This window comes from Equus caballus, chromosome 5 (genome assembly GCF_041296265.1).
Source record: "Equus caballus isolate H_3958 breed thoroughbred chromosome 5, TB-T2T, whole genome shotgun sequence".
NCBI classification, from domain to species: domain Eukaryota; kingdom Metazoa; phylum Chordata; class Mammalia; order Perissodactyla; family Equidae; genus Equus; species Equus caballus.
In genome coordinates, this window is record NC_091688.1 from 43,722,620 (window position 1) to 44,010,977 (window position 288,358).

General features: G+C 43.4%; 4 protein-coding genes and 2 long non-coding RNA genes across 7 annotated transcripts; 4 read left to right on the top strand and 2 right to left on the bottom strand.

Annotated features, from left to right (window-relative positions):
• Nucleotides 1-16,591: 16,591 nt before the first annotated feature.
• On the bottom strand, nt 16,592-36,125 carry LOC138924282 (uncharacterized). The gene is made up of 4 exons (XR_011439201.1): nt 34,733-36,125; nt 31,489-31,676; nt 28,007-28,171; nt 16,592-16,993 (listed from the first exon to the last, which is right to left on the bottom strand). It is a non-coding gene; the product is annotated as an uncharacterized lncRNA (long non-coding RNA).
• Nucleotides 36,126-59,096: 22,971 nt separating this feature from the next.
• On the bottom strand, nt 59,097-241,026 carry LOC111773522 (uncharacterized). 2 transcript variants are annotated; one of them, XR_011439199.1, is made up of 6 exons: nt 240,880-241,008; nt 106,729-106,796; nt 92,915-93,033; nt 78,869-79,452; nt 69,856-70,095; nt 59,097-60,028 (listed from the first exon to the last, which is right to left on the bottom strand). It is a non-coding gene; the product is annotated as an uncharacterized lncRNA (long non-coding RNA). The 2 variants fall into 2 exon arrangements; XR_011439200.1 differs by lacking the exon at nt 106,729-106,796 and having other exon boundaries at nt 240,880-241,026.
• On the top strand, nt 76,906-82,778 carry CRNN (cornulin). Its single transcript, XM_014739846.3, has 3 exons — nt 76,906-77,100; nt 79,176-79,326; nt 80,463-82,778. The coding sequence occupies exons 2-3, from the start codon at nt 79,189-79,191 to the stop codon at nt 82,428-82,430; spliced, it is 2,106 nt and encodes a 701-aa protein (XP_014595332.1). The 5' UTR covers nt 76,906-77,100; nt 79,176-79,188; the 3' UTR covers nt 82,431-82,778.
• Nucleotides 171,438-192,122, top strand: LOC138924281 (mucin-2-like). Its single transcript, XM_070268231.1, has 3 exons — nt 171,438-171,488; nt 178,984-179,142; nt 179,785-192,122. The coding sequence occupies exon 3, from the start codon at nt 180,440-180,442 to the stop codon at nt 190,865-190,867; it is 10,428 nt and encodes a 3,475-aa protein (XP_070124332.1). The 5' UTR covers nt 171,438-171,488; nt 178,984-179,142; nt 179,785-180,439; the 3' UTR covers nt 190,868-192,122.
• On the top strand, nt 215,550-223,208 carry LOC106783184 (periaxin). Its single transcript, XM_014739845.3, has 3 exons — nt 215,550-215,616; nt 216,486-216,644; nt 218,351-223,208. Exon 3 carries the CDS (start codon nt 220,581-220,583, stop codon nt 221,898-221,900), a length of 1,320 nt encoding a protein of 439 aa, XP_014595331.3. The 5' UTR covers nt 215,550-215,616; nt 216,486-216,644; nt 218,351-220,580; the 3' UTR covers nt 221,901-223,208.
• A 28,502-nt stretch (nt 241,027-269,528) lies between the features above and the next one.
• RPTN (repetin) lies at nt 269,529-273,422 on the top strand. The gene is made up of 3 exons (XM_070267587.1): nt 269,529-269,675; nt 270,468-271,116; nt 271,155-273,422. The coding sequence occupies exons 1-3, from the start codon at nt 269,538-269,540 to the stop codon at nt 272,627-272,629; spliced, it is 2,262 nt and encodes a 753-aa protein (XP_070123688.1). The 5' UTR covers nt 269,529-269,537; the 3' UTR covers nt 272,630-273,422.
• Nucleotides 273,423-288,358: the final 14,936 nt, after the last annotated feature.

Genomic DNA, 288,358 nt, shown 5'->3' on the forward strand with positions numbered 1-288,358 from the left:
TTCTCTACTCATACAAAAAGGCAGGCTTTCAGGATCCAGGGAAAATGGGCTCAGACCTTTATACCTTCCTCCTAAACTCACTCCCCCAGAAATCAAGCCCCCACTCACTCTCCTCTTTAGACAACTGAGGAAGCACCTGGGATTATAATAATCAGAAAAGTAAAGAACATCCATTCATTGGAGCCCAGGATGAGCACTTCAGATGACCTTATTCCCCATAATTAGGAAATAAAGTCTTTTTTAAACTGTCACCCATGCTTAAAGGCAACCCTCCCAGAGTACTCATCTCACTGTGATCTTTCTTTCCGAAAACCCATTCCTGACTCTCTTAATGCAAAGATTGGGCCAGGGTAATGGTCTCAAACATGATTCTTTCCTTCAAGCTCAAGTTCCCAAATTCAGAGCATAAAAGGGAATACTGTTTCCCAGAGGTCTAAGTAGCTTCGGTGCCCAAATCTGCTTCCCAAACTGATTTTTACAGTGTTCACTTGCAGTAAAAGAAGGGGAGAGGAGATGGCTTGGTGCAGGGCGTGGAAAGTGAGGGGTGAACAAAACATAATCAGGAGGCAGTGACATCAGGAAGAAAAAGCTTTATTGTTACAGAGAAAACAGCTGCATGACTGAACTCCAACTCAAGTCCTCCAAAGAACCAAGTCTGAGAAGAGAATCAGGCCAGTGACTATCAGAGGTTGGACTTCTAGACCTCACAGTGTGACGAACTTGGGCAGGAAGAAGAAGAAACTTCAGAGCAGCTCGGAAGACTTTCCGTGGGAAATGGGAGAAGAGAAAGTCTCAGACTGGGCAGGTCATCGGCACTTTGGCTCTCCCGTGATGCTCCTCAGTGCTCCTCGTGGCCTAGGTCAGCAACAGCCCCCAGAGCAACAGCCAGAGCCCCCAGAATTCTGACCAGTGCCACTGCCACAGCAGTCAGAGTTCCGGTGGTGGCGTCGAAAAGATCTTCGACGTCTGTTGTGGCTCAGGCAGCAACCGCCACCCCCAGAGCTGCAGCAGCTCCCACCTCCAGAGCTGCAGCAGCCCCCAGAGCTGGGGCCACAGCAGGAGACTGGAGGTGGGCAGGGGGCAGGGCACTTCGGGGGGCATTTTGGGGGACACTTAGGAGTACACTTGGGTGAACATTTTGGGGAACACTTGGGAGGGGGCTGGCACTGCTGCTGGCTTTGCTGGCAGGACATCTCAGCAGGAGCTGAATGAAGCTGAAAAACAATACAGAAGCTTTAAGTTCAACTAGCTCAAGATAACTGCCTTGCATTTAAAATTGAACTATGAATTCACAAGATTTCATCTTTATGATGATTAGATTTTTAAAACTCAATTTCACAAAATCAGTTACAAGAATTATGCAAAAGGTTTCAACCTAGGACCTCCATAATTTCAAAAGAATTCCTCGAAACTTCAAAAAGACACCAATCCTTCTTTCCCTTCCCGTATCATCCACGCTCGCTTCCAGCAGAACCCTCCCTTCCAAATCCTCTCTTCTCCTTGTCTTTCTTCAAGATTGTCCTCAGCCTCCACACAGGGCTTCTCTCTGCCCCAACTCCAGCACCAAGAGTGCCTCCTGGTCCTTGAGATGCACTTTACCTTACTCAGGCACTGGAGCAGATCACCCAGGAGGCAGGTGGACTGAAGTGCTGTCAAGAGCTCCCACCTTTTATATGGATTCAGCTCTGACCTGGCTTCAGGAGGTGCAGACCATGTATGGGATGCTGATAGCATCTTTCACAAGGGGCATGGGTGACTACCCACACCTCACATCCTAGGGACCCAATTCCTCCCTCCATACGCATGTCAAGTATTAACCTACAGGAATATCCCCTGAGAATTGCTGGCCTCTAGGATAATGATGGAGCTATGCAGATTGCACACAACGTCTGTCAATCTCACAGGCAGCTCTGCTATGCTCCCTATTTCCTGGACTGGATCAGTAGGATTCTAGACCTCTGGGATGAAGAGAAGTTCTCTTTTCTCTTTGGTATAGGAAATGGAGGGGGAAACTCCCAAGATGGAGATTAAATGGCCCTTTTTAGAATAAAGATAGAGCTCAAAAATAAAATGCCAGGCCCAAGCCATGAGGTAATGTGGCTTTTTCATCCTTAGAGGATGCCATAACCTGGACTAAGAATGCTTGATATCTCAATGATGTTATTTTAAGCAGGTATAATGCAGATGGTGTGGGTGGTTGGGCTTCTCTCCTTACCTGAACTTGACCCACCAAAAGAACTCACAAATAGCGTTGATTCTGCACTAACAATTCCTTTGAAAGGGCAGAAGTCTAGGAATGGCTTCTCTTTCCACATGTGGTCCTAAAGAAAGTATCTTTGGCCAGCCCAAGGTGAGGAAGCAGGGACCAGGTGTATGCTGAGGGTGGAGCAGGAAAGCTAGACTCATATGGGAGTTGCCAGAGGCGAGGCATCAGTTCTGGTCATCCCTAAGAAAAAAGCATCCAGCCTAAAAAGGTCCTTTTTGTATAAATGACCTTCAGATGGAGGGGGCAGGAGAGCATAGTTTTTGCAAGTCCGTGATACAATCCGAAGCTTTTTTCCCTAGAAACATGCTGAGGGCAAGTTAGGTCCCCAGGAAAGTCATCAAAGTCTATTTAGCTGAAAATAGACAAAATACGGCATATTCACAATGAAAACTGCAGTGAGAGGAAATAAGACAGAGAGAAACATATGACAGCTCAGCTCTCCGCTGGGTTAATGGGCTGCGATGAGAAGCGTATAGCTTAATTATAACACAGCTTTTGGAGAGAGATTGTCTGGCATCAGTTCCCAGCTTTGCAAACTCAGGCAAGTTACTTAATCATCATTATAAAAAGGGGCTAATAACAATTCATAGGCTGCTAAAAAAAAAGAAAATAGAGAGAAAGTTCTTAGAACCGTGTCTGGGACTCTTAGTTCAAAATGCTAGTTTAAAAACAATGTAATCATTATGGATACTCTTAAATCCATGAGAAAGTATCTTTTTAAATTTCAAATTACTGATCTGCTGATTTTTGAAACCAAAACTATTTGTTGCGATACCAGATCTTAGCCCTAATGTTTTCTTACAGCAAAATATTGAGTGCTTGCTTGCCACCGGGGAATGAGGTTATAAGAAAGCATAATCATTATGAAAAAATACAAAATAAGGAGGGAGAATTTAAAATTCACTTTTAATCCCATCCCCCAAGTATTCTTAATATTTTGCTATTTTCCTTCCAGTCTCTTTTTTACTTTTTCCAGTCTTTTTTACTTTATAGCTTTTTGGTGGTTTGTGTTTTGTTTTGACTTTACATAGTCCTTATCACGGTACTTATATGAGTTTATTTCACTAACTTTTCATTTAACATTTTAACATAAACATTTCCCATATTGCTATTCATTCTTCATAAGCATTATTTTTGGTAGCCATGGAACATGTCGTGGAGGGCACAGAATCCTTTAATAAGTGGTCAGGAGCATGAGTCCTAGAGCCAGTCTCTGGGTTTGAATCGAGCTCCCCACTTGCCAGCACTGTGATCTTGGACGAGCAATAGGAGCTCTCCGTCTCCCTCCTCATCTGTGATATGGGGAAAGTAATAGTATTTATCTCATAGCATCATCTACAGATTAAATGAGTTAACATCCATAAAACTCTTGTAATAGTGCCTGGCCCGTAGTAAGCACTCAGTGAATATTAAAAGTAAACCCTGATGCTGTGCCCCTTCTGAATGTCAGCACACAGAGGGTGGGGTGGGCTTAGATAAATACCACCAGGTGGGGAGGCAGGGAGGCTGCTTTGGGTGCCAGAGCTCTGTGCATGGGAGGTCCATCTGCTCCTCCTTTGCTGAGACATTTAAGAAAGGATACATAACACAGGCTCTGAATTTCTGGAAAAAGAAGCCCAATACAAGTTAAAGGAATTACCCATTTAATACATGGGTATGATGAATTTTAAAAGGAACAATGTCCATCCCCTTTTCTTATAATTATTTGGGTACATGGCCACCAAGCTGACCGCCACATGATGAGGTCTTTGAGTTTAGTGCTTTGCAGTCAGCAGGCCCTCACTTTTCATTTCCTTGAGTTGAATTGGCTATTCAGTAGGGAGAATGGATGCCTACAACAAATCCAAACCCAGATTTTCTTAACAAATTCCTGGCATTTCATGGAATTATAGACTGGAAGTTGTGGAAAGGACCTTAGCCATCATTCAGAGACAGTGGTTCTCAACCCTAGTGAGGCCTGACATTGACATTCTCCAAAAAAAAAACAAAACAAAAAACACTTCACTGGGTGGTTCTCGACTACAGGCAGGATTGAGAATCCCTGACTTAGATCACACCCTTTGATGAGGAAACTGAGGCTCAGAGATGGAAAGAGGCTCGCCCCGGATCACACAGGGAGAGAGAGGCAGAGCTGGAATTCCAAGCTCTGTCACAGGCCCCTGCCTCTTGAAAATTTTATTTCTTTTTGTGATTTTTTTCTAGCAAGCTTTAGTTTGCATAATTTGCTTGTTAAACATGGCTATTGAGGTTGGAATGAAAATAATAATAAACATGGTGAATCACTGTCTGAATTGGATGTTTAGAAAAGTTAGAAATAATCTATACCACTACTGCTCTAAGGAACCAGGAATTGAGTACCTGTGTCTGAAAGGCAGTGTCTTGCGTCAGAGGGGTTGGGCCAGCTGGCAGGCCCCCAAGAACCCTCCCAAGGGTGGTCCTTGGCCCAGAAGTTCAACCTTGTCCATGCCTCTGAGCTCATCAGTCCTGGCTGTGCTGAGTCACTGCAGCTAACTCACAAGAAACTGATGACGTCAATTTACAAAGAAAAACATGAGTATCAAATGTTGACCTGATAGATACATTCTCTCCCTGTAGGAAAACTCCTGGAAGAAGTCAAGTCATAAGCTGGATGTGCTCGGTGAGGTGAGGTTGCATAGTGGCTTCCAGTTTGATGGTGAAGAAAACTAGGTGTTCGCATCAGGTCATCTAAATACCCTTAGCCCTGGACAGATTTGAGTGGCCCTGAAAACGTCTGCTCCCTGGCTGCCCTTCCTCTGTGCTCCTTTATAGATCAACCCTCCCACTGCTAGACCCTGGCCTGGGAACTACCTCTGGAGGGGCCTTTGCTGAGCACTGCTCTCATCCACTACATGCTGATTTTGGAGTTCAACATTGGGAAGGTAACTTTATTATTTATTTATCTTATTTCCACTACTCACTATCGCCCTGACACACATTGTAGTAGACAGAATAATGTTTCTTCCCCAAAGATGGCCATGTCCCCATCCCCTGAACCTGTAAATATGTTACCTTATACTGCAAAAGGACTTTGCAGGTGTCGTTAGGTTAAGGATTTTAAGAGGGGGGAATTGTCTTGGATTATCCAGGTAGACCCAGTGGAATCACAGGGGTCCTTATAAGAGGGAAGCAAGAGGGTCAATGTCAGAGAAAGGAGATGTGACAAGGGAAGCAGAGGTTGTTGGAGTGATGCACTTTGAAAATGGCCATGAGCTAAGGAGCATGGGTTGCCTCTGGAAGCTGGAAACAGCAAGGAAATGGATTCTCCCCTGGAACATCTAGAAGGAACACACTTCTGCCAACACCTTGATTTTAGCCTAGTAAGACCCATGTTGGACTTCTGACCTACAGAACTATAAGAGAGTAAATTTGTGTTGTTTTAAACTACTGAGTTTGTGGTAATTTGTTACAGCAGCAATGGAAAACTAATACACACACCTAGATTAAAAAAAATACCTTTGAGTTTCAGAACATGTTTCAATTACTTAAAATGAGATCAAATTTATTAAAATTATTTCCATTGATGTTTGGGATTGAAGGTTTACATCTCTGAGTTTGACAGGATGTCTGGCCAAAGAGAAGCTCAGTGAAGAGATGACAGAGAAAATAGTCAAAGATAAACAAAGATGCTGCCTGGGCTTATCCCAGCTCTCCCACTTGCTAGCTGTGTGACCTCTCTGAACCTGTTTCCTCATCCACAAAGTGGGGATAATAACAGTGCCCATCTCACAAGGTTGATGAGGATTCCTTGAGATAATGCCTATAAAGCCCTTAGGCCTGGCATGCAGGAAGCACTCAGTAATTCTTAGCCTTCCTTATTCTCGTTGTCTTACTATTGTCTTCATCAGTAGCAGGAAGTGATCACTAGAAAACCAAAGATGTCAGGACTGTTGCTAGGATTCCCAGGCCCCTCTTCCAGCCTTACAGCTCCCAGCAAGCTACTTCCTGGATCAGGGCTTGATGAATTCTGTAGAGTAGGATGGACAGATGGCCACCACTTTGGGCCTATTTGAATTGCTAAGACACTACTTGTCCCTCTTCTCAATCAGAAAAAGGGCTTCTTGCTCTTTCCCCCATGGAGAGCTTTTTACTATTTGTATGGTGTTTTTGTATTCATGCCTTTATTTGAATATTTACAATAACTCTATGGGGTAGAACTCTCTTCTCCCTGTTATAAAAAGAGAAAATGAATTCTCAGATAGTCCAAGCAATCCTTCTAACGTCACACAGATTAGAGAGATGCCAGGCTTTGACCCCAGCTCTTTGGGCTCTAGATCTTGTGCTTGCTCCTCAAATCATAGTTCCTTTTAGCCCAGAGACATGGTGGACAGGCCAAGAGTCCACAAGGGATTAGAATATAAAAATGGTCTAGGGAAAACTGGATAACCACATGCAGAAAAGTGAAATCAGGCCCCTGTCTTACAGCACTCACAAAAATGATCTCAAAATCATTAAAGACTTAAACATAAGACCTGATACTATAAAACTTCTGGAAGAAGGGAAGAAGCTCCTTAACATTGGTCTTGGCAATGATTTTTTGGATATGACCACAGAAGCACAAGCAACAAAAGCAAAAATCAACAAGTGGACCACATCAAAAGCACAGCAAAAGAAACAATCGACGAAATAGAAAGGCAACTTATGAAATGGGAGAAAATACTGGCAAATCATTTATTGGATAAGGACTTAATATGCAAAATATATTTTAAAAAACTCGTACAACTGAATAACAAAAAAAATCCAATTAAAAAATAGGCAGAGGAACTGAATAGCCATTTTTCCAGAGAAAATATCAAAATGGCCATTGGGTAGTTGAAAAGGTGCTCAACATCACTAATCATCAGGGAAATGCAAATAAAAACCACAATGAGCTATCACCTCACACCTGTTAGAATGACTATCATCAAGAAGATGAGGTACAACTGTTGATGAGGGTGTGGAGGAAAGAGGATGCAACTGTGCACCTTGTGCACTGTTGGTGGGAGTGTAAGTCGGTGCACCCACTACGGAAAACGGTATGGAGGTTCCTCAAAAAATTAAAAATAGGGGCCGACCCAGTGGCATAGTGGTTAAATTCGCATGCTCTGCTTCAGCAGCCTGGGGTTCACAGGTTCAGATCCTGGGCACAGACCTACACACCGCTCATCAAGTCATGCTGTGGCAGCGTCCCACATACAAAACAGAGGAAGATTGGCCCAAATGTTATGTCAGGGACAATCTTCCTCAAGCAAAAAGAGAAAAAATTGTCAACAGATGTTATCTCAGGGCCCATCTTCCTCACCAAAAAAAGAGAGAGAGAGAAAAAAAATTAAAAGTATAACTACCATATGATCCAGCAATCCAACTTCTGGGTAAATAGCCAAAGGAAATGAAAATAGGATGTCAAAAATATATGTGCACTCCCATTTTTATTGAAACATTATTCACAATAGCCAAGATATGGAAACAACCTAAGTGTCCATCAACAGATAAATGAATAAAGAAGATGTGGCATATATATACAATGGAATATTATTCAGCCATGAGAAAGAAGGAAATCCTGTCATTTGCCACAACATGGAAGGACCTTGAGCACGTTATGCTAAGTGAGATAAGTCAGACAGAGAAAGACAAATACTGGATGATCTCATTTATATGCGGAATGTAAAAAAGCCAAACTCACAGAAACAGAGAGTAGGTTAGTGGTGACCACGGGCTGGGGGGTAGGGAATTGGGGGGATGTTGTTAAAGGGTACAAACTTGCCACTAGAAAATGAATAAGTTCTGGAGATCTAAAGCACAGCACAGTGACTGTAGTCAATGACACTGTATCACATACTGCAAAGTTGCTAAGAGACTAGCTCTTAAATGTTCTCACCGCAAAAAAAAGAAACGATAATTACGTGACACGATAGAGGTGTCAGCTAACTCTACAGTGTTAATCATACTGCACTGTATCAATGTAGCCAATCAATGCATTGTACGCCTTAAACTTACACTGTATGTCAATTATATCTCAATTTTTAAAAATGCACACAAGCAAACCATAAATACCCGTCTTCTGAAAAGATAGTGCAATATGGCCTTAAAATGGGGCTTTCATCTTGCCCCAAGTGACTGCCGTGCTGGGTGGAAGAGCCCTCTGGCAATTCTGGTCTCAACCAAAGAGCTCTTCTTCTTGCCTGCCTGGGCACCACCACTTCCAAGAAATGAACGCTGAAGACGTAGGTGAAGGCAGGGACACCAGAGACTTACTCACAGAGCTGCCTGGGGCCCTCAGGTGCCTGTAGCACTTCCTGGAAGAGCCTCACCTCTGGGCCCCAGCCAGCCCAGCTCTGCCTGCCCATGGATCCCTGATGTGTGGGATGCTCTCTCCTCTTGAGGCTCTTAGTCAGCTGCAGTGTTATCATCTCCATCAGGAGCGTTTCCATGGCTGGAGCGTGGAGGCTGGGATGCCGTGGGAGCCTCCAGAGTGAGTAACCAGAGAAAGGAGGATTCCGCCTCTTGGAGAGTAAGTAAATATCCGGGGTGGGGACTCAGAAGGATAAAAATAGCTGAGGAGGCTCCTGGAAGCACATACACTGAGGAACCTTATTTTCCCAGCTGGCAAGGCTGGAAGCTGCAAGCACAGGTGAAGTGGGCAGGCAGCAGGAAGCAGCTGGCTGCAGAGCACAGACATCTGTCACATGGAGTTAAAGGCAGCTCTCTCTGGTTGCGGGGTGTAACACGTGACTTGCTCTAGGGAGCTGGGCTATCCCTCACATCTGTTTGATCTGCCTGTGTTTGCCATCATCAGTGGAATGTCTTCAGCAGGGAATTTTTTAGTCTCCCCAACTTACACTGAGGACCTATAGGGAGCCAGGCCTGTGCTAGGCAGTGGAGAGACAAAGGTGATAAAGCCCCTATCACTGCCCACTGAGAATTGTCAGTCCAATAGGGAGACAGGTATTCCCAACAAGCTATGATAGGAGCAGATTCTGATGAGTATGGACCAAAGTTTAAGCAAAGTACTTCAGAGAAGAAAAAGTGTATAGCTAGTTACAATAGCATAAACAATAGAAGGATCCCATTTGTGTGGGTCTCTCCAAATATATCTGTATATTGATAGACAATACATGTAAATAAACAGAAAAAAAGCTGGATGGATCTGTATTGAAATGTTAACAGTAGTTACTTCTGGGTGGGGGATTGTAAGCGTTTCTTTTTTCCTTTTACTTACTCAGTTTTCTAATTTTCCTGCAATGAATGCACGTTTAATACACGGATAATAAAATGTTTAACTTAGCACAGAGATATGAAATGCACTGAAAGTGTCAGAAAATACTTCATGAAAGTGGCATTTGATGCTTTTATTCACTGTTGCAAATATTTGGAGTGTCGGTCAAGCACCAGGTTCCATGCTTGGTACTGGAGGCACAGGCAGGCAGTTAGACGCAGTCCCGTCGCTCCTGGGGCTCAGAACGCTGCCCTCACTTCTCTTCAGTTGCCACCTGTCTGATCTCTGCAGCCCTCTCTGTCAGAGTCACTTTTTCAGACACTTAATCACACCCTGCACAGCATTGCCCTGCTCCCTGTGTGGATGTCATTTACCCCCCGAGATCATGAACTCCTTGGAAGCTGGATCTATGTGTTATCCTTCTATTGAGTGCCCAAAGCTGGGAAAACATGAGTACCCTAGGTGGCATACTGAACAGAGCCAATTGGAAGGGAGGGGACATCGTGGCCTAGACAGGAGTCAGTCTCGGTGCCAGAGGCCCGAGGGGACTTATAGCTCCCAGCCCTTGACCCAAGCTCAGCCTGAGGATGGTGGGTTCTACTCTTGTTCATGCCACTCGCCGCCAATGGGCTGCCTCATCCACAATGTGCACAGAGAAGGGATCCAATGTTCACAGAATTGAAATGACTGCTCCAAAGGCAGGCCCCACACCCATACTTGAGAAAAAAAATTCTCTCTACCCAAAGACACCACCTTCCCCCTTGAGATCTCAAAGCTCCATTGACTATGTTCATACCCAAGGCCTAAAGAAATCTGGTTTGACTTTGTAAACCTGTGGCCTAGCTCTGGACTGAGTACGTGGTAACCATGGTAAATGGGGAAGAGAGGTGATGGGGAGAGGGAAGGAAGACATGAACAGAGGAGGGAAATGAGTGACAAGTATAGTTCTCTCTTCCCACTACAGGTCATTCTCCTTCAAGTAATGGTGATTCTGTTAACAAATAAAAAATAATAATAGTAAGGAGAAAGTGGATCTCACTTGTAACAAAGAAGAAAGACATTCATATATCTTAGCAACTGGGATTTGAGATTATAGGTTGCAGTGGCTTCCTCCTCCTCTCTCCTCCTCCAACACACGATCTGGCCATGTCCACGAGCCCATGCCCACCACTGCCCTGGACTGTCCCGGCCCTGCAGTGCCAAGACTTCTGCAAGCTTCTCAGTCAGGCTCCCAGTTCTGGCAGACAAGTGGAGCGTGACTGAGTCATGGTATAGGAGTCTGAGCAATTTACCAGATGCTTAAAGTCTCTAGCTTAATGACGAAATGACCATGAATTTCCTGCTGTCTTTGTGCCAGCCTCCCCCACCAAAATCCAGAGAGGGATCTGGGAATGTGACTGTCTCAGTCCCAGGTCTGAAGATGGCTCCATACACGGAATTCAGTCTCTAAACCCTCTTTCTACTCCCTCTACTCATACTCTTCTCCCCTACCTCTGCCTCAATATCCACAGGTCCTCTCACTCCTTTAAATATCATCCATCATAAGGATCCTCATCACTGCCATGTGAAGGCCTCTCTCCCTCCTCCCAACTCCCTGTCCTGCATCCTTAACCCTCTGATGACATAAACCGCATTCCACAGTTGGCAGTTGACAGTGAACCCACCATCACTACCTCCCCAAAGTGCCTCAAGTCCCTTAGTAAATGGCCCCAAGACCCAAGGCTGAGAATCATCCTAGCTTCTCCCTCTTCCTCACCCCACATCCAGTGATGCACCCAGGTTTTCTCCTCCCAGCTCTACTGTCTGCTTTCCTCAGACCATCATGATCTCTCTAAAATGTAAATCTGACCTATTAATAACTTTCAATGGCTCCCTATTACCCCCAAGGGGAAAAAAATCCAAGTTCCTCCAAATGGTGCCTGAGTTCTTCTCCTACCTCCCGGGGCTTGTCTCCCCTGCACCATATGCATGCCACAGCCACACCCAGTTGTCACAATCCCTAAACGCATCTACATGCACCCCTGCTTAGAACGCTCTTCCTGCTCCACTCCTGCATGAGTCCAAGGACTGCCCTCTGAGGAACCTGCCCTGACAGGACCCCAGCCCTAGCCCCCTGCAGTGGAGAGCCTCTATGACAAGGCACGTGTCATGTCCTGTGCTCACGATTGGCCTCCCCTATTGGATTCTGAGGGTCTCTACATTAGGGTCTGGGTGTTCCCTGGGGGTATCACAAAGGCTGGCACATAATCAATACTTTCAGGAAGTCTTACCCTTTTTTCTGCACTGAGAGCTTCTTGGGGGCAGATGCCTGCATTATTCATCACTATGTGTCTTCAAGGCCCAGCACAGAACTCACAGCATTCAGCAAGCATTTGTTGAGTAAAGAATGAAAGAATGAGAGCTGGTCTTCATTTTCAGGGAGGGAGGAGGTGCACAGCACTAGCATAGTCACTGCAGAGCACATTCTGACCTTGACTCATCCTGATTCATTTGGAAACTGTGACTGAAGTCACTTCTCTTCAGCATGTTGCCTTGGTCTCCCTGGGATGCTGGGCAAACAGGAGACTTTAAACACTGGAAATTCCGGATCCCTTCTAGATAAATTGAGGGACATCAGGTCCTACTTGGTTTATTCTAGACTCTATGGGTCATCTAGAGTCTGTCAGAGATCTGGCCCATCCCTCTTCATCCAGAGGATGGAATTGACCCTAGAAGTCAGGACCAGTGCCCAGGGCTCCAGCCACTGAGCCCATGTCCTTTCCGTCTCCATTGTATGAACTGTCTAATTCCCTGGACACACCTAGACTGAGGGAGGACGTGGGGAGGTGGAACATGGGAATAGAGTCTTGTAGTGCCTAACACAGTGTCCACTCACCTGCCAATTGCCCATTTGAATGACAGGGAGCTCCAATAGACTCTGGGAGGTGTTAGGGGGAAAGTGACTCCTGGTTTCTGCTGATGATCACCCTTAGGCTGCTACTTGAGGGGAGCAGGAGATGGGCCTCCAATTTGGTGGGTGCAGTTGCTGCTCTCCCAAGGAGGTTGATCTTTGGAATCCCTTTGGAAGTGGCCAGCTTTCTGAACTTCTGTCAGTTCCTGCAGATGTCGCAATATTCCTGGTTCTCAGGGGTCTTCTGGTGTAGAGAGTGCTTGGGTCCTGGACCAGACTCTTCATATACCAGATAGTTGATCTCTTCAGGTTTCCAGTTTATTGCTAAACCCCAAAACCCAGAAGATGCTTGGAACAGAGTAGACATTCATTAAATATTTGTGGGTAGAAGGAGGAAGGAAGGAAGGGAAGAAGGAGGGTGATCCATGTGCCACTGTTTGCACCAGCCACCACTGAGCCAGCTGAGAGAGAAGTGTGAGCCTCCTATGAGCACCTAGGTGCCTCATTTGAGAAGCTGAAGCCAACTTCCCAGAACAGAGGCCACCTCCCACCAATCCCAAGACTCTTGGACGCAAATACTCATTTACCAGAGCAGAAAGCATCTTGGGTCAGAAAACTTAACAGTCAGTGAGGCGTCCTTTGTGGCACATGGCAGGGGGCTATAACCCTCCATTGTTATGGCATTCCAGCTCTGTCTCTTCCCGGGGCTTTCAGCGCATCTCTCCCACAAGCCACCCCAGCACTGTGGAAGGACCTTGTCTCAGAAGCACTGTGGGCCTCAGTTACTGAACTGCCATGTTTCTCTGTGGGATCCAGGAGACAGAGGTGACTAGAGCAAATTTTATTAAGGACCATGGTGAGTCATTAACAACTTTAAATTGAAAAAAGGATCCGTTAAGCAGAGTGAGTATAGGGAAATAAAATTGAATATGAAACAGGGAAATTTGCTCTTGAGCCTCAGTTCTGCCATATCAACTCTATCACCTTAGACACATCACGTGACTTCTCTGAATCTCAATGTTCTCATCTCAAAAATGGAGGTCAGTAGCATGCTACCCAATCCAATGAGATCACATATAGCAAAGTACTTGGTGAGCCATAAAGCATTATAAAAATATAAACTAATACTGATAATATAAACATAATCTAATAATGATGATAATAATCAAGGCCAACCTATGAGTGGCTCTGTCTCTCATGTAATCCTGAAATTTTACATGATGTCAGTGAGCCTGGGGGTTGGAGGAAGGCAAGACCTGGCAAGGAAAGACCCCAGGTGACAGCTAAGTGTCAATGACACTTCCAGGGCATTGCTGGCACCTGCCTGGATGACAGTCCTCAGGGCAAATACTATCCTGGCCCAGAGTGTGAGAAAGCAAGAAAGAACCTGGTGGCTAATCTTTGTGACCTGGACTTGACCCTTCTGGGACTCCTCTGATGACTGGGGAATGAGTACACCATTCTCCCCAGCTGGTTCTGCAGGCCCTCAGGAACCAGAATGTCAGGGCGGGGGCAGTGCCTGTGTTTGGGCAGCCGCTCTGCCTCTGGAGCAGCATATCCTTGTGCAGGATAGGAAGAGGCTAGGTGAGATGGCCTCTTCAGGCCCATCCTGTCCAGGTAGATCCCATGGAACAATCCTGCAGGTCTCTCACAGGCTCTGTCCTAGGGGATCACAGTCCCTTGAACTGTGGCCAACACCCGACACTGTCAACTCCACCTAAGCAGTGATCCCACTCACGGGCACACCTGGCTTAGAGCAACTTCTCTCTGACCTTGCATCAAGAGTGTCACGTACAAAGACATTTGAAGCTGCTACTGGAAGTTTCATCCATCAGTCAATCAATCATTCAGTCCTCGAAAACAGATCAAGTTCCTATAGCGTGCCAGGCATTATGCTAGACCCTGAAGATACAGATGAAAAGAAACTCTGGCTACTGTCCGTAAGCAGTTCCCATTCTGTGTCAAGGTAGGTTTGGAGTGGACAGGCACATAAATATATACATATAAGACAGTAAGACGTGGCTGATGGACTCTCCCAAGACATATCAGGACAGGAGAATGGGGTGGGCAGTGATGGGGGAGGTAAAACTCCATGTTCTCTCTTCATGCACACCTGACTGGAGGTGAAGGACTTCCCACCAACACCTTTGCCCGCTCCTGTAATCTTCTAAGCTAGGAGCCAGAAAGAATCCAAGTTCTGCCATCCTTTAGCTAGGTGACCTTGGGAAAGTCACTTATCTTCTTGGGGCCTCAGTTTCCTCATCTGTAAAATGGGAATGGTGATGGCTCTTCATCTATTCACTCAAACAAACTGCAATTATTTTTTTGAGCAGCAGCAATATGCTAGGCTTTGGGAACACAGAAGTGAGAAGACACGTGGTCCTTGATCTCATGAAGTTTAAGCAAAGACAGACGTTAAACTAGGACATCACATTAGTACTGAGAGCTATAAAAGGAAGAACATGAAGTCCTACAGAATTGCAGGAAGAGAACCTCACCCAGCCATGTCCATTCTCTCAGTGATGTTATGGGTATTCAATTAAACAGTAAATATGTAAGAGCTCTTTAAACTGTAAAGTTCTGTGTAAATCTGTGCTGTCCTGTCCTGTGTGTTTTTGCCTCTCCCACTCAAAGCTGAGGAATTCAGAAGATGAGAAAGATGAAAAGGAAAACAAACCTCAGTTGAGATCTTATTATGTGGCAGATGGTTCCTTGCAACCACTCTCAAGTGGCTATTATTTCACAGTTTGTAGGCTGGGTCAGGGATGCTCAGGAGACCATGCCCAGGGTGGCACAGCTCAGGGGTCAGGAGCAAAGGTCAACCAGGACCCTCTCACTTGCTCCATAGTAGACAGGAGAACCGTTCTCCTTCCTAGGGTGTCCACCTCCAGCCCTGTTTCTTGATTTCTGCTTAGTTGGAAAGCAGCAGACTGATATCCAGTCAAGATGCTTAGAGAGGAGAGAGGTCCACTCAAGAGAGAAAAGATAGCCCGGTAAGAAATGGCTGCCTGGCAGAGAGTCCAGTCATTACCCCTCTGATGGGACTTAAATCGTTCCAAAGGCTTTGCCCTGGTGAGAAGACAGCCCTGTCAAGCTTTGAACCAGATCCAGATTGGCACTGGAGTACAGTGAGTGGAAACTGAGGTCCAGAGAGGGTAACTGGGGGGCCAAGGCAACAAACTGGTGAGTGCTAGTGCCCTGTGGTTTGGTGATGTCAACCTCCCCCTGTTGGTTTAACCACATCATACTCCACTCCCTCAGCCAATGCCCTCAGGTCCTTTCCTTGTCCATTCAAAATCTGCTCTCTGTAAACCATCTGAAACTTACACTAAGTTTGGCCCCTTCGTGGGGAATGTATTTGTGTTGTAGCAGGTACTGACTCCAGGATAAAGGAATGAACCTGTAAGATGGGGATTAAGGCTTAAGCCCTAGGAGGAGTCCTGGGCACTGGTATGCAGTGGTGCTTGGGGCGGATTTCTCCCCGGATGAGGAAACTGAGACCCAGAGCCGGAATGGAAAAGAAGCTTGCCTTGAGTCACACAGCTAGTAAGTGGCAGGGCCAGTCCTAAAACCCAGGTTTTCTGAATTTCAATCCCTTCAAAGAAACCATAGGTGGTGCAGACCTCAGCGCAGCCAGAGGACCCTTCCTCCACTGGAAAGCTTCCTCATGGGACAGCAATCCTACTCTAGTACAAGGGAGAAACTAGAGATGAAGCATGTAAACCTGCTTTCCTAACACCCAGGGAGTTGGGGATGAACTTTGGTCTCCACTCAGGGCTTTCCAGATTTGTCACCCTGGGTTGCTTGCCTGATCGCCTGAGTGCGAACACATCCCAGAACTTCGGCTGGGGTTCTCTGAAGATGTCATCTGTTGTTGAGATGCTCCCTGGTGGTGGTGTAGAAATATCCAAACTTTAAAGTCAGACTTGTTTGACTCCCAGGTCTGTGGTCTTGGGGAAGTTATTTAACCTCTCTGAGCCTCAGTTTCCGTGTCTATAATGATGGGAGAAATATTGCCTGAATTTTGCAAGTTGGTCTGAGAATAAATAGATAACAAATATGAACTCAGTGTGTGTGATGCCTGACATGGAAAGTGCTCAATCAATGTGTTTCCTTTCCCCTCCGTAACCCCTTCCTTTCTATAATAACCAGAGAATTTCGTGTAGTTAGTTTAGAGGAAGTCAGCAATGTGATATAGATAAGACAAAATGAATGTGGAATCTTTTTTTTTTAAAGATTTTATTTTTTCCTTTTTCTCCCCAAAGCCCCCTGGTACATAGTTGTATAGTCTTCGTTGTGGGTCCTTCTAGTTGTGGCATGTGGGACGCTGCCTCAGCGTGGCTTGATGAGCACTGCCATGTCCGCGCCCAGGATTTGAACCAACGAAACACCGGGCCGCCCGCAGTGGAGCTCGCAAACTTAACCACTTGGCCACGGGGCCAGCCCCTGAAGGTGGAATCTGAAGAGGAACTCTGAGTATCTCTATTAACACAAGCTCCTGTTTCTTTGGGATCGAGATACCTCGGAACTTGGCCCAGTCGGTGCTTGTGATAATTAGGGGTCAGGATGCTTGGGTTCTGGCCTTGGATTTGAGAGTCTTGCTCCTGAGTCTTAGTTTCCTTGTCTGTGAAATGAGAAGAGAGGTCAATAATTCAGCAAATGTTTATTAAGCTTCTAATGTCTTCCAAGCACCAAACACAAAGCTGAATGAGGGGAGAGAGACAAAAGGGATGGACATGAAAATGAGTAAGACATGGGCTGTGCTACACAGGAACATAAAGCCTGGCAGCAACAGCCAAGAACCACACGGGGGAGCTCTCACAGCAGGTGTTCAAAGGCACAGACTTAGGAGCCAGAGTGTTGGGCCTGAATGCCAGCTCAACCCCGGGCAAGGTACTTAACTTCTCTGGGACTTGGTTCCTATAAAATGGGGATGATAACAAGGTCAATTAACAGGGTCGTTGTGATATATATATATAAAATGATACTAGTATAACATATAATATAAATTCACTGAATCTTCCTCTATGAAGCAGGCAACTATGGTCTGCCTTCTATGTAGTGTATCTAGTTATAATACCAAACACTTACATGGTGCTTACTATGTACCAGATACTATGTAAGTACTTTAATAAATTAATGTATTATATATAATATATTATATTTTTATTGTATAATCTATATAAATCATATATAATGTATAATATATTTAATATAGATAATATAATTTATATGATATATTTATATTATATATTAATATACTGTATGTTATATACTTTATATTATATTGATTATATTAATAATGTAATTATTATAATATATATTTATATAATATTGTTGCTGTTATACACCATCAAATTGGCTCCCAGTCCTGGAGACCCTGTGAGTGAGTGATGTCTACAATGTCTTGTCCTCAACAGCCCTACTCGGCTTCTGTAGACTCATGCCTATGGCTTCCTTTGTGGAGCCAATCCATCTCATATTTGGTCTTCCTCTTTTTGTGCTGCCTTCTACTTTTCCTGGCATTATTGTCTTTTCCAAAGAATCCTGCCTCCTCATGATATGCCCAAAGTAGGACAGCCTCAGTTTTATAATATATATATGTATAAAATATATATTTTCTATATAATCTATATATTACCTATATTAAATATATTATATAACTTATGTATAATACATTAACTTATTAAAGCATTTTAATAGTGTCTGTCACATAGTGAGCACCATGTAAGTGTTTGGTATTATAGCTAGCTACACTGCATAGAAGGCAGACCACAGTGGCATGCTTTCCTTGTGGAGGAAGGCACAGTTAATTCTGAGTACTTGAGATTGGTAGCATTACATTAGTCTTGAAGGAGAAGGAGGTTTGTAATGACGCCTGGGGCAGCTTCCTGCTGTTACCTCCCAACACTGGAACGCAGCAAACTCTGATATACCCAAATTCTGGACTCATGCTTTTGATTCTGTCTCCCCCTACTGTCCAATGTGTGTATAGCAAATTGAACGGTCAGTGTCTTTGCCAGTAGAGAACGGCCAAAACTCTGATCTAGAGAGCTTACAGCCTGACTCAAGAGACTTGGACAATTATGTGACATGGCTGTGGAATCAGAAGGAACAGTAGAGAGAAGCAGAGTTGGAAGGAAAGTTGGACAGAGAAACCCTTGGAAGACAGATGTGTTTGTTTTCCAGGGCTGCCATAACAAAGTACCACAGACTGGGAGGCTTAAGCAACAGAAGTCTATTTTCTCACAATTCTGGCGGCTGGAAGTCCAAGACCATGGTGTCCACAGGGTTGGTTTCTTCTGCAGCCTCTCTCATTGGCTTATAGATGGCCATCTTCTCTCAGCGTATTCACATGGTCTTCCCTCTGTGTGTGTCTCTGTCCTAATTTCCTCCTCTTGTAGGAGCACTAGTCATATTGGATAGCCAATTTGGCCTATCCAAATTTGGTCAACTAATGGCCTCAGTTCAATTTAGTTAAAGGCCTTTTTAAAGGCCTCATCTCTAAATAGTCACACCCTGAGATACCAGGGTTTAGAACTTCAATATGGGGTTAGGGGTTAGGAAATTCAATATGAGTTTTTGGGGTCAAATTCAGCCTATAACAACAGATAAGAGGAATGGCATCCCTTGGGTACCAAAAGTGACCCCTGTACTCTCACAGATATCCATGGAGACGGGGACAAAGATGGAGATGGCTGGAAACAAGCTAAGATCCCCTATCCATGCCCACCCTGCAAAGGGTTTAGCAGACTTTAGAGGATGGGTAGAGATCACACTGAGGCCTCAGGGGAGCAGTGCAGCATGGCAGTTTCTGGAGGATGAGCTTTGAAGCTTCTGCTCTTGAGCACCAGGAAGTTAATCCCCATCACAATCCCTCTCCATGCACCTCAACATTCAACTGAAGCACCAAGGTGTTGCCTGATATTATTCCAAGCTTATTAAAAATGAGGAGAACCAGTCCTGAGACCATCACTGACCCCTCCAATCAGCCTATACAAAGACTGTACTAGACATTCTAGAAGCATTCTCTGAAATAGAAAAGTTGCTTGGAGTAAGAAATTAGTATCTTTGGGGAAATAGCTATGGCTTATCTCCCTTTTTCCTCCTTGTGAGTGAGGAGGGTTTGTTTTTCCCACTTCTTAAGCCAAACAAAGGATCCATAAGAAAAGCCCTTATGGTGCCTGCAGGAAAGTGAAATGGGTGTATCAAATCCCGTTTGGATGCTTGATGTGCTGCAGAATGTCAGAGGCATAGAATAGAGAATAGTGAGGAGGTGCTTTGAAGAGCTTGCCATGTGCCCCTGGAGTTTGGGAAGCATTCCTGATATAAATGCTGAATTACCACAGCACCAGCCCAATCCATCTACTGAGACTCCCATACACCGGAGAGCAGAGGATGCCCAAATGAAGCCCACTTAGAGAGGGAGAAGGAGGGAACATGGAGGACAGTGGAAGATCAGACCATCCACTTCTCCCCACTGCAGGTTCCTGGGCGTGGGTTAGAGCATGGGTTAGAGCTGAGCTGATAAGGCAGGAAAAACTCTTAAATTGCACTGGACTGAAGTCTTTATCTCCTGAAAGTGACCAGAAAGCTATAAGATCTGCCAGAGACATCATTAAGAGACTAAAAAGAGACTGAATATAGCATCTTGAAGTGTCTGATTTGATAAATAAGTATATAAATAAATAACCCATTTTCCATCTATGGAATATTAAGTTCAAATTTTCAATAAGTTCTCTCTAGGAGCCATTTTTCCACTATCGACAGAATTTATTGCTGATCAAATACACGATTATTGTCCCTCTTACAAGGCGAACTTCTCCCCCAAGAGAATCCACCCAGTAGATTATTTTCCTTAAAAGGCCATACATACTATTTCTGTATATATATATATATATATATATATATATATATATGTATATATAAGTATATATATAAGTGTATATATATATATATGTGTGTGTGTATATATTTCCTTACTTGAAAACTGCTTCACAATGAGTTGTCCTTTCTAATTTCCTGCATTTCAGATTTATCTCTTTGCTAGAGGGTTTTTATAGTCACTTTTTATTCATTGTTAATAGACTAGTGGAGGGGCCGGCTCTGTGGCTGAGTGGTTAAGTTTGCGCACTCCGCTGCGGCGGCCCAGGGTTCGGATCCTGAGCGCGGACATGGCACCGCTCGTCAGGTCGCGTTGAGGCGGCATCCCACATCCCACAACTAGAAGGACATGCAACTAGGATATACAACCGTGTACGGGGGGGTTGGGGCAGATAAAGCAGAAAGAGAAAAAAAAATATGTTAGTGGAAAACTTCTTTCTTTAATAACTCTGTAGTGATATTTTGAAATTACTAGTGATCTATAAATATCCATAGTTTTATTTGTCATTAAAAAGCATTTATTGAGTAAATCACTTGCAATTTCTATAAATTGGGGCTTGTTCAGAAAACAGTTTCGGTAAAAAGTAACTATTGTAGGGGAGGACCAGGTGGTATGGCGGTTAAGTTCACCTGCTCCCCTTTGGTGACCTGGGGTTCACCGCTTCTGATCCTGGGCACAGACCTATGCATTGCTCATCAAGCCATGCTGTGGCAGGCGTCCCACATATAAAATAGAGGATGATGGGCACAGATGTTAGCTCAGGGCCAATCTTACTCAGCAAATAGAGGAGGATTGGTGGCAGATGTTAGCTCAGAGCTAATCTTCCTCAAAAAAAAAAGTAACTATTATATACGTTGAGTTAAGTATGTTGCAACTTCATAGAATTCAATACTATTAGTTACATAAATATTTGTGCTTTCTCATTTTAGTGTCTGACCCCAAGATCATCATCAATCCTAAATGAAATCTGTGAAACTCTGGAAACAGCTAAATTTGAGGGTAAGAATAAACTTAAAAACTGCTACAGGAGATATCAGTGAAAATGGTGGAGTAAGGACCTCCAAAACTCTGTCCTCCATAAAAATAATGAGAAAACTGACAAAAGATGGTCAGTGTTTTTTTCAGAACTCTAGAAGCACTTATTCAAGAAAAATGACTGAATCCTGATAAGAACAGAAAGCTTTACAGCATTTTAATGTGCCCTAGTCCTACCACCCCCTCTCCAGCTTCGCAGTAGCCTTGAAAAATAGCCCACGTTCACACTGAAAACCAGTAATTTCAGTGACCAGAGGGAGCAGAACAGGGACAGAGCTCTTTTAAAGCCTCATTCCTAGAACACTGTCATTGTTTGTTGTTGTCATCATCTGTCTCATGGTTGCCTGGAAGATCTATTTGCAAGGCTGTACTTGACCTCATTTAGAACTCGTTCCATGCAGAAAGCCTTTTTGTCAGGTGGAAGAGGGCAATTGTTGAAACAATTATTGGCAGTTGATTAACTTCCAGGCTGCCAGGGCTTTGGAAAGCCCTCATTTAGCTAAGCTCTCAAGTCTGGCTTATTTTGCGGCTCTGCGAAAGCAGGAAGTGAAGGCTAAAGCAGAGTTGTCAACTTCCTGGCTCTCTGTTCAAGGTATGCCCCAACACACATACAGAGGCTCTCAGCAAAGACTGGGAGACTTATTAGTTCTAGGAGTTTAAGGAAATCTCTATCCAACCATTAACTGACTGGGAAGCTAACTGAGAAGACTTCTGTGGCAAAACTGACAAAATACAGACTTTACAGAATTTGTTCAGAAAAGTCACTAAAAAATAAAAAGCCTACTACGAGAGCAACAATAAATACTCTTGCGAAGGAGGAGAATATGATTTCCAGAGTTGCTACATTATATTATTTAGTGTCCAGTTTTCAACAAAATATTATGAGACATCCAAATAAATGAGAAAGTATAGCCCATACGTACACAGAGGAAAAAAGCAATCAATATAAACTACGCAGAGAAAGTTAAGACACTGGCCTTACTGGACAAAGACAAAATCAGTGCTTTTAAATACATTCAGAAAACTAAAAGAAACTATGTCTCAACAACCAAAGTATGAGAATGGTGTCTCATCAAATATAGAATATCAATAAAGAGATAAAATTATTTTTTTATAAAAGTAGAAACTCTAGACTTGAAAAGTATAACTGAAATTAAAAATTCACCAGAAGGGCTCAACAGCTGATGTGAGCTGGCATAAGTATCAATGAACTTGAAGATAGGTCAATTGAGATTATCCAGTCTCAAAAACAGACAGAAAAAAGAATAAAGAAAAGTAACAGAGCCTCAGAGATCTGAGACACCATCAAACACACCAACATGTACATAATGAGTGTCCCAGAAGGAAAAGAATGGGAGAATGGAGCAGAAAGAATCTTTCAAGAAATAATGGCCAAACTTCCCAAATTGGATGAAAAATATTAAAGACCATGTAACATAACCTCAAAGAGATCTACACCTACATACCTAGATACATCAAAATAAAACTGTCAAAAGCCAAGGACAAAGACAGAATGTTGAAAGTAGCCAGAGAGAAGCAACTCATCACATACAAGAAATCCCCAACATGATTAATTGCTGATTTCTTATCAGAAATCATGGAAGCCAAAAGGCAGGAAAAAGACATATTCAAAGTACTTGAAAAAAACTTTAAACCAAGAATTCTATATCTAGCACAACTATCCTTCAGAAGGGAAATTAAGACATTCTGAGATAAACAAAAACTGAAAGATTTGTTCCTAGGAGACCTACTCCACAAGAAATACTAGAGGGAGTCATTCAGGTTGAAATGAAGGACACTAAACAGTAACTCAAATTCATAGGAAGAAATAAAGAACATCAGTAAAGGTAACTACATAGGAAAATAAAACAGACAGAATAAATGTGCTTTTGCTTGTAAGCAACTCTTTTTTTCTCCTATCTGATCTAAGAGGCAACTGCATAAAACAATAATTATAAAACTGCATTGATGGACACACAATGTATAAATGTGATTTATATGACAATAATAGCACAAAAGGAGGAAGAGGGAATGAAGCTATATAGAAGCAAAATTTTGGTATACTGTTAAAATTAAGCTGGTATTAATTTAAACTAGATTGTTATAAATTAGATGTTAATTGTAATCCCTAGGGCAGCCACTAAAACACACACACACACACACACACACACAATTTATACAGTAAAAGAAACTACAGGGGACTTTTAAAAATACTCCAGAAAGTATTTTTTAATGCAAAAGAAGGCAGTAATGTAGGAATAGAGGAATAAAAAGACATAATACGTATAAAAAACAAAGAACAAATGTAGACATAAATCCTACCTTATCAGTAATTATATTAAATGTAAATGGATTAAATGCTCTAATTAAAAGGCAGAGATTGGTGGGATGAAGTTAAAACATTATCCAACTATATGATGTCACATAACAAAGACAAAAATAGGTAGAAAGTAAAAGGATGGGAAAAGATATAACATGCAAGTAGTAACCAAAAGAGAGAGTAAGGGGCTAGATAATATCAGACAAAATATACATAAAGACAAAAATTGTTACTGGAGACAAAGAACATTTTATTATAATAAAAAGAGATCTAACAACTATATAAATATATGCACTTAAAAACAGAACCCCAAAATACATGAAGGAAAAACTGATAGACTTAAAGGGAAATTCACAATTCAACAGAAATATTTTGTTTTCAATGATGGATAGAACATCTAGACAAAAGAGCAATAATGAAATAGACTTGAACAACATGACATAAGAGACATCTGTAGAACATTCCATCCGACTACAGCAGAATACACATTTTTCTCAAGTGTACATGAAACATTCTCCAGTATAGAACATATGTTAGGCCTCAAAACAAGTCTTAAAAACCAATTTAGGGGGTTGGCCTGGTGGTGTAGTGGTTAAGTTCGTGCACTACACTTCGACAGCTTGGAGTTCATGGGTTCAGATCCAAGGCATGGACCTACACACCATTCATCAAGTCATGCTATGGCATCATACCAAATACAAAAAGTAGAGGAAGATTGGCAACAGATGTTAGCTCAGGGCCAATCTTCCTCACACACACAAAAAATTTAATATAAAGGGATTGAAAACATTCAAAGTATGTTCTCCAACCATAATGGAATGAAATTAGAAATCAATAACAGAAGGAAATTTGGAAAATTCACAAATATAAGGAAACTAAATATCATACTCCTAAAAATCCAATAGGCCAAAGAAGAAACCACAGAGGAAATTGCTATAGTCTGAGTGTTTGTGTACCCCAAAATTCATATGCTGAAATTCTAATTCCCAAGGTAATGGTATTAAGAGGTGGGGCTGTTGGGGGGTGAATAGGTTGTGAAGTCAGAGCCCTCATGAATATGATTGGTGCCCTTAAAGAGAGGCTCCAGAGAGATCACTCACCCTCTTCTGCTGTGTGAGTACACAGAGAAAAGGCAGCTGTCTATGAACCAGAAGTCCTCACCAAACACCCAATCTGCCATCACCATGATCTTGAACTTCCCAACCTCCAGAACTGTGAAAATGTTTGTTGTTTATAAGCCACCTAGTTTATGGCATTTTTGTTACAGCAACCTAAAAGGATGAATACAGAAGTTATAAAATACTTTGAGATGAATGAAAACAAAAACACATACCAACCTAGGATGCAGATAAAGCACTGCCTAGAGGGAAATTTATAAATGCTTATATTCAAAAATAAAAAAGATCTCAAATCAATAACCTAAACTTCTACCTTCATGAACTGGTAAAACAAGAGAAAATTAAACTCAAAGCAAATATTAATCTAAATAATAAAGATTAGAGCAGAAATTAATGAAACAGAAAATAGAAAAACAACAGAGAAAACAAATGAAACAAAAGTTGCCTCTTTGGAAAGATCAACAAAATTGACAAACTTTAGCTAGACTGACCAAGAGAAAAAGAGGGAAGATTCAAATTACTACAATAAGAATTGAAAGAGGGGACATTACTGGTGACTTCACAGAAATAAAAACTATCGTAAGAGAATACCTTGAATAATTGTATGCTAAGATTAATCACCAGTGGCTATCTAGTTGTTCCAGTACTATTTGTTAGGAAGGCTATTCTTTCCTCATTGGATGGTCTTGACACTCCTGTCAAAAATCAACTCATGATAGATGTATGAGTTTACTTCTGGCCTCTCAATTCTATTCACTGATCTATACATCTGTCCTTATGACATAATACACAGTCTTAATTACTGTAGCTTTGAAGTAACTTTTGAAATTGGGAAGTATGAATCCTTCAAACATATACAAATATTAACTCAAAATGGATCAAAAAGCTAAATCTAAGAGCTAAAACTGTAAAACTCTTAGAAGGAAACTGAGGGGTAAATCTTCATGACCTTGGATTTGGTAGTGGTTTTTAGATATGACACCAAAAGCACAAGTAACAAAAGAAAAAATTAGATAAATTAGACTTCACCTAAAATTAAAATTGAAAACTCTTGCACTTCAAAGGACACTATTAAAGTGAAAAGACAACCTACAGAATGGGATAAAATATTTGCAAATCATATGTCTGATATCCAAAATCTATAAAAAACACATGCCTCAACAATAAAAAAACAGATAATCTGTGAAAAATGGGCAAAGGATTTGAATAGACATTTCTCCAAAGAAAACGTACACATGAAATATACTCAAAGACACTCACTGGAGAAATGCCAATCAAAATCATAATAGATACCACACTTCACACCCTCTAGAACGGCTATAATCAAAGAGATGGACAATAAAAGATATTGGAGAGGACTGGGGAAATTTGAACTCTCATCCGTTACTAGTGGGAATGTCAAATTGTGCAGCCATTTTTAAAACAGTTTGGCAGTTCTCAAAAAGAAACTTTTTTTCATCTAGCAATTCCACTCCTAGGTGTACATTCAAGAGAATTGAAAACATATTTTCACATAAAAACTTGTAAATGAATGTTCAATAGCATCATTATTCGTAGCAAAAAAAGTGGCTATTAATGAATAAACAAAATGTGGTATATCCGCACAATCAACTATTTTTCAGCCATAAAAAGGAATAAAGTATTGACACATGCTACAACTTAAATGAACCCTGGAAACGTTATGCTAAGTGAAAGAATCCAGACAAGAATGGCCACATATTGTATCATTCGATTTTCACAAATTTCTAGATTAGGCAAATCCACACATGCAAAAGTATATTAGTGGCTGCCAGGGGACAGGGGTGGGGAGTTGGGGAGCAGGGATGGGGATGGAGAGGTGAGTGATTGCTAAGAGATTTCTTTTCAGAGTGATGAAGATGTTCTGGAATAAGTTAGTTGGGATGGCTGCACAACTTTGTGAATATACTAAACATCATTGTATTGCACACTTTAAAAGGCTGAATTTTATGGTATGTGAATTAATATCTCAATTTTTAAGAAGCTGCTAGATAGAGCCTTCCTGGGTCTCTGGGAGGGCCGAGTCCCACAGTCTTTCTGTTGTCCAGGCCAGCCTGGTGGCGCAGCGGGTAAAGTGCACATGTTCTGCTTTGGCGGCCCCGGGTTCACTGGTTCGGATCCCGGGTGTGGACATGGCACAGGTTGGCAAGCCATGCTGTGGCAGGCGTCCCACATATAAAGTAGAGGAAGATGGGCATGGATGTTAGCTCAGGGCCAGTCTTCCTCAGAAAAAAAAAGAGAGAGGAGGATTGGCAGATGTTAGCTCAGGGCCAATCTTCCCTGGAAATAGAAAACAAAATCAAAGTCTTTCTGTTGTTAACTCAGATAAAAAATTGTATTAACACTCCATTTTGTTTAGTATGCACTACTACACCAAAGAATAAGTATTACATTGACGAAATAAATCATATTTCAGGAGAATAATGACAAATGTTGTGGTAGATTATAGAATACAAATACCCAGTGTTCTAGCAGGTTAGGAAGGAGAGATCAATGGAGAGTGGTTGGTGAATGGGGTGGAGTAGCATGGGCCAGGAGTCAGGAAGTCTTCTGCGAGAGGTGGAGCTGAGCTAGTCCTTAATGGATGGGTGAGGCACAGGTAAGAGGGTTGAGGGGCAGCTGAGAGGGGTGGGCATGAAAGGGCTCATGTGGAGGCCAACTGAGACACATCCAAAACTTCCTTCCATGCCTGCCTCTGAGACCTAAAGTGGGGTGGCACATGAGAAGGACCAAGGAAGCTGGATCATGGGCTGATTTGGGAAGAGAGGAAAGCTACTTATTTACATATTTCCAAGAAAGAACAAGATCATAGAGCCTTGAGAAACTGTATTCTCGGCCCAGGGGCTAGGAATACTCATGCTGCTTCATGGACTCCCAGCCTAGCAAAGAAGATAATTTGGGAGGTTTAGGGCTCCATCTTCAGAGTCACTCAGGCTCTCCCTGGGAAGGAGGGATTGAAGAGTCAGGGAGCGGAATGTCAGGAATTACCCTGCAGGTGCCCGGGTGTAGGAGGAGCCACTTCCTGCCCCTCCCAGAACCAGGGCTCACCCTCAGCCTGGTCAGGCCAGAGCCTATAAAACACATCTCAGGCACCCGCTCCTCATCCACCCTGAACCTCGGGGACTGCCTGTCCAGATCTGGATCTGAGCAGGTGAGTGGGTCTTTCAGAACCTAGAGAGAGCACAGCTGAAAGGCTGAGCAGCCATTGGAGATCACCCGGGAAGGAAGGGAGGAGGGGAAGCGGAAGAGGGGAGACTTTACCTTGGGTCTGGGAGGATCCACTTGGGAATAGTAATCCTTAACCTGGACAGTGAGTGATTAGCCAGCCTTGATTCTTGCCAATGTCTGGCCTCTGGCAACTGAGACAGCCATCTGGGGAGGACATATCCGAAGCCATTTACCTTTCACAGACACTTTCATGGATGCCTAGAAAGGATGGCAGATGCTGGTGACACCCAACATTACCATGAAATACCATCTAGTATCCTTTCCTCCACCTCAAATGTGATTTCCTGCCTTCCTTCTGCCTTTCTTTCTTTTCTCATTCATTTATCACTCATATGTTATCCATATATCCAACAGTTATTTATTCAGCTCCTGCCAATTACCTTGTGCTGTTTTACACACTAGAATAGAGAAGTGTGCAAAAGCAGGGGAGTGGAAATCCCTGTTCTTATGGAGCTTCCATTTTCGTGGGGGATCTACATTTACCAGGCATCTTCTATGTGACAAGAACTGTGCCATATGGTAGAGAGATAAATGTGAGCAAGAGGGAGGCTTTGGCTTGAACTTGTGTGTGTATGTGTGTGTGTGCACGCGCGCACATGTGTGTCTGTGCTTATGGTTAGTTCTACTTATCGGTAACCTGGGGATAGAGTCCAAAGGAGGAGACAATGTGCTAAGATTTCACAAGCCCATAAAACATCTGTATTGGGTTTTAGGTTGACTGAGCTCCCGCCTAGATGTCCTGCCAGCAAACCCAGCAGCCATGCCAGCCTTCTCTTAAAGGGCCCACAACTAAGTGCCCCCCAAAGTGTCCCCCCAAGGACCCTCCCAAGATGCCCTGCTCCAGTCTCTTCCTGCTGTGGCCCTAGCACCAGGGGTGTTGTGGTCTCAACTAACAGTGGCATCAGAGCTCCAGCTGTTGCCATTGCTTTGGGCCTGCTCCCCGCCTGGGCTCTGAGCATCAGTTGAGTGACTGAGAGGCCAGTGACTGACCCTAGCCTTGTGCTTCTCTTCCTCAGTCCCTTTCCATCCCTGATGCGCTCTTACCTGCAAAGCATGACTATGTGCCTCAGAAGCAGCCATTGGCGTGGCAGCTTTGGGGCTGGGCTCAACTTGCTTTCTTGATGTGTGGGTGTGATTGCTCTGAACAAGCTGCTTGGCTACAATAAATATTTTAAAATACCCTTGGCCCTGCATTTTCGGTTTTTTTTTTTTTTTTTGATTCTTGCTTCCACTCTACTTACCAAGTCCTACTCCTTCTCTCTGAATATATGCCTGCGTTCTTAATTTTACCTAAATAAGAGAAAAATCAATCTACCAAACAGAAAGGAATTAATTTTTGAACGTATATGTATGCTTTGTTTTAAGAAACCTAAAACGAGGACACATCACTGAAACAAATAAATTAGGGTCATACCAGGATATCAGGGAGAATCTTACTACAAAAATATGTTCAAAATTTTCCTTTATATAATCATCTTTTAAGTGAGTATGACAGAAAATGTCCTTTTATGTAAAAAAGACATGAATTTGAACACTATTTCATAACTGCCCTTTCAATAAAATATGATATTAATCTATAAGCTTGTGCTCAGTCTTTGCTGCTGAGTTAGTTGTTATTTAAAAGAGGATTTGTACAGGGGCCACCCGGTGGCATAGTGGTCAAGTTTGTGCACTCTGCTTTGTCGGCCTGGGGTTCGTGGGTTCAGATCCCTGGCAAGGACCTACACACCCCTCATTAAGCCATGCCATGGTGGCATCTCACATAGGAAACAGAGGAAGATTGGAACAGATGTTAGCTCAGCAACAATCTTCCTCACAAAAAAAAAATTAGAGGATTTGCGCAAAGGAATACCCTGGCTTCACTGGGTTCAGATGAAGGAAACACACAGCCACCTGCTCTGATTCTTAGTTTCTTCTTGTATACAATAAGGCTAATTAAATTAAGCCCTCTTGACATCCACACATTAAAGCAGAAGCCCATGATCAGGTACAAAGAGATGAGAAGAGGGTGCCTACATGGCTCTTCACTGTCCTTCCTTCTCCACAACCTCGGGGTGGGAGTACCTCACAGACACAGCTCCATCAGCCTTACATCCCTCTGATGGATGTGATGGAATGAGCAATGAAGTTATCTTAGTACACATCCTTGCTGGATCCCCAGAATTGTGATTCAAGGGAGGCCTGAGGAATAGAGTTTGGTCTCAGTGGGAATTCCCAGCATCATTTGAAGACCCCAATGAAATGGCCCCAGTCACCTGAATGCCTATAGTTACTAATTACATATTTCCTTTTACTTGTCAAATTCTGTCTCTCCACTGGAATACAGTCAAGGTGGACAGAGACCATATTTTTTTTACATCACGTTCTGTCTCCAGAGTTGGCCATGTAGTCAGTAAATACTTGCTGAGTGTATGCAGGAGTGAGATTATGAACTCTGATTCTTACCTTACTAGTGGGGACAGCCCAAGAAAATCCTTCAATTTTTCCCATTGGAGATGCTTTGCTCTTTCATTCAGTCTAGCATACCCCTCTCTCATTTACTCTCATGAGACCTGCTTGATCTTTATCTGGTTTGCTCAGCACAAAATCTTTGGGTATAGTTCCTTGGTCAAGGGCATTCCATGGCACAGATACGCACTGGTTGGCAAATGTTTCCTTAATGCTGACCTATTCATCTAAAACGTCTTCTAATTCCAGTGGTTAAATACCAATATTGGATATAAGTGGTCATAGGTCATTGTTGTGTGTATACAGTGATGATATCTGATTAAGATAGTTTTATTCCCTGATAGCCTATAAACAGTGCTGAGTCATGAGAAATGATTGGTTCCACCTTTGTGTGGATTGAGACACAAGTGCACAAATGTTGCTTAAAGAAGGGGTGAAGCAGACAGCAAGGTTGTTATGGACTTGGTGTGAGGGAGGAATTTAAAATGCACGTCATCAATGACCTGGGAACCCCATCAAACAAAAGAACTGACAATCTGGGCCATACAGATGGACTGATGTTTGGAACTTGCTGTGACAGTCACATCCAAAGACAGCTTAGTGGACTTTAGATGCTGTTATAATATCAGTACAGATGGATTATACATACACCAGTGTATCTAATCTGTGTGTGAATTTACGATCATTTCAGATTGAGAAACTTGTTGGCATTATATTGAAATGACTGAGAATGAATTTTGGGAGTTTTCTGGGAGGTCAAATTGTCTGAACTTTATTCTCAGCTTGAGTAATTTGCTTAACCCTGGGAGCCTCAGTTTTTTCATTAGTGTTCTGGGGATGTGAGTAGTACCTACATCACAGGATTGTTACGAGGATTAAATGGGATGATATGTGTAAAGCACTTAAAACAGTACCTGGAACAAAATAAATGGTCAATAGTCATTATTGTTATTTTCTGTTATCTGTTATTATGTATGTGATATGTATATATTTATGTGTATGTGTATATATATATATATCTCTCTATAGCTAGCTGTTCTGTTTTCAATAGCCTCTCTGAGACTCACCTGGGAGGGGCGCTGTGAGGTCACCAAGGTGCTGGATGATACGGCTCCCCAGGGAGCGGATTGAATTGCCAAGTGGATGGAGAAGAAATACCGAAAATACCAGGAGAAGATTAATACCTTGAAGATTCATCAGCCAAGTGTGAATTATTGACTTCAGTTTACCTCTGAGGATGAGCTTGTGGTTGTCCCTGTGGGGCCAACAGGACAGAGGAGAGAAGTTCTGAGAGGGTGGTTGGGAGGGGCCACAAGGGAGTCACTCACAGCTGAGCTGCCTGAGAAGATGGATCTGGGAGAAACTGAGGAAGCCTCTGACGAACATGCGCTTGGCAGCCCCTTGCTCTGAAGCCCTGATGAGGAGGTTGGTGTCAAAGTCTCATCTTAAAGAGTGAGCGAATTTGGAGGAGGCCTTTGTCTCAAAAGTCCAACTCTGCTCAACCTGCACCTCAGGAGAAGACAGGGAGGAGTGGGGGCCATTCCCCTGCAGTGGAGGAAATCTAAGTAGAGGTCATTAGAAATAAGACCCAAGAGAAGGAAGAGAGGATGACAGTGACCGGAACACACTGGGAATGTGAAATGACAGTTTCATTCTAACCTGATTTCCAGACAGACCTTTGGAGAACACCCGGGGAAACAGAAACCTCTCCCTGGTAACCGCTGGGTCCCCACAAGGCTGTAGCGCCAGGAGAACAGGAGAGAAGGAGGCTCCCCGAGGCTGGGGAGGCCCGTGATCTTGCATTGTGGTTCCTCAGAGCCGTGGACCGTATCAGCCACAGCCCGGACTGCTGACCACCCCCCCAGTGGTGGGAGCTCCGGGAGCCTGGGGACTCAGGCTGTGCTGCCCCAGTGCTGGGGTCTCCCAGGAAGAGACTGGAGGTGAATGTGAGCTGGCCCCTGGGCTGGCGCTGTAGGGGCATTTGAGGGCCCTGGCATTGCTGGTGGTGTTTGGCAAGGTATCTCAGCCTGAGGGTGAATTAAATGAGACAGATGCATCAAACCTGAGATAGAGAGAATTTTGCCCTTATAAGCCTATTCACTGTGTGCTGGTAAATAGTTTATAAAAGACGTTAGTATTCATGACGAATCCTATGATCCCAAGTTAAAGGGACAGGAGTAATGTTCCTGCCCATGGGATTCATGCTAAGTCAATGTCAAATTTGGTCTCTCACCATTTCATTCATGTTTCGTATCTACACACCCAATTGCTATCAGTTATAAGATGTACCACTATTTTGTGCACCATGAAGAAAGAAAAAAGCTGCCACTTCAACTATTACATGCCAGCAATTGTATGATTCCTGATTTCAGGGCTGTTAAAAGCATAAAAAGTGTGTGTCTTAGAATGGATGCATTGAGGTAAGGACAAAGTCCATCCTCCTTAGGTCCTACAATGTGTCCGTGACACTAGAAGGCCCAGACCTGCCCGTCCTCCGGTGCCAAGGCCCTCACTCCCGGCTGGCTCCAGCTTGGCCCCCAGCACCTGTTAGTTGTGCTCCCCCTCTTCCTCTTCCTCTTCCTTCCTGCGCACTCCGCCCTCCCGGTGATGCTCTCTGGAACCCAGGGGTTCCGCTCAGAGCCAGTTCTGCGGCTCCCACAGGTACAGTCACCCTGGCAACCAGTCAAGGGAAATCACAGGTCCTGGATGAGACAAAGCCCATGGGGGACAGTGTCGGTGTATCTCTTACAAGGCTAGAACTCTGAGTGAGTTCCAGCTCTGGCAGGAGCAGGACAGGTGAATTCTCTCACGGTGCATTGCCTCCTCTCCCCGCCCCACCTGGAAGCCCTGGCCAAGTCCAGGTTGTCCCTCCGTGTTCATGGACTCGATGTGGCTGCAGCAGGAGCCAGATGGGACGTGGGTCTGAGCCCCTACTTCTCTGTGTACCTTAGGAAATGGGTGATTAAAACTATCTGAAACTTAGAAATAAGCCAGAAACAGATTTCTGAGCAGTCTTTCTAATTTACACTATGTGCTAGTAACTAGCAACTCTGTCTAAGGTTCATATAATCCGGGAGATTTTTGGGGGGTGAGTGTTGATTTTATTTATTCTATTTATTATTAATTAGATTTATTAGATTAGTTGATTAGCTAGATTTATTAATCTAACTTTAACTCTGTAAAGTTAGATTTAACTTAGAAGATTTATAAGTTGCAAATTATTTATGTCCAGTAGGGAAGATAACCCAATGATTTCATTGCCCTTTAAGACATTAACCAGTTTTGTGTCTAAATTTGCAAGTTTATTCCAGCACTCTTTCTTTTTCTGCCTAAATACACTTTGGTATCTCCTATTCACCTTAAGCTAGCTTTATCATCCTGCTGGTTCTCCTATTGATTGAATGAAATAAATTTATTTATGCCCAAAATATATTTGTATGAGAGTTATGTTTTTAACTTTTGAAAATTACAGTTTAACAAACCCTTATATCCGCTCTTTTGAGAGTGGAAACCAGGGCCAGGACCAGGCGATGACAGTGTGGACAAGACGATCAGAAGAGCTACCCTGACATAGGGCAAGAAACTCTGGATTAGTGATCCAGTAGATTTGTAAAACAGGTGTGAGAGATCTATCAGGGAGGGGTAAGGGTTTTCCTGGACTGTGGACACAGTAAAGTTCCAGGGTTTGGTGGGGAAGAGTTCTCTGAGATATATTGAGTTCCAGTTCCCAGGAACCTTCAGATGAACAAATCAAGGAGCTAGATGGAGAGACCGTCATGCAGGTCCGTGACTTTCCAGATAAGGTGAACTTCAAGTAAATTTTCTGAAATCAGCCCCAGGCCATTCTTAACGTGACATTTATTTATTCATTCACCCAGCCAACAAGGCTTGGGCAAAAAGCATTTGGCTAGTCTGTGGGGGAACATGGGCAATGAGACAAAGGGTCTCTGCACTCAGGAATCACACACTGATAGTGTGAGGGCTGTAGAGATGGACGCAAGAATACCTACAGGCAGCTGTTTTTTCATTAACCTGTGAGCTATTTCCCAACATTTTCTGAGACATAAAGGGACACTAGAAGACTGTTAAAGGGCTGTTTATCCTCCCCACTCTGGTTTTCCAGAGAATGGATCCTCTTCCTTTCTTCCATCTCTTATCCACCCAGCCACTTCTCAATGCAGATGCTCATGTATGTGCTTACTCACGTTCATGTACACTTCATGTAAATGCAACTCATGCAGGCTCATGCACATGCACACACGTACATGCATACATGCACACACAGCCTTGCTTTCTTCATTATCCACTTACCCCATGGTCAAAGTGAATGAGGAAGCGGAGGATGATATCACCATGAAGATAGTTGGATGAACCAATGTGTTCCAATCTCATTGGAAAACAGTGACTCAGGAGGTTCATGCCCCAAACACCATCTTCTTTGCAGTCGTCTTCAGAAAAGTCACTACATTCTGCAGTCCTTGAGGTCATGGCCACATATTATTCACCTCTATATCCCTATGCTTAGACAAGCATACTCTGAGAATGTTAGGCTTTCAAAGAATGTCTTCTGAATTAAATGCTTTGTTCACATTGTTGATTAACTTTATCTCTGAACTAAAAGCTCTCAGAGAGCAGGGATGTGAAAATAAGATAGGATAAATAGGGGGATAGAATCTCTCATTTAGAAGCAGACAATAGAGAACAATGCTCTCTACCCATCCTCCCCTCTCCCACCAATCAGGCTTTAGGCAATGTGAGGGCAGGGTTTGTTTGTCTGTCTTAATCAGAGCTGTTAATATACCTTCTTTTAACTCTAATTTGTTTTACCTTTAAACATCTTTATTGAGAGAGAATTCACATGTTATATAGTTAAACCATTCAAAACATACAATTCAAAGGTTTTCAATATATTTACAGTTGTGCAATCATCATCACAATTTCAGAACATTTTCATCACCCCAAGAAGAAACCCCATACCCATTGTCAGTCACTCCCTAACCCTCACCAGCAACTGGAAACTATTTGTCCACTTTTTGTTTCTATGGATTTGCCTATTCTGGACATTTCATGTTAGTAGAATCAGACAGTATGTGGCATTTTGTGACCAGCTTCTTCCACTTAGCATAATGTTTTCCGGGTTCATCCTCAACATGTCTTTTTAAAATAAGTGAATAACCGAATGGATAAATCTGTCTAGAGCAACCCAGAATTAGAATATTGAGTACATGGACCCCTAGTTTGGCCATCCCCTACCTGGCAGGAAATGAACTCACTCTCCTTAGAAGTCCCAAGGAAGAATTTAAACTTACAAAGGAAGTTTTCAAATCATCTAAGTATCTGGTTGAATTCAACTCTCTGAGGTCGGGCTCTTTATTGACAGTCAATCTCACATAATGTCTGGGCAAGTAGCCAAGACATGGCATCAAGTCTTTCTTTTAAGCACATGCTCATTAAGCATATATCAGGTGCAGGCTATTGTGCTAAGCCCCTTCCTACTTCTCACTTAATATTCAAAACAACTCAGTGACGTAGGACTTGCCATAACCATTTTACTTACGAGAACTAATATTCATAATGTCCAAGCAATTTTCAAAGATTACCCAGTTGGCAGATTGTAGGTTCTCTGATTCCAGCAGCAGATCCAGTACAGCACGGTTCCTCTGACTAAAGCGCGTGCTGAGGTTTTAGAGGGATAGTTTATTCTAATTATCCTCCTTACCCTAGACAGTGGAATAAACTCAAGTTTAACACACTGAACCACTTTAAAAAGTGAGTCTGAGGGGAATAGAGACCCAGAGGCCCAAGCGAAGGACTGAGAAGGAGGCAAAGGAGCAGGTGCTGAGGAGACTCAAGGCTGTGGAGCCACCTGAGACGGCTGCACCCACAACGGGGCAAGGAAGAGAAACTTCTCAGATGAGGGGAGCCAGAATGGAACATTTCCACAAGAACGAGGAGAAACTGCGGCTCAGATCTGAGGTTTCCTCAGATAACATGCCCAGAGGAGATGCCACGAACAACCTCAGCAGGCATTGGTCCCTTGGGAGTCCCAAGTCGACTCTCCGGAGTTCCAGCCTCAGGGAGAGATGTGACTGGTAAAGCCCCTTGGACCCCAATCCCACAGGCGGTCCTGGGAGCTCCCAAGGCCTCCTGGGAGGCAGGAACAAGGAGGCAGGGGAATGTCAGGAATGACCCGGCACGGCACGTGCCTGGTTATGCGAGAACCACCTCCTGCTCCTCCCAGAGCCAAGCCTGAGGCCTATAGAACACGACCTGGCTCCAGAATCTCATCTGCTCTGACACCCCAGGGATGAGTCTGCCCTCCTGCCTGTGACCAGGGTGAGTGGGAAATGGAGCACAGAGGGGGCTCTGAGCAGGACAAGGGAGGAAGAAGAGGAGGCACTGGGGAGAGGTTTGGGAGGTGAAGAACAGAACAAAGGAATAGGGGAAAGGAAGAGGCTGAGGAACGAGAGCTGTGTGTGCTTTGTGCCACACCAACAGGAAGAAGAATTGATATGCTTTGAGTCTCTGGCTCTGTGTCTGGGATTTTCTGGAGCAGCTCCGATAGGCCAGGGGAGCTAACTGCACCCCCCTTTCCCAACTGTGTTGAAGGTCTCCACTTTGGTAGGTGGAAAAAGCCAATTTTGGAATATTTATACCTAGACATTAGCAAAGGCTTCAAAAAATGTCTTTTTATGGAGTGCTGATTGTTAAACATCTTCCAGAGCATCCCCAGTGTGTCCTGCAACATCTAGTTGGGAGCTCAGCTTGTACTGAGAGAATGGGCATGTCAGGGGTTGCAAATACTCTACGTAGCCTTGTGCCGATGGAACCGTCCCAGCTTCCCTCTGGAAGGGAGAATAAGAAGCTCATGTTATTGGTTTCTTAATCCACACACTTTTGTCAGGAGGAAGGACTCAAGTTGTTTCTTGCAGTCACAGATGTATCTGTGGGATCTAAACATCATTCCTCTTCCATGTATATACTGATTTTAAAGGAAATATAATAATGACCTTTGATTTTGCATATTTAGAGTTTCATTATTATCCTTTAGGTTGACTGAACGCCTGCTGAGATGTCCTGCCAGCAGAACCAGCAGCAGTGCCAGCCCCCTCCCAAGTGCCTTCCCAAGTGCCCCCAAAAATGTCCACCTAAGTGCCCCCCCAGTACCCAGCCCCGTGTCCCCCTCCAGTCTCCTCCTGCTGTGACCCCAGCTCTGGGGGCTGCCGCAGCTCTGGGGGAGGGGGCTGCTGCCTGAGCCACCACAGGTCCCATCTCTTCCACCGGCGGTGGCACCAGAGCCCCGACTGCTGTGAGGGTGAGCCCTCGGGGGGCTCCGGCTGCTACGGCAGCTCTGGGGGCTACTGCTGACCTGCCCATGCAGAAGCTTTTAGGGGAAATGAATGATCTAGAACTTGCTACAGCCTGATGCTTCCCTCTGTCCAATTCCTCTCACCCAATCTTTGGGTTGGCGGGGACCACGAAGACTCATAGAGATTCCTGGGAAGAACCTTGTGTTTGATTGGGCAGCCCAAATGCTCAACCTAGATATGTCTTCTTTCCTCCTTCCTTCATGTTATAATAAAGCTCTGCCTTCCTACCCACAAAACATCTTGGTCATTCTCCTCCTCTTTGTGATCCCCTATGTTTCCCAAGTTCAGGGCCTCCAGAGCCACTCTTTATGATGCCAGGACAGACCTGAGCAGGTGATAAGGGAAAAGCTGCTCTGAGGACCTGATTCCCTCCACCCACAGGGCGGGTGGAGCTCCAAGAGGGTCCCCTCTGACCACAGTAGCTTTGTCTTTTTCCCCACTGAGCTATACAAAGGTTCTCACTGTCTCTGTGTTCTAGAAGTTGAGAAAGGTTGGGAAGCACTGTTTTGTAGACTTGTTGGAACCCTAGGAAGAGGGACAAATCTCCATCCGACACAACTGTTCTTCTGTTAGAATAAGGAGTTGGGTAAAATGTTGAGACCTTCCCCTAAAATACAACACATACTCACTGAACTCCCTCCTAGGGAGGAGAGTCTGGTTCAGATCCGCCCTTTTGACTTACTGCATCAGTTACATGCTCGCTCATCCCAGGAGTCGATCTGCTGCCCGAGGACCCTGTCCTGTCACCGGCCCGTGTACTGGGCCAGGTGAGTGTAGAGTGATGAACAGTGGGGCTTATTTATTAGAAAAAACACTAACATGTAACTTAGAAAATAACAAGAAGAAAAGGTGGACAGACTCTAGGGAAGAATGGGGCTCCCGTCCTTCAATACTTATCTGCTCCGTTCAGTCACCACAGACATCAGGGCAGAGAAGCACCTGCTCCAGGATGGTTGAGGCCTTGGGTGTTCACAGGGGAAGTAGGGCAGCAGGGCACAGCATGGGAGCGAGGAACTAATGCTCCTGACATTCAGGCTGAGAGGTGTCTGCCTGAGGATGATGGACTCAGCAGAGAGAGGTTCTGGTGAGGATGGAATCTCTATTAAGATGCTCAATCCCCTCATCCCCCTCACTGCTGCTGACAAGAAACAATAGCCGTCGTCTGAGTGGCCTGAGCTGACCCACTCTCTCCCATCTTAAATCATCTCTGGGCTGAGTCACTTTCTTTTGATTATGCTCTTCCTGATTTTTGCCAGTCTCATTATTAATTGAATTTTCAAGACCCTGACAAGGAATCATTTCGAGCTTTTTAATAATGTGTTTATTGGTCATTTCTAAAAAATCTATTATAATGTTTTCTATTTTCTTTTCAATTTTCAAGAGCTTGATATCACGGATGTTAACCTTGATCTGTCTTTATTAAAACAGTTAATGTATCAAATTTTATTGGCTTTATTTGTAATGTCTTGTTACAAAAACATATTTAGATTTTATATAATAAACTATGTCTTTCTTTGCTTGTATAGCTTCAGGGTTTCTTTAGACGGTTTAGAAGTTTCCCCTTGTCCTTAGTGTTTCCATGTCATAAACAAAAGGAACACAGCTCTCCCCTCAAAAAATAAAAACCAGTATAAAAAGGGCCCACCAAGTGCAGGAACTTGGTTATTCTGGGGGTGGGGAGGCTTAAAGGGAGGTGGCCCCTGAGTCTGTTTCAGGGGCTTCTGTCAGGAGTAAGTGCAACTCACTGTGGCCTTCCTTCCCCAGCACTCTGTTATCTGGGCTCCTCATACTCCTTTCACAGGGAGCAGGATCCTTTCCCTATCTAGCCCTCCAAACACAGGAGATTTCCCCATCTAGTAATTGTTTTTAATTGCCTCTTACCTTGTGTTTGGTATGTGTGCATGGCATCAGAAATTAGGTTCTCGCATTAGAAATTACATTCTGCCACTATAGCAGAAACTCAAAATTGTAGCAATTTAAGATAGAAAGCAGACTACCTTCACTTGTGTATCATGAAGTCAGAGGTAGACATCCCATCGCTGCCGTGGTGGCTCCATGGAATCATCAGAGAGGACTCCCTTCTATCGTATTATTTCATTGTTAGGGCTCCTGCTTCCCGCAACGCACTCTGTGATCTCAGGTTGCTGATGGTGTTCTCAGTAGCAAGGCCACGTTTTAGGTGGGCAGAAGGGAAAGGGCGCGTAAAGGCTGTCCCCAGGTCATCACTCCTTTACTGAGCTTTTCTAAGCCCAACAGGTCCTTCAATCTCACTGGCTGGCTGGAAGTACAAGAGAGGTGGAGAAGGGTGGGTTTCTGTATCTGGACGTTGTTTTGTGTCTGGACACAGTGTAGAGATTCTGTAGTAAGGGACGAAGGGGTAGAATAAGCTGTGGGCACACAACCAGTAGACCCTAGTTGTTACCACTTTCAGGAAAAGACGGCTGGGTGGCTGGGTATCGGGAGTCAGTGACACAGACTCTCCCAGGTGTGCTTCCATATATCTGGAAGAGTCACACAGGTGGCCTTTAATATAAAACTTAGGAACATCATACCCACAGTGACACCTGCATGGGCTGTGAGGTGTGCACTGGGGCAAGTCCAGGCAGAAAACTGATTAGACAGGAAAGTTGGGGGTTCCCAGAACCACAGCAGGGAAAGTCTGGAGTGCTGTGCGGAGCTCCTTGGAGAGAAGCACACAACCTGGCTTATCCATACATGAGGGAGACTCGGGGTTACTTCTGCCTGTCTCCTCATGTCTCATCCACCAGTCACCTGGTCAACCCAGTCACCCAGTCAGAGATGTGCCAGGGACCTGGAGTCTTGATCAGTCTCTCAGGGGCAGAAAGAACATGAAGCAGAAGCTCAGAGCCCCTGAGGCTCTGACAAGAGCTGTGCAAGTATAACACTTAGGTTATATAAAACATTAGGTTTTATAGCTCCGTCCCTTTAAAAATAACTTAGTAGGGCATTACTATTATTATCCCTTCATTATTATTTTTAAAAATATTAAAACTAGGTTCGTGTAATTAGGCTTCTATATTAAATCAAATCTTTTTAAAATACTAAAATGCTCAATACAATTTTCGTGGAGTTGCACAAAACATTCAATTTGGTTCGGGAAGAATTGACTTCTTTACAATATCCATTCTTCCCTCCCAGAGGAAAACATGATTCTCTATTCAATTTTTATTTTATACCTACCTTCAAAGCTTTGTAGTTTCATTGATATAAGCCCCTAAGTTGTTAAGTTTATTTTTAAGATGAAAATTTATTATTTCCCAGCTTATTGAAATATAATTGACATATAACTTTGTGTAAGTTTAAGGTGTACAATTGATGACTTGACACACATAATATTGTGAAATGTTTACCACCATAAGGTTAGCTAACATATCCTTAACCTCACATAATTACCATTTTGTTGTTGTTGTTATGGTGAAAACATTTAAAATCTACTCTCATAGCAACTTTCAAGTATACAACACAGTGTTGTTGTTAACTCTGGTCACCACACTGTACATTAGACCCCCAGAACTTACTTACAACCGGAAGTTTGTACCCTTTGACCAACCTCTCTCCATTTGCCCCACCTCCAGCCCCTGGAAACCACTGTTCTGCTCTGTTTCTATGAGTGTGGTTTTTTAGATCCACATTTAAGTGATATCATACAATATTTGTCTTTCTGTTTGATTATTTCACTAAGTATAATGCCTTCAAGTTCCAACATCGCAAATGGCAAAACCTTCTTTTTATGGCTGAATACTATTCCATTGTGTGTAGGCATGTAAATATACACAGCACGCCACATTCTCTTGATCCATTCATCCATCAGTGTTTCCATGTCTCGGCTATTGTGAACAATGCTGCAATGAATGTGGGAGATCAGATATCTCTTCAAGAGAGTGATTTCATTTCACTTGGATATATACCCAGGAGTTGGATTGCTGAGTCATACACCAGTTTTATTTTTAATTTTGAGAAACCTCTATACTGTTTTCCATACCGGCTGCACCAATTTACATTCCCACCAACAGTGTACAAGGGTTCGCTTTTCTCCATGTCCTTGTCAACACTTGTTTTCTCTTGTCTTCTTGACGATAGCCCTTCTAACGGGTGTGAGATGGCGTCTTCAATTTGCATTCCCCTGATGACTAACGACGTTGCACATCTTCTCATGTACCTGTTGGCCGTTTGTGTGTCTTTTTGGAAAAGTCTCTATTTAATTCCTCTGCCCATTTTTTAATGGGATTGTTGGGGGGAAAGTTGCTGTTAAGTTGTATGAGTTTTTATATACTTTAGAAATTAACCCCTTATGGGATATATGATTTGCAAATATTTCTTCCCATTCCATAGGTTGCCTTATCATTTTGTTGATCCGTGCAGAAGCTTTTTAGCTTAATGTGGTCCCACTTGTTGATTTTTGCCTTTGGTGTCATCTCCAAAAAATCGTTGCCAAGATCCATGTCAAGGAGTTTTTTCCCTATGTTTCCATCTCAGATATTTACGGCTTCAGATCTTATGTTTAAGTTTTTAACCCATTTTGAAGTTAGTTTCTGTGAGTGGTGTATGACAGAGGTTCAATTTCGTTCTGCTGCACATGATTATCTAGTTTTCCCAACACCATTTATTGAAGAGACCATCCATTTTTCACCGAGTATTGTTGGCTATCTTGTCAAATATTAGTTGACTGATATATGTCAGGGTTTATTTCTGGGCTGTCAATTCAGTTCTACTGGTCTATGAGTCTATTTTTATGCCAGTACCATAATGTTTTGATTTGTAGAATAGTTTTAAATCAGGAAGCGTGATGCCTCCAGCTTTGTTCTTCTTTCTCAGGATTGCTTTGGTTATTTAGGTTTTGTTGTGGCTCTATACAAATTTTAGAATTTCTTTTTCTGTGAAAAAATGCCATTGGAAATGTAATTTTTTAAAGTACCATTTACAATAGCAGCAAAACAAGATAAAATATTTCATATACATTTTATAAAAGATGTCTCTTTATGAAGAAAAATTACAAAATTCAATTGAAACACATTAATGAAGACCTAAATAAATGCAGAGAGGTACCATGTTCATGAATGGGAAGATTTAATATCCTAAAGATGTCACTCTTTCTCAAATTAATCTATAGATTTTATGAAATTCCAAACAATATTGTAACAAGACTTTCATGGAGATCAGCAAGCCATTTCTAATATTTGCATGGAAATGTAAAAAAACAAGCATCAACCAGGCACACCTAAAAAGAAGAATAAGGAGATATCCTTATTCCAGATATTAAAATTTATTATAAAAAGTAGAAATTAGCAGAGTATTAGCACAGAGGAAGACAAATTTGTCAGTGGAACTAAACTCAGAAATGGACCTACATATATAGAGAGCATCATACATAAGATGGGAAGTCTTGAAGATTACGGAGTGATTTCCTGTTTGAATCATGATGTAGTAGATAACATAAAACATTTCCTCTGCTGTAAACAATTAAAAAGCTGAATAAAAGATGTAAAACAAGTGTCCCCAGATATTGGACCAAAACCAACACAGTTACAATCCTTGAGAGAAGAGAAGCACAAAAGGTAAGTCCCGCACTGAATATGACTTTCTTCCAAAGTGACAAACTAAACAGAGGAGACAGAGATCAGAGTCCAGTGCTGCTAAGACAGCTAGGATTTGGGGAGCAGGGTCCCAGAAATGAGAAATTCACAAAGGAGAATATCTGAAACTCTGCATTCAAATTCCCCTGTGGGTCTTGGGCCAACGCCTAAGCTGCTTGTGCTGAGCACGATACTGAGAAGGCCTAAGAGAGAAGAGCCACTGGGAGCTAGAGAACAAAGGCACGTCAGGAGACGCACAGCGTGGGGCAGCTAGCAGCTGGAGTCTGATCCCACGTACAGTGGAGCAAATCTGGGTACTGTGAGCTTTCAGTTAAGACCCCAGAAAGTTCTAGGACTATGACTCACACCCTAAGAAGAAGGCAACACCCTGGGAGTAAGGAAATGTATCTACTATAACACAGCCTAAAGCAAAGCCACAGGGTCAAGGTGATCCTCCAGTAACTGAACTCCCTGCCAGAACGACAGACTCTTCAAAAGAAGATTACAGACCCAGAACCTCTACAAGGTATCATCCAGAATATTCAGTGTATACATTTTTTAAAAATCAGTCATACAAAGATGCAGGTGAAAGTAATCAACATAAAGAGAAAAATCAGTGAACAGAAGCAGTGCAAGAGATGGTTCAGACACTAGAGTTTACAGACAAGAACGTAACATCACTGTGATAAATATGTTAAAGAAAATAGAGGAAAAGTTGAACAAACCAGATGAAAAAGAGGAGATTTTCAACAATAATTGGAATCAATAAAAAATCAAGTAGATATTCCAGAACGAAAGAACACAGTATCTGGAGTTAGAAACTTATTGGATCTAACAGCAGACTGGGAATGACAGAAGACAGGACAAGCGAAAAAAGGTCAAAAGGAAATATACAAACCTATGCACACAGAGAAAAAATGGGAGAAAACAGAACAGAGTGAATAAGACAAGTGCATTATGCTCGAAAAGTCAATTGCACATAACCGGAGTCCAGAAGGAGAAGGGAGAATAGGACAGAGCAATCTTTGAAGAAAGAATGGCCAAGAATTTTCAAAATCTGATGAAAGACACACAGATTCAAAAAGTTCAACAAACTTCAAGCATCATCCACTAAAGAGGGCCACATCTAAGCAAATTATAGTGAAATTACAGGAAATCAAATCATCTCCAAAGCAGCCGGGGGCGGGGGGAAGGAGGGAAGGGTAATATATTATTTTCAAAGGAGTAACAATAAAAATGATGGTTGACTTTTCCACAGAAATTATAGAACCCAGGTGATAGTGTAATCACATCTTTAATGTGCTGTGGAAAAGCATATTTATAATAGGCCTAAACTGGAAACCATGGAAATGCCTATCAACAGTTGAATGTTGCAGTAGGCAGAATAGTGACCCCTAAGGATGTCCAAATCCCAATCCCCAGAACCTGTGAATACTTGACATGGCAAAGGGGACTCTGCAGGTGTGACTAAATTCAGGGCCTTGCGGTGGGAAGATTATCCTGGATTACCCACATGGGCCCAGTTTAAATTACGGGGGTCCTTAAAACCGGAGACACTTTCCTGACTGAGTTCAGAGAGGGAGATGTGCACACAGAAGAGCAGCCAGAGAGATGCAACACTGCTGGCTTTGAAGATGGAGAAAGCGGTCATGAACCAAGGAATGTGGGCAGGTTCTGGAAGCTGGAAAAGGAAGGAAGCAGAGCCTCCAGAAAGGAACGTAGCCCTGCCTGGACCTCGATTTTAGGCCCTGAGACCCGTATTGGATTCCTAACCCACGGCTCTGTAAGGTAATAAATTTGTGTTGTTTTAAACCAGTAAGTTTGTGGTAATTTATTATAGTGGCAATAGAAAACTAATACAAATGAATTAAAAATATATGTGGTATATTTATAAAACGAAATATTGCACAGCTATAAACAAACAACAAAATAGACGAATTTCACAGATACAACATTGAATGAAAAAAGTAAGACATAAAATAGCATATACTGTATGATTCAATCGATTTCTATTTATAAAAAGTTCAAGTACAGACGAAACTAACCACTGGTGATAGAGCTCATAATAGTGGCAACTCTTTGTACTGAAGGAAAGGGAGCATGCGGCAGTTTTTTGAGGCGCTGGAAATGTCCTTTATCCTGATCCAGATGGTGATTACGTGCGTGTACACATATGTGAAACTGCATTGAATTCTGCACTTCAAGTTTAGGTCATCTGCTTTTTTAAAGTTATACTTCAATATGAAAAGATAATGGGGGGAGGATAGAGTACTGAATTGTTGTTGGGACAGTTAATTATTCATAGTAAAAAATATTTTTAAGCTTCTTTGCTTTTTAATTTGCTGGTTCTCCACAAGAGGGCACCCCTGCACAAGAGCAGGTCCTCATTCAGCACAGCATCACCACCACCGACAGCCTGCCCCAGCCTGGCTTTCCAGCTCCTCTACAGCCATTTCCCCTCATAGTCACTGTGCCGTTTTAAATCATGTGTGGGAGGCATACCTGTAGTCAGACAATCACAGTAATATGTGATAAGTGCTGTGGCAGAATCCTTGTTTCAACAGTCAGAGAAGATCTGGTAAGGAATCTATGTGGCTAGATTAAAAAATGAGCACAAATTAGCAAAACTCAAAATGCGTGCAGTCTGTCTCTGCTTAAAAGTCCAGACCTTAGCATCTGGGAAAGTTTGTGTGAATTTTGACCCCTAAAAGTCTTAAAAAGGGATGTTCTTGAGTTGTCGACATCAATATTTAATTTAAGAAGTTTATAAGTGCAATAACTCTTCGGAACTCTCCCACCAAAAGAGGACATTCTTCTTCCATTCAAATAAACTCCACCCACCTGTACAGATCGAGTGCAGTCTGTTTTCTATTTATTGTTGTCTGTTGCTATTCATTCTTTCTTTCTTTCAACAGTTACTGAACACCTCACTATGCCCCAGGCCCTGTGCCGTCATCTGGAATCAGAGGTAAATGATGCTAGTTCTCTGTCCTCGAGTGGTTCACACCCTGGAGGAGATGGACACAATAACTACACAGACAGTAGAAGCAGTATGGGAGCCATGGAGGACTGGGGTGGGGCGGAGGGAGAAGGAGCAGTAAGGGATGGTTTCTGGGAATAGGTGATTTTTGAAGTTGTGATAGTTGAACAGGAGATGAAGGACATCTCGGGTGTAGAGAATATTGTTGCTAATATATACCAGCACAAGTAATTACAAAGGGACATTAGCATGATGCTGCCACAAAGGTACCAGATACATAAAGTGCTTTGAGAAGACTGAAAAGGGAAGAATTAATCTGCCAGAGTCAAATCTGGGAAGATTTTGTGTGCCATCTCCAGGTTGACCTGGAGAAGAGTGTAACGATTCACTGGTTGAAAGGTGGTTTGCACAGACAACCAGCAGGTGGCGCCCACCCTCCTCCACAAGCATGGGGCCAGGCTGGATCCCTCCCAGAGTACACCCCCAAGAAAGGAGCCCAATACAGATGAGGCCTAGGTCAACCCCACCTCCAGCACACACACACACACACTCCTCCAGCATATACCCTGAGCTATTCTGTACCCACAACCCAAAGACGAGAAGAAATAAGAAACAGCCATGGTGAACAAAGCACAGTATTTGCTTTTGTCTTATAGGAGAAGGTAAGTTCTGTGCTTTCTCTTTCAGAGAACAAAAAATTGTCTACAGAATGCCAAGGAAAGAGAGAACTAAAAGCAAGGATGGATTTCAGAATAGTGAGGAAGCTGGACCTAAAGCTAGGGGCATAGGGAGGCAGCCTTGGTGTGGTGACTTCTGAGGCTCCTTGGTGACCCCTGAGCTGCTATACCCACACCAGGTGAGGCTGGCCCAGGGTGTGGCAGCTGCTGCAGGCAGGGGCTGTCACCACAAGAGAAACACGCATGAAGAAAGGTGTAGAGGAGAGAACAGGGCTCTGGAGCCAGAAGATCTGACTTGCCAGATCTGTGATCGTGGACAAGTCCCCGACTCTCACTGAGCCTCCATTTCTCAACTTGTAAATGGGTTCATAACACCCTCCCAGAGGAACTGACAAGATCATCACGTGGAAGTGCCTAATGGTGCCCAGAACATAACAGCTACGCAATGAATGGTGGTGTCTGTTCCCCATTGCTCTCCTCCTTTCTCACTCCCTCCAGCCACACTGGCCCCCTCGCTGTATCTTGCATAGATCAGGCACACTCTCATCTCAGGGAATTCACACTGGCCATTTCCTCTGCCTGGAATGTTCTTACCCAAGATATCTCCTTGGCTCATTCCCTAACCTTGTTCAAGTATTTGTGCCAAAGTAGGCCTTTTATTAAAGCAGATCTGATCGGTCCATTTAAATTGCAACTTATTCTTCATCCTCACCACATATACTCTCAATCCTTCTTATTCTGCTCTATGTTTATAGCTCTTATCACCTTCTAACATTTTGCATAATTTACTTTTTTATTAGGTTTATGGTTTACTGCCTACTCCTCCCACCCCCACTGTTATCTATTCTGCTCACTGCTGTATTTCTAGTGTCACTAACACTGACTGGGACATAGTTGAAGCTCAATAAATATTTACTGGTTTTGTGAATGAATGACCTTCTGTCTCTAAGAATCAAGTCCCCTCATCTGTCAAACAGGGAGAGCAGGTGTTAAGATGAAAGGTGGTCCCTTATATGAAAGGGCCAGTAGGAGGGCAGGCACTGCACCATGGCAGACTGTTTTCCAAGCGGCTGTCAGGAGTGTTCAGAAGGGGGCCGGGGGGTGAAGAGATTCCCCAGAAACATACCTGAAGCCCAAGGTTCATTCCCTGTGCAGAGGGGAACAAACTTGCTGGGTTTTGACTCTGGGGAGAAGCGTCAAAGGGTAGGGGGTTTAAGCAGGGCTCTCCGCCTTTGGGCGTTGGCTCTTGTTGTACCCCACTACCCTCTGGGGACTCAGAAATCAACAGAGGTTGTGCTTTGCCCTGTAGGTGCCCACAGTCAACCTTTGTCTTTTGGAAGAAAGCAAAGCTGGATTTGCATCCCAGCTCCACCGCCACGGAGTTTTGATCTTGGACATGTCACATAATTTCTCTGAACCCAAGTTTACACCTCTGTCAAACAGGGATAATAATATTACAGGCTTTTAATTAATACCGACGCTGATATCCATTGCCCTGCATTGAACCCAGTATATATGGAGTTAAAACCAAAAGCACTCATCCCCTTTCTCTGCTTCTTTAGTTATGCTCACATGTAATTATCTATTTCTTTAACCTTTGACTCCCTGAGCTTTACAACCAAATAGAAGTTACAAATTGTGAAAGCCCAGGTGGCCTGACGCTGGGCTCACACTAAAGTTGTGGCTAATCACAGGTCCTTGAAGTTTATTACAGGGAAACCGATGTCCAGAGAATATCAAGAAGCTGAAGCTTCCCAGGCCCCAACTCCTCAGCTTCCTGGCACCAGAATCCACCATCCACCATGGAGGCAGACAACCAAGAATATCTACCTTCAGATTCCCTTATCTCACCATTCCCCCCTCTACAAGCAGCCTCACAAGGCCAAATGTAGGCTGGTGGGAAAGTGCAAATGCAAGGTCCCAGGCTCTCCTCCTCCCTACAAGCAGCAAACCTTTAAAACCCTTTACCCACTTCCTAACAGGGAGCCAGCAGTTCCTAAGGAGCTAGCCTGCTGTGTGGTCCCTTTGCCTGGCAAAGAAAATAAAAACTGATTTTTTTTCCTTTTCACCCAAACTTTGTTTTCGTTATTTGGATTGGCACCGAGTTCAGAGACTGAACTTTCGGTAACAATAATGGCCACTGCACAAGGTTATTTTGAGTGCCCAGCACACTGCTTACAGACAGTGTGTGCATTTGATGAAACTATTTCCCTGCCCCTTCCATCTTCAAGCTCTGAAATTTTGTTGAGTTTCGTTCTCCTAAGACACAGTGGTGCGTTTCAAGACTTTTCCTGAAGAGGGTGCCAGTGCACCAAGGAATCCTAGCTCACCAGCTGACGCTGGTCAGCACAGAGCAGCAGCTCGTGGGCCGTCGCAGCCGAGATTCTGTGGGGCTCCAGACCTGGATCCCCTCTCTCAGTGCCTCCACCCAGGCCCTCCGTCCTGTGCCAGCCTGCTGTCCACAGGCTGCCCAGCAGCTCCCCTTCCCCCGGCTCCATCCATCAAAACGCCAATGTTCCTTTCAGTCACTTTATATAACCATCGTCCTGGGTGAGTGATGAATTGGTCTGATAAGGCCAGGATGTTGCTAGGTAATATTCGCTCTTCCCAGGTAACATATGTGGATTTAACAGGGGCCTTCTGAAGCGATATTTGCAAACAGGTGGGCATGTCAGATGCTAAAATCAAGCGCTGCTCATTCAGACCAACCTTCGCTTCATGGGAAATACTGAGGATTTAGTGCTTACTCACGGTGAGCTTACATTGGATTAAACATATAAAATTGCTCATATCCCATCATTTTTTACCTATAAAACGACAATTTCATATGGTCCAGATTAATATTTCACCCCTTTCGCCCCCTCTCAATTTCACTACAAACCTTAGCATTGTTTTTTTTACTGTTCCCATCACATTTCTGCCCTCACATACTGTTTTCACTCTTGTTATCTTTCCTCCTGGGCCTGCAGTTCCAGATTCTTACTGTTTGCCTCAGCCACACCTCACCTTTGTGGGACATCTCCTTGTCAGGGCAGCAGCTGTGATGGGATTGGCCCCGCCTGGCATCTTCAGAGTGCGTGCACCTTGGGCACATCAGGGCTTCATACGCCAGGGCCTTAAGGGCTGCAAATTCCCCTAGGCCAGGACATCCCACGAGCCCTCCCTCAGGCTCCCAGCACACTATGTCCTCTCAGACTCTGGCGCTCAAGTCCTACAGAATAACTACCTTAACCCCTCTGAGTCTAATTGTTCTCAAGTGTAAAATGTAAAAGGACAATGCCCATCACACAAAGTTGCCATAAGGAATCAATAGAGCAATGACTGAAAAAAAATCTAGCGCTGTCTCTGGGAGCTGATAGTCACTCCACAAGTTACAGTACTCCTCTCAGGACCCCACTCACAGTCTACAAAACCAAAGCCCCCAAAGCAAACTGTCCCATCCACACCTCCCTAAAGTCCCATTTTACTGTTGCACCCCCACACTTCACCATCTTGTCCAGTGTGGTCTGGTCCTGTTCTCCAGGCATTCTGGAATTACTGCCTTTAAAGGTAAGAAGCCCAGATCGCATACTCCCGTGACCACAGGGGACAGGGCTGGGTAACTCCCAGTGGGACTGAATCCTGCCTCTCCAGGATTCTCCCATTCTGTCCTGGGACTCTGCGACCAGCCCTCCCACACAGCACAGTTGTGACTGCGATACCAGATCCGTATGACAGTTCTGATGTTTCCACATTTATCTCAAATCATAAAAATACCTCATATTTGATTTCAAAAAAGAACTGAGTTGCCATTAACTTCTACTCTTTCTCCGCAGATGTGGATCCACCTGAGAGGGGCCGAGATTCTTCCCCCAGCGTGTCTCTCCAGGTAGGATGATGGGAGAAGAAGCCCTGATTAAAACAAACTGTCCCAGAGGAAGAGAGCCAGTCCCTAAGAAAATAGATCTGGCTCTGAAGGTTAAACAAAGAGGATCTGGGGGGGGGGGGGGGGGGGGGGCAGAGAGGTCTGCAGCCCTGAAGGGAAGGGAGTGGTCAGGCTGGGGTGAGGGGTGCTGAGAACTGGCCCTGGGAACCATCTGCCACCTTCCTCCACCCCCTACTACACCCCCCTCCATTTCTTCTTAGCATCTCACTTCTCCAGTTCAAAAAATCTGTCAAGGCATCCAAAAGTAGAGAGGGACCCGAGCTGGCTTGGGAGGACTTAGAAATGACGGAGGAACACAAGAGCGGGTGCTCAGCCTCGCCAGAGACAACAGCGGATGCCTTGAGGGACTTTCAACGGGGAGGTTGAATGTTTGTTCAATTTGAAATTTTAAAGTGATGCATGGCTCTAGTTACAATTTTAGATTTTGATTTTGAAAAAGACCAGACTAATAGTATTAAGCTAGTAAAAACATAAAGTGGGGCCTTCCTCTTCCAATGAGAATGGAGTTACAGCAACAGATTTATCCTTCCACCTCAAACAACCACAAAACCTGATAAAATATATTAAATGGTTGTCAAGACACTGGATGTCAAGCAGTGGATCTCCAAGAGATGAAAACAAAGGAAGTGAGTCTTAGGGCTACCCTACCTTCTTGACCTGAGAGGGTTTCCCTGCTGTGGTGGAGGGAGGGAACCGGCAGAGCCCAGGGTTCTCTCCGAATTGAGGAAACAGAGCTGGGTCCCGCGAGGCCAGGGCAGCTAGAATTTGCAGGGCAGGTGCTGAAGAGGATAGAGCTGCACAGAGAGACTTCTGATTACAGGAGAGGACCTCTCTCAAATCTTTAGCTGAGTGGTGGTCAGAACCTGTGTGTGAGGAAAATCCCAGATGCTGGGGGTGAAACGTCTGAAAGGATGAAAGGGAACAATCCCAGGAATCTCCTGTTCCCACCAACCAGAGTGGAAAAGCCCCGGTTGATGGGGCACTGCGTAGAGCACTCAGAAAGGTTTCGCCTTGGTAGTGAGTGGAGCAAACTCAGTTGTAAACTAAATGCTGCTCCAGGCCCACCTAAGACTAACACATCTTAAAAAGCAAAGCTTGAAAGGTCCAAACTGCTTCCAAGTAACTGAACTGTGCCCCAGAACACGGCTCAGGAATATTTATAGAAACAAATACATAGATAGCCCACAACAAGGTGAAATCCACAATGTCATCCATCAAAATCTACCAGGCAGGCAGAGCAGGAAAACATGATATAAAATGAAGAGAAAAATCAAACAATCAATATTAACCCAGAAATGACTGTTGCTGACAGATGACAGAATTAGTAGATGAGGGCATTAGAAATGGTAATATAACTGTATTTCATATGTTCAAAACTCTAACAGGAAGATTAAGTAGAGATATGAAAGAGATTTTTAAAAAAAAAGACCCAAATCAAACTTCTTGAGATAAAAACTAAAACGTCTGAGAAGAAAAATAACTAGATGTGATAACAGCATATTCAACACTGCAGAAGTAACGATGAGTGAAGTGGAACACACAGCAATAGAAATGATGTCAAATGAAAGTGAGGAAGCAAAAACTGATAAACGAGTGGAGGAAGCTGTGGGACAACTTCATGCGGCCTAAGATACCATAATTGGAGTCCATCAGAGAATGCTGTGGGGTGGGGAGAAAATATCTGAAGAAGTAATGGCCAACGTTTTTCCAAATTTGATTTAAAAAAAACTATATACCTAAGAATCTCAATGAACTCTAAGCACAAGAAACAGGGAGAAAACTATAGCAAGGTACATCATAATCAAATTGCTTAAAACCCATGTTGAAGAAAAAATCTCTCCTCAAAGCAGCCAGAGAAAAAAATACATTATTTACAGAGGAAGAAAGAGAACAGTGAGAGCAGGCTTCTCGTCAGAAAAAAATGCAAGCCAGAAGACAATAGGGCAACATCTTTGAGTTCCTAAAAGAATAACTTGCAAGCTAGAATTTATGCCCAGTAAAACTATCTTTCAAAAATGGAAAAGAATTAAGGATTTTTTAAAGACATTCAAATGCTGAAAGAATTCATCACCAGCAAATTAGAACTGGAAGAAATATTAAAGGAAGTCCCTAGGCAGAAGGAAAATGATAAATGGAAAGCTGGAGCCACACAAAGGAATGAAGAGCACCTGAAATGGTAATTTTGTGAGTAGACATAAAAACACGTTTTTATCATTTAAATCTCTTGTAAAATGATACAGTGAACCAGAATGCTGAAACCTAACATCTTATCACAATGGCTAGTCAGGGTACCAGCAGCATGGTGCCCAGCTCTCCTGGGAGGTGCCCCTGAGAGGGGTTAAGGCCACAGCCCTCCACTCTTGCCCAGCAGGGGGAGCCTGTGGACTTTGGAAAAGACACTACCGCCCTACTGGCCTGCCCTTCCTGATGACAAACTCCCTGGGCCAGGTAGGATGGGGTTCTGCAACAGCGACAGAGATGGAATCCCTCAGGCATAAATTATAAAACCTGAATGGATGGACCATTGGGCGACCAGCATCCTTATCCAGGCCTTCCCACTAACTTGCTGTGAAACTTTGTTTGGGCAACCACCTCTCTGGGCCTCAGCTCCCTCATTTTTAAAATGAAGGGTGAGACTAGCTGATGTCTAAACACCCTCCATTTCCCACACTCTGTAATTCCTTTGTCCTACCCTATTATAAGCCAGCTGGGCCCCTCTGCTGGTGATCCGGGGGAGCCTCAAGTGGTAGACAGAGGTGGAAGTGTTAAAGAGAGAAGGCTTTGAGAAAGCAGAACCTGAAAATAAAGCTACAGTATTCTCTGTGCCTGTCAGCCACCACCCCCTCTTCCCACGCGCAACCACAGTGCATAGCACTTTGAGTAATTCTTCCATTCAATTCTCCATCCCAACCCCCAAAGCAAGGGAGATAGAAATAATTATCCCAATTTTACAGATGAAGAAACGGACACCCAGGTGTGAAGAAATTTGCCTAAAGTCAAACAGCTAATAAGAGGTGGGGCTGGCTTGAGCCAAAGGCCATGCCCTGACACAGGCTGCCAGGTCAGGGCTCCCATGCAGCTCTGCCCTGACCCTCCTAAGAAATGCCTCTGTCTGCTGTCTGCTCCTCAGAACCACATGCTAACCTGGAGGGGCTCTCGCAGTCCTCTGGCCCAACCTTCTCATTTTACATATGAAAAGCTAATTCAGAAAGTTTTTAAATGTTTAGAATCTCTTACATCTGACCAGTTCTTTTCCTATAACAGTCCACTCTAATCAGAACATGGCTTAATGACAGTTCTGCTCCTTATACTGGGATCAAACCTCTGAGTTTACACAGAACTGCCGAAGTATGATCTCAATCCCTCACAACAAATGTGAACGTTCCTAACAAAAATGAATGTTAGAGGCCGGCCCGGTGGTGTGGTGGTGAAGTTTGCCCACTCCACTCCAGCAGCCCCGGGGTGTGCAGGTTCAGATCCCAGGTGTGGACCTACATACCACTCATCACGCCATGCTGTGGAGGCGTCCCACATAAAAAACAGAAGAATATTGGCATAGATATTAGCTTAGGGACAATCTTCCTCACCAAAAAAAAAGATAATTTTTAAAAATATCCATTTTATAGATGTGGATATTTCAGCACAGTTTAAGTAATGTAGTCATAATGACATAACCAAGCATCAACTAATGAGAACCGTAACCTAATGCCCCAATTCCCATCTCCACCTTTCCTATTACATCTCTTTTCTTCTAAGTCACTCTCTATTTCCAAAACCTGTGATAAACAATGTGTATGTGAATGTATGTGTGTGTGTGTGAGTATGTGTGTATGTGTGATTACCATGTTTATGATAACAGGAAAATGACAAGAAAAATTGCTCAGAATAAGACCAGTTGGATGAAGCAGTGGCAAGTGGCACCAGGAGCAAGAAGGACCCTTCCTTTCCTGCTGAGACGGGCTACCAGAGTCCAGGGCTTTCAGAGGGTCCTCCCCTGCCTGCCTCCTCTCCTGGTCTGAGTTGGGCCACCTCCCCTGTGCCTGGCTGCATTGCAGAGCAGGGCTCTGCTCTGCGTAACAGGTCTCCCATCCACCCTCCCCAGAGCAGGCCCTGTGCCAGCCCCATCTCCCGGCCTTCTCTGGAAGTCAGGGAGGAGCCAGGGAGCAGCAGGGGCCCCTTGCCCTCTCCTCATCTTTAATGAAGAAACGATGTAATCACCTCTCAGCTGCCTGGACCTAATTAACACCTGCTCAGAGTTTCGGTTGCTGACTAAGGGCACTCCTCCCTCTCTGAGGCTTCTGTGGGAAAGCCTGTTGCAACTTGCTGGAGGTGGGACAACGGGATTAAGGTCAGTGCAGGGACAGGGGTCCCTCCTGCACTGATCAGGAACAAGCCAGGCACTAACTAAACAACAGGCCTGTTTTGAAACCCCGCCTCCTGTGTCCTGCCCAGACCAAGAAGGCAGAGAGGCCCACCCAGCTCCCCCAGTCCTCATGTTCTCCCATCCAAACTGCTTCTCCAAACCCCTCTCTCATCGGTATACTTCCCTTTTCCTCAGTCAGAAAAATCTACAAAACTTCAACCCAAATCCAAGTTAGCATCTTCCCAACTTGGCAACTTCCCAAGTCACGGCTCAACTTTCACAATTCCAGCCCCATTTCCATCTCCTCCCAAAATTCACACCCTTTGGAATCACAACAGAATTCATCTGAATTATTTGAAGATGCAATAAATAAATAAACAAGGTCATTACAGAATGTGATAAGCACTGGAAAGAAAACAAATAGGATGATGTAGAAAGATTGACCACAGGGTGGGGCAGTGCCACTTGAGCTACAGTGGCCGAGAAAGGAGAAAGGCCACTTTGCGGAGCAAGCCCACACACATTCTACAGCCAGCACACATACCGCCTTTCCAATCTCAACCACCTCCCCTCCACCTACCTCCAGCATTCCCTACTCATCATCCCTGCCTTTTCTCCATAGCTCTTTAACTCTTTATGTTTTATTTATTATTTTGCCTCTTGCTAGTCTACCCAGCTGTAATGTAAGCTCCATAAGAGGAGAGTTTTTGTATGTTTCGTTCACCACTGTGTTCCCACCACCCAGAACAAGATTTGGCATACAGCAAGTGCTTAATAAATACATGTTGAGTAAATTAAAGTGGCCTCCATTTATCCCTGGCAAGATGAGCATGAGCCAACCACGAAGAAGGAGCCAGCTTTCCAAACCCCCAGCTGTTCTCACAGAAGGCTCGGGCAGTCATCTCTCCGACACAGTTCCCCGACCACAGACCATGATGCAGGAACAGTGACCCGTGTCCCCTCTCTGGAGAGACGGCCAGAACCGACGACCCAAGCTTCTGAAGATCTTACTCTCATTTTGCTCAAGCCCCAAACCCAGAATCACCCTAGATTCTTCCTTTTCCCTCACTCCCCACACATGGGGTCCTCTTCATTTAGTTGCCAAACATGTTTTGAAGCTGCCTACTCTGTCTCTGTCTCCTTTTCCACCACCCTCATCCAAGAAGCCCTCCTCTCTGCCTGGACCTGAAGTACCTGAAGTAGCCTCCCAGCTGGGCTCTCTGCCCCTCCTCTCAGCCTCTGCAATGCAGCCAGGCACAGGGGAGGTGGCCCAACTCAGACCAGGAGAGGAGGCAGGCAGGGGAGGACCCTCTGAAAGCCCTGGACTCTGGGAGCCCGTCTCAGCAGGAAAGGAAGGGTCCTTCGGTTCAAACTCCATGCAGCATGTTTTAAGATTTTATTTTTTTTCCTTTTTCTCCCCAAAGTCCCCCAGTACATAGTTGTATATTCTTCCTTGTGGGTCCTTCCAGTTGTGGCATGTGGGACGCCGCCTCAGCGTGGTTTGATGAGCAGTGCCATGTCCGCACCCGGGATTCGAACCAGCGAAACACTGGGCCGCCTGCAGCGGAGCACGAGAACTTAACCACTCGGCCACGGGGCCAGCCCCTCCATGCAGCATGTTTTAAAACATTTAAAGCATAAGGTAAGAGTATCTTCTCCCTGCTCAGAAGCTGTCAGTGACTTTCCTTTGCTCTTAGAAGGAAATCTGAAGCCACTGAACCTCTTCTGCTGCCTCACTGGCCTTTTCTCACTACACTCAAGTCCCATTGGCCTCTTCTCTCATTTTCAAATACACCAAGTTTTGCCCATTTGTTTTGCAGTTCCCCTCCTCCTATAATGCTCTTTCTCATCCTTTAGGCCTCTGCTCAAATGGTCCCTTCTTGGGGAGACCTTCAGGGCCTGGCTACCTGAAAGAGAGCCCGTCCCTGCAGATGTTCTGTATCACACCGCCATGGTTGTTTCCTTCCGGGTTCTACCACTCTCATAATTACTTTGTGAATTAGTGTATTGTCTGCCTCCTCACTAGAGTGTGAGCTCCATCAGGGTAGGGAACTTTGTGATCTCCTGTCTTCTGATGCCTATCAAGGGGAAGGTGCTTGAGGAATCCTCTTTTGACGGAATGAATAGAGGAGCCTCTACTTATTCACATCCCATCAATCTTTCACCCACTGCAGTGGAGCTTGAGATGTCTCAGTACACACACAGACACACTCATAGTCACACACAGTCACACACCGACATCCCCACAGAGGCACAGGCTCACACACTCACACTCACAGATACTCAAGGTTGCAGTCACCATTGACTCTCATTGCAACCTTTTCACCCTGCTCGGCCTCTGACAAGGCTCTGCCACTTTGGATATCCTCTCCTTTGGAAGTCGCCTCCTTCCTCACAAGGCTGGATCACTCCATGTCCTATGAGCCTCTGGGACATTGCTTTTCCCTCTGACCAATGCACTCTGCCAATTCTTTTAGACCAATTCTTTCACCCCTTCCTCAAGGTAAGGTTCAAACATTACTTCTTTGAAGTGTTCGCAGATCCTTGACATCTTGCCCTTTCCTCTAGGCATCCATAGATTGTATCATTACTAGAACGTCTATGTGTTTTGTTGTTGTTGTTGCTATTGTTGTTTTGTGCCTCTCTCTCCTAGGTAGACCGTGGCGCTTCTTGAAGACTGGGATCTTTCTTATTCATTATATTGTATCCCCAAGGCTCACCAGAGCACATGTACATAGGAGATGCTCAGTATGTGTGAGTGGAATTGCATGGGAGGCCTGGCCCTTTGTCACATGATCTCTTAGTTCTGTGACTGTCTTTGGTTCCTTCAATGACTCCTCCCCCTGCCACGTTGCCTCCTAAATGTGATCATTTCCCGAGTTTCCCCTCTCAAACCTCTCCTGAGATTTCTCCATGCCCTTTTCCATAGAGATATCAGAGTTTACAGTAGCTCCTCAATTTCGAGCACACAGGAAGCCCTAACCATGTTGAATCTCCCTCATGGCCCTGAGGCCAGCCCTATTGTTGACCTCTCCTGCCCTCTGCCTGGCCAAGCAGCTTCAGTGGACAGACCTTATTGTTTAAAGCATTTCTGAAGAACAATTCTGACCCTTGATGCATACATCCTATGCAAAAGAAATGGGACACTGGTTTCTGCCTTGTGCCAGGAGGACATGACCTTAGAAAATGACTGCTCAAGACTCTTGGGGCTGGTGCTCTTTGGGATGATGGGTCACTTTTCAGCATCCTCTGAAAATAGGAAGGATAGAGCCAAAGGAAGTTTAGTCCAGGGGGCTACTCTACCTCCTCAGCTCATGCAGTTGGGTTTTAGAGACTGATTCCAATGAGGACAGCATTTCTGTAAATGCACAATCAGGTCACACAGCCAGAAGACAACAGCAAACCCTCTGAATTCAATGTGGCCACCAAGCACTTAGGACCACTCTCCAATGGCATTGTTCTTAGAATTATATAATAGGTCTGGATGGGCGATCTCAGGAAAATGGCAAGCAGGTACAGTTCTAGGGTAACGATAATTAGGGTCCCAAACTCCCACCCACCGCACATCATTAGCTCTTGCATGTTTGCCCTAAACCTGAAGTGCTTCACTAGGCCTGAGTCCTTAATTAAACAGTATGGCAACGCCTGCATTTCTACCCCCACCCAAATGAACGTCAAAAGCCAGTTGGCAAGGTTTAAGGGGAAGAGCACAGGCTTTGAACTGAAACAGATCTGGGTTTGAATCATGACACCCCGACTTGTGGACTTCATTCAGGAAACATTTACTGCAGTCATTCTATGAGCCAGACATTGTACTTAACCCTGGGGAGAAAGACGAAAACAGAACAGACATAGCCGCTGGACAAATTACTTAAACTTGTGGACATCTGCTTCTCATCTAAAATGGGGTAATGACTACCCTCAGAGATGTTGGGAGGATTTTGTGAAATACTATGTGTAATTGTGGAGTTATTCATATTATCATCATTGTTATTATCATCATAATAAAGCAACGTGTGTGAAATACCATGTAAAAAGTCATACAATTGTTTAAACGCTTGAACTCAATATTTATCCTAAGAAATTTATCCTAAGGAAAAGCCCAGATACAAAGATATATATGAAGGAGAGAGATGGGAATGAAATAAAGCACCTACTAGATATATATGTTTTTCAAGGCACTGAGTGAAATACCTACTATTCGTCAATTCATAAAAATGAACAAAGGAAAAATCATACAAGCAATCTAAATATCAACAATAGCAGTGAATGGAATATTTTACAGTCACTTTAAGTAATTATAAAGACTATGTAGCAACATAGAAAAATGCTCATGACATCATGTTAGGTGGAGAAAGTAGGTTACAGAGTGTGGGTATGTGGAGGGTGATTGCAGCTGTGTCCATTCCCGTGCATAAGCACAGCCACACAAACACAAGGCTCACTCTAGAATGATGGATTTATGAAGGTGATTCTTTCCTCTCCACCTGCCAAACTGTTTGCAGTGTTGTTTTATTGCTTCCTATATTATTTTTATAGGTGTCATTTCTTTCTCTTTGCAGGTTATTTCACTCTCTCCTAAATGGCCTCCCCATCAATGCTGAGAGGAAAAGATAAAGATATTTTCGATGCTTGAAAGTCTTGGTAGACAGCAAATCTTTGAAGAGACATCAGTTGCATTCAATTTATTGCTGTTTCCTGAAAAAAAATGCAAGAGTTAGCCCTTTATATTTAGCTCTTCAACTACTCATACCAAGCCTTCAGGAACTAAAGTCCTGCCACAGCAGCATCCACCAGCACCACCTCCCACTGGAGGACTTTATGTCCCCAGGAGGCCCATAAGCACAGGCTGACTTCCCTTCCATCTATCCATCCACTTATTCTACCATCTACCTGTCTATCCATCTGGTCATTTGCTATCTGTCCATCCATATATCCCATCCCTCTGCTTATCCGCTCATTCATCCACCTTTCCTTGGAAGGGCATCATCACAAAATTCCCTTAGAGGAATTAGGGATTTATAAAACCGTCCTGATAGTTCAGCTGACGATTAGTATGAAAAGACAAGGTCCAGGTTCCCAAATGGGGTCAATGGTACAACAGGGCAGGATTCAGGAGACGTGCTTCTCATCTTCTCTCAGTCCCTGGTTTAGCAATTAGCCATGCTCCCAAGGCCCATCCTAGGAAGAAAGAGCTCCAGTAATCAGGTCACATTTGTCACCAGGGACCTCCCTGTCCCAGTAGCACCCAGCTGGCTGGCTGGAGCAGGATCTTCAAGGCATTCCAAGCATTTTCCACCTAAATCTGTCACATACTAGCCCTGTAGGTGGAGTGGGTGAGGCTGTGCAGTATGCACTTGTCAAGCTGCCAACTGAAAACCTGTTTTAATCAATTAAATAATGGATTCTCACTACATAAGCCTGGACTGTGACCTTCTCAATCAAGCACTAATTGGGGTTGATGAGGACAATCTAACCTGAACCTTCTCACCCTGCATCAGACTGCTCAGAGTCTTACATTAATCCCTAATGAGGTTAGACGAGAAAACTGAGCCAGGGTCTGCTCAGTGAGTGGGATGTGCTCACAGAACAAACTAAAGCATTCAGCATTTATTGAGTGTGTGTTCTATGTGAGGTCCAGTGCCAGATGCTAGGAATGCGGGGACGAACCGAGCACGTTTCCTGCCTGTGAAGAACATATAGCCTAATGGAGAAAGCAGACCCTAAAACAGTGACAATCAGTGTGTAAGGGGCCATAACAGTGGGAAGGACAGGGTGAAGTGACAGCCCAGAAGTGGGAGCAGCCACATCTGTCCAGATAATCCCAGAGGCTTCAGGGAAGGAGGCAATGGAACTGGGCCTGGCCGAAACCAGGAGACATTCCTGTTTCCTGCCAGGTAGACCCAAGGAAAAGCATGGAGGGGCCAGGGAGAGGACCCTCCGAAGATGCAGGGAGCTCGCTGCTCACATAGCAGCAGCCACCCACTTTAACAGTGCAGCTCAAACAAAAATGTAAGCCACAGAAGGTCCTCCTGGTGCTCCTGGAACGCATTTCAGCCTCACGCCTCCAGCTCACTGTTCTTGTTCTCCATTTTTCCTAGAATGGCTTCTCTTCTCTCCACCTGGCCCTAAGTCCCCCAACCTTCTACACTCCACTCGCCCTTCAAGGCTCAACTCTCAGGCCACCTCTTCTGTGAAGAGTCTTCTGTGAAGACTTCGTGGAGTGACTTACCCCCAGGGCCATCCCCTCTGCTCTCTCAATGTTTTATATCTAACTCTAGGCCCACATGTATTAGGTTACATTCCAGCTGGTCTGTGGAACCTATCTCCATCAGCCTTCATCTTTATAAAGCCTCAGTAGCCCACATGGTACGAGGCACACAGTAGGTACTCAACATCTGATTGTCAAGGGACTAACTCCTCTCAGGGTCAGCTCACACTCAGGGGATCCAGAGGCACCATCCAAACCCACTCCTGCAGGACTGAGCTTGTTGTCATGGCAGGAAGCCACCAGCTAACTTGGGAAAAACAAGTCTATATGGAATTCAGCCAGCTCCCCAGGCAGTGTGCTACAGACAAGCTACCACTCCAACACACGCCATATTTTTGAATGTTTACAGGAAGCCTGGTGCTCGCTGGGCACCAGCCAATGAGCAGCCACCCCACAAGTCCTGACTGAGCACTCACAATGCAGAACCCACCACAGCACCAGGACCTTCAGTGGCTGGAAAGAATGCCTAGTCATCAAAAATGAGATAAAGTTGTTTATTTTTAATTGATTAAAAGACAATCTGATTGATACTGTCCTCATTATCCTTTCCTGACTGTCCCATAGCAGGCTCTTCTTACTTTATAGCCAGAGTTTTATTAAAAAGAAAACTTTAAGACAATCTGAGTGGGAGTAGCAAAGGTTCAGGCGCACAGTCACTGACTAACATTTACTGATAGATTACAAATAGGATCCAATTTGCTATACACCTAGTTAGTCATGTTTGAATGGGGAAGCAAGGAGGTATTGAGTGTGTGTGTGGACAGGAGAGGGGCTGGAGGGCACTGGGAGGGTCGGAGGAGCAGGACTGCAGAGGCCTCTGAGGGGTGCTGTCAGGGCAGCAACGTCATCGGGAGGACAAGCCCCATGTTGTCAGGCTCCTGCCCAAGTTGTCCTTCCTGCCTCAGCTCACCTCCCTTCCCACTCAAACCCTAAGCCTGGGGCCAAAGAGATGTTCCATCCCTTTAGTTCTCCTGCCCTGCATGGGAACAAATGATTGTGCCTTCTTGTTTAGAAAAAATGGGGGGGGGGGGTGACTTTTTCATTTGAAGACGCAGCCTGGCTTGGGGGACACGTGCAACCTAGGACACTGTCCTCTTACTCTTGGCAGGGCTCTGCTACCTGCCCCCACATGCTGCCTTCACCTTTACCAACACGGTCCAGGCAGGTGAGGAAAAAGCACTCTTGCTGTTTCTCACCTGGGCCTCTGAATTGAAGGCAGTCCTACCCACCCACCCCCAGCTGGCACCTCCAGAGGCCTCTCGGTCTTCCTTCCAAGTGGGCGTCTGCAAGCAGGTAGGCTGGCTGCTTTTTTCTCTTCTCCTTCTCCCCTGTAATCCCCCCAGGAGATGCTTCAATTCCCCCAGTGTTGCCTGCTCTCAGGGCCCCATCTACTCGCTGGTGCATTTCTCTGATCTTGGGTCCTCTGTTCCAGCTGCACGTTAGCAGGCCAGATGCTCACTGGGCTTGTCATTGACGGTCCTGTCAGTCACCCCTTAGGCCCCTCCTCCCAGAGCCCCTGACATCTGGCACTGCGCTCTCCTGGCTCCCACGCAGGACTCGCTGGGGCCTGCCTCACTGGCAAACCTCTCCTCAAGCCCAGTAGCCATTTGCACACATCCTGGGCAGTGGTGGGGCTTCTCACCTCCGAGCCTCCCTCTCCACCTCCAGGCCAACCAGGCACAGGGCCCCATTGCTCAGTTTTGCCCAGACCCTCCACACCTCATGCTTACGTCTGCCTCGACTGTTCCTATTGCTCCTGAAATGAAACGAAACTCAGTGCCTGCCCCCCCACCAGCCACTTCTCAAAGTCTGAAAACCCCCTTTCAAACCCCAGTTCTGCGACTTACTAGGCAATGGACACGGGCAAATATTTTGAAGCTTCCAGGGACATACCACATCTGGAGAAGGATGAAGGAGGATTCCAAGGATTGAATGAGAGGGAGCGTCCTTGTAAACTAGAACTCTGCACTGAGTTATTGGCCTCCGGCCACAGGCTGACGGGTTACTTCGTTGTTTGTCTTCACCACCTGAATTACATTCTCTCTCTTGCTCAGGATGCCGAGTCCTCTCTGAAGTCTGACTTCTCTGCTGGTGTCTGGTTTTCCCTGCTTCTGGCCTCTCCCTACTCATGGTTGGTGCCTTGTAGAGGCCTCCCTGCTGTACAGCTGGCTCAACACTAGGTGGCAGCCTGACCACAGGCCCTTGGTGGTTTAGCCCAGGCCTCTGCGTGGCTCAGAACCAACGCCTGAAGCTTTAACCTGGCTGCCCTGTGCCAGGCCTGTCTCATGATCCACCTTACTCCACAACTGTGGCAGTTGGCGGCAGAGACCCAAGGAAACCTTCCTGCTGCTAAATACAGGCTGAAGCTGTGGAGACAAAAGGAGGTTTGGACTAGGTCCCATCAGCTCTGCAGCCAGCTGGGGCCAGTTTTGTAGAACAAAGATCCAGCACAGCCCACTGGTAGAGCGTGGAGGGAACTGAGGCCTGGGTGGCAGCAGAGGGGCTCAGCACGGTAGCCTGTCAGGCCAGAAGGCTGCTTTACCTACAGGGCCTGGAGTTCCCTGCAGCCCCTGTGGCCGAGGCCCCTCTGGGATTCCCCTAAGCATGGTGACACAGGCTTTCTATGTTCTACCTTCCTCTCCACTGACTCCTTCCGCTCAACACAAGAGCATGACCAAGGCTTTCCCATTCTAAAGCAACTCTTCCTTGACTGGTCTCTCCCTTCTCCACCCCTCTCTCTGGCCTTACCTTCTTAGGCAAACTTATTTCAACAAGATGCCTCTCTCTCTCCCCTCATCACCTCCCACTCACCCAACACACTGTATTCTGACTTCTCCTCCCGTTCTTCAAAATCTGTGGTCCTGGAGCCAGCTGTGCTCCCATATTGCCAGCTCCAAGCCCTTTCCAGTCTGTCTGACTGCATCTCTTCAACACGGGCCACAGTTATACTCTCCTGGATACACTCTTTCTGCTCGTCTCCAACTCTCTTTAAAATGTTCTTCTTGATCTGCTTCATACATTCCACTCAAACCCAATACCCTTTGCCTTTTACCTAAAACTTATATCCCAAAGATTTCCAAATTCTGCTATAGGCCTTGACATCCCCTCAGCTCCAGTGCCCTATCTCCAGCTGACTCAACATGCCCAAGACTCAACTCACCTCTCTGCCCGCAGGCCTGATGCAAAGCTGTTCCTCCTCCTGTTCTCTGACTCAGCGAAGAGCATCCCCAGCGACCCAGTGGAAGGCACAGTCAGACCACTGGAAGTCATCCTTGACTCCTCCCTGTCCTCCCCACCCACATCCACTTGATAGGCATGTCCTGTTGATTCTACCCCCTCAGTACCTCTCAATTCTCTCCCAACCTCCAGTTCCCTCCCCCTGCCCAGGCCAGGTCCTCATCTTCTCTTTCCTGAACCACTGCAACAGCCTCCTCACGGCCTCCCTGCTCTCACTCCTGCCCCCACCACGGCATTTTCCTCACTACAGTCAGTTTTCTTTATACAGTGCAGAGCCAAACAAGTCATTTCTATGCTCAGAACCCTTCAGGGCCCCGAGAGTAGCATCCAAATGCTACTGCATGGCCCACAAGAACCTTCATGACCTGCTACTGCATGGCGCACAAGAACCTTCGTGACCTGGGTCTGTCTTCCTTGTCCAGTCACCTAGCTTGGCAGCCTCCACCCCCCAACCCTCTCTCGGCCCCAGCAAGTGTCCCTGGGCACCCCATGCCTCACCTTCTCCTGTACCTTCTGTCTGCACTTCCTCTCCCATCTCCCTTTTGTCCACTGAGACTCTGTTCAGAATTGCCAGCTCCCTAACCCTCATTCCGTGTGGGGTGCCCCTTCTCTGATCAAAGTACTCAGTGCTGTAATTGCATGATCACATGTCACTAGACCCCGAGCTTGAGGACAAGAACTGTGTTTTTTGCTCTTTGGGTCCCCAGCACCAAGTTCACTGCCTGACACAGAGAAGGGATTAAACAAATGTTTGTTGGATGGGCGATGGACGAATGGGAAAATGAAAAACTATTGTCCAGGAAAAGTTCCCTGCTACTCAGAGGTGGTCTAATATTTCTATTCCTCACATTAACCTCAAGCCTCCAGCACCTATTACCTGAAGCCAGACCTCAGACCCCAGACCGACCCAAAGCAACACAGCTGGATGCGTTCCTGGGACCAGGGGGTGGCAACAGCCTCACTAGGTTCACAAGCAAAAAGTTTAGGCACTGAGTAGAATGCAGGCACTGCAGGGCTCCCTCACTTCGGCCCAGAAGGACACCCTTATCAGACCAGGGAGATGGGAGCAACGCAGTTAAGCACTTGATCAGAGGACAGAACCAACCTCTCTGCAGTTTGTCCCTACAGGAGAAGGGAGCTCTGAGCCACGGGTCAGCCGGGGGAAATGCAGAACAAGAGCACAGAATGCAGGATCTCTGTTGATGATTTAAATGGGATGCAAACACATGAACAAGTCTCAAGGACAAAGAGCTCCTGCTCCCATTACTCATAACCACAAAGCTGCTACAATAGCACTGACGATGTTGCCTTGCATCAGCGGGGCATAGTTTACAGGATGGGTCTTTACTCCTGCTCTATTTCACTGATTGCTCTCCCATCATACTGCCTCTTAAAACCGGAGCCATCCTTCAGGACCCAGTGCAAATGCACGACCTGTGACGCTTTCCCGGCGTACCCATCGCCAGTCTGAATTAAGCTTTATTTCCCCCACACTTCTATAGAACACAGGTCATAATTCTTTTACCACACTGATCTCAATTTCTCTTTCATTGGTATTTCGTATGACCGTCTTCCTCTACGTCCCTGACAGGGTTATAAATGCCTGGAAGGGAGGAAATGTGTTTCTTCCGTGTCTGCATGCCCCATGGCTCTAGCCCTGTGTTCTAAGCATTTGATACATGCCCACTGAATTGAATAACAATGTTCAAGGCATTACAAAGCACCATGCAGACAACTAGGTTGATAAGTTGAAAATAGATGGGGAAAAAGAGTGATCACATGGGTGGGGCTCACCTGGCAAGATTTCCTGGAGGAGGTGTGGCTGGAGGAGACTGTGCAAGGAGGGGCTGAGAAGCATGAAGGAAGCTTGACAGTCATCTTAACTTATGGCCAGGTTTCTCTCCTTCCTTACCCGCCTCTTCTCCCCAGCCCAGTACAGGATAGTGGCTGTATAGGACAGTGGTTAGAAATGTGGACTCTCAGGACAGACCGCCTGGATGTATATTTAGCTAAGCCACTATTAAGTGCCACCTTGGGCTGGCCACTTCACCCACCTAGTCTCAGTGTCCTCCCCTGTAAAGTAATGATAAAGCAATACCTACCTCACTGGATTGTACGAGGATTTAACGAGTTAATCCATATAACTCTCACTAGGTGCCAATGGATAATCTCACTGCTTTATATAGATTAACTCATTTAATCCTCACACAGCCCAGCGAGGTTGGTACCATGGTCCCCACTTTACAGAGGAGGAGACTGAGACTCAGAGAGCATGGGGTGGGGAGGTCACTAGCAGATCCCACCCAAAAATGCCAAACATTCTCCAAATATGACAAACTTGGACATCCTCACCGCAAACCACCCAACTCTTTCCTTGAAGAACCAGACCACAATTACAGCTCAAAATAAAAATAACTTTGCCTTCGTTATAATTTGAGAACCATCTGCAAAACGCATTCACATTTGTCCTTGCTACACCCTACGGGAGGGCCATCACCACCCCTGCTTTTCAGATGAGCCCCTGAGGCCCAGAGAGGGGCGGGAGTTGTGGGAGAAGTTGGCCTCAAAGGCAGGACCGCGGCTCCATCAGCAGAGAGCCTCCCCGCTACGCCAGAGCCACCTCCAGCCCAGAGCCTGGGCCTCAGGGAATCAGGCAGATGGCAGTAGCCCCACACTCTCCTCTTCCTCATGCCCCCTCCAGGGGCTGAACAACTTGTCCTCCAGAGGAATCCTCACCAGCCTCTCCCAGAGCCTGCCAGGACTGCTGGAGGCTAGCTCATACCATCGGGAAGGTCGGTGAGTTTCTAGAAAATCCCCCTGGGCTCCAGGGTCTAGAGACGACAGAAGACAAGAGGACATCACCAGAGGATGAAGAAAACAGTGTCTAAAAGTGATTTTCACAAGAAAAGATCTAGTTTAGAAGACTGCAATTTTCCATCTCTAGAAAAATAAAGGAAATGAACCAAAAATTTATATATAAAATACAAATGGTCAATAAACACGTGGAGGAAAAATGATGTTCTCCTCACAATCAATGAAAGGAATTCAAATGACAGCCCTGAGATGTCATCAAGTAAAATGGGGACTTTTTAAAATTATAAAATGATATCCAGGGGTTTGTAGAGGCTGGACCTTACGGGAATGGGAACTGAAGCCCCCTTTGGAGAGAGTGGCACAAAAATATATGTCTAGGAATATTCACATTACATGTTTTACAAAAGAAAAAAAAAGGAGGAAAGCTAACTAGCTAAAGAAGGGAATAATGAAATAAGGAACAGCACCTCCATTCAGTGGAATTCTTTGCTACAACTAAATATGATGTAGAAATGCAGAAGATTATTTAATGACCTTAAAAGTTAATTATGAAAATCAGGTAAAAATAAACAGTATATTGTATTTAGAATAATCCCCATATTATAGAAAAATATGTGTATCCGGGGCCACTATAACGAAGTGATTAAAAGCCCAGACTCCAGAGCCAGAGCACTTGGGTCTGACCCTGAAACTGCCCTTCACAAGCTGTGTGGATTTGGGCAAGTCACTTAACTTCTCTGTGCCTTGTTTTTCTCACTTATCATAGAAATAATAATGGTACCTACCTCACCGATGCCAGGAGGATTGAGTGAGTTCATAACTGGAACACAGTGTGTTAGCCGTTATTATCCCTGCTTATGCACGCACAGCACAATGACTGGCAGGACACACAGCCCAATGATTGTTTCTCATGGGTGGTGTTAGAATAATGCTTTTTCTAAATTTTCTTTCATGTACCTCTAGTACTTTTAATAAGGAAAAAATAAAAGTCCAGACCGAGATACAAGGAACTGATGATTTACTAAGAAATCAGGGCGGGGAGAGGGAGAACCCTTGACTGTGAAAGGCCAGGACTGGGGAAACCAGAGTACCCAGACTGGGTGATGGTTAACTTAATGTCATCGTAGCTAGCCATGGGGCCCAGGTGTTTGGTCAAACATCAGTCTAGATGCTACTGTGAAGCCATTTTTTAGATGTGATTAACATTTAAATCAGTAGACTTTGAGTAAAGTAGGTAATCCTCCATAATGTGGGTGGGCCTCATCTAATCAGTTGACAGCCTTAACAGAAAAAGACTGAGGCCCCCCAATGAAGAGGGAACTCTCCCTCAGACTGCCTTTGGACTCAAGACTACAACTCTTGCCAAAATTCCCAGGCTGGCAGCCTGCTGTGTGAACTTCAGACTTGCCAGCCCAGCAACGATGTGAGCCATTTCCTTAAAATAAACTCTCTCTATTGGTTCTGTTTCTCCGCAGAACCCTGACTAATACACAGACCAGGTGAAGACACCAGTGAGAAGGATTCCAGCACCAGGCTCCGTTTCACAGCCTCCCGGGAGTGGTGAGTCAGCCTGTAATTATCACGGCCTATATCTTCTTCACCGCCTGTAGGGACAGTTAGCATTATGGCCAAAAAACCAGTCGGAGGACTGTTAGTGCCTGGAAGTAAGAACACACGTTCCTCAAGGAAGAAACAAAAGAAAATCACACCCCCTTTCACGGTGGCGCAGCGTCGGCCCTTCCCTTCCCAGACGAGGCACCTTGAGGACTTCGCCTCACACCTTGCAGGGTTCCGCGTTTGGTTTGCCACCTGGCAGCAGTGGGATCAAACAGAGACAAGGCAAGCGGAAGCTGCATTCCGGGAGGAGGAGCGCCTGTGAACGTGCGCCCATCCGGATAGGAACAAGCCAGGGGCAGAATTTGGACTGCAGCCCGGGGACGGGTCTGCACCCCATCGGCCGGCAGCCGCCCGCGGGCCCCTCCCGCGCCGCTCAGGACTCCATCCCCAGTAAAACCTCGGGGCTTCTTTTAACTCGGATCTTAGGAATGGACAGCAAAAAGGCTTAGTAAAAATGATGGAACCCACGTTACTATATAAATGACTTGAACTTTGATAAAAATATTAACTTAAGCAAAACTGTATTCACAACAAATTACAAAACAATTCACAGAGCGCTTCCGGGGTTAACGGGAGCCCTCCTCACCGAGGATTGGGTGAACCGCGCCGGGGTGGTCCTCTCTGGCTTTCCTTCTCGGGCTATTCTGGTCCTGTGTCACCCGCTGAACCTCTTCTTTGTCAGCCTCCAAATAGTCACATCCTTGTGGAATGGATGTGGAATTTCCTTTCGGAAATCACAGAGAATTTTCTGGCTTTCCATTTCAAGTTGCTCTATGTTCGGAATTTTTATCCACGTATTCAAACTACTTCTGGTCCTATTTTGCTTCTGAAGAGAGAGACATGTTGAAATATAAGGAGATTTACCTTTTACAGATGAACACACACACATACTCATACTTCAACTGTGTTGTGTTCTAGAAACTAGTACAGACCTCCCTCATGACCAGAGGATCCTCTGGTTTTTCTGTTTAGCCACATCGAGCTGGCTTGAGCAAGGACTTTGAGCCTAGTCCTGAACAGCTGTGTTCTGTTATCATCAGAGGTCTTGACACGTCCTCGTAATTGACATCAGACATTTATTACTGAGAGCCTACTTTTACAGTCATCAGGAAAACCATTTAAGACTCATTATTTTATTTACTCTACACACCCTGCATGAAGGAAGAGGCGTTAATTACGTAAGCTCCATCTTTAGAGCCGAGCCAAGGCTCGGAGAAATTAAGGGGTTTGTCCTAAGTCTCTGAGTTGGTAAGTGGTAGAACCAGGATATCCAGAGATCGGTTGGCCTGCGAAGCCCTCCGTTTTCCATTTTCACAACAACAAAAAAGGTCATGCCTGCCCAAGGACAGGCCAAGAAGGGAGAGATTCAGAAGCAGGGAGGGAGGCCCCAAGTTCTTGGCTGACGACAGCAAAGGAGGTGGCTAAGACCGTCCGTTGTCTGTGATCCCACATGATGCCTCAGCTCCCACGTCTCAGAAAGCTGCTTTTGAGGACTGGCCCTCCTGTGGGGCCACCCTGACACAGGCCAGTATTCCTGAGTGTGACCGTCCACCCAGGCCCTTGTTCCCACACAACTCCGGGGGCTGTGAAAGAGGGCTGCATGCTGACGTAAAATACTTTATCGACCACTCATGGGTGTTCGTGCCCCCCACTCTCCCCGCAACCCACCTTGGAGGCAAATGGTGTGTATGGAATAAAAATCATAGCACCAGTCCTATCTCCACCCAAAACTTGTGTCTTTGGACATGTCACTTTGCCTTTTTGAAACTCAAGTGCCTCCTATGAAACAGGGGAACAATGAAAAGAATCCTTCGGGTGTTAGTGAGAAGTTAAGATATCAGGTGTGGGGAGTCACCTCAGCGCAGTGCTGGCACCCATTCGGGTCACAACCACCATCCAGCTTTCCAGGCCTTGCCCATGACCAGCTCCCCAAGATGGTCAGGGACTCTGGTCCAGTGGTCAGGCCCACACTGGTGTGCTTGGAGAAAGGGGACTTCTGTTTTGGCCACTGCTGCCACTTGACCAGCATATATTTGAAAAATAATAGCACACACATGTGCCAGATAAGTATTCCTTATACGCCAGTGGTTGGCAGGCATGTGGATTCATGGAGCCCTTACAATAATTGCAAAGGCCACCAGGCATCGGAAATCTTCGATTCAGGACTCAGGGAGTGCAAGCAGGTTCTTAGCACTCAGGTGGGAGGACTGGGCAGCGCGACACTCAATCACTGCCGGGGGCGTCCCACAGCAGCTCTACATGCAGGTACTGGAGGCAGCCTCGCTGCAAGGCTGCGTCCAGCTTTTTGCACCACAAAAGTTGTGTATATGGAATATTACTTCCTGCTGTCTCATAGACAACTATGGGTTCACTTTGCATTGATCTGTAAATAATGGCTGCTAATATTAGCTTTATATTTGTTTGTTTTGAAATAGTTAATGGTGTATAAACAAATACAAAGGTAATTGAAAGAAGTCTGTGGTAAATCCTTTTGTGGGAAAATAAGCATCCTTTTGCTAGTGAATAATCAGCCACCGGCTTTTTCTAATTTTTGTTTTTGGATTTTACAAGAAGTATTAATTATTATTTATAGATTTGTGTTTCTTAAAGGGTAGACTGATCCAATTGAACAGCAATTTTGCGAGCATTCCTCTTCTCTGTGTTCAAAAGGACTGCTCACTACTACTACCTCAATAACAACAGTAATACCCCACCCACGTCCTAGTGTTCATCAGTTTACAAAGCACTTTCACACCCGCTGTGTATTTTTAACCTCAGAGTAACCAAGTGGTGTAAACAGAGCTTATTACTATTTTACAGATCAGAGAACTGAGGCTCAGAGAGGTTAAGGAATCTCCTCCAGCCCTGGAGCCAGTGACGTGTGGAGCTGTGCTGGTCTCTTTCCACCCCTGAAGATAAGAACCATGCCTGTGTGCCTTCTTGTCTTCCTGACATCCAGCTGGTCTGCAGATAATGAATGTGTAAATTTACTAATAGCCAGTGGCCCCTAGAATGACCCCAGAGGCCCATGGCCCACCACACCCTACCCTCTTCTGTTAAATAAGGACTGTCTTCCAAGCCGCACAAGTAATCCCTACTTAATGACTTTCACCTTTGCACACCCTCATCTTCCTTTGTCATTCAGTGTGCTCAGAACACCCTGTCATCACTTTTTAATCCTGGCTACCTCCCTGGGAGGGTAGGTGCTCTGATCAATGAAGGAGGAAATAGTCAAAAGTAGACCAACCCCTAGTGGAGACCAGCACAGACAGGTTTGTAGGGTTTTCCGGAGACGAGCGCAAATCCAGTCCGTCCTGACTAGAGGTGCATTGGAATGTTTCCACATTTGATCCTGGGCTTCCCTTAGCCTTGGATGCTGAGTTATCCCACTCTATCCCCATGAGAACAGGGATGAAGCCCAGTAGCTCTAGTGGGATGGCATATGGGGCCAGGCATGGTGTGGGGGACACATCACCCAGCCCTCATGCTTTTAGGGGAAAGCCGTGTTCTCCTGAAGAATGACAAGGCTTCCATGTCAAGTCATCACACATTTACTGCAAACCAGCCTTGTCCTCAAAGAGGGGCATGATCAAGAAAGGATGATTAAGCAAATAGATAAGAAATGATAATGATGGTAGAATAAAATAAAGGCTATAAAGATGCACCAACAAATGACCATTGAGGGCAAGCTGTTTAAGAGACATTCCATCTGGTGAGGATAATCTGGAAATACATTATGGAATCAGTGGTGTTTGAGCTGCTCTGAATGGAAGAAGGCCATTTCCATGGAGGGTTTGGAGAGGAACACATTCGAGGCAGAAAGAAGGGCTTGAAGGAAGGCAAGAAGGCAGCATGAGCTCGGGTTTTGTAGGAATGACAGGTCCATACTTTTGACCAGAGATTATGATAGGAATAAAGACGTAGCAGGAAATGTATTGTGGGGGCCTGGAATTGGCCACCCCAAGATATGCCTCTTTGGCATGAGGATTATTTGGGGCTGGTTGCTTTTAATACACTGCAGACAGGAAAGCAACTGAAAAGTAGAATTTACTTACATTTTGTTAAGAGACATTTACATTTGTAAGAGAAATCTCCATCTGTAAAGTTGTCTCCCTCTCTGTACCAGGAAGAACGGGAGCACAGATGACCTTATCTCTAGAAACTCTTAATCAATGCCAAAGGCAAGGACTTAAATCTGCATTTGTTTACTGTATTTGTGTGGTAATCTCCCATGATCAGCTTCCCCTCCACCCCCAACATCCTCCTTTGTCTTTAGCTGGATATAATATTTAAGGTGGGGGCTTCAGCCATTTTGGCAAGTTGCTCAGCTTGCCTGAGCCTCTCCCATGTATACATGTTATAAAGCTTTGTTTAATTTTCTCCTGTTATTCTGTCTCATGTGAATTTAATTCATTCTCTGGCCAGACGAACCCAGAGAGGGTAGAGGAAATGTCTTCCTCCCCTACAGTATCTTCCCAATACATTTAAGTCAACAAACCTTTGGTACCACCAGGACTGAGCACCAGTGAAGCAGGAAGAGGAGGGACTCTTCCTCCTCCATGATATTTCCTCTTTTTCCTGGTGGGAAGGAGGTTGGACTCTTTGCTTGTTCTAGGAGCTCTGACTATGGGTTGGAGACCTAGATTCAGGAAACTCAGATTCCTTTTCAAATGGCAGCTTCCAGCTTTCCTGGCCAAACCAAGGATGCTAATGATTGTGTTAGCCTCATGCTCTCTGTCTGGCTCGGGAAACAGTGGGGCAACACAACCTGTCAGGTCAGGGATTAGGGCAAGAATGTCTAATAGATACTCACTAAGTCACTGGAAAGTGTGTCAACAGGCACGTCTCTGGTGTCTGCCTAATCCTTTCTGGCATTTCCCAGGTTAAACGTGAGCATCAGGGCTTCTGGATGTTCTGACCAGGACCCAGTAGGGCAGGTTTGGGAGTAGAAGCTCCAGTTGGGGCAGAGAGAGGATACGAGGCCCAGAACTGTCCACTGTTCTCTTTCCCTCTAAGAACCATGCCTGTCACCCTGTCCCTCAGTCAGGATGTGGGGACCATGAGTGAGTAGGTAAATTCTCTCATCACCCAAGCAACTCCAGGCAACAGCTCTCTGGCCTGCAGACCTGTTTTTGTTCTCTTCCAAGGCTGAAGCCCAGGATTATGGAATTTTCTCATCTTCTGCTTTTTTGGGAGGAGCCTTGAATGGCCACCCTCTCATCACTCTCCACTGCCAGGCCCTGGTCCCATATCACCATTCTGTCTCCTAGGTGGAAGTGAAGGTGTCTGGTGAGCAGGCTCTTTGATTTAACACTTTACAACATTGCATCTTCCATTATTAGATATTTATTGTTGGTGTGCATGGCCTGGTCTCCCAATTAGACTGATTTCCTGGAAAGCAGAGTCTTAGTCTTCATTTGTAGCTCACGACGTATAGCAGATACCGGCTGTTAGATACTTGTAGAAGCAAATCAAGTCGAGGTCAGCAATAAATTTCTGAGTACGTGTGTATGAAGGAATCACAGTACAAAAGTGAATTTGCTTCTTTGAGACTTCTGTTTACTCCAACGCAAGTGAGCAGAGGATAAGTGTTTGACTCAACTTCTAATGGCTTGTTGGCCTCTCTCTGCCCCCCAGCACACCCAGGAGATGTAACCACAAAGTCAAGTCATTCGTTTATAGCAACTCGTCACAAACTTTACAAACTAACAAATTTACACACTCAATTAAAGACTGTCAGTCCCAGTCTCTCCCACCTCCTCATCTCCCCCAGCCCCAGCCACCCTCTCCAGCCAACCTCCCTCCACCCAGTACACACATGTACTCAGTTACCTCTACTCCTCTGAAGCCCTAGCTCTTCCCCCTCCCAACCTCCCCACAGACAGTCCTGCCACAGGCGTGAAGAAAGATGCGGGTTTTGGAGGCAGGCAGACCTAAGTTCAGATTCAGATCTATCACTTTCTAGGTACGTGATTTGGGGTAGCTTACTTAACCTCTCTGTTCCTCAGTTTTTTCATCTGTAAATTGGATGTGATGATACATGCTTCATAGTACCTCATCTGTAATACACCTGGCTTGTCACTTCTCTAACTTACTTTCTCTTAGTTACCAAACCTTTCTGGAAGTTGTAAACCCCTTCAGATAAGCCTTAGCACATCATTCACAGAAGAAAGGTCTTGTCTGCTTAACTCCCTAATCTATTGCTCCCCAGCTTCCCCCTCTCATGCTGACCTTCTCCTAACCCTGACCAGTTACCATAGCAACCTCTGCCCCCTCCCCCACCCAGGACTGGAGCATCCAATCCCCTTGCAGACAGACCTCTCCCACCAGAGAGCCTGCCACAGCCCCTCTTGCAGTCTGCATCTCGCCCCTCCTTTGGGCTCCAGGGCTGCCCTCGCCATGCCAGTCACCGCAACCAAGGCCCTTCCTGCACCCTCCCATCCCGACTGTCATTGCCTTTCCTGTGTGCTGCATGCTCACGTGTAAACGAGGAGTAAGAAGACGGCTTTCCTCATCCAAAGAGTCACTCAAGAAGCTACATGTACTTTCTGCTACAGCGCTGCTTAGGAGCCCCTTTGGGACTTAGCTTCAGAGCTCAGAATGCTTCCTTCTCAGCATCCTCAAGGATGGTTGTTCTTCATCCATGGAGGACAAATTTGATGTTTGTAAAGTGCCAAAAGTCACAGAGAGAAGAATAAGTGGCAGAGTGTTATAATAGAGGGGACCGTGGCCCGAGGCTGAGGGGCTCTGGTCCAGCCCCACCCCTCCTTCACTGAGTGGCCACTTCTCCAGAGAGTCTTATCATCCTCATTTATTAAAGGGGCTTAGCCATTCAACCTCACGGGGCTGTCATGAGGATCCAACGAAATGAGATGGCAATGACAATCAAATCAAATCAAACAGTAATTACCATTACTGTTACCCTCTTGGAGACTTTCTCCTGGGACTGCCAGGCTGTAAACTCTGTGAGAGTTGAAACTGCCGCCATCCTGTTCAACACTCTATCCCTCAGGCCTTAGCTCTGTGTCTGAAATGCAGCAGGCTCTCCATAAATATTTGCTGATGAGTCGACCAGTTTAGCTCCCTGTCTTTGCAACGAAGGGGTTGCGCACAACCACATTAAGCCTCTTCTCCCATCAACCACAAAATGCTACCTATCCACAGGATGGGGGGGGGGGGGGGTGTGGGGTGGGCGGGTAATTGGCCTTAGTCGTTTTCATCAAAAATGAGGCCTAATCACAAAGATATGAGATTGGATTTCTTGCATGTCTCATAAACTTGGTATGAAAGGCAATTCCCAAACAAGAATTCCAAGAATGTTCTAAGCAATTACAACATCAGCAGGAAAACATGTATAGCCTCCAAAGGTGACCCCTTTGAGAAGGATAACCCTCAATAGATGGATACGTTCTTGAATCTTTGTATAAAAAAAAAGGAGTCCCATGACTGTGCAGCCACATGCAGACAAGGAATGTTCACCAGGAACCCCAACCTGTGCCGAGCTCTGCTGAGCCCATCACGTTGAAAGGAGCCTCCTTGTCATGAGGAGACAGACCAGGGAGAGACGAGGTGGAGAGAGGGCACCAAATGTGGCGGGAGGGGCCTGCTAATTAGACGCACGCAGGCACGTGTCAGCAGGTGAAACGGAGAAGAAGGGAGGTGGGGCTGGGCTGGGCCGAGCCTGGGATGAATCAAGCCTTCCTGTGGGGTGGGGACCTTCCATCTAAAACAGTAGCCTCGATTAAATCCCCTATAAAAGGTTCCTGCCCCACTCACCAGGCACGCCACACACCGCTTAACAGCCACTTGCTGCATCCTGCCTGTGCATTAGGTAAGTCTCCTCCTGAGGAGCCTCTTTCTCATTCTCAGTGTCTTGGAGTTCTGAGCACATAAAACCAGGCTGTCAGATACAGCCTAGGTTGTCAGTGCTGGTTGTGGGTAGAAAGTGTCCCTTTTGATTGCGCCTCAGGCAAACCAGGGCAAACCAGAGCCGGCGCTCGTGGGGCAGGATGCTCTCCTGCAGCAGTCGGCTCTCTCCTCCTCGGACCTCGAAGCAGCTCCTCTTACTGGGAGGCTGTTGGCAGCCACAGCAGAACCACCCACGTGCCTTCCTGGATCAGCAAAGGTCTCTTGTTCTTAAGGTTCTGGAAGCCTCTTTGCAGTGCTGAGAGTCTGTGAGACCAGAATCAGGTTACTTCTGCCAACCTGACAACAGGGTTGAAACTCCTCGTGGAAGAAGGGGCTCACACGGCGGCCCTCCCCCCTCCCAGGGCCATATTTAGGCAAGAAGAGTTTGTGGATTTATTCTAAGGGATCTGAAGTGTAACCTTGCTATTTTTACTGTTTATAGGTCAGTGGTTAAGGTCTGCCATGTGGTAAAAAACAAAAACAAAAAACTAGCATCTTTTCCTATCTCTGTTGAGGTGCAATATTCTGAGTTTTGTACCTTGCTGTATGAAAGAAAGCAAAATCTGCCTGAAAGTTTTGGCCACCAGATCATAGAAAGGACACTCCCTGAAGAGACCACCTAGGTCTGTAACCTTCCAGATCCTTCCAGCTGCACTGCCCTCCTTTCTCAGTGCCAAGACTCCTTCCTTTCCCACTCTCTTGCTTCTCTCACCAGGACTTCCTCTTCCTCTGCCCTCTCCTCTCCATCTCCATGGTACCCCCTCCCCTGGCTTCCCAGCTTCTGCAGCCTTCCATCTCCCCCTGTGTTGGAACCTTGCCATCTCTGAGACCATCTCCTCCTTTTGGTCTCTCCGATGCTTCAGCTTCATGCATCTCCAGGTCTCCTACCTCTTGCCCATCCTGCCACACCCTGGACTCACTTCAATCTGCACCAGGATCCCTCGCTACTGAGAAAGAAAATCTCTCCCTTCAGCTGGGACCCATTCCTCGCAGGCCACCAGGGCTGTGGGCTGGAAAGAGCCACACCCTATGAGCAGGCTGACCTCCCTTACGGGTCCCAGGGCTGAGGGCAGAGGTCACATTCAGAGAAACCTGGACTCTCAGAATTGGAAGGCCTCCCACTCAGGGAAGGCACCCCCCACCCCCGAGCATTCCCAACAGGTGGCAGCCCAGCCTCTTCCTGAATACCTTCCCAAACGAAGGAGAAAGGGCAGAGTTGGGTCCCTGGGGTTCCTGCTGGGCCTCCACCCAAGGCAGGGGTTGACTCACATATGTATTTACTACCTGTTGGTGTTCCCAGGACCCTAACACCCTGTAATAGGCAAACGAATTACCCTGCCCATGGGGTGCAGTCTAGAAGGCTCATTGCATTTGGGTTCAGGAAATATGAGTCCTAGGATTTCTTGGTCCCTTACAAACTGTGTGGCCTTGGGAAAAGCACTTAACTTCTCTGAGCCTGTTTCCTCACCTCTAAAAAGCAGAGATAATAAGGATTACAAGAGATGATGCATATGAAAGTGCTTTGTGAGCAGTAGAGTGTACATAGATGTACACAAATTATGTATGTGTATAAAATATAATAATGTATTTAATAATGAGCACTTAGTATAAGTCAGCATCCACCAAGTGCTTTATATGATTTATCTCTTTTAATCTTCACAATAATCCTAGAAAATAAATACTACTATTACCTTACTCATTTCACAATGAGTAAACTGAGGCTAGAGAGGCGCAGAAACCTGTCCGATGCTGCAGCTCGCCTGACGGGGTAGGGGGTGGAGATGGCATGTAAATCCTCACTCAGGAGCCTGCCTCTCACCATGATGTGCTCCTCCTTCACGTTCATAAAATACATTGTGTAGAAAAGGAGGAAGGAAGACACAGAGAGCCCAGGAGCAGAGCGGAAGTTGCAAGGAAGGACTAGAAGCAGAAGTCCTCCCAGGGAAACGGCTGAGCTTGACTGTGGAGCCCCCAAGGGGGCTTTTCTTCTGTCTCCAGCTTGACTCCGAAGATGCCTCAGTTACTGCGAAACATTAACGGGATCATCGAAGCCTTCGAACGCTACGCCAGGACGGAGGGCGACTGCGCGGTTCTCAGCCGGGGCGAGCTGAAAAGGCTCTTGGAGCATGAGTTTGCTGACGTCATCGTGGTATGAGGCGCACAGCCAGGTGGGGAGGGGGCAGCAGAGGAGAGAGAAGGCCAGTTTGCCTGCAGACACGTTGCCTCAGGGATTGAGAAGGCAGCCGCTAAATCCAGGCCTTGGGCCTCAAAGCAGCTGTGCAGGCAAAGAGAGAGAAGATGAAGAGATGGTCACGGGAGTTGACAGGCCTTGGTCCTTCAAGAAAATACGTTGACTTCAATTAATTCTAATTTGAAAACAAAGTAAAAGGACTCTAAAGGGACAACTCAGGGAGGAACAGAGCCTTTGAATATTCTAGAAACAAAAATAATTGCTACTTTCTGCTGCTTTTTAGATCTGATTCAGTAACATTTCCTATGTCTAATGGAAATTTGATCATCATTAATAAGCATTCATTGGCAGCATAGCCCTATGCCTTGCACAAAGCAGTGGCTCAAAAACATTAGCTGAGTGATCACATCAGAAATGAGGTTTGGAGAGCAGGCTGTTAACAGTGGGGGGAGACTCTGCGAGCCCCTCCCTCACTAACCAGAACCAGGGCCCTGATGTACCTCCCCACCTGTGCTGCCTTTCGTTTGCAGCTAAAGCAACCAGGATGATGAAGGTCTCGGGGACAGGAGTGTGTGGGCACAGAAGGATGCTGCTTACGCGTGCTCAGGGCAACCCATGGCCCCACTGGACCCCCACCCACCCTATCTTGGGAAAACACCTGAGCCTCAGCAAGGATCTCAGAGAATTCCCAGGGGGCCATGTTCCCGCTGTGCTTCTCTTGATGTTGGGCTCACTGGAGAGAATATGGCCTTGCTGCCCAGGGCCAGGGGCAGAGCCTGCCCAAAGAATCATTATGAGCCCATCATTTATTCATTCTCCATTAAATCTTTATCCGATTCTCCTACAGGCCAGAAAGTGTGCCAGACACAGGGGATACAAAACAAAGGGTGCTTCCTAGGCTTGAGGGAGAGAGACAGGACTGAAAAATGAAAACGATTCCGTGTCAGTGCTGCTATAGCAATATGTGTGTAGTGGTGGGGCCAGAGAGGGCCAGCTCCCAGGCTTGGGGGTGGGAAGCCTGGAAGCTGAGTGAACCGGCCTGCCCACGTCCTCCTCACGTGAGGGAAGCTGACTTAGCTTTATCTTCTCCCCAGAAACCCCACGATCCGGCCACTGTGGACGAAGTCCTGCGCCTGCTGGACGAAGATGACACGGGGACTGTGGAATTCAAGGAGTTCCTGGTCTTGGTGTTTAAAGTCGCCCAGGCCTGTTTCAAGACACTGAGTGAGAGTCCTGAGGGGGCGTGTGGATCTCAAGAGTCTGGAAGCCACCCCTCTGGGGCCTCACAAGAGCTGGGGGAAGGACGGAGAAGCAGCACTGAAGTGGGAAGGGTTGGGAAAGGACAGCGTCATGAGGGGAGCAGTGGTGGACAGAGTGAGCAGGCTTCCAGAGGGCAGGGTGGGACTGGGACTCAGACTCAGGGTCAGGACATCAGCTCTACTCAGGTCAGTGACCATGACAAGCAGTCTGAGTCCCAGCGACAGCAGAGAGAGAGCCAGCAGACACAAAGCAGGGGGCATGTAGAGCAGCCCCAGAGAGTAGGGGAAGACAACGGTCCTCAGACAAGAGAGCTGGGGTCAGAGAGACAGTCGCAGACCAGGGAACAGGACAGAGCCCACCAGACAAGTGAGACCATGAGTGGAACCATAACTCAGACCCAGACAGGTGCCACCCAGACCATGGAGCAGGAAAGGAGCCATCAGACAGGAAGCACTGGCACCCAGCCCCAGGAGTCCATGTATGGCCAGACCAGAAGAACTGAGACCCACAGTCAAGACAGGAGCCAGACCAGCCAGGTAGTGACAGGGGGACATATTCAGACACAGGCAGGTGTCACCCAGACTGTGGAGCAGGACAGGAGCTGTCAGACAGGAAGCACAGGCACCCAGCCCCAGGAGTCCATCTGTGGCCAGACCAGAGGAACTGAGACCCACAGTCAAGACAGGAGCCAGACGAGCCAAGTGGTGACAGGACACATTCAGAGACAGGCGGGGTCACACACACAGACTGTGGAGCAGGACAGGAGCCAACAGACAGGAAGCACTGGCACCCAGCCCCGGGAGTCCACGTATGGCCAGACTAGAGGAACGGAGACCCACAGTCAAGACAGGAGCCAGACAAGCCAGGTAGTGACAAGAGGACACATTCAGACACAGGCAGGTGCCACCCAGACTGTGGAGCAGGACAGGAGCCATCAGACAGGAAGCACCAGCACCCAGCCACAGGAGTCCACATATGGCCAGACCAGAGGGGCTGAGATCCACACTCAACATAGGAGCCAGACAAGTCAGGTAGTGACAAGAGGACACATTCAGACGCAGGCAAGGTCACACACCCAGACTGTGGAGCAGGACAGGAGCCATCAGACGGGAAGCACCAGCACCCAGCCACAGGAGTCCACCTGTGGCCAGACCAGAGGAACTGAGACCCACAGTCAAGACAGGAGCCAGACGAGCCAAGTGGTGACAGGACACATTCAGACACAGGCAGGGTCACACACACAGACTGTGGAGCAGGACAGGAGCCATCAGACGGGAAGTACTGGCACCCAGCCCAGGGAGTCCACATATGGCCAGACCAGGGGGACTGAAATCCACACTCAAGACAGGAGCCAGACAAGCCAGGTAGAGACAGGGGGACACACTCAGACACAGGCAGGGTCACACACCCAGACTGTGGAGCAGGACAGAAACCAAACTTCAAGCCATATAGGGTCTAGAGAACAGGGACAGACCCAGACACAGTCAGGCAGTGGTCAAAGAAGGACACAAGTGAGCAACTATGAGGCAGGAGAGACAGTGCTGGGAGGACAGGCCCAGACTGGGGCAAGCACTCACTCAAGCTGCAGTGTGACAGGAGGGCAGAGAGAGAGAGAGCCCACAGTAGTTAACCAGGAGTGGGTTGATGACCAGACAAGGACGATAGTGATCCAAAGGCAGGACCAGGGGAGCGTGCACACAAGCGTGCCTTCAGCACAGGGCCAGGAGGCAGCCCAGCCAGAAGGGAAGCGAGGTATCACAGCCAGGGGGCTGTATTCCTACTTCAAAACCACCAAGCCATGAGTGTCCCGCTCCTGGACCCCAGTGCCAGGAAGGACACAGCTGGAGAGGAGTTGGCTTGTCCTGCCCTGGCCAGTCCAGTTGGCATGTTCCTGGACATCAGCTCTTAATCATGCTGCTTCTCTTTTAGGTCTTTCTCAGTGAGACTCTTTCTGCAAGGTGCTTTTATCCTAAACTCTTCTCTCCTACCTGCTTTGCTGTGCTCCTCTCAGGAGCAGGAAGACATAGAGCAAGTGATCCCTTTCTGCTGAATTCTCCTCAGCCTGTGAGAGTTTTCAGAGCTGCTTTTTTCTCTGCCATCTGTCCATTGCCCCATCTATCCTAATGCATCAATAAAGCCTTCCTAAGCAACTAGGCTCTGTGTCCCATTCAATTGCATCTATTAACATGATGGGCTAAGGGCTACAGGGCGATGATGATGCACTGGACATGGTCCCCTACCCTTGAAGAGCATCCAGTTGAGAATGCATTGAGTGAGATTCCGAGAATTGTAAAAAGTCAAAGAGGAGATATCATACTTTAATACTTGGCAGAGATGGATCAGGAAAGGTTTCAACCAGAAGAAGCGTTTTTGTAATGTCCTTAAAGGACAAGTAGGACTTGGGTAGGTAAAGCTATTCTCAGTCTTTCATGACCTCTAATTCTAGAGTGTTAAGTCTCTGTTCACCTGTAAGGTCACGTAGGAAGGCTGACTTAAGGTTACCAATAAATGGAAGAGGGCCCCCAGAGACTGTGTAGAGGAAGTGGGAAAGGCATGTGCTACCAGGTACTGAGCCAGGAGCCAGAGCTCCTGACCTCCCCTCCCCCACTCCCCATGGTGTCAGCTCTGACCTCTCATGATGTCTCACCCACTAGATATGAACAGGTTATGGGGTGAAACCTTTCAACTCTGGTTTATTCTAAGAATCACATCAGGAATAGTTTTAAAATACAGATTTATAAACCTAACCCTAGAGATGCTGAGTCCAAAGGTTTGGAGTGGAGCCTATGAATAGCGTTTATAAACTTCCTAAGGGGGACTTCTGCTCCTAGCAGTATGGCAGACTAGATACCCTGAAGGGCCTCCCACAACAAAATAACTAGACCCTCCATAAAGCATAGTTTTCATTGCATTCTTGGTTTACAGGAAGCAAGGGAAATCTCCAAGGAGAAAACAAAATGTGGTAGGCTGTTAACAACCCCCCAAAATGCCCAGGCCCTAATCCAAGGACCCCATGAATATGTTACTTATATGGCAAAAGGGACTTTGCACGTGTGATTCAGTTAAGGGTCTTGAGATGGGGAGATAATTCTGGATTATTGGAGTGGGCCCAATGTAATCACAAGGGTCCCTATCAGGGTGAAAGTCAGTAAAAGGAGACATGGTGATGGAACCAGGGGTTGGAGCAATGTGCTACAAGACAAGGAAGGCGGGCAGCCTCTGGAAGCTAGAAAAAGCAAGGAAATGAATTTTCCCCTAAAGCCTCCAGAAGGGGAAAATAAAGCCTCCAGAAGGAGCACAGCCCTTCCAACACCTTGATTTTAGACTTCTGACCTCCAGGGCTGAAAGGGAATAAATGTTTGTTGTTTTAAACCATTAAGTCTGTGGTAATTTGTTACAGCAGCAATGGGAAACTAACACGGAAGACAACAACCCTGAATTGGAGCCAGAATAGTAAAGAGTAAGTGTGTGTGAGGGGTAAGGTCACCCTTCTGAGGACAAATCGATTTATATCCTTCCAAACTGACCTGTAGGTATAAAGGCCAAAGACAAACAGCAAAGGACTTGCAAGACTCGGAAAATTGTTCCCATAACCCCTTCCTGGGGAATCTATTACAGAATGAGCTTCAAAAGAAAAAAACCCATAAACAAACAAAACCCCAGAACAATAGAAAAAGCATTTGTCATACAGTATGACAATGAGCATTTAGATATACTAACTGTAGAACTAATAACAAATAATGGGGATAAAGGTGACAGAATAGCATTTAATACTATATGCTCTGAAAATATAAATATAATACAGCTAATGAAAAATGGAAGGAGAAAGAGAAAGCATATGGAGAGTGGAGGAAGCTTATTATTGTCTCATAGACGTACATACTGATAAGTAAAAACTGAGAGTAAAAGAATATCACTTTAAATCAGATATTGAGGAAGGAAGAAAGAGGTGAGAGTAAAAAAGTTTCCAGAAAATTCCATTACTACTTAGAGTAGGGGATGAATAGACAGTACATTGAAAAAGGGAGGGGATACATATTACATAAAGATGTTACTATAAAGGTAACATTAAAACAAAAATACAAACTTTCCTCAACATCAAAATATATTTCAGGAAAAAAAGGAAATAAAACAGACAACATAGTGAATGATGTTATTTATGTATAAGACATATAGTTGCATGAATATGACATAAAAGAGTGTGACAGACTGAGGTCAAACATATTGTTTGTAATAATAATGTAAAAAAGGCTTACCTCACTTGTAAAAGACCAAGTTTTCATATTAGCTCTATGTAAGTCTATGCTCTTTACAGAGAAATTCAAATCAAAGAGACTCAGAAAATTATTTTTTAAAGGATGAGTGGGTTAATATATATCAGGAAAATACAGATTAAAACAAAATTTTTAAAAAGCAGTGGTTATGTTGATCTCGATCCAAGACAAGGTAGAATTCAATTCAAAAAGCATGAAATAAGACCAAGAAGAACCCTTTAAAATGCCAAAGGCAATAATTTCACAATGAAGATATAACAGTTTTTAATATCTATACATTTAACAATGTAACACAACTCTCATAAAGCAGAAACTACAAGAGATACAAGGACAAATTTAAAAAACGTAATACTTTATCTCAGTTCAAGACAGTAAGTGTAGAAAAGAATTGAGCACAATTAAGATATAAATTACTCTTTATGCATATATATATATATATAACCCACCAACATATTAACCCAACAATAAAAACTACAGCTTCTGCATGTAGAATATTCAATATTAGGTCACAAACAAAACCACAATGCATTATTCAAAAATAGCAATAATACAAAGAGCATTCTTACAAGCAATGTAATGTCAATGAATATGGCTAAATCTCTACTGTTCTTGCAAATTAACAACAGAAACACACACTATTAAACAACTCTCAGAGAAAAGGAGATGAATACGTGACATCAGCAACATGTGGAGTGAGCTGTTCCCTTTGTCTCTCCCCCATTGAACTACAACTAAATGGACATTCATTAACCAATGGAGGAAGCCTACACAGCACAACAGGATGCCTGAGAGACCCACACGGCTATACATTTGAGGGTGGATTGACCACCCCCACAGGAAGTGATGGAGATTGGCGAGCAGCCCTGGCATTGCTGTGCACATGCACAAATGCTTTCCAGATTGGTGTGAGTGCCCATAGTACCACTGCACCCTGAAAGTGGGAACATGCCCCAGGGGGACTGTAGGAAGAGACAGCAGTAGCCCTTAGCCTGTTTGTGATTGCTTTCCTGGTGGTGGGGGAGCCCACCTTGTCCCTGCAGTCCCAAGGAGTGGCCCTGGCTTGGTCCCCTCAAGGAAGCCCTGCCCACCAAGCACAGTGGCCAGCAGGACTACAAGCAGAGGGAGTGGCAGATCTACACACCAGGACAAGCATACTCCCAGCCTGTGCAAGCACCCACAGAACTGCTGCACCCTGAAAGTGGGAATGTGCCTTGGGGAAACCAAAGGAAGAGATGGCAGCATCGCTTAGCCTGCTCGTGATCACTTTCCTGGGAGTGTGGGAGCCCATCATGCCCCTGCGATACCAAGGAGTGGCCCTGGCTTGGACCATGCTAGGAAGCCCCACCCTCCAGGCACAGTCTACAGATGTGCCCAAAAACTCTCCAGGATGGTGCAAGTGCACATAGTACCCCCACAACTTCCAGCAGATGGGGTGCAATCCGAAAGTCTGCTCCTGCTTCCCCTTAGTGATAGCAGGTGGAATCTGCAACCTAATACTACCACAAATCAGCTGGCAAAACGTTAGTTCATCAAACACCATGAGAAACTACAGCAACAATTCAGACCAGAAGGAAAATGACAATTCTCCAGAAACCAACTCTGAAGGCACAGAACTTTACAGTCTAAATGACAGAGAATTCAAAATAGCTGTCACAAAGAAACTCAACGAGTTACAAGAATACTCAGACAGACAGTTCAATGAGCTCAGGAATAAAATTATTGAGAAAAAGTAATACCTCACCAAAGAAGTTGAAACTATTTTAAAAAACCAAGCTGAAATTCTGGATATGAAGAACACAATTAATCAAATAAAAAATAATCTAGAATCCTTAAAAAATAGAGCTGACTTATGGAGGAAAGAATTAGTGAGTTAGAGGATAGAAATGTAGAAATGCTACAGGTGGAGGAAGAGACAGAACTAAGATTTTTTTAAAAAAATGAAGGAATTCTTGAGAATAGCTGACTCAATTAGGAAAAAGTACTATGAGGATTATAGGTATTCCACAGGGAGAAGGGAGGAAGAAAGGAGGAGAGAACTTGTTCAAAAAATAGCTGAGAACTTCCAAAACCTGGGGAAAGTACTGGATTTACAAATACATGAAGCTAATAAAACACCTAATTACATCAATGCTAAAAGACCTTCTCCAAGGCATATAATAGTTAAACTAGCAAAAGTCAATGACAAAGAAAAAATATTAAAGGCAGCAAGGTGGAAGAAAATAACCTACAATGGAACCACTATCAGGCTTTCAGTGGATTTCTCAGCAGACACCTTACAGGCTAGGAGAGAATGGAATGATATATTCAAAATACTGAAAGACAAAAACTTTCAGCCAAGAATATTCTACCCAGCAAAACTTTTCTTCAGATACAATGGAGAAAGAAAAGCTCTCCCAGATAAACAAAAGCCGAGGGAGTTTATCATCACTAGAACTCCCCTACAAGAAATAATTAAAGATGCCCTAACACCAGAAACTCAAAGGCAAAGGTCTACAAAACTTTGAGCAAGGAGATAAATAGACAGACAAAATCAGAAAACTGTAGCTCTCTATTAAAACAGGGAAGCAAATACTCAATTATAACTTAAAAGATAAAGAGAAGGAAAGATAAGCAGTAACAATAGACACTTCAAATTAGTCACAAACTCACAACACAAAACAGAACCTGCTTAGGCTAATGGAGATAAGAGGCTATGAGAAAATGAACTATTTCATCTAGGAGATCTTTTATACAAACTTCACAGCAACCACTAAACAAAAAATCAGAGCAGAGCCACAATTCATAAAAAGAGAGAAAACTTCCTTAGAAAACCACCAAAATGAAGTGACACTCAGAAATACAAAGGGAGAGAAACATTGGAAATATAGAACAACCAGAAAACAAGAAATAAAATGGCAGTGTTAAACCCTCCTATATTAAAAATCACTCTAGGGCCAGCCCTGTGGTTGGGTGGTTAAGTTTGTGTGCTCCACTTCAGTGGTCCAGAGTTTTGCTGGTTTGGATCCTGGGTGCAGACCTAGTGCCACTCATCAAGCCATGCAAAGGTGGTGTCCAACATAGCAGAACCAGATGGACCTACAACTAGAATATACAACTGTGTACTGGGGGCTTTGAGGAGGAGGAGGAGGAGGAGAAGGAGGAGAAGGAGGAGGAGGAGGAGAAGGAGGAGGAGGAGGAGGAGGAGAAGGAGGAGGAGGAGGAGGAGGAGAAGGAGGAGGAGAAGGAGGAGGAGAAGAAGAAGAGGAAGAAGAGGAGGGAGGAAGAAGAAGAGGAAGAAGAGGAGGGAGGAAGAAGAAGGAAGAAGGAGGAGGGAGGAGGGAGGAGGGAGGAGGAGGAGGGGGAGGGGGAGGAGGAGGAGGGGGAGGAGGAGGAGGAGGAGGAGAAGGAGAAGGAGAAGGAGAAGGAGAAGGAGAAGGAGAAGAAGAAGAAGAAGAAGAAGAAGAAGAAGAAGAAGAAGATTGGCAGCAGATGTTAGCTCAGACGTCAATCTTTAAAAACAAAAAACACCCTAAATATAAATAGATTGAATTCTCCAATCAAAAGACACAGAGTAGCCAGATGGATTACAAAACAAGACCCAACAATATGCTGCCTCCAGGAAACACATCTCAGCTCTAAAGAAAATCATAGGATCAGAGTGAAGGGATGGAAGATAATACCCCAAGCTAATGGCAAACAAAAGAAAGCAGGTGTTGCCATACTTATATCAGACAAAGCAGACTTCAAGTTAAAAAAGGCAATGAGAGACAAACAGGGGCAGTATATAATGATAAAAGGGACATTCCACCAAGAGGACACAACACTTATGAATATATATGCACCTAACACAGGAGTACCAAAGTACATAAAGCAACTATTAATAAACCTAAAGGCAGAAAGTAACAGCAACACAATAATAGTAGGGGACCTCAACACCCTACCTCCATCAATGGACAGATCATCTAGACAGAAAGCCAACAAGAAAATAGTGGATTTAAATGAAACATTTGATCAGATGGGCTTAATAGATATATAGAGAGCATTCCATCCAAAAACAGCAGAATACACATTCTTCTCAAGTGCACACAGATCATCCTCAAAGATAGACCACATGTTGGGAAACAGGGCAAGCCTCAATAAATTTAAGAAGATTGAAATAATCTCAAGCACCTTTTCTGACCACAATGCTATGAAACTAGAAATCAACTACAAGAAAAAAACTGGGAAAGTCCGAAATATGTGGAGACTAAACAACATGCTATGAACAACCATTACATCACTGAAGAAATCAAAGGAAAAATTTTTTAGTACCTGGAGACAAATGAAAATGAAAACACAACATACCAATTCTTATGGGATGCAGCAAAAGCTGTTATAAGAGGGAAATTCATAGCAATACAGGCCCACCTCAACAAACCAGAAAAAATCTCAAATAAGCAATCTTAAACTGTACCTAAAAGAACTAGAAAAAGAAGAACAGACAAAGCCCAAAGTCTGCAGAAGGAGGGAAATAATACAAATCAGAGCAGAAATAAATGAATTAGAGACTACAAAAACAGTAGAAAGGATTAATGAAACTAAGGGCTGGTTCTTTGAGAAGATAAACAAAATTTACAAACCTTTAGCTTGACTCACTCAGAAAAAAAGAGAGAAGCCTCAAATAAATAAAATTAGAAATGAAAGAGGAGAAATTACACTGGATACTGCAGAAATACAAAGGATTATAAGAGAATACTATGAAAAATTATATGCCCACAAATTGGATAACCTAGAAGAAATGGATAAATTCATAGACTCATAAACCTTACAAAACTTGAATCAAGAGGAAATAGAGCATCTGAATAGACCAATCACAAGTAAAGAAATTGAAACAGTAATCAAAAACCTCCCAAAAAACAAAAATCCAGGACCAGATGGCTTCTCTGGAGGATTCTACCAAACATTTAAGGAAGATTTAACACCTTTCCTTCTCAAACTATTCCAAAAATTTGAAGAAGACAGAATGTTTCCTAAGTCATTCTATGAGGCCAGCATTACCCTGATACCAAAACCAGACAAGGACAACACAAAGAAGGAAAATTACAGGTCAATATCACTGATGAACACAGACGCAAAAATCTTCAACAAAATACTAGCAAACTGAATACAGCAATACATTAAAAGGACCATAAATCACGATCAAGTGGGATGTATTCCAGGGACAGAGGGATGGTTCAACATCTGCAAGTCAATCAATGCAATACACCACATTAACAAAATGAGGAATAAAAATCACATGATCATCTCAACAGATGCGGAGAAAGCATTTGATAAGATCCGACATCTATTTATTATAAAAATTCTCAATAAAATGGGTATAGAAGGAAAGTACCTCAACATAATAAAGGCCATATTGACAAACCCACAGCCAACATCACACTCAAAGAACAAACCTTGACCCTTTTTTAGGCAACATCTCAACCTTATTTTTTGCCTCTTCCAAATTTCAAGGGTTCAGGAGCAAGCAAATTATTCTAGACCTGAGAAGAAAGAACAAAGCTGGAGTCATCACAATACCTGACGTTAAAATATACCACAAAGCTATAGTAATAAAAACAGCATGGTACTGGTACAAAAACAGACACACAGATCAATGGAACAGAGTTGAAAGCCCAGAAATGAAACAACACATCTAAGGACAGTTAACCTTTGACAAAGGAGCCAAGAACATAAAATGGAGAAAGGAAAGTCTCTTCAACAAATGGTGCTGCGAAAACTGCACAGCCACATGCAAAAGAATGAAAGTAGACCATTATCTTGCACCATACACAAAAATTAATGCAAAATGGATTAACGACTTGAATGTAAGACCTGAAACCATAAAACTGCTAGAAGAAAATATAGGCAGTACACTGTTTGACGTTGGTCTTAGCAGCATCTTTTCAAATACCATATCTACCTGGGCACGGAAAACAAAAGAAAAAATTAACAAATGAGACTACATCAGACTAAAAAACTTCTGCAAGGCAAAGGAAACCATAAACAAAATGAAAAGACAACCCACGAACTGCAGAAAATATTTGCAAATAATATATTCGACAAGGGGTTAATCTCCAAAACATATAAAGAATTCATACAACTCAACAACAACAAAAAACCAAACAACCTGATCAAAAAATGGGCAGAGGATATGAACAGACATTTCTCCAAACAAGATATACAGATGACCAACAGACACAAGAAACAGTGCTCAACATCACTAATCATTAGGGAAATGCAAATCAAAACTACAATGAAATGTCACCTTACACCGGTTAGAATGGCTATAATCACCAAGACAAAAAACAACAATTGTTGGAAAAGATTTAGAGAAAAGGGAACCCTCATGCATTGCTGGTGGGAATGCAAACTGGTGCAGCCACTATGGAAAACAGTATGGAGATTTCCCAAATATTAAAAATAGAAATACCATATGATCCAGCTATCCCACTACTGGGTATTTATCCAGAGAACTTGAAATCCATGATCCAAAGAGATTCACGCACCCCTATGTTCACTGCAGCATTATTCACAATAGCTAAGACATGGAAGCAACTCAAATGCCCTTCTACAGATGAAGGGATAAAGAAGATGTGATGTGTGTATATATATATATATATATATATATATATATATATATATATATACACGATGGAATACTATTCAGCCATAAAAAAGACAAAATCTTCTCATTTGCAACAACATAGATGGTCCTTGAGAGTATGATGTTAAGTGAAATAATCCAGACAGAGAAAGACAAATACTGCATGATTTCACTCATATGTGGAAGATAAACAAATACATGGACAAAGAGAACAGATTAGTGGTTACCAGAGGAGAAGGGGGCTGGAGGTGGGTGAAAGGGGTAAAGGGGCACATATGTACAGTGAAAGACAAAATTAGATTACTGGTGGTAAGCATGATGAAGTCTATTCAGAAATTGATAAATAATAATGTACACTCAAAACTATGTTATAAATCATTTTGATCTCACTAAAACTATTGGGGAAAAAACAAAACAAGAAAAAAGGGGATGAATACAAAATGAAATTGAAGAGCTTTTAGAAAATGATGATAATTAAACTAGACACATAAAGATCTATGAACACAGCTACATGGATGCTCTGAGGAAAATTCATAGCCTTAACGACATGTTAATAAAAATTAAAATTAATGAATTAAGTTTTCAAACTGAAAAGCTAGAAAAATACCAACAAAGAAAATATATATATAAGGAAGAATTTTAAAAGGTATGAGAAGAAATTAATAACAAATAGAAAAAAGTTCAATAAGTAAATAAGTAAATAAATAAATAGCCTATTTCTTTGAATCGACAAAGTAGAAAAGCACTGACCAACCTAATTTATAAAAAGATAAAGAGTTCAGTTGAGAAAGCACAAATACACAAAATAAGAAATAACAATGGGCAAAAGAGACAAAGTTTGAAGAAATACAAATGATCCTTAAATATATAAAAATATGCTAAAGTTTATTCACAATAATAGAAATAAATTAAAACTATATATATTCTGTATATTAAAACTATACTAAGATTCCATTTCTCACCATCAGCTTGGCAAAAACCTAAAATTTGAGAATATACTTCGTTGACGAGGCTGTGGAGAAAAGGTACTCCTACACTTTTGTGGTGGGAATGCAAAATGATACAGCCTCAATGGAGGAGAATTTCGCAAAATTCATCATTATTACATCTACCTATCTTGTTCTTGCTGTTTCCCCAGTGCCTAAAGTAGATCCTGGAAAACAGTAGCATTCAATAATTATTTGATGAAAAAATTGAATGACTCGATCTCTCCTTCCCCATACTTTAGTTCTTACTGTCTCGTCACAGACCTGTGACTATGGAAAGGCAAATACAATCAAGTTGGTATCAAATAAGAAAATGGAGTTTCTTTAGTGTGTGGAAGTTACACACCTCACAGAGAAAAAAGGGCAAGTGAGTGTGTGAGGATCTACCCAAAGGGGCTGGGAGGAAGTGGCCCTTCCATTCCTACCTCCAACCGCAACAGGAGATTCTGGCCGTGAAAGCCTGGAGCCTACTTATTCCTTGGAATAGACACCATCCTCAGGATCCATGTTCCCAGGGAGCTTCCAGGGGGAGGCAGGGGTTACCCTGGAACAATGGGGTAAAATATGAAGGCATAAGTGGTTGTGAAAGAGAAGTCAAAGAACAGTGAAGTCAAGGAGAGGCCAGAGCAGGCAGCCCATCCCCTCTAACCTCTCGTGCCCTGCTGGATGGATCTGGGGGCTACAGTGAGATTCCCCCACTAAGTTTTAGGTATAAATGAATAGAGACTTCTTAAAAATGTTAAACATTGGAATGGATCAAATCAGAGATATATTCACAGTCAACTTTAAAAAGAAAGAATGATTTTCAAGCCAATAGAATCTGACTGCACCTTATTTAATGTATTAACCTTTGATTCCAAAGGGAGGGGAGTTATTCAGGCAAATGTAGAAAAGGGGAGTCACGGAGGCCAATGAGGCTGGACTCACATAAGCACTCTATGTCTAGGCAAGAGGGCCAAGTCTCATCGGCAAGGTCTATGGAGGCAATGGACACCTCTATCAGGGGAAGGGCCCGATGCCATCAACCTCCAAATCAGGAAACTCACTCTCCTCCTCTGATTCTGTGATCACAGCTTCTGACTATGGTACAGCTGACCATGCGGGAGAAAAGTCACTGCCCAGGGGGTAAGAGTGACCAGTCCTTTCAACAGCTATTGTTCTTGTTGTAAATTGACTAACTGAAATCATAAATGTCAATCACAATTTTGCACATTTTTTATTTTGGAGCTGACATACATCTGTACCAATAGAAAGATATCGATTTATCTTTGATTCATACATTTTGTTGGCCCTTGCAAAGCTCATAAGCCCCAGTCACATCGCCTGTAGTGTGTAAAGTGGCTCTATTCTCAGGGATATTTGCAGCTGAAGCCTCACTGCAAAGACCCAGCAAACCTCTTCCACCAGGGGGTCTTTTCTGTTCATAGAGAGCAGTGTACTGCACTGCTGCCCCCTGGTGGTGGTAAAGACTAATGCCTCCAAAGGATCTCTGCAGGAAATCTGCTTTTGCAGGAACGAAAGATGGCATCAGAAACCGGGACAGGCTCAGCAGTGAGGCATTGGGACAGCAGCTCCTGGAGGAAGAGGCCCTGAAGTCTCAGTGGTGACCCACCCCAGGCTGCTCTGTGCCGCAGGGCTGATAGTGGGCGTTCGTATGTGTGCTGTTTGCGGGTGCCCTTCACAGAGACACTCCTGCTGACAAATGGGCTCCCAGCAGCTGGTTTGGGCCAGGGCCGGCTCTGATCCCCCTGTAGAGCTAGACCTCTTGCAGGGGCTTTGGCTCCACTGGGCAGGGATGGCCCTATGGGTGCGTAATTACCTCACCTGGGAAAGGACGTTTCTGGAGCCGTCCCTGTGGAGAGACAGGGAAGTAAACATCCCATGGCTCTCCCTCCTTAAGACAGAAAAAAGCAGTCTGTGCACTTCTCCTGGGGGCCCTGAGACCGAGCCTGTGGCCATCCTTGTCCTGGCCACTCATAGGAACACTGCGGATTCATCTCCCAGGACTGATGTAGGCCACTTGTCTCTGTGAAGAGCGTCCTCAGTGTTCCCCATTTATACACAAGCTACAAGTAATAAATGGAGGTTCCTTCCCCACTTCTCTGGACAGTGGGGAGGGTTTAGGGCGGAAGGGGCACATCCTGTTCTTACACATTTCCGCTTAACGCAGGGAAAATATTAAGAACCCAAAGGAGCCAAATGGCTTTGCCTCCATTGCCTGCCTGAGTGCTGAGCAGCTTGCAGATCCACAAGGCCCAGTTCTTGTGGAGGGGTTGAGGATGAGGGCGTGGGGCCTGTTGCAACAGGCAGCATCACCTTCTACTCATCATGGCTGAAAGGGGGCCCCTGAATCTTCTTCTTTCCACACCAAACAGATCTCCAGAGGAAGAGACTCCCCGTTCCCTGGAGCTCTCGGGGTGGCTGAGGCAGTTTTGAGGCTCCTGGCTCCAGGTGAAATTTGGAGGGGACACCGGTTCTAGTTTATGTGGGGATTCTCTGGGGAAAAGCTGACATTGCAAAGATAGAGTAGAGCCAACTCTAAGAGGAATGCTTCTTGCAGAGGTGTCCCTGGGGCCAATGTAGTATGCAGTCTCCTGTCTAGAAAAGAAAGTCAGTCAGTTACAGTTACCAGCCAGCCAGGTGCCACTCAGGACACAGGGTTTTGCCTGGGCTTTGTATGATCCTGCACTGAGCAGGCAGGAACTCATTCAATGCTTGTTTTAAATGTACTAAGTAAAGAAAAGCAAATCCTTTTTTAAATTAAGAAAATGTAGGGGCCGGCCAGTGGTGCAGCGGTTAAGTTTGCGGCTCCACTTGGGGGGTTCACAGGTTCGGATCCAGGGCGTGGACAAAATTTGGTTTCAAACCATTATATGTTTATCATAAGGAAATCATAACAGACACAAGCAAATAGACAAATAGAAAAAATGCCAACAATATTCTTGTCCAGAAATAACCATTGTTATTTAATTCTTTCCAGACCCTCTTCTAATGCAAGTTACCATATAAATATCTATATGAAAATGTATATCTATAATTATATGTGCAAATTTATATGAAAATTACACCTACAAATTACATATCTATATGTAAAACATATAAATTATACTTGTATGCAAATTATATTTATATGTATATACATATATATGCTATACAAACACGTATGATTGCAGAATAGCTTCCATGGACTATTTTCAGTGATTTAGAGCATACTATGTGTTAAAAAACAAAAATTAACTGACTAAATTTGAAGATCTAATTGGCTTTGTCAAACGATTCGTGAACCGGGAAGCATTTCGTCTAGCAAGATACTCTATGGGGTTGTACAGCATGGAAGGCTCTCACAGTAAGGAGGGCAGGACAAGGAAAGGAAGTCATCGATAGGAAAAAGTGAAAGTTCCTTGGAGGAAAGTAAAAGTTCAAGTGACCTTCTCACTGGCTGAGCTGAGGTGTTTTCCATTGGCAGGCTTGCTGCTGGGCAAGAAGGAAGTCTTCCTTCCTCCTGCTGGAGTAGTAAAGTAGTTGCACTTCCAGTTTGGGAGTGCGAGGTACATCTCTTCCTGTTTCGGTCAGTAACCAATGCTTTTTCCTACTGAGGTCGGTAAATGATGTCTTCCTGTTTGGGTAATTGACTAGGAATGGTAGGGTGTGAGAGCTCCCTCTACAGGCCTTCTGGACTCCAATTTTAGTTGAGGCTTCCTTTATTAATTTTCAAACGTCTTTGGCAGAGTTTGGTGGTAGAGACTGTGTGCTAAGAAGCCAGCTTGCCAGGATTCAAACCTCAGCTGTGCACCTTACAAGATGTGCCCTCGATCAAGGTACCCATATTAGATATTTCACCTGTAAAGTGGAGAAAATAATGTCATGTCCTCATAGTAGTTATGAGGACAGATAAATCCATCCATGTAAAATTATGTGTATGCCTGGTACACGGCATGGTAAGCACTTAGATGTTAAGAACTGAATGAAACACTCTTTAAGGCCAGCCATTTATAAAACAAAGAATATTTGAAGAAGGAGGAGAAGATACAAGTAGTCCTAATCAGCCAAACCTTTATCTAGTATAGAAGATTCTCATGGGCTGGGCTTTCTTTCTATGAGCATACAGCTGCTCTCGACCATGGTTCAATTGTGGGGATTTCCATCTCAAAGGAAACCTAAGGATTAAGACTGAATGTCAGAGTATTATTCTAAATGTCCACGTGTAACACCAGCCATCCCCGCTTCTCTCTCAAGCCGCTATTCTATCAGGACAAAATCAGCTTCTCACTGGTCCATCTCTCTTCCTCTCAAGATTATTAAGCTGTTACCTAAAAAGAGCATAGGGAGTGGATCTCTAACTGGCTTCTCTTTTTCATAAGACTCAGGCAAAGGAATGGCAGGTGTGTGTGGTTGGGGAGGGTGTAGTCAACCATCAGTGCCTCAACTATTGCATCTGATTTAGAGAAGCACGTTTAACAGACTAGAACAATATGGGCCACGCTGACCAGAAAAATCAATTTTTTGTTTTATGATACATTTCATCATGTATCATGACATACTCATCATTTGGGTTCCATTTTTTTCTTCCAAGGGAAATTCAGCATCCAGAGAGGAAAATTCCCATACATCAGCTGAAATCTACCTTATCTTTTAATCCTAATCCCAAATATGAATAATCACAAATAATAAAAATGGGATGTTGTACTCCAGTCTGATTGTGTATTACTGTGAATTCACTGAGCACCAGTTCTGTGCTGGCCATATTATAAAAGGAACCAGATGTAGTCTCTCCATCAACGAGCTAACACAAGTGGATAGATATAATGGAAAGTATATTGAAATAAGCGAGGAATCCTAGCTCATAGTGCCAAAGCCCGTGCCCTCTGCCGTGGGCCCCCTAAACTAACCTTAACCTTGGTATGACTCCAGATGGCTCTGCTACAGCCGTCATCAATCCTGAAAATGGGTGTTTAGGCCTCATTCTCTGGTGCAGAGAGAGGTGTGTTTATAACGAAACTCTACCACCATGACTACAACCTCCCCCTCCCCACACACCCTCTGCCATTTCATCAGGGATCTTTTCCACTGCCTACCACTCACAACAAACACATAGTTGCCCTTAGAAAACAGAGGACTAAACTCCACTACTATTTTCCATGATACACCAGCCAAGAGCTCACTGCCTTAATTACCATCTATTTTGTGATAAGATCAGTAGTCATACCTATTGTTGAAGTGTTTGTCTTATGAATGAGTGCTGTAAAATTTAATTGCACCACCTTACCCACATCAATGAAAATTAAGTCACACCTTAAAATAACATAGGGTATTATTTATCCCCAAATTAAGAAGCAATGCAGTAATCTGAGGTAAACCACAGATTTATAATTTTTCCACCCATGACCTGGTCTTTCTCACTTAACTGGTTCTGGTCTTCGGCCTCCCTCTAGAGTTTTTCCATCAGATTAAGCTGCAGATTTCTCTGCTCTACACCCTTTCATAACCACCTCTCCTAGGTGGATGTGGGACATGCAGGTGGCTCTGCTGTGGCTTGTGGTATTTGCTGAAATCCACCAGATTATCCAGTTCAGTGGCATGCCACAGGGGCTGAACCCACACACCTTCTTACAGAAATATGACCATCCACCAGATGGAGGCACCTTTCATTCTCAAACAGAGTGACAACCCGCACCTAGATCGGGTGTACATAACTGGACCGGTGTACATAAACTTTGTCTATGCCAAGATTTTTCAGCTTTGACTTTGCAGCTTTGCCCATCTTCTCTATCCCTCTTGTGTCTCAGGGCTCTGGTCTTCTCCTGAGAGCACCATGGTCCAGTGGAAAGATGCCAGTGCCAGTCCCTGTCAGAGTGTCAAACAGATCTGGGTTGAATCCTGGCTCTGCCACCTCCCTTCTCTGTGACTGAAACTGAGTCTCCTTCTGAGCTTTGGTTTCCTCACTGAAAGACGAGGATCACCTTATCTCCCTCACAGAATTATTAGGAGATGAATAATATATGTAAAGCGACTTTCATGTAGAGATGCTCAGTAAACATTGCAGCCCTGTGCTCTCCCTTCCCCCATCTGCACCTATCCTACCACCCTCACCAATTTTCCTCTTCCTTTCTCATACAGGAAGCTGCCAGTTTCTGTTCTTTGCCTCTAATAATACTTCCCAAATCCTCTTTTTAACCTGTATACCCACAGCATCAGCTTAATAAGGTTCTTAAGAAGCCAGGACCAGAAATGTGTAGTTAGTGGATCAGTTACCCGGGATGCTAGGTTGCAAAAAGAATGAATTATTTTTTAATAAATGTTGGAGTAAGATGAGCTAAACACTACTGCAAGGGTGGAAAATTGGAGAAAACTTTATGAAAATAAATTTATGAATACACATCAAAAACTTTAAAAATGTTGGGGCCAGCCCAGTGGCGCAGCAGTTAAGTTCTCACGTTCCACTTTGGTGGTTCGTGGTTCACCAGTTCGGATCCCGGGTATGGACCTATGCACCACTCGTCAAGCCATGCTGTAGCAGGCATCCCACATAGAGGAAGATGGACATAGGTGTTAGCTCAGGGCCAGTCTTCCTCAGCAAAAAGAGGAGGATTGGCAGCAGATGTTAGCTCAGGGCCAATCTTCCTCAAAAAAAATAAAAAGCTTTAAAAATGTTCATACCTTTTGCCTCAATTATTTCACCTCAAGGAATTTATTATATTAAGGAAATAATCAGATATCTTCAAATGTTTGTGTATAAGATGTTCATTACAGTATTGTAATAGTGAGAAATTGGAAACATACAAAATATCCAAGAATAGGATACTGAAATAATGGAGTAAATACTAGGTAGTTATTAAAAATCAAGTTTTAAAAGTTTATGACAACATTGTAAAATGCTCACAAATTGAAACAAAACTGAATATATTTTAAATTTTAAAAATATATAAAATATAGAATTACCATATAATCCAGCAATTCCACTTCTGGGCACACATCCCAAAGGAGTGAAAGCGGAGACTCGAACAGACATCTGTAAACTCATGTTCTTTGCAGCACTACTCACAATAGTTGTAAAGTGGAAGCAGCTCGGGGCTCACCCAATGGCCTAGTGGTTAATTTTGCTCACCCCAGTTCAGCAGCCCAGGCTCGCCAACTTAGATCCCAGGCATAGACCTACGCATGGCTTATCAAGCCATGCTGTGGCAGGCGTCCCACATATAAAACAGAGGAAGATGGGCACAGATCTTAGCTCAGGGCCAATCTTCCTCAGCAAAAAGAGGAGGATTGGTGGCAGATGTTAGCTCAGGGCTCATCTTCCTCAAAAACAAAAAAGTGGAAGCAGCTCAAGTGTCCCTCAGTGGATGAAAGGATAAACAAAATGTGGTATATACATACAATAGAATGCTACTCAGCCAAAGAGAGGCAATTCTGACACGTGCTACAACACAGAGGACACTTAAAGACATGCTAAATGACATAAGCCAGTCACAAAAGAACAAATACTGTAAGATGCCACTTAAATGAGGTAGCTAGAGCAGTCAAATTCAGAGACAGAAAGTAGAATGGTGGCTGCCAGGGGCTGAGGGGGCAGAGGAATGAGGAGTCAGACTTTAATGAGTATGGAGTTTCAGTGTGGGAAGATGAAAAGTTTCTGAAGATGGATAGTGGTGACATTTGCAGAACAATATGAACGTACTTAATATCACAAAACTGTACACTTAAAAATGGTTCAAATGGTAAATTTCATGTTGCATATACTTTACCACATTAAAATATATATATATAATGGGGATGGCCTGGTGGTGTAATGGTTAAGCTCCTGCACGCCACTTCGGTGGCCCAGGGTTCGCGGGTTCAGATCCCAGGCATGGACCTACACACTGCTCATCAAGCCATGCTATGGCAGCATCCCACATACAAAATAGAGGAAGATTGGTGCAGATGTTAGCTCAGGGCCAATCTTCCTCACCAAAAAAAAGAATATATATATATATATATATATATATATGTATATAATATGTACATACACATACATCTATACAATACATATACATACAAACAGACACAGTCATATATAAATGAAACACTGAAAGGCTATAAACCAAATGTTGGCAGTGCATTGTGAAGTCTGAATCATGAAATAGTAAGAGATTTTTACTTTCATCATTGTATTTTTCTTCTTTTACAATTTTTCTATTATGAACATGTATTACTTTTATAGTCAGGAAAAAAGAGTGTTTCTTTAAATCGACTCGAATTTCCTTGAGTGGGCTCTTTACTTCGGCCAAAGAGGAGCTGGCCCTACAGGCAGACACACTCACACATGTGTGTTCCACAGCAGGAATTTCTCCTTTCCAGGCCCTGCCCTCCGCCTTTACAAGGTAGTTCCAGGCTCGCAGAGCTCATAAAGAGTCTCTTACCCTCACATGGGCATTGTTGGAGAGCATTTACAAGGGCTCTTGGAATCTTGTAGATTATGGCAGTTTTCATCAGGGCTTCCTCCCAATGGCCCCAGAAGCTGTGTTGGGACCGGTGTCCCTGACTTACAGTCAGGAGAGCCACACCGAAGCTTTGTGTGGCAGCAGCAAAATGCAGTTGGGAAAGTGCCACAGTAGAAGTCAGCCGTTGGAGTTCTGCAATGTGACCATTGGCCAGACCCTAACCCTCTCGGGCCCCTCCTTCTTCACTGATAAGATGAGGAGATCAGGCAAATCATGACCTTCCTTCAAACCTCTCCCTCAAACCAAGCTCACGAGTCATCTGCCCCAGGGAGCCTTCCCTGATGAACTCCTCCAGGCTCTGAGGGTCCCTTTAATGGTCATGGCTTCAAATGCGCCTCTGTAAATTTGTGGTCAAGATTTGCTCGTAAATCCTTTAGCAATTTTCATGTGAATCCCCAGCAGTGCTCAGGAGTTGGTACATCTTCCAGTCTTCCCTGCCCCCTCCATTCTCAGCCAGGAATTATAATCATTTGTAATTAAATGGGCCTCAGGCAACTCAGAATCAAAGAGACTCTGTGTGTACTGAGCACATCACTTGCCCTATTTAGAAGCCACCATTGGTTCCCCTTGGCCCTTAGAATAAATTCCAAACAAGGACTTCATTCTGATGAAGATTCACAAAGCCCTTCCAGGTCCAGTTTCTGTTCCCCTTTGTCAGACTCAGCTCTTGCTGTGCTTTCCTCTTGCTCTGCCCTCCTCATATGCTGCATGCCCTGGCTATAGCAAGCTTCCAGAAATTCCTTTAACACACCGTGCCCGGTTAGGCAGGAGTCTTTGCATATGCTGGCCCTTCTTCCTCCAGCTGGTGACCACGATGCCCTTCAAGACCCAGCTCACATAATAACAGCAAATATTATTGGTCCCTGACAACGTGACTGACGATGCTGTGTCTTATCTGTAATAACTCATTTGTTTTGCACAAAGCTAAGTCCTGACAAGCTTTCTTCTGTTACCTCACTTGCCTATTTCCTGCCAATTTTCTTAACATAGTTCTTCAGGTTTCCAGTTGATTCTGTAAACCACTAGATATCCTCCCTATAAAATGCTATTCTGCCTAAGTAAGCCAGAGTTCATGACTGCTGCTTACAACCAATAATCTTATCTTATAAGACATCTAACTAGCAAGTGTCCATGGAGAGTCACTGAATTCCAGGCACTGTGCTGGCGTAGAGGGGAGGGTGGAATACAAGGCTTCATTCCTGCTCTTGAGGAGCTCACATCTGTATGAAAAAAATAAAGACAAAGAACAATGCAAGGTAACTAAAGGTAAATGTGAGTATATGTTATGAAATGTGAGTACAAGTTATGAAAGTATAACTTAGCTCCAGGAACCCACATGGTAGGTCTGAGAAGGCTTCGCAGAGGTGCTGACATACCAACGGGCAATGCAGCACCAGTGGCCAGAGGGCTCTGAAGCCAGACGACCTGGCTTTACATCCCGCTTCTGCTACACATTGGATATGTCACCTTGGGCAAGCTATTTAATGTCTTTGGCCCTCATCTTCCTCATCTATAAAGTGAGTGACAATGAGACTATCTCCTTAGTGATCACCTCTGCAGCCAGCTCTGTCCCCAGGGTCTGTCTATGGAACGTGCTCCCAGGCCTGGTTCCAGCATGACCTGCCTTCTCACCAACCTTGTCTTGCTGTGAGGAACCATCTCTCTCAAGCCCAAGCCTCAACTCCAGTCACTAATTTATTGATCAGTCTCTTCCCTTAGCTGGATGGGTCATCGTTTTAGTCCTGGGCCTAGAATATGTCTCAGCCTCCCCTTGCTGTTTCCAACTTGACTTGTACTTCAACAGGTTAGGCTCACATTATTTCAGACTTAGCTTTCTTATTCATTGAAGAAGAAAAATCTCTTCTCTCTGAGTCCAAAGTCCACTCCTCTGAACCTATTCTGAATTGTTCTCTCTGAAGCCACCCAAACTCTGGGTATTAGCCTTCGGGATTCCCTCTAAAAACATTCTTCTTAAACTAAGCAGCCTACTATAGTAAAAAACTCCCAGTATTTTAGAGTCTGAGAGATCTGGGTTCAATCCACAGCTCGAGCTCTAGCTGTGGGACTTCAGACAAGTTACTTATCCCTTCAAGCCTTTACTATCTATTTCATAGGGTTATCACAGTGCCCAGGTAAGGAAGATGCGTAACAAAACTGAGTCCCTTCCCTTAATTTGTTCCTATTTTTTTCGGTATTCCCATTTTGAAATCTCTTCTGACGGTCACATCTACAGCCATTCATATTGCTGCCTGTTTTCCCAATTTCTCTCATGTTCAAATTTTTCTTCTAAAAGTCCTATCTCCCAAGACTCACACTTCTGAGCTTCTGGTGCTACCTTCTTGGTGATGATTTGCATAAAAGCCATGTTCATTGTTCATTCCACTTTAGCTCAATAAAAGTATTTGCATTCCTAATTTAAATGTACATCATAATTACTCTATTATGCTGAAAAGGTATGTCAATGGACTTTAACAGGGCATTTGGCAAGATCTCTTATAATACCCAGGAATCCTGGATGGACAATTATATAATTGCCAAAACCAAAGGTGGTGATTAATGAAATAGTATCTTTCTTAGGAAAGCTTAGAGTATCATCCTAGCATTCTATCTACATCCTATTCTAGTTAACATTTTTATTAATTACTTGAATGCTGATTTCTAAAACAGACCTATCAAATTTAAAGATGGCAGAAAGATGGGAAGGACAATAAATACTTTCAAGTCAGAACTGGTTTCCCAAAAAAAGTATATCTTAACAAGCTGTATTGATGGGCTAAATAAAACACGAAGTTTAAAGGGCGAAGATGTGAAGTTCTTTCCTTGAGTCCAAAAACCAGCAGCACAAGTGTAAGATAAGATTGAATTCAATCTTAGCAGTAGTAAAACTGATACTAAATAATACCCCTGGAAACCTGAAGAACTATGTTAAGAAAATTGGCAGGAAGCTAGGGAAGTGAGGCAATAGAAAAAAGCTTGTCAGGACTTGGCTTTGTGCAAAACAAATGAGTTATTACAGATAAGTCACAGAACATCGTCAGTCACATAAGGGACTGCTAATATTTGCTATTACAGTTTAGCAGTAGTCACTCTCCCACAGTCAAGTTAGTATGATTTCATATTGTTCTATAATTGCCAAAACATTCAATACAATGTTAGGATGCATTAGAAGTTTATCTTTAGAATAAGGGAGGTAACGGTCTTCCTCTACCTTATACAGCTAGATCACATCTTTTGAATTGGATTTAGCTAAGGGTGACACATATTAAGAAAGATGTTGGTAAGCTCAGATGCATTTTCAAAGGAAATCATAAGGATATAAACCATGTCATAAGAAGAATGTTTGAAGGAAGCAGGGACTTTTAGACTGCACAAAAGATTCCAAAAGTTCTAAGGGAACAGGACAGTAGTAGGATGCAGAAAGTATAGCATTCGTTCTCATCTCAAAGAGCTCACAGTCAAGGCATTTAGTGTTGTAAAGGAGGCAGATTCAAAGTGGGAAAGAAATGACTAAGTTTGCCTAGGGGGGGTCAGGAAAGTTTGCACACAGGTGATGAGGCTGAAACTGAATCTTAAAAAATAATGGGGAAGATTTTACCACCAGCAAGACAGGTCATTTGAGACAGCGGGAACAACATATACATAAACTCCCAGGGCAGGGGTTACAGCAGTGGGTTAAGATGTACATGGGAGATAAGGAAGTGATGACAGGAAGTACTAAAGTTAGACTGAGGTTTCTGCTTAAATGTCATTTCCTGAGAGATTTTCCTAGCCCCTGACCTCCAATCTAAATTAGGTGTCCCTGTTATACTGTCTCCTAATGCTCTCTAATTTTTCTCTGTAGAACTCACAGTTTGTATTTTATATTTATTTGTGTATAGTTTAGTATCAATTTGCCTGCTACACTGCATGCTCCATAAGGGCATCAGAGCTATGCCTGGTATGTGATAAACACTTAATAAATATATGTTGAGTGATGCACATAAAGACAAAATTAAACAAGATTAGCACAAGTGCTATACTGTATATACACATTCCTCAGGAGACAAGGAGTATTTGGACTAATTGAGTCTTATAGAAGAAAGTGTATACAGGAAGGACATTGAAGGCAGATGGACTGGCTCCAGCGAATGCATGGGGGCACAAAACAACACAGCAAGTACAAAGAACTTAGAGAACTTCCTTATGTTTGTACATAGGTAGGTGCAGGGGAGTGGTAGATGACAAGGCCAGAGAAGTAGGCAAGGGCTAAATCATTCATCCATTCAATGAATATTCATTGAGCACCTTCTCATGAAGGGCTTCTTAATCCATGCTAAGAAGTCTGGGTATATCCAAACGCTATTGAGTAACTGAAGGATTTGAGAGTCTTATTATTCAATTCATATATTAGAAAGTTCATTCTGGAGGTTGGGCAGTGGATTATTTAGATGGTGGCAAGTCTGAAGGCAAGCAGAGATCACTTAGGAAGCTGTTTCAGAAATCCAGGTAAGAAAAGCAGTGGCAGTGGGAACAAAGAGGACATGGTTCAAAGAAATATTTAGACAGAAGAATCGACAGAATTTGATGGGAATTTCTTCTTTGATGTGAATTTTCTCACTATGGGAAGTGAGAAAGAGGGGATTGTAGGATGATTCTCAGGTTTCTGGTATATGCAATGGGGTGAATTGTGAGACACAGAGAAACGGACTGTAGGAAGAAGAGAAAATTGAAATGGGGAAATTGTGAAGTCCGTTTAACACATGTTGATACTTGTGGAAGGGATTACTATCTGTCTACCAGAATCCATTTTCTCTTTTTTGCACATAGTAGCTAGGATGTAGCTGCCCAGAACTCCTTTGGGACTACTTTTCCAAGTCTCCTTTGAAGTAGGACGGTGGGCATATGACCAAGTTCTTGCTAGGGAATGCAACCAACTGCAAAGTATGCAACTTCTTCCTCACTTGCTTAAGAAGAAACCCTTGTCCTTGAATTTCTTCCCTTTCCCCATTCCACTGGTTGGAATGGTAATGAGCAGAATGACTTAGGAAGTCACAAGCTGAGGATGGCAGAGCATCCATTAGCCTGGGTCCATGCATGTATCAGAGCTGTCTGCTAACCTAGAACACTCATCCTGGGCTGTTTACATGACAGAAAAATAAACTTACTGCTCTTTATTTTTTTTAAGGAAGATTGGCCCATAGCTAACATCGGTTGCCAATCTTCCTGTTTATTTTTTTCTCCCCAAAGCCCCAGTACATAGTTGTATATCCTAGTTGTAAGTCCTTCTAGTTCTTCTATGTGGGATTCCATCACAGCATGGCTTGATGAACAGTGCATAGGTCTGTGCCCAGGATCTCAACTGGCAAACCCCGGGTCACTGAAGCAGAGCACGTGAACTTAACCACTATGCCACCAGGTCAGCTCCCTTACTGATCTTTAAGTCATTAAATTTTTAGTCTTTTTGTTACAGCAGCTTAGCCTGCCTCATACAACATCTGAGTGGAGATATAGACAGTTGACTATGCCAGTCTGAAGTTCAGAAAAGAGGTAGATTTATTAGTCATCATCAAATTGGAGTGAATCAGTGACACCAGTAAGATGGTGAAATGAGAGGTTCAAGCCCTCAGCCCCCCAGAGAAACACCAATTTGACAACCATCCACAGACAAAGACATCTTTGTGAGAGCTCCAGGACATGAGTGAGAGATCACAGCACCCAGGCAGAGCACAGAAACAAAAAAAGATACATTTAAGAAGATGGGATGGACAGTATCACTTTACCCATGTCACCCTTCCTCACAGCCTGTGCAGCACAGCACCCAGAGAGATCCCTTGGCCAAGGAGTTCTCCTGTGAGGAAAAGAGAGCAAAGTGAGAGTCCAACTTCACTATGGACCCTGGTACCAGCTCCACTCCAGTGGACACTGGTTCCAAGCCAGCCCATGTAGACCTTGCCTCTAGGCCCATCATCATAGACCCAGGCATCAAGCCTGTCTATGGACCCAGGCACAAAGCCCACCCATGGACCCTGGAACCAGACTCACTAACCACAGATCCTGGCACCAGGTCTGCCTACCCACACACCTACATGCAGGCCTGCTTGCCTGTGGACTCTGGCAGCAGGCCCACCTATGGACCCTGCCATTGGCCTGACAAGAATCTCTGTCTGGGCTGACTGGTGAAGGGCTTTCCCTGCTGAAGCCAGTCTATAAACACTGGAAGAAGTGACTACTTCTTCAAATGTGCAGATACCAATGCAAGGCTACAAGGATCAAGAAGAATCATAAAAACATGATACCACCAAAGGAACAAAATAAAGCTACAGTAACTTACCCTAAGGGAATGGAGATCTACAAACTGCCTGACAAAGAATTCAAAATAATTGTCTGAAAATGCTCAGTGAGTTATAAGAGAACACAGACAGATGGTTATACGAAGTCAGAAAAACAATACATTAACAAAATGAGAAATTCAGCAGAGACAGAAACCATAAAAAAAGAGCCAAACAGAAATTCTGGAGCTGAAGAACATAACGACTGAACTGAAAAATTCAATAGAAAGCATAAAGAGCTGAAAAAAAATCAGCATCTTGCAAGTCATTTGAAATTACTCAGTCAGAGGAACAAAAAGAAGAAGACTGAAAAAGAGTAAAGAAAGTCTACCAGACTCTACGGGACACCAACAAACAACCCAATATACACATTATAGGAGTCCCAGAAGAAGAAGAGAAAGAGAAAGGGGTAGAAAGCTTATTTAAAGAAATAATGGTTGAAAACTTCCCAAATCCAGAGAGGGAAATAGATATCCAAATTCATGAAGCCCAAAAGATCCCCGAAAGTTTGCACCTAAAGAGGTCTACAGTGAGACACACTATAATTAAGTTGTCAAAATTCAAAGATGAAGAGAGAATTTTGAAAGCAGCAAGGGAAAAGCAACTTGTCATGTACAAGGGAACCACCATAAGACTAAAAGCAGATATCTCAGCAGAAACATTGCAGGAAGGAGTGGGATGATAGATTGAAAGTGAAGAAAGAAAAAAACCTGTCAATCAAGAATATTATATCTGGGAAAACTGTCCTTTAAAAATGAAGGAAAGATAAAGACTTTCCCAGACAAACAAAAACTGAGAGAGTTCATCACCACTATATCTGCCTTAATAGAAGTGCCAAAGAGAGCTCTTCAAGTTGAAACAAAAGAATGCTATACAGCATCATGAAAGCATATGAAAGTATAAATCTCACTGGTAAAGGTAAGTATATAGACAAATACAGAACATAACATAGTACTTTTAGTAGTGCATAAGTCACTTTTAACTCCGGTATAAAAGTTAAAAGACAAAAGTATTAAGAAAAACTATAACCACAAAAATTGGTCAATGGATACACAATATAAAAAGAAGAAAATCCTGACATCAATAACATAGTGTGTGTGGGAAGAGATGTAAACATGTAGAGTTTTTGAATGCAATTGAAGTTATGTTATCAGCTCAAAATAAACCATTAGAACAATAAGAAGTGTTATGCAAGCCTTATGGTAACCACAAAGTAAAAACTTACAGCAGCTACCAAAAAGATAAAGAGAAAAGAATCAAAGTATATTACTACAAAAATATCATTAAATCACAAAGGAAGATAATCAAATTTGGTTAAGGTTAAAGCCATGGATATGAAGAAGTTATAAAAAGTGTACAGATAAAGAAAATAAGAAGACTTTAGATGGAACACATGAGAATATGATCTTTAAAATGTGCATGGAGGAAAGAAGACAATATCACATTGAAGTCTGAAAGAGTAATAAGAGAATTAGAGAATAGTGGTCTCAAGGATGCAGCTGTCAAATGCTCAAATGCTACAGAGAGATCAAGAAAATGTCAGGACTGAAAATGACCATCAAATTTAGCAATTAGGATGACCTTGATTTTAATATTATAGTGGGGTGTAGCCAAAAGGGAGTCAAAGTCACACCGAAATGGATGTAGTTAAATTAGGAGGAGAGGGAGAAGAGTCAAGGGGAGAATACTCTTTAAAGAAGCATCATTCTTCAGGAAAATAAAGAAATGGAGGGGCTGGCTCCGTGGCCGAGTGGTTAAGTTCGCGCGCTCTGCTGCAGCGGCCCAGGGTTAGGATCCTGGGCATGGACATGGCACCACTCATCAGGCCACGTTGAGGCAGCGTCCCATATCCCACAACTAGAAGGACCTGCAACTAAGATATACAACTGTGTACAGGGGGTTTGGGGGAAATAAAGCAGAAAAAAAAAAAAAAAAAAGATTGGCAACAGTTGTTAGCCCAGGTGCCAATCTTTAAAAAAAAAAAAAAAAAAGGAAATGGAGTGAGGTCAAGGAAGAAATTATTTTTAAGATGGCAAAGACCTGAGCATGTTTTTATGCTAAGGAGAAAAAGGAAATGTATAGAGAGATTGAAGAGAAAGATTAAGAATGACAGATGGAGGAAGGAAGTTCCATGACAATATGGGAGGTGATGGGATCCAGGACACCAAGGATTAGGCTTGGACCAGAGTTGGGATGCTTTCCCCACCTCAAGAAAATGAGGACATCAGCAGGAGTGCAGAAGAGGTAAGTTTATAAAGGTGTCACAAGAAACTAAGAAATGAACATTATTTTCTAAAAGAAGAGAATGAGATTGGTGTTTGACTTACAGCTCAATGAAAGTGATAATAGTTTAAAACAGCATAGTAGGGGTAGAAAAACATGTTGGGGTGAAGCTGGATTTGAATGATTTCCTCTGTGTGTAAACAGTAGGGGAGTACAGAGAGTAAGACTGATCCAAAACAGGGATTCTGAGCAGCAAGTGTAGTATAAGGCTGCAGGTCACAAAGTGGAGGGTTCTGGTGAGAGTAATTCGTGGATTTCTCTCTTCATCACTTGATCCTTGCATTCGTGGAGATTTTACACCAGGTTTGCCACACTTCTACAAAGTTGGCACTATCATCATCACCATGCCTTTCTGAGTCTGAGAACTAAATTTCCCAGAACTCCTTCCTACATAGTTCCAGATTACAGTTTGCCAATGAAAGAGACTTCTGTGAAATTTGGAAGTGGAGACAAAGAGGAAGCCACTATTCCAAGGAGATCAAAGTGGCCAGACATGATAGCTTCCAGAACTTCCCCACAGTGACTTTTTCTCCTGTCCTCTGGAGACGTTCACCCTCTTAGCTACTCCCACATTCACATAATCTCTAATTCCTACATTAAATATCTTATTCCCATAATACTCATAGTGGCTCTCTTTTCTTTATCAAAACGAGATGGGTACTCCAGGCCTAGTGTTGACATAGCTGTGTCCCCACCCTCTTTGAAAGGAAAAAGAAACAAAATCTAATTATTCTCACCTCCCTTCACCTCTATTTTCCTTGGCAATGTCATTTGGAAAAACAGCTGGGAACACCTCAGATGCTATTGCCTTGGATTCTTGGATCCTGTCATGCTAAAATGCTTCCTGCATTCTTAAGAGCAGGCTTCTTCTTGGGTGCCATCATTCCCACAATGCTGCCACATAATTGGATGCTGTCATCTCAGACAAAACCCTTGCATTCTTGGCAGTGCTCATCAATTGGAACCAAGAATGGATATGGGATTTGGATACATCATGGGGTTGACACTGAATCCTCTTTAACACCTTCCTAAGTAGTGATTCATCATGATCATACTCAGCCTGTTGTTTAGAGAACAAGAAGGTTCGTTCCTACACCATTGGGAACCTCATGCCTCAGGTAGTGCAGACTCCAAAGCCAGCTGTATACACAGAGTTTAGCAAATTACTAGGATGAGGCAGAGTTTAAAGGTCCAAGTTTGTCTAGCTTAACAGATAAGCCCTAGTTTGTACTGGGCACACAGTGGGAGCCTAATTTACTTGAGTTGTGCAGAACCTGGTTTTCTGAATCCTCTTTGGCAGCCGGCTCTATCTTTCTCTCAGTTCAAATAGAGAGGCTGCCTACTGTCATGACCAATGCTGTAGACCCTGCAGCCACACTGCCTGAAGTTAAATCCTAGTTTGATTTGAGGAAAGCTGCTTAGCCTTTCTATAACTCACCTGTAACATAGGCATAATAATAGTGAGGATTAGACGTTCTGCATTTAAAGTGCTCAATATATTCCTGGCACATAATAAACACAGTTATTACACAGTAACTTTATTGGCTCTGTACTAAAATCTGCTTTCTCTTCCTAATTATTCTCTTATTACCATTCCACCTATTTTATCCCAAACGTGGGACAAATAAAGATGGCTTAGCCTAGGCTTGCCAGGCATACTCTCTATCTTCCTCTCCACCTGATACGTAACACAGATCGTGAAATAGCTTTTTTATTTGTGCTTTGTCAAGCTACAGCTTAGACCAGCTTACACTTCAACACTTTCCTATCCAACTACTGTTTTATGATACAAGCTCTTGCCCCTACCACCTTTCTAACCTCACTGTCTATCCCTCTCTCCCTTGCTCACTCTACTCCAGCCACACTGGTTTCTTGCTATCCCTTAAATGCAGCAAACAGCTCCCACCACAGGGCATTCACCCTTGTTTTTTCCCTAGAAAACCCCTCCTGGGAGCATGGCTTGAGCCCTCATTACCTTCTTGCCTTTGCCCAAATGTCACTTTCTCAGTTAGGCTTTCCCCGAACACCTTATGTAAAATACACCCCACACACACACTCCCAGTCCTCCTTATCCTGCTTTGTTTTGCTCTACAGTACTTATCATCATCTGTCATATCTATATTTATTCATCTATTAATTGCCTATTTCTCCCCACTCCCGTTCCTAATGGAATTTCTCTGCCTACACATATTACTTAGGAGGAAGACATTTTATCTCATACATTATCAGCATTTTGGGATAGGACTTGACATGACACAGCTCTCCAGACTCCCTTTAGTCTTCCTTTTTAAAATCAAATATAACTTAAAAAAAAAAAAGTAGTGGAATACTTCAGTCTTCCCAAACAAGGCAAAGCAATATTTTATTGTAATATGAATATATTGTCTAGTATAGTCACTCTCTTATCTTTGGCCAATAGTTAAATAAGAAGCTGGAAGAATTCAGAGGGAGAAAGTGACAAACATCATGGAAAACAAAAAAAAGACAATATTTGTATGTGCAAGTAAAATTATAGAAATAAGAAATATTGATAAGTGGATATCTAGAGTTGAGATGTTGTACAAGTTCACTTATGCCCATATTGAAAGTTGTAACATACTGGGTTGGACTGCAGAAAGACTTCACGTCAGCGCCTTAGACGTCCTAAGTGATTTTGTCCTTTCCTAATGAATTAATCTCTCTAATGGAGAAACAACAAACAAACCTTGTCCCAGAGCTCAGGGAGGCTTAGACAAAGATCATGAGGTTACTTTCTGTATCTGATTTTGGAAATTTGCATTTACAGAGTCCAGTGTGTATATCAAATAACCAAAAGATATTTGTTGAGCGTCTACATCAATGTTACGGAAATCTATCAATAGGTAGTTCTCAAACCACACCATTATTACCCAAAAATTGATGACTGAGGACAACATCGGATCTGGACAGTGAACAGACAGAAACCATGCCATCTAGGAGTAGCTAAAGGTATGCAACACTGAAACACACTAACGGTAAATTGTTACTGTGTTGGTTTCTTGTTGCCACTGTAACAAACTGCTGCATATCTAGTGGCTTAAAGCAACACAGATTTTTCTCTTATTGTTCTGGAGGTCAGAAGTCCAAACTGGGTCTTACAGGCTCAAATTAAGGTGTTGGCAAAGCCGAATTCCTTCTGGAGGCTCTAGGAGAGAATCCATTTCCTTGCCTTTTCCAGCTTCTAGAGGCCGCCTGCATTCGTTGGCTCCTGGACCCTTCTTCCATCATTAAAGTGCATCACTCTGACCTCTGCTTCTGTTGTCATGTCTTCTCTCTGTGACTTTGACCCTCTTGCCTCCCTCTTATAAGGACACTTGTGATTACATTGGGCCTCGTAGATAATCCAGAACACTCTCCTCATCTCAAAATCCTTAATTTAATACATCTGCAAGGTCCCTTTAGCCATGTTAGGTGACATAATTCACAGGTTCCAAGGCTTAGGATGTGGATATCTCTGGGGGGCCATCATTCTGTCTACCACAATGACCATTACCTAAATAATCACATGGTTCTAATGAAGAAAACAATGGGTATCAGGTCAGAAAGTGTAGGTCTGAGTATGTCCCCCCTCCTCCCTCTGTGTGATTTGAGGCAACTCAGCTGACCTCTTTAAGCCTATTTCCTCTTGGCACGATGGAGATAATAACACTTCTAATGGCTACTGTGAGGATCAAATGAACTAACTGTATAAGAATACTTTGTCAACCTTAAGTTATTAAAGTTTTGTTTGGCTCTGTTCAACAGACATTTCTTGACCCCATACTATGTGTCTGTCACGTGTAGATGCTGGAATACCATGAAAAATAAGACACGTCCCTGCCATCAAGGAGTAGTCTAGAAGACAGGTAACCAAAAGTATTACAATTTAGTGTAATTAGAGCAGTAATATGAGTATGCACTAGATCAGATAACTCAAAAGTGGGAGTGCTTTCTTTGAAAGAGAGAAGGTGTCAAGAAAGTCTTTACAAACCAAGAGGCAATTTGAGCAAGGTTTAACAGGATAAGTCAGTTTTCAGATAGACAGAAGACAGAGATTATCGTAGGCATAAAAACAGCCTATGAAAAAGCACAGAAGTGTAAAACTGCACTGTGGGTTAGAGAATTATAAAGGAGTTTGGTACCAACACATCATCCATACAAGATGGGGAGAATCATAAGACAATATCAAAGAAGAAAGCTAAGGTGAGATGAAGAAATGTTTCGTACATTGTGCTATAAAAGCTCAGCTCTGCATATAATGAGAAGTCATTTAAACGTTTTAAGCAGGAAGGTGACCAACCACCTTAGTCTGCTTAGAATTGTCCTGGTTTTAGCACAGGCAGTCCTGTGACCCAGGAAAGCCCTCAGTCCTGGGCAAACTAGGATGGTTGGTCATCCTGTGAGAGACACGATTTGCTCAACTTCCTTCTTACATAATTCACTGAGGCTGAAATGAGGAGGATGAGCTCGTAAACAGCAGGACAGAGGAAAGGAGGTTGACAGGAGCCCAGTACTGTCGTCTTGGGCAGAGATGGTGGGGACCTAAATGAAGCAGAGGCTGGAGGGCTGAAGTCGAGAGGGAGAAGTCACAAGTGTTTACAAAGCAGAACCTACGCAGCTTGCTGAATGACTGGATATGGGAAATGAGGGAGCGAGAGAAATCTAGGATAATGCCAGGATAATGCCCGGGATTTTGAGTAAATGGATGAGTGATTTTAATGCTGGCAGACAGAAGTACAGGAAGCTCTGTGAGTTGATTGGGATAAGGAATTTCAGTTTGGGACATGTTAGGTTTGGGTTTGATGTTTCTGTGAGACATCCAGATGGAACCCTCCAGGGCATTGTCCAGTACTTGGGGGCAGATCAGAATCAGAAAGATAGTGACATTCTGCACAAAAGCATGGGAGGATGGAAGAAATATAGGAAGTTGTATTTGTCTGAATAATAATTATAAAAGAGACCACTTTTGAGTGCCTTCAATGTGTTGGAACTAGTTGGGAGTAATATAAAACAAGTTTGAGCTAATTTAAGCACAACTACTACATAAATAAGGATACAGGGTGTGACACAAGAGTCATGGGAAGGCATACTGTTGGTCTTAGCAAGGGACTGGAGCCAGGGAGCACCATGCCATCAGGACTCTTGTCATCTCTTGTCTCTAGTCTTCTTTGTGCCTCTGTTCCATGCTTCATTATCCTCTCTTGCTAGACATTGTTTTTTCCTGCTTCCCAAGCTTCATGGCTGTTCATACTTCTGGAGTTAATATCACCACCATTTAAGACACTGGGCAGAGACTAAGAATGGAATCACATAGCGCTAACACTGAATTCCAAGGGAAGGTGCTCACTGGCCTCACTTCATCAGGTGGATAACCTGGACAAAATAACTGTGGAGAGGGCTTGGAAGATGATGGGCAGTTCCTAGAAAAGGGAGCAGAAGGGGAGATTACCCAAGGTATCCACTACACACATACTTTCTTATTTATCCTTAGGATAACACAATGAGGTATTTATTATTACTATGCCTTATACGGTAAATGATCAGAAGGCAAAGACCACGTCTACTTGTTCACCATTGTCTTCCCAGCACCTAGCACAATACCTAGCTCGTCTTAATAAATGCATTTCGTGTGTGTGAGCAACTGAATGAAAGAATCTCAATTTTACTCGTGAGGAAATTCAAGGTCAGGGAGGTTAATCACATTTCCCGGGTGAGACAGTCAAGCAGCAGGAAGAAGAATCAAATCCAAATCTAGTCCACTACAGATCTTGTGCTTTAACTGAAGAAAACTCACGTCTGGTGAGGCCCTCACTGCTGCCCTGGAGGTCTGAATTTCCTTGGTAAATAAAATTTTCCAGACACGAAAAATAAATCAATAGTGGAGAATCCAGCTGTATCCCAATGAGCAGGTGGGATTGCTGGGCAGGACCCCAGCCTGTGCTGAGAGTGGGATGAGCACTGGCACGTTCGCAGACGTCTCTGTGTATGTGCCAAGTGTTCATGACTGGTGTTAGTAACCAGCACAGTAACACTATAACACTGGGAGGGTGTTTTGGTACAGCAGCCCTAGGCGGTTTTGTCACACAACCTGGCCATCTCACAACTAAAACTTCCAGCTGGAAAAGGCCCCAGGTGCATCTCTACCCACAGAACCAAAGAGCAGAACGAGATGATCTTAGGCTCTTTGAGAAGGCTGCACAACTTTCAGTCCTCTCAATACAAGAATTCAAATTCACCAACTAATAAGCATCTCTTCAGTGCTTATTATGTCTACCGTGTTAGATGGTTTGGGAATATGGTAAAATGACCATGTTTTCTAAGCCTGATAACACAAGATTTGACAAAAGGTTTTTCTGCTTTGTTTCTTTATTTACATAAATAAGGATAAATTTGATCAAATCATCTCTTGCCTGCGTTATTGTAATAGCTTCAAAATGGTCTCCCCCATTCTTCCTTTGGCCCCTCACAGTCTATTCTCAACATAAGTAGGTAGAAAGAAGTAATTTAAAAAGTAAGTCAGATCACTCTTCTATTCTAAACCTGACATGAATTCCCCAACTCACCTGAAGGAAAAGCCAAAATCTAAGGTCTAACGATGTGGACCACACATTCTGAGTACCCTCCCTCCCCCTCACTCTGCTCCAGCCACACTGGCTTCCTGGCTGCTCTCTGAACTTGCGAGGCACATTCAATCTCAGGGCCTTTGCACTAGTTGATTTCTTGATTGAACAAATAAAAATAAAAAGATCATTTTATCAGGAAGAATTTAAAATATATGATATAGAACGACAGTTTCCACTCTCTGAACTTAAAATCTGGTTGAGTTGACAAAACATTTCACATTTTAAATAATTAGATCAATTAGCAGTAGGATGCTAAAGTTGTATGTATGGCATTATTAATGTTATGTAAGTAGAGAAAAGAGAAGAATTGAGTAAACAAAAAAGACAGATTGTGTAGATTTTAAAAATTAATAATAGTGATAATATTAATTCATATACTATAAAGTTTATGACAAGCTTTTATAATTTTTTTCATTTTATCTTCACAAAGCCCTTTGAGATGAGTAAGGCATTTATTATCACCCCATTTTATAGATGAGATAGCTCAGTGATGAGTGTTTATGTGACTTAGTCGGGGAATACAACCAGGAAGGGGTAGAGGTAAAACGCAGATCTCCTGGTACCAAATCATTCATTCATTTATTTCTTCACCTATTGAACAAATATTTCGAGTATCAACAATGTGCCAGGCACTGTTCTAGGTATTTGGAATATAGCAGTAAATAAAACAGATAAAGCTCTACCCTCACAGAACTTATATACCAGTGTGGGGGAGAGACAATAATCATGACAGATAAGTACATTATATAGTATGCTGGATGATGATAAGTGCTATGGAAAAAGTAAAGCAAAGAGAAACGGAAGTGGGAGTGCTAGAAACAGGAGGTAATATTAAATAGAGTGGCCAGAGAAGGTCTTATTATGAAGGTAATATTTTAAAATTTATTTTTAAATTTTTTTATTAAGATGTAATTTACATAGATTAAAATATAATCTTTTCGGTGTACGGCTCTGCAAGCTTTGAAAAATGCAAATACTTGTATAACCACCAGCATAATCAAAATACAGTAGTTCCCCCTTTTCCTTGGGGGATATGTTCCAAGACCCCCAGTGGATGCCTGAAACCCTCGAGAGCACAGAACCCTATATATACTACATTTTTTTCTACACATACATACCTCTGATAAAGTTTAATTTATAAATTAGGCACAGTAAGAGATTAACAACAATAACTATAATAAAGTTGGCTTTGGGGCCATTATTGAGTAAAATAAGAGTTAGTTGAACACAAACACTGCGACACTGGGACAATTGATCTGATAACCCAGACGATTACTAAGTAACTACAGAGCAGGTAGCATATACACAGTGTGCAAACGCTGGACAAAGGGGGGATTCACATTCTGGGCAGGACAGAGCAGCAGGGCACGAGATTTCATCACTGGTATTCAGAACAGTGGGCAATTTAAAACTTATGAATTATTTATTTCTGGAATTTTCCATTTAATGTTTTCAGACTGCGGTTGACCATGGGTAACTGAAACTGTGGAAAGCAAAAACACAGATAACGGGAGACCACTGTATAGAACAGTTCGATTATCCAAAATAATACCTCCATGCCCCTTTGTAGTCAATCTCTCCCTCCAACCTCAGGCTCCGGCAACAACTGATCTGATTTCTGTCCCTATAGCTTTGCCTTTTCCAGAATGTCCTACAAATGGAATTACACAGAATCCAGCCTTCTGAGCCTGGCTTCTTTAATTTAAAATCCATTTCATGGGGCTGGCCCCGTGGCCGAGTGGTTAAGTTCGCGTGCTCCGCTGCAGGCGACCCAGTGTTTCGTTGGTTCGAATCCTGGGCGTGGACATGGCACTGCTTATCAAACCACTCTGAGCCAGCGTCCCACATGCCACAACTAGAAGGACCCACAACGAAGAATATACAACTATGTACTGGGGGGCTTTGGGGGAGAAAAAGGAAAGAAATAAAATCTTTTAAAGAAAAATCCATTTCACAAAATGGATTTGAGATTCATCAATTTTGCTTCATCTAACTAACTATAGCACAGTTTTTGTTAGAATGGCTAACCTTTTGCCAATAAGATACTTTCTTGATTACTATGGCTTTATAGTAAGTCTTGAAGTCAATCAATGTGAATTCTCCAATTTTATTCTTTTTCAAGCTGTTTGCCCATTCCAGTTTCTTTGCCTTTCCCTATATATTTTAGAATCAACTTGCCCACTTCTACTAAAAAGAGAAAAAATATCTATTAGGATTTTTTATTAGGATCTTGTTGAATCTATAAAACAATATGGGGAAAATTGACAACTTAATATTGAGTCTTGGAAGACTAGAGTCCATGAATATGGATAACTCTTCCTTTATTCAGGCTTTTCTCTGATCTCTTTCATCAGCGTTTTGTAGCTTTCAGCACACATAGCTTGCACATATTTTTTAGAATTATACCTAAGTATTTCATGACTTTAGTGCTCTTAGAAATGGTACTTTTAATTTCAAATTTTTATTAATAGTATATAGACATATGATTGGTTTTTGTACACTGACCTTACACCTTGGCACTTTGATAAACTCACTTATTAGTTCTAGTAGTTCGGGGTTTTTTTGCAGTTTCTTTGGGATTTTCTATATCAACAATCACGTCATCTGCAAATAAAGTTTTACCTTCTCTTCTCTCACCTATAGCCTTTTTACTTTAGCTGGGGTCTCTACTATGATGCTGAATATGAGTGCAAAGGTCTATGCTCCCATATTTAAGAGGAAAATGGTTAGCCTTTTACCATTAGGTAAGATGCTAGCGGCAGGAATTTTCTACAGCTAGATGTACAGAGAGATGCCTGCTATCAGTCTGAGAAAGTTCTCTTCTATTCCAAGTTAGCTAAGAGATTTTTTTATCACAAATGGATGCTAAATTTTATCAAATGCTTTTTCTGCATCTATTGAGATGATAATGCAGATTGTCTTCTTTCGTCTTTTGATATGATACATTACCTTGATTGATTTTTGAATGTTGAGTCAGTCTGGCATTCCCAGGATAAACTCCACTTGGTCATAACATATTATAGTTTTAATACATTATTTTAATTTAATTTAATATGCTGTTTTAATACATTGTTAAATTTAATCTATCTTGATAAATGTTCCCTGTGCACTTAAAAAGAATGTGTATTCTGCTGCTGTTGAGCATTCTATAAATGTCACAGATCAAGTCAGCTGATAGTGTTTCAAGAATTCTCTATCCTCACTGGTTTTCTGTCTACTTGTTTCATCAATTATTTCATCAATTATTGAGGGAGGAGTTTTGAAATCTCTGACTGTAAGTGACTATTTCTTCTTGCAAATCTATTCAGTGTGGGTTCATATAACATTGGGAATTGCAATGTCCTTTTTTTTTAAAGATTGGCACCTGAGCTAACATCTGTTGGCAATCTGTTTTTTTCCCCTTCTTCTTTTCCCAAAACCCCCAGTATACAGTTGTATAGTCTAGTTGTGAGTGCCTCTAGTTGTGCTATGTGGGACGCCGCCTCAGCATGGCCTGATGAGTGGTGCCATGTCTGCCCCCGGGATCCGAACTGGTGAAACCCCGGGCTGCCTAAGCAGAGCATGCAAACTTAACCACTTGGCTGTGGGGCTGGCCCCTGTAATGTCCTTTTGATGAATTGATCCCGCCTAGGTTTCCTGTGCCCAGAGGCTGAAAATTCTCTCCAGACTCTAAGCTGACCAATTGTAGGGTTCACCTCACTCATTTCCCCTGTGTTGCCTGTTGTCCAATGGGTGAAGACGTTTGTTTCCTTTTTTCACCGGATTTTAGTTGATGAACGTTGGAGTATAAATCCAACACACATTACTCCATCTCAGCCAGAAGTGAAAATCCTGAAGGCAATAATTGAGACTTAAAGGAGATGAGGGAGCAATAGCGGTGAAAAAGCACTCCACAGAGAGGAAACTCTGAGATGGGAGTGCACTTGGCAAGTTGGTGGAGCACCAGGGAAGCCACTGTGGCTAGAGCAAAGAGAGTGAGGAGGGTAGCAAGAGATGAGGTCAGAGATCTTTTAGTCCCTCTTAGGCCTCTGGCTCACTCTGAGCAAGATGGGAACCTCTATAGGATATTAAACAAAGGAGTGCACGCTCAGACTTCTGTTTTAAATCGTTCACTCTGTCTACTGTGTTGACAACATACTGTAGAGGGTTAAGAGTACAAGCAGGCATATCAGTTAGGAGGCTAAGAGTACCTGCCAGAAATGATGGCAGTTGGACCGGGATGGCAACAGTGGAGATGGTGAGAATCGTGCAGATTCTGGTTATAACCTGAAGGTAGAATCAATAGGATTTGCTGACACATCCTTTGAGGATTGAGAGAAAGAAAGAAGACGACAATGATCTAGTGTTCTTTGCACTATACCGTATCATATTTATCTTTTATATTTTCATATACAGGTTTAGGGGTTAGCTGTCCTCCTACTGAGGCTCAGTCTAGAGACTGAAAACTGGGCGTGTATTTGATACTCTTTCTCCTATTCCTTTTCCAATGGTCCAGCACATATCAGCTCCTGTGATTATTTCTTGTGTATAAGAATTAAAGCATATAGAACTTTCTTTTCGAATTGGCTAAGGGTTGAAGTGCAGTCCTCTGCCACGGGCGTGGTGCAGATGTGGGTTAGAGTAGCCACTCTGGTTTTCTTAGGGTGGGGGCTGCAGAATCTACATGTAAATTAATATACAAGGGGCCCTCCTTTCATTCGCGTTCTCAAAATAGAGACAGCTTTCTTTATCACTCACAATGCTGTTTGACAAATAGCTCAGCCTAGGCCCCGATTCCTGGGTTGTGGAATTAAAAGGCGAGGGAACCAGTCCAACAGCAGGCAGAGCCTGAATTTGGCTGATATGTGCCTGATTCAGTTTGCCTCTGGCTTTACATAAAGACCTAATCTGAGTTGGGTTTTGCTTCAGCTTAACTCCAGCCACTGGCGGCCTTGAGCAGCTTGCAGGAGAAAGAAGCTGAACTGGATAGGTCAGGTTCACATGCAGGTCGAGAAAGGTTCTAAAGCTGCAGAATAAAACTCAGTCAGCAAATGTCTCCCTGACATTTAGACCAATCTGAACCACTCAGAACTATATGTTCTCAAATTCTATGGTGTAGGAGGGCGGGAGACAGTGGAGAACTCCATAAATCCATAATCATTCAGACTGCTGAGATTCCACCTTCTTTGTGCAAGAGAAGGGACAAAAAGATTTTTTTTTAATCTATAAAATCCCAAAAGAATCCAGGGTCTTAAGATTTGGGAAGAGTAAACCTTCCTGGTGAGGATTAGGTGGCTAAGAACCATAGACAACCAGGAAGGGGCTTCTAGGGTCCAGAATGTAACCAGAGGAAGAAAGTTTATAGATTGGAAAAGCAGGATAAATACACCATAGCCCCTGCCACCTCCCCAGTGGATCAGTCATAGAGCAAATGGAAGAAAAAGAAGGAAACAATCTATGCACCTGCAGGCAAATCTAGGGCCTATGCTTTGACCTGCAAAAATAAGTGGGTCTGATCTAAGGATTCTGTCATCATTATGAATAGAGCTCATGTCATCATCATCATCACCATAAATAGCACAAGATTATTGGCATCAAAATTGCCTTTAATCAATGTGACCCACCAGCCAACTGAGCCGGAACCAAGACCCTGTTCCAAGCAGACCAATCACAGGCCACTTGGTACAGTATTAGATGCCCAGAGATGCTCATTAGATGCCCCAAGCACAATGTCTGACAAATGATTTTGGCTCAAAACAAAACTGGTAAAAGTGACATTCATCATGATGATATCATCCATAAGACAAACACAGAAAATATAAGATTCCAATCAAATGCGAAAAAAAAGGTAGTATTTTTTAATGTAAATGGCTGTTTTGTTCCAGGTATTTGACTTAATTCTTTTAAGCTTTATAACAACCCTATGAAGAAAATTCCCCATATTTACAGAGACATTAAGACACATAACTAGTGAGTGGCAGAGGCAGGATTCCAACCCAGATCTGTCAGATTCCAAGGTTTATCTTCTTAATCACTGGGCTAAACAAGTTTGCTATAGATTTTGTTTTAGTTTTTAGGGAGAAGCCAAGAAACATATTCCTTTAAGAGTTCTACCCTTGGGCTTCCCTGAATTCCTCTACATGGGCCAGATTTAGGAAATAGGTGTGAGAAAGGCCCTGGCAGAAGCCTAGGCTACTAGCCTCTCCTCTTGTTGCAAAGGTCGCAAGCCCCTCTCTCCATGAGTACACCTGCCTCTCAAACCTTATCCATCTCAGAAATGGGTGGGACATCATCTTTGAACATCTTAAAGCTAAGTATTGGTCTCCCGAGGCCACAGGTCCTGGACCCTCAGGGAGTAGATTCTGCTCCAAGTGTCTTTGGCCTGCACAAACCAGGATAGGGCGATTGGATTAGAGAACACAGTCAAGCCCTGAGACCTTAGTCACTCTATAATAGTCACATAGAATAATTACTCTATCTGCCTTCTGCAATTATCTTGCTCAGCTGGTGCTCTAGTGTACTTAATTCAAGACACTGGTCCCTAACGAAGAAAATTTTCCACTGAAGAACAAGGGAGACACTGCAGATGTGGTTTCCCACAGATCCCACTTTACTATACTTCCTCTTAGAATCCAAAGGCTCAGTTCACTTAAACTGAATAGTCCTGAAAGACCCAACCTCTGAAATATATAACTAGTGCCAGAGGCAAGGAATTAGCACGTGGGTGGAATGACTTTATTTATAAGCAAAATAAATGTAATTTTTAAAGGGAAAACAAAAAGAAATTATCATAGATAATGGAAACAATTAAAATGAATTAATCTAAAGTTAATCAAATCTAAGCCTGATAGCTATAACTCTCAGAGGTCCTGAATTTATTTTTCCCCAGTCCTAGTCAAAGATGTCATCCCAGGAAGCCCAAGATTTAAGTTTTATCAATTTTCTCCTCATCCAGAAGGCATGAAAAAACAGACTTATTGGGTATTGTAGAGGAAATCTGTACCTAGTTAAAATTTATGATGATTTCAGAATGAATAGATATGTATTCGCATCTATATATTTGTGCATGTATGTGCACATGCAACCACAAGGAATCCTGAGCAGTCCCAAATGGCAAATCTTCAATACCCTTTCAAACAGGAGAGTACCAAGATCGCTGAAAGGGAGTGATGGAAAATTCCAGGCTCATAAATAATCCCAAACCAATATAATTTCATTGAGGGCAGTGTGCTTAGCACTGGGCCTTGCATGTGATAGATCTTCAATAATGTACATCAACTGCATTTGGGAGTGTGTGTAGAGGAGTGAGTGAGTGTGTGTGTGTGTGTATGATGTATACATAAATCTTCAACAGTTCTCATAATGCTCAAACTCTAAGCCAAGCTTCAATCCTGATCCAGCTTCATTATACTGTTTCACACAATCTTGGACTGCCTTACCACTGGAAGCACATTCCCACAGAGAAAAGGGTCATGGGAACAAAGAAAAGCCTCAAAAAATGCTTGCTGAAGTAAAATGAATTGCTGAGAGCCACTGGACTGAAGAAATTAGTCTGGTTACTTTAAATTCAGACTTAATGATGGACTCCCTTCTTTTTTTAACCTTATGAGTTATTCTATTTATCAAACTTGGTTCCAAATGCTTATGAATGATTCCAAAAATCAAATCCATGCTTAAAATGCCAATATTTTCATCTACCAAATGATATTCAACAGGACATAATGCTCTGTATGGTCTGAAGGAAGAGCTCCCCTCATTTTGAACATACACTTACAGCCTTTGAGGGAAATTACTTTGATTGTACAGGTTCTAGGCTGTTTTAAGGAAAAAATCAGCTGCCTCACTTAATAATCATACCTTGCACAAATGTCAAAATACAAATTCTAGATCATCTATCGAATCCTACAGCTCCAGTGCTAATCCAAGTTCTCTCCCTTTCAGTCAGGCTTACCTATCCAGTAAGCTTCTATCATCAGGAAGCAACATCTTCTTCACATTGTCATCATAGGTTATCGATATTGTGGCTGCAAGTATCATTTTAGCTTCTGAGAACTAGCCTTCAGAAATGGCCCTGGATATGGGGCTGGCCCCGTGGCCGAGTGGTTAAGTTCGCACGCTCCGCTGCAGGCGGCCCCGTGTTTCGTTGGTTCGAATCCTGGGCACGGACATGGCACTGCTCGTCAAGCCACGCTGAGGCAGCATCCCACATGCCACAACTAGAAGGGCCCACAACGAAGAATATACAACTATGTACTGGGGGGGCTTTGGGGAGAAAAAGGAAAAAATAAAAATCTTAAAAAAAAAGAAATGGCCCTGGATAGATTTCAGCAAGCATCTGGAGGTCCCAGATGATACATCTCAGTTAGATCCAGACAGAACAAGTCACTGAAGCCTCGTAGTCCAGCCTGAAAGCCTAGGTCTGTCAGCAGGCATCTCTTGGTGAGACTGTTGCTCTGCTATATGGATCTTGAGATATCAACAATGATGTGGCAAAATAAGCAAGAAATCTGGGGTGGGCACATTCTCAGTTGTGGTAGCTAGTGGTTTCATCTTCCCTATGGAATTTTCATAATAGAAATTTTAAGCTCTTTTTGAAGGCTGGGTTCCAACAGTTCAACCCAGTTGGGCTCTGATTTCATCTAGGAAGAGACTGCCAGGAGGGAACAGAATTTAGAATCATCTCCAGGAACCATCACCCCAAAACCTATTGATAACCTTCTACTAATCAGATTAAACTTGAGAATAAGAAGGAAAGAAAATAAAGTATATTAAATTCTTATCATATGCTCAACATTATCCTTATATTATCTTATCTAATTCTCATGTCCGACATTATCCTCATTTCACAGGTATGGAAACAGAGACTCAGGTTTAGAAACTTGCTTAAGGTACTACAGGTAGTATATATTGGAGCTGGGATATAAAAACAATCTTACTTCAAAGTCAACATTCTTCCTACTGAATCATACTATGAGCCAAGAATAGCTCCCTAAACTGCTTTTAGAGAAGAGACATCTAATACATACCACTGTCCCTGGATCAACTCTCAGGTATCAGCTGTAAGTTGAGTTCATTGAGAAACCCCAGAACAGGGGTTCCTAAGAGTCCCAGAGAAAATGTTTGGTTCTCATGACAGGCACAGATCTGCTTAAGCCCTAAGGCGAGTCCCTAAGGAATTCCCTTTGAACATGACAGGAAGCTAAAGTAGACTACTTTAACTTGAAGAAGGCCCCCTTTGAATAGGATGAGACATGGAAACAAGATTCAGTTGACATTCAGTGGAAAAACCAAAATCTGGGACTTTCACAGGTACAAAGTTATTTAACATTCTTGCCCCTCAAGACAATCCAGTGGCCAATAGTAAATAAACTTCACCAAACAGGCCTAAAATCAAAGATTCTGGTACTTCCTGAGAACCCAGAGCTGTGGATGCAGAATGAGCAGAGAGTGATGAAATGAGCACAAAAGGGCAACAAGAAGGTCCGGGTCCAGAGAAATGGTGTAGCTGAGACCATGCCCTAGCTCTGGACGCCAGGCCTCTGCTTCCCTGGACTAAACAACCTTTCCGAACCCAGGTAGACAAAAGTCTCTGCAAGTGTCATCAAATCGACTCTTAGAAACAATCACTTTGGTTCCTTTACAAATAGTGCTTGGGCCTCTGGTGGGACTATAACTGTTGCCCAGAATTGCAGCTGAAATGATAAATATGGGTCCACTTAAACCCTGGCACTAAAAGTACCTCATGGTTATTATATATTCAGTTTTCCCAACTGAAGCATTGAGAAGTGAGGAAACTTACTTAAGGACACAGGTACCATAACAGCTATGGCATAGCTGCACAACTCTGTGAATATACTAAAAACCACTGAATTGTATGTTTTAAAAGGTAGAATTTTTATGGTATATGAATTCTATCTCAATAAAATTGTTATTTTGTTAAAAAAGAATTATGACCTGCCTTCTGGGACAATGCTTTTGACAGAGAAGTAGTATTTCTGCCTTTAAAGGCCTATTGTTGCCTCCTAATTTATTTTGATGAAACATGATCAAGTGTATCCTATGTATAAAACACTGAGCTAGATGCTATGAAATATGTTTTTTAAAGGAGTTGGCAATAATTATATAGCTTACCAAACATTTATTATATGCCAGGTAGGTAGTAATCAATTTCACATACTATCGTAAGTAATCTCCACCAGTGAGGTAGTTATTATTCTTATTACAAAAGTTGGGAAACTGAAACTCAGAGGATTAGATAATTGTCCAAGAAACACAGCCAGCAAACGATACAGCTGAGATTTGAGCTAAAATCTGTCTCCTAAGTCTATACTTTTATCTCTTATGCTAAGCAAGTTAGAAGATGAAGAGAGAGCCGAATACAAAGAATACAAGAGTGAGTGGTGGAGTGCTGAGAGCAGGCAAACTATGAAACTAACTTCAAAGTTCTAAGCTAGAATCCTGGAGTTGCAGACACAGCCGTCTTTAAGAATCTATCTCAGTATGGAATCTGGGGATCTGAAAGTCCTCCTGACACAGCAGCCATCTCAACAAAAAGAAGCACATACCATCGAAAATTACCATATATCCAAGAAGCAACATAACTTTTTGTAGGGGTCAGTTTGGTCTAGGACTCCCAGGCTCCGAGAGCAATTGATCTATCTCAGTGGTATATCCATTAACATTTTGTGAACAGACACTGATTCTAACTGTTCACTAAGATCTAGGCACTGTCTAGATGGCGAAGTGAAAAGATATGACAGCTTTCCTGAAGAAATGCCCAGTTAGGAATTGATTGACCCCATGTGTGTGGCATATATGCGGTTAAGTGCCAGACTTTAGCATTGGACAGCATGGGTTTTTTATCCTAGTGCTGCCACTTACTCACTGTGATTGTGGACAAATTATTAAATTTCTCTATGCTTTCATTTCTTTATCTGTAAAATGAGAATGACAATAATACTGACCTTACAGTGTTATGTGAAGAATAAATAGATAAGCCTATAAAACTATCATGTCTAGCAGATAGTAAGCACTTAATTAATGATGGCTGCTATCTTCATTATCAGCTTCAGCATCACCTGGTGGCAAAGTACAGAAGCACTGACTCTCCAGGCCTAACACAGCTTTCTGGGGATTTTTGCTTCCCTCGGATATTATATTTGATATACTTTATATATATAAATGACATTTTCCCAAGGGTCTAGGCCCAAGGCTGCCAGACTACGAATGCATAGCAGCAATGCTAGAAGAAAGCCCACCCAAAATTCACTCTGAACACTTCTGAAAACATTACTTTTATGTATAGTCCATTAACTTACACCTTTATAGCTTAGAAAAGAGCCTTCACAGGACCAGTGAATATGTTTCTTCTCTTCCTAGCTGACAGCAGTCCCTAAATTACCCTTTCATATTTTTTGTGTTTAGGTGGGCCTGACACTCCCAAAAGAGTACAGAATTTTTGCATAATAGGTGTATGTAATAGATACACAGAGGTAAGCTAGTATAATGGTTAACAGAAAGGGTGTTATGATAGATAATACAGTTCAAACCCTGGTTCCTCCATTTACAAGTTGTGTGACCATGGAAAGGATTCCTATGCCCTCTGAGCCTGTTTCTTCATCTGTAAAACGTGACAATACAAATCTCATAGAAATGTTGTGAAGATTAAATGAGACGATATGTTAAAAGTATTCAGCACAATATCTAGCACATAGTGAGTTCTCAATAAATGGTAGTTATTATTATTGTAAAAAGACCTGAATTAGGTAAGCCTACTGGCCCAGGTTCATTTTCAATAAGATAAGCATTTATTGCACACCTGCCAAGTATCTTGCACTTTCCTACTTTTTTGTGGGTACTAGATAAAGGGAATGAACAATACAAGTCCTCCAAAATATAGTCTCTGCTTTTCACAAGTGTATGACCCTGCAACGTGACCTCATAATAGAAGGTGGCCAGGCTTTCCGCCACTATCTCAAAGATGAGAATGTGAAGAAGTTGGAAGGTAAACATGGACAGAGGTGGAGTTAGATTTGATTGGAAATGAATCAGTCCATCCCACAGAGGGCAGAACCCACACATTGTAAACTATATAAGGGCCACTATCTCCATCCATTGTCGCCCTGCAAGCTGCATCAGGCTTTATCCTCCTTGTTCCTTTGGTGAACCAGGTGAGAGAAAATTCATCCAGTGATGTCGATGGATATTTGGTTGGTTGTTCATGGTAGAAATCTAGGAGTATGAGCTAAGGCAGAATTAATATATATTTGGCCTTTCTTTTCATTTTTCTTTCTTTTTCTTTTTTATTTGCTTCTTTATTTGGTTAGTTTAGTTCATTCTGTGGTCTTTTTAGAATAAACTTGTGGTTGTGGAGAAGAATAATGCAAGTAGAAATTTGCCTTCTTCTAGGCCATTCCACATTCTCTTCCTAGTCTTTTTGTATGCCGTCTTTTCTGGGTTGTCTAGCTCGAATAGGGAGGAGGTTAGCAGTATTGTAGAGTCCCTTCCTTGTTTATTTTCAGTTCCTAGCACTCCAAAATCTAATCATCCACTAGTCAAAGTACTGCCTGCATTGTAGAGCCTGTCTCCCTGATTACTGAAAGAGAACTGTGAAGGGCAAGGCTGAGATTAGGATGGTTCCTGAGCTCGGATGAGGGCTATCTCATGCAGCACCAGAATAGTGTTGGCCCACTCTGCCCATTATTTATTTACTGAAGGCCTTAATAGTCCAGTTTAGCTTCTAGTGCCCAGAGGGGAAGTAGGTATGCCTGGTAGAAGGTCTGTCGTTTCCGACTCAAGAAAAGCAGTGAAACTAGCAAGAGAGACTGGGGCAAGACATCTAGGTGCTTTGGGAAACTTTGGAAACTCCAGGACAACACCTGGACACTAAAGTATACAAAGTGTACAGATAGTATGTAAAGAATATATTCATCCAGGACATGGAGATACAAGATCTAGTCCCAGTTCAGCCAGCAATATGTCATGACTTGATCTTAGCAAAGTAACTCAAAGTTTAAAAAGTTAGTTTTCACTGTGTTGAAAGGTGTTGTATCATCCCTGACCCAACCTTACTTGTTGAAGTATTTTAGGCTGAAAAGAGAGAAGAGATTTGAAATATCATGATGATTATTTTAAAATCAGAACTCCTTATAAATTAAAAAGAAAGAAAATGAATGATAGGGTATTTTTTTTCCTCTTCAGGTTCACTAAAACTTGCAAAAAGATGACCAATCTTTTGAGAAGTGTTGTCACTGTCATTGACGTTTTCTACAAATATACTAAGCAAGATGGGGAGTGTGGCACGCTGAGCAAGGATGAGCTAAAGGAACTTCTGGAGAAAGAGTTTCGTCCAATTCTGAAGGTGAGGACCATGTACCAAGAGTGAAGGCTGCTAGGGTCCTGTGCATTCTCTGCTATATCACCAAAGATTAGCTAAAAATTGCCCAGTCCCAATAGTCTTTGAGGAAACTCTGTGAGCAGTACTTTTTTGGGACATCAGAAAGTCTGTTGAGGTAGCATTTATTTTTGGAAAGGTGAATGTGTTTTCCTTACTTTTGTATGTGCTCCCACCACGTTGATCATTCATGTGTTTTTCATGCTCGTAGGTTTCCCATTTTGAAAAAGCAGAAAATAAATTTATGCCAAGACATGAATTAATAAATTACCACGTCAAATGAGGAAGACAAAGTTTAGAGAGGGAAATCATCTACAAGGGGAGTTGACCAAGTAGCCAGGATGACTAAAAACTGAAAGAAAATACAAGTATTTTTTCCATCTACTTGGGAAGGACTCAGCTATTAACTTCAAAATTATAGATCCTAACATAGAATATGTCAGCATGTAATGTTTAAAATGTATGTAAAACTAAATTATACCAGGTACTGGTTCATTCAACTCCTTCTTGTATGCCACACCTGAGTACCTAGTCCTCTAGCTTGGGTCCATCGAACTGCATTCTTCTAAAGATCCCAATAGTTTTTTTTTTTTAGATTGGCCCTGAGCTAACATCTGTTGCCAATCTTCCTCTCCATTTGTTTTTCTCCCCAAAGCCCCAGTACATAGTTTTATATCCTAGTTGTAGGTCAGTCTGGTTGCTCCGTGTGGGATGCTGCCACAGCATGGCTTGACAAGCAGTGTGCAGGTCTGCGCCCAGGATCCAAACCGGCAAACCCCAGGCCACTGAAGCAGTGGACTTAACCACTTAGCCACAGGGCTGGCCCCCCTAGTAGTTTTTATTCTTTACTATTACCTCTTCACACCTGCTGGGTCCTATTAGGCTGCCTTAGCCTAAAGTAATCCTTGGTTGGATTAAAAATACCTAATGTCAGGAGCCGGCCCTGTGGCCAAGTAGCTAAGTTCATGCTCCGCTTTGGTGGCCCAGGGTTTCTGTGTTTTGGATCCTGGGCACAGACATGATACTGCTCATCAAGCCATGCTGAGGCAACATCACACGTAGCACAACTAGAGGCACGCACAACTAGAATATACAACTATGTACTGGGGGGGCTTTGAGGAGAAGAAGAAGAGAGGAAAAAAAAAGAAGATTGGCAACAGATGTCAGCTCAGGTGCCAATCTTTAAAAAACAAAACAAAAACCTAATGTTAAACATCTCCAATTCTACAGCCCTACCTGAATATCTTAGCTGAGTATGTGAGCTGGGCTGACCAGGTCCCTTTGGTGTATTTCTTGTGTACAGAACCCAGATGATCCAGACACAGTGGAAGTCATCATGCATATGCTGGATCGAGATCATGACCGAAGATTGGACTTCACTGAGTTTCTTCTGATGGTATTCAAGCTGGCTATGGCCTGCAACAAGGTTCTCAGCAAAGAATACTGCAAAGCTTCAGGGTCAAAGAAGCATAAGCATGGTCGCCAATACCAAGAGGAAGAAAGTGAAACAGAAGAGGAAGAAGAGAATACATCAGGACGGAAATCAGGTTACAGATATTCAAGTTGGAGAGAGGGAGAGGAGCATGGTTACAGTTCCGAGGGCTCGAGGGGAACGGCGAAACACAGACGTGGGTCCAACTCCAGGGCATGGGGAAGGCAAGGTGCTTTATCTAGTTCAGGGAACCAAGAGAGATCTGAGAAAAGGCACCATAGGTCTAGCTCTGGTCACTCATGGAGTAGTGGCAAAGAAAGACATGGTTCCAGCTCCGGAGAGCTTGGGAAAAGAAGAAACAAGTCACGTGTTAGCCCCTCTAGGGAATCTGGGGAGGAATACGAATCTGGATCTGGATCAAAAAGTGTGAAAAGGAAAAGTCATAGTGGTCTGTCACATGGACTGGATGCTAGTGAACATGAATCAAACTCTACTCAGTCAAGGAGTGGAGGACGAAAGCTTGGTTCTAGCTCTAGAGGCTCAGGAGACAGTGGAAGGCAGAGCCATCCATGTGGTTCCAGTAATTCAAGTTGGTGTGGAAGGCCACAAAATGCTTCTAGTTTTGGTCAGGCGGATAGATTTGGAGGGCAAGGAAATCAATCTAGCTGTACCCAGTCAGGTTATCAACCAGGAAGTAGTGGAGGACAAGGTCATGGAGGTGTCTCAGGAGGTCAGTCCTCTGGATATGGTCAACATGAGCCTAGCTCCTGTAGCCAGTCTTCCAGTCAGAGAGGATGTGGATCTAGAGCACGTGGTCAACCACAGAGCTGTAGAGGACAACAAGGAACAGGTTCAAGTCAATCCTCCAGCTGTGGACAATATGGGTCTGGAGAAAGTCAGTCTTCTAGTTATGGTCAGCATGGATCTAGTTCCTACGGACAGTCTTCTAACTCTCATCAACAAGAGTCTGGTTCAAATGAATTTTCTAAATGTAGTCAACACAGGTCTTGCTCTGGTCAGTCCTCTGGCTTTGGACAATATGAGTCTGGCTCAGGTCAGTCGTCTGGCTTTCAACAACATGGTTCTGGCTCATGTCAGTCCTCTGGCTTTGGCCAACATGGGTCACACTCAAGTCAGTCCTCTAACTTTGACCAACATGGGCCAAGCTCATGTCAGTCCTCTGGCTTTGGCCAGCACAGATCTGGCTCAGGCCAGTCCTCTAGCTCTCGACAATATAGATCTGGCTCAGGTCAGTCCTCTGGCTTTGAACAATATGGGTGTGGCTCAGGCCAGTCCTCTCGTTTTGGCCAACATGGATCCAGTTCAGGTCAGTCCTCTGACTTTGGACAACATGAGTTCGGCTCAAGCCAGTCCTCTAGTTTTGGCCAACATGGATCTATCTCAGGCCAGTCCTCTAGCTCTGGACAATATAGATCTGGCTCAGGTCAGTCCTCTGGCTTTAGAGAACATGGGTCAGACTCAGGTCAGTCCTCTGGCTTTGGACGACATGGGTCAGGCTCAGGTCAGTCCTCTGGCTTTGGACAACATGAGTCCAGCTCAGGTCAGTCCTGTGGCTTTGGACAACATGGGTCTAGCTCAGGTCAATCCTCTAGTTTTGAAAAACACGAGTCTAGGTCAGGGCAGTCTAGCTATGGCCAACATGGGTCTGGCTCAAGTCAATCCTCTGGCTTTGGCCAACATGGATCTGGCTCAGGCCAGTCTTCTAGTTTTGGCCAACATGGATCTAACTCAGGCCAGTCCTCTAGCTGTGGACAATATAGATCTGGCTCAGGCCAGTCCTCTGGCTTTGGACAACATGGGTCTGGCCCAGGTCAGTCCTCTGGCTTTGGACAACATGGGTCTGGCTCAGGTCAGTCCTCTGGCTTTGGACAACATGGGTCTGGCTCAGGTCAGTCCTCTGGCTTTGGACAACATGAGTTCAGCTCAGGTCAGTCCTGTGGCTTTGGACAACACAAGTCTAGCTCAGGTCAGTCCTCTGGCTTTGGACGACATGAGTCTGGCTCAGGTCAGTCCTCTGGCTTTGGACAGCGTGGATCTAGCTCAGGTCAATCCTCTGGCTTTGGACAACATGGGTCTAGCACAGGTCAATCCTCTAGTTTTGAAAAACACAAGTCTAGGTCAGGGCAGTCTAGCTATGGCCAACATGGATCTGGCTCAGGCCAATCCTCTAGCTCTGGACAATATAGATCTGGCTCAGGTGAGTCCTCTGGCTTTGGACAACATGAGTCTGGCTCAGGCCAGTCCTCTAATTTTGGCCAACATGGATCTAGTTTAGGTCAGTCCACTGGCTTTGGTCAACATGGGTCCAGCTCAGGTCAGTCCTCTGGCCTTGGACAACATGGGTCTAGCTCAGGTCAGTCCTCTGGCTTTGGGCAAAATGGGTCAGGCTCAAGTCAGTCCTGTGGCTATGGCCAATATGGGTCTGGTTCAGGTCAGGTTCATAGGCAACAAAGGCAAGGATCAAGTCAGGACAGGAGAGCTTCTAGAAGACAGGAAACAACACATAGTCAATCAAATGACAGTGAAGGCCAGTCAGATAAATGGGAAAGATATTCAACATCAAGCCATGGGCATTCAAGAAATGACCATGGGGAATCAGGATCAGCAAGTAGAAATAAAAGACAAACCCAGGAACAGTCAAGAGACAACACTAGACATTCTAGTTTAGATCATGGACATACAGCCACAACCGATAAACAGTCAGGATCTAGAATAAGAAGACAAGAATCTACTCATGGTCAGTCAAGAGATACCACCACACATACCCAGACTGGTCATGGACAATCCCCACAGTCAGGGTCCAGCAGGAGTGAAAGAAGGGGATCTACTCACAGCGAGTCCAGTGACAATGAAAGGCATTCAGGAGCCTCACACAGACACTCAGGATCCACTCATGGCCAGGTTGGATCTCAACATGAACAGTCGAGATCCACAGCTGAAGGCAGAAACGGAACTACTCATGGACAGTCAGCAGACACCGCTAGACATGGACAGTCTAGTCATGGACAATCCGCACAGTCAGGGTCAAGCAGGAGTGAAAGAAGGGGATCTAGTCACAGCGAGTCCAGTGACAGTGAAAGGCATTCAGGAGCCTCACAGGGACACTCAGGATCCACTCATGGCCAGGCTGGATCTCAACATGAACAGTCAAGATCCACAGCTGAAGGCAGACACGGAACTACTCATGGACAGTCAGCAGACACCGCTAGACAAGGACAGTCTAGTCATGGACAATCCACACAGTCACGGTCAAGCAGGAGTGGAAGAAGGGGATCTAGTCACAGCGAGTCCAGTGACAGTGAAAGGCATTCAGGAGCCTCACACAGACACTCGGGATCCACTCATGGCCAGGCTGGATTTCAACATGAACAGTCGAGATCCACAGCTGAAGGCAGACACGGAACTACTCATGGACAGTCAGCAGACACCGTTAGACATGGACAGTCTAGTCATGGACAATCCGCACAGTCAGGGTCAAGCAGGAGTGGAAGAAGGGGATCCAGTCACAGCGAGTCCAGTGACAGTGAAAGGCATTCAGGAGCCTCACACGGACACTCGGGATCCACTCATGGCCAGGCTGGATCTCAACATGAACAGTCGAGATCCACAGCTGAAGGCAGACACGGAACTACTCATGGACAGTCTGCAGACACCGCTAGACATGGCCAGTCTAGTCATGGACAATCCACACAGTCAGGGTCAAGCAGGAGTGGAAGAAGGGGATCTAGTCACAGCGAGGCTAGTGACAGTGAAAGGCATTCAGGAGCCTCACACGGACACTCGGGATCCACTCTTGGCCAGGCTGGATCTCAACATGAACAGTCGAGATCCACAGCTGAAGGCAGACACGGAACTACTCATGGACAGTCAGCAGACACCGCTAGACATGGCCAGTCTAGTCATGGACAATCCGCACAGTCAGGGTCAAGCAGGAGTGGAAGAAGGGGATCTAGTCACAGTGAGTCCAGTGACAGTGAAAGGCATTCAGGAGCCTCACACGGACACTCGGGATCCACTCATGGCCAGGCTGGATCTCAACATGAACAGTCGAGATCCACAGCTGAAGGCAGACATGGAACTACTCATGGACAGTCAGCGGACACCGCTAGACATGGCCAGTCTAGTCATGGACAATCCGCACAGTCAGGGTCAAGCAGGAGTGAAAGAAGGGGATCTAGTCACAGCGAGTCCAGTGACAGTGAAAGGCATTCAGGAGCCTCACACGGACACTCGGGATCCACTCACGGCCAGGCTGGATTTCAACATGAACAGTCGAGATCCACAGCTGAAGGCAGACACGGAACTACTCATGGACAGTCAGCAGACACCGCTAGACATGGCCAGTCTAGTCATGGACAATCCGCACAGTCAGGGTCAAGCAGGAGTGAAAGAAGGGGATCTAGTCACAGCGAGTCCAGTGACAGTGAAAGGCATTCAGGAGCCTCACACGGACACTCGGGATCCACTCATGGCCAGGCTGGATCTCAACATGAACAGTCGAGATCCACAGCTGAAGGCAGACACGGAACTACTCATGGACAGTCAGCAGACACCGTTAGACATGGACAGTCTAGTCATGGACAATCCGCACAGTCAGGGTCAAGCAGGAGTGGAAGAAGGGGATCCAGTCACAGCGAGTCCAGTGACAGTGAAAGGCATTCAGGAGCCTCACACGGACACTCGGGATCCACTCATGGCCAGGCTGGATCTCAACATGAACAGTCGAGATCCACAGCTGAAGGCAGACACGGAACTACTCATGGACAGTCTGCAGACACCGCTAGACATGGCCAGTCTAGTCATGGACAATCCACACAGTCAGGGTCAAGCAGGAGTGGAAGAAGGGGATCTAGTCACAGCGAGGCTAGTGACAGTGAAAGGCATTCAGGAGCCTCACACGGACACTCGGGATCCACTCATGGCCAGGCTGGATCTCAACATGAGCAGTCGAGGTCCACAGCTGAAGGCAGACATGGAACTACTCATGGACAGTCAGCGGACACCGCTAGACATGGCCAGTCTAGTCATGGACAATCCGCACAGTCAGGGTCAAGCAGGAGTGAAAGAAGGGGATCTCGTCACAGTGAGGCTAGTGACAGTGAAAGGCATTCAGGAGCCTCACACGGACACTCGGAATCCACTCATGACCAGGCTGGATTTCAACATGAACAGTCGAGATCCACAGCTGAAGGCAGACACGGAACTACTCATGGACAGTCAGCAGACACCGCTAGACATGGCCAGTCTAGTCATGGACAATCTGCACAGTCAGGGTCCAGCAGGAGTGGAAGAAGGGGATCTAGTCACAGCGAGGCTAGTGACAGTGAAAGGCATTCAGGAGCCTCACAGAGACACTCCGTTTCCACTCATGGACATTCTGGGTCTTCCCCAAATCAGTCAGTTACTAATACAACCAGGATACATGAATCCAGCAATGAACATTCAGGAGATACCTCTCAACCCTCAGTATCAGATCAAGGACAGACCTCTTCTCATAATCAATTAGGATCCAGAAATTCAGGGAAACAGGTGTCTACCCACGAGCAGGCAAGAGACAAACCTGCACACTCAGGGTCTGCTGATGGGCAGACCACATCTAACCATGGACAATTACAAACTGGCACAACAGAGAGACATGGGTCCAGCTATACACAGTCACATGGTACTCATGGGCAGTCAAGGGATAGCATAAGGAAACAGTCAAGTGGCAATCATCACCAGTCTGGAATAAGTCACTCTCAGTCACAGCTTACTGGAAGACAAAGACATGGATCAGGTCAAGGCTGGAAACATGGCAGCTATGGAAGTGCGGAGTACGACTATGGGCAGTCTGGGTATGGACCTTCTGGGGACAGCAGAACAAGTAGCCGCAATTCTAGCCCTTTGAGGTCAACGGAAAGAGTTGCAAACAAGCAAGTGTCTAGACATGGACAATCAGTCTCTAGTTCTGATCATTCAGGATCAAAAGCAACTGAAAGAACAGGAAGACAAGGTTCAAGTCATGGACAATCAGAGACAAGTCATGGGCAGTCCCTTGATTCCCATAATCTTTCTGGATCCAGTATAACTAGAAGGCAGGGATCTGGTCATGGGCATTCAGTAGTAACTTATGAACAGTTAAGTGACACTTATATTCAATCTGGAGGGCAGAGATCTACTCAAAGCCAGTCAAGCAACCACTCTGTATCTGGCCATGGACAATCCATATCAGCTCACAGCCATTCAGAATCTAGTTCAACTAGAAGGCAAGGATCCCATAGTGATAGCAAAGGGCATTCAGAAGATTGGGGGAAAGAGATCCATGAACAATCAGGATCTAGGCATGGACAATCAGAGTTCAATACAATAGGTATACACAGATCCAGCCAGCAGCATTTGGGTGATACACCTTCTCGTGAGCAGGTAAGATCCAGCACAAGTTTAGTAAGAGAGGAATCAAGTCACGGACAACCAGGAGACATACAGGGTCAATCTGGATTTAGCACCAATAAAAGACAAGTATATAATCATGGCCAATCAAGTGACAGCTATGGGCAGTCAAGTGACAGCAGAAGCAAAAGTCAAAGATCCACTTCCAGTCACTCTCTTGATAGCCAAGATCCTACTGGAACTGAACAGTACAGGTATAGCTATTCATCAAGCAGTACAACTCCATGGAGTGGGGAAAGGCAAAAGCAAGAGTCAGGATCAAGTCTGTCAGGGAGCATCAAAAGATACAGTCAGGATGTGGATGACAAGCAGACAAGAGACTCTGAGGCCAGAGGTTACCATGGAAGGGAGAGGACCAACTCAGGTTCCTTTCACTTAGATAGCAACACCCCACTCTATGAATATGTCCAGGAACAAAGGTGCTATTACTTTGAATAATAATTTGAAGCCAATAAAAAACAAACTAACTCAAGATAAGAACTAATCCAAAGAAGAAATGAGACACACAACATGTAATTAAGATACTTAACATGATCCCTTCCTTTGGTAGTAGGGGTTTGTCTGTTCTTTTAACTGTAGCACTGTATTCTATTCCTTTTGTCTGGTGCAAGGTTTTTTGTAAGGCTCCATAATCACTGAGCTCTTTGATTAGAAAATAGTGAATGGGAGAAGTAAACAGCATTTGAAACTATGTTCAGAACAAAGTGATTTGGATGCTTTGGGATAAAATGAGCATTTTTTAAATTTCTGAGATTCAAATTTTGGATTTTCCAGATTTTGTTTTAATTGACTATTGGCAAATCCATCCAGGGAGCTAAGAGGATGTGGTTTAGGAGCCAAAATTTCTCTAATAACATTGTAACACATTCCATGTCCTGAGCAAAGAACGTTGTAGCAGTTGGACTCAGAATGTCTGCAACTTCTGTGCTACCACTGGAACTCTGTACTACTACTTTTGAATTTATCGTCATGACCTCCTTGTATTCCGTAAAAATTAACAATAAACTTTCCATCAAGATATAGTTTCTCTTCTCTTTCATCCTCACAAACACAAACATAGCTCCCTGCCATGGGGCCAGATGCACATTTCTTTCTTCTACCTCTGGATACCTAGATGGCAGTGAAGCACTCAGATACCAATAGGGAGTCCAAAGAAGGCAAAACTCAACCATATCTGATCTTTTCCTCAATCCAAAGCATTTACAGGAAAAACTGTTTTATACTGAGGACTTGACCTCAGATGGTTTGGTTAATCATGATCATCACAACAATCACTATCAAGCATAACCCCAAGTGGCTGTTTCCTGAGACAACCCAAGCTCCGGAAATAAGAGTTATGCAACATGGACTTTCTCTGTCAAAGATATTAATTGAAATACCCCTACCAAAGGAGGCTAATGGGAAGTTTCCAGTTGAAGAAAAACAATTAGAAATATACTCCTATCCAGGAGGAAAAAATACAAGAATTCATTATGAACAGCAAGAGATGTAACAAGCAGTAGAAAAATATATACAAAATACACTAATTCCAGTAGAAAGTGTACCACTATAAAACCCAAAGAAAATGTCCAGAATGTCAGAACTAGGAAGAACTTTAAAGATGATCCCCCCAACTTGCAGATTAAAAGAAAAAAATCAAAGCGAAGTATATTTAACTAAACAAACAAAAAAGAAGATTATTCCCTAAAACAGAATTTGGTGCTCCACCATCCTCTCCTTCCCTAAAAACTCAAGCTACTTTTCTTCCACCTTCACTTTTGGAATTTAAACTAAAGTGAAATTCATCAGTGCGTGTCCAAGATCACAAACCCCTAATGCGGGCAGAAGTTATATGAAAAAACAAAAAGTAGGCTCATTCTTCTGATTTGACTCAGAACATATTCTATCTAGTTTTTAATATCCTATTTTAAGAAAGACTATACAAACTTTCAATCACGCTATATGATCAACAGAACACTAGTCATATTAGTTTCTTAGTGATAGGAAATAAAATTATTGTTACACTAGTAAAGACACATAAAAAATAACTGAGTTATATGAAAGTTAAACCTAAGTAGTAATCAATTCATATAAATCTATCCATCACCATTCTTTCAATAAATAAATGCTAATTATCAAAGAATCATTTGAAATTTAAATATTTTGTTTAACCTAATCCAAACAATTTCTATTGTAGGTAAAGTAAATGAAGCTCATATCGTGCAGCTAATTCGATGAGCTGCTATGACCAGGGTATAAGTTTCTGATTCTCAAACCAAAGCTCTTTCCACTCTGCCAGGGAGTCTGCACTCATTCCATGCACCTATAATTCCACATTCTTTAATCTCTAAGTATAAATTTAAGAGTGGCTAAAATTTCACCAGTCCCTGAATCAATATTAATTTGCCTTTATTGTATGTGTGTGTGTGTATATATATGTATGTATATATAAATATGTAGGTCAAATGTTTATGAGTGATGTCCAAAATCCCTCGACCACACTCATTTGAAGTTTAAATATAATGAAAACATTTTATATTCTAGACTGTTAAGACCCTCAATAACTTGTTTTAATAAATTGAAGGCAATTATTCGTTTTAATTATAAATTACACCAAAGTATTCTACAATAATTCAAAAAGAGTTTCATATTCCCCTTCTAAGATAAAAGTGAGACAGCAGGTGTGGCCTATATGGAAAAAGGTTAGAAAATAGGGTGCCTCCTTGTGGAAGCCCTGTGAACAGTTGAATTTCTTAGTGCAATTTGCTGGGAAGAGAAAAGTCATCAGGTGTGTGCAGTTAGAGACTTCCCCTGTACAACCACCTGTGTGCCAGCATCCTCTAGATAAAGCATCTCTGTGCCAAGGAATACCAAGTCATGTCAAAGCATTCTTCACAGTATGGCTGTACTGTCAGGGAGGAGCACATGGCACTGAGGAGGAACTCTGAGGGGCCAAATCAGGAGAAACCAAGATAAAATTCCTCTTTTACCAAACTTTAGATAAAGATGAGCTTTGGGTGTGGGAAACGAGAAGTCACTTTGTACTAGATACACTGCATGCACTGGTTGCTTTGTTGGTGTGTAAGTCACAATCCACTGTATTACAAGAGTTTTTGATAACCAAAAGAACCTTCTAAAATAGTAGTACATGCTGAGTGCCACCTGTGTTGAGCACTCTAACGCAATCAAGGGTGAGTAAATAAGCTGCAGGGGCAATGAGCATGAGGAATTAGAAAAACAGAATAGGATGAAGTTGAGACAATGCTGGATTTGACTGGAAATTAACCAAGTCAGCAAACAGAGGATGGCTTTCTCTTCAATAGTAAATTACTTGGCACTATTAAAAGGCGACTATCCCAGACTCTGAAACCTATTTTAAGCAAAATCTTACTAATATTTGGGGAGCTTAGTAAGTGAAAGTGAGTGAAGCTTTGCCTACAAGTACATAGTTACTAGTAGAAGTTTACAAGTATTCTCTTTATACTATGAAGCCATCTAGCACAAAGAAGCATGGAATTTGCGAGCGAAAAGTGTCCACTTTTTAAAGATTATTTATATATATTAAATTGTCTCTTATATTGCTGATATTTTTCATTTCTCCAGGATGTACATTGACAAAAATCTTGTGTCCTCCTACTGCCTACAGTAAATTACAGTAATTAGGAAAAGGATGAAATGGAGAATCACCCTCTGGTTTCAAATCACTTAGGTGTGTTTCTGGCTTTACCAACTTTCTCTAGGATTAAAGCTTTGAAGGGTGACTGGTCATCAGTCCTTCATTAGAACACAGACATGCAGGGTAGGAGAAGCAGTCTCCCACAATGAGGCTACTAAAGACGAGGAAATATAGACTCTGAAATATACAAATGAGATGATCTTCTTGGGCTGAGGGAAAAGAAAAAAACAGGACCTAAGGAGCTCAAGAACTCAGATAGCACTGCAGGCAGACCACCCCCAGCATAAAGTCATTACTTCAAGATCCCCTTAGGGATGGGAATAAAAAAACTGCATTCCAGTGTACTTCTATTGCTTGACTTAATATGAAACATTCAATATTTGTGTTACTTATTCCTCTTTGGATTAAAGGAAGAAAACTAAAATTTATTGAATGCCTGCTTACTAAGTTTCAGACACTTTCCCTACAACAACCTTGGAAATCAAAAGTCACCTATACTTTACGGAAAAAAATGAAGGTCAGAGCAGTTTAAAAAAACTTAAATCCATATAGCTGTTAATCAGCAAAGTGGCAATTCAAAGTGAGACCCCACTCACTCAAAAGCCCAGGCATCTTCTTCCTCGGGTTACCTAAAAAACTCTAACACCCAGAGAACATACATCAAATGTTGGTTCCCCTTACTTTCTTTCCTCTCAAAATCAGTTAATGTCTCTTCTTTTAGATGCATATATTTTTTATCTCTTTTTAATTGAAGGATAATTGACATACAATATCTTATTAGTTCCAGGTGTACATCATAGTGATCAATCTTTTTATACATTGCAAAATGATCACCACAAGTCTAGTTACCATCTGTCACCACAGAAAATTTTTACAATATTATTGTCTATATTCGGTATGCTGTACATTACATGCCCATGACTTATTGATTTTATAACTGTAAATTTGTACCTCTTAATACCCTTCACCTATTTTGCCCTCCCCTCTGTGGTAACTACCAGTTTGTTTCCTGTATCTATGAACCTGTTTTGTTTTGTTTTTTAGATTTCACATATAAGTGAAATCATATATATTTGTCTTTCTCTGTCTGACTTATTTCACCTAACATAATACCCTCTAGGTCCACCCATGTTGTCACAAATGGAAAGATTTCACTCACTGCAGCATTATTCACAATAACCAAGATATGGAAGTAGCCTAAGTGTCTATCAATAGATGAAGGAATAAAAAACATGTGGTATGTATACACAACGGAATACTACTTGGCCATAAAAAGATTTTTGAATTTTTTAAGTGTTAAAGTCTTCTCCATACCTCACTCAGCAGTATCTTTCTTTTCCTTTTGTCAAGAGGGCTTTAACATGACAGTAATTCAACCCTTCTTCTTCCTCAGATTCTCAGATGAATTTTGTTGATTGAATTGCTCAGCTGGTTGGGTGTCTTTAAAAACCAATGAACCAATAAATAAAATAAAATCACATCTCATTCAAACTAATTTATTCCAATTAGCATTAAAAAATGCATTACAGCCTGCAATTGTTTCCAATTGATGCAATTTCAGGGGCTGGATGAAGGTTATGTTACCTCCCAAAGTGCACATACATGAGCTCTAGATTTGAATATCTGGGGGACTAGGGGAATAGCTGATAGCCTTTATTTTCCAGAAACATTACTATCTAGTTCCTATTGCTCTTTTCTTCCAAATCCTTGCCTCACTCTTCCTAATACTTTTTGTGACAAGTTTTGTCAGGCTTAGCTAGCCAAGTCTGTACCAATAAATGGTTGAGCTCCACCTATGTGTGACAAAATACATTTCTACAGTTCTCCTTCAACAAGTAATCCAAGAATGTGGGCTAGGCCGATCAGCAATCCCTCTCTGATTAGTTTGATGACAGAATTCCAGATGATCCAGATAATGTGGGTGTTGTCAGTGCAACATCAGGGTCACTTGTTCACTCACTCATTCATTGGAGGGAAGTTAATAACTACTTGGTTGACAGACACTTTACTTGGTACTGAAGTTACAAACATGAGAAATACATCATCCCTGTCCTTTAGGAGTTTACATGTTCACTGGGGAGACCAACATAAGAGAAAGCAGCAGATATGAATACTGTGGGACATGCTTTAATCGAAATGATCAAGGGACTGTGTTTGCAGTGAAATGATCAACTAACTGATTAAAAGTGAAGAAACAGCATTCAAAGAAATCTTAAGAAAAGAGGAGCATTTTGCAATGGGGCTCCAGAAACGGCTAGGAGTTGTCCAGGTTTACTTGGGGAGACTACTCCAGGCAGATATATTTTTTTAAGTGTGTGTAAAGTCTTAAAGTAAGAAAGATAAGGGTGAGTTCAGGGGATCTGAAAATAATTAAGCAGAGCTAAGACACGGCTGTATGTGGCAGCACGGCAAGAAACGATGTCGGTACAAGAGGCAGAGGTTGGGTCACGACGAACCTTATAAGCATTAAGAACTTTAGTCTTTATTTATAAGCAATGAAGAATCATCAAAAGGCTTTTTTAAAATCACATAATCATATATTCATTTTGGAAAGTTTTTTTGTGTGTGTAGTAGATGGGCAAGACTGGAGGTGTGGATACCAATTTGGAAACTCTACAATAATCTGGGTAAAAGGTGACAGAAGTTACATGGAGCACATAAGAGGGGCTGGATAAAAAACATATTTCTGAAAAGATTTGTGGTTGGAGGGTATACAGCGCCCGAGTGAGATAAAGGTGTCTAAGACGACCTGCTAGATTTCCGGCTTGAGTCATCAAGTAGAGCAAGTTTGTAGGAAGGGGAAAAAATGAGACTTTGATGAGAGAGTAAAATTTGTTGGTATTTTCTTTAGGTGGTATTAAATTTGGGTCAGGCCATTGGTCATATACAGAAATCTAGAAGTGCAAAAGTGACTAGCAGGCCATAGCTATTGACGTGTTTCATTGGGCTAGCACACCATTAGTTCACACTATTTAAATTATGAATTAGTTAACAATGTTTAGAAATTGGGAGATAATACCAAAAAAAAAAAAGTCCCTGGATTTTCGTTTCCTCTTAAGCCAAATATCCATCAACCCTGGGTCAATATCCCTTCTCAACAATCAGCCAGATCTGAGTCCTTGTGATCTCTGGACTGGATGTGTGCGAGCCAGTTTCTGAGAGTTCTCATCATTCCTGAATGTCTCCCCTACACTGAAGCCAGCTTCATTCACTTAGATCAGTGTACAGACATGGGTAGTCTTAAGGAAATCACTTTCCAAAATCTTCAACTTTTATACATATTCTTTCCTAAAAATTTTTCTAAGAATACATGTTGCACTTACAGCCCTTCTTCCACTTTAACAAAAGAACACCATGCCAAATATCCATCCCAAATCTTAACATGGTGCATTGCCCAAGACTGTACAATCCTCTCCAGCACCAAACAAAGGGATATTCTCCCCATTTTATAGTTGATGAAACTTGTTAACTGTTTTTGTGTTTGTTTGTTTTAGGAGTTTGATGAGAGGAAAGAGAAAAAGGACAGTATAAAAGAATCTCAAGGATTACTTTTAAAGAATTTCACAGCTGAAAAGAACACTGAAGATTATCTAGGTCAACAGCTCTAAACCATTTGTTGTTGCTTTTGTTGCTCCAAAGCCATTTAAGCATCTCTCTCCCAAATGCCCTCCCCATCAAGACAATGTGCATACCTACCTACACACAAATTGTTTTTCTACAATTTTAGGGACTTCCCAGGCCCTCTAAAGTCCACTCATAGTTATCGCCAGGTTAGGAATTCCATGATAATCCCTTTGTTTTTCATTTGAGGAAAGTGAATCCCAATCTCACACAATTTACAAGTATCAACCGTTTAATCAGAACCAAGCTGCAGACTGTATCCCAGCCCAGTGATTTTTCTACCACATTCTGTTGTCTTTGGGAAATGGAACCAAAAGAAAATGGATTCGTGTAGGTGTAGACTGAGATTAAAGGAGAACTCAACATGAGAGCCCAGCTTTTTAAGTAGTCAATGTTTTTTCTTATTTTTTCTTATCAGCATGTTAAATAAACATGCAAGCCTATGAGTATGAGTCAATTTACTACTATAAATAAATAAAATGCACACTAAAATTATTCTCACCTCTATTAAACATATGCATAAAAATTACTGTGCTCATCATCATTAGTTCATACAATACATTATTTCAACAAAAACATATCACAGAGGGGCCGACCCAGTGGTGCGGCGGTTAAGTTCACACGTTCCGCTTCAGCAGCCCAGGGTTCGCAGGTTCAGATCCCTTGTGCAGACACAAGCCATGCTGTGGCAGGCGTCCCACATATATAGTAGAGGAAGATGGGCATGGATGTTAGCTCAGGGCCAGTCTTCCTGAGCAAAAAAAGGAGGATTAGCAGCAGATGTTAGCTCAGGCCTAATCTTCCTCAAAAAAAAAAACCACAGAGTCATAGAAAGTGTTTTGAAAATTAATTTTAATTATGAAATATTACATGAATACATTTTTGCTTCTAAATATCCTTTATAGATAAAGCTACAGTCTCTTCTGACCTTCATCCCAAATTCAATCCCTTCCCTCCCCTCTCCTGGAATAATCACTGCAAAGTTGAGCCTGATTCCTTCCAGACACTTGAAAGATATTTTTACACACATAAACAGGTACACAGAGAAAACATTTAACATTTAGTGCATGTTTTTATATAAAAGATGTCATATGGTACTTATTGTTCTGCAATATACATTTTTCACGGAATAATATTTGCAGATGTTGATTTATATAAATCTAGTTCATTCTTTTTAATTGCTATATAGAATTCTATGATATAGATACACTAAATTTTATTTAGCCATTCATTGATTGGTAGGCATTTAGCTTGTTTTCAGCTTTTCAGTATTACAAATAATGCTGCAATGAATACCTTCCCCTTGTCTCCTTGTTCATATATGTAAGTGTTTCTCCAAGGTGGAGACCTGGAAATGGAATTATTGGCACACAGGGTGTGTGTAATTTTAAATTTAATAAATATTGCCAAATTGTCCTCTAAAGTAACTGTATCAACTTACATTCCCATCAGAGGTATATGAAAGTTCCCTTTTCCCAACACTGAGCTAAAAGTTCATATTATCAACTTTAGAAGTTTTGCTAATCTTATGGGTAAATAATAGCATCTATCATCATTATTTTAATTTGCATTTTCCTGAATACCAGCGAGATTAAATGTCTTTTCTAAATTTTGTCTTGTAGTGTTTTCTTTTCTTTTTTTGTTTTTTGTTTTTTGTTTTTTTTTTTTTTTGCCATTACCATCAATTCCTAGGTATAAACAAGAGAAGGAAGTCATCCCAAACATAGGGAAGCACTGAACAGTTACACTATTCATGGAGCTTGACAATAGATTAATATATTTTTTTTGCCCCCTTCACCCATTTTTCCCACCCCCCCATACCCAACTCTGGCAATCACCAATCTGTTCTCTTTATCTATGACCTTGGTTTTCTTTTTGTGTTTTTTTGTTTTATTTTAGATTCCACACATAAGAGAGGCCATACAGTATTTGTCTTTCTCTGACTTATTTCACTAGTATAATGCCCACAAGGTCCATCCATGTTGTCACGAATGGCAAGATTTCATTCTTTTTTATGGCTGAATAATATTCCATTATATATATACATATAATCCCACAATTTCTTTATCCATTCATCCATCAATGGACACTTAGGTTGTTTCCATATCTTGGCTATTGTGAATAATGCTGCAATAAACATGGGAGTGCATATATCTTTTCAAGGTAATGTTTTCATGTTCTTCAGATAAATACCCGGAAGTGGAATTGCTGGATCAGATGGTAGTTCTACTCTTCATTTTTCGAGGAACTCCATACCATTTTCTACAGTGGCTGCACCAAATTACATTCCCACAACAGTGCAAGGGTTCTCTTTTCTCCACATCCTCTCTAACACTTGCTATTTCTTGTCTTTTTGATAGCCATTCTAACAGGTGTGAGGTAATACCTCATCGTAGTTTTGATTTGCTTCCCCTAATGATTAATGATATTGAGCATCTTTTCATGTACCTGTTGGCCAACTGCATCTCTTCTTTGAAAAACATCTATTCAGATCTTCTGCCCATTTTTTAACCAGATTGCTTTTTTGCTATTGTGTTGTATGAGTTCCTTATATATTCTGGATATTAGTCTCATCATATATATGATTTACAAATATTTTCTCCCATTCAGTAGGTTACCTTTTCCTTTTGTGGATGGTTTCCTTTGCTGTGCAGAAGCTTTTTAGTTTGATATATTCCCTTTTTACATTTGTTGCCTTTGCCTTTAGTGTAAGATTCAAAAAATCATCACCAAGATCTCTGTCAAGGAAGTTATTCCCTATCTTTTATTCTAGGAGTTTTGTGGTTTCAGGTCTTACATTCAAGTCTTTAATCCATTTTGAGTTAATTTTTGTGTATGGTGTAAGATAGTGGCCCTGTTTCACTGTTTTGCATGTGGCTGTCCAGTTTTCCCAACCATTTATTGGAGACTGTCTTTTCCCCACTGTATATTCTGGCTCCTTTTTCATATTAACTGGCCATATATAAGTGAACTTATTTCTGGCTCTCTATTCTGTTCCATTGATCTATGTGTCTGGTTTTTGCCGATACCATACTGTTTTAATTACTATAGCTTTGTAACACAGTTTGAAATGAGGGAGCATGATGCCTCCACCTTTGTTCTTCTTTTTCAAGATTGTTTAGGCTATTTGAGGTCCTTTATGGTTCCATACACATTTTAGGATTGTTTTTTTCTAGTTCTGTGAAAAAATGCCATTGGTATTTTGATAAGGATCACATTGAATCTGTAGATTGCTTAGGGTAATATTGACATTTTAACAATATTTATTCTTCCAATCCATGAGCATGGGATATCTTTCCATTTATTTGTGTTTTCTTCAATTTCTTTCATTAATGTCTTATAGTTTTCAATATACAGGTCTTTGACTTCCTTGGTTTTATTCCTAGTCATTATATTCTTTTTAATACAATTGTAAATGGGATTCTTAATTTCTCTTTCTGATAGTTCATTATTAGTGTATAGAAATGCAACAGACTTTTGTATATTGAGTTTGTATCCTGCAACTTTACTGAATTTGTTTATTAGTTCTAACAATTTTTGATGGAATCTTTAGGGTTTTCTATATATAATATCATATCATCTGCAAATAGTGACATTTTTATTTCTTCCTTTCTAATTTGGATGCCCTTTATATTTTTTTCTTGCCTAATTGCCCTGGCTAGGATTTCCAATACTATGTTAAATACGAGTGGTGAGAGTGAACACCTTTTGCTTGTTCCTGATCTTAGAGGAAAAGCTTTCAGCTTTTCACTAATGGGTATGATGTTAGCTGTGGGCTTGTCATATATGGCCTTTATTATGTTCAGGTATGTTCCCTCTATATCTGCTTTGTTGAGTGTTTTTATCATAACGGATGTTGAATTTTGTCAAGTGTTTTTTCTGCATCTACTGAGATGATCTTATGAATTTTATCCTTCATTTTGTTAATGTGGTGATTTGCAGATGTTGAACCATCCTTATATCCCTGGAATAAATCCCATTGATCGTGGTGTATGATTATTGTAATGTATTGTTGAATTTGGTTTGCTAATATTTTGTTGAGAATTTTTGCATCTATTTTCATCAGGGATATTGGCCTGTAATTTTCTTTTCTTGTGACATCCTTGTCTGATTTTGGTATCAGGATAACGCTGGCCTCATAAAATGACTTTGGAAGAGTTCTCTCTTCTATTTTTTGTAAGAGTTTGAGAAGGATTGGTATTAATTCTTCTTTGAATGTTTAGTAGAATTTGCCAGTGAAGCCATCTTGTCCTGGACTTTTGTTTGTTGAGAGGTTTTTAATTATTGATTCAATTTCCTTACTAGTAATCAGTCTGCTCAGATTTTCTATTTCATCATGATTCAGTCTGGTAAGTTGCATGTTTCTAGAAATTTATCTGTTTCTTTTAGGTTGTTCAATTTGTTGGTGCATAACTGTTCATAGTAGCCTGCTATGATCTTTGTATTTCTGTGTTATTAGTTGTAACATCTCCTCTTTCATTTCTGATTTTATTTATTTGAGTACTCTTTCTCTTTTTTTTGGTGATTTTAGCTAGAGGTTTCTCAAGTTGGTTTATTTTTTCAAAGAACCAGCTCTTAGTTTCATTGATCTTTTCTATTCTGTTTTTTAGTTTCTATTTCATTTATTTCTGTTCTAATCTTTGTTATTTCCTTCTTTCTACTAAATATAAGCTTCATTTGTTCTTCTCTTTCTATTCCTTGTGGTGTAAAGTTAGGTTTATTTCAGACTTTTCTTGTTTCTTGAGGTAGGCCTTTATTGCTATGAACTTCCCCCTTAGAACTGCTTTTGCTTCCTATAAATTTTGATATGCTGTATTTCCATTTCCATTTGTCTCAAGATATTTTTTGATTTCTTGTTTGACCCATTTGCTTTTCAGTAGCATGTTGTTTAATCTCCACACATTTGTGAATTTTCCAGTTTTCTTCATATAATTCATTTCTAGTTTCATACCACTGTGGTCATAAAAGATACTTGACATGATTTCAATCCTCTTAACTTTATTAAGACTTACTTTGTGGCCTAACATATAATCTATCCTGGAGAATGTTCCATGTGCACTTGACAAGAATGTGTATTCTGTTGTTTTTGGAAGGAATGTTCTGTAAATATCTGTTAGGTCCATCTGGTCTAATGTGTCATTTAAAGCCAATGTCTCCTCACTGATTTTCTGCCTGGATGATTTATCCTTTGATGTAAGTAGGGTATTAAAGTCCCCTATTATTGTATTGCTCTCTACTTGTCCCTTCAGGTCTGTTAATATTTGCTTTATATATTTAGGTGCTTCTATGTTGGATGCATAAAATACATACAAATATTATATCCTCTTGCTGGACTGACCCCTTTATCATTAAGTAATGCCCATCTTTGTCTTTTATTATAGTCTTTGTTTTAGAGTTAATTTTGTCTAATATAAGTATAGCTACTTCAGCTTTCTTTTGGTTTCCATTTGCATGGAACATTTTTCTCATCCCTTCACTTTCAGTCTGTGTGTGTAGCTTTACATATAAAGTGAGTCTCTTGTAGGCAGCACATAGATGGGTCCTGTTTTTTTTTTTACCCATTCAACCACTTTATGTCTTTTGACTGGAGAATTTAGTCCATTTACATTTAAAGTAATTATTGATAGGTATGTACTTATTGTCATTTTTAAATTGTTTTCTGGCTGTTTTTGTAGATCCTCTCTGTTCCTTTCTTATTCTCTTGATTGACGACTTTCTTTAGTGATATGCTTATATTCCTTTCTCTTTATCTTTTATGTATTTACCATAGGTTTTTGCTTTGTGATTACCATGAGGCTTACATATAACAACTTATATCTATAGCTGTCTATTTTAAGTTGATAACAACTCATTTGATCCCATTCTAAAGCACAACATTTTTCCTTTCCCCCACCTCCAAGTTTTATGTTTTTGATGTCACATTTTACATCTTTTAAGGGGCATAAATCCTATTTGAAGAAATAATGGCTGAAAACTTCCCTAGTCTGGGCAAGGAAAGACATCTAGATGCAGGAAGCCCAGAGAGTTCCAAATGAGAGGAACCCAAAGAGATTTACACAAAGACACTTTATAATTAAAAGGTCAAAAGTTAAAGACAAGGAGGGGCCAGCCCCATGGCCAAGTGATTAAGTTCACATGCTCCACTTCAGTGGTCCAGAGTTTTGCCAGTTCAGATCCTGGGTGCAGACTTAGCACTGCTTATCAAGCCATACTGAGGCAGTGTCCCACATAGCACAACCAGAAGGACCTACAACTAAAATATACCACTATGTACTAGGGGGGCTTTGGGGAGGAGGAGGAGGAGGAGAAGGAGAAGAAGAGGAAGAAGAAAGATTGGCAACAGATGTTAGCTCAGGTGCCAATCTTTAAAAAAAAAAGTAAAAGACAAGTAGAACATCATAAAAAAGCATCAAGAGACAAACAACTTGTTATGTACAGCAGAACTCCCATAAGACTATCAGCATGTTTTTCAGCAGGAACTTTGAAGGCCAGAAGGGAGTGGTACAATATATTCAAAGTGCTGACGGAAAAAAAACTTCCAACCAAGGACAGTCTACGGCAAAGTTATCACTCAGAATTGAAGGAGAGATAAAGAGCTTTCCAGACAAGCAAAAACCAAGAGTTCATTGCTAAACAGGCGTTACAAGAAATATTAAAAGGACTTTAAGCTGAAAAGAAAGGGTGCTAATTAGTAATAAGAAAACATGTGAAAGAATAAATTTCAATGGAAAGGTAAATATATAGTAAGGTAGTGGATTAATCACTTCTAAAGCTAGTATAAAGATTAAAAGACAAAAGAGGTAAAAATAACTATGATTACAATAAGTAGTTAAGGAATACACAAGTTAAAAAATGTAAAAAGGATTTTCTTTTCTATGAAATATTTATTTTAATCCTTAATCCTTTTAATATTTGGTTATCTTATCTAAGTTCTCTCTTTATGTAGTTTTACTGCAAATCCTTTTCTTGTTAAATGTATTGCTAATATTTTCTTCCAATTCAACAGGTTTCTTTTAACTTATAGGACTTTTTATCAAACAGAAATTTTTAATTTTTATGTAATCAAATGTATCTACCTTTTTCTTTATGAATTCAGCTTTCGGGGACATATTCAAGAAAGCCTTCTCTATTAGAAATACAAAGACATTTTTCATTCTCCTATATCTTCTTCAAATAATTTGAGGGTTTTTTCTACTTTGTTTTGTTTTGGTTGTGTTGTGGTTTAGGTCCTTTATCCATCTGGAATTTATTTTTGTGTGAGGCATGATCTAATTTTCTATAGAGGTATCTATTTGGTTTTAACATTTTGATAGAAAATTGCCCCACACAATTTTTAATAATGATCTCTCCCCAAATATTTGAAGTGCTGCCTCTAGCATATTCCAAAATCTCATGTATAGATAGGACTGTTTCTGGCATTCTCTTCTAGTCCATTGTTTATTTGCCTTTCTATACCATGTTTTTTTGTGGGTTTTTTGATGAGGAAGATTTGCCCTGAGCTAACATCTGCTGCCAATCTTCCTCTATTTTGTATATGGGTCACCACCTCAGCATGGCCATGAGTGGTGTAGGTCTGTGCCTGAGAACCAAACCCAGGCTGCCGAACTTAACCACTAGGCCACCAAGGCCGACCCCTCTACACCAAGTTATTTTTTTATGAAGATTAGCCCTGGGCTAACATCCACTGCAAATCCTCCTCTTTTTGCTGAGGAAGACTGGCCCTGAGCTAACATCCATGCCCATCTTTCTCTACTTTATATGTGAGACGGCCTACTACAGCATGGCTTTGCCAAGCAGTGCCACGTCCACACCCAGGATCCTAACTGGTGAACCCTGGGCCGCCGAAGCAGAACATGTGAACTTAACAGCCGCGCCACCAGGCTGGCCCCCTACACCAAGTTTTAACAATTGAAATTTTATAAATGTCTAGATCACTGGGAGCCAATTTCTTTCCACTTTGTCCTTCTATTCCAAAGATATACTGACTTTTCTTATATATTTATGTTTCCATATGAGTTATAGAATCATTTTATCAGATTCCATAGGATTTTAAAAGGAATTGCATTAAATTTTTTTATTAATTTGGAAACAAATGGCCATCTTAGAAAGCTATATTTCTCAATTTATTCAATTTTTTTTTATGTTCTTCTGTAAATCTTTTTTTCTATAAAGATACTGTATTTTTAGGGGCTGGCCTGGTTGGTGGTGTAGCAGGTGAGCTCACCCACTCCACTTCAGCAGCCCAGAGTTCGCCAGTTAGGATCCCGGGTGTGGATCTATGCACTGCTTACCAAGCCATGCTGTGGCAGGCATCCCACATATAAAGTGGAGGAAATGGGCACAGATGTTAGCTCAGGGCCAATCTTCCTCAGTAAAAAGAGGAAGATTGGTGATGGATCTTAGCTCAGGGCTAATATTCCTCAAAAAAAAGATACTGTAATTTTTCATTAGGTTTACTTCAGGGCACTTTATATTTTTGTTGTTAATGTACATGGGATTTTACTTTTTTTAAAGATTTTACTTTTCCTTTTTCTCCCCAAAGCCCCTGGTACATAGTTGTACATTTTTAGTTGTGGGTCCTGCTACTTGTGGCATGTTGGATGCCGCTCCAGCATGGCCCGACGAGTGGTGCCATGTCCGTGCCCAGGATCCGAACCGGTGAAACCCCGGGCCACCAAAGCAGAACCTGCGAACTTAACCACTCAGCCACGGGGCTGGCCCCAGGATTTTTTCTATTATATTTTTGAATTGGAAATTTTTATTTTATCAGAAGCTACTAATTTGTTTATGCTAATTGTGTACTGAGCTATCTTGCTGCACTTTCTTATTTTCTCTGAATATTTGTCAATTAACTTTCTTGGGTGCATTTTGTCTAAAACTGATAAGGGAATTATCTTCCTTTTCCATATTTATATCTCACTTTTTATCATTTTTGTAACAAAATACACATAACATAAAATTTACCATTCAAACCATTTTTAGGTTTACAATTCAGTGGCATTAGTACATTCACATTATTATGTAACCATTACCACCATCCATCTCCAGAACTTTTTCATCTTCCTAAACTGAAACTCTATACTCATTAAATAATAACTACGCATCCTCCCTCCCTGGTAACTATCATTCTATATTCTGTCTCTATGAATTTAACTACTCTAGGTACCTCATAAAATGGAGTCATATAATATTTCTCCTTTTGTGTCTGCCTTATTTCACTCAGCATAATGTTTTCAAGATTCATTCACATTGTAGCATGTGTCAGAATTTCATTCCTTACTAATGCTGAATAATATTCCATTGTATATAATATACATGCATGTATATATATTGTATACACCATGTTTTCTTTATCCATTCTTCTGCCAATGGACATTTGGGTTGTTTCCATATTTTGGCTATTGTGAAAAATGCTCCCATGAACATGGGTATGCAAATATCTATGAGACTCTGCTTTCAATTCTTTTTTTTTTTTTTTTGTGGAATAAAAACATTTTACTCTCTAAAATATTACTGCGATACTCTCCTTACAACTAATGATAGGCAACGGAGCCTCTGGACTTTGCTTTCATACCTGGCAACATCAGTGTGTATCATTTAGTACTATGCTCAAAGTCCAAAGCCAATCCAGATGAGTGAACAAGGGGATGGCAGAGAATGTCCACGATGAGGCTAAAATGATGCAGATGCTTACTCCGGTCCCTCAGAAGAGGAGCCCCCTTGATCTCAACCATTTAAGCTCTAAATACAAGTCTAGGGATCAAGTCCCCATTTCCAATGCACCAGAGCCAGGTAATAGAAGACCTGTCTCTCAGGATGCTCCTGACCTCCTCCTGGCATCTCTCCTGATGCTCAGGGTTCAGAGCCAGGTGGTAAAGGAGGCAGGAAATGCCCCCCGCCATGGTGTCCTGCCTTGCCAACATGAATGTGTTCACTTCAGACCGCAGGTCAGTGTCTGAGAAGTTTTCAGCCTGGTGGGTTCTGGGGGCATCTTGCTGAGAGGAGGGACCTCTCCAGAGACTGAGACATTGGTGGGGGCCATTGTTCTGAACCGGTCCAGGCGTGCTGACACAGACCCCAGTGGGCGCCAGTGAGGTTCATCCCTTGGCTTATTAACCCAGAGGTCTGCCACCTCTGCTTTCAATTCTTTGTGTATCTATCTGAAGTGGAATTGCAACCTCATTTCTTATTGGTTAGGACTATGAAATATTAGTAGTGATAGCAGGCTTCCTGCGCTTATCAATGGTATATTTCTATAATGTTTCAGTATGTTTCTATAAATTTCTGTTAAATAACCTCTATCAGATTTAAAAATCCCCTTCTATTCCTAGTTTGCTAAGAATTTTTACCATAAATGGGTTTTGAATTTTATCAAATGCTTTTTTTCAATCTATTGAGATGATTATGGGGATGTTCTGGGTTTTTTTTGTTTTTTGGGTTTTTTTTAAAGATTTTATTTTTTCCTTTTTCTCCCCAAAGCCCCCCGGTACACAGCTGTATATTCTTCGTTGTGGGTCCTTCCAGTTGTGGCACGTAGGACGCCGCCTCAGCGTGGTTTGATGAGCAGTGCCATGTCTGCGCCCAGGATCCGAACCAACGAAACACTGGGCCACCTGCAGTGGAGTGCGAGAACCCAACCACCCGGTCACGGGGCCAGCCCCGGGGATGTTCTGTTTTTTCAATTTATTTTATGAACTATACAGATTGATTTTCAAAGGTTGAACTGATCTTTCAATCTTACAGTAAACTTTATTTGGTCCTTATACATTTGATACTCTCCTAGATTTGATATGCTAATATTTTACTAGGATATTTGCACCTCTGTGTTCACAAGTGAAACTGACCTATAGTTTTCTTTTCTTGGGCTTTCATTATCTAATATTAACCTGATAAAGTTAGTTGGGAAATTTACATTCTTCTCTGTGCAATGCAATGGTTTATACAAAATCTGGATTTCTTGAAGGTTTAGCAGATCTGGTTCAAAAAGTACTGGGCCCCCTGCCTTTGACAGTTTGAAATAGTCAGTCTTTCATGTTTGAAATAGTTAGAAAAATTCAGAAAAAGATTTCTTGGACTAATTTTGGCAGTTTATATTTTCTTAGAAAACTAGCCATTTTATGTAGTTTTCAACTTTATGAGTATTTAGCTGCTCATAATATTCTACTTTAAAATCATCATTTTACCTGTAGCTATTTCTGTTAGAAATTTTTACTGTTCTTTAAAGTCATTTTTATGTTTATTTTTCTCATTATTTATGTTATTATTCTTTTAAAAGAACGTTCATGATTTTGTGGAAGAAATACAATTTTTCTCTTTCAAGTTCTGCTTTTATCTTTATTATTTTCCTCATTCTATTTCTTTTGCACTTGTTTTGCCATTTTCTTCTACTTGAAGCTTAGTTTATGTTTCTACATTTTTCTCTGTAGTTAATAAGTGTATTTAAGGTTATAAATTTTCCTCTGAGTGCTTTATCTGCTTCTCATGGATTTCACATATACTGCTTTGTTGTCAATCTATTCCAAAAACTTTGTAATCTCCATTTTTTATTTCCTCTGTGTCTCATGAATTACCTAGAACTATGTTGCTTTCTATATGTTTTATTTTTGACATTTCAGATACATGAATTATTTGGATTTAATTTTGTTTACCTATCCTTTATTGTTGATTTCCATTTTTTTATTGTAGTCAGTTACTGTGGTATGTTTGATATCTGATTTTTGTACTTTGTTGACACTTTCTTTGTAACCTAATATATGATCTATTTTTATAAATTTTGCATGTGCTATTGAAAGGAATGTGTATTCTCCGTTGAAAGTAGAGTTGAATATATATCTATTAATCTATAAGTGCTTGTTATCTGTATTATTCAAGTCTTCTATATCTTTTTCACTTAATGATTTTGACATCTAACAAAAGTGTGAAGGTCACTTACTATAATTGTAGATTTGTCCATTTTTTCTTTATTTCAATTAATTCTTACTTTACATACCTCCAAATAAAGTATTAGGTGCTAAAAGCTCTTCACAGATGTTTCTTTATGAATTCTTCCTTTTACCAATATGTTATGCCTTTGAATTACCAATGTTTCACCTTTAATTCTATTTTATCTAATATTAATTTTATAAGTGTTTGCCTGGAATATCTTTTCTATACTTCTCTTTTCATCCTTTCTTTGTAATTTTTCTTAGGTATGTCTCTAATAAATAATATATAGCTAAATATGGGTGATTTATTTATCCAATCTGAGCTTATATCTGTTAATAGAAAAGATGAACCATTCATTTTATCATGAAAAAAACCCTACAGTAAAGGGAAAGTATGAAATAAGATGGCGGAAATAAGTCTTAATATCACTATAATGTCAAAAATTCAAATGGCCTTAACTAACCAATAAAATGACAGAGACTTTCAGATTTGATGACAACAACAAAAAAGGTTCAACAACATGTTGTCAACATGTTGACATGCTTAAGACAAAAGGCACAGAATGGTTAAAAATAAAAGGATAAAAAAATAAATTAGGCAAATATGAACCAAGATAAAGCTGGAGTAGAGCTCTTAATATTTGAAAAAATATCTTGGAAAATACAATAAGGAACAAAGGAGATATAACTATCAAAATATATGGGCACCTAACAATCAGGCTCAAAATACATCAGATAACTAACAGGACTACAGGGAGAAACAGATAAGTCAATAAATATGATTTTAAAATTTTACCACATCCTCTCAGAAAGTGATAGCTCAAGCAGTCAAAAAGTAAGCAGAGGTATCAAATATCTAAAACTATATTATAACTGTCCAAGTGTCCCTCAACAGGTGAATGGATAAAGAAAATGTGGTATATACATAAAATGGAATATTATTTGGCCTTTAAAAAGAAGGAAATCTCGCCATTTGTGACAAGGTGGATGAACTCAGAGGACATTATGCTATGTGAAATAAGCCAGTCACAGAAGGGCAAACACTGCATGATTCCACTTACATGAGGTATCTGAAATAGTCAAATTCACAGAAACAGAGAATACAATATGGTTGTCTGGGGCTGAGGGAAGGGAGAAATGTGGAGTTGTTGTTCAGTGGGTAAAAAGTTTCAGTTATACTAGATGAATGTGTTCTAGAGATCTGTGGTACAATATAATGCCTATAGTTAACAATATGGTACTGTGCATTTCAAAATTCATTAAGAGGGTAGACCTCATATTAGGTGTTCTTGCCACAAAAAAAGAGAAAATAACAAAACAAAGGGACACAAAGACACTTTGGGAAATGTTGGCTATATCTATCACCCTGATTGTGGTGATGGTGTTACGGATGTTTGCATATGCCCAAACTCATCAAACTGTATGTACCAAATATGTACAATTCTTTGTATATCAATTATACCTCAATAAAGCTGTTTTAAAAAACAAAAAATAGATCATCAGGCTTAAGCTATTATAAACATATAGAATTCTATCCACTAAGTTGATAATATGTATTCTTCTAAGATACATTATACAGTCAGAAAAACAGACTGTTCAGGCTGTAAAGGAATAAATTCTGGAAGACCAACATCATATAGCCTATAATCTCTGACCATAATACAATAAATAATTAATAGTAAATGGATAGCTTAAAAAAGCTCATATTTTTGGAAGTCAACTAGTCTTTGGGTTAAAAAGAGATAATAACGAAGAGAATTGAGAAACACTTAGAATTGCTGACCTAAACAAACAAAACAGCCGGTTATTTTACCAGCAAAATGGATTTATTCAGGAACAGCAGAAGAATTCCAATTCAAGACAAGCAAGCTACAGCAAAAGCCATAGGCCAAGTTCAGCAAACAAAGGAGAGGAATGATACTTTATAGAGAAAAAGGAAGAAGCTAGGAGGGGTTCTTTTGAATGAAAATCCATTGGTGCAAAACAAGAGTTCAGTTTCTCATTGGCTGAGTTGCCGGGCAAGGAGGATATCTTCCTTCCTCAAGATGGATAGACCTCTGCCAAGACTGATCCAAGAATTAAAAAGACGAGATACAAATATAACAAATACATAACAAGAAAGGAGACATGACCGCTGAACATAAGCTAACACACTTGAAAACCTAGATTTAAAAGATATATTCCTACAAAAAAATATAAATTGCCAAAATTGATGCAAGAATAGATAGATTCAATAAGGCAATAAGTATTGAAAAAATTTAAACAATAATTGAAGGGCTTCTCTCCTCACCTAAAAAAAAAGAATCACAACCAGATCATTAGTGAGTTCTACCAGAATTTTAAGGAAGTGTTAGTTCTAATTTTATGCAAATTCTTCCAGGAAAGAGAAAGAGTGATAAGTACCCAGCTAATTTTATGAGATAGTATAACCTTGATTCTAAAACTAGATATGAGCAATACAATAAAAGAAAATTACAGTCCCACTTAATTTAGGGAAGTATATTCAAAAAATCCTAAGGAAAATATTAGCTACCTATACCTAACAGTGGATTTAAAAATAATAATATAACATGATCAAATCAGGTTTACACAGGAATGCAAAAACAATTCAAAATCAGATAATCTACCTTTTTGCCACATTAATATGGTAAAAGAGAAAAAGAAAATGGTTATCTCAACAAAGCAGAAAACGTGTTTGATAAATCTCAATGCATATCAAAAATAAAAACTCAAACTAGAAATAGATGGGAAGCTTATTAACTTGGTAAAAGTTATATATCAAAAACTTACAGTATACTTCATAACTAGTGAAGAAACTTTAGAGGCATTCCCTTCAGAAACAAAATCAGGGACAATATTACTGTTCTGGTTTAACGAAGGATGAGGTATCCTGAACAAGCTCTAAAGAAAGAAAAAGATATACGAAGTATATTGATTGGGGGGAAAAAGAGAGAAAAGACTGTCATTATTTGCAGATGATGTGATCCTCTAGCCAGAAAAAAATAACACAATCAGAAAATTATTACAATTAATATGGTAATTCAGTAAGTTTATCAGTAAGGTCAACTTTCAAAAATTAAAAGCATTTTTTATCACCAACAGTAATCAATTACAAAGTGTATTTAAAAAAACGAGATATCATTCAGAGTAGCAACATAAATATGAAGTAACTAGAAATTAACGACAATACATACATAATACCTTTATGTAGAAAATTCTAAAATCTAATAAAAAACATAGAAGTTCAGCTGAATAAATAGAGAGACATTCCATCTCTTGGTTGGGATGACAGTATTATAAATATATCAGTTCAACCTAAATTAATCCATCAATTCAATACAATCACAAATACTTCAAAATATTTTTGTTGAATTTTTTGAGAAAGGTGATAACCTTAATCTAAAATTTTTAGGGAGGAATAGAGATCCACCAATAGGTACGTCAACATTCCAAAGAAGAGCAAAGAGGAGGAATCTGTCCCAGTAGGTATTAAGAAATACTACACAATCATCACAATAAAACTGTGTGATATTATTGCAACGACAAATAGAGCAATGAAATATAAAGGAGAGCTTAGAAATATAACCATGTTTATCCAGAAATTTAATATACAATAAAGTGGGCACCACATATCAATGGGAAAAAGGACAGATTGTTTAACAGATGGAATTGCAAACCTAACTCCCTCTATGGATTAAAGTAATATTGGATCTTCACCTAAAACTACATCAAAGATAGACTCCAAATGCAATAAAGATTTAAACATGAGGGGCCGGCTCCGTGGCCGAGTGGTTAAGTTCGCACGCTCCGCTGCGGCGGCCCAGGGTTCGGATCCTGGGCGCGGACATGGCACTGCTCGTCAGGCCACGTTGAGGCGGCATCCCACATTCCACAACTAGAAGAACATGCAACTAAGATATACAACTGTGTACAGGGAGGGGGTTGGGGAGATAAAGCAGGAAAAAAAAAAAGGAAATTGGCAACAGTTGTTAGCCCAGGTGCCAATCTTTAAAAAAAAAAAGGATCTAAACATGAAACTTAAAACAATAAAGTAAATAGAGGAAAATATCTTTGTAATCTCAGGGCAGGAAAGGACATTGTATCCAGAGCTTTATATGCACACAACATAAAATAAAAATAGTGATTATTTTTATTACACCATAATTAAAGAATTTTGTTCAGTGAAAGGCACCATGAACAAAGTTAAAAGACAGATAACAGATTGGGAGAAATTATTTCCAATGTCTAAATCCAACAATGGACTAACATCTAGAACATACAAGGAACTCTTTCAAGTCAAAAAAATCACCAGAAAAATGGGGAAAGTATCTGAACAGGCAATTTATGGAGTAGGTAATCAAAATGGCTTAGAAATATAGATAGAGATACTCAAACTTATTAATTAGGGAAACATAAATTGAAATGACAGTGAAATAAACTAGATAATGGTAGGTGTTGGCAGGGATGGATGTGGGTTTAGGAAACCTCTGCACTTCTGGTAGGAAAGTAAAGTGATGCAGCCATTCCAAAGAGCGATCTGAGTATATAGCCAAATCAAGTATACATATCCTACCACTCAGTAACTCTACTTCTGTGTTTATAGCCCCCAAAAAACACTTATCAGAGATCCATAATGGACATAAATAAGAGGACATTCATCACGGTGTTGTTTTTAGTGCTGGGGAATTGGAAGCAATCTGAGAGTCCATCACTGCAGGAATACATAGGTATACTGAGTAAACACACAACAACAGCACAGTTACAAGCAATGGATGAGATATTTATAAAGCAAGACAGATGCTAAGTGAAAAAAGGTAAGAAACAGAATGATATCTCCCATATAATAGCACTTACATAAAAGAAAACTATACACACACAAAAATAACAATGCATATTTTAAAGGACCTATACAAATTAAGAGATATACAGTAAACTCATTAGAATAGTTTCCTGGTCGAGGAGGGACAGAAGAATAGGAGTGAAGAATGGGAGTAAAAGTTAGTCAATCAATTGACCATTCCAAAAAAGAACCTTATAGACCAATAATGATAATATGCCATGAAGTGAGGAATATGATTAACTCAAATCTCTACAACTGGAATTAAAAAAAAAAAAAAGACCTTGGTGTCCTGGGTGCTGATAGTCTGAAGTCAGAAAAAAATCTGGGGTCAAAGTCTATGAATGGTTAATTTTATAAGATCAAAAAACTGTCTGTGAGAAGGGAAGGGTATCCTTGAGAAGGGTGAAGGCATAGGAGAGAACAGGAGATCTAAGAACAAACGGGTTCTGGATCTCTGACTTCAGAAGATAAAAGTCAAGTTAGACAGAGGAAAATTAAATCATTTTCTAAAGAAAGAACCATGCTTAGATTGCCAGGTAGTTTCCAGTGTGGAACAGGGCAGGGCCACAGACACACACTCTTCTTTCTGCAGAAGATCCTAGAAGTAGGCCTACAACATCCTCAGACCCGGCCCTGCTCTCGCTCCCAAAGGAATGTATCCTTCAAAAAAAAAGTATAATGTGATTGATATTGGTTCAGTCTTTGATTTGGAGAGAAAAGGGAGCCATGCAAGAAACAGGGGGATGGCTTGTTATTCCTCCTCCTCTTCCCCTTTCTTTATCGCCACTCGTTCTTTAACATGCCTTGGTTATCTTGCTATGTTTTTCATATTTATTATAAATGCAGAACACAGTAAAAAGCAAATAGCAATTATATCAGTTGGTTCTACCTCCATCTGGAGTAACAGAAAAATTCAACTCAAATTTTATCAAATGAAAAGGGGATTTATCGATTCATGTAGTTGAAAAGTCCTGGATGGATTTTGCAGGCAGTACTCAATCCAAGGCTAAAGGGTATCATCAGGGTTGAGTGAGTTTCTCAATCTCTGAGCTCTGCTTTCCTCTCTGCTGACTACATTTCCAGATAGACTGTTGACATATAGTTGTAAGATGGCTGCAGCAGCTCAGACTACATGCTTCCAGGTTCATATCTCAAGATGTAGGGGATGGGAGAGCATAGAATGATGTCTCTTTACCGGTGGTTCCCACAAGAGTCCAGAGATTCACTCTGCCTTCGTCAGCTCAGTGTACACACCCACCCACCACAGCCCAGCAACATCCAAGTAACATTCTTCACCCTCAGAGTCAAAGGTAGACCCTGCACCCCACCCCAACGACATGGAGTAAGAATGGGCTACTCTGAGCCCTCCCCTGACTACACCTGGGTGAGAGGGGTGTAGTGCAGTCAAAGGCTGAAGCTGGGCTACATCAATAATCACGGAGATTGTCAATCAAACATCTGCCTAATCTACAGTGTGTAGGTAGTGAATTATGATGGATGAGCAATCAGGACACATGCAAGGGGACCCTAAAGTCCACGCTGATAAAAACTGGGTGCAGAGCAGATAGAAGGTCTTCAGGTACTGAAAGTTTAGTGACCCCATCACCCAGAACAAGTACTGACCTTCAGCAGGAGGAATGTAAGGATGGAAATTCCCCAAAGCTCAGGAATCAGCATCAGGTCACCTGTGCTGTTAATCTGGCTTTGATTCCTCTCAGATATGATAATAAGGTCTCTTCCTGGTTCCTTCTCCTTGAACGTTTCACGTTAGGAACTCTTCTTTGTTTTTCCGCCTTCCTTACTTTCAAAATTAAAATCCTGAACTGAAAGATGAGCCCTGTGGTCCTGCTACCTGCTAACTGATATTGTTGATACCAACTCCCCATCACCTGCCCATCTAAATCTCCTATTCCTGGCTTCTCCATCATTGAGTTCTGCTTACCTGTCAGACCCTACTTTAATGAGGGCGCCCCTCCCTAACCTGTCTGCCTATACCAGCTGCTTGTCAAGACTCTAACCTATTGCCTCCTGTTCTTCCCCTTCCCTCAGCCTCCACGTGCAACACACTGTCAAGTTAAATGACTCTTCCTTTCAATCCCACTGCCAACACCTTAGTTTGAAACCTCATTATCTCCCCTCTTTTTTTCAAATGTCCTGAATCCTTACGTGTATCAAACAATCCACCATCCGTATTCTCAGTAGAGTTATTTTTACTAAATAAAAATCTGATCCTGTCACTTCTGTACTTAAAAACTCTTCAGTTGCTATGTAATGTAAGTAAGATAACATCCACAAAACTAAGCATGGCTTTGAGGCCTTTCCGTACAGTCTTTCAGGTCCATCTCCCCCTGTTCTTTCCAACAGAACCCAATAAGTGCATTCTTTAAGGCTCAGTTCAAATATCATCTCCTCTTGATCTCTCTAAAAGAGAATGAGCTAAAACAAACAAGTGGGACTATTAAAGAGCTTTAAACTAAAGAGCTTCTGAACAGCAAAGAAAACAATCAATAAATTGAAAAGGCAACCTATAGAATAGGAGAAAATACTTGCAAATCATATATCTGATAAGGGGTTAATATCAAAAATATATAAAGAACTCATAGAACTCAATAGCAAAAAAAGCAAATAATCCAATTTAAAAAGAGGCAAAGAATCTGAATAGACGTCTTTCAAAAAAAGACATCAACTGGCCAATAAGTATAGAAAAGGTGCTCAACATCGCTAATCATCAGGGACATGCAAATCAAATCCACAATGAGGGGCCAGCTCAGTGGCCGAGTGCTTAAGTTGGCAGTCTCTGCTTCAGTGGCCTGGGGGGTCACTGGTTCAGATACTGGACATAGACGTATGCACCACTCATCAAATCATGCTGTGGTGGTATCCCTCATAGAGGAACTAGAATGACCTACAACTAGGATATACAACTATGTACTGGGGCTTTGGGGAGGAAAAAACAGGAAAATTGGCCAGAGATGTTAGCTCAGGGCCAATCTTCCTCACCAAAAAAAAGAGAGAGAGAGAGAGAGAGAGAAAGAAGAAGAACTTTCCTTTAAAAAAAAACAACAGAATGAGATATCATCTCATACCTGTTGGAATGGCTATTATCAAAAAGACAAAATAACAAATGTTGGCCAGAATGCAGAGAATACACTTATACACTGTTGGTGGGAATGTAAACTGGTACAGTCACTATGGAAAACAGCAGGGAGGTTCCTCAAAAAATTAAAAATAGAACTACCATCTGATCCAACAACCTCACTTCTGGGTATATACATGTTAAGGAAATGAAATCAGTGTCTTGAAGAGATATCAGCATTCCCATGTTCACTGCAACATTATTCACAATATCCAAAATATGGAAACAACCTAAATGTCCTTCAACAGATGAATGGATAAAGAAAACACAGTGTATATATATACAATGGAATACTATTCAGTCATAAAAAAGAAGGGAATCCTACCATTTGTAACAACATCGATGAACCTGGAGGACATTATGCTAAGTAAAATAATTCAGAGAGAGAAAGACAAATACTATTTATATGTGGAATCTAAAAAAACAGTCGAATTCATAGAAACAGAGAATAGAATTGTGGTTGCCAAGAGCTGAGGTGTGGGGGAAATGGGGAGATGTACATCAAAGGGTACAAATGTTCAGTTACAAGAAGAGTAAGTTCTGAGAATCTAATGCACAGCATGGTGACTATAGTTAATAATATAATATTATATACTTGAAAGTTGCTAAGAGTAGATCTTAAATGTTCTCACCATAAAAAAAAAGAGTTAACTATGTGAAGTGATGCATATGTTAATTATCTTGTTCTTGGTAATCATTCCACAATGTATATGTATATGAAATCATCACACGGTACAATTTAAATATATACAATTTATTATACACAATAAATGTATACAATATATACAACTATATAGACCATTACATTTGTCAATTATTCCTCAACAAAGTTAGGGGGAAAAATGTAAAAATAGAAGAGAATGAGTTGCTTCCTCATGTGTCTTTCTGCAATAATTTATAAATACCTTTATTATAACACATATCACATTGTTTACATGTCTGCATTCTTCACTAGATTATGAGCTCTTTGAGGACAGCAAGCATGACTTCTTCATTGACAGCCCTGGGACAAGCATGGTGACTGGTGAGTAGTCAGCTGGTAACAAATGTTTATGGAATGAATGAATGATCCCTGAATACTGTGACCTATCTCTTAACCTGAACTTCTCTCTGACATCTGTAGAAATCTTCCCTCCAGAACACACTCTAATCTATCTATCTGTCCATAATATCCCTACCTATACAGGGAGCAGGTAAGAAAGAGGAGTGGGAACTTATTCCAAGTTCTAGCCCCTTCGGATCTTCTACCATTCTCCTGGTAATTACTGGCCTATTCTAGACGCTGTCTGAACAGATAACATTGGTGAAGCCTGGTCAGAATAGCTATAATGTCTGTCCCGGCTTGCTCCTCTTTTCTTTTTTTCCAGTTTCCTAACTCTGCAGCACTCTGTCATCAAAACTCAGTTTCTATGGGACACGGAGTGGTGACTGATCCATCGTTTACTGCTGATACTGCTCATCGCTGATATGGCCACTCTAAAGATCTCATAACCTCTCTGTTCACAGCCATTCAAAAGATAAGCCATGAAGGCTTTTTCCTTAACTACACGGGGTGCTCACTTGCTTTTCTATCATTCCTTCTATTATTCTTTCTGGTCTTACTTTTGTCTCTATTTGTTACAGAAAACTTTCATATTACACAGTTACTGCATAGATGCAACACCCTTCAGACCCTAGAATGCCTCTGCCCATCTCTGTAGTTGTACTTGAAGGGTTTAATAAACCACCAGGATTTTTAGAAAAATAACAACATATTGATATAAGCAGCTCCTGGAGAACATTTCCCCACTATTCAAAAGACTTGTCTTTGATTGTTATTTTTTCTGTGACTGTCTCTCTCACACGTATTTTCATTGTGTGTGTGTATGTGTGTACGTGTGTGTGTGTGTGTGTGTGTGACTTCTGCATCTGCAGTAGCTGGAATAGATGTGTTATATACACACACACACGTGTACACACACACACACCATACTACACCTCTGCCACAGGATTCCTTCAATTCTATTCTCAATTTCCAATCTTAGCAGTCATCTACAGTTTCCTCTTATGTCAATGAAACTGCTGGTGAATACTTGGCAACGAATATATTGGGCCTGTAAAAAACCAAGAGGCAATCCAAATTGGCATAAAATGGCTTGCTGATGTCTAGAAAAACCTCTTTCTCACTCTCACTCCCCCACAACATCTCTTCCCTCCTCTCTGTCTCTTTGTTTCTCTCTCTCTTTCTCTCTCTCTCTCTGTCACACACACACACACTCACTCACACACACACAGAAGAGGCTTTTAGACAAAGCAGAATCTGAGGTCACTGAAGGCAACTTGAAATTTTTTCCTGGGATCAACATTACTTTCCTTCACCATTGCCCTGGTGAAGGCAAATACAAGCTGCGAGTAGAGGGGTTCTTTCCAGACACCGCTCCACCACTGTATGGCTCAGTAGGAACATCAGCTACAACTATGCCAAGGAATCTAAGGGAATATTCAACCTGGAAAAATCTCAGCCCCAAAACAGCACCTCCCAGGAGATGACTACAGCTCCTGTAGGAAATCACTGAACCACAAATTCCAACTCCCCTTCACTCCTACAGCCTCAGTCACACATCTCAAAGGGCTGTACCCTTGAATTGTGACAACCTGACCCACATCAGCAGCCCAGAGGCCATATGGCAACATAATGCCTCTCCAGCCCATTGGATAGTAAAAGGGAGGGACAACCAATTGAATGATTGTAATTGAAATACTGTAATTTGTGATTTGTCAATAGCTTGTGACTTTGGGGAGTTTTCTTCACCCCTTAACAAATCCTGGCAGCCACAATATGTAACTGTGGACACCCAAAACACCTCTGAAAACCTTTCATTATCTAGCAACAATGAAACAAAGAATAAGTTCTCCCTGAGGATAGAGAAGATGCCCGACATCTCAGAGTTCACTATTCCATGGTCAGTAATTTTAAAAGCTTAGGAGGGAAATTCCTTGGGATTCTCAAGCTAAAAGCTAATATACAAGAGGGATCAGCTGTGTTGGCAGGAAATGGGGAATGGAAACCCAAGTGCTGCCTTCCTGTTCATGCTGTAAAGTGGAATTGATAGTCCTGTTACCCCTGCAGTTGATAAACTTCATTGATCAAACAGCCATCAGTGCTGAGCTGAATCAAGTCAGGCAAAGAAATTTACTTGAATCATTGAATCATAGTTCTCAGGTTGAAAGAGGGATTTATCAGACATCCACTCAATGTTCTTCTATGTAACTCCTCTTCAAAATACCCCTGTCTCATGCTTATCTCCCACTAATGATGTAACCTGGTACAATGCAAAGAGGATTTGGAGTGAAAAGTCCTGAGTCGGAGGCCTTGGTCCTGACTTTTTGACTCATCAGCCATACAACATTGGACCTCCTGGTCGTCAACTACAATATGAGGAGGCTAGACTAATTAATTGCCAACATCTCACCCAATTAAAAATTTTCTAGGCAGTGATAGGAAATTCACTATCACCAAAATTAATTATTTTCATGTTTGGACAATTCTATTAAAAAGTTCTTTCTCACGTAAAGTCAAATATGCTTCCCTACAGTTTCTACCCATTTATCTGAGTTTTTTAGCAAGCTAGGTATAATCCTTCTTCTATATAGCAGCCACTTATATAACTGAAGACAGATATTCATCTCCCATCCATCTGTGTCTCACTTGGTTCCCTTTACCACCCATCTAGTCAACTGTCCTATTTACTTTACTCAGAACATGTGACAAGCTGTCCACATCTCTACTGAAAAGCGGTCATCAGAACTGAACAAAAAGCTACAGAAACAGCTGACAAATGCCAAGTGAAGAACATCACCACTTATTTTGTTCTAGTTAATGTGCTTGTTGTTGCTGTTGTTGTTGTTGTTGTTGTTGTTGTTGTTTTGGTGGAAGATTATCCCTGAGCTAACATTTGTGCCAATCTTCCTCTACTTTGTAGGTGGGTCACCTGCCACAGCATGGCTTGATGAGTAGTGTAGGTCCATTCCCAGGATCCAGACCCATGAACCCTGGGCCACCGAAGTGGAATACACGAACTTAACCACTACGCCACCAGGGAGGCCCCCTTCTAATGTGCTTCTTTTAATGCAGCCTAAAATAGCATTACCTTTTTGGTTACTATATCACACCGCCACTTCACGGTATCCCTTCTTTTACTCATGTCTTCTACCCTACCCTTGTGAAGTTTAATTTAGAAGTAAAGTCAGAATTTTACTTTTATGACAGTATGATTCATTTTTATTAGATTACATATTGGTGCAACATGCTAAAATCATCTTGGATCCTCAGTTTATCTTGAAAATATTTGCCATCTGCCCACATTGTCATCCAAGTTATTGATAAGAATATAATGATCATAACATGGTCAAGAAAACAGTCCTGGAGCAAACTACAAGAGACTTCCCTCCATATTGATATGAATCTGCAAGATTTGGGTCTTCTGGCTATTAAAACGTCAGATCCCAGACTGCCCCATCCTAGCAACTCTCTAGACTCCACCTTCCTCAGCTCACTCACACTCCACAGTCTAGTCTTTCTGCTGCCCTGAAATGATTTCCAGTTAAGTACACCCAGGACTTAGGACACTTTGAGAGAAACCACTGTTTAAAACACTAAAAATATCAATAAAGCTAATTTTAAAAAAAGGAGAAAAGTTCACACCCACAGCAACATGGTATGGTGGAAATAATGTGGGAGTTGGAGTCAGGATGACTTGGGATTGGATTCTAGTTCCGTAACTTACTTGCTGGGTAACCTTGGGCATCCTGTCACCATCAGTTCCCTCATCTCAAGAACAGAGACAATAATAATGACCTCACAGGATTATGCTGAGGATTAGAAGTAATATTTGCAAAATCTTGGCACATTCTTGGCACATAATAATGGGCATGCAATACAGCCTACTATTATTATCGCAGCATGATGAGAGAGAGACAAAAGCACAACAACTACTTGGCACAAAAAGACAATTAAACCCAAGAAGAGAAGGGGAGAAAATAAAGACCTATATTCTGTGGTCATTAATGCTCCACAAAAGAAAGAATTGATGGTCTAATAAGGTTAGAAATGAGGGCATTAAACAAAGTTTTAAAATCTCAGACATATTTCTATCTCATTCACTCTAAACAAGATTGACCGCCCACCTTGCATTTCTTATCTGATTTTGTCCTAGGAACTGTTATAGAGCCCAAGGACACAAAAGATAATTCAGACCCAGGCAATAATAGGGTGAGGAAAAATACAAAATTGGGGGAGGAGGGGACAGACATGTAAATAAATAATTAAAATAAAATACCACCAGAGCTATAAGAGAGACAAATACAGAGTACATGAGGGAACAACAATCTATCCAGAGATGTCAGGTAAGGCTTTATGAAGGAAGTGATGATTCTGGAGGGTCCTAAAGGGTGAAGAGAAGTTAAGGTTGAGGGACCTCCAGGTAGTAAGGATAGCACATAGAGATTTTGAACTGCATTGGACAATTAAAGGGTCATCCAAGGAATGTTGATCAGTCTAGAGTGACTTTTCCATAAAGTACAGGTGGTAAGAGAGGCAACTGGAAAGATACAGATTCATGCCTATTGTGAAGAGACTCGTATGACAAGTAAAGGAATTTAGACTTCTACAGGCAAGCAGGAGCCAGCAGAGGGAATGACATGATAAGGGTAGATGAATCAGGCAACCTAAGAGTAGAGGGGCCAGTTATAACACTTTCTACAAATACCCATTTGAAAGATGATGAGGTCCAGAACTAAAATTGCTGCACTAGAGATAGAGAATAGACCTTCATATAAAGAATATAAGTCTAGGTAGAATTGACATGATGTAACATGAGCACGTGGGGTAAAGGAAAGAGATAAATGAAAAGTGACTTTGTGTAGCTTGAGACACTCAGTGGATGGCAATGTCTTTAACCAACATGTGGACTTCTGGAGGATAGTACATTTTGGTATAGGACACAATAATGAGTTCAGCATTGAACTGTACAGACTGAGGTAACTAGGGGACATTCAAATAGAGATGTAGTCTGTTCAACATAGTCTGTAAATCAAGAGAGAGGCCAAGGATAGGAGTCTCCTGTATATTTACAAGAACTAATGAGAACAAAGTTTAACCCACAGGAAGAGTAAGTTGAACATGTCTCTGATATCCCAATGTAATAACCTTGAAAACAAGGTAAAAATAGACTAATGATTCTTCCTAATAAACTCATGCTAGCTCCTAGTGATCACTGCTTCTCACTCAAGAGCTCACTTTCTTGCTCTCTTTTGAAAAATCAAAATTAAATCTGCCTATCTTCTCTCCATTCATCATAATTTCTAGAAGATCAACATTCATTTCATAGCAAGTTCTCTCAGTATCCAGATATGGAATTTATAGATAAAAAGGGACATGCAGGTAGGTGCTTATGATGTTTTCCCACCACAAATCGAATTTAAGTTTCTCATAAATGTATACTCTACCCCTCAGGATACAAGTATAAGGAAGCATATTTATCAAGCACCTAGGAAGTCAAAGTGGGGATTACAAAAAAGGTAGAAAGTGTGGGCCCTGAACACAAAGAACCTATGATAGCCAAAGGGAAATTTCCATAAAATTTCCAAGATATGGAGTTTATGTAAACTTGGTAAGACATTACAGATGAGTACGTGAGGAGGTTGGGAAGTAAACATGGCCCTAGAGAAACAGAGGTGGAGATATAGGTGGATCTATCTTTGGTTAGGAATGAATCAGACCATCCTACAGAGGATGGCTCCTCCCTGGATGTACTTGCTATAAAAGGGCTATTATCCCAGACTTCAGCACCCAGCAAGCTCCTTCAGGCTACATTCTACTTGCTCTTCTGGTAAAAGAAGTAAGTAAGAGGGAATACATCTAACTTTGCCTACTTGATGTTAAGCAAGGAGGAAATCTGGATGTACGTGTATGCTAAGGCAAAAAGTTCAGATGTTTGGGGTTCTTTATTTTTAGTGGTACTGTTACTAAAAGTTTATTCAATATAGAAGGAAAATGAGGGCATAAATTTGCTTTCTATGAGGCTACTCAATACTCTATATTTCTAGGTTTTCTGTTTATTCATTCATTCAACAAATATATACTAACTACCTTCTATTTGCCAAGTGCTGTTCTTGGCTGATTATGCAGCAGTGAACATCATAAACCCCCTACACTTAGGAGCTTACTTAGTAGGGAGAGACATTCAGTAAACAATAAAGAGCAAGAATTTCAAATAGTGATGAGAACAATGAAGAAAACAATACAGTGATGTAGTAACGTAAGGGGAGGAGAGTACTTTAGATTGAATGGCCAGGAAAGATCTCTCCTGGGGAATTATCCTTTTGAGCTGAGATCTTAATGACCAAAGAAACCAGTCAAGGCAAAGGGCAAGGTTCTAAAGCAGGATAAACTTGTTTCAAAGAACAAAAAAAAAGCTAGTGTGCCTAGAGCATCTTTAATAAGAGGAACAGTGGTATATGGTGATATCAGAGAACTAGACAGGGGTAGACCACGCAAAAAGGGGCATAGGAGCATTGTACATTATTTTATGTACATGAGAAGTCATTGGAGGGTATTAAGTAAGAGGAGTAAGATAATCTAACGTATGTTTTTAAAAGATCGTTCTGTGGTGCCATGTGAAAAATAGGATGAGAAAGGCAAGAGGGAGAGCAGAGAGATGGACTGCAGTTTTGATGAGAGATGATGAGAGTAATAGACGCAGTGAGAAGAAACTCTTTGCTCAAGCCAAAATCTAGAAGCTATCCATGACTCTTGTCTCCCCCTTACACCACAGATTCATCACCACATCCAGTCAACTCTGCCTATCAGACATGCCAAATCCATCTGTCTCCTTCTCCACCAGTACCATCCTAGTCTAGGCTATCCTTTACTCCTCCTCTGACTATTATATTATATAAAAATAACACAACTTATTTATTCACTTTTCTATTGATAGATATTTGAGCTGTTTCCATTTGGGGAGATATTATAGATAATGGGGCTATGAACATTTTTGTACATGATTTAGGGTTACATATGTGTATATATTGCTATTGGGAATATTCCTAGGAGTAAATTGATGGGTCTTAGACACTACCAAACAATTTTCTAAAGTACTTCTGCTAGTTTATACTCCTTCTAGCAGTATATGAAAGATCCAGTTTCTCCATATCCTTACAAATATTTGGTATTGTGAAGTTTCTTTTTCCTTTTTGTCTTTGTAGTCATTTTGGTGGGTGTACTGTGGTCTCAAACTGTAATTTTAATTTACATTTCCCTGATGATTAATAAGGTTGAGAACTTTTGGTATGTTTATTAGCCATTTGGATATCATTAAGTAAAGTTCCTCTGGTCTCTACCCATTTTTCTATTGGGTTGTCAATATTTTTGTATTGATTTACAGGAGTTATTTTTATTTTTTATTTTTATTGAGGTTATGATAGTTTACAAGACTGTGAAATTTCAGTTGTACATTATTATTTGAAGGAATTGTCTTTATATTCAGGATAGAGCCCTTTATTGGTTAAATGAGTTACATATATCCTCCCACTCTTTGGCTTTTCCTTCTTTTCTTTAACAGCATCTTTGAATGAACAGACATTCCTACTTTTAATGCAGTCTAATTTATCAATCTTTTTCTTTATGATTAATACTTTTTGAGTTCTATATAAGAAGTATTTATCTACGCTAACATCTTGAAGATATTCTCCTATGTTATCTTCTTTTATCTTTTACGTAGAAAATCCACCTGAGAACTAATTTGTTTTTCCAGATGGGAATTCAATTAATCCACACTATTTGTTCAAAAGACTATCCTTTCCCTATTGACCTGCACCACCTTCATCATAAATCAAATCTCCATAGTTACTTGGTCTAATTTTGGACTATACTTTTCCTTGATCCATCTATTTAGCCTTTCACCAATGCCATGCTGTCTTCCCTTATAATATACTTTGACATCTGATATATCCTCTAACTTCGCCTTCTTCAAGGTTTTCTTGACTAATCTTGGCCCTCCACATTTTCATATAAATTTTAGAAATCACCTTATCAATCTTTATGTTTTAAAAACTTCAGGGATTCTGAATGGGATATTATTGCATCTATAAATGAATTTGGCGAGATTTGACATCTTAACAATATTGAGACATTTAACCCAGGAACAATGCATAATCTTCCATTTATTTAAATCTTTTAAAATTAATCTCAATAACATTTATAACTTTCTGAGTATGGATCTTTCATATCTTTCACTACATTTATTCCTAGGAATTTCCTGATTTTTTTTTCTACTTTTGTAAATAGCATCATTTCTTGTTTCATTTTCTAAGTGTTTATTGATTTTGTGTAGAAATACAATTGATTTTTGCGCATTTATCTTATATCCAGAAGGAGTGTTAATTTTATTTATTCTAATAGTTTAGCTTTACACATTTTTGGATTTCCCACATACAAAAATCATATCATTCTATAACGACAATTTTGTTACTTCTTTTCTAACTATTCTGTTTTTTAATTCTTTTGCTTGTTGTTCTGGCTAGGACCTTCAGTACAATGTTGAATAGGATGATAGCAGATGTATTAGTCTCATTCTCAAACTCAGAGATGAAAGTTTTCAACAATTCACCATTAAGTATGATGCTGCTATAACATCTTCATAGATATAATTGATAGCTTTTATTTATAAATCAAAACTAATGTTGGATTTTATCAAATGGGTTTTTTGCATCTATTTAGAGGTTCATATAATTTCTCCCCATTAGTCTATTGGAGTAGTTAATTGATCAGTTCTCAAATGTTAAACCAAACTTGAATTTTTGGACTAAAACTTACTTAGGAATGATGTATATTCTCTTTATACAATACTGGATTCAGTTTACTATTATTTTTATTCAGATTTTTGCATCTATATTTATGAAATCATCCTGAAAAATTTGTTTCTTATAATATCCTTGTCAAATTATAGGTACTGAGGTTATGCTGGATTCATAAAATGAGTGTTTCCCCTTTTTTGTTTCTCTGAAACAATCTGTGTGATGTTAGGGCTATTTCTTTCTTACACATTAAATAAAATTCGCCATTAAAGCCATCTGAACTGCAGTCCCCCACCCCCCACTGGAAATGTATTCATTTAAGATTCAATTTCTTTAATAAATATAGGACTATTTAGGTTTTCTATATCTTGTTGGTTCAGTTTCTCTGGCTGCTTTTAAGATTTCCCCATTGCCTTAAGTGTTCAGTAATTTTATTATTATTATGTGTCTAGATATGGTTTTATTTTTTATATCCTGTTTGGAGTTTATAATACTTTTTGAATCTGTGGTTTGATAACTTTCATCAGTTTTAGAAAATCACAGTTATTTAATCCCCAGATAGTGTACTTCCCTTCAAGTCTGAATGTAGGCCTCAAAAAATTGTCACAGTCTTGATAACATTCTGATACTTTCATATACATACACAAACACACAGGCCAGCTTTTTACTTGTTCTCAAAGGAGGTTACTCTGAAATAACCTAATAAGCCATTGCACAAAATGATCTTTTAAAAGCTGAATCATATTAGATCACTCCCCTACAAAATAATCATCCAGTGACTTCCCATAACACCTAGAATAAAATGCACAAATGTTACCCTATTTAAAAGATCATCGTTATCTGACCCATGAATATTTCTGACTTTAACTTATATCACTTCTGATTCACTCACAATGTTCTGAAGTTGGTATTTTTTCTATATTGCTAATCCCATGTTGGGATCATTGCATTGTCCCCTTTGCCTAAAATTCTTCAACTAATCAACAAGGTTAGTTCCTTCTTATTTTTCCATTTTAAGCTCAAATGTCCCCTTTACCATAAAACTTTCTCCGATCAATCTAAAAGTACTCCCCAAAACTCTATATAGCACCACTCTTAAAATAGCATGTATATCACTTCTCAATATTTAATTGTTTCATTCATTTATTTGTTTATTGTCTTTGTATGAGTAGTTACCTCATCTACCTTTTCACTACTATTCCCCAGAGCATAAAATAGTGCCTAATCCTGTAGTAGGTGTTCAACAGTTGTTAAATAAATGAAGGTGCATATCAATGAGTGTAGAGCTCAAGTGAAAGGTCATGCCTAGAGGTATCAATTTGGAAGTTACCAGATAGATGGTATCTGAAGTCAAGGGATCCAATGGGATTAACTAGAAAAAGTGAGTAGACATATAAAAAAAAAAAGCTCAAGAACACGGCCGTGGGAATTTCCAAACTTTTGAGATTGAGCAGAAGATGAGAGGTCAGCAAAGAATACTGAGAAAGAGCAACCAACAGGTAAGAGGAATACCAGGAGAATGTGGTGTCATGAGATCCAAGAAACAAAAAGATTCCATGAAGGAGGGAATAGCTAACTCTATTTTATACCACAAGAGGTTGAGTAAGATGATGATGAAGAACTGACCACTGTATCCAGCAACTTAGAGATCATAGATGATTTAAGAGAAATCAATTTCAATAGAGTTTTGGAGACAGAAAATTGAGAAAACTGAGTGAAAAAGAAAATGGGTGGTAAACATTTTAAGAGAGAAAGAACAGAAAACTCTTTGAAGAATCTTCGCTGCCAAACAAAGCAGTTAATTAGGACAGTAGTATGGAGGGGGACATCTCGGTGGAGGAGAGAGTGTTGGCTCAAGGGGAGGTTTTTAAAGATGGGATATACTCCAGTATGTTTTTGTTGCGATCAAAATAAGTTACTAGAGAAGGCAATAGTGCAGAGGTAGTGAAAAGTGACCAATTTCATGGATATTTTGAAAGCACACTCAATAAAACATGTTGATGGATGAGATACGGTATGTGAGAAAAAGAAGAAACAAGACCAATTCTCAGGTTTGTCGCTTGAGCAACCAGGGAGATAGGGATAACTAGAAAGGAGGAGTGTAGGGTAAAGTAGTTGGAAATCAAGACTTCTGTTTTGAACATATTAGTTTTAAGATCTCTGTTAGGCCAAGTAGAAATATTGGATCAGCACTTAGACTCATCTCAAGCTTGGGAGAGAGTCTGTAGCTGAACATTTAAACCCAGAAGTTATCAACCTATACTTAGAATTTAAAGTTTTAGAGTTAGATGAGGTACCCCAAAGAAGCATAAATAGAGAAAAGAAGCTAAGGAGCGAATCTCAGGGCACATCAACATTAGGGGCCGGAAGAGGAGACCAAGAGAAAGTAGGCAGTGAGGCTGGAGGAGAAATAGGAGAGTGTGAGGTCTCTGAGGGAGGATGGAGCCAGCTTCATCACATGCTGCTGACATGTCAAGCAATACGTGAAACGAAAATGAATAGTTGGATTTGGCAAGATAAAAGACATTTTTTTATCTTTTTTTTTTTAAAGATTGGCACCTGAGCTAACAACTGTTGTCAATCTTTTCTGCTTTTCCTCCCCAAATCCCCCCAGTACCTAGACGTATATTTTAGTTGTGGGTCCTTCTAGTTGTGGTACGTGGGACGCCACCTCAGCGTGGCCTGATGAGTGGTGCCATGTCCGCGCACAGGATCCAAACCAGTGAAACCCTGGGCCGCCAAAGCAGAGCGCGTGAACTTATCCACTCAGCCACAGGGCTGGCCCCACATTTTTTTATCTTAATAAGGGCTGTAGTGGATTCTCACAGAGAAAGATAATTTGAGTAAAAGAAAATAGGAAGTGCAGAAAGAAGGTATAGACATACCTTTTGAGGGTTTTGCTATAAAAAATGATAAATCAGATGGTCCCTAAAGGGAGATGTCGGATGGGGGAAGGCAATGTTAGATAAGAGACATTTCAGCATGAATATGTGCCAAATGGAATAATCCAGTAGAAAAAGAGAAATTGATGATGCAGGAGAGAAAGTGGACAATTGCAAAAGCAAAGCATTTGAGTAGGCAAGAAAGAGCAGAGTCCAGTGTCGAAATAGAGGAGAGAAGCACAGACAGTTCATCCACCATAACAGCAGCGAAGGTCAAGGTATATGGATTCAAACACAGTAGATTGGGAGATGAGATATTGGGAAAATGAGGAAATTCTTTTCCAATGGCATCTAAGTTCTCATTGAAGTAAAAATCAAGGACATCTTCTGAAACAAAGGAAAGGAAGAAGCTATTTGAGCTTTTGCCAGTGAGTACAAGAGACAGTAGGGCAAACGACAGACAGCGTATGAAAGAAGCAATGATGGAGATTAACCACAACGCCTAACCCAGGTGAAAAGGGCAATGACTACATAAAGCAGTAAATAGACAGTGAGTCAAAGAACTATTGGAGTCAGGGTGTAAGAGGAGGTCAGAGTGAAAATCTTCAGATAGAAATTTTGAAGATGGTACAATTACAGATAAATCCAAGGTCTGCAATATCACCATAAATAACACTGGATGAAAAAAATCTTAAATCTTAGGTGTGTTTTTTGTAAAAAGCATATAACTGTATTTTTAATTCAATCTTTACAATCTGTCTTTTAACCAGCAATCTGATCCATTTTACATGTATTATAATTAATGATAAAATTATATGTACTTTTATTTTATACTTTCTGTTTACCCTGCCTTTTCCATGCTTCTTATTTTCTTCTTTCCTGGGGAAAAGAATTGTTGGGGGGAGAAAAATAGATAAACTGAGTAAATGCTCATTGAGTGTCTCAGTAATTTGGCAAATTGGCTTTCAGAAAATTGTCTCTCAATAAACAGATGATTTAGCAAATTAGCTTTTGGAGAATTGATTTTCAGCAAGTTAGTATGAGTAAGTTTTCCTGCGTCTGACCAGTGAGACTTTCTAAAATCCTGCTATGAGCAATGGCCAGATAAGCAAGAGGGATAGTCTTATCTAGAGCACACAGAGGTCTATGAGACTATCTAAATCCTACTATGAATGGGGTCAAAGCCAAGGAATTGGCAATTTTAGTAATTCAGTCAAACTAGGTGTTGATTTTCACTATGTAGATGGTAGACAAAAGTTTTCCCTGGATATCTCCCATTTTTAAAGCTGGACTACTAAGAGAAGATGTAGGTTTAAAAATGTAGAAATTGGGGCCAGCCCTGTGGCCTAGTGATAAAGTTCAGCGCACTCCGCTTTGGCGGCCAAGGGTTCAATTCCTGGGCACAAACGTACAAGGCTCACTGGCAGTCATGCTCTAGTGGCAACCTACATATGAAGTAGAGAAAGACTGGCACAGATGTCAGCTCAGGGACAATCTTCCTCAAGCAAAAAGAGTGAGACTGGCAACAGATGTTAGCCCAGGGTGAATCTTCCTCAGCAAAAAAAAAAGAAGAAAAATGGGAATTCATTATAATAACTGTTATGACATAGAAAAAGAAAGGAAACACAACAAGTACACTTTTATTTCTTCTTTGTAGTCTCACCTAGATTTCAGAAAGATGTCTACCATTCTGGAAAACATCATTTCCATCATCGACCTATTCCACCAATATTCAACAAGAGATAAAGAGACTGAAACGCTGAGCAAAAAAGAGCTGAAGGAACTTCTGGAAATAGAGTTTCAGTCAATCCTGAAGGTAAAAGATATTTGCCAGGACTAAAGGGCATAGCATTTCTGTTCTGCATCAATAAGCTGACAAACGATTATTGTGAATTATTTTGGGAATTATTTTTTTTGGAATAACAAAACACTTGATCTTATTTGAAAACAGATATAATTTGTTTTTCCCTCTTCATACCTTTATATCTACTATAAATATACAGACGTATTTTTTCTTCACAGAGGGTGAGTATGTGAGTGTGCATGCACACAGCCTTTGTGAAGAGAAAATAAAACATATAAAGATAAAAACATGAATGCCAATTAGCTAGCTTTTCATAATATTCTTGCTAATGTCAAGAATGTTAAGAGGGGATATTTAAAAGATAATTCAATTATGGACTTTATAAAATATTGATATTTGAAGTATGAAACAGAGGGATGTGCCCCATGAAAACTTTTCTGGTCACCATATGTGTTTAATATTTATTTTCTTACTACAGTACCTATAGTTTCGTGCTGAGTCAGGAGAAGCTAAACAATATTAAAGCAAAAGACACAAGATTTGGATCCATTTTATGCAAGAAAAATTCACATTCCCTAAACAATTGTTGAAATATTTAATTGATGATGTGAGTCATGCTAATGTACTCTCCCTCTCTGTCTTCCCTTGGTACAGAATCCACATGACCCAGACACTGCTGATGTCTTCATGCATATCCTTGATATAGATCGCAACAAGAAAATAGACTTCACAGAGTTTTTCCTTATGGTATTCAAGTTAGCTCAAGCATACTATGAGTCAACCAGGAGACACAATTTCCAAGAGTCAAGACAAAAGCAAAAGAAGGATGGACACCATAATAAACATGAAGAAGATGATACAGAAGAAGAGGAAAGAAAAAGAACATCCAGTCATTCAAGAAGTGATGGAAAGAGAAAGAAGGCACAATCCAACAGCTCAAGAGGAAGAGGGGAACATACACATGTCTCTACTTCAGGAAGACAAGGACAAGAAGGTGAAAGATCTACTTCTAGACACCAAAAGGAACATGGGAAAACACATCATGAGTCAAGTGGGAAAAAGAAAAGAAGGTCAAGTTCCACAGAAGAACATGAAAGAAGGCACGAGGCAACTCTTGGCTCAGAGAGGAGAAATGAAGGAAGAGAAGACAAACATGGTTATGAAAATGAAAGACGAGAGAGTGCAGAATGGAAACTGGGCAGCGAAGGCTTACAACATGCATGCGGAGAAAACATATGGAAAAACACAAATATTCAAGTGGAAGAAAACGAAGAAAAGAGAAATTCAGGGTTACAGATAAGAGAAAGAAATGCATCAACAGAGAGATACAGAGAAGAAAACAGGAAGGACTCAAATGACGAACATGAACAAACAGCCTACGACTCTAGAACAAACCGAAACAAAGCTTCCACTACTACAGAGCATAGAGAAAATGGACGAGAGTCAGACGATTCAGAGCGACCCTCCGCCTCCGGTTCAGGACACCACCACGGATCCGCCTTCGGCCACGCAGGAGACAGCGCGAGACACTCGGCCTCCCAGCGAGGGCGCAGTGCCCGCCACGGCCAGTCTGAGTCCGCCCACGGACGCTCAGACTCTGGGGCCGCCGGAAGACACGGGTCCAGTCACGGACAGTCTCCCGACAGCTCTGGCCGCTCAGGGTCTCATCACGCAGAGGCGTCCTCTCGAGGACACACCGACTCGGCCCGTGGGCAGTCACGGTCGAGCACCAGAGGAAGGCAGGAATCCCGGCCCGAGCACTCAGCGGACAGCTCCCGACACTCAGGCGCGGCACACGGACGACCATCCTCCGGGTCCAGGCCCGCCGGACAGCGCGCATCCAGTGCCAGCCAGGCCAGCGACAGCGAAGGACACTCAGAAGCTTCAGGTACACAATCCCGGTCCACCCACGGGAGGTCTGCGTCCGGCTCAAGGAACCAGCATGGCTCTACCCACGGCCAGTCAGGAGATAGCGCGAGGCACTCAGGGTCCCACCAAGGGCAGGCAGCCAGCCACAGGCACTCCGACTCCGCCCACGGACACTCAGGGTCCAGCACCAGAGAAACACAGGGCCGCCGCCACGAGCAGTCGGCCGACAGCTCCCGACACTCCGGGACCGCACACGGACAGGCCTCGTCCGGAGCCGCTGGCAGCAGGCGCCGGGGATCCAGTCCTAGTCAGGGCAGTGAGAGCGAGGGACACTCAGAGGATTCAGAGCGACCCTCCGCCTCCGGTTCAGGACACCAACACGGATCCGCCTTCGGCCACGCAGGAGACAGCGCGAGACACTCGGCCTCCCAGCGAGGGCGCAGTGCCCGCCACGGCCAGTCTGAGTCCGCCCACGGACGCTCAGACTCTGGGGCCGCCGGAAGACACGGGTCCAGTCACGGACAGTCTCCCGACAGCTCTGGCCGCTCAGGGTCTCATCACGCAGAGGCGTCCTCTCGAGGACACACCGACTCGGCCCGTGGGCAGTCACGGTCGAGCACCAGAGGAAGGCAGGAATCCCGGCCCGAGCACTCAGCGGACAGCTCCCGACACTCAGGCGCGGCACACGGACGACCATCCTCCGGGTCCAGGCCCGCCGGACAGCGCGCATCCAGCGCCAGCCAGGCCAGCGACAGCGAAGGACACTCAGAAGCTTCAGGTACACAATCCCGGTCCACCCACGGGAGGTCTGCGTCCGGCTCAAGGAACCAGCATGGCTCTACCCACGGCCAGTCAGGAGATAGCGCGAGGCACTCAGGGTCCCACCAAGGGCAGGCAGCCAGCCACAGGCACTCCGACTCCGCCCACGGACACTCAGGGTCCAGCACCAGAGAAACACAGGGCCGCCGCCACGAGCAGTCGGCCGACAGCTCCCGACACTCCGGGACCGCACACGGACAGGCCTCGTCCGGAGCCGCTGGCAGCAGGCGCCGGGGATCCAGTCCTAGTCAGGGCAGTGAGAGCGAGGGACACTCAGAGGATTCAGAGCGACCCTCCGCCTCCGGTTCAGGACACCAACACGGATCCGCCTTCGGCCACGCAGGAGACAGCGCGAGACACTCGGCCTCCCAGCGAGGGCGCAGTGCCCGCCACGGCCAGTCTGAGTCCGCCCACGGACGCTCAGACTCTGGGGCCGCCGGAAGACACGGGTCCAGTCACGGACAGTCTCCCGACAGCTCTGGCCGCTCAGGGCCTCATCACGCAGAGGCGTCCTCTCGAGGACACACCGACTCGGCCCGTGGGCAGTCACGGTCGAGCACCAGAGGAAGGCAGGAATCCCGGCCCGAGCACTCAGCGGACAGCTCCCGACACTCAGGCGCGGCACACGGACGACCATCCTCCGGGTCCAGGCCCGCCGGACAGCGCGCATCCAGTGCCAGCCAGGCCAGCGACAGCGAAGGACACTCAGAAGCTTCAGGTACACAATCCCGGTCCACCCACGGGAGGTCTGCGTCCGGCTCAAGGAACCAGCATGGCTCTACCCACGGCCAGTCAGGAGATAGCGCGAGGCACTCAGGGTCCCACCAAGGGCAGGCAGCCAGCCACAGGCACTCCGACTCCGCCCACGGACACTCAGGGTCCAGCACCAGAGAAACACAGGGCCGCCGCCACGAGCAGTCGGCCGACAGCTCCCGACACTCCGGGACCGCACACGGACAGGCCTCGTCCGGAGCCGCTGGCAGCAGGCGCCGGGGATCCAGTCCTAGTCAGGGCAGTGAGAGCGAGGGACACTCAGAGGATTCAGAGGGACCCTCCGCCTCCGGTTCAGGACACCACCACGGATCCGCCTTCGGCCACGCAGGAGACAGCGCGAGACACTCGGCCTCCCAGCGAGGGCGCAGTGCCCGCCACGGCCAGTCTGAGTCCGCCCACGGACGCTCAGACTCTGGGGCCGCCGGAAGACACGGGTCCAGTCACGGACAGTCTCCCGACAGCTCTGGCCGCTCAGGGTCTCATCACGCAGAGGCGTCCTCTCGAGGACACACCGACTCGGCCCGTGGGCAGTCACGGTCGAGCACCAGAGGAAGGCAGGAATCCCGGCCCGAGCACTCAGCGGACAGCTCCCGACACTCAGGCGCGGCACACGGACGACCATCCTCCGGGTCCAGGCCCGCCGGACAGCGCGCATCCAGCGCCAGCCAGGCCAGCGACAGCGAAGGACACTCAGAAGCTTCAGGTACACAATCCCGGTCCACCCACGGGAGGTCTGCGTCCGGCTCAAGGAACCAGCATGGCTCTACCCACGGCCAGTCAGGAGATAGCGCGAGGCACTCAGGGTCCCACCAAGGGCAGGCAGCCAGCCACAGGCACTCCGACTCCGCCCACGGACACTCAGGGTCCAGCACCAGAGAAACACAGGGCCGCCGCCACGAGCAGTCGGCCGACAGCTCCCGACACTCCGGGACCGCACACGGACAGGCCTCGTCCGGAGCCGCTGGCAGCAGGCGCCGGGGATCCAGTCCTAGTCAGGGCAGTGAGAGCGAGGGACACTCAGAGGATTCAGAGCGACCCTCCGCCTCCGGTTCAGGACACCACCACGGATCCGCCTTCGGCCACGCAGGAGACAGCGCGAGACACTCGGCCTCCCAGCGAGGGCGCAGTGCCCGCCACGGCCAGTCTGAGTCCGCCCACGGACGCTCAGACTCTGGGGCCGCCGGAAGACACGGGTCCAGTCACGGACAGTCTCCAGACAGCTCTGGCCGCTCAGGGCCTCATCACGCAGAGGCGTCCTCTCGAGGACACACCGACTCGGCCCGTGGGCAGTCACGGTCGAGCACCAGAGGAAGGCAGGAATCCCGGCCCGAGCACTCAGCGGACAGCTCCCGACACTCAGGCGCGGCACACGGACGACCATCCTCCGGGTCCAGGCCCGCCGGACAGCGCGCATCCAGCGCCAGCCAGGCCAGCGACAGCGAAGGACACTCAGAAGCTTCAGGTACACAATCCCGGTCCACCCACGGGAGGTCTGCGTCCGGCTCAAGGAACCAGCATGGCTCTACCCACGGCCAGTCAGGAGATAGCGCGAGGCACTCAGGGTCCCACCAAGGGCAGGCAGCCAGCCACAGGCACTCCGACTCCGCCCACGGACACTCAGGGTCCAGCACCAGAGAAACACAGGGCCGCCGCCACGAGCAGTCGGCCGACAGCTCCCGACACTCCGGGACCGCACACGGACAGGCCTCGTCCGGAGCCGCTGGCAGCAGGCGCCGGGGATCCAGTCCTAGTCAGGGCAGTGAGAGCGAGGGACACTCAGAGGATTCAGAGCGACCCTCCGCCTCCGGTTCAGGACACCAACACGGATCCGCCTTCGGCCACGCAGGAGACAGCGCGAGACACTCGGCCTCCCAGCGAGGGCGCAGTGCCCGCCACGGCCAGTCTGAGTCCGCCCACGGACGCTCAGACTCTGGGGCCGCCGGAAGACACGGGTCCAGTCACGGACAGTCTCCCGACAGCTCTGGCCGCTCAGGGCCTCATCACGCAGAGGCGTCCTCTCGAGGACACACCGACTCGGCCCGTGGGCAGTCACGGTCGAGCACCAGAGGAAGGCAGGAATCCCGGCCCGAGCACTCAGCGGACAGCTCCCGACACTCAGGCGCGGCACACGGACGACCATCCTCCGGGTCCAGGCCCGCCGGACAGCGCGCATCCAGCGCCAGCCAGGCCAGCGACAGCGAAGGACACTCAGAAGCTTCAGGTACACAATCCCGGTCCACCCACGGGAGGTCTGCGTCCGGCTCAAGGAACCAGCATGGCTCTACCCACGGCCAGTCAGGAGATAGCGCGAGGCACTCAGGGTCCCACCAAGGGCAGGCAGCCAGCCACAGGCACTCCGACTCCGCCCACGGACACTCAGGGTCCAGCACCAGAGAAACACAGGGCCGCCGCCACGAGCAGTCGGCCGACAGCTCCCGACACTCCGGGACCGCACACGGACAGGCCTCGTCCGGAGCCGCTGGCAGCAGGCGCCGGGGATCCAGTCCTAGTCAGGGCAGTGAGAGCGAGGGACACTCAGAGGATTCAGAGCGACCCTCCGCCTCCGGTTCAGGACACCACCACGGATCCGCCTTCGGCCACGCAGGAGACAGCGCGAGACACTCGGCCTCCCAGCGAGGGCGCAGTGCCCGCCACGGCCAGTCTGAGTCCGCCCACGGACGCTCAGACTCTGGGGCCGCCGGAAGACACGGGTCCAGTCACGGACAGTCTCCCGACAGCTCTGGCCGCTCAGGGTCTCATCACGCAGAGGCGTCCTCTCGAGGACACACCGACTCGGCCCGTGGGCAGTCACGGTCGAGCACCAGAGGAAGGCAGGAATCCCGGCCCGAGCACTCAGCGGACAGCTCCCGACACTCAGGCGCGGCACACGGACGACCATCCTCCGGGTCCAGGCCCGCCGGACAGCGCGCATCCAGCGCCAGCCAGGCCAGCGACAGCGAAGGACACTCAGAAGCTTCAGGTACACAATCCCGGTCCACCCACGGGAGGTCTGCGTCCGGCTCAAGGAACCAGCATGGCTCTACCCACGGCCAGTCAGGAGATAGCGCGAGGCACTCAGGGTCCCACCAAGGGCAGGCAGCCAGCCACAGGCACTCCGACTCCGCCCACGGACACTCAGGGTCCAGCACCAGAGAAACACAGGGCCGCCGCCACGAGCAGTCGGCCGACAGCTCCCGACACTCCGGGACCGCACACGGACAGGCCTCGTCCGGAGCCGCTGGCAGCAGGCGCCGGGGATCCAGTCCTAGTCAGGGCAGTGAGAGCGAGGGACACTCAGAGGATTCAGAGCGACCCTCCGCCTCCGGTTCAGGACACCACCACGGATCCGCCTTCGGCCACGCAGGAGACAGCGCGAGACACTCGGCCTCCCAGCGAGGGCGCAGTGCCCGCCACGGCCAGTCTGAGTCCGCCCACGGACGCTCAGACTCTGGGGCCGCCGGAAGACACGGGTCCAGTCACGGACAGTCTCCAGACAGCTCTGGCCGCTCAGGGCCTCATCACGCAGAGGCGTCCTCTCGAGGACACACCGACTCGGCCCGTGGGCAGTCACGGTCGAGCACCAGAGGAAGGCAGGAATCCCGGCCCGAGCACTCAGCGGACAGCTCCCGACACTCAGGCGCGGCACACGGACGACCATCCTCCGGGTCCAGGCCCGCCGGACAGCGCGCATCCAGTGCCAGCCAGGCCAGCGACAGCGAAGGACACTCAGAAGCTTCAGGTACACAATCCCGGTCCACCCACGGGAGGTCTGCGTCCGGCTCAAGGAACCAGCATGGCTCTACCCACGGCCAGTCAGGAGATAGCGCGAGGCACTCAGGGTCCCACCAAGGGCAGGCAGCCAGCCACAGGCACTCCGACTCCGCCCACGGACACTCAGGGTCCAGCACCAGAGAAACACAGGGCCGCCGCCACGAGCAGTCGGCCGACAGCTCCCGACACTCCGGGACCGCACACGGACAGGCCTCGTCCGGAGCCGCTGGCAGCAGGCGCCGGGGATCCAGTCCTAGTCAGGGCAGTGAGAGCGAGGGACACTCAGAGGATTCAGAGCGACCCTCCGCCTCCGGTTCAGGACACCAACACGGATCCGCCTTCGGCCACGCAGGAGACAGCGCGAGACACTCGGCCTCCCAGCGAGGGCGCAGTGCCCGCCACGGCCAGTCTGAGTCCGCCCACGGACGCTCAGACTCTGGGGCCGCCGGAAGACACGGGTCCAGTCACGGACAGTCTCCCGACAGCTCTGGCCGCTCAGGGCCTCATCACGCAGAGGCGTCCTCTCGAGGACACACCGACTCGGCCCGTGGGCAGTCACGGTCGAGCACCAGAGGAAGGCAGGAATCCCGGCCCGAGCACTCAGCGGACAGCTCCCGACACTCAGGCGCGGCACACGGACGACCATCCTCCGGGTCCAGGCCCGCCGGACAGCGCGCATCCAGCGCCAGCCAGGCCAGCGACAGCGAAGGACACTCAGAAGCTTCAGGTACACAATCCCGGTCCACCCACGGGAGGTCTGCGTCCGGCTCAAGGAACCAGCATGGCTCTACCCACGGCCAGTCAGGAGATAGCGCGAGGCACTCAGGGTCCCACCAAGGGCAGGCAGCCAGCCACAGGCACTCCGACTCCGCCCACGGACACTCAGGGTCCAGCACCAGAGAAACACAGGGCCGCCGCCACGAGCAGTCGGCCGACAGCTCCCGACACTCCGGGACCGCACACGGACAGGCCTCGTCCGGAGCCGCTGGCAGCAGGCGCCGGGGATCCAGTCCTAGTCAGGGCAGTGAGAGCGAGGGACACTCAGAGGATTCAGAGCGACCCTCCGCCTCCGGTTCAGGACACCAACACGGATCCGCCTTCGGCCACGCAGGAGACAGCGCGAGACACTCGGCCTCCCAGCGAGGGCGCAGTGCCCGCCACGGCCAGTCTGAGTCCGCCCACGGACGCTCAGACTCTGGGGCCGCCGGAAGACACGGGTCCAGTCACGGACAGTCTCCCGACAGCTCTGGCCGCTCAGGGTCTCATCACGCAGAGGCGTCCTCTCGAGGACACACCGACTCGGCCCGTGGGCAGTCACGGTCGAGCACCAGAGGAAGGCAGGAATCCCGGCCCGAGCACTCAGCGGACAGCTCCCGACACTCAGGCGCGGCACACGGACGACCATCCTCCGGGTCCAGGCCCGCCGGACAGCGCGCATCCAGCGCCAGCCAGGCCAGCGACAGCGAAGGACACTCAGAAGCTTCAGGTACACAATCCCGGTCCACCCACGGGAGGTCTGCGTCCGGCTCAAGGAACCAGCATGGCTCTACCCACGGCCAGTCAGGAGATAGCGCGAGGCACTCAGGGTCCCACCAAGGGCAGGCAGCCAGCCACAGGCACTCCGACTCCGCCCACGGACACTCAGGGTCCAGCACCAGAGAAACACAGGGCCGCCGCCACGAGCAGTCGGCCGACAGCTCCCGACACTCCGGGACCGCACACGGACAGGCCTCGTCCGGAGCCGCTGGCAGCAGGCGCCGGGGATCCAGTCCTAGTCAGGGCAGTGAGCGCGAGGGACACTCAGAGGATTCAGAGCGACCCTCCGCCTCCGGTTCAGGACACCACCACGGATCCGCCTTCGGCCACGCAGGAGACAGCGCGAGACACTCGGCCTCCCAGCGAGGGCGCAGTGCCCGCCACGGCCAGTCTGAGTCCGCCCACGGACGCTCAGACTCTGGGGCCGCCGGAAGACACGGGTCCAGTCACGGACAGTCTCCCGACAGCTCTGGCCGCTCAGGGTCTCATCACGCAGAGGCGTCCTCTCGAGGACACACCGACTCGGCCCGTGGGCAGTCACGGTCGAGCACCAGAGGAAGGCAGGAATCCCGGCCCGAGCACTCAGCGGACAGCTCCCGACACTCAGGCGCGGCACACGGACGACCATCCTCCGGGTCCAGGCCCGCCGGACAGCGCGCATCCAGCGCCAGCCAGGCCAGCGACAGCGAAGGACACTCAGAAGCTTCAGGTACACAATCCCGGTCCACCCACGGGAGGTCTGCGTCCGGCTCAAGGAACCAGCATGGCTCTACCCACGGCCAGTCAGGAGATAGCGCGAGGCACTCAGGGTCCCACCAAGGGCAGGCAGCCAGCCACAGGCACTCCGACTCCGCCCACGGACACTCAGGGTCCAGCACCAGAGAAACACAGGGCCGCCGCCACGAGCAGTCGGCCGACAGCTCCCGACACTCCGGGACCGCACACGGACAGGCCTCGTCCGGAGCCGCTGGCAGCAGGCGCCGGGGATCCAGTCCTAGTCAGGGCAGTGAGAGCGAGGGACACTCAGAGGATTCAGAGCGACCCTCCGCCTCCGGTTCAGGACACCAACACGGATCCGCCTTCGGCCACGCAGGAGACAGCGCGAGACACTCGGCCTCCCAGCGAGGGCGCAGTGCCCGCCACGGCCAGTCTGAGTCCGCCCACGGACGCTCAGACTCTGGGGCCGCCGGAAGACACGGGTCCAGTCACGGACAGTCTCCCGACAGCTCTGGCCGCTCAGGGTCTCATCACGCAGAGGCGTCCTCTCGAGGACACACCGACTCGGCCCGTGGGCAGTCACGGTCGAGCACCAGAGGAAGGCAGGAATCCCGGCCCGAGCACTCAGCGGACAGCTCCCGACACTCAGGCGCGGCACACGGACGACCATCCTCCGGGTCCAGGCCCGCCGGACAGCGCGCATCCAGTGCCAGCCAGGCCAGCGACAGCGAAGGACACTCAGAAGCTTCAGGTACACAATCCCGGTCCACCCACGGGAGGTCTGCGTCCGGCTCAAGGAACCAGCATGGCTCTACCCACGGCCAGTCAGGAGATAGCGCGAGGCACTCAGGGTCCCACCAAGGGCAGGCAGCCAGCCACAGGCACTCCGACTCCGCCCACGGACACTCAGGGTCCAGCACCAGAGAAACACAGGGCCGCCGCCACGAGCAGTCGGCCGACAGCTCCCGACACTCCGGGACCGCACACGGACAGGCCTCGTCCGGAGCCGCTGGCAGCAGGCGCCGGGGATCCAGTCCTAGTCAGGGCAGTGAGAGCGAGGGACACTCAGAGGATTCAGAGCGACCCTCCGCCTCCGGTTCAGGACACCACCACGGATCCGCCTTCGGCCACGCAGGAGACAGCGCGAGACACTCGGCCTCCCAGCGAGGGCGCAGTGCCCGCCACGGCCAGTCTGAGTCCGCCCACGGACGCTCAGACTCTGGGGCCGCCGGAAGACACGGGTCCAGTCACGGACAGTCTCCCGACAGCTCTGGCCGCTCAGGGTCTCATCACGCAGAGGCGTCCTCTCGAGGACACACCGACTCGGCCCGTGGGCAGTCACGGTCGAGCACCAGAGGAAGGCAGGAATCCCGGCCCGAGCACTCAGCGGACAGCTCCCGACACTCAGGCGCGGCACACGGACGACCATCCTCCGGGTCCAGGCCCGCCGGACAGCGCGCATCCAGTGCCAGCCAGGCCAGCGACAGCGAAGGACACTCAGAAGCTTCAGGTACACAATCCCGGTCCACCCACCGGAGGTCTGCGTCCGGCTCAAGGAACCAGCATGGCTCTACCCACGGCCAGTCAGGAGATAGCGCGAGGCACTCAGGGTCCCACCAAGGGCAGGCAGCCAGCCACAGGCACTCCGACTCCGCCCACGGACACTCAGGGTCCAGCACCAGAGAAACACAGGGCCGCCGCCACGAGCAGTCGGCCGACAGCTCCCGACACTCCGGGACCGCACACGGACAGGCCTCGTCCGGAGCCGCTGGCAGCAGGCGCCGGGGATCCAGTCCTAGTCAGGGCAGTGAGCGCGAGGGACACTCAGAGGATTCAGAGCGACCCTCCGCCTCCGGTTCAGGACACCACCACGGATCCGCCTTCGGCCACGCAGGAGACAGCGCGAGACACTCGGCCTCCCAGCGAGGGCGCAGTGCCCGCCACGGCCAGTCTGAGTCCGCCCACGGACGCTCAGACTCTGGGGCCGCCGGAAGACACGGGTCCAGTCACGGACAGTCTCCCGACAGCTCTGGCCGCTCAGGGTCTCATCACGCAGAGGCGTCCTCTCGAGGACACACCGACTCGGCCCGTGGGCAGTCACGGTCGAGCACCAGAGGAAGGCAGGAATCCCGGCCCGAGCACTCAGCGGACAGCTCCCGACACTCAGGCACTGCTCATGGACCGACCTCCTCCACATCCAGTAGCAGCAGAAATCAGAGATCCAATTTTAGTGAAGCCGGTGATAGTGTGAGTCATTCTGGCTCTTCCCGAAGATGGTCTGCCTCATCACATGGCCTCTCAGAATCCCATTCTAGAGTAGGGAGCACAGTTCATCCTGAGCATTCAGCATATAGCTCTGGATACACGGGTTCTTCTCAAGACCCAACATCCTCTCATAATCAGTCTGACTCTGTCGTGCAACACTCCAGGTCTTCCAGAAGACCAAAGCTGGATTCTACAGTCAGTCAGTTAGGCGACACCAGTTCACAATCTCAATCGGGTCGTGGTCACACATCATCCTTTTATGAGACAACCAGGTCTAATACAACAGAATGGCAAGGATCAGTAGATGTTCCCTCCCATCCTGCTTCTCAGGTTTCAGGGTATAATTCAGGATTACAATCACATGACAGTCGTCACCATTTTGGCAATAATAATTCTCATTCTGTCATTAATGAAAAGCAAAGGCATGGTTCAGGTCAAGGTTGGAGGCATGGCAGCTATGGAAGTGCAGATTATGACTATGGTGAGTCAGGGTTTGGGCAGTCTCAGGATGGAAGTAGCAGCCGTGATTACAGGCATGCGGGATCCAGGGGCAGATCTGAACCTGGAGAATTTATCAGATACAATATAACAGGCAGTTATATACATCCAGGTACATATGGCCATTCAAGTGATACGTCAAAACAGTTGGGGTTTTGTCAGTCTCAAAAGTACTATTATTATGAGTGAGAAACTAATAGAACAGTAATTAACGCAAAGATTAGAAGAATGAACCAAGAACACAACTTTAAATCCACAAAGTTTTCATCATACTTTCAGGGAGGTTATCTTTTCTTATCATTTTGTTTTAAATATGTTTCCCTATTTCTTTACTTTGGCGATGGTTTCTTTTCATTCTTTAGTAACGTTTGAACTTTATAGTTAGGAAATGGTAAGTGGAAGAGATCAATGTCATGGAGAGTTCAATTTAGAAAACTATGAGTATTTTGGGAGATTGGGGTTCAAGTAAAGATTTCTGTTTTTTTGAGAGGTTAAATTTTAGAATCTTTCCAGATTGGTGCATTAATTTTTGCCAAAAATATCAAAGGAGTCAAAAATATAAAATCACTGTTCTGGAGACCAAAGCTGCTATATTAATATCACGGCTTAGTACACCTGCCTCTATTATTCTTCTACTGGAACTCTGTATTCTTCTGCATTCATCAAAAATCACCTTGGGCATATGGAATTCAAAAAAGTGAACTGCATGAAAATTGAAAATAAACAATTGATCATATATCATAGTTTGTCTCTTCTATGCTTATTTCTCATACACTCCAAAAGACTGTCTTACTCATGGCCAGAATTACATCTTTTTCCTCTATCACTGGAAAGCTATAAGACCAAATGGCAGTCATACACCATGCAAAAGTAATGAGTCCAAAGAAGAAAGAATTTAATCCAATTCTGTATTTTTCTCTAACATAATCATTGTTCCACATAGTCACCTTCAGATTAAAAAAAAAAAAGCTTAGGTCAATGATGAACAGCACCATAATTATTATCAAAATATCAACCCAAGTGGTTATTAGCCAAGTCAAACCAAGATCAGGAAACAAGAATGAACTACTGACCACAGGTCCTTCTTCCAGAGACACTAGGAGATGTTCTCCAATGGAGGCTAATGAAAGCAGAAAAACTGTGCTGAACTATCTTGACAAAGGAAAAACAATAAAGAAAATTGCCCTCCTGCCCTAGAAAGAAAACACATATACTTTAAGATTCAGGCAAGTGGATGAAGAGATTTTTAAAAAATCGTAAATATGTGAACAAGTTTCCACCATTAGAAGGAATATCCCTGTGTATAAATCATTCCCAAGTTTACTTCGTCCATAATGTCAGACAGGAAGAGATCTTAGAGAATATCTAGGCAAGTGTTCCCGCTTTGCAGATGAGTCTATTGCACAAATAATCCATACCAAAATAGCAATTAGATTTCAAGTCTTCTAACTCTGAATTTAGTGGTTTTATAAAAGCACTTATAAAAGCTGTCTTTCTTTCACTTTTACTTGAATAAATCAAGCTAATGTGAAATTAATTGTTAAATTTTAATGTGAAATTAAAAGTTTAAATGATCCCCAATGTGGACAGGGATTGAATGAAAAGCTACAAACAAGCACTTTTCTAATTAGCCTCAAACAATAATATGTCTATGTTTGTACTCCACATGCCACTTGAAGGGGGCGCTACCCACCTACCAGTTTCCAGTCTGGCTTCCCTGCTTGAAATGCTGTCCCCAGTGCTGCACAAAGCTGCAAAATCCCGAAGGTGTCAAGCCTGCAGGCTTCATTAAGTTGTCACCATCATAAATATGGAGAGAATGCCTCTACTCATTGCTGTGACACAATTTGCCACCTTGCCTCCAGTCTCACAACCAGCTAATTCAGATGCTGCCTGAGGCCCTTCTCTAGAGGAGTCAGGCCTAACTAACAGGCTCAAGAGTTAAAAATTATAATGAAGGAAACAGTGCAGACCTGGTCTAACTGAGGTGGAGGTGTTGATGGGAGGACACTGACAGACATTACATCAGAGATAGCCAGACAGGTATATTGTACAGCTAAACTATCAACGTTTTGTAAAGAACTCATAAACAACTGAAATTGTTTCCTTTTATATCCCTGTCCACTCAAGGATAGAAACCAGACACTCCTCTTTGCTAGGTGACAGAAAAATCATATACCCAAAAAAGTGCAAACAAGATTGACTGGGAACATCCCAGACTACCATTTTTCTCTGTCCTCTCTCTTTCCCTTATGAAACTTGTTTTTGACTCTGTTCCTTAACTCAGCCAACCAACTCCCACACATGTGAATCAATAATTTTCATGCAAAATAAGTAAATGCCTCTAAGTTTTTCTTTGTGTCAAGCTTAAGGAGCCGACTCCATCTTCCTGTCTCTCCCTTATCTACACAAAAACTTTCTCCAGAACATATCAATCCATAACAACTTTATCAGGTGGGCAAAGGGATACAGACCAGTAGAACAGGGAGAAAAAAAGAGACCAACACGAGCATATCTTTCACAATCAGACTCTGCAGTCCCATGTAACAAGGCTCCTTAAAGCATGGGTCCCCATTCCATTGCTGGTCTGCAAACTATTTGTTATTGATGCACAAGACAAGCACAGAAAATGAGGGTGGAGATTTAGAAAACTTTTACAACAATTTGGCATTGGTGCAATATCCAAGTGTGTGACCATTTATATTTTATTTTAAGAAAGTATAGGAAAATATGTGTATATATACAGATATATATACATATATGAGAAATATAAACCTTGATCTTTCACTACAGATACTTTGAAAAACACTATCCTATGGCTCTCACTACAAATAGCTGCTTAGATCTTACCCAGTGGATAAGCTCCTGAAGACTTATGAGCAGGGGAGTGCCTTAATCAAATGTCTACATTAAATGGTCAGGGATGGTCTAGAGAACACAAGAAGTAGAGAGGCCTGACTGTAAGAAGCCAGTGGTCCAAGGGAGAGAGAAAATGAGAATCTGAACCATGTTAGTGGCAGTGGGATATCTGAACAATGAGGTCAACAGAACTTGGTCATCGATTGAATCTGCAGGTAAAGAAGAGGAAGGAATCTGGTGTTATTTCTAGGATTCTTTTGGGCAGTTAGATGAAGGACAAGACCATTCAATCAGGTAAGGAATAAGATTAGAGAAGGAAAAATGGTAAGATTAGTCTTGAACACCGTGAACTTAAGAGTCCCAAGAAAGATTCAGGTGGAGCATTCCTATGAGCAAATGGATATAAATATCTGTATTTCAAATAAGAGATCAGAACATGAGTCATCTGTATGTAGGTAGTTTACTAAAATTTAGGTTAAAAGCACATGCTCTGGGGGCCAGCCCAGTGGTGCAGCAGTTAAGTTCACACGTTCTGCTTCAGTGGCCCGGGGTTCACCAGTTCAGATCCCCAGTGCGGACACGGCACCACTTGGCAAGCCATGCTGTGGTAGGCGTCCCACATATAAAGTAGAGGAAGATGGGCACAGACGTTAGCTCAGGAAAAAGAGGAGGATTGGCAGCAGAAGCTCAGGGCCAATCTTCCTCAAAAATAAAAAAAAGTACAGGCTCTGGAACCAGATGCTGTCCAGGCAGAGTCTCAGCTTTGTCATTAATTTGCTGTGCACCTTAGGCAACTTACTCAAGATCTCCATGCCTCAATTTCCTTATCTAAAAATTATAGATAATAATAGTACCTATCTTACCCTTGTTGAGAAATTGAGTTGATACATGGAAAGTACTTAGAATAGAGCCTAGCACCTAATAAGCATTCAATAGATGTTTGCCATTATGGATAAAGCTATAGGCATGTTTGAAATGTGAGGGTAGAGACTGAGAACAAGGGATAGAATTTTGAGAAAACCCACCATTAAAAGTTCTGCCCACAGTCACATAACAAATACGCGGTGGAAACAAGATTTGAAACCTGATTCTGTCTTCCAAGTCCATGCTCTTTTCACTAAGAAAAGGAGAGTGTTATCAAAGCTTCAATAGTTCAAAAGGCTCCTTGTAAGCCATGTTAAGGTGTTCGGTCTCTATTGTCTGGTAGAAAGAACCAACAAACGGTCTTAAACAGAGAAGTCATATGATTAGATTTGCACCTTAAAAGACCATTTTGGTGGCAAGGCAGGAAGGAGATGAAATCATTAGCAAGAAGGCGAGTTGGGAGACCATTGCAACACCCAGGCAAAATTACTTTAGAAGTCAGTAAGAGCAAAGCAGTACTGAATGTCAAAGACATGAATGAGATAAAATGGGTATGATTTGAGGACAGACTGAATGTGGGGATTGTGTAGAGTCTTAGATGATCTGCCAGATTAGATTTCTAAGTAAATGTAGCACATCTAAGGTGAAAAACAATACCGTAATAGATGAATATACTTTACTGGGAACTTTCTAACATTTTTAAAGTTGAATCACCTCACAATCAGAGGCTATAAACTAGTTACCTAAAGGCCAAAAATAGCTTATAGATGGGGTGTATTTGGTTTGCATCACGTTAGCTTGAGTATTCTGAATCTGATTTAGTTGGATGATTCCACATAAAAACCTGGAGGGCTGACTTCTCTTCAAAACTGTAGGATAAGTCACGGGTTGATCAGCATCTTCTTCTGATAACGATCAGCAATATTTAAGAAGTCAGTCTGCTGCCTATTGGCTGAACATATACCAATCTGTTCATTCAGACCCATCATGCCCAATGTCTGCCCTTCACTGAAAGCCACCTCATTTATTTAGATCATTTACCTGCCTGATTCCTTTAGGGATAAAGGTATGTGACTGCTCCTCTAATGCCTAAAGCACACTGCAGCTCCCCTCACCACTACCAACCCCCGTTTCTCTCCACAGTCACACAGGGAAACTTGAAACCAGTCAAGGGTGAACTGGTACAACAATTAAACAACAGAGCCACTGGAACAGGAGGTGGGCCTTTCAATGATGGTGTAAAGAGGCTTAAAATTCTCTTCCTCTACTCGATCTCTCAGGTGTTCCTTTGTTCTGAGATACCTGGTGGCATAAAATGCCAAGAGGGAATCAGAGTAGGATTAGGAGGAAGAAACCTAAAACAAGCTGCTAGGACTAGCCACTCTTCCAGGTCTTAAACTAAAGAGATACAAGAAATTCAGGAAGGTCTCCTTGGTCACAAATCTCATCTGGGTGAGACAGCAGTTAGAGGTTTGAGGCTGAACCCTGAGGAGTGTGCATTTCTCTTGTGTGTACCTTTGGGTATCTATCTTCCTGGAACAGTGTTCATAAGGTGCCAGCTATGTGAAGTGAATAAATATTCACATTAAATTCTTCATGAAAAATTTTCAAAAGAAAGGTAATTAGAATAAGAAAAGGACTACATCCCAGAGCAAAACTGCATGCTCCCTGTGGCAGATTTAAAATGACTACAAATTCTTTGACACTCCTCACACCAAGAGGTAGAGTCTATTTCCCCTCTCTTTGAGTCTGACTGTCCTGTGACTGCTTTGGCCAACAGAATGAAAGTGGAAGTGACCTATACCACCTCTAGGCCTAGTCTCTAAAAAGACTGGCAGTTTCTACCCTGTCCCTAAGAGACTGAATATACAAACAATGGCCAGACCCTTTGTAAAAACAGAACCCACAACCTACAGAAACCCGCCCAGGAAACCAACCCCTTATCTAAATAAACCACTCAGGAAGCCAGCCTGCTATAAGTCAGACTTGTAGGAAGTCAGACTGTTATCTCTAGTAACAATCTAGGAAGCTAAACAATAATGTTTGTAACAATCAGTCCAAATGGCCAGGACTTGATTAATAACTGACAGCTTCCCTAAGTTTTGCCCCTGCTTCCAACTTAGGACCAAACAGATAAAGCCAAATATGCAGGCCTAAGCAATCTCACAGGATGCCTGGCTTCTAGTTAGTCCCCATACAGCTTCCCCATGCCAACAGCCTCCAATCAGGGTATACCTGGAACCTTCCCTTTTTTCCACTATAAAGCTTTCCCACTTCACTAACTGCCATTGAGACTTTGCCAAACGCAACTGACAGTGGCTGACTTGCTCTCTATAGCAGGCTCTGAATACAGTCTTCGTTCTCATTTGGTTGGTCTTCATTTATTTCCAGACCCCCTTGGTATCCTGAGCCAAGGTACCTCTCTGACTACCCTGCTATGGAGACCACAGGTAGCAGCCCTGAAACTATACAAAGATGGGAAGGGGCTCAGCTGAGCCCAGCCTTCCAGCCATCACACCAGAGCTCCATGTGAGTGAAGCCATCTTGGAACCCTGGCCTAGGCCACAGCTGTTTACCACTGAGCCAGCCAACATACATGGAACAAAAGTATTGCCCAGCCGGGCTGTGCCCAAATTCCTGATCTAAAAAATCCTGAGACACAATATAATTATTGGAGTTTTAAACTACTAAACTGTGGGGGAGTTTGTTATGCAGCAATAGATAATCAGAATACTTCCCATGGAAAGAAGAGAGGAAAATCTAGGAGCGGGAAGGCTGTACATGACGCTGCTTAGTCTTCTGACCATCCTAGAGCATCATAGAATGGTCAGGAGGCTGAGAAATCCCCTTTTCTGGTGGGGAAATGGTTCCGTTTTTTTACTGAAGAAAGGAAAAAAGAAGACACTGTGCAGGTGACCTGGCTGGGAGAGTTTGAAGCAAAGAGTTAAGAGTGAGGTATATGAAGGATATTCGTCCAGGCAAAAACAGTAGAATCAAGTCACATTTAAAAATTTCTCTATCCATATTCCTAACAAAGTAGAGAAAGCATAGTACAAACCAATCAAAATCTCACCAGTGCAACCAAATCAAGAAAATGGTGCAAACCCCTATCACAAATTTCAAATACTTGCAGCTAGGGAAAATAAAACTGTAACAGGTAATTTTTTAACATAATTTATTGACTGTAATTTATTGAATGAAGAAATGAATTCCAGTGTGGCAAGAATCAGATCTGCTCCTAACCATGCCTCCACACCCTCAAGGTACTACAAAGAGAAAGGAGTAAACTGTAAGATCCTGAGAATCAACCTCATATTTGGAACAAAGTCAACTGGGAAAGAGGCAATGAAACCCTTGAGAGTAAATCCCCTAGATTTGCCTCAGGACCCCACAGAGCAGAAAGTGCTTACAGAGCTTGCCATCCCCAGGCACTGTGCTGAGTTCAGGAAGCTAGTCCACACAAAGAGAGAGAGATGCTCAGGGCTTGCACAGGACATGTAACTGGAATTCAAAAGAGAGCAGAGCCAACGTCCTCCACAAAAGCTGTACGTGGTGATATTCCCTGCTTACCATGCTCACATTTTCAAGATTCAGAAGACTGGAAAGACCAAAACGCTAGTCCTCACACTGTTGAGAATGGGACACAAACTGCCTTCAGACAAAGTAGAAAAGGGAAGGAGGGGGAGTCCAAGAAGAATCAACCAATACTATTGCAGAAGATCCAGACAGAATCTACACTAAGCATGAACAAGATGAAGTAACATTCATTCATTCCAAAATTTTGGCCCAACTCCACTCTGTGCCAAGCCTGGGACCTGGGACATAGGCACAGCAATTGCAGACATATTACAGCAAAAAAATAGAAAAAAGGTGGGGAAAAGAGCATAGCATAAAAAGACGCACACACAAAAAAAATCAGTGTGAAAAAAACAACCCAAGGACATATTCCCCTTAAGTGGCATAGAATAATTTTAATGAATATGAATTCAATAAAATAACATATTCAAGAAGAGGTGATAAAACAAAACAACAGAATGGTATTGAAAGGGAGACTGGATAGTTAAGGAAACATGTTTGCAAATCTAACATACGAATTCCAGACAGGAAGAAACAGCTGAAAATCAAGTTACTAACAGGATGAAAGGCTTAAAATAATCCTATTGAATGCACAGGAAAATGACAGACAGATTAAAGCTACTAAAGAGAAGTTGAAAGATATGAAGATAGTTGAACCTTCGTCAAGAACCAAATAAATGGACTAGAAAAGATATTAAGAGATATATAATAAAACTCTCTGAAATGAAAAAGTAGCTAGATACAAAGAAAGGACCCACCATATACCTAGAAAAAAGCCAATATAGAAGGATCAATATGGAGATACATCCCAATTAATTTACTAAACTTAAAAGATAAATGGGGCCAGCCCAATGGTGTAGTGATTAAGTTCAGGTGCTCCACTTCAGTGGCCCAGGGTTTGTGTGTTCGGATCCCAGGCACAGACCTACACACCGCTCATCGAGCCATGCTGAGGCAGCATCCCATATACAAAAAATAAAGGAAGACTGGAACATATGTTAACTCAGGGACAATCTTCCTCAAGCAAACAGGAGGATTGGCAACAGATGTTAGCTCACGGCTAATCTTCCCCACCAAAAAATAAAATAAAAATAAAGAAATTTTCAAGCCTTAAAGAAGAAAAATTATTTTCCACAAGGCATAAAGTCAGACTCAAGTTTTGCTACACAACATTCAATGCCAGCAGACAACAAAGACAACATTCTGAAGGAAAGTATGATCAAGAATATTTTAGCCCAACAGGATCCTTCAAGTGGCAATAGTCTCTAATGTCAAAGAACCCAGCGAATATGGCATCCATGAAGCTATCAGTCAAACAAAAAAAAAAGCCCTAAGGTAAGAGCCCAAAAGAACTCAGAAATGAAGATAGTTTAATAAAAGGCTAACAATTATGAGAATTTTATTTGCCAATATATATAATATATATTATATATAAAAACATAAAAATATAAATAAAGTAAACAATGAAATAATGTTGTATACAGGTTCAGATAATAACATATATAACATAACAACATATATGTATATTATTGTTGTTATCTGAATCTGTGTACAACATTATTTCATTCTTTCATTAGAAAGAATGAGAAGATAGAAAGAGGCAGGTGAGAAGTTGAAAACTGCTGATTTCCTTAACTCACAATAATCAAGTCAATTAATACAGTCAAAATCTGAAACACATAGTTTTAAAAAACATAATCTGGGCCAGTCCCACGGCCAAGAGGTTAAAGTTCCGCATGCTCTGCTTCGGCAGACCAGGGTTTGCAGGTTCGGATCCTCGGTGCAGGGCTACTCCACTCGTCAGCCATGCTGTGGAGGCATCCTACACACAAAGCAGAGAAAGACTGGCACAGACGTTAGCTCAGGGCCAATCTTCCTCAAGCAAATAATAATAATAATAATAAACTACTACATCTTAATGTTTTTCATAATTATTTTTCTTAACTGTAGAAGATTATTTTAAAAACTAATATCCCTTGTGGTAAAAAAAAGATTCATCTGAAGGCCAGAAATTATTCCATTGTCACTTCATTTTCTTTTTCTTCTTGAAATTCATGCAAAATTACATAATTTTATTTTAAATAGTGTGATTTGTAAGATCCCATTTTATCCCTATCTGCCTATATATGTCTATTTGTCTATCCAGCAATACATTTATTTGTATATAAGCAAAGAAAGATGTCGAGAATGAGTACACTAGTTATTTCTATGTAGTGGAATTTGAGGTGATGTGTTAATTTATCCTTTATAGTTTTTTTACTGCTTGAATATTTTGCAATGAAGTGTATCCTTCTTAATAAGTAAATAATCATTATTCTCATCTAAAAATAACAAAAACAGCATAATTTGTACGTTAAAAAAAAAGTACAGAAAGGTTCTAGACCAGCTGTAGGATACGGAGGAAAAACTGAAGATAGGAAAAAAGAAAATTTTCTAGACATGTGGCTAAGGGTTAAACACTGAAGTCCCCTGAATGTTCTTTGAGAGACCCAAGCAAAGATTACAGTTCCTTTTAATTAATTTTGCTATGAGTGCATGCAAAGACTGGACAAAATGGAGCAATAAAATTTTACAGTTTTATAGTGGGATACAGAAACGTAGGACCAACTTTGACAAGTCTAATGCTGGTAACAAACAGAAAGCTGTACCCCCAGCATCAAGGTCAAAGCAAAGTATTATTCATTAGTAACAAGACAAAAAGAGTAAAATTAAAGGAAAAGGAGAAACAAGAGTAGGAATCAACTCCTTCTCAGTCAGGAGAGTGCAGAAGAGGTGCATGTCTCAGGTGAACAACAGAACAGCACATTTCCACATTCAAGCAACAGAGAGCGCAGGGTCACTCAGGGGAGTACAGGAGGGTCTGGTACAAAGGGTCTAGGTCAAGCCCAGGTCACTCACAGAAAAGCGAAAGTGAGTGACACCAAGTTTCGTACAGCTTGTGGAATGTCACACCCCTGTTCCTTCAGGAGGTTTGGGAGAGAAAAGCGTGAAACCAGCTCTGTTGCTTCTGGGAGTGGAGAAGGGAAGAGCTCTGGTGATCTGTTTGGACTGGAAATCAAAGGACGTGAGTCAAACTTGACTCAGTTGGGGGATGTTGAGGACAGAGATTTGAATCTACCTCTGATCATTCAGTGGTGATTAGAACAGTTCTTCCTAATGAAAGAAATAAAGAGGTGGTGATCCAGGAGTTTATAGGGGACCGAAAAAAAAAAAAGGATAGGCAGGGAGTGCTCAGTCACCAAGCTTTGGCCAACACGAGCCTATCGGCAAATAAAATTCTCAACCGTTAGCCTCTTTTATTAAGCCATTTCCATTTTCTTATAACTATAAATAACTAGTCCAGCTCAGGTTCGCACCCTCAATAGAGATTACACATGCAGGAAGACCGTCTCAAAATCTGAGTTGAAAAGAAATGCTTCAGAGAAAAAAACAATTAGGTCTGAGGATTCTAGCAGAATGAAAAGGAGGTGAAGCTAACTACGTTTAGTTCATAAACACAGATTTTATTTATGTAAACTCCAATTATTTCCAAAGAGAATTTTAGTTAGCCTTTCTAAACTGTAACTTTATTCTTGGTATCGAGTATTTTATAAGTACGTGAGATTCTTGGGTGAAAATAGTGGAAAAAATGAGAGAAAAATTGTGGTAAAACTAATATTTACCTGCCTACCATTTGCCAAGCACTGGAAGGACTTAAGACACTCATTCCTTTTGAGATTCAGCCAAAAATTTTTTTAATCTCCAAGCTAAATTTTCTGACTTTTTCAGGTGTTGTAAGTGAATCTTATAAAAGCTGGTCACAATTCTCCAAGGAGTTAAAACCACAGGCCTAGAGATCCTAGTCTGGAGTCCAAAGCAGCTCCTGTAACACCCTGTATCCCATTCCATCACAGTGTTGTATGACACGTTGATTGCCTACAATGTGCCAAGCATTCTGCTGGGGATTATACACGGATAACTCATTTAATCCTCATAATAACCTTGAGGTAGGTACTGTTACTATCCATATTTTACAGATGAGAAAATTAAAGCAAATAAGGTAATTGACTTGCCCAAGGTCACACAGGAAGTAAGGACGGGACTAGATTTTAATCCCAAGCAGTAAAACTCCAATGCTTCTATTCCTGCCCACCATGCAATATTGCATCCCTACAGGACACAGGAATGGGGAAGCAATGCCAAGTCAGGCATATAGACTGCCATCCTTCATTGTCTGGCCTTCAGGACTCAGAAACTCTTGAATTTATGGAAATGACATATGGGACCCTGAGTTCAAATGACTGGATTGCAAGAATATTCACAATAAACAATCAATGGTTAATGCTTCTCTGCCTTAGCCTCACACTTCCCACATATTCTTTTGGAAATTTAGTAGGTCACTTGCCAATGTCCAAATGAACATTTATTGTCATGACAAAAATCCAAAATCCAATTGTGGATAACAACTCTCAGCAAACTAGGAAGAGAACAGATATGCATGTATATTTTAACCAAAAGACATGTACAAGAATGTACACAGCATCACTCTTTGTAATAGTCAAAAACTGGAAGCTATCCAGATATCCATCAACAGTATAAGAATATATAATTTGCAACCATTCATACAACGCAATAGAAGAGAACAATGAGAATGAATAACTATGTCTCATACATAAATGTGGGTGTTAAATGAAAGAAGCCAGACATAAAAGTGCTATGTGATACCTTTTATATAAAGTACAAAAACAGGTGAAATGAACCTATAGTGTCAGAAGTTAGCATAATGGTTACTTTTTTGGGGAGTCAAGAATGCCTGGAAGGGGATATAATTGGGGACTTTCTGGGGGTGCTGGCAATATTCTGTTTCTTGACCTGGGTGTCAGTTACATGGATAGTTCGGTTTGAGAAAATTCATCAATTTGTACACTTATGACTAGTATACTTTTCTGTATATATATTATACTTCAATAAAAAGGTCACAGAGGGGCCTGCCGGGTGGTGCAGAGGTTAAGTTCACACCTTCCGCTTCTCGGCAGCCCAGGGTTCACTGGTTTGGATCCCAGGTGTGGACATGGCACCATTTGGCATGCCATGCTGTGGTAGGTGTCGCACATATAAAAAGTTGAGGAAGATGGGCACAGATGTTAGCTCAGGGCCAGTCTTCCTCAGCAAAAAGAGGAGGACGGGCAGTAGTTAGCTCAGGGCTAATCTTCCTCAAAAAAAAAAAGCTCACAGAAAAAGATATGAGTGATTAGGATGCAGACAGCAGGCCAAAAAGTGGAATATCTTGTGCCTCTTACTCACTCTCCCAATCCTACCGTCTATCTCCCCACCAAGACTAACTTGTATTCTTCCCTGTGCATCCCTCTCTTAGGCATCCTCTCACCATTTGAGGGCTCCTTGATCATCACTTTCTAATTCTGCCTTCAATACCACATGTCAAAATTAGATTTCAGTGCCCTGAATGCTGAAGACCTCAAGATACCAGAATATTTGGGACACAAAATAAAGAAACTTAACCCAGCAAGATCATGAAATAATCTTAGGAGTGAAGGGGAACACTCCAGGATGGTGGGAAAGCTTACAAGACAACAAAAAGCACCTGGGAAGTGGATCTGGGAAGCCTGACAGCTGAGGTATTGATAGAGAAGGAGAGAGTAGCCAGAGACTGGAAGCAGAAAGAAAGGAAGATTAGCACTCAAAGAGCACAGCAGGCTGCAGGTCCTGGGCTAGAGCTGGGCTAGGAGAGGCCAGGGCCCAAAACACACAACCCTCTGCTAAAAAATTTCCTACAAGTAGGCCTCCAAAACCCCAGCTGAGTACCTAACTGTGCCTCCTAAAATGAAGTCACACTAAATATTTATAATGTGACACTAGATAACAGATCACCTTTCATTTGAGGGAGAGAGAGCACATAACACAGCACACCTGAAGTCAGTCAGGGACAAAAAGAGAAAGGAATAAATACAATTTTTTTGGTTTTTAATCATTTTGTAGCATAGTCATCCCCCAACCCCATCTCATTCCTCTACTGCTGTTTTTTTCTTATTGGGTCCCTGGCTCTTTTGCTATGTTTTTTCCCAGTAAGGTCTTCATTCATAGAGTCTGAAAACACAGAGGAAATAAAAAAGCAAAAAACAGTATTGGAGGAATGCAACTCACAAATCACAATTTCCCTGAAGTTGTGCTCCAAGAAACATGAAAACCTACCATGATCTTCCGAAGTTTAGAAAGAGGACTAGGCAGTGCCCAGATCACAGTGCACCCACTGCATCATTCTCCATGAGGTGTCCAGGGAAATAGCCCCCAAAAGGAAAGTCCTTCAAAAAGACATTTACATTCTCAGTCCTCTCTTACTGGAAACACATACAAGCACATAAGTTCACCCAATTAGGACAGCCAACATAAGGTTAACAACTAAATTCTGATAATTATATAATAATATAGCTATGAGCTTTAATGTAACTAAAATGTCAGGCAATGTGCCAGATAATTGACATAATTAGCTTATTCAATACTCTTAATAGCCCTTTAAAACAGCATTTTATCCTCACTTTAAGGATGAGGAAACAGACCCCAGAGGCTAAGTAACTTGCCTGAGGTCCCATCACAGTAAAAGAAGAGCCAGGAGGCAGACTCAGGTGGGCCAGACTCCAAAGCCTTTGCAGCTGACATTGTTCCAGGCTGGCTGTGGCCTGGTCCTCTCAAGTAGGGCACCAATATAGTTACGTGCATGTTGAGTCAACCCCATCATATAAACTTTCCTCGAAAGGTTTTTTTTAAAAAAAAAATAGGAATTGCATAAGGATAGTAAAAATATTAACTGAAACATAGCCACACTACATATGAATTACATATAATTCAGTGATTATTATTTTGAGTGATAGGAGCACATACACTGTGCATGAGCACGAACAGGTCCCAAGAGAGAAAAGGTAAAAAGTGGGAGAAGAGTTGGATCCCAGGGTTCGTGGACTAAAAGTTCAGAACAAAGAGAGAGAGCAAAGAGCATCTCATACCCCTTAAGGAGTACTCCAGGAGGAAAGGGAATTGACCCCAAAGTAGTCAAGAGTCGAAGGGCCTAGGTTCCACATCACTTCCCTGGTGTGCTTACCACCACTGGGGGTGCCCCAAGTTGTTTGAGAAATCCTAAAGTGGAAATGAATCCCTGGGAAACTAGAGAAAACTGTGAAAGCAATTCACTACTTAGAGATGCTGATAAAAGAATTAAAACTTGGATGGAGAGACTGAGCCTGCCTTCACCACCACAAGATCAGCATTGCTTGAGGAATCTACAGCTCCAACATAAAAGTACACCATTGGTGACATAAGGCCACGCTTGGAGGACTTCCAGAACTGTACCTCAGTGATTATTCTGTTAGATAAAGAGTCACAGCTCAGGATACTTTTGTATGCTATTGTTAATATCTCCCACCTCTTGACTATCCTCCCCCAAGCTATATTTGGGCAAGAAATTACAAGTAAAATGCTGGTGATTCTGTGTAACTGCCACAAACTCTGTAATCCTCTTCTCTCCATAAAAAAGCCCCTGGCCACTCAACCTACTTCAGGCCTATATAAGCCTATCAAACCCGGCCGAGAGCAGTGTGGCATAGAGAGGTCTTGTGCAAAGCTAGATCAATATTCTTAAGATTAGAGATGAAACATCTGGCACAATCCAGACGATGGGCCGGTGAAAGATAGTAAATGATGGATGAAAAAATGATAAGCTAGCAAGGCGCAAGTAAGAAGGGACAAAAAAACAAAATCCAAAGTAAGAATATTCCTGTGAGGCCCCTGCCTTTTAAATTTTGAATCATGGGAATATATTATCTATTCAAAAAAATTTAGTTTTTAATTCAAATTTTAAAACATTTCAAGTCTTCTGTTCCACTTCACGAAAGGCCAGATAATCTCCAAATCCCTTTAGCATAGCATTTGAGGCCTTTCTCATATGGCCTTACCTGCACGTCTCCCACATTCTTTCCCTCACCCTAGGCATTCTAGCTTCACTGGACTACCAATAGTTACCAACACCCTCTGTCAGAATTCTTGCCTTTCTCAGAATGTTCCCTCTGTCTAGAATGCATGACCAACAAATATTTATTGAGTACCTACTATATGACCAGTATTGTACAAGGTACTGAGAACACAGTAGGCAAGGAAAGAATTCAGCAATGCAGGGCCCTGGTCATGCATCACCCTCTTGGGAGACATTCCTTGATCTTTCTGAGGAAGAATGAGTTAGTCCCTCACCTGTCATTCCACAGCAATTTGTGAATACCTTGATTATAATCACCATATCCTATTCTAGGCAGTTGTTTCACATCTACATCCTCTAGACTATGAACTCCTCAAGGGCAGGGACCATATCGTCTTCATACGTAGAACCCAGTGACTAGCTTGGTATCTGGCATGTGGTAGGCCCTCACGAATCCCTGATGAATGAATTGATGGCCTCTGAATACTGAGATTCTTCTCCTGGACTGAACTTCTCTCAGTTACATGGAGCTAAATTTATCCCTCCAGAACATGGCCCCACCTGGGATTTGGGGGGAGGCAAGGGAGTGCTTAACAAGTTCCAGCTCTTCTTTGTAACTCCTTCTACCTACCAGCAGCAAGAAGGAGCTGTCTGATACTTAGCCGCAGAGAATTCCTCCCAAAGCACTTGCCTTCTATCCTTCCCAACCATTTCTAGTAACAGTATCTTCCTCCATGCCTCAGCTGATGCAGCAGTAAGGAAAAAGATTGAATGTGTTGAGCATTTTGCCAACTTATAAACTCTTCTGGCCCTAACTGGCTCACTTTTGTCTCTGGAGAGCAGAGTACCACTTAGCAAATAAATGCTAGAGTAAGCAGAGGGCAAGGGTACCACAACTTCAAAATTTGTGTGGGGTCAGCCTAACTGTCATCCTGCCCAGACAGACACACTCTGACCTGGATATATTTTGACAGACACCCCATGGATATACGGATGAGCAGGATTGTTGGCCTCAGCATTGAAATACAGGAATATATTCCACCTGGAATAATACCAGCTTCAAAATGGCCCCTCTTTAAATGGTAACAAATAGCTCCTTCAGGAAACCACTCAACAAAAATTTCAACTCCCTTTCACTCCTACAATTATAGTCGCACATCTCAAAGGGCATTGCCCTGATGAACTGTGACTGGCCCGTGTCAGCTTTGTGGAGCCCTTATAGGAACACAGTGGATATTGCTTCTCTAGCCCATTGAGCAGGAAGAGGGAAGGAGAACTAATGGGACAACTGTTTGAAATTATACAAATTATTATTTGTCAATGATATCTGCCTTTGGGGAGTTTGCTTCCCTTTACCCCTTGCTAAATCTTGGCCTCAGTGTGCAAGTCAACATGACTAAAACACACCTGTGCCACTGTCTGGTCACAGAAATAGGCTCTCAGTGAGGGTACAATTTACTACTCCAGGGTTCAGTTATTTAAACATCTAAGCAAAATGAGATCCTTAGAAATTCTGAGGGTAAAAGGCCAGGATAGCTGTGGGATCAGCTGTGTTGAAGGAACTGAGGCATGGAGAACTAAGTGCTACCCTCCAGTTCATAAGATGAAATAGGAAAATTAATTAACATATGAATTTCTGGTCCTGTTACCACTTTATTTCTTGAATAGAATTGATCAAAATACTATCTAAGCTAAACTGAGTGGAGGCAGGCAAAAAGATTTACTTGATTCATGGAATTATAGCTTTCACACTGAAAGAGCCATTCATCAGACATCCACTCCAGTGTTCCTCTGATGCTTGGATCCACCCAAGAAAAATCTGGGCCCAGTATAACAGGAAGACAGGCATCTTGTTATAGACAACCATGAGACAGCTCTAGATACTCCATGTCTGCTTACAGACAATCTGCATATGCAAGGTCTGGATCAAGTATAAACAGACATTGAGGATCTAGTTATAGTGTAATGATAACACTCAGGAAACTCATATAGAAAGTCAACATCAGTCCATGGATGGTCTGAGTATGACTATGGACAGCTGAGACACAGGGAGTCAGAATACAGGTATAGATACTCAGAGTCTCACCAAGGACAGACACACACTGAAAGGCAGTCTGGGACCTACAGAAGAACAACCAAGATCCAGCACCAAAGGCATACAATTTAGCCATGGACAAACAAGAGACAGCTGTGGACACGCAGGATCTACTCACACACAATCATCATTTACTCAGTCTGAGTCCAGTATCAAGAGACAAGGAGGATCCAATTATAGCCAGTCCAGTGATACTGAAGGACAATCAGAAGACAGGGAAAGATGATCTTCCCCTTCTCATGATCAGTCTGAGTATGGCCATTGAGAGTCTGGATCTAGCACAAGAGGAAGAGACCACTCTAGCCATGGGGAACCTGGAGATAGGCCAGAGTCCTATCAAGGGTGGCCATTTATTCATAGGTAAGCTAGGTCTACCCATGGAGAACTAGGGTCCAACACAAGAGAAAGACATGGGTCTATTTATGGACAATCTGGGTCATCTCACAGGCAATCATCACCTTTATGGACTGGATCCAGAACAAGCAAACCTCAGGGATCCAGTACTGATCAGGCCAGTGATAGTGAAGGACAATCAGAAGACTCAGAGATACAGTCAGAATAAACCCATGGATGGTCTAAGTCCAGTTTCAGAAACCAGTATGAATCCACTCACAGCCAGTCACTAGGCAAGTCTAGACATTCAGGGTCTCTGCACAGCCAGAGAGCTCAGTGGAAGGACAGGAATTTCGCCAGAGTCAGCTGAGGGACAGTGGAAGGTACAGACAAGATGAGGATGTTTACCAAAATGGCAGCTCTGAGACAACAAGTGGCAGTGAAAGCAAGCAAAAACATTTTTTTATACCAACACTCCACTCTATAAAGATAGCCACAAGCAAAGGAACCATAATCAAAGTGAGAACAACAGGAGAGAAACTAACTCAAAACTTAAGTGAAGACGTGAGAAGAAAAACATAAAGCACAGGAACTTACTGTGAAAACTTCTTTTTGAGGACAGTTATCTGTCTCTATCCTTTTCTCTAATAATGTAATTCTACCCCAATCTTTCCACGTACTGTGGAAATTTTCTTTTAAAAGATAAAATTTTAAAATTTTCTTTTAAAAGATAGTGTATACTTGCCCTCCTCAGCAGATGTCAGTGATATAAGTTTAAATTTTAATAGTATTATAGAAAAATTTTTGTGTGTGGGGTTCAGTTAAAGTTAAATATGAGCGCTCAAGTTTTGAAGTTTCTACCAAATTTGACGTTACACGCAACTCTTAGAGGAGATGTATTAGGTCTTACAGCATCATCAGATCACTGAGACTACAATACCCTTAAATTTATAGACAGAGCTTCCAAGTCTCTGGTTTCAGACTATCTAATTGTATAAAAATGTCAATAAAAATTTATGAACAATATGTCTTCCCTCTTTCCTGCTCCATTATCCTACTTTATAAATGGTAAGACTGGAAACCAATCCAAACAGGCAAAGAACTAAGGATGGAGCTTTGAAGAACAAAAACATTTAAGCATATCATGGAAGAGGAGCCCTCAAAAAAAGCCTGAAAGAGGATGTGAAAATCAGATTGTAAAGGGTTGAAGAGTAAATGGAAGATGAGGAAGTCAGAGACAGAGAATGCTCACTGCCCTTTCACGGAGTTAAGTCAGGAAGGGGTAGAAAGAGTTAGATGACAGGGATAAATTAGACCACACTAATTCACCATCACTCCCTCATCTCAAACCTTTTCTTTCTCTTTTATTGCTTTTCTTAGTGAGTATACCACCATACACACAGTCATCCAAGCCAGAAGCCTTGACTATGTCCATTCTTTCATCTCTCGCCTGACTGATTTCCTTATTCTACCTCATTTCCCTATAGTCTATTATCAACATAGCAGTGAGTCAGATCCTGTCTCTCCTCTGCTCAAAACTCTACATAATAAAAAAGCCAACTATACGGGGCTGGCCCAGCGGCGTACTGGTTAAGTTCTCGCACTCCACTTTGGCGGCCCGGGGTTCACGGGTTCGGATCACAGGCACGGACCTACACACTGCTCATCATGCCATGCTGTGATGGCATCCTACATCCAAAATAGAGGAAGACTGACACAGATGTTAGCTCAGAAACAATCTTCCTCAAGCAAAAAGAGGAAGATTGGCAACAGATGTTAGCTCAGGGCCAATCTATCTCATCAAAACAATAAATAAATAAGCCAACTATACAGTATGTTAAAAGTATGTAACAAATAGAGTGGTCAGGGTGGGCCTTATTGAGAAGGTGATATTTGAGCAAAGACTTGAAGGAGATAAAAGATAAAGCCAAATGGCTATCTGAGGAAAGAGCATGCCTGAAAAAAATTCCTAAGGAAGGAGCGTGCCTGGTTGTTCTGGAGAACAACAAGGAAGCAGCATGGCTGCAGCAGAGTCTAAGAGAAAAGGGAAAGTAGGAGGAGAGAAAGTCAGAGAGGAAACTGAGGCCCAATCGGTTGACACTCATCACAGTCACACTAAAGTCTCTCTCTCTCTCTTTCACACACACACACTCACACACACACACACTCTAAAAGACAAGGGTTCTGGATCTGACTGCCAATAACCAAAGTCTCCATGTCTCGGCTTTTCCCCTCCCATACCGAAACTCCGATGTCCCCTCTGATATCTGCCAAGCTGGCGGATCTTCTGTACCGCTTACTCCTACAACCCTTAGAGGGCGCCTGAGCAGCCAATCACTCCAATAACTCTTCCACATCTAGCCACTTTGATGGACCAGGCCTGCATGCCGAAAACCTCAGGTAGGCAGGAACTAAGGGATACAGGCTACGAATGGCCATGCCAAAAAGAGCATCAAACAGCAAGTTAAGGAGACGGAAACACATTAGAGAAAGATAATGACAGAATAAATAAGAGCACACGAGTAAGAAGGAGCTCTGAATTCCTAGCGTCTATGGCATTTTTGAGGTCTTGGAGGAGAAAAGGGAGAAGATTAAGAGGAGACAGAAAAAACTGAATAGGAAGACAAATACCAGAGCAGAGTATATTCCAGGGCCTGGGTCTGGAGCTGAAAGCTATACCACCTGCCTCCACACCCCGCAGAGAATGCATGCTAAGCTGTAAAGCATATGAGTCCATTTTTTATTTTTTAAGATAAGAGAAAAAATCACCCTTGAACCTGGGGAGAAGGATATGGAGGGAAATGCTTTTTGACCAGTTTTATATTGTAGCTAACTTCTTTTGACTCCACTTACCCCAAAATCACGACCATCAACATTCTGTGCTTGTTTTGTCCCTGTTTTTTTTACAAAGTCTCCAACTCATAGAGACTACAAAGAACAATCAGAAACTGCATGGAAGAGGGGAGAGAAAAGGAGAGAAAAGATGAGGAGAAAGACTGTGTAGAATTTCCCTAAGGCCCAGCAGACGGCGCTATAGGAACATTACTCCGCCTTCAGACATGGGCACAAGAGTGAGCACGCAGGAGTGGGAAGAAAATTCCACTGTTGATCCTCACCAGTTTTGTTTGTTGGTTGGTTGGGTTTCTTTTTTTAGGTCAAACACTCCATTCCTCAAGAACTGTTCCCCAACCCCTGCCTTTTCCAAGACATGAATAATCCTCCACTGCCTGGCTATTCCTAGGAAGAAGCAGATTTGAGTTTGAATCTTGTCTTCCCCACTTACCAGCTAAGTGACTCGAAACAAGCTACATGTTTTCTCTGAGCCTCAGTTCTCTCATCTGAAAAATGGAGGTAATAATACCTACATCATACCTGTCTTGTGAGGATTAATATAATGATGTACATAAGTGCACAGAGCACTGTGCTTGGCATAAACGGGAACATAATTTCCTTTCTTCTGCCAACACACGAAGGCACTGAAAACCTAGAACACGACACACTCCATGAGAAATCTCTTCTTCTGGACCTTGTCATCTCCAAGGGGAAAACCACTAACCAAACTGATGAGGGGGATCTTCGTGCCCACCCGAATGCTGTGGAGCACACACTCTACTAAAATCATGAATCTCAGTCTTGGAAAGGACTTTGTGATGATCTAGTCCAACTCTTACATTAGTAATTCTCAAAAGAAAGACAAGAGGACAAAATGCACATTCAATATGCCTCGTTTTCATGACACAAACCAAGAAATAAAGCTCAACAAAACTCTGGCTGGTGATATTGGAGGACACCCAGAAAATAAAGCACTGAAAGCATTAAAACTGCTTATGTGACACATGAAGTTCCTATAATACCCCTGGCAATAAGTTCAATTACTCTGCAAAGAGCTCACTGCATTTTCAGCCAATGCAGATATTAACTTCTTCCTTACATCAAGTCAAAATTTACCTCGCTTTTTTGAGCATCCAAAGGTCATGTGTTCTGTTCCTTTCCCAAATACCTCACACATGCCAACATTCACAAAAAGACACACACACTTTTCTCTCTCACAAGAATTAATGGTTCTGGGCCAACCCTGAACCAGCCAGCCCCAGTTAAGTTTGGCGCACTCTGCTTTGGCAGCCTGGTTTCAGTTCCCAGGCACAGACCTATACCACTTGTCTATCAGTGGCCATGCTTTGATGGGGGCTCACATACAAAATAGAGGAAGATGTGCAACAGATGTTAGCTCAGGGCGAATCTTCCTTAGCAAAATAGAAAAAAAAGAATTAGTGGTTCTGATGTCCCCCACTTTCCAGCACTTCTCTCCCCTCTGAGATTCTCCTCTCTGGCAAATCTTCCTGAGAAGCAAATACAGAAAAGGGGGAGGAAGTGGCAAACTACAGCTCACAGGCCATATCTACCTTGTCGCCAATTTTTGAATGGCCCACAAGATAAGACTGTTTTCTAGATATTTAAGTGGCTGAAAAAAAATTATTACATGTGAAATTATATGAAATTTAAAGGTCAGCGTCAATAAATTAGTTTTACTGAAACATAGCCATGCTCATTTGTTTACATATCATCTATGGCTGTTTTCATGTTACAAGAGCACAGCCGAGTAGTTGCAATAAAGACCATCTGGCCCACAAAGCCTATAATATTTACTATGTGGCCCTTTCCAGACAAAGGGCTGACCCCTAGTTTAGGAGAACACTGGCCCCAAGAGCATGTTTCACCTGAAATAGCTTCACCCACAACCCTCTCTTTTCTCTGTGGCAACAGCAGCTCCTGCAGGAAATTAGTCTTCACCCAACCAAGTCCACCTCCTCTGCATTCCCACAGGCTCAGCCACACCTTAAAAAGCTCATTCCTCTGACGAAGCATGATAACCTGGCCCAAATCAGGCATCCAGAGGAAACACAGCCACAGTATGGATACTGCCACTACAGCCCTCTGGGTAGCTCTCAGAAGAAAACACACAGCCTAATAATGGTTGAATTTGGAATTATGTGATTTATCATTTGCCAATAGTTGCTACCATTCCTCCCAAATCCTGATGATCATATTGCACAAGTTTGAAGTCTGTGTAACTTCACCCAGCTTCAGTGATACTGGTGTTAGACATTCAAAATGCACGGCGTGTAGAGCAAGGTCCTTAGGGATAAGCAGAAAGTCACTTGTTGATTCTCAGTGCTAAGACTCAGTTTATATTCAAGTGAAATCATGTCCTCTGAGGTGAGGATGGCAAGAGAGAGGGCAGACCCTAGTCTTACCGTGAAAAAGCAGAACTTGGTCAGTGAAGAGCGCTGAGGTTATGACCTCTGCTCCTCTTTCAGTTCAATTTGACAAACATTTATCGGGGACCTTTATGTGCCAAGCAATGTGCTGAGTGTCTAGATGACACAGGGATTAATAATGCCCATTCCTTATTCTCAAGGAGCTCAGACTCTAGAAGTGATATAGGCACACAGGCAAATATATATCTGTATGTGTATGTGTATGAAAGAATATACACAAAATAATTAACAGGAGCTATTTCTGGGTAGTAGCATTACAGGTATTTTCATTTTCTTTGCTTATCTATATTTTCTAATTTTTTATATTAAACATTATATAGTAAGGCAATTTTCAAAAATTATAATATAGTATGATTGATATTACAATAAAATTATGAATAAGGTACATAATTATAACTCTGTCTAGAGTAATTCAAGAAAGATTTCCTAGTGGATGTCTAAGGTGGATTTTGAAGAATGAATAGGAGTTAACTAGGCAGATAATGAGGAAAGATATTCCAAGAAAAAATACGAAGTAGTATGGTATATTCAGAAAGGTTTAAGTCGTTAATTACAGGTGGAGCTTAAAGACGAATAGAGAGAGAGGAGATGGGGCTGGAGGGAAGCCACTGGATACCATGGTAAAGAGCATGGATTTCTTCCCAAGGTTGTATAGTGGTTGAAGTGAAAGCTACATTGATGAATGGCCGCTAAGGTCTGGTAAATAGAGTTAGGTAAAGAGACAACAGGGCCTCTGCAGCCATGATCCATTCCAAGAGGTAGTAATAATCATGGGTGACACTTTGGCTGGATAAGGAAAATTGGCTAACAAGGAAGAGTTTGACTAGGTCATCTTTAAGGTTCCTTTTAAAAATCACATTCCATAATTCTTTGACATTTGGTCCCTAATGTCCCTGCACACACTTCATTCAACTTCTTAAAGTCCACATAATTTGTTATCAAGGCATTATGCTAGATACCTTGTTGAATTTGCAAAGAGGTCTTTCTGTAGTATTTAGAGACTCTGGCAGGTGGGGCTGATACTCGCCCAGATTTGGGAACTGCTAATGCAATAGCCGGCCAACATGAGAGGAAGTGAGAAGGTAAACACCTGGGAGGTGGAGATGGAGGTGGAGCTGTGCTTGTTTGGGAGTGAATTAGGAAATCTGAAAGAGAGCAGCTCCTCCCTAAGATGGACCATTATTCCCTCTATAAAAAGGCCACTATCCCCAACTAGCAGCACCCTGTAAGCTGCTTCAGTCTCCATCCTACTTGTGCCTCTGGTGAACTAGGTAAGTGAGCAGGACTACTTAGAGCTCTAAATTATAAGAATCCAGGATGTGCTCTCAGGCAAAGAGGCACTGGATACCAGGCATTATTTTAAAATACTTTGGGGAACTGCGGTATAAGTTTAACTTTATTGAGAAGGAAAATGAAGTGATAACTAGGACTGATAGTCCCTCATTTCTTTGGGGTCATTTCCTTAAAGATCATGGGACTCTAATAATCCACTAGGCAGGTTGCTTCTTTTACTACTGGGCTCTTTCTCACTGTTGAGTAAGTGATAAAGCCCGAGGGTCAGTCCCCGCTTGGAGAATGAAAACAGAAGGTGAGCCACTGAGCCTACAGCAGCTGCACCCAACTCCATATCAGCTAGGCCTGTGGTTGGCTTTGTGCACTTTGTCTACTTTCTCTGGCCTAGAAGTCATGAGGATCCAGTTTAGTCACTGTGCCCCTTAGTTGGACTCAGGGATGCCATGTAGACAATGGATCAGTCCCTCCCTAACGTGATGGTTGGGGCCTAGAGAGGAATCAAGCAAGTGAATGGATTGGCCCCCTCAGGATTTCTACAACTCAAGGAAAAAACCTCATAAAATTATCCCTGGTAGAGGCAGGGAACCCAAAAGACAAAGCCACTTTTCCTATATTCATTCAGGAATGGAAACAAGAGATACAGATTCTGTTCCTAACTTCATCACTCTCTTGATGCATGGCTTGAACAAGTCATTCAACTCTGGATTCGTTCTTCATTACAACAGGATGAAATTAATCATGGCTGATTAATTCTGAACAATTACAAATGACTGAAACTATTTATGTATTTAAGCAAAAAAAATGGAACAATAAGAAGTGGGTCTCTCTCATTTTTTTTCCCCTTTAGGTTAATCAAATTTACAAAAAGATGCCTGAACTCCTGCAAAGCATTGTCACTGTCATCGATATTTTCTACCAATATGCCACCCAGGATGAGGAGTGTGCCAGGCTGAACAAGGCAGAACTGAAAGAACTTTTGGAAAATGAGTTTCATCAAATTCTGAAGGTAAGAACTCCAGGTCAGGGCTGAAGACAGCTACACTTCTCTTCTTCACTCCTCCCTACCTTTTTTCACAGATGTCAAACTCCTAGAGGACTCTTCCTAGTCAGTGATAGAGAACAGGCTTTGGTAAAGGCTTGGAAATAAGGTCAAAAGTTGACCCATATTGGTCTCCATAACATGACCAAGGGAGTGATTCTACTAAATAGCAGACAAAACCCATAGTTTAAATAACGTCCTATGAGAGTAGCAATTCTTCTGGAAGAGAAACTGAGATGGTCCTTAGAAAAACTGCAAAGTAGGTGAAATACATCTTCTTCCCTTTCTTTTTCTTTCTTCAGCCCAGAACATCCTGACCACTACCCATTTCTGAGACTCTGGCACTATAATGCCTCTGAGTTCAGAAAATTAACATCTTACTCCTAAATCATAAAATAGGGTAACCAACACCTTAAATATTAGCTATAGAAATAAATATTTGAGAGTTTGAATCTAGTTCTTAATCTTCTATTTATTAAATCCAGCTGCCTACTGAATATTTGTATTTGGATTCCTATGGATGTCTTAAATTCAGTGTGTCAGATGCAAAACACATCATCTTACCCTCTTAAACTCTCCTTCTCCTCTTTGTCCAAGGCAAAAATCTGGTGCCGTTCTTGACTTCTTCTCTGAGCAGACTCCTCCACCCTCCAAGCTCCATCAAATTCATCAACAGTCTCTCAAAACAGTCCATTTCTTTCCATCACTATTGTTAGTTCTCTGGTTCAGGCCACCTCCTACTTCCAATCTGTGTTGGATGCAAATCTAATCACTTCACACTCAGTTCAAAATCCTTCAACAGCTCCCAGCTCTTATAATAAGTCCAAAGTTCCTTAATATGACTTAAAAAGGCATGATCTGGCCCCTATTTATCTCTCTAGCCACATCTCTTGACTGCTGAGACTCTAAATTTAGCAATCCTCTATTTCTTTCAGTTCCTTGTATGAGCCATGAGTCATGCCTTCTCTCACCTCCAGCTCTTTGTTTATATTGTTCTCTCTGCCTGGAACAATCTTTTGATCCCCCTCCCTCCCTTCCTATCCCTTCATTTGGCTAATTCCAACTCATCCTTCAAAAGACATCACTTCCTCTCATTAACCTTCCTTGAACCCCAAGTGATTCCCCTCTGGTATACTCTCATAGAAACATTATCACAATAAATTATCATTTTGTTTGTGTGTCTAGCCCACTAAACTTTAAGTTCCATTTCTTCAGGAATCAAACTCTTTCACTGCTTTATCCCTGCATCTAACTCAATGCTAGGCAGATAGTTAGTGCCCAATAAATCTTTGTTGAACGAGAAGATGAATGAATGAATTAAAGAGTGGACAAATAAAGAAAAGTCATATATAACAAATGGAAGTATCCAAAATCATTATTTATAAATTAGCTAATCATTCATATTTGACCCATTCTTTACAAAAAATAATTGATTCCTTTGTTTCCTGTCATCTTCCTTGCATCCTCTTCTAGCTATTTCTTACTGCATTATTCATTGTATATTCCTTTCTCTCTTTGTGCTCAGGATAGAGCAGTCCACCCTAAAGGACTATGTGGTTGAGCTCCACCTAAGTAAGCCAAGCATTCACATTTCTACAGCCTTCCTTCAACTGGCTAGCTGGGTGTTTGGTCCATACTGACAGAGCCACCCTTTGTACCTTCTTCCTATGCAGAATCCAGATGATCCAGACACTGTGGATATCATCATGCAAAGTCTGGATCGAGATCATAACAGGAAAGTGGATTTTACTGAATATCTTCTGATGATATTCAGGCTGGCTCAGGCTTGTAATAAAATCATCAGCAAAGATTACTGCCAAGCTTCAGGATCAAAGCAAAGAGACTACAGTCACTGGCACCAAGAGGAACAGAGTGAAACAGAAGAGGAGGACAAAGGGCAAGAATCATCTTCCAGTTATTCAAGTTGGAGTGCAGGAGAAAATGATTCTAGTTCCAGGGGCTCTAGAGGAAGCATTAAACACAGGTCTGGATCAGGACAATCTTCTAACCATGGTCACCAAGAATCTGGATCTGGAGAGTCTTCTAGCTGTGGACAATATGGTTCTGGCTCCAGTCATTCTTCTAGGCAAAAACACTATGAATCCAACTCAGGTGGTCATTCAGGGAGTTGTGGAAGACAAAACCATGGCTCCGGATCAGACCAATCCTCTAATTATGGAAAATATGGGTCTGGCTATAATCAATCTTCTGGTCAGAAATACCATGAGTCTAGCTTAGGATCCAATTTAGGTGAGTCATCAAGCAGTGGAAAACATGGATCCGGGTCTGGTCAGTCTTCAGGCTTTACTCAACACGAGTCTACATCAGGACAGACCTCCAGCTATGGAAAACATGGTTCAGGCTCAGGTCAGTCTTCAAGGGATGGCCAATATGGATCTGGATCAGGTCAATCTTCTGGCTTTGGGCAAGATGGTTCTAGCTCAAGAGAATCTTCTGGCTTTGGTCAGCATGGATCTAGCTTAGGTCAGTCATCAACCCACGGACAACACGAATCTGAATATGGTTCTAGCTATGAAAAATATGGTTCTACTTCAGGTCAGTCCTCTGGCTTTGGACAACAAAGGTCTGGATCAGGTCAGTCTAGCTATAGCCAACACAGATCAGGTTTAGGACAGTCTTCTAGCTATAGCCAACATGGGTCTGGATCAGGTCAATCTTCCAGCTACAGTCAACATGGGTCTGGTTCAAGTCAGTTTTCTAGCCACAACCAACATGGGTCTGGCTCAGATCAGTCTTCTGGGTTTGATCAGCATAGATCTGGCATAGGTCAATCATCAAGGTGTGGACAGCATGAATCTAGATATAGTCAAACTTCTAGCCAAGGAAAACATGGTTCTGCTTCAGGTCAGTCCTCCAGTTTTGGACAACAAGGGTCTGGATTAAGTCATTCTAGCTATGGCCAACACATATCTGGCTCAGGTCAGTCTTCTGGCTTTAGTCAACGAGAGTCTGGCTCCAGAGAGTCTTGTGGCTTTAGTCAGCATGGATCTGGCTTAGGTCAATCCTCTAGCTATGAACAATCAGGACAGTCATCAAGCTATAACCAACATGGACCTAGATCAGGTCAGTCTTCTAGCTATGGAACTGGTTCAAGGCAGTCGTCTAGCTATCACCAACATAGGTCTGGATCAGGCCAATCTTTTAGCCACAGCCGACATGGGTCCGGATCAAGTCAGTCTTCTAGCCACAGCCAACATGGGTCTGGCTCAGGTCAGTCTTCTAGTTTTGGTCATGATGGGTCTGCATCAGGTCAGTCTTCTGGCTTTGGTGAGCATGGATCTGGTTTAGGTCAATCCTCAAGCTGTGGACAGCGTGAGTCTGGATATGGTCAATCTTCTAGCCATGGAAAACATGGTTCTGCATCAGGTCAGTCCTCTGGCTTTGGACAACAAAGATCTGGGTCAGGTCAGTCTAGCTACGGCCAACACATATCTGGCTCAGGTCAGTCTTCTAGTTGTGGCCAGCATGGATCTGGCTTAGGTCAGTCTTCTAGCTACAGCCAACATGAGTCTGGCTCAGGTCAGTCTTCTGGCTTTAGTCAGTGTGTATCTGGCTCTGGTCAACCCTCCAGCTATGGACAACGTGGTTCTACATCAGGACAGTCATCAAGCGGCAGCCAGCATAGATCTAGCTCAGGTCAGTCTTCCAGCTATGGCCAACATAGGTCTGGATCAAGCCAGTCTTCTAGCCACAGATCTGGCTCTGGCCGGTCCTCCCAACATGGCCAGCATGGGTCTGGATCAGGTCAGTCTTCTGGCTTTGGGCAACATGGGTCTGGATCAGGTCAGTCTTCTGGCCTTGGGCAACATGGGTCTAGCTCAGGAGAGTCTTCTGGCTTTGAGCATGGATCTGGCTTAGGTCAATCATCAAGCTCTGGACAGCATGAGTCTGGATATGGTCAATCCTCTAGCTATGGACAACATGGTCCTATTTCAGGACAGTCATCAAGCTATAGTCAGCATGCATCTGGATCAGGTCAGTCTTCCAGCTATGGCCAACACAGATCTGGCTCAAGTCGATCTTCTAGCCATAGTCGATATGGGTCTGGCTCAGGTCAGTCTTCTAGTTATGGCCAACATGGCTCTGGCTCAAGTCAGTCTTGTAGCCACAGCCGACATGGATCTGGCTCAAGTCAATCTTCTAGCCATAGCCAACATGGGTGTGGCTCAGGTCAGTCTTCTAGGCACGGCCAACATAGCTCTGCCTCAGGTCAATCTTCTAGCTATGGACAACATGGTTCTATTTCAGGACAGTCATCAAGCTGTGGTCAACATGCATCTGGGTCAGGTCAGTCTTCCAGCTATGGCCAACACAGATCTGGCTCAAGTCGATCTTCTAGCCATGGCCGACATGGGTCTGGCTCAGGTCAGTCTTCTAGTTATGGCCAACATGGCTCTAGCTCAAGTCAGTCTTCTAGGCATGGCCAACATGGCTCTGGTTCAGGTCAATCCTCTAGCTATGGGCAACATGGTTCTATTTCAGGACAGTCATCAAGCTGTGGTCAACATGCATCTGGATCAGGTCAGTCTTCCAGCTATGGCCAACACAGATCTGGCTCAAGTCGATCTTCTAGCCATAGCCGACATGGGTCTGGCTCAGGTCAGTCTTCTAGTTATGGCCAACATGGCTCTGGCTCAAGTCAGTCTTGTAGCCACAGCCGACATGGATCTGGCTCAAGTCAATCTTCTAGCCATAGCCAACATGGGTCTGGCTCAGGTCAGTCTTCTAGGCATGGCCAACATAGCTCTGCCTCAGGTCAATCTTCTAGCTATGGACAACATGGTTCTATTTCAGGACAGTCCTCAAGCTGTAGTCAATATGCATCTGGATCAGGTCATTCTTCCAGCTATAACCAACACAGGTCTGGCTCAGGTCAGTCTTCTAGCTATGGCCAACATGGGTCTGGCTCAAGTCAGTCTTCTGGTCATGGCCAATCTGGGTCTGCATGGAGTCAGTCTTCTCACTATGGCCAACACAGCTCTGCCACAGGTCAGTGTTCCAGCCAGAGTCAACAGGGGTCTGGCTCAGGTCAATGTTCTAGCTCTGAACAATATGGGTCTGGTTCACGTCACTCATCTATCTCTGGTCAATGTGGTTCTGGATCAAGTCAGTATTCTGGCACTGAGCAGTATGGGTCTGGTCCATGTCACTCATCTAGCTCTGGACAATGTGGTTCTGGATCTGGTCAGCAACATGAATTAAAAGGGAGATGTAGTTCAAGTTCAAGTGGAACTCATGATGAGTATAGTAGGTCCAAAATAGGCTCAACTCCCAATCAATCAAGAAGAAATAGCCAGGAATGGTCAGGGTACAGCCAAAAAGAAAGAAGTAGGAGTTACAGCCCATCAGGTAGTGAGCCTGATAGATATGAGAGTATTCACAGACAGTCAAGAACATGTAGGCAACAAAGCCAAGGATGGAGCCAGGGTCAGCAGGAATCTGGCTGTAGCTATTCAAATTGTAAAGAAGGGCAATCACGAAGCAGTTATAGACAAGCAGAAAGCTCCTCAAATTGTGGTTCTGGACAATTTACTCCTTCCTGTGAACAGTCTAGATCCAACACTACCAATACATTGTTAATTTGCAAGGAGGATAATAGACAAGGTGGCTATTATGATCAGAGAGAAGGGAGTAACTATAGAGGGGGAAGTATTGGCTCAAGTTCCTACAATTTCCGAAGTAGCACTCCACTCTATGACTATGTCCAAGAGCAGAGGGGCTAATTCTAGGGATGAATAATAAATAGAATTGAAATTAACTCAAGCAGCAATATAAGAAATAAGTAACTGTTACAGGCAAGCAATTCATTATAAAACTTATTTCTAAAAGTGGATGTATCTATTTCTATCTTTTTCTTTTAAACATGTAACTACGCTAATCTGTGTTATTGGGTTCCTTCCAAAGAATGTAGGGTATGTGGGCTATTTTGTTAGGAAATACTGAGTTAAATAAATACTGTGTGGGACTAAATTTAGAAGAATAATGCAAAGTATTTAAGGAGCTTGGGGTTTAGTTGCGTCTTTTTGAGAGCTCATCTTTGTACGATGTCAAAGCTAAACTTGCATCTCTAAAGAGTGAAAAATTATAAATGCATTACCAGTTCTGAAGCCAAAATTTCTCTTACAGCAACATGGACCATAATTTTTGGTCTGCCCCACATTAGATGGTGGCAGAAAGGAGGATGCCCTAAAATCAAAGATACCACGTTGGTAGTTTCTTTGCGTATCAAAACCACCAAGCCCCTATTCTTAGGTGCATCTATGATTCCACTTACATGAAACTTACTAAATATAAAAATAGAAAGTTGATCAGTGGTTGACTAGGGCTAATAGAACTTAAGAACCTATGAATTGGCTGGAAAGAGGAACATAAGGGAACTGTCTTGAGTGATGGAATTATTCTACACGGAGATACGTTTTTGTCAAAACTCATAGAATTGCATACTTAAAATTGGTGTATTTTATCATTTGTAAATTATACCTCAATAAAGTTAATTTTATTTAAAGTCTCCACAAGGCTTTTTGTGAAGCTTCACACACTAATTCTAAAAGTTATATACAAGAGCAAAGAGGGGCTGGCCCCGTGGCCAAGTGGTTAAGTTCACACTCTGCTTCAGCAGCCCAGGGTTTCGCTGGTTCAGATCCTGGGTGCGGACATGGCACCGCTCACCAAGCCACGTTGAGGCGGCATCACACATGCTACAGCTAGAAGGACCCACAACTAAAAATATACAACTATGTGCTGGGGGGATTTGGGGAGAAAAAAGCAGAAAAAAAAAAAAGAACATTGGCAACAGTTGTTAGCTCAGGTGCAAATCTTTAAAAAAAAAAAAAAAAAAAAGCAAAGAATCTAAAATGGCCAGGACAATTTTTAGATAAATAAGGAGGAGGAATGTCATCTTACCAGTTATCAAAATATATTACAAAGTGACATTATTTAAGTCAGTGTGGAATTGTTATAAGGACAGACATAGAGCAATGGAACATTCAGAAACAGACCCATGCATCCTTGATATAGAACAGTAACGGCTCTGTATCAGTGGGGAAAGACAAATCTTTCAATCAATAGTGCCAAGATAACTGGTTTTTCCATATGAAAAAAAGTTTTATCTCCACTTCATACCATATACAAAATCAATTCCAAGTAAATTAAAGGCCAAAGTGTGATAAGCCAAATTTTTTAAAATTGTAAAGAAAATATAGGAGAATATCTTTATGACTGCAAAGTAAGAACAGATTTCTTAAATAAGAAATACAAAAACCATGGGAAAAAAGTCATTAATTTTACTACAATTAAATTCTAAATGTCTATAAATCAAAAGACACTCTGAAAAAGTAAAAAAGACAAGCCACAGACTAGGATAAAATTTCTGCAATGCCTACAAACAACAAGTGATTAATAGCCAGACTATACAAAGAACTTCTAAATATCAAACTGGGAAGAAACAGTGAAACTTCTAAAGAGAAAATTCACCAAAATAGAAATCTAAGTGGCCAAGAGGCATTTTTATAATGATACTCAGGGAAATAGAAAATTAAAGCACAGTGAAATACCATTGCATACATTTCATACCCATCAGATTAGAAAAAGCTAAATTCTGGCAATATTCAGTGTTGGGGAAGATAAGGAGCAATGAAGGTCTAAACTGGTAACCACTTATGAAGCAATTTGGCAACCACACACGAGTCAGCAAAATGCTGCAAATGACTTAAAAGTTCAACTGAAGAACAGATAAATAAATTGTGATATATCCATATTCTAGAATGCTATACAGCAATTAAATTAAAATTAAATTAAATTAAAATGAATGAGCTAGAGGGATAGATATAGATATCTCAACACGGACAAGTCCCCAAAATATAATATGGAATGAAACAGTGAGCCCACCTCTTTCTCTTCTTTGAGCTGCAACACTATGGTTCTTAGGTTCTGGAATCATAACAAAGAAAACAGAAATGCTATGAAAAACTTGGCTGAGCTAAGTCTCAACGTGGACAAGTCCCCAAAATATAATATTGAGTGTGGGGCTGGCCCCGTGGCCGAGTGGTTAAGTTCGCGCGCTCCGCTGCAGGCGGCCCAGTGTTTCGTCGGTTCGAATCCTGGGCGCGGACATGGCACTGCTCGTCAGACCACGCTGAGGCAGCGTCCCACATGCCACAACTAGAGGAACCCACAACGAAGAATACACAACTATGTACCGGGGGGCTTTGGGGAAAAAAAGGAAAAAATAAAATCTTTAAAAAAAAAAAATATATATATATATAATATTGAGTGAAAAAGTTGTAGAACAAGTATATATGGCGTGATACCATTAATACAGTCTTACAATATACATAACAATACCATATATTATTGGTAGTTAATACATATTTCGTAAATATAAAAATCTTTATGGGAATGTTAAACACCAAATTCAGGATAGTAGTTGTCTCTGGAGAAAGGGGAAAAAATGGGATTGAAAGAATAAACAAGGCCAAAAGTATTCTTAAGCAAGATGATGTTTATATTATTCCCTACACTTATTTATAAACCTCAGATTATTTCACAAGAAAAAGGAGAAAGACCAATGTTAGAGTATCATCAAGGACTGCTCAAGGGAGAAAGTGCTCTGACAAGCTACTCCACTGTCATTTCGGTCCAGTACGTCCTAGTTGTTGAAATAAATGTGTCAGCACATCAGTACCTGATCATATTCATTATCTGAATCACACAACCAACTGTCTGGCTCAGACATAAAACTCACCAGGAAGCCTTCTAAAAATTTTGGCTTCCTGTAATTTTCCCAAAAGGAGAAATCCTCCATTAGCCAGATTAATACAGGCACCTAGTGTGTTTCTGACAGTGCAGTTCTGAACATAAATTAATAAGCTGGCATTCTGGATTTCATACTTCAGTCCCTGGTGATTTAATTACAATGAAACAACTTTCCTCAGTCTAATCAACTCTGGAACACTAACGTGAGTATCTGAGTCTACGAGGAAGAGGACCAAACCCTGACCCTTTTTCAAGCAACATCTCAACCTTACTTTTTGCCTCTTCTAAATTTGAAGAGTTCAGCATCAAGAAAATTATTCTAGACCTGAGAAAAAAGAACAAAGCTGGAGGGGCCAGCCCGGTGGCACAGCGATTAAATGCACACGTTCTGCTTCATTGGCCCAGGGTTCGCTGGTTCAGATCCCGGGTGCGGACGAGGCACCACTTGGCATGCCACGGTGTGGTAGGTGTCCCACATATAAAGTGGAGGAAGATGGGCACGGATCTTAGCTCAGGGCCAGCCTTCCTCAGCAAAAAGAGGAGGATTGGCAGCAGTTAGCTCAGGGCTAATCTTTCTCAAAGAAAAAAAAGAACAAAGCTGGAGGCATTACAATCCCTGACTTCAAAATATACCACAAAGCTATCAAAACAGCATGGTACTGGCACAGAAACAGACACACAGATCAATGGGACAAAATTGAAATCCCAGCAACAAAACCACACATCTATGGACAGCTAATCTTTGACAAAGGAGCCAAGAACATAAAATGGAAGAAGGAAAGTCTCTTCAATAAATAGTGTTTGGAAAACTAGACAGCCACATGCAAAAGAATGAAAGTAGACCATTATCTTTCACCATGCACAAAAATTAACTCAAAATGGATTAAAGACTTGAAGGTAAGACATGAAACCATAAAACTCCTAGAAGAAAATATAGGCAGTACACTCTTTGACATCAGTCTTAGAAGGATCTTTTCAAATACCATGTCTGCTCAGGCAAGGGAAACAAACAAAAAAAAAAACATAAACAAATGGGACTACATCAGACTAAAGAGCTTCTGCAAGGCAAAGGAAACCAGGAACAAAACAAAAATACAACCTGCCAACAGGGAGAAAATACTTGAACATCATATATCTGACAAAGGGTTAATCTCCAAAATACATAAAGAATTCCTACAACCTAACCACAAAAAAAACAACCCAATTTAAAAAAAAGGGCAGAGGACATGAACAGATATTTTTCAAAGAAGATATACAGATGGCCAACAGGCACATGAAAAGATGTTCAACATCACTAATCATTAGGGAAATGCCAATCCAAACTACAATGAGATATCACCTTAGACCTGTTAGAATGGCTAAAATTACCAAGACAAAAAATAACAAATGTTGGAGAGGATGTGGAGAAAAGGGAACCCTCATACACTGCTGATGGGAATGCAAACTGGTACAGCCACTATGGAAAACAGTATGGAGATTTCTCAAAAAATTAAAAATAGGGGCTGGCCTTGTGGCATAGTGGTTAAGGTCTCACGCTCTGCTTCAGCAGCCTAGGGTTCACAGTTTTGGAATCCAGGGGCGGACCTAGCACCGCTTGTCAAGCTATGCTGTGGTGGCATCCCACATAAAATAGAGGAAGATTGGCACAAATGTTACCTCAGTGACAATCTTCCTCGAGCAAAAAGAGGAAAATTGGCAACAGATGTTAGCTCAGACACAATCTTCCTCACAAAAAAAAAATTAAAACTAGAAATACCATACAACCCAGCTATCCCACTACTGGGTATTTATCCAAAGAACTTGAAATCAACAATTCAGAGACTTATGGACCCCTATGTTCATTGCAGCACTATTCACAATAGCCAAGACGTGGAAGCATCCCAAGCACCCATCAACTGATGAATGGATAAAGAAGATGTGGTAGATATATACAATGGCATACTACTCAGCCATAAAAAAGACAAAATCATCCCATTTGCAACTACATGGATGGACCTTGAGGGTATTATGTTAAGCAAAATAAGCCAGACAGAGAAAGACAAACACTACACGATTTCACTCATATGTGGAAAATAAACAAACACATGGACAAAGAGAACAGGTTAGTGGTTACCAGAGGGGAAGGGGTGTAGGGGGGGTGGACATAACGGGTAAAGGGGCACATATGTATGGTGACTGACAAATAATAATGTACAATTGAAGTTTCACAATGTTATAAACTATTATGACCTCAATAAAATAATAAAAAAAATTATTCTAGCAAGAGAAAGTGAAACTGGGGGCCAACTTGCTTTAACTACACTCAGTTAGTTGTCTGTTTGCAAAAGTAGTTAGATAATGCATTACTAAAGCCCACTGTATAGAAAACATCACTGATGCTTGGGTCACCATGGTAATGTGTGGAGTGCTTAACTTTTTCAGGAACTGAGAGTCAACTCCTTGTCCAGTTCAGGCTTACTGAGAACACCAACTCATCAACTTGGCCTGTGCAGATGACCGATGTGACCTTTAGATGTCAAGGAGCTGAAAACTCCACCCTCAGATCATAGCAACATTTCTATTTTGTGAACATGCGTCCTATGAAGAGCCACGAAGCTTGACTACGCTTGTGTAGATCAGCTGTTACTTCACTTCTCCTCTCCTCCAATCATCTATTCCCACACTTCAGACCACCTCACCCCTTCATCCCATAAATATCCCTAATCCCGATTTTGCAGGGAGGTGGATTTGAGACTGGTTCTCCTGTCTCCTCACTTGGCTGCCTTATGAGTAAACCCTTTCTCTTTGCAAACTCATCGTCTCAGTGATTGGTATAATCTTGCAGCAAACAAAACAAACCTGGTTTGGTAACAAAAGCAAAGAAACTTCAAATAAATGCCTAGTTGTATAGCTAAGCCAAGTTTTTCATAGTTTCTCTTCTCCTTCATAATAACTTCATAATCTAAGAACCACAGCGTAAAATAAGAGAAGAGAAAGAGGTGGGCTGTCTTTTAGGCAGGATCTTACAGGGTCTCAAATACCTTGTCCAGAGTCTGGATTCAACTTTTGAAGATGAATAAAGTCAATTTTTTCTGTACACTCACATATAATGAAGCTCTGGGAGACAGATTCATACTAAGCAAAGGCTTAAGGGTCTGATTTATTAACTACAAGATATATATACATTGAGAACAGGAACCAGCTGTCTGTGCTGGGATAGTCCCACCCTCTGGATAGATTCATTTAAGAGATATCAGAGGTTGTTAGATGAGCTTTAGAGCAAAGGAGCTTTTTCTCAAAGGGTTGTTCTATCATGCTGTGGTAACTTGATGATTTTAACAACTTGTCCTAAAAGAGAAAGAGTACAAAACTAACATTTTTATTGAGTACCTTATGAACTGGGAATATTAAATTATGTGCTTTACATATATTATTTAACATATCATTTATTGCTTAATTTCATTCTCATAGCAACCTGCGACTAGAAGTGTGATACTCATTTTATTGAAGAGGAAACTGAGACTCTGAAAGGTCAAATGACTTGCTTACATTAATAGAGCCAGGTTTTAGACCCAAATCTGTCTGGTCCCAAAACACACGTGTTGCCACCATAACAATCTTCCATCCTAGTAATATTCTCTTTGAAGTGCAGTCAACATGTAGAACCAGAGCAGCTGCCGTGTCTGGATACTGATGTAAACACACCAGCTAATACTCACCCTCTGATTCTCCTCTTCCTACCCTCCTGCAACAATACTCAATGTCCCTGAGGGACACTTGGGAAATACCCTCGCTCATTAGCAACACACTTAAGAATAATTTCCAAGGGAGGATCCCTGCTGCTGATCATTCATCTCCTCACATTTTAATCACATTTAATGTTCTCATTAGCTTCAATTCCAGAGGATGGCTTCCGACCCAGTCCTCCATAGTGCAAGCCCCAGTTGAAGTTGATTATGGACTAATTGTACCACCCACAGTCTCACACTCAATAAAAGTCAAAGATCCGATATCCAATTCCCCCAATAGCCAGAACTCTCTGTCTCCGCTCCTCCACCCTCTGTGCTCTACGCCATCGTGAAAGATCCCTGAGCAGCCCTCCCCATCACTGCTTGGTCCTTATCTACAAGTCCTAGTAAGAACATTCCAGATGTTGAACATCTTAAATCAGCAGGAACTCTTGAGGCATGTAGCTATGATGAATGCAATATTTCCAGAACTCACAGGCAGAGAAGGGAACTCTATGTGCAAAGACACTGAGGAAATACTGCATCCAGGGACCAAAGAGTAGATGTCTTTGGCTGAAGCATATAGGGCAAAAAATACTGGGAATTGTGGCTGGAAAAGCAGGTTGGAGGTAGGCTGGGAAGGGCTTTAAGTCAAGTGTGAGGTAGGCAGAGAAGAAAGGTCAGTGAAGGACACTGATAAAAATGAATTGAAGTAGGAGGAGAAGCAGAGGAAAGTGGTCAAAAGAAGAGCATTCCACTAAGTAATGGGTATGATAATAAAATGTATTTTATAAAGTTACAATAAATAAAACCATAGCATACTGACAGAAAAGTAGATAATACAGATCAATATAGCCAAATAAATAGTCCAGAAACAGATCCTAACACATTTTTTAATTGCTATGCGGAGTGTCTGCTACATAGTTAATATATGCAAAGCACTTAGAAAAGTGTCTGGTCCAGGGTAACATCCAATAAACGTTAGTGGCTATTCTTATTACTATTTACTTTTGTTGTTGTAATTATTACTACAAATCAGTATGGAAAGGAAAGATCCTTTCAAGAAGTCTGGTAGTAAGGAAAAGTAGGAGAGAAGGCAAGGAAAAGAGAAGAAGCCTCTACAAAGAAGGAAATTAAAGGATGGGCCTCAATAAAAATTTGCTAAATGAGAGAGTAATATTTCCAAGCCAAGGAGAAGGAGATCATGAAAAGAAAGAGACTGTCGATACCAGAGAAGGGGACTCATTGCTGGCTCGAGGACCTAGAAGAAATGACAGAAATGGAATCAAGAGCACATATAGAGAAGCAGCCTTGGAAAGGAATAAGATACCTCATACTCTTGAGGCCAAAAGGAGATAAAAATGAGTGAAGATACAATTACCTCAGTGCTTCTGAAAGGGGTTCCTGGGAGGAGCTGCAGCAGCATCACCTGAGGTGAGTATTTGAAAAGCAAATTCTTAGACTCCATCCCTGACCCAGTGAACTGGAATTTCTAGGAGATGAGGCCGGGCAAAAACCCTGGTCTGTGGCCAGGTGGAATTCTTTGAGAAGAATGAAATTTAGAAGAATTCACAACTGTCGGCACCTATGGAGAAAGCAAAACTGACTCCTTCCCCCCACCAGTATGACTAAGCACATCAGGTCCCACAGTTGGAGAAAAAAAATCTTTACACTCTGAGACAGGCTAAAAATATGGAAGAAGATTCTACCTAGAATTAGTCTCCCCAAATCAATGAAGCCTTGAGCTGTTTCCTGTAAACTGCTGACTGTCTAATGTAAAAATCTTCTTCCCTGACTTTTGCAATACTGACATCTGTAAGTATGATAATCAATCATGTGGGGAGAAACTGCTGTTTTATTCACATGAACAAACTAAACTTAACCTTGGCGACCTTGTGATTTTTTCTTCCTTTAAATGTCTGCTGTGTCATTTATTCAAGGAAATAGTCTTCTCAAGACTGGATTCCCAAAGCTTTTTTTTTTTTTTTTTTTTTTTAAAGATTTTATTTTTTCCCTTTTCTCCCCAAAGCCCCCCGGTACATAGCTGTGTACTCTCCGTTGTGGGTCCTTCCAGTTGTGGCACGTGGGACGCTGTCTCAGCGTGGTCTGATGAGCAGTGCCATGTCCGCCCCCAGGATTCGAACCAACGAAACACTGGGCTGCCTGCAGCGAAGCGCGCGAACCTAACCACTCGGCCACGGGGCCAGCCCCTCCCAAAGCTTTTTTAATCACTCCACAAAGAAGTGACAAAAGAAGGAAGTGAAGTGGTCTACTGAAAGAAAGACCAGAGGAGGGGGTGCTTGAAAAGAGTAGGAAAGGTTTGAAGCACCTGTTGACAGGTCTGGAAAAGGGCATCAACTAGAACTGAGAAAAGAGATGGCAGGCAGTATTCAGAGCTTAGATAAGGTAGAAAATCATACATGTGTAGAGAGAAGCTAATGCACCACAGTTTGTGATATTCGTCAGCGCCCACCAGCCTGGCAGAAGAAACAAAGAAAATGAAGTTAGGTTAATCACAGGTTTGGGTTTGGCAGGGCAGGTGCAAGGAAAGGTGAAGGGCCCAAGGACACTCACTGTTCCCTGCCGAGGGTCACAGGTATAGGAGGAAGGGACAGAAATCCTCACAGGACCTCTCCTGGGTCCAGACTGTATGTGTGTAAAGGGAGGCATAATTTTATAGCCAAATTTCCCTCTACATTTCATTCCTACAGTAAAGACAGGTGTTGCTAGTCACAGCAGCTTTTCAGGCAAAAGAAGATAACAATACGGAATATATCAGGAATATACTATGGAACATACGGTGTCAGGTCACTTACTCCTTTTTTACCTCACAATAACTCTTCGGAGCAGAGATCCTTAAACTTCTCAGTGTGCAAACTGAGGTTTTTAGAAGTTAAGTCATGAGTTCAAGGACACACAGCTCACCCACGACGTAGTTCAGATTTGAACTTAAGTGTGACTGACTGCAAAACATTCTCAATACACCAGCCCACACTGACTTCACCAGGAACAGCTAGGCACCACTTCATAGAGCACAGGGAAACAGCATCACCAAAGGAACTAGATTTCTAGTAGAACAAGGGCTGCAGGGAGTATTAAGAAAGAATTAAGAATATGGGACATTTCTTGGCAACAGAACTAAACAAAGCGAGAAAAGCATAATGTAGAACTAGCAGTGAGAGGAAAGCAAATAACAGGCACTAAGTAGCTGTAAATATTACATCAGATAGCTCGTTGAAGGAGTGTGTGCATGGGGTAAGTGGGAGTGGAGGGGAGAGGAGGGTGGGGAAGGAAGTGAGAGGGAAAAATCAAGCTCAGCTCACTCACCATCATTTCTGTGACATCTCTCAAAGGAGGTGGAGGCCCTCTCCAGATAACAAGAGTCATAACACCTGGAAGGAGGTCATTCTTGTTGCTCCCTTAATCCAATCCTTTCCTTCTGCCCGCTCTGGGGAGTGATCTGGGTTTGACTTAGTTTGCTCCTCTTTGAGATGCATACCCATTGCTGACAACAATCACAATGCATTATAAGTGATTGAGGCCCACAGTTTCAAAAGTTTGATTATGGAATCCAGGATAGAGATGAAAAAAGGCAAGAGGGAGATTGACAGACGGAAAAAATAGTGAAGGGATAAAGAACAGGTTTATTTAAAGAGCAAACCCTACCAACCAGTAGTTCTACTGCTAGTCTTAAACCTTAAAGGAATTTGCACAAGTATGACAGTCACATCTAACGGTTATATAAAACATACTATATGTCAAACACTGCTATATATAACCTCTCAAGCCATGAGAGAGAGAATTCCATATTCCCATTTTACTGATGAGGGGAGTGAGGCATAGACATTAAGTAATTTGCTATGGTCACAAAAGCTAGCATTTGAACCCAAGGGCTATGACTGAAGTTTTTGTTCTTACCCCAAGGCACCCCATCCTGCTTTGCAATTTGTCTGCTGTTCAGAGGTGCCCACAGGGAGCAAGTCCAAAAAATCCAATCCACATCTTCTCAACCAGCCACGCATCCCTAGCACAAAGCTCCATCCACCTGAGCACTTTGACCTTTGCCCAGACACCCTCCATTTGCCAAGCTATGTGTTCAGAGGCGTACATTCCCGGAAAGAGGAAGCCTTTCTAAGTCACACAGAGGCACCACAGAGTCTAGCTGTGGTCCCACCTTAGCCCCAGCACTGCGCTGACTATTCTGTGAGGGGAGACAGTGGCAGGGTGTTTAGTGCAGCACTGTTTGTAACAATGAACGTGGAAAATGGATAAATAAACTGCGCTATAGTCTTATATTGGAATGCTATGGAGTGCTTAGAAGGAATGAACTACTTACTATGTATGTGTAGATTTTTAAAACATAACATTGAGTGAAAATCAAGTTGCAAATTATGTACAGTACACTATGTGAATTTCAAAACAAAAAACAATATTACATTTTATACAGACACACACACAGACACACACACATATTCACCAAATTTGTGACGGTGGGGTTGCTTCTGAGGAAAGGAGGAGATTAGAACTTGGGAGAACAGCACAGGAGACTTAAGTGTAGTGTAATGTTTTATTTATTTTAATAAGACTTGAAGCAAATACGACAAAACGTTTATTACTATCAACTCTGGGTGGTAGGAATGCAATTATTCAAAATAAAAATAAAGATTGTTTTTTAAGAATGGGTTTAGTGGGAACCTGGGAGAAGAGTTAGAAGGCTATACTGTGTGATCAATACGTGGAAATCCAGGGTTCACGGATTCAGAGGTGGAGTGTTATGGATGATGACAAGCTCCAGGGTGTGGCTATTTGAATGGGTGGCTGAAGTGGAGTGGAGGTGGAAATCAAAGGAGTATACGAAACGAAGGAGCCAGATGCGTCACCAACATGGTTGTTGAAGTTTTCTAGATTGATGACAAAAGCCAGGGTGGAAAGATACAGGTGTCAAACTCCTCAATGAATATGGTTATAGGGCAAGATTAGTCGAGCTAAAAATGATAGAAAGAGGGTGGAGTGTTTGTGCATCAGTAGAGGAGTGGTTGTTGAAAGAAGCCACAGTGATGAGCAAAAAGTATGCTCGGCCCATCTCCAGGCCACAACACAATGGAGGGAGAATGCCTACCCTGCACTGGAGCTGCTGAAAAGTAGCATCATTCAGGAGAAGCCTGGTTTCAGTTAAGGTGAGGAGGTAGTTACCTCAAAAAATCCTAATGAGACTCTAACTTTGTAATTCAATGATCCAAAACTATGGCTTCAATCAGTGAGGAGTGGTAGATTTTACCCACAACAACAAAATGAACTGGGGAGGCAGGCCCCGTGGCCAAGTGGTTAAGTTCGTACACTCTGCTTCGGCGGCCCAGGGTTCATGGGTTCAGATCTTGGGTGCAGACCTGGCACCCCTCATCAAGCCATGCTGTGCTGGCGTTCCACATACAAAATAGAGGAAGATTGGCACAGATGTTAGCTCAGTGACAATTTTCCTCAAGCAAAAAGAGGAAGATTAGCAACAGATGTTAGCTCAGGGCCAATCTTCCTCACAGAAAAAAAAGAGAACTAGGGACTTCTTATATTGGAAATAAAGCTGCCAACTGCATCAAGGAGGAGGGAATACTGGAGGAGATGATCACAAAGCCAGAGGCCAACAATCAGCAAATATTCAATCTTGGGAAGTCAAGGTGGCACTGAATGAGTGAAATGACCTGAGGGAGCAGAGAGAGAAATTTCAGAATATTGTAAATGAAGAGATGTCTCTGGGTCAGGAAATGGTTTTGGCTCTGGAAACAGCTCTGGGAAAGTTTCAAGGAATGGAGATAGGAGTCCACATAAGAAGAGACTTGAAGTTTAGAGTCCAAAATAGAGCCATGTGACAGGGAACAATCAATATACTATGACTTAAATCCACTTAAAGACAGAAATAGAAAAGTGACCAGATCAGAATGTGAAGAGGAAGATGGGCAAGAATCCAGGAAGGACACAGGATAATTGGTACTTCCACATGTCCTCTCAGGGGGCTGAGTTTCTCCAACACTCATGCCAAGACCTGCCCAACCATTTCTTCTCTGCAGCATTGAAAGGGCTCTCTACGAGGCCTGTAGTCACCCTGGGGACACTAAAAGGGGGAGGCACGTGCGCTCTCAGCCCTGGGATGCCCACACCTAGAGAGATGTGCCTGTACCATTCACCGCCTCTCACACTCAGTCTGGCCCACACACTACAGCCTCCTCCTCCTCATTTTTTCTCCAAAATCCCTTTCACCCCTATTTAGGTGGTCTTTTTTCTATTCTGGATAGAGATGGAGTAGAAAAAAATACACGTTCTGTCCCACAGCCTCTTCTTTCAACCTTTGTCTCACCCCTGCACTTTGCCTTTTGCACTTAGAAGACAAGAATGCTGCTGTCTTCATCCTCTCACCTGAGGGACCAGAGGGCCCCTCAGAGCACATCTGTGTGAAGCCCAGAGGGGGCTGGGAAGGACCTGGTTAATACTGCACATATCTGGCCAGGGTTGTTTTTGTAGCTCTAAAATGTTTCACTTCCAAGGATGCCAAAACTCAGAATAAAATCACGCTAACGTGTAAAATAACTGGTATCAAATCCATCTTTTTTCTCTGTTTGTCAGCCAGAGGTAGTGAGAATATTAAGTGCCTGAAACGGTGGGGCACAGGGACCCAGCGGTGAGAAGTAACTTTTTATGGCTAACCAGTGGGGAAAATCAGCAGACCCTCCCGGCCCCCTCAACACCCTGGCCACTCCTGGAATGAAGTGTCCGACTGTGTTCACTGAGGAGGGGGAGAGTGTCATACTGAGGAAGCAGAGGTGGGAAAGTAGAGGAGGCTTCGACGAGGATCTAACAACCGCAGCCATGATTTTCCTGGCTTGAGACTTGGCTGCCTTCTCCTCCTACAAAACAAAAACATGGCGAGAGCAGAGTTCTTCAAGATTTCTGTGCAGCCCCACATATAGACAGCTAAGTGGGGAAACTTCCTTAGCTGCGTCAGGGAACTCAGTGCACATTCTGTGCAAAGTAATCCCATCTGGACCTGGGACCTCCCTCTGTGGCCAGTGCTATCTCCTGCAGGAACTCAGTCCTCACTGGACAAACTCCAACTTCCCTTCACTACTACACCCTTGGTCACATCTTGCAAGGTCATTCCCTGATGAAGCGTGGCTGCCTGTTTCAGATCAGCAGCTCGAAATGGCAACAGAACATATGTTGTCTCAACGGCCCAGTGAACAGTCACAGCTAGTAACAGCCAACCCTTGTTGAGCATTTACCATGTGTTGGCACTGCTCTAAGAACTTAATCACAGTAACTCTGTGAGGTAAGTATTATTCTTACCCATATTTTACAGGTGAGAAAACTGAGCCACAGAGAGGTTAAGCAGCTTTCCCAAAGACACACAGCTAGGAAATGGCAGAACCAGGATCTGAGCCCAGCCAATCTGACTCCAGAGCCCATATTCTTAACCACCATGTGATTCTGCCCCTTGGAAGAGGTCAGAACAGCTAACATGATGGTGACACTTAGAAATACGTAATTTACAATTTGCCAGCAGCCCTGCCTCCCAATGTGTTCTCATTCCTTTTCCCTCAAAATTCACATTTGATGCTTTCAGGTTTTGCATCTAAACTGCAAGAGGGTACATTGTGTTATCTTATCATAATGGACTATAAAACAAGGTCTTGGGGGAGTACAGTCGCCATATAAAGTTCAGGAGCAGGAAGGTCTGTGCTCACGTCTTCTTCAAGGCTGACTCCAAGTTTCCAACTTTGCAGACCACGTAGACGGTTTTAGTGAAGCCAGGTACCTGAGGATTACTGTAAATATTCAACAACAACACTGACTACCCTTTGACCTTGTTCCCAACACAGACACAGGTGAAAAGACGTTAATCTTGTCAATTTGCTGTTTTCTTGTTTAACCTGAGGGGTGACTCAAGGATCACAAGAATTTATGAGTTTGTTTTCCAGAAGAAAAAGAATGCCTTCACAGAAGTTATGATGAGCAGATAACCAGCCCCCAGCTGCCACTGGGCTTGCCTAGAGTGAAAGAAACACGGACTTCCCCTTTGTTTCTCTGAAACTCCTCTTCCCAAGCCCTTTAGCTCTATAAAACCCCTTGCTTTCTTCTTTTGTTAAGGTGGATTTGAGAGAACCTATCCTTCCACCTTCTCATTTTGGTCAATTCAAAGAAACCTTTGTCCAACTCCAAACACCAATGTGTCAGTGCTTGGCTTATCGCGGACTGGGCACACAAACTTGAGATTAAGAGGTTCAGTATCCTTAGCACCAACAGAACTCAAGCATTCAGAAAGTACAGTGGTTTTGGAGAAACATACTTAGTTTAGGGTACTCATGCAGTCAACAAACATTTTTAGAACACTGAATATCTGATACTGTGCTGAATTCTAGGGATACAACAGGGAAAAAGACAGAGTCTTTGCCCTCTGGCAGCCTTCATTCTAGGATACGCTAAAGGAGACTGGGAATAAATAAGCAAACAAGTAAGAAACAGGAGGCCATGACAAAATAACTAAGGGAACTTCTTTACTGTGGGGCACTGAGGAATGTCATAAATTTGAGATGCTCAAAGATAGGCCAGTGGAAATACATGTCCTGATGACATGTTGTCATTATGCCTTTATGCCAGCTTACCAGGAACTTCCAGATTTAAGAATACTTTATGATGCTGTAATGCAAACTTCTTCACCTGATGTTCCAGGCCCTCCTCCATCCCCACCCTGCCTATCTATTCTTTTCCCAACACCACTCCCAAACACACCCTCTCCATTCCATTTAGGCTAACCTCTCATTGCCCCACAACACTTCAAGTTCACCCCCACCCTGTTCTCTCTCTCTCCTACACCTGTTAAGTCTACCCATCCTTCAAGACCAGGCCCCAGTCTTTGCCACATTCTTATCCACGACAGGCTTACCAGGCTCCCCTCTCCCCTAAACTACTAGTTCCCAGACAATTAATTACCAAAAATAGAGCCTTCTGTCGTTCACTGCTGTTTCACAGGTGCCATACCCAGGACTTTAACACAGGGCACCAGTCTCCTCCCAGCAAGTGCAGGCAGGAAGGGAAGGGGATTCAGCACACATCCAGAGTTCTCAGGACCAGAGGCTGAGAGAATGGACTCAGGCTCAGAGAGGCAGCTCGAGGGGACCAAGCACAGTGTCCAGGGAGCACAATTTCCAAATAGGAGGACAGAGCCTCCAATCAAGTGGGGAGATCTCAACAACTGCAATTACAGGTGGCAAGCAGATAGTTCTAGAGGGGAACTAAGGGTCCAGATGGGGTAGCTAATCAAAGCCTAGGACTAGAGGGCAGGGCATAAGCCTGGTCTCAGACTGGTCCAACACAGGGTAGAGGGAGTGGAGACTTGTGACCTCAGGATAACTAGGGGCACCATGTACAGACTGGCAACAAAAGGAATCTGGGGGGCCAGCCCTGTGGCCAAGTGGTTAAAGTTCCATGCAGTGTGCTTTGGCAGCCCAGGTTCACAGGTTTGGATCCCCAGTGTAGACCTACTCCACTCAACAGCCATGCTGTGAAGCCATCTCCAAACAAAGTAGAGAGGAAGATTGGCACAGATGTTAGTTCAGGGCACATCTTCCTCACAAAAAAAAAAAAGGAATCCGGAGGTGAATTCAGGAACCTAGAAACCAAAATTGGGTGAACCAAGTTTGAGAACCTGACTTAATTCTAAGCTGTAAGTAGATCATCAATGGACTTGTTTTGAGGAAGCAGGGAAAGTAGGAAATGAGAGGAAATGAAGGCCAAAAATGTTTATGGATAGATTATCAGTTCTTCAGGTGCAGGGGCCATACCTCATTTCTATCCTCCCCAGCACTTGCAAAATAAATATTTTTGATTACGTAAAAAAGAAAGATTACAGACAGTTTTGGTGTTACCCAATGGAGGGAAATACGCCAAGCTAACCTGAGTCATCACTTAAGCAGGCTATGTATTGCGCAGCTTTACAAGAAGCCTCCACCATCTTGGCAAACACAGAGTGGTAATGTGATCCGGTAAATGAACACAGGCTAGAAATGAGGAGGTGAAACTATATCAACTTTGCCAGCAAACTCCTATAAGACCTTAAACAAGTCATTTCACTTCTCTGAGCCTCAATTACCTCATCTACAAAAGGGTAAATGTAACGGCTCCAAATTTTTCATAATATCTAGAACACTCTTCCTTGATCTCTCTGCTTGGCTAACGTCATTTCTTTTGAATCTTTGCTTAAATCCTGCCTTCCTGGTGAGGCCTCTCCCAGCCACCCTATTGGATACTGCGACCCGCCCATTCCAACAACCCATCTCCACACACTCTGGTTTACAGTTTTCTTTTTCATAACACTTCTAACACACTATGTAGTTTATTTAATCTATACTGCTGCCTGCTAGAATGTAAGCTCCATGAGGGCAAGGATCTGTCCGTTCTAGTTCCTTGATATACATCAAATCTCTGAATAGTGTTTGTTCCAGAAGAGGCAATCAATCAATATTTGTTGAATGAATGTATGAATCAAATAAAAGCCAAAATCTTGTGAAAGAAAAAGACTAGAATAATAAATCGTTTATATTCTCCCTGAGGGCAGGGTCTCCTGTCCACACCCTCTGATACCCTGATACCCTGCACCATAGGGTAGGTAGGTGTTCACTAAAGCCTGACTAAATTAGAGGACCCAAAAGGGCAAAACATTCATGATACTCTGGGGCCACCTGCTGGCAACTCTACGAAGCAGCTACCTAAGCAATTAAACTGACAGCAATGCCCAGCGGTGAACGGAGCAGCAGGGAACATCTCCCTTCAGCCAGTGAGGTTAATGAGGCGACACACAAAAACAGGAGGAAGGACGCTAGATTGGAAATCATTAGTTTTCCGGAAGCTCCTGGAAGAGAGATTTAAAACCTTCTCTGAAGGACATGGGTCCCAGTGTTTCCCAGAATTCATCTTCCACTTACAATAATAACAGTAAGTACCGTGTCCTGAGCTCTTACGTGTCAGGCACTGTTTTAAGGACTTTTTTTCATTACTTCATTTGTTCCATACATCAAGCCGTTGATACAGGTGCCATCATTACCATTTTATAGGTGAAGAAAGCTTCCTTTGAAAATAAATGTTTTAAGTAAAGCAGCGAAACCACTTAAAATATTAATAAGAAAAATCAAGATGAGGTGTGCACCCGATGCCTGGGCCAGGTGGGACACACGAAAGAGGACCAACGGTGCTTCAGGGTGCAGACCAACCATCCCTCCCTCGAGCCAGGCATGACCTCAGTGCCGGGCTCCGGATCCCAAAGCCCGCTCCGTTTCATCCTGGTCACCCCACAATGAGGAGGATCTCCGCCACAAAGACGCTGTCGACCTGGGTGCGGGGAATGCTCTCTGCGCCCCTGCTGCTCCCAACAACCCTTCCGGGCGGAGTGACCTGGGAGCCTTTTTCCGCCCTCGCAGGTCCTCCCCGGAAGTGCAGCCCCTCGCGCCGGAAGTACTTCCTCAACTCCCCTCAGCGCCGGCCAGACGAGGGCGGTGCCTGAGCCAACGCCGCTTCCTGTTTCCGAACGCGCTGTTCCGAGTGGCCCGAGAGGCTGGGCTGGAGGCCACCGACCGCCCTTCCACCGCGCACAGTCTCACCACCTCCCCGGGGGCGCTCTCTGCTCTGACAATCCTCCGTGTTCCCGGAGGATGCCCGCGCGTGGTCCGGGCCCTTACCTCCCCGGTGGGTTCTCATGCCCGCGGGACCCCTGATAGCGTGGGGCCGCAGGACTCAGCTCGGGACCTCTAAGCACGCCGGACGGTGCGAGCTCTGGCAGCGGCTCCAGGGGGCACAGCGCCGTGGAGGGCGCCCCCTGGTGGGGTAACGCCGAGGGCTCCCCGGGACGGCGGGCAACTGCGCCCCCTGGTGGCGGTCGGAGCCTCAGGCACCTTCGTCGTCTCTACAGTGTTCGTTACACTGTTGCTCAAATGATGGTTTCAGGTGCTACGTTACACTTTTTTAAATGCTTGAGTTATTTATTCTTATGTGTAATTTTAAAAAATTACAACTAGTACAACAAACCCGTTTAATCTCAATATTTTGGTATAAGGCTAAGTTTTTAAAAGAGTAAACATTGGTTTAAAGAAAATATTAAATATTACACAGATATTGCAAAACATCTTGAAAGCGGTACTCAAATTACTAAATTCGGGGAAAACTATCAGCTTCACAAGGACAATCAACGGACTAGGTGGGTGGGACGGCTAATTTTATGTATCAATTTGCAGGGTGCTTTGGATGAGATTAAGATTTAAACCGGTGAACTGTGAAGAAAGCAGATTCCTTCCACAATGTGGGTGGGTCTCATCCATTAAGTTGAAGGTCTGAGTAGAATGAAAAGACCCACTGCCCTAAGCAAGAGGGAATTCTTCAGTAGATTGCCTTCAGACTCATCTGCACCATGGGCTCTCCTGGGTCTCCAGTCGCTGGCCCATACTGCAGATTTTGGACTTGTCAGCCTCCATAATCACATAAGCCAATTCCTTATAATAAATCTTTTTATATATCACTATATGTATATATATATATACACATCTTATTGGTTCTGTTTCTCTGGAGAACCCCAACTAATACAATGGGTGATCTCAAATAGTCCTTCTGGCTCCCACATTGGGTGGGGCTATAAGGAGGACAGCAGGAGAGAGAGAGCTTGACCCCAATACCTGACGCTTTAAAGTGCTAAGGGGGGTCACTCTATGCCATAGTCACTAGGCGCACTTACCCCACTTCACTGCTTCTGCCCTCGTTCCCCTTCCCACCAGGTCCCTTGGATGCCAGGTCCTAGAGCACTCCCACTGCTCACTCTTCCTGGAGAACAATGTAGTGCAATATAGACGGAGCTCTGGACCCAAGTCATATCTGGTGTCCTGGCTCATCTCCCCCTCATAAGCTTGCAACACTTGCTTATCAAACTCCTTTCCCCTCCCTAGAATTCTGTTGCATCTGTACATTGAGAGGGCAAGCGTAGATGATGTGTAAGGTCTCTGCTGGAAGTGAATGCCTTTTTTCCATTCCTGGCCTCTTTCCACCCCTTTTTCTCTTTGCCCCTGAGATGGCAGAAGGACTTAACTGGTTGGCAAATTTTGTAAGAATAATTGGCTCACATCTAGCCTGCTTCTATTTGGGCACTGCAGAGGTCCTCCATGCCGTAACAGGGAACTACACCTGTGCAGGGAGGCCTGCCCCAGCCTGAGGCTGCCATTGGGTGGGTAAATCCACCTAATTCTGGGGTCTAGCTTGAGTAAGCCCTAGCTAACAGACCTCGAGCCACTGCCTGTAACTGAACCACTATCAGCAAAATGGTGGCATTTTGGCTACCATATTTTCTTTTTGTTTAGTTTTTCAACCCTATCTAGAACAAGACCAGGAAAAAAATGCTGTTTATTGATATTCCTTTGCAGAACGCAACAATTCCTTCTAGCCCTTGCTAGCACCTCCATTCAATAAGACAGCAAAAACATCTAATGAATAAATTCACACTAATAGGTTAATGTAACCCTTCATAGGATCTGTGCCCCTTAAAAAACACTACAGGAAACTCTGAGAAAGGGTGATGCTTGAGGGTAAACATTATACAACTATACCCCCTTGGTGGAAAATATAGTTTGGACTAAGACCTTTTTCAGGGTCCCTCAAGTAACATATACATCTGTTGATCAGTCACCAGTTCTTTATTGAAAATTAAAAGCAGAGATTATGGGGCCAGTCTGGTGGCATAGTGGTTAAGTTCGTGTGCTCCACTTCAGGAGCCTGGGGTTTGCAGGTTGGGATCCTGGGTGTGGACATACATACCACTCATCAGGCCATGTGGTGGCAGTGTCCCACATACAAAATAGAGGGAGATGGGCAACAGATGTTAGCTCAGGGCCAATCTTCCTCACCAAATAAATAAATCAATAAATAATTTGAAAAATCAAGGTAGAGATTATGGATTAGACTATCTGGGTTCTAATCCTGCCTATCTCCTTGACTAGCTATGTGACCTTGGGTAGGTTATTTAACCTTTCTGTGCCTCAGTATTTTCATTTATAAAATGAGGATGATGGGAACTTGAAAGACAGTTGGTAAGCACTGTAAAACTTCTGTTATGTTTCAGATATTGTGTTAGTCCTAGATCCACAAGCATTTTACCTCTAGAATAAAATCTATGGAACTAAGAAAGGAAACTGATTGCAGAGGTTGTGGGAATAGTAAAATTAAACCAAATGTGAACATTTGGGCCAGGAACAAGGATAAATTTCTAGACAAATCTGACTTAGAAAACAGGACCATCTTCCCAGGGTGAACCCCTCACACTGATATCAGATTGAGTAACTTGGCTTCCAAACCCAGCAAGCCCTTTGGGCACCTGAGACATCCCTGAGCAAGGTACACAGGGCTTTGCTCTCTGATAATACTGACATCAATTCCTCAAAACTGCCACCAGGTGTCTACATACACTCACACTTCCCCTGTTTGGCTGGGGAGTCCACCAATGCTAAAGTTGGAACGGAGAGGGGTATAACCCAAGGTCATATGGTTTGTCAGTGGTAGACTCTGCACTAGTACCCAGGTTTGAGTGTCTGGTAAATGCTTGGCCCCAGCTACAAAGTGCTCCAGGGTTATGAGGAGAAACAGATTTCAAAGAAAGAATCATAGACCCAGGAGGAGCCTGAGACTGCATCATAGCATCCATCTCTCCACCTCTTCAGAGAATAATAGTCAAGTGATCCCAACCAAGGAAGAATCCTCTAGGCCACTAGAAAAAGGATTTAAATCACCATCTCCATCTCCCAGAGCCTCCACCCCAGGGTCTGACACTTTTCACAGCTGAGAAGTTATTCTGGGTCCTGCCTTCAGATGTCAGCACTGAAATGTCCAGCAAGCCCAGATACATTTTCCTGTCTGTGCCTTTAATGTCTGTCTCCCCACGAGCACAGGAGCGTATTACCATTGTTCAGTACAGAGCAGGGGCACCAAAATGCAAACTGCCACCTCTCTTCCTGCTCTTAGTTCTAGCTGTTGACCAACCTAGAGGTAGAGACTTGGTACTTGTAGCTCAGGGGCCATCAATTGACATCAAGCACATTCATGCTCGTACTGCAGCTATTTGTAGGTTTGTCTTGTTTACACAAGTACCCACCACCACCACTACTGGATCGTAAGTTCCTTGAGGGCAGAGACTCTGGTTTTCTATTCCTCACAGCACCACCCATGGCAGCTTACATATAGTAGATACTCAATGAATGCTTGTTGAATTGGCCCCAATGGTGACAAACTTGAGAGGTATGTGGGATTTAGTGTCCATGTTGGATTGTTGCCCTCTACCCTAAGGATCCGCTGCCCCAGGAAATGCAGACGTCTCCCCAGTATCAACACTGGCTCTGTCTGAAGACCCACATAGGTGGTATGATGCATGAGATGGGAGTGTGACATGGGGTGAGGCTCAGGCTGCACAGATCCGAGAAGGCCGAGGAATACAGCACGCAGACCTCCACGGCCTGGACCTCCTGTCTCTCCCAGCTGCCCTAGGGAGTCACCAGCTGCCCTTCTGGTCTTTTCTCTTCCCCTCCCATCTTTCTGTCTCTCCTTTTCTCTCTGTTCTCCTCTCCTTTACCCCTTGTACTCTCTCCTCTTACTTCTCCTTCCCCTTTTCACCACCCTTTCCCCTATGTTTCCTCTTCTTTTCTGTCTCCCAGCATTGCATGAACAAAACCAGAGCTCCATTCCCGAGACTCAGGGCCCCCGTGAAAGGGGCTCCAAAGACCAGCTCAGAGGCAGATCAGTGGCAGTAGCATCTGGAGTCGTCTGTCCTACAGGACTCTGCACCAGTGAGGACGCCTCTGGAAGACTCTTTACTTCCTGTACCTGTCTGGCATTATTCACATATGTTGTTCAATCAGTCACTTGCCCCTAGATGCCGACTTCCATTGTCTTTTCACTAAGCACCCAGAATAGGGCCAATCTCCTGTTCCATGGGAGCCTGCCTTGCCACTTGCAGGCCAGTCCACTTCCTAGGGCCCCCCAATTCCTGTAGAGGGCGGTCAGAACACCCTCAGGCCCGAAGATCACTTTAGGAGCCAACAGTAAGTGCCTGCTCCATACAGAGGGGATCAGCAGCAGTATAGCAGCTTCACCACCAGGCAGAGAGAAGCAAGCATCCGAACCTGAAGCAGGCTCCTGTCGGGGGAACACACAGTCTTGCCAGTTCTGCTGCCCCCGATCCCAGCTCAACACATCTTCACTGAGCATCTGCTCTGAGCGTGGTGCTGAACTGTGTTCTTTGCTAGATCAGAATTAAAAATCAACCAAGTACACATCTTGTCCAGCCTGGGGATCCAATCAATCTGATGATGCCTATGCCAGCTGCCATGCCACCTTGCCACTAACTAGGGGCTCTTCCCACTCCACCTCCCTCATAGCTCAGGCCCTGGTCTGAGAAATACATTCATTTCATGCACCCCTGCAAAGGGGACTCTTCAGGACCTGGTGAGCAACTATAAGTTTTCATTTACATTTCTGGTCAAAATTGTAGGAGATAAAAACTGCAGCAGAAAAAGGAAGACCACAGGAAAGCAGCCCAGAGTGAAACGCATTGGAAATGCTAGATTCCAGAGCAACTCGATGTGCCAGTGCTGCTGACTGATATGGAGGAACAGGTAATCCCCCTTGGCTCCTGCTCTACTGCCAAGACCAGGCCCAGGGCATCTTAGAGCCAAGACTGGTAGAGCTGAAAGGGACCAATACCCTCTTTTCTCCTTCCCACTCTCAGCAGTTTCATACATGAAAAATCTAAGAAACAGAGAGGTAAAGTGACCTGGCCAATGCTCAATGGCTGATCAATGAAAGAGGTAGGATGTGAGCCCAGTTTTTCTGACTCTCATTAGAAGGCCTATTTCGATAATAAGTGAACTTGTGGCAGCTTTCAGCTGGTGTTAGGTCAGCCAGAAAGCTGCGAAGCTAGCAGACAAAGTAGCAGTCATCCCTGGGGAATAATCTGAAGTGGGTTTATTCCACTGGTAGGCTGATGGCTAAGGAGCCAGCTCATGGGTTCTCCCAGAGGTCTTCAGGCTCCAGGAGTCTGATTCACACTAACCACACTCAGATCCCCTGACTGATGAGCCAAACACCAATATTCGTGTATAACAGACACTGAGCCTCATCCTCAGGCCAGGACGCTGGGCTCTCTTGTGCCTGTCATGAGCACAAGATCACTGAGGAGTCCACACCATGTATCACAAGTTTATGGGAGACAGTGTCGGGACAGAAATTATTTTTCACCTTGAGAGATATTTTAAAGTAAAAAACTAGAATGTCCTTTCCAAGAATACTGCTAAAGAAAATCTAAAAATTCATACTTCTCCCTCTCTCCTTTTTCTTAGAACATCATGGTAACCCATTTGTTGCCCTTTGTCACCCCAACATCCCCATGCACCATTAACAACCTCTTATACGACAATTTCCGAGCCCATGGAATACTCTACACTGATTTCACTTTGGGGTGGTTGTTTCCAGGCGCTCCCTTAAGGTGGCACTATACACTCACCCAACCATCCCCAAAGCAGAGCTGGATAAGTTACTTCTGGGAAGACATCTGCCAAGAACTGTCGACGAAAATAATCCATATCCAATCTATAAATGAAAATTTGGGTGAGTTTATTCTGAGCTTAAATCTGAGGATTATAACCCGGAAGAGTCTTTCCACAAAGGAACAGAGCACTCCAAAGAAGTCGGGGTATAAGGGTGGTTATATACCCTCAAAGAGGATGTTTCACATAGGATTGAAATGTCCCTTTTACAATAGTCGCGAGACTGCTCTGTCGGCACAGCGATTGATGGAAATAGCAGGTAGGTCTGCTGTCTCGGTGAACACAGCAGGGTGGCAGTCTGTTGTCTCCAGCTGGGTGGTCACAGGTGAGCTGGGAGGTGAGTGCAGCAATCAATTCCTAGCCTAAGGAAAAATACTTATCCCTAAGGAAATGCTAATGTGGGGGAAAGTTGCACCTTTATCTCAAGGGCCTTTGTTCTGGCCATAATCTGGTAGAGCATTCAGCTAAACTCCCCCCATAACGTGTGACTTCAGGTTAGCCCCAAAGAGGACTGACATGGGCCTTGTGTTCTCTTCTAGACATTTTGCCTCTATTAATTTTGGCCTTGATCTTGAGGTCTTTGGGTCTATATCCCTCTTCCCTTCTAATAACTAAGTCACACTCCAAAACCAGGTCTTCAGTGCCTAGAGCAGGACAGAACATTGCGGGTGGGCCCCTTGCTCCCTGGCCCACCATGTGGGTTCAGATTAAACTCCTTTCAGCTCTGACTGAGGCCATTCAGGCTTCTCATCCCAACGTGCCTCATCCTCTGCAAGGTCAGAACCCTGCCGCTGGCTCCGGCTCCAGCTCTGTCACCTGAAGGAGGCCTTACTCTTCATGACAGGTGCTTTCATAATGCCCTCCGGCCTGAGTAAGCTACCAGGCCCCAGGAAGTCTGGGTGAGATGTAACTCCTCTTTAAATTTTGCAGTGATTAGAACAATCAGTGTGCAGTAATAACAGCAATAATGATAATATGAGCTATAATATAAATGCTACAAGAGTAGCATTAATAGTAGTTACTAGATGATCTCTTGCTATTTATGAGCCAAGAGGAGACCAGGTTTCTACAGAGCAGGGCCTCACTTCACTACTGCATGCCCTGCAGTCTATGTTCAGGCTATCGCTACACGAGGCTGGCGGGAGGAGCCACAGTGACCTCTGGCACTCTCTCAGCCACAGTGGATGTCCAGAGCTCTGAGACTCAGCCAGCAGACCTACATGGGACATCTGAGCCAGCCTTGGCTCGAACTAGCATTCCAGGGCCAGCAAAGACATTAGAGGGAACTGTAGTTCCGCCTCTGCTGAGGGGCAGCCCCTGAAGTCTGTAAAAACTCAAGGCCGCCCAGACATAACATTCCCCAGAACTGGCTGAGCCTAGGGAGCCATGTCTCAAAACTCCTGCAGAGCCTTTCCTAAGACTCTTTTTGTGTAGTTTTGGCCTATCTCTGCATGTGTCTTCCCCAAAAGAGAAGAAGAAAATGGGGTGTGACAGAGAGAATCAATGAGGTAATAAGTTGGCTACAGTCCACCAGATCTGAAGGTACCTGAAACTCTTCACCTTTTGGAAGTGAGTAATCAAAAAGTGTGCTTTAGGTCCTCTGTGAAAGCCCAGGATTTGCCATGCTGAGTCTCCCCTGAGGCCTATCCAGCTCTGGGTTCTGTCCCTATACGCCAAAGGCACCAGCAGCTAAGAACACCCCCAAATGCTCTTCAGTTCTTCACAATATATATATCACCACTTGTCGTTATTTTTGTGTGTGATTCTTTGATTATTAAATCAACCAAGTATCACAAGGTCAGGAACTGAATCTGATCTTGTATCCCCCAGACACGCACCTAGGATTACATAGAGCAAGCTCACGTAAATATTCGTTGAATAAACAAACATGAATGAATGAGTACCAATCAGGTCTGAGTGCTTTATGAGAGGAGTTGACAAACTATAGCATGTCCAGAGATGGTAGCCAGGACTGTGAATGTTCTGGAGACCTCATAAAGTGAGAAAAGGCTAAAAGAACAGGTGATAGAGACAGAGGAGAAGAGATATAAGAGGGAGCTTGGCCAACCGTTTTCTGAAGTTACATGAAGGAAGAATTCCTTGAACCTTGATATACATTGTTCCAGAAGGCAGATGGTAGCTCCAAGGAGAGAAATGTTCCCCATGGCTAGAGCTACCCAGGCATGGGACAGGCTGCCCCTGGGGAGGGCTTCCTCCATCAGAGAGAATGACCAAGCAGAGGCTGGACACCACCATGGGGAAGGGCACAGGGATGGGCCTGTATCTTGTGAGAGGTTCAGGCAACAGACTGACCACTGAAGTTACCGGGAAGATTTTAATCCATTTCTCCCATGCCCCAGGAGACTAGAAAGACAAGTTTTTATGTGATATGAGTCCTGCAAGGACCCAAGCAAAACTATGAAAGATGGAAAATCTGACTTCAGCATCCCTAACCTACCTTTTCAAAACCCATATTCTTTCTACTCACAAAATTCCTAATACTGACCTTCTTGTCTTGGATACAAGTAACGAAGAAAAGAACTCATTTAGGAGTGTTAATGCCTTAATATGTCAATCCACATTTTGAAAGAGAGTGCCTGAAAAATCAATGAGCAAATCTAATGCTGGGGTTTGCAGCACAGTAGCATTTGAATGGGAAAGTCCTCCTGGACGTCCTCCAATCAATCGACTGGCAAAAGCTTGGAATCTGCCCTGTGTCCAGCATAGTGCTAGGCAGGGGGTCTAGGACTGTATTGGGAGGTAGAAATCCTGGATTTAAGCCTTAGCTCCACCTTACACTGACCACATCATCTTGGTTAGGTAGCTTCTCTGAGTCTCATTTTCCTCATCTGCAAAATAGGGTTACTGCCCTCCTTCATGAGCACAAACATTCAAAAGAACACAGAAAGGAGGTGAGGGTGGGACACAGAAGGAGAAACAGGCCGCTCTGGCCCAGGAAGAGGACTGAGCCAAGCCCTAGGCCACATCTGATCCCTGCCCAGAGCGTGGTCTTCCCTCCTGGCACAGGAGGCTCCTCTGCTGTTCTCTCTCCATTAGCCCAGGCATGCCCAACGGCCCTAAAACTCACTCCCTCCATACCCCTTCAAGCACTCCAGAGGATGTCCTCAACCTCAGCCCTTCCCATCCCAAGCAGCATTTACCTGCTTCAGAGGGAGTCAGTTCTCATAAATGAAAAACCAGCTTAGCCAATTCAGGCAGCTAAACCCTTAAGTTTCTTTATGGCAAATAAAGGGCTTCCTTACAATGTTGCATAGAACTGACTCAGAGCACGTTGAAACTGTTTTCCACCCTGACCTGAGGACTTCATTCTTCACTGATGATGTTACAGCACAAAAAGCAGTCAGCTAAACAACAGAGCTGAGGATTTCAGTCAGATTCAAGAATGTATTTTCTGACAAGAAACTAACGTTAAAGGAAATGAGATCCTTTGGTTATTGTCTATCTGTCTGCTTGTTTGTTTTGACTCTGGACATTTCCAGTATAGATTAAATTGGGGGTGGGCCAACTTTTTCTGTAAAGGGCCAGATAATAAATATTTCAAGCATTTGTGACCTAAGAATATTACATAGATACTTTACATATAACAAGAGAGAAAACAAATTTTCACAATTTTTTATTGACAAAATTCGAAATATAATAATTATAATTGAATACAATTTTTTGTAATACAGGTCTAACAATGAGAAAAAATGTAGTTCTTTTTTAGGGAGTAACATTTCATTTAATTCGGCTTCATTAATTTGAATGATTATTGTTCCCTATCACCAAAATCAATTGCAAATGTTCATCTGTTAATGCTGATGTGTATGAGATTTTACATAGCATTTCATCTAGAAATGTCTTTTCACATAGATATTTTCAATACATCACTTGGAAGTTAGTTGTGGAATCTGACGTGGATCCTACAAACTGTCTTCTCTTGACAGTTGCCTTATAACATGGCATTGCCTTAAAGAGTAATTCTCTCCGATCCAAGGTTAAGCGGGAAGCTCCTCAACTGCAATTAAATGGATTTTGAAAAATGGAAATTTCTTTTGCACTTGCATCAAAGTCCAGAAATATGCTGCTGGAACTGTAGTTTGAGCTCAGAAGATACATCTACTATAAATTGGTGTGGCAATGAATGACTCCACTTCTTACTAACTTTGGACAGCATAGGAAGTATGTAAAATAGTTTGGCATTACTTGTGATTCAAACAACGTTAGCTGTCTTTGAAATAACTTGACTGCATGTAAGTCTCACCTTTAGGTGCTGTTTTGTCCTATAACTTTAGATTGAATTCCTTGAGAAACATTACCAAGTCTGCCACAACTGCTAATTTCCAAAGCCATTCGTGTGCAGAGACAGTGGATAAGGATGATGCTTCTCATTCAGAAAAACTTCAATCTCAGCCTTGCACTCAAAAAATCATAATAAAACTTGGCTACTGCTAAGCCATCCAACTGTTGTGCACTAGGGCAAGTGAAGATATTCAGCTTCTATTTCTGACAAAAAATCACAGAACTGAGGTGATTAAGTTCATGAGAGTGAATGAAGTTCACCACTGACAGCATTGGTTAAATAATATGAAAGATATGAGCATTTTCTTCAGAGTACTTGCTGATGAATAACACAACAATTAACACAGGCTTTAAACACTACATTTTCATGAGCTTTGAAAATTTTTCCAACTAAATTCTTTTCTTCTCCAAATGTATTTTTACTGTCAGTTATAACATATCTTAGTAGATTCCACCTCAGGAAATTAATATTTCTCCCTACTTGAAAATATCCTTGCAGGTAGTTGTTCCACACAGACTATTCACAGAGGCTAATTCTTTAGTCACTTCAAACACAGCAGTAACTACTCAAAGAAACCACAACAACTGAGCAGTATCAGAAACACCTGTCAACTCAGCAAGAACCAAAGAAAATCTCAGAATTATTTATCTTGTTTTTAACTGGCTATTGATGTTGTTTCCAATGTCGTTTCACTATTTGCCAAAAGACTAGTAGCCTTAGCAAGTTTATTTTCTCTGGACGCATTTCTTCAGCTACTTCAATCGAATATGCTTTCATTAACTCACCATTGGTAAACAGCTTTCCATGCTTGGCTAACAAGTGAGCTGCTCAGAAATTTACTTTGATTGCAGTCTCATTTTCATTTTTTTGTAATGCTGTGATGAAATATTTTGTTTTAAATTTCCTAATTTTTCTGACCATTGCTTCCAGTAAGTTGGGAACATTGTGATGAGTGCTTAGTCTGATAAACATCCACATATACTATTTCAGCACAGCTGTAATGTCACTGCATAATAAGCATAATGCTTTGCCCTTTAATTCCATAACAACAACAAAAAAACACCTATACTCCACCATGCCTTAAAAGTGTGACGTTTGGGGGGCTGGCCCCGTGGCCAAGTGGTTAAGTTTGCGCGCCGCTGCAGGTGGCCCAGTGCTTCGTTGGTTCCAATCCTGGGCGCGGAGATGGCACTGCTCATCAAACCACGCTGAGGCAGCATCCCACATGCCACAACTAGAAGGACCCACAACGAAGAATATACAACTATGTACCAGGGGGCTTTGGGGAGAAAAAGGAAAAAAATAAAATCTTTAAAAAAAAAAAAAAGTCTGACGTTTGAAGTCTACTTTTCTCTTCTTTTTTTGTTTTGACATGATGGCTGCACACGGGTAATAAAAAATAAAGTAAAATTTTACGGTACAACCATAAGCATGGCACTCAAAACACTGTCAAGTTACAACTGCACCACTGCAATTTGTAGCACACCCAGCAGCAGCATGAAGCTGCCATAGACAATATGTAAAAAATGAGCATCGCTGGGTTCCAATAAAACTACTTATGGACACTAAAATTTGAATTTCATATGACTTTTTGTGTTACAAAACAGCGTTCTTCTTTTGATTTTTTTTTTCATTCAGTTAAAAATATAAAAACTATTCTTGGCTTGTGGGCCTTACAAAAACTGTCAGCAGGCATGATTTGGCCCATGGCCATGGTTTGCCAACCCCTAAATTAGATGACTGTATTTCCCTGAATGGTGTAGTTGTAGTTAGGGCTGCTCAGAGTCAGGGAAATGGGCCAGATAACTTCCAACGTCCCCACCAAGCTGAGACTCTGGGAAATGTGCAGACTATGGATGCTGTAATATAATCAAGTTAATCAGTTGGGTGAGCATCTGTACCCAGCAGTCTGCCAGGCATTTGAATGAGGTGGGGCAGGAAAGCAGGGGATAAAAGGGAGGTAGGAAACAAAGGAGCTGCTCTCCAGGGCCTTGCAGTCAAGTTGGGAAGATCAGACTGATACTTACAGACTCTGAGAGGACGAGGCAGTTTTCACATATGCTTTTAACATTGTTTAAGCCCTCTTGAATATAGTTGGTGCCGAATAAATATTTGTTGAAGGAATCAGCGAGTAAACGATAGATAACATGGCTACCTCGAAATCTAATAGGAGCTTAGAATGCTTGCAATGTGAAGGCTACAGATTCTGGGGTTTGACTGCCTGGATTCAAATCTTGCTACTGCTATGTACTACCTCTATGATCTCAGACAAATCATTTGACATCTTTTAGCCTTACTTTCCTATCTATAAAACGAGAGCAACAATATTATCTATCTCATCATTTGTTGTGAGCATCAAATGAGATCATGGATATAAAGCTCTTAGCATAGAGCCTAAAAAGCTCAATAAGTAATAGCTACCAGAGTTGACAATACTGTGTTGCATAATTGAAATTCCCTAAGAGAGTAGAACTTAAATGTTCCTACCAAAAAAGAAAAAAAAAGATAAATATGTGAGATGATGGATGTGTTAATTAACTAGATGGGAGGAATATTTTCACAATGTATATGTATATCAAATCATCACAGTGTACACTTTAAACATCTTACAATTTTATTTGTCAGTTATACCTCGATAAAGTCGGGAAAGATACCAAAATAATAATAGCTAAAAGTGTTCTTGTTAGAGAAGGGAAGATTACTGGGAACCTGGGGAATAAAAGCAGGCTTCATGGAGGAGGAGGATGTTAAAAGAACACGTGTAGAGAAGAGGAGGAGGAGAGTGCCGGCAGGGGATCAAGGCGACAGCTAGGAAGCTGGATTGTCAGGGAGTGTTCAGGAGCCTTCAGGCTTCCTGGTAATTCAGCTTTAAGGCCAACGCTGAAAGGATGAGGAATCAGGGCAGAGTTGGTTCTGTTAGCCTTCTCGACAGCCAAAAGCACAGTTTGAGGAGGAATTAGGGTCCCGCTGAGAGGCCTTGCCTGGGCTTTTGGCCCAGCCACTGCCACAGGCAGAGCACTGGAGGGGTGAGAGCCAGGGAAGCTGCGAAGGGCCTCTCAGGGGACTCAGTGGATGTGTAGGTCATTGTTATCACCATATTGGTGACAATGGCCAGTGTCTGTTGAGCATCTACGAGCAGGGCATTGTGCTAGGGAACAACGAGGTATAAGACATTTTATGATTTCAAAGAGATTTTAATTTGCTTCCGATAGTGCAGCAGAGTATATCACAACTGCAATAACACTTTCCAGTAATAGGAAGCATGGGCCTCAGGGGACGGAGATGCTGGCCCCAGCGCTGCCGAGCTGTGTGTCACTATATACACCACAGGCCTCCATTTCCACATTATAGACAAATCAAACTTGGTGCTATAGTTTCCACACTGTTTGACTGCAGAATCCCTTTCTCAAAGCAAAACTAAGGATGTTTTAAAGATAAAAGCGGTTAGTTGAATGGGCATAAGTGGCAGAGTCCTTCCGCCAGAACCCCTCACCTCAGCCCCTGACAGGTTCCAAGAAGCACACTTTGAAAACCGTTGGGTTAGGGCTAGGCAGTGCTGGGTCTGTCCGGCTTGAGGATTCTCTGTGGTGGTAGATGTTGCTCTGAACCAAAGGGCTGTGCAAGGTAAGATGTGCCCCCAAAGCTCCGTTCAGGGAGTGATCAGAGAAGGGCTCAGGGAGGGTATCATGGGGAGTGGGTAGATTCAAGGAGAGTGAGAGGAGAATGAAATACATTTCAGAGGACTTACACCTGAGAGAAGGCATGGAGGTGGGCTCAGGGCTCAGCAAAGACACCATTTTAACTAGAGCAGGGGAGTTTTGAAGCAGAGATGGAGTTCAAAACAGGAACGACATGAGATTATGAAGACTCAGACAGAGGAAGGTGTCCTGCTGCAAGGCCCTTGGTGCCAACCCATTTAGTGAGGTCCATGACACAGAGGACAAGAGAGCTATTGCAGTGTCTGCACGGTGTCCCATGGTGGCTGTGGGTGACCATTAGCAAACTTCCCTCACACCGCCACATCACTTGCAAGTTCATCAGGTGCCACATATCTGAGCTCTAGTGTCACAAAACCCTATAAGGGAGAGGGGTGGGGTCCAAGGGACAGGTACTTGACCTCCAAAGCAACTGTGCCCAGATTTCCCAAATGGTAGCCAGTGTGGGGCCCACAGAGAAACAGAAGTATTGCCACAGGGAAATTTGTGAGGCTTAGCCATGCACTGTGTCAGGCAGATCCCCTAATTTAGGAGGAGCTAAACCCTTTTAAACTACCATTGTGTCCTTAATCCTAAAATGTCATCAATCCCTTGTAACACTCCTGCATTCTTGTGAGCATGAGGGTGGCAACAGCTATTATCTTCATTTAACTGGGAAGTAAAAGCCAAGGAAGAGTCAGTCATGATGCCTAAGACAACGAGAAATGTGAGATGGGGAAGGACTTGAAGTTTGGGGAGAGATTCAACAAAGAAAGGAGCGGACAGAAGGGAAGGATAGAGGACTGGACATGAAGAAAAAGCAAACTCTGACTCAGGCTTCTGTGCCAGCCAAGAAGCCTTATCTGACCCCGTCTAGATAGGATGGTGGCCCACTGTGAGCTGCCACAGCACCCTGAAAATGTCCTAATGTAGCATCCCTTGCACTATTGGGAAACGATTAACTCGTTTCCTTTTTCAGACTGAAAGGTCCACAAAGCCATGAAACCCAGTGCCCAGTGTTTACTGAGTAAACTAGATGGCCTGGGACAGGGAGGGAAACACTGGAGATGATGCCCAGAGGAAACAAGATTCAGAAGCACACAGCTAAATGTAAATAACCAGGCTGCCGAGAACTGACTAGGCTTCTGGTTGGGGCCAGACAGAAAACTTCAGGCCATTCTCAAACGTCACCTCCTCAGAGCAGCCTTCCCCAGCCACCCAATTACAGGTCACAACTTGTCCCTGCCCCCCACCAGCCACCATCCCAGCATATCCTATACCTTCCCCTGTTTATTTCTCTCCACAGTCCTTGGCACCAACTGACATCCTACATATGTTACTTATTAGTTTATTACATGTCTTCCCATCCTAGAATGTAAAAGCTGTATGAGGGCAGGATTTCTCTACTGTAACCCGCATTTCTAGAACAATGCCAGATGCATAGTAGGTTATCAATAAACATTGGTTCAATGAATGAACCGCTCTCCAACCCAAGGTCTATGTCAGTCCCCCAAACTCTTCAAATGTAAACACTTCCTCCAAGAGTTCTTCCCTGTGTCTCTCACTCCCAAAGCCCCAGGGGAAAGGTAGATCTCTTGTTTCCCACTCTGTCTCTTCACAACCCTCCATCCCTCCTCTTTGATCTCAGTAATGCTCATTTCTTGCCCTGTTCCTTCCCCCTCTCATTACACTGAACCATCCACAATGAACCATCTAAACTAGCCAATCAGAAACCAGCCTGTGTGCATTCGCCCAAGAGTCTGCCTCTCACAGAGGCGGGGGGCGGGGGGGGGGGGGGGGGTACATGGAAGAAAGCTCTGGAAACCCCAGTGCCAGAGGGCTAGGGAGGGCAGAGCTTCTGGAAATGGATGTGTGGAGTCTTATTTTTCAGCTAGCATCATTTCTTGGAGCAAGGAGTTCTCCTGAACTATGGCCTGCTGTATGAAGCAGAACTTCCTTCTCTTTGTCTTATACCTACTTTTCTCAAGCCTCAAAGGGATGGCACCTCCTTGTGCTACTTTAGGTGGTTGGGCATGGCTATTTTCACATAATATAGGCCCTTGTTGATCTTACAGTCTCCCACCTCACCCTTTCTCTGATGTCATCCTCTTTAAATCAAGAGACCTAAATTTGCTGTTCAACCCTGTCAACAGGCATTTACAGAGCACCCACCAGGTGCCAGGCACTGTTCTAGACACCGGGGCTACCAGGTGCTTACTCTCTAGTGGGGGAGACAGAGCCCTCAGGAGGCCCGCAGTTCAGCAGGGAGGAGGCAGGTGCAGCACAAATGCTGAGCGCTGCAGAGGTGGTGACGCAGGGCGGGAAAGGGAGGCTTGCAAACACGCACACACCGAGGCAGGGCCTCAAGAGGCAGTGCAGTGATTCCCGGGCCCTACCTGGGTCATGCGGAGAGCTCAGAATCCACTGCTCCCTACAGACAATCGAGGCTGGTTTTAGTGATAAGAATAATTATAATAATAACTACTAGTGTTGAGTTGAGCATGTGCTAAGTATCGTGCTAAGCCTTTTACATAGAGAAAAATATTAAAGCAGCTAACACCTCAGGTGCCTACTATGTGCCAACAGAGTTCTAAGCACTTCGTCTTCACTACAACTCTATGCTGTGACAGGGATAAGTGACACTGAAAAGCCCAGCATCTTCATGTTCACAATCTAAAGGTGGACATTTACTGAGCAATAAGAAGGAAAAAGGTAGATGTTAGATCTACTGAGAGAAGCTGATAGCAAAAGCACCAGACTGCCATTATGGACAAGCCTGCATGTGCTCTGGGAGGACTGAGGAACACTGACACAGACTAGGATTCAATAACAAAATCAAGCACAACCTAGCTTTCCAAAGAAAGTGCTCCACATGAAGCTGCTGAGAGCACAGAAGTTCCCATCCTCCAGTGGCTGGGCCTGGTGACAGGAAGAGGTGAGAGCAACAAGCAAGTGACTCGCAACTTCACTTACACCTGAATCAGCATTTGCAGACGGCAGAGTGGGCACACCGCTACTTGAGCACACCACATCTGCGCCACTGACGTCATCCTCCCTCCTCAATCTCAGGATGAATCCTTTGAGTTGAACAGTGCTGAACAGCTCAGAGTTTGCAGACCCAGGAATGAAAGCTGCACTTCCGACTCCAGGTCCCACTTCTCTCCCCTATAGCATAGTTCATGGGCTTCACACTTGAACTATTTTTCACTAAATGTATTATTTTGCATTTGCCTGCAAACAAAATTCACGTCACTTTCCTGTCCACTTTCTGGACTGAAGAGATGGTCACTCAAAATCATAATCATCTCTGAACAAATGATAGAAACTGCCCTTGCTCCCCTCTCCCATTCACAATCCTTCCATTGTGGATGTTGCCTACCTCCTCTGCTGCAGGATGCATCACTCTCTAAGAAGCATTGAAGAGAGCCTCATGAGTGATGCTTCGTGGCTATGGGAATGTATTGTGAAGTGTCAGGTCATGGCAAAGGTGAGAGTGTAGCTTAAAACAGATGATATAAAACAGCCTACTTTCCATAGTCCACACTGTTAAGACTCAAATTACTGGCACAGATTTTATTAGCTTCACAAAGTTCCTCCATTGCTTCTCAAATAGTGTAGTTCAGGTCAGCATCTCACCACTGTGGGTGGCTAATATATTAAATCATAACAGTAATTAATCTCTGCCCATAAAGTACTTGAGCTCCTGACGCATTCTATAAATGGAGGCCTAAATAAACGCAGCAGTGTGCCCAAGGAGGTCAGGACCTCTGACACCCAGCGAGTTTCCAGATAATGTGATAATGGCCAGGCCACCTAGGAAGGAAAGGAGAGGATGCACTGACTGTACCCTCCCCTGTACCAGGTGCTGGGCGAGACACTCTCACCCTGGGGCTCGCTCAGTTCCTACAACAAGCCTGAGCAGAACTGCAGGGCTTCCCATGCATGCCTGCCTGACCCTCGGACCCTTGTTCTTTCTGCCTGTCACTGAATCAGTAAATGTGACTAGAGAAGAAAGAGGAGAACAGAGAGTGCCAAGACAATAAGATCCCGTGTCATACACCTGTGATGGAACATCTGGGTTCGAACTACAGCTTTACTAGTGATTTCTTGTGTGACCTTGTAAAAAATTACACCCTCTCTCCTGGGCCTTAATTTTTCCCTTTCCAAAGACAGGAAGATTCTGGGTACTTGAAGCTCCGTGTTCTATGGAACCTGAGAGGCTTAAGGTGCAGGGGCTTTGGTCCTCCCAGGTGGCAGAAGCCCCCTGCCCTCACCTTCACCAGCCCACCTCCTCATGGCAGAGTCAGGCTCCAGAACACCCCGCTGAGGGGACTACTGGCCTCTCCACATGCACACCAGCAGGAGCGGACTGGCACGCTGCACACATGGATGGAGGCAAGATGCTCAGATAGGCAGCCAGGCTCCTACTGACTTTGACCAGCCTGGGCAACAAGTCACAACAAAATCCTGCCTGGGCCTCTCCCTCTGCTGCCACTTTTTCTCCCTTATCCCTGAACTGTGGCCACTCTCCCCTCTGCTCCTGGCACAGGAAGGCGCTGCTGTTTCTGGATGCTGCAAGAAACTAATGATTTCTTTCCTGCAGGGTGACTGGGGCCATGTGGAGCATTTGTGACCACAATAAAGAGGTTGGGGATTAACAGGCCATGAGCAGGCAGAACTCCCATGGTAAAGTGGTGTGGTATTTGAGCCAAGTCATGGCTGGGGCACACAGAAGGGTGTGAGCCTGCTGGGGCGTGGGCACCGGGGGTAGGAGCCGAGGAGAGACAGTGCTTGTCTGGGCTAGTCCCACTGTGGGGCAAGAATTAATGATGATGAGAATTTGCTCTTCCCCCAACCCTGGCCCCCAGCTCTGCCATTACCTCTTAGAATCCTTTTTACTGTTAATGGGTCTGTCTTCCTCACTTAACATTTGTCAAGAGGATAAATGAATAGACAAATGAATGAACCAGCCAATCTATGAAGAAAAACTCTGGCTTGGCCTCAAACCCCTCAATCTTTCCTTCTTGTTTCCTGACTGTGCCAAAAACGTGTTAGGTGGACATGACAAGTAGGTGTATCATTCAAGCGTCAGCTGCCCTCATTTTTGGGACCAGGCAATAAGTCACAGAGGATTGGGGACAGCACCTCTTCCCACTCCCAGATAATCTCCAACAAAGCCTCTAGGCCATCCTGTAGTGACCTTTATCTAATACTTGTGTGCTTTGCTGGCAAAGGCCTCAGAAGGATTACTTCCCTTGCTGAAGCTTTTGCAATAACTCCCTGCAATGATCTACTTTTCTCTCCCTACTCTCTCAGGACCCTGGTTCCAGAAGCCTGACAGCTGAGGGAATGAAACATAGGCACGAGCTTCTCAGGGACAGTGGGTAATCTGCTCCTCTGGGGAGTCTTAGGATTGACACCTGCCGAGGATGGCCTGGGCTCTGACCACCAGAGGCAGAGGCAGGTCGAGTCTGATCCTCACCCAACGCTGCTTTCAGCTCAGAACTCCCTGAGCACATGCTGACTGGTGTCACAGATGCATTCAGCTACTGGCAAGAGCTGTGGCTCCCAGGCTGTGCCTCAGATTCCACCTTCTCACTGGGGCCTGGGAACTGTAGGATCCAGCTATTTTTCTGGGGAAACTAAAGCAGTTCCTCTGGTCTTTCTCTGTGTAAACCCTTCCAGATACCAGTAGCCATCCCCCAGGCCTCCTGAAGTTGTCATAGCCCACCACTGGTCCAGCTTCCAAACCCATCTTCCTGCCCCATACTCTGTAAGGAACGATAATTTTCACAGCATATTCTCTTTGTTCCCAAGACTCAAACCACAAACAAGCTCTAAATCCCAAATCAGAACTCCCTATTAAGCATAGACTTGTAGAAGTGGAAAGTTATCCAGGCCAGCACTGTGGCAGGGCCCAAGAAGGGATCCGAAGAAGGGGAAGTCAAGGTCTCTGCCCTCAGAGAATTCATCGTCTAATTCAGAGGTAAGAATTATACACAGGAAACAGCAGAAAGTGCTAAAAGACAACATAAAATAAGAGCTTAGCTGTGTGTTTCGAAATCCCACTCTACCAGGGACATGGGAGCTCGAGAAAGCCACCAACCTCACACTTAAAAAACAACTGTCCTATGACCAGCAAAGCACAGCTTGTAGGAGACAGGAATTAAGAGACTCTCTTCCCTCCCAGAGCTCAAAGTCCAATGAGATAGACAGCGACGGACACAGCCATCTACAGAATACCAAAGAAAACGTTATAAATACCGTGAGGGGGCTACAGAGCGTGGGGAGGGGACAGAGAAGAGAGTTCTGATTAAGAAGACTTGGAAACATTTTTATAGAAAAGGTAAGTATTTAATGTGTTTGAAATGGGTAGAATTTTAATAGATATAAATAAGAAGGAGAGGGTCTGGGGGAAGAAGCAGCATGAATGAAACAGGAAGGAGGAGAAGTGCAAAGTTCAGTTAGTGGACGTCAAGAAGTCCATTGTGGTTGGGAAGTAAGACTATGTGAAACTGCAGAAGTCTGCTTCCCATGGAGGGCCTGGAAGAGCACGTTAAGAATTTTGCACTTGATTTTTATGGAAAAATCGTAACCATTTATTCTTATATGAAACTGTAACCCTTCTTGAGAGGAGAAAATTACTCTAGGGGATAATGTGAAAAATAAATTAGAAAGGATGACTGGAGGCAGAGAGGTGTGTTGACAGCTACATGACAGTCCTAGCAAACAGTAACCAGCTCCTCCACTGCACAGCCGCAGGAAGGAAGGTGAAGAGGGGGAGAGAGAAGTTAGTGTAGGATCTCTGAGCGCCAAGAGACCTCAGGGAGCACATGTCTGCAAGGCGGGAAGCCATCCAGTTCATCCAGTCGTCGCCTCAAACCCCTCCCTCATTTCTAGATAAGGAAGGAAACTGAGACATGAAGTGGAAATATCTTTTCTAAGATCACAGTGAAACTGAGTGCTGGGCCCTGATGAGAACCCAGGGCTTCCAATTCTCCATCCAAGGGCTCTCTGGGACACCAGGGTGAGGGGCCAGGAAAAGCTGCAGGGAAAAGAGGAGGAGTCAGACTGTTCTTGAAAGGGGCACAGGCAAATGCCTGAGCATTGATTCCCACATACCCAGATTCGCAGATTCCCCTCTGCCCATCTGATGGACTTGAGTCAGGAGGTGGAAGGGTGGGGGCAGGGGAACTGAAAACACTAATGGGACCCCAAATGAATTGCTAATAATACCCAAAAAAGGATTGAAACTTCACAGATTTTACAAAGTGTATTTACCTACCTTCCCTACACCATTTACTCCACTGCCACTTCGCCTCGGCATATGTTCATTCTTTCGATCAACAAACCTTACCAGGTGCCTACTACTGTGGGTTCTTTGGCAGCTGCTGGGTTGCAAGGTTGCACAAGACCCCCAGGAGGCGCAGAGCCCCAGTGGTAACTCGCATCCCCTGCCCCTGCCTAGCTGCATCTCAGCCAGGCTGGTTTAGCCTGTTAGCATCTGCAAGTCAAGGCCTTTAAACTAACCATCCCTCTCAGGAGAGTTTCTTAAAAATAACTCAAAACAGTTTGGCAGTACCTCAAAACACTAAACATACCATATGACCCAGCAACCACAGTCCTAGGTGCATGCCCAAGAGAACTGAAATCATATGTCCACACAAAAATTTATACGCGTATGTTCACCGTAGCATTATGCATAACAGTCTAAAGGTGGAAACAATCCAAATGCCTATCAACAGACGAATGGATAAATAAAATGTGGTCTATCCATACAATGGAATTCAGCCTTAAAAAGAAATGAAGTACTGATGCATGTTACAACACGGATGAACCCTGAAAACATTATTCTAAATGAAAGAATCCAGTAACAAGAGGCCACATATTGTATGATTCCATTTATAGGAAATTTCCAGAACAGGCAAATCTGCAGCAATAGAAAGTGGATTAGTGGTTGCCATGGGATGGAAGAGGGCAGAATAAGAAATGACTGCTAATGGGCACAGGGTTTCTTTGGCCCAGATGAAAATGTTCTAAAACTAGATTTTAGGGATGTTTGCACAACACTAAGAAACATTGAATTGTACACTTGAAATGGGTGAAGTGTGTGGCATGTAAATTATATCTCAATAAAGCTCCCTAAAAAAAGAAAAAGAAAAAATCAGAAACTTGACCTGAATGATCCAAATTCTGCCACATGCGGCCAACTTAGAAGACATCTTAGAAGACATGGTCTGTAGCATTATTGACCATGTTCTAGGACTTACCTAAAATTCTGTGGGCTGTGCTCAGCAATGATTTCTGTCACTTTCTAATTCATTTCATTGAGTGAAAAAATATGGCCTGAGACATTGCGGGGGAGAGGGATGATGAGATCATGTATCCAAAACTAAAAGCCTGTAGTAGAACGGGCTGGGCTACAAGCTGCCTATAGGGAGGCCCACTCCGGACTAAAACCTGTGACTAGACCCCCAGAAACCTCAGTCCTCTTTCCTTTGACTCAGAACACATTTTCTGACAGGGTTAAAATACCGCTGAAGCCAGCGTTACCTTCAAAAACCACTGACTCTCACAGATGTCATTAAAGGGGAAATGGCCTATAATTAACAGAAGGGTAATTCATCTGCAAGGAAAGATTTTAAAATGAGAACTTAGTTGTGCAGATGATAATAAATGGCCTTTCAATATCAAGAAATCGCAAAGAGTTTTACGTCTTTTAATTCGTCCCCTCCTCTGCAGGGGAAGGTGTTGCCCCATCTGCAGTTCATCTACCCGCTTAATGCCAAAGGGCTAAGCAGGAACGGGGAGCCTGCCCCGGGGTACACAGGGACCTTTCCTTGCAATACAGACAGGCATCCTCTGGGTCCTGTGGATTTCATCTCACTCAATAGGCACCCAACATCACAACAGAAGGAAAAAGGAAGACTAAGAAATCCATGATAATTGCCCTTAATGATTTGGTCAAAATACGACAAGGAGACTCCCTGAACACTCCATAAGCTCAAAATAGTACCCGTCACACCTGCTAGGCACATCTGCATCTCATGGGAAATGACCGCAAAGGCTTGCGACAGAGTCAAGAACTGTAGAGAATGGGCAGCGAGCAGAACTTCTTCAATCTTATTCTGTCAACTGTAAAGACAGAAGGCTACTTTTTCTATGCAGCTTTTTTTAAAATAAGTATAAGCATCTGTCCCGTCTCCTCAAATAGATTACAAGCTCCTTCAGTGTTGGAACCATTTAGGTACTGGAGAAGCATAGGAAAATAATAAATATTTGACTGGTCAAACATCAGGAGGTTCTCATTTCAAAGTTGGATTCCTTCATAGCATGTCATTAGGAAGTTACTTTATTCTTTTTTTTTTTTCTTGAGGAAGATTAGCCCTCAGCTAACTACTGCCAATCCTCCTCTTTTTGCTGAGGAAGACTGGCCCTGAGCTAACATCCATGCCCATCTTCCTGTACTTTATACGTGGGACGCCTACCACATCATGGCTTTTGCCAAGCGGTGCCATGTCCACACCCAGGATCCGAACCAGCGAACCCCGGACTGCCAAAGCAGAACGTGCAAACTTAACCGCTGCACCACCAGGCCGGGAAGTTACTTTATTCTTACATTAGCTTTTGTGGAAAGCCATTTCTCTCACTGGGGAGTGGGCAATCACCAGTCCTGTTCCATAAGAGACAGGATAACATACGAGTTATGAATGAAGGCTTTGGAATCAGGAAGATGTGGGTTCACACCCCAGCTCAGCTGTTGTAAGCTGTATGACTTTGAGCAAGTTATTTACCCCTCTCTCCTTCTCTTTTTTAAATTATTTTATTGAAGTCACATTGATTTATAATATTATATAAATTTCAGGTGTACCTTATTATATTTCAGCTTCTGTATAGACTGCTTCATGTTCACCAATAGTCTAGTTTTTATCCATCACCATATATATGTGCCCCTTTACCCTTTTCGCCCTCCCCCAGCCCCCCTCCCCTATGATCACCACCAATCTATTCTCCTTATCTATGAGTTTGTTTATCTTCCACATAAGAGTGAAATCATACAGCATTTGTCTTTCTCTGTCTGACTTATTTCACTTAGCACAGTACCCTCAAGGCCCATCCATGTTATCCTTCTCTCAACCTCAGTTGCCTTGAATGAGAACTGAAGATAATATTCCCTGTCACATGGGATTGTTGTGGGTATTAAACAAGATAACATACACAAAATGCTTAGCATAGAGCCTAGCACACAATAAGACCTAAATAAATTGTAGCTTTAAACATCTTCCCTTTGAGACCACAAGGTCACATTCTAACACGAATGGAAATAAAAGCATGAAAAACATGAACAAAAACAGTATAGGTCCTCACGCAATTTGCAAATGCTAACTAAGTAACAGAACACCCTTAATTGCCCTCCCTGATTTCCACAGAGGAAGATTGAGGAGCACAAAGTTCTGAGGTCTTTATCAAATTCATGAATGGAGCAATGTTAAAATACAACCTCTAAAGCCCCTGCTAACCCTAAGATTGGAATCACAGAATCTTAGAACGTCAATGCCGAAAGAAAATTTACAGATCAGTCCAACCCTTCCCTTTTGTAGATGAAGAAAGTCAAGGTCAAAGGGTTAAGTGATTTGCCAAAAATTACCTGGTATGTTCCATGATTTCTTCAAATACATGTTATTTCTAGCCCCTGCATCCTTCCTTTTTCCTCTAATGAACCTCTCTCAATACTCTATCAATGACAGTAGCAATTCGAACTCCAAAGAAGGAGCCTGTGTATCCTACTTCCCAGTGAGATTGAAAGGTCCTTCAGACAAGGACTGTGTCTTTTCTCTCAGTGCCTACAAAATGGGTCTCCAGTGCTCACCAATCCCCACTGATTAACTGATTGACTGAGCAACACAAACAGTTCTCTGTTTGTCCTATAGAAACTTGCTAAGTGCTGAATGAGTGAATGAATACAGAGTAGACCCTACTGTTATGAGCATAATCTTTCTCTCCACTGCATCATCAGGCAGAGAACTGCCCGTCTAACCAAGAAGCAGTTGCTAGGGAGCCCTGGAAGATGTCAACATCTTGGGGGCCACAGCTTTGCTGCTTTCTATCACAACGGCTGTTGTCTTTACCCCCTACCCACTCCACCCTTACTCCCCTTATTTTCCTCTGGGGTCACCAAAACTTTTCTTGGTTTTTGGTTCTAATAGGTAAGAAGAGAGAGAGCTGAATAGCACTCATAAGTCCAGATACAAAAGCAGAAAGAGAATCTTAGCGTGACTCAGCTCTCAGCGTTTATAAACAGACTTAAGCAAGTCCTGACCAGGGTTGGGAGACCCCAAATGGCAGAGCGTGCAAGCTGGAGGGAGGACCACAAGACTCCAAAAGGGAGAAACCCTGTGGAATGCCGATAGGGGTGCTGAATCTTAGACCGGATCAGGCCCCCTTCAGAAGTCACATTTCTTCAGTATACCACAGTTCTAGTTATTTAGGCTTGAAGACTTGGAGTCTCTCCTGACTTCTCCACTGTCCCTGCCCCTCTTCTAATCTGTCTAAAACCCCATCCTTTCTTTTCGTCAATCATCCACCTATCTTCCTACACGTAGTTTGGAACTACTGCATCCAGATCAAAGTCCCTATCACTTCTTACATGGGCCATACATGACTCCTAACTGGCACCCCTGCTCAGACATTCCTCTTTCCAATTCATCCTGTACACTACAGTTTAGGGCGGCTAACTTGGTCCTGGTTGCCCAGAACTCTCCCAGTTTTAGCACTGAAAATCTCATGTCCTAGGAAACCCCTTGGTCCCAGACAAAGTGAGACAGCTGGCCACCTTACCACAGTCAGATTAAAAGCTTTCCCCCAAAGATGCTTTTATCATGTCATTTTCCTGACCAAAATGTTCCCTGCTTTCAATTTCTCATTAAAATAAGCCCTAAAACAGGCCTCAAATCTGCCTTAGAGAATGTATAAGAAAATATATTGGGCTGGGCTCAGGAAACAAGGACCCTAGGCCTGGCTTTCATCACAGCCCTGTGGGACTCTTGGCAAATCATTCAAGATACTGGGGCCTCAGTTTCCTCATCTGTAAAGTTAGGAGACTAAAACTAGATTTCCTTTTTAGGTCCAAAATTCTCCAGTTCTTTTCTTCTGCATACCCTCTGCTCCAGCCAAACTTAACAGCTCCTTCTAATCCAAACACACCCTATAAATTCTCACCTTTGTGCTTTGGTCTTTCCCTTCTCCCCACTAGGACTTCTCTGCTTTCTTTTCTGCCCACCTGAATCCTTTGAGGAGCAACACAAACCCCACCTACTAGGGGAAGCCCAGGCCCAGCCCATGAAGACTCCACATACGCCTGGGTTTTCTAATACTTAGCACTTCTCAGGTCCTGTACCTGGTGTTCAAAAGCTTTTTCTGTGTGAAGTTTCTTTATTCCAACTGATCTAAAATCTCTCTACACTTTTGTGATTCCCTTGCAGAATTCTGAAGACATCATCAATAATAGCTAATGACAACATAATAACTGATTGATGTATGGATACATAGGGAAAAGTCTAACCAAGGGGCTAGATGGGAGACAAAAGTAGAAAGTAGAGGTAAATCTAGAATTTTTTTCACTTTACACAAGATTCTTAAATGCTTCCATAATTCAATAATTCACTTACTCTACAAACATTTATTGAGAATCTCCTATGCTCAAGACACTGCTGGCATGTCATAGGTGCAGAGATGGGGATAAATGGAGGCCCAGGTCTCTGATAGCATCTCTACTCACAGATATCATAAGCTTCCATGTTGTCCGTCACTCTAACTTTGCAGTAAGACCCTAAAAGTCTCAAGTGGTGGCAGCTCCACCATCATCACACCCCTCCTTCCCAAAATTGGTCATGTATCTACTTCTCCCTCTAGCCTGCAGAGCTGTTAAATGAAAAAACATTAAAAATAGGTCAATACATTAAAATACATATTATCTACCTACACAAGCAAAACAGCCTAAAACAAATCTCTTCCGGGAAGTCTATCCTAGCTATCTGCCTAGAATCTCTAATCCCTCCCTTGACAGATTTTGTGAAGTGACTATATTGATACCCTTCTTTGGTATGATTTGACTGTTGTCTTCCATTAGTCTTGGTAAATGACGCATATTAAGCGTGAACTCAGCCTACATCTCTGTCTTTTGGGACCCCCCACAGCATGCACACACACACACACACACGCCCCTCTAATTAAATGGGGCTGGGGCTTAAACAGTGTCACCTATTCTCATGACAAACAGGTTTGTGAGCAAGCGCGGGAAGTAAATCAATCAAACAGTCTGCCGAGGGAGAGGTCAAGCTGTGCTGAGCTGGGCTGGGCCCAGAGTGATTCAGGCTCCACAGAATAGGATGGCCTATTAGGACAATTAAAACCCTTATAAATAGGATGAGTTTTCAGGTCTCCAGCATCCTCTCTTGCTTCTGAATCTTCGGCTCATTCCTCCTTAAGCAGGTAAGACATGCATGGGGGAGCAATGACAGCATCCATAAGGCTCTGGATGGCAGCTACAATGTGCTGGGCTGAGGAGGTCTGAGACTACTCCCTGTGGATGATAGCCTTAGGTACCCTCCTGCTCCTTTTTCTTGCCTCTAAGAATATGATGATAGCTGGAGTAGCCTACTTCTGAGCCTGTAAAGCATACATGCCTTTGTTTCAGCGTGTCCTAGGCATCCCAAAATGAGGACTAGAAATATTGTTGGGTAGCTCAGTCTCCCATTGTGGAGCATTTACCTTTTGTGCAAGTTAGGCAAGACCCAAGAGTTTAGGGCTCATCAGAGCCAAAGCCCTGGACCATGCGGCCACAGTAATATTCAAGTCTTATTGCAATGAATTGCTATAAGGGGCTCAACTTGTCCCATGCAATTCACTATTTGCTGCTCATCCTTAGTCATCACTGCATGATTTGGGAAGTCCACTGTGCTTTGCAATTAGGGCTTCCATTTGGCCTGTAAACCCAGTAACTGAAATTTTCACACCATAAGAAGAAATATCATTGAGATCTGAATCCCAAAAGACCCCAGCCTCCCAGCATGGCCAATGTGAACCTACTTGATTGTATATACTTTCTATCATCTAGACAGTTAATTCGGCTTGCTATTTTTATCTGTAACAGTTTTTGTATTTACTGATTCTACTCTATAAGCACATCCCAAAATGACAATCCAGGCAAGAAGTACTTGTTTTAACCTCCCAGAAAGCTTCCTTGGCCCATGACCAAAGACCTCTAGCCTTCCTACCCAACTTGAGTAAGGTTCTTAGAAGATTGAGGCCTATTCAGTGGGGTCTATTTAGTGCCTCCTCCAGGGTGCTAGTCGTTGGTGGAAAATTATGCCTTACTACACTGGCTTCTGACCCTGTGTCTATGGGCTTCCTGACCTCCTTTCCTTTTTGTTTTAATATGAGAGTTTCAATAACCAAGTCCCACCTGGAGTAGAGGATAGGGCGTGTAAAACACCTACTATGTATTTTTTGTGTTTTAGGAAATTTCTCCTCTTTCTGGCAGGGAATCCATAGTTTGTACCCATCTCCCACTGTCATACACGATATTTGGAGCCTGACTCTGGGTCAAAGGGAGTGAGGAGTATGGCTAAAAAAGGGCTCATCATTTCTTAAGCTTCTTTTTCTAACCAAGAGGGGCTACTTTCTCTCTGGAAATGTTGTCTTTGGTCTTCATGCTAAATACAAAAAAACTCTTGTTTCTTCTTTTAGGTTCACCCATCTCTGCCAAAATGGCTCAACTCCTGAACAGCATACTCACTGTGATCGAGGTGTTCGAGAGAAATGCTAAAGAGAATGGGGACAGTGCCTCACTGTGCAAGGAAGAGTTAAAGCAGCTACTCTTGACTGAGTTTGGAGACATCCTCCGGGTAAGATGCATAGACTCTAGGCCCCGTGGAGTCAAGCGTGAGTGATTCTGACATCTGCATCCAGGGCTTGATGGTTTTTTGTTTTATTTGGTCATGCTCCACCCTGTAATGAAAAGAATTTCAGGCAGTTCCTTCAAAATTCTCTCCCAGCACACGCATATGTATGCATAGGCATGCTCACACATATAAGTGCACACACACCACACACACCTCTCCTCACATCTGAGCTTGAACAGGAGGGAGTACAACTTCAAACTGGAAATCATCTCTCAAAAGAAAATCTAGATTCACATTTTGATTTCTATATTTTAGTGCTATTCACACATCTTCTCATTCCTTCATTCATTTATTCAATAAAGAGTCGCTGGGCACTTACTCCCTACCATCACCATCCTAGGCACTGGGGATACAAACATGAATAAAACCAGTTTCCCCTCCCTCCAGGATCTCACAGTGTGGTTGGAAAGATGTAGGTAAAAAATTAATTACAATATAGCATGTGATAGGAGGGGATAGCTTTCTCAAATGACTGAAGTTAATTATTAATGGAGCTGATTTTAAATAAGTGTATCTACTTCCCTCTGGTCACGTTCCCATTGGTCCAGCAAGGGACAGGGTTCTGAGAGCCAGCCGATCAAAGGTTGGAACCAAAACTAAGCCACTTCAGATTAATGGGTTCTCAACTGAGGAAGGCTCATCCAGAACTGAATGGACTGGGACATGGACATTGGCACACATCTTACTATCCGCAGCAGAACATCTGATTTTGCTCTTTGTTTTATCTTCTCACAGAGACCAAATGACCCAGAGACTGTGGAAACCATTCTGAGCCTCTTGGATCAAGACAAAAATGGATGTGTTGATTTTCGTGAATATCTTTTGTTGGTGTTCCAATTGACCCAAGGCTGTTATCATAAGCTGGGTAATGTGTCATGTGGAGAAAGAACCTCCCAGCAAGAAGGGGAGCAGGTTGGAACAGTAGACCATAAGTTTCCAGGAAATACAGACAGACAACACAGGCAGAGGCATGAAGGAGAAAGGCAGGACTCCCACCGCAGTCAGACTGAGAGACAAAATATCTGCCAGGATCAGGCTGAGAGACAAGATAGGAACTCCCACTATGGTCAAGCTGACAGACAAGATAGGAACTCCCACTATGGTCAGGCTGACAGACAAGATAGGGACTCCTACTATGGTCAGTCTGAGAGGCAGGATCAGGATTCCCACTATGGTCAGACTGAGACACAAGATAGGGACTCCTGCTATGGTCAGTCTAAGAGACAAGATCAGGACTCCCGCTATGGTCAGACTGAGACACAAGATAGGGACTCTTGCTATGGTCAAAGATTGAGTCATAAATCTAGCTGTGGCCAGCCTATAAGACAAGGATATATCTTTGCCTTAAATAAATATGAGAAACAAGTTCAGGATTCTCATTATGGCCAGTTGAAAGATTTGGACAACAATTAAGCTGTGGCCATTCTGGAAGAGTTAGAGAAGACTCTCATTCTACCCAGACAAACCAACAAGAATCAGGCTCTTATTATGGACAGTCTGGGAGGCTGGGCCAGGAATCAGACTGTGGTCAGAGAAATAGGCAAGAATTGCATTCTCAATATAGGCAAACAGACAAACAAGGCCAGAGTTTCCACTATAGTCAGACAGACAGACAAGGCCAGAGTTCATACTATGGTCAGACAGACAGACAAGGTCAGAGTTCCCACTACAATCAGACAGACAGACAAGGCCTGAGCTTTCAATATGATCAGACAGACAGACAAGGCCAGAGTTATCACTATGGTCAGACAGACAGACGAGACCTGAGCTCTCAATACGGCCAGACAGACAGACAAGGCCAGAGTTATCCTTATGGTCTGACAGGAAGACAAGGCCTGGGCTCTCAATATGGTCAGTCAGAGACTGGGGAAACTGGACACTTCCAAGGGAGCGAAGGAACAAGCAGAGACTCATATGTTGAGCAATCAGGAAGGTCAAGACGACCAAGTCAACAGACTCAAGGACAGGAAGTAAACCTAAATCAAGAACAGAGATTCCAGTCCAGGGAAGGGCTGCAGAACAGCCGCCAGGCTTGGGAGCCTGAGGAAGATAGCCAACACCACCAACACAAACTTGTAGTACAAATCCAGCAAGAAAGGCCACTCTGTCACAAAGGGAGGAACTGGCAATCAGGCAGTAGTGAGCAGGGCCACAGACAGACCCAGACCAAACAGAGTCGTGGTGAGGAGCAGCGCCACCAGACAGAGGAAGAGCAGGGCCGCCGAAGCTGTGGTAGACATGGTTGTGAGGGTCAGGAAAGTCCACATGAGGTGCAGGACAGGCAAACCCATGAAGATGAGCTGAACCGTCAGAGACGAGACAGGCAAACCCATGAAGATGAGCAGAACCGTCAGAGACGAGACAGGCAAACCCATGAAGATGAGCAGAACCATCAGAGGCCAGACAGGCAAACCCATGAAGACGAGCTGAACCGTCAGAGGCCAGACAGGCAAACCCATGAAGACGAGCTGAACCGTCAGAGACGAGACAGGCAAACCCATGAAGACGAGCTGAACCGTCAGAGGCCAGACAGGCAAACCCATGAAGACGAGCAGAACCGTCAGAGACGAGACAGGCAAACCCATGGAGATGTACAGAACTGTCAGCAACAATGGGATAGGCAAACCCATGAGGAGAAAGAGAGGTATCAAGGGTCCCAGCATCAACAATCCTATGGGACTCAGCAAGGCTGTTCTAACAGGGAAAAATTCCGCATGAGTGAGAATGACCAGAGCCAAGGTTCCCAGGGAAGACACAGTGACCTGGCCTTCCATCTACCCCAGAGCAGTGGGAGTTCCCAAAGAAGAGAACAGGGTAGAAGTCACCCTAACAAGGCAGCCTTTGCTCCCAACCCCCTCTATGACTATGTACAAGAGCAGAAAGCGCAAGGGCACTAAACTGTGTGAGCACCAGAGCTAAAGCAACACGAAGCTGAGGAAGAATCTGCATGTCAAGTTCATCCTTACCTCTGTTTAAGAGATTGAAAATGTATGTTTTCCTTCTCTCCTCTATCTATTTGCAAGGATACTTTTGAAGACTAGCATTCACTTTTAGGGCATTTCAGCTCTTTAAGCAGCAATTCTAGGGTTTTCCAGCTGGGTGAAATCTGAGTGGTAAATTGGGTGAAATAATCAGATCCCAATTTTGATTAATTTGGGGGATTTAAAGCATTTCATGGTTTTCCCTCTGTGTAGGTGGGACCTGGTTGGATCATTGAAGGTAGAAACTTCTCCCAAAAGTTCAGAAACAGGAAAGGTAGTCTGAGGATATACATTATAGCCCAAGGAGAAGCCACCTGGGCTTTGGCGAGCTTTGGCTCCTGTGGATAAAACATCAGGTATTGCAAGCCTTATAGTCTACACTAAAATGAAGCACAGTGAGAGGCTGCTAGGAGAACCAGAGGCCACAGAGGACATCTTTGATGCTGACAACACCTCCTGCGCTCAGGCTCCTACTCCTCACTGGAGGAACTGTTCAATGAGCTACTATCACTAGAGCTGACTGGACCAATTCCAGCTCAATGCCTTTCTAGTTTCCGGTCACATAAAACAGAGAGAAAGCGTATGTCATCTGTTTGCAGTTTCCAAGGGGCCAAAACTTTAAATACATAGCTCCTGGGACCTGAAAACCCTTCAACAAGGAAATCTATGGAAATGTGTTAAAATACCCAATAAATGATTGGTGAGCAATGATCTCGATCACTCTTTTCCTTCCTCACTACGGGGCCATGCTATCTCCATTTGTGGGCCATTTCCCAAGAATAAGACCTCATTTCTCAACTTCTAAGATCTCTTTATTCTTTTAGTTCCTGGGCACTGAAAAAAATAAGAATCAATATGAAACAAACAACAAAGAGTCAAAAAGAATTTAACTAAATATCATTCTCGGCTTCTTCTCCCACAGGGGAGTCACATTTGACCTTTCCCCTTCATTCACCTCCACATTCAAATGGTCATTCAGTCTTGCCAACTCCACATCCTCCATAACTCTTAAATCTCTTCCCACTTCTCCAACTCTACTCCCTTAATCTCCCTTCTCTTCAGTGCCTCCTAGTGACTTTAGGATAAAGTTTCATGACTTAGTATGGCCTATAGGCCCTTCACCATCCGACCCAGATGACCTACCCAGCCTAGTGTTGTGAAAGTCTCCTCCCAGGAGCATCCAGTGTTCCAGCCATGCCATGGATTTGGCCTTTTCTTCATACACCATGGTCTTTCATTCATTCATATCTTTGAATATACCGATCCATAGCCTGGAATACCTCCCCTCCCTTTTCTGCCTGGCAAAACCGTAGGCATCCTCTGTGTCCCAAGTAAAACACCACGTCTTCTGAATAGCCTTCCTGGACACCCAAGCACTCTTCTCTAAGTTCCCACTCACTTCTGTTATATCATTTGTCACACACTCTATTTTCATTATCTCCCCTATCAAACTGGGACTAAAACCGGATCTTACTCTACCTTGTACTGCTCAGCATTTAGTGCAGCCACTGATGTCTAGTGCACTCATTAGTTGTTTGTTTTATAGGTGGGCAGATGGAAGAAATAAGTCTGGTTTTGGAATAAATTCAAATAAACATTTATTGGGCCTCTACTGTCTGTTACATAGACAGGAGAGACTGAATAAGGCCCTTGTTCAGTAAGAGCTCAATGAATGAAACAGTAACCTTTTTAGATATCATAAGCAGAAGGAGATTTAATGCCTAGAATTATAAGAGCTGAATTATTAGAAATCAACAAGTGACCCCTGGAACTATTGAGTTCAAGGCATCACTAGAGCTGTGATCCAGGATCAGAAATCTGAGATCCAGAAGCTGCTGGTACAGTTGCCAAAACTGCCTGTCAACATCCACATCTCCATATCATGTAAACACATCTAATTAGAAGAACATAATTCACATCCAGAACCCTAGCTGCAAGCGAGACTAGGAAATACAGAAGGAGATAAGAACAGATGCTGAGGGCCATTGGATCATAGTCACCATAGGAAGTATATAAAAACTTATAACAACAGCCCCTTTCCTCAAGGAGATTGCAATCTAGGAAGAAATATGTGTACATCAAACAACCATGAAATAAGGCAAGATGTCATAAGTACAAGAAAATTGCTGTCATGGCACCAAGAAAGAGTAAGTAACTCTGTCTGGCAGGATAGAGAAAGGCTTTCGTAGAGGAAAGCACCTAACCTAGGGCCATGATCCCCAGGGGAGAGGGGATGAGAAGGGTCACAGGTTGTCCTGGGCCTTAAGCTCAATGGGGATGCCCATATGTTGGCTGCTGTTTAAATGGCATAACTGTTCAGGGGTAAGATGGGTCTTCTTCACAAATGTTCTCTGTAACTTAGACCCTCCCAAGATAGGTAAACCAGAGGATGGAAAATAAACTGAAAGGTGAGAGAGCTCAAAATCTGGGAGTTGCTCAGGGTTCACGGAGGCTCTCAGTGAGTCGCCTGGCAGTGAAGGGTGGGAGGGATTTAGGCATTCTAGGCAGAGGGAACAGCATGAGTACAAGACGGAGAAGGAAAGTTCAGGAGTGTTTGATGAAGCAAAACGTACATACATAGAACACTAAAGAAAGAAAGTAGAGAGAGTCAAAGCTGAAAGGATGAATTGATCTAGATCATGGAGGATCTCAAAGTCCACCATGAAGAGGTTTGGAATTTTCTTCTGTTAATAGTAGGAGCCAGGGGCCCACCTGGTGGCGCAGCGGTTAAGTTTGCACGTTCCACTTTGGCAGCCCGGGGTTCGCTAGTTTGGATCCTGGGGGCGGACATGGCACCACTTGGCACACCATGCTGTGGTAGGCATCCCACATATAAAGCGGAGGAAAATGGGCATGGATGTTAGTCAGGGCCAGTCTTCCTCAGCAAAAAGGAAGATTGGCAGCAGATGTTAGCTCAGGGCTAAACTTCCTCAAAAAAAAAAAAAAAAAAGTAGTAGGAGCCACAAGAGTTTCTGAGCAGAAAATGAGAGGATAAGAGGAAAGACTGGCAGAGGAGATGTTTGGGATGGAGAGAAACAGTTAATATAAGAATGGAGTTAGGTGAATTTGATCTGTGTAATTTCCCCATCACAGGTACAACTTAAGCCCATGCAGACTTTGGAATATTGCAGACTGGAGGGCTATGCAGGATCCAAGGCCGAAAGCCAAAGATCAGAGAGCGGTCTGGGTGGGGGGCACTCTCAAGAGGGTGTGAAAGGAGGGAAGAGTCATCCTAATATGCCACAGGCTGACCAGAGGTGGGCTCCACAGCTGGCAAAAAAAGCAGCTCTCTGGATCTAAGCCATAGGCAACCTTCTGAATTTCCTCAAGTGAAAAGTCCAAACAGACGCCCATCCCCCTTGAGCACGGTCTCTACTCTCCAACTCTGAAAGAATCACACAAACTGCAAAGCTAGTCCACAGTACTTCCTCCAAACATACCTACATCAGAAAGACATCCTTTCCTCATAGAAACTGACTTTTATTTCACTGCAGCCCAACTTTCTTCCTCTATGGCTCACTCCTCAGCTGCCTTCTCCTCTTTTCTAACTACAGGTTGTCTTATCCAGTCCCATGGCTTTAAATATCACTATTTCTGACTCTCACATCTTCATCTCCAACCTACCTATTTCCTAAACCCCGGACTCATATACCAAATACCTACTTGGCTTTTCCATTTGGACATCAAACAACATCTCAATCTTAGCATTCCCAAACACAACTCTTGACTTAATCTGTTTCTCGCTCAATTTTCCCCATTTCAGTAAGTTGGTAGCACCATCCACGTTGCTCAAGTAAAAATTTGAGAGACAGTCTTTATCATAATCATTCCTTCCCTCCAAATAAAACAGTAAGTCATTTTGTTTCTATCCCAAAATGCAGTGTAGCCTAGATCCACCATTCTTGTCATCTCTACTCCTACCACCCTCATCACCACCATCTCTCTCCTAGAATACCCCAATAGCTTCCTGATGGGGCTCACTACACCTTTATAGCATGTAAACCACATCGTGTCACTCTCCTGCCTAAAATGCTTGGTACCTTCTCACCACACCAAGAGTAAAATTCAACATTCTTCCCAGGGCCTTCCTAGGATGGGGCCCTGCTAGACCTCATCTTGCACCACTCTCCTCTGCATTCACTGTTTCCCAACCACTCTGCTCTAAAGGATCAGTCCCCCAATCACTACCACATACCCCTCTTTTTGTTGTTGCTGTTCTTAGCACTTTTCACATCCGATAGTTTGTTTTTGTGTTACTTGTTTGTTGTCTTTTTCCCCCTACTAGAACTTAAGGTCCATAATAACAAGAATTTTGCTTGTCTTGTTTGCCACTGTACCTTCTGAATGGAAAACAGTGGCTGCTCTCAGTGCATGCCCAATAAGTATATCTGTCAACCAAATGCTCATAGAAGCATTCCATGATCTGGCTTCAGTCTACATTTCCAACTGGGTTTTTACAATGCCCCAATTTGCCACCTAGACTCCAATGTTGGACAACTTCCCAGCCTCCAAACCTCTGCTTATACCATTTGCTCCGCTGAAATGCTCTCCTAATCTTCACCTGTAGAATCCTACCCATTCTACGAATTAGCAACATCTTCTGGACCCATCACCAGTACAGAACTTACCACATTGCACTGAAGTCAATTTTAAACCCATGTGTTTCCTATAACAAGCTGTGAGGTCCCAGCAGGCAGAAAACTGCATCTTATTCACAATTGTGTCTTCAGCACCAAGCGCAGTGACTGGCCAATTATACAGAAAGAGACGGATTTAGACTAAAAAGGCCTGTATTTAAGACCTAGCTCCACCACCTACTAAATTTATGATCTTAGAAAAACTTCTTTATCTCTTCAAATCTCAGTTTCCTCATCTGTAAAATGGGGTTAAAAATTCCAATAGTTCCTTAAAAAAAATTGAGATAACATATACAAAGTGATTAATAATCTGATATCCTTTTGCTTATTTAGTTGGTTTTTATTATCTTTTCCCCTTTTGCATTATTTTAATAGGAGCTTAATAAATGTTTATCATATTATTGAAAAGCCCAGTTTAAGTGCCAGCTCCTCCAAGAAGCCTTCCTTGATTCCCCTTCCTCTCAGACAACAGTAACCACTCCTTCATCTTCAAGCAATGTCTTTGGAAACTTTCCATGACCATCATCACAGTCTAGATTATTGTAGGTATCAGTGAACATTCCTTGCTCCCTGACTACATTAGAGGTTCCTTCAGAAAAAGGTTCATGCCTTATCCTTCACATAATTATCACCCAGAATACCTCAGAACAAGTACTTCGTGAGTGCTTGTTGAATCAAATTCAACTGAATGGACTCTCTCCACTACATCACAACTCTTTCCTTCCGTACCTGACACCACCATTCTCTGGTCATTGTCTGCTTCTGCCACTAGTGCGCTTCCAAGCATCCACTTCTCCCAAGACCCAATCTTTCTCTCTCTCAGACTTCCTGTGTCCGTCCCCCCCGCCCCCCCCCCCCCCCCCCCCCCCCCCCCCGCCACACACACAAACCCCATTTAAATAGAATGCCTGAAGGGTGGGTAATTTCCCCTTAGCACCACCAAAACTTCCCATGCTTTGCAGGATCCTAGCTTGTAGCCATTCTATTTTCTTACTCCTTACTCCATTTTCCCCTTCTTCTCCCTTGCAGTCCAAACCTAACAATTTCTATCCCTCAGCTCCTCGAAAGGCCAGTTCCAAATTTACCTCCTCTAATCCTCCCTCGGTGCTGTGTTGACTTTCATATACTCAGGTTCACCTGTGTGCATTCTGCTTTCTGATAGTGCCATATACAAATGTTCTTCTGTTGCTTCAGTTATATAGTTCATCCTTTCCACAAAAGCTATAAGGTCATTTAGAAGCTGATGAGTCTCTTATTCCTTTGAGAACCCAGCACAAACAGATTTGCAGCCATTATTGTTGGATGACTTACTCAAGCAGTTGGAGCCTAATTTAAATTGAATATTATTGAGTATCCTTTGCCTAAATACAATCTCTTATTGCATTTTGCATACAACGAACTTACTTTCTTGAGAGAAAAGGGTGCTAAGAACACCTATTAAACAGATAGCAACAGTCTAAGAGAGAGAGCATCGAACTGGGAGTTGAGAAACTTGAGTTCTAGTCCTGTCACTGCTACTAATGCCACAAATGACTTTGGGTAAATTTTTATCCCTATAACTGTGCTCCTGTTTTCTCATCCTTAAAATGAGGAGGTGGCATAATGTCTCCTCCAAGTCATATTGCTATGGTTTTATAACTAAATGTCTAGATGAATCAGCCAGGCTGATTGAGTACAGTAAATATTCCAGAGGCTGAAAAAACACCTTGGGAGCAAACTGGAGAAAGAGATCATATGGGGTTCTAGCGCCACCTACCGACCACTGGATTCCCTGTGACTTTAGAAAAAATGACAAATACTGTTTGGAAGGGAACAGGTCACAGTATGGCAGTTTCTGCCCAGTGGACAAGTGAGACTTTTGTCTTATGGACTGGTCACTAGTTTCTACTACAGCAGCTGTCATCCCTAACTGTGCAGTGTATATACACTGTGTAGTATGCTAAGGAGTTAAGAGCGGCAGTTTGGGAGTCCAATAGAAGTGAGTTCCAATCTTGCCCCAACTACTTAACTTCCTGCGTGACTTGAACTTCAGTTTTTTCATTTTAAAATTCTGATAATAATATGTTCTTCAAAGGGCGGATGTAAGGATCTGTGGAGTGCCTGGAATGGCGCCTAGCACACTCTAGGCACTAGAGAACTATGAAGATACAACTCATGCCCTAAAAGAGCCTGCGGTTAGTCAGGGGTAGAGGCAGGTAGAAGCTATGCATATAAGTAATGATGATTCAGCATCCCTTTGTTGATCACCTCATGCGCACCAGGATCTGTAACAGAAGGCGGTAAGGCGATAAGAAAGAAAGCACCATGGGAGCTCAAAGGAGGGGCAGATCACATGCAGGTGGGGCAAGACAAATGTCTGCTTGGTAGAGGAAGCATCTGTCTTGGACTTTAATGAATGATTAGGATTTAAATAAGCAGATGGATTTCTTCAATCAATATTATACTAATCCTTAAAATCTCACTTTAAATTTCATCTTCATAAAGCCATCCCGTACCCCTACCTTAGTCATTAATTTTCCATTCCATGTGTCTGCTCCTACCATTCTCAATCCTCTATTGTGACATTCTAATTCATTCTGCTTCTTTTAATGTTCCTAATTTGCAAATCTGTCTTTCACACTGTCTTCCACATACTTCACTAAAGCTAGGGAAATCATCGATCTTACTCATTTATAAGGCCCCACAGTCCAATGCCTACTAATAACAGAAGTGTCTTACATATATAACATTGAGTCTGCCATTCAAAAGTCTCAGATTCGTTCTTTCTTCCATCCAACAAACATTGATGTCTACAATTTGCTGGATATTGTGCTGGGTACTGGCGTGGGGTCGGTGGGGGGAGGTACAGAGGCAGAGTGTCTGCCACGAAGAATTCACAATCTATGGGGCAGAAGATTATCACAATTCCATGTGACGGGTCCAAAAGAACGAACAATTATTTGCAAATACAAGTGAAAAATAACCATCACTAACTTTCCCTGAGCACTTAGTGTGTGCTAGGCACAATGCTGAGTGCTCACATGCCTTATTCCATGGAATCCTCTCATGAACCCTAATAAGTTAGGTGCTTTTTATCAACTCCACTTTATAGATGAGAAAGCTGAGGCATAGAGAGATTAAATAACTTGCCCAAAGTTCTATATCTTGTAAGGGGCAAGCACAAAATTCAAATCCAGGTCTGACTTCTAGAGTCTCTGTTTTTAAATCACTTTGTTGCCTCTCAAGCCAATGAAAAGAGCCTACTCAATGAATGCCATAACTCATGGAGCAGAATCTGGGATGTAACTGCCAAGCCAACCAGTCTTTGCTAGAACAGCTACACACAAGACATGATGCTAGGTACTATGGAGAGCACAAACATGAATCAAACTGTCCCTGTCAAGGAGCTCACAGTCTACTGAGAGATGTAGTACATATAAATCAATACATTTAATTCCAAGAATACTATGATAGGCCTATAATCAATCACAAGGGCAGGGGAAGAAAAAAATTACATCTAATTGAGGAATAGCAGTGGGATTCCTGCTAGAAGAAGCATTTGACCTGGGCCTTTAAGGATGAGTAGGCTTTAGAGAAGCAAATATAGGTGAGGAGCTAGAATGAAGGTCACCCGGCCGACAGCATTAGGCATGAAAGATCTGACTAGGGCTTTTAATTGACTATAATCATAATAGGAGAGGAACAAACTGATTGCTTTAAAAAAAATAATAAAACAGCTTAAAGCATGGCACCAAAAGCAAAGGCAACAAAAATAAAAATAGATAAATTGGACTACATCAAAATTAAAAACTTCTGTGAATAAAGGGATACAATCAACAGAGTAAAAAGACAACCCACAGAATGGGAGAAAATATTTACAAATCATATTTCTGATAAGGGATTAATATCGAGAACATATAAAAATAACTCCTAAAACTCAACAACAGCAACAAAAAACAAACAATCCAATTAAAAAGTGTGCAAAGGACTTGAAGAGACATTTCTCCAGAGAAGGTATACAAATAGCCAACAAGTATATGAAAAGATGATCAACATCATTAATCATTAGGGAAATGCAAATCAAAAACACAATGAGATACCACCTCACATCCATTAGGATGGCTACTATAAAAAATAAAATGTAAATTAAAAAAAAACCCAGAACACAAAAAATTTTGTCAAGAATGCGAAGAAACTGCAACATTTGTGCAGTTAGTGGTTATGTAAAATTGTGCAGCCATTATAGAAAACAGTATGACAGTTCCTAATAGAGAGACAATAGGGAATAAATAAGTTGAATATACATTACATCAGATAAAGACAAGTGCTACAGAAAAAAAAAAACGAAGTAAGATAAGGAATGCTGAGGGTCACAATATTAAATAAGTCTCCTGAGAAGGTAACATTGGAGCAAAAACTTGAAGAAGGTCAGGCAATGAAACAAATGAATATTTGGAGAAGAGCGTTCTAGGCAGAGGGAACAGCAGCTGCAAGGGCTCTAAGGCAGTGGCATGCCAGGTGTATTCAGGAAATATTAGAGACAAGTGGGTACAAAATGAGCAAGGGGGTGAGTCACAGGGGATGAGGTCAGAGAGGTCACGCTGCAGACCCACAATCATGCAGGCTCTGGTAGGCTTGAGGATTCTGGATTTTCCTCAGAGCAAACTGAAGAGCCATCAGATGGTTTTGCCTCAATCCTTTTCCATTTCCTGCACACACCTAGGATTTTTCCTTTATGCGTTTGAGCCTACAGTTCCGGACTAGATGATACTGACTCAAATGACCTCCCGTGCCTGTACAGGCTGCCCTCTGACTCTTGCTTCTGCTCAAAGCTCCAGAAATCCTGTCACCTGGGAGCAACATCCTCAGGGATGCTGCACCTGGTTAACCAGCATAAGCCCACAAATGTCATATGGCTGCCTAAGAATTCCAACAGCCCACAAAGCTAAAAGGGGGTCAGAAGAGAGACAAAACACAGTGTTTGTCTTCAAGGAGTTTATAATCCAGTTAGAAAATCACACAAACACACACACATGCACACACGTGCGCGCACACACATACAGACTTTGGGATGATTACAAAGCCCCCTATTAACAAGTGTAAAATTTAATACCCTATATTATACCATATGTATAGCATTTGTATGTTCTCACACACAAATCTTATATCAACCCTTCAAAGTAGTTATAGCTATGAATACCTTACAGGTAAAGAAACGGATGAGTTTTAATGACTTCCCCCAAACGGGTCCAACTAATTAACTTGTAGCAGAGCCAGGATTTTAACCCAGATCTTCAGAGTCTAAGCTCTGGACTCTTGGCACGGCACCACAGCTGGGCCATCTGTGACAAACAACTAATGCACAAGGGACTATCTAAAGAGGAGTCATCAGAGTCTGGTAAAATTAACCAGATATTCTTTGGAGGAGGAGCTTTAAGCCAAGTCTTAAATATGGAATGGATGTGGATTGGCATCCTGGAGAAGAGCAGGAATCCTGGACATCAGGAGTGGTTTGAGTAGAGATGCAAATGAGCATCTAGCAAGTTAAATGCAGGGAACAGCAAACAGATTAGGTGTTTGTAGGAAAGGGTCGTTTTAGGAAGTGACTGACAATTATGTAGAAGAGGGGCGCTCACTCCTTTTTTCTTGACCTGTCACACCCTTAGCATCCATAACCCCGTTTCTCTCCAGGTTCTCCTACTCCTCCAGAAACTTCTTCAAAGGCTCCCCCAGGAGCTTCTCCTCCCCTTTTTGTCAACTTTAATGAGGTTTTTCCTGTTCTTTCTGTACACCAAATGCTACTCTATGTTGGCTGCCACTTTATCACCTGGAGAGTTCTAAAAAACTGATGCCTGATCCCATTCCCAGAAATTATAATTTATAGGTCTGTGGTATGACCCAAGCTATCTAGCTTCTTCAAAGTTCCCCAATGTGGTTCTAATGCACAGCCAAGGGTGAGAACCACTGTACCACACCCTTCTCCCTGGTCAGTCTCATCTCCTCTTGAGGTTGCAATCACTGCATTCCTGCTGATGGCTTCCAAATCTATATCTCCAGCCCAGATTTCTCTCCTGAGTTCCAGCCCTACGTGTCCTACTTCTTCTTGGGCCTCTTTATCTAGGTGTCTCACAGGCACCTCAAACTCAACATGCTCAAAATGGAACTCCCCCTTTCGCATCCCTCTCCCTGTAAACAATCCCACTCTCTGCCCAGCTGCTCAAGCCAAAAACCCAGACTTCCTCCTGATTCCTTCCTCTTCCTCACTGTCTGTATCCAATATGTCAGCAAACCTTAGGGATGTCTAGTTCTTGGAATCTTCCCAATTCAAATTATTTTCTCTAGCCCAACTGTAAATATTTTAGATCGGGCCTCCATTTCTCACTCATTTTACTGCAATAGATATCTAAGTGACTTTGCTATCTCCTATCTAGTCCTCTTCCAATCCATTCTCAATGCCTCTGCCATAGTGACCTCTCCAAAATGCAAATCTGATTATGTCATCATGTCATCTCCTGCCTAAAATCCTATAATGGCTCTCCATGGTCTATAGGATAAAGTCTAAATTCCTTACCTTTGCCTACCAAGTCCTTTATGATCTCCCCTGCTTAGCTTTCCCAATCTCACCTCTTATCCCTCCCTATCTCACACCCATCACCTAACTTGTCCCACAGGATTCGGCACAAACACCACCTTCTCTAAGCTGCCCTCCTTGAGCCTGCTGTCTGGGTGAGGTGCCCCTTCAATGTATTCCCATGACACCCAGTATCATAGCCTTTATTATCCTGGATTAAAATAGTAGGTTGATCTGCATGACTCCCTGACCACACTGTAATCTCCTCAAGGGCCAAGACTGTCTTATTCCTTTTTGTATCTCCGGTTCTTCGCACATCACAAGTGTTTAATCAAGGTTTGTTTAATAAATGAATGAATGAACAATGGATGGGGAAGGTCAGCATGCAAAGAGAATTGAACAACCAACTTATAATTGTATATTTAGCAATAGGTGGTCACTGTAAACTTCATAATCAGAAGAGTGGCATAATGAAAGTAGTACTTGAGGAAGAATATTTTGATAATAGATTATATGGTATAGACTGGCCACCAGATAGTGGGACATTGGGCAAATCACTAAACCTCATAAATGTCAGCTTCTTCATCTAAAAAAAATTGGAATATTATTACCTGTGGGGCCTATTTCACAAAGTTGTTGCAAGCATAAAACGAAATCAAATTTGTGAAAATCTTCTGAAGCCATAAATCGCTATTCAAATGTAAGAAATTATAGTTATGAAATAACAAGAAGTGTGGCTACCAAAGAGTGTTTAGTAAAACCCAGAGCAGCAGGGTATAGTGGGAAAGGACGTGGGCTGAATGTCAGCTCCACCTCTTCATTGTCATGTGACCTTGGGCAGGTCACTTGGCCTCTCTATGCCTCATGTTCTTCATCTGCAAAATATGAATACCACACTCATAGGTTTATTATGTTATTTTTGTATCTAATATAGAGCATGACAAATGGAAGGCATTCAATAAATTATAGTTTCCCTTCCCTCTTGAACAACCACTCTGCACTTATCCTTGTGAGATATTATTCCCAGCCTCTGACACAAGGAGGGTAAGTGGAGAGCTGCAGTTCCTGAGACTTGTCCTAGTGCTTAAGTAGAAGGAGAGGTGGGAAACTCTGCAACTAAGTGAGAACCACAAGGAGATAATGGCCTTAGATAAATGAATTACGTCAAAGATTAACAATGGAGGGGAGGAGGCAACAAAATAGCTTAGGAACCTGATTTCCAAGCAGGCAAGTCCATGGGAGCAAATGAGCTAGATGGCATGGGGTCTGGGGAGTGAGGTCAGGGGAGAAGAATCCCTCACTCACATCCCTCTCTCTGCCTTGTGCTCATGAGTCACCATGTGGCCTCAGGCAAGTCCTTCCAACCTCTGCCTCCATCTTGCCCTCAGGAAAATGGCCATTGTAATAATATAAGCACAGCAGAAAACTGAAATGATTTGGACTTCTGACAGCAAAAAGCCATTCAAACACCAGGTTCTGATGATATGAGGTAAAGAATAGCCTAAGACACCAGTCCTAGATTTCCTGGGCACATCATAAGAAAAGGCCAATGACAGAAAAAATATCCAGCAAATCTGTCTGAATTTCAGCAAGTGGGTGTTTGGCAAGGTTTAATGAAGAGTCTTTGCCTGAATCCTGACACGTAGTAGGAAAAAGATTTAATGCAGAAACAAAATAATCAGACTAAACACCTCACAATAACAGAAGCTGATTATCAACTGACAGATCAAGGACAGAGAGGGGCAACCTCACAACATTCACAGTGCTTTTAAGGGGGAGAATGTTCCACTCAACGCTTTGTGAAAGCAGGAGTCTTACAAAGGCCTCTGGACAGTTCCACACACACAATCTTTTCCTGACCTCGCTTCTTTCTTCATGGATCTGTTCCCAGGATTCTGCATTTAGATGCTAAGGAAGGAAAAGAACATGGAGAATCTTAACAATTCTCTTCTTGCTTTTTTTCCTATAAGCGCAAAGCACTTTAAAGTTTATGATCTCATTTTTTCTAACACCTCCACCCCAGGAGGGAGGGAGGAAACAGGAGTCATTATCCTAATTTCATAGATTGATACCCGTAGCCCAGAGAGTTTAAGTGCATCACCTAAGGTCATAGAGAACACCAATGTCTGAGCTGAGCCCCCAGCTCCCAATTTACCACAAGGCCACAAGAATCTATTTTAAAATTAACAGTTCCTAAAGAAGACACATTCTTAACCCCGACACTACTGTCTACAAAAAAGATCCAAGTGCACAGTTCCGAGAGGAAATCTGGTGGGGATGGCATGAGACCATTCTTATTATGTTGAAAACTTATCAGTACAAATGATTTCAAGATGTTGTTCATAATAGAGTACCACCTACTTGATCTGTACTCCTAAGACCTCTATCATAACTTATGTCCAAACACATACCCTGTAATCAAAACTCACTTATTACAATACAGTCAGCATAATGGGTCAGGGCAAAAAAGAAAGTTCAGTTCAGAAGATGTCTGGTTCATTTCCTGGCCTTGGGTACAAGCTCATACCTAGAAGTTTTATACAGTAGGGCAGACATTTCACCTATGCTTCCCATGAGAATTTTGAAGGGAGCATTTCCTTGCCCATGACTCCACAGCACAAAATGAAGCCCCATGGGGAGCCACAAAAAGGAGGAAAGGCGGGGGGGCCCACCCCATGGCCGAGTGGTTGGGTCCGCGCCCTCTGCTTCGGCGGCCCAGTGTTTCACCGCTTTGGATCCTGGGTGCAGACATGGCACCATTCGTTAGGCCACACTGAGGCAGCATCCCATGTGCCACAACTAAAGGGACCCACAACTGAAAATACATAACTAGGTACTGGGGAGCTTTGGGAGAAAATGGAAAAATAAAATCTTAAAAAAAAAAAGAAGAAGGAAAGGGACTACATGATGCCTGTCTGAATGGAACATGCTGGAGACTCACAGCTCCAGTTTCCTTAGGGGTGTTCCATGGAATGTCACGGTCAGAAGATAGATGGGGCAGGAGTAGGGGGTCGGGGAGAGGTAGAATGGAGTCAGTGGTCCATGGGTTTCAGATATGGTTTACACTAGAGTGCCCCTTTGGAAACTCACAACACACATTAAGCTTTGAGAAGTCCTGCTGTACAAGAATAATAAATAAATAACTTCTTTCAATTTGCTTAACCTCAAGTTCCCAAATTTGGTTGACATTGGAGCCTAAAGTACCTGAATATCTAGGAAGGTCTGATGAAACTACTGCTTTAACTAGAAATCCTACATGAAGGATAAATCCTGTAAGAGGATATCATAACGCCATCTCCAAGCAAAAGAGAGCTACCTTGAGCTTCTCAAGAGGCCTGTAATCAGCATGATCAGAACCACCTGCTACCTGGGTCCTTCTCTAAATGCCTGAAACTTGGAATCACTCGTTCAAGACCAACTTCTCCTTTTGGGAAGTAGAGGAAAAGACAGCATGTAAAAAGGGAGAACTGCAGAAGGGGAATAGGAATGCCTGCGCTCTTCTAGTTTTGACTCATCAAATTCTGGACACCAAAAACAAAATTCAGACTGGAAGACTGAACACAAAACACAAACTTCAAACAACATATCCTACTACCTTCCAGACCCCCAAGATATCATTTCATTAACTCTCATTTTCAATGGTTCCCACATCAACAAATTGGTCCAAAGGAGTAGACCACATCTGGCCAATCCAGCAAGTCAGAACCCTAGCCAACTTAACCTCGCTGTGGCCTTGTTTCCACATCTGGAAAGTGGAGGTGGCAGCTCTTCCATCAGGCTAGGCTGAATGGGGAGCAAGTAATAAAAAAAGATCATAAAACTCTTTGCAAAACATTCTACGTCCTGTAAAATCTTAATAATTATAATCAAGCTGTGGCTAGAAGTTTGCAAGGTCCTCACATGATATTCAACAGTGACTGCACTGGTATCTGATAACAGGACGCTCTTGGGCCCAGTGCCTCAATCAGCTGCACAAACTGGTCCTGGTCAAGTCTAGTTTCTTTCCATAAAGCTGTCAGGGGAGAAACATTGCTGAGATCAAGTAATCTTGGTCTAATCATCACTGTGTCTCATCAGAGACAAGATCTTCCCAGCCTCCTAACAAAGATCATGAACTTCTGTGTACCTATGGCTGAGGGGACTGCCTTCATGAAACTGACACATGCTGTGGAGGGCTACCCCACTGTACAGCAAGTGTTCGTTCTAACTACATCAGAGGGGGCAAAAGCATTAGCTAAACTACAATGGGGGGTGGTAAATGGAAGATCTTTTAACTGGTACTTTCCGTATCAAAGTATTCTCACATCCACACAGGCAACAAAGAATTAAAGGAGGAGTGTTGAATGACGGTAATGAGTATGGGTTTTAGAGTCAGATAGATCTGCATCAAATTCCAGCTCTGCCACTTGCCAACTTCTGTGACCTTAGGTAAGTCACTTAACATCTCAAAGTCTCAGT

Excerpts from the sequence above, each read along its gene's own strand:
- LOC138924281 (XM_070268231.1), top strand. The coding sequence starts at position 180,440 with ATGCATCAACAGAGAGATACAGAGAAGAAAACAGGAAGGACTCAAATG.
- CRNN (XM_014739846.3), top strand. The coding sequence starts at position 79,189 with ATGCCTCAGTTACTGCGAAACATTAACGGGATCATCGAAGCCTTCGAA. Across the intron at positions 79,327-80,462 it reads AGTTTGCTGACGTCATCGTG|AAACCCCACGATCCGGCCAC; the intron begins GTATGAGGCGCA and ends TCTTCTCCCCAG.
- RPTN (XM_070267587.1), top strand. The coding sequence starts at position 269,538 with ATGGCTCAACTCCTGAACAGCATACTCACTGTGATCGAGGTGTTCGAG. Across the intron at positions 269,676-270,467 it reads AGTTTGGAGACATCCTCCGG|AGACCAAATGACCCAGAGAC; the intron begins GTAAGATGCATA and ends ATCTTCTCACAG. Across the intron at positions 271,117-271,154 it reads AGTTCAGGATTCTCATTATG|ATTCTGGAAGAGTTAGAGAA; the intron begins GCCAGTTGAAAG and ends TAAGCTGTGGCC.
- LOC106783184 (XM_014739845.3), top strand. The coding sequence starts at position 220,581 with ATGAGTCTGGATATGGTCAATCCTCTAGCTATGGACAACATGGTCCTA.